The sequence below is a fragment of the Budorcas taxicolor genome, chromosome 13 (assembly GCF_023091745.1).
Source record: "Budorcas taxicolor isolate Tak-1 chromosome 13, Takin1.1, whole genome shotgun sequence".
Taxonomy (NCBI): Eukaryota; Metazoa; Chordata; class Mammalia; order Artiodactyla; family Bovidae; genus Budorcas; species Budorcas taxicolor.
The window spans coordinates 23381941-23670298 of NC_068922.1; the positions used below are offsets into that span (position 1 = coordinate 23381941).

The window sequence follows — 288358 nt, forward strand, 5'->3', positions numbered from 1 at the left end:
CTTCCCACTTCCCCTCCCAAAATATCTATAAACCAATAAGGAGAGCAGATGAAACCACACACGGCCCGCCTCTTCAGCAGTATGAAGAGACAGAGACTGTCATCATGCTCAAATGACCTAGAGAAAATCCCAAATTCCAGTAGCTCCCATCATCACCTCATCCCCTCACTGCTGCAAATCTTTGGGTGTGGACAGTGGAGGAAAGGAAGCTTGAGACTCAATTAAAAAAAGAGAGAGCAGAGGGGTACAACAGACAGAAATGTTACCTCTATAAAGAAAAAGTCCAATGCAAAATACTGAATGCAAGTCAGGACTCGGAAATTCATAGCACTGGATACAGGAAAGCAGCTTGAAAGTGTGTAGGAAAGGAAGTTGCCTCTTGGAGAAGCACTGCTTCTGGGGGAATCTTAACTACATAGAGAAGGAAGGTACTTATTGGAGATGTGGTAGTGAGGAAAAGAAAGAAACAAGAGGAGAAAATTAAGGATCCTGCAGAAACAAAAGGCATGCCAATGCCTCCTCCCACCCTGTTAAAGAAATGCAAGAAAATAAACAAGGCCAGACCACATCCATACAAAACTATTGTAAAATTACAAAACATATAGTAGTGTGACAGTGAAAATTCTCTCCAGAACAACGACTGTGAAGCTGAACAAAACTATAATGTAATACTTCAAAATATGTTCAAATAGCATTTGGGGATTTGATGAAACAACTTGAACTAGAAATACAAAAATGAAGAGCAAAAATGAAAAGAACAAAGGTAAGAAATAAGACAAGGGAATATGGAACTCAGAAAAGCAATAGAAAAGGAAAAAAATCTTCTCAGAAATGAAGGTTCAATTACAAAATACCCAAGGAAGAATAGCTTCTAGTGAAATTTTAATAAAGGATATTGAAGAAAAACACAGAGAAAAAAAATCAAGAGATAGAAAACTAGGTAAATGAAGATGTGAAATGGATTACAGAAAAAGTGGTTGAAATGAAGGGCTAAGTTGATCCAGTATTTTTATACTTGGAGACACTGCATAAGATCAAAGCAATGGAACTAAACTGATATTTAAAATTAAAATGGAAGAAAACTTCCTGGGAAAACCAACAAACCCTGAATCTATTAAAAGGAGCTACTGCCACCCACATTCATAGCATTATTTACAGTAGCCAAAGATGGAAGCAACCGAAGTCTGTCAATGAATGAATGAATAAATAAAATGTGGTATATACATACAGTGGAATACTCTATTTAAAAGGGAAAAAAAAGAAAAAAAAAAGGGAAGGAAATTCTGACATATGGTAAAACATGGGTGAACATGAGGACATTATGTTAAGTGAGATAGGCCAGTCAACAGAAAATGAAATACTTTATGATCCCACTAATATGAAGAATCCAGAGTAGTCAAATTTACAGAAAGTGAGTGTAGTTGCCAACGAGGGGAGGGATATGCCAGCTGCTACTTCATAGGTAGAGAATTTCAGTTTTGTGAGATGAAAAGGGTCTGGAGGGTCTGCATGTGAATTTATTTAACATTACTGAACTCTACACTTAAAAATGATTAAGATGGAAAATTTTATGTTCTGTGTATTTTACCACATTTAAAAAAAAGGGAACAACAGGGCCCACTCAAATGAACCTGAGATATCCTGGGGGTATTTGGTATCTATTGTTGTATAACAAATTACTCCCAAATTTAGCAGCTTAAAATAGCAATTCTGCGGGACCTCACAGATTCTGTGGGTCGGGAATCCAGCAGCAGTTTATCTGGGTACCTCTGCCTAAAGGTCTCTCATGAAGCTGCAATTAAGTTGTCAGCCCTGGGTCTCACCTGAGGCTCAATGGGATGAGATTCACCTAATTAGAGATGATTGAGAAACCGTGTGTAAAAGGACTGAGGGTGAGCATGTCCTATATTTAGTTGCAAATCCATGGCTAAAATAAAAGTTATGGGTATAAGAATAATATAGAAACATATATATGGTCTGAGAAAGTAGAGTGCAACTCAAAATGAGAAGACACGAAAGCAAAGAAAGCTTGTATGTTGCTGTGTAAGTCATAGGAGTCAAAGATGCCTATTAAATGATAGAGTGAGCATGCGTGGGCACTGACGCAATGGCACGCCAGGTCAAAGGTCAGCCCAGGGAGATGGCGGCCTGGCGAGGACCTACCTGCTGCCGGGCCAGAAGCTCCGTGCCGCCCTGAGCCTGCTCCAGGGCACAAACTGTTTAGGGGTCATGCACACTGGCCAGGATTGTGGCGTTAAAGACTACAGGAAAATTCGAATTGTAAGTCATCAGAAAGGTGAGTGAAAACTTTGCTACTGATTTAATAGCAGAGCCAACCTGACTGAAGCTAACCGTGATAGTGTGGGATGGCGGTGGGGGCTGTTGGTCATAAAGTGTTTGTAAACTTGAGCAAAGCAACAAAAACTGGGACCTGCAGTTATTGTGGACTGCAATTCGGACAGTACCCCCGAAAGAATGGATTGTGCATGCCGAGTCTTGGCATCCTTTGGATGTATATCAGACACTTTATTGTTGTTTTGTCGCCAAGCCCTATTCGACTCATTCACGGTCGCTTGGACTGTAGTCCGCCAGGCTTCTCTGTCCATAGGATTTCCCAGGCGAGAATACTGGAGCGGGTTGCCATTTGCTATTCCAGGGGATCTTCGGGACCCAGGGATAGAACCCACGTCTCTTGCATTGGCAGGAGGGTTCTTTACCACCGAGCCACCAGGCAAGCCCATATCAAACACTACTCCTTGTTAATGTAGAGTATCAGTTCAGTTGCTCAGTCTGTCCGACTCTGCGACCCCATGGACTGCAGCATCAGGGTTCCCCGTCCATCACCATCTCCCGGAGCTTACTCAAACTCCTGTGCATCGAGTCAGTGATGCCATCCAACTGTCTCATTCTCTGTCCTCCCTTTCTCCTCCCGCCTTTAATCTTTCCCAGCATCAGGGTCTTTTCAAATGAGTCAGCTCTTCGCATCAGGTGGCCAAAGTTGGAGTTTCAGCTTCAACATCAGTCCTTCCAATGAACACTCAGGACTGATCTCCTTTAGGATGGACTGGTTGGATCTCCTTGCAGTCCAAGGGACTCTCAAGAGTCTTCTCCAGCACCACAGTTCAAAAGCATCAATTCTTCAGTGCTCCGCTTTCTTTATAGTCCAACTCTCACATCCATACATGACTACTGGAAAAACCATAGCTTTGACTAGATGGACCACCTGCTTTTAAAGTACTTATTAACCTTCCTGGAAAAATATCATCTATTGGGGCATAAAGAAACCATAGATAGGCTTCATCAAAGTTAAATGTTAGTAACAGTTTCTGAACACAGTACAAGAAAGCTAGAAATTAAAAATGAAACAAAAAACAACAACAAAAACTTTTCCACCTGGAAATTAAAAAAAAAATCCTATTAGACAACTCTTGGGTTAATGAGGAAATAGGAAAAACACTACAGAATTTCTGAAAAATTATGATAATGAAAAGTCTATAAATTGAGAGCATATATTTCTATTTTAAGAAGCAAGCAATGATCAGAAAAAAATTCATAGTCCTAAACACCTATATCAAGTAAACATTTTGAATGAAAATAAATGAATTAGATCCCAATTTAGAAATCTAGGAAAAAAGGGACAATAAAATAAGCTAAGTGAAAGCACAGCAAGATCATAAAGATAAATGCAGAGATTATGTTGAGAGTGAAAACAAAAATAGTAGATCAAATCTATTAATCAAAATTCTGGTCCTCTGGGAAAAAAGTACGGAAGGGATCACTAACTAATTTAATAAAGGAGATTTGATGACAGAAGCAGAGTCAGAGAGAGAGGGAAGGAGGGGAAGAGAAGGAGAGAGAAAGGAGAGTGAGAGATTGATTTGAAGATGCTACCCTGCTGGCTTTGAAGATGAAGAGGCCATAAGCCCACAGTGCAGGCAGCCTCTAGACACTGGAAAAGCAGGAAATAGATTCTTCCCTGGGGCTTCCAGAAGAAATGCGGCCCTTCTCCTGAGTCAGTCAGTCAGTTCAGTCGCTCAGTCGTGTCTGACTCTTTGCGACCCCATGAATCACAGCACGTCAGGCCTCCCTGTCCATCACCAACTCCCGGAGTTCACTCAGACTCACGTCCATTGAGTCAATGATGCCATTCAGCCATCCCATCCTCTGTCGTCCCTTTCTCCTCCTGCCCCCAATCCCTCCCAGCATCAGGGTCTTTTCCAATGAGTCAACTCTTTGCATGAGGTGGCCAAAGTACTGTACTGGAGTTTCAGCTCTAGCATCATTCCTTCCAAAGAACACCCAGGACTGATATCCTTTAGAATGGACTGGTATAATTCCTGAGTCACATGGTAACCTATGCGTAACCATTTGAGGAACTGTGCCTAAGACTGTTTTTCAAGGTGGCTGCACCATTTTACATTTCTACCAGCAGTGTTTTGAGTGTTCCAGTTCCTCCACATCTTCACCAATGCTCGCTGTTGTCTGTCTTGTTTTATTATATGCATCCTAGTCAGGGGTGAAGTGATAACTAATGATATTGAGCATCTTTCAAAGTGCTTGTTGACCATTTGTGTATCTTCTCTGAAGAAATGCCTGTTGCAATTCTTTCCTCATTTAAAAATTTGTCTCTTTTATTAATAAGTTGAGTTGTAAGAGTTCTTGATGAATTCTTGATACAAGTTTTGTTCCTTTGTTTTGAACGTTTTTGCCTGATTGTTCATTTTCCTTGACTTTCCGTGTTGATATCTGTACATTGTACAAAACGGGCACCTCTTCCAGTCTTCATGGGCTAGTCTTATAAAGGAGAAAACTCTCATCAGTCAGCCCAGTTAGAGATTCTGGAGGGTCTCCACCAACTCTTTCCCTCTTCAGGGGGAAGCAGCTTGCTGTTGTTTTTGCCAGCTGAGTGGGAGCTGGGGGGTTGCTATGGCACCTGTCAGTCCAAACCATTGTCTCTGTTCTCTGCCGGCAGCTAGACTGTGTGCACCTATCAGAGATCAAGACTGATGCTAGTGCTTTGGGCAGTCCTGGAGAAGTTGGGTCTGTGGACACACAGATCAACTCTTTCCCTCCCTAGAGGGTGCTGACCTCTGGGGTTTCTCATCTACTCATTCTCTGCTGGGTAGGGGGCAGGTCTGTGGCATCTGCCGGCCCAAGCCCCCATGTCTGTTTTTCCGCAGGCAGCTAAACTGTTCCAGACCTGTCATAGCTCCAGGACTGGCAAGCAGAGCTAGTCAGGAGTTTGCTGTTGGTCCAGTGGTTAGGACTTGAGGCTTTCACTGCTGTGGGCCTGATTCAGCCCCTGATGGGGGAACTAAGATCCTGTAAGCCTCATGGCCAAAGAAAAAAAAAGCAGCAGCTAGTCCTCTGAGGAGGTTGCTTGTAAGAGCTGAAGTGTTGAATGGGTAAGGCAACCCCTTCCTTCCCTGCAATAAGCAGGGGGTGAGGGGGTCTCTTCCTGATCTCTCGGTGCTGTGCCGGGTGCAGGGACTCCAGCGAGAGGGAGCCCTGAATCTCCCTGCTGACTTCTGTTGCATCTAGTTTTGGGTTCTCCCAGGTGCAGGAGCTTTTCAGTTAGTTTCTGAATTTTTCATAAAGCAACTTTGTCTGTGAACTGCTGATGAATTGGTGTGTTTGTTGGGGAGGAAGTTCTAGGGCTTCCTATGCCACCATCTTGCTGACTTCACTCTCAATTCAGCTCAAAGGACCTTGTCTGATGTTTATATAAACCAAGATGAAACTCCAAAAGTTCACTGTTCTTTCCAAAATTCAATTATTTTCTTGAATAAAGACTCTTCAGATTGCTGCATGCTTTTTGGCTAATGTCCAGAAAAAGTAGAGTATGACTGTTTCTGCTAGTCCTGATGCTTTCATGGAGGAGTAGATTTTCAGAGGTTTTCATCCCACCATTCCAGAAGTGCTTCTTCCCTTTGTTATTGAAAAAGCTCTGGAAGATCTGTATCAGATCTGATCTTCCATTAGAAAAAATATATAGTAGGAGCTATATATTAAATTTATTGCAAGCATTGGTTTATGCGATTGTGGAAACTGTTTAGCTAAGTCCACAACTCACAGGGCAGAGTCTCAGGCAGGATGGGCTAGAGTTCTTAGGCATGAGCTGAAGCTGCTGTCCACAGATACAATTTCTTCTTCTGGGAAACTTAAGTTCTGCCCTGAAGGCCTTTCAGCTTAATTGAATCAGGCCCACCCAGGTTGTCTATAATAATCTTTCTTGAAGTAAATTGATTATAGACTTAAATCCCATCTACAAATTACCTTCACAGCAACACCTGGATTAGTGTTTGATTGTTTTTATCTGATCTCTGGGGAAGCCATGGGAGTGAGTCTCAGAAGGCCCCAGGTTTCGAGAGCTATTAATATAAACAAGGCAAGCCAACCATGACTGCCCAAGTCAGATGTGGTATAAGGGTATAGGAAGCAGTTTGAACCCACATGCACTGAATGGAAGGAAACTGAACAGGACTTCTATTAGTTTGGGAAACTGGAAAGTAGCGGTGATGGGATGCAGTGCAGAGAATACAAAGACCGCCTGGCTCTGTGACTCAGTACCTCGGAGCGTCCCAACCTGTCTGAGCCTCAGTGTTCTCAGCTGTGAAAGGAGAATAGTAATAAGAGCAAAACTGTGGGTATGAGCTTTAAATGAGAGAAAGTGAAGGAAAATGCCTTATGAACTGTAAAGCATAATGTAAACACCTGAGTTATAGAAAGAGTTCATCAGAATTACTAAGTTTCATCACACTGATGATGTAAACACCATTTTACATAACATTATTTACAGTAGTCAAGAAGACTGGACAAAACTGATAGCATCTATACATTGATGGCATATATATCCTCCACCCACATGGAAACAGTGGATGTGAGGCCCATCAGTGAATCCCAGATGCCCCTGAGGTTGGTCTCTAGAGCTGTGATCAGTTTCGACAATTCGCTTGTGTGTTTTAAGCATTGTTTGCTGCTTGTTATTTTTGGTCGAAAGAGGCAGTGCTTAGTTTATGGCATTTTGTTTAGTTAAAAACTAAGTAAAGTGCATGTAGGAAAATATTAAAGAAAAAAAATATTTCAGTGTTAAACACTCAGTGTTTGATTTTGGGGACTTTGTGTTTGACAGTGTGGGAATATTTTGGTTTCCATGCCCAGCTCTGCATCTGCATTCACTGCAGAAACATGTTCTACTCACTCTGATTATTCATTTATTTCAGAGACTTAGAAAGACCTGCTCATTTTCAGGAAATCAACTCCACAATTGAGGGTGGGGAGAGGAGGGTATGGTGGGAGAAGAATGAGTTGTTGTTCAGGCACTAAATCACGTCTGACTCTTTGCGACCCTGTAGACTGCAGCATGCCAGGTACCTCTGTTCTCCACTATCTCCCAGAGTTTGCTCAAATTCCTGTCCGTTGGGTTGGTCATGCTGTCTAACCATCTGATCCTCTGCTGTCCACTTCTCGTTTTGCCTTCGATATTTCCCAGCATCACGGTCTTTTCCAATGAGTCAGCTTGTCACATCAGGTGGCCATAGTATTTGGAGCTTCAGCAACAGTCCTGCCAATGAATATTCAGGGTTGATTTCCTTTAGGATTGACTGGTTTTATCTCCTTGCTGACCAAGGAACTCTCAAGAGTCTTCTACAGCACCACATTTTGAAGGCATCAATTCTTCAGCATTCAGCCTTCTTTATGGTCCATCTCTCACATCTGTGTATGACCGCTGGAAAAGCCATAGCTTTGACTAGGCAGATCTTTGTCAGCAAAGTGATGTCTCTGCTTTTTAAAACGTTGTCTAGGTTTGTCATAGCTTTTCTTCCAAGGAGAAAGCGTCTTTTAATTTCATGGCTGTGGTCACCATCTTCAGTGATTTTGGACCCCAAGGAAATAAAGTCTCTCACTTTTCCATTGTTTCTGCATCTGTTTGCCATGAAGTGATGGAACCGGATGCCATGATCTTAGTTTTTTGAATGTTGAGTTTCAAGCCAGTTCTTTCACTCTTCTTTTTCACCCTCATCAAGAAGCTCTTTAGGTCCTCTTCTTTTTCTGCCATCAGAGTGATATCATCTGCATATCTAGAGATTGTTGATATTGCTCTCAGCAATCTTGAATCCAGCTTGTGATTCATCCTGCCGGGCATTTCACAAGGTGTGCTCTGCACATAAGTTAAATGTGTTGTGTCTGACTCTTTGCCACCCCATGGAATGGAGCCTGCCAGGACCCTCTGTCCATGGGATTTCCCAGGCAAGAATGCTACAGTGGGTTTTCATTTCCTTCTCCAGGGAATCTTCCCAACCCAGTTATTGAATCTGCATATCCTGCATTGGCAGGTGGGTTCTTTATCGTTGAGCTACCAGGGAAGCCCATGGGTTCATTTATCAGAATTTAAGTGGAAAACTCCCTTATTTTGTCTGGTCGGAGAAATGGCAACCCACTCCAGTATTCTTGCCTGGAGAATCCCATGGACGGAGGAGCCTGATGGGCTACAGTCCACAGGGTCGCAAAGAGTCGGACACGACTGAGCAACTTCACTTTCACTTTCAAGTACAACCAAAGCAAAAAGAAGCTCTTTCCTGGAATTTTGAGGGAAACTATCTGAGGTCATTTAAGGCACTGAATCCACAGGCTACCTCAAGCCACCAAGAAGCTTAAGGGGAAAAAACAACTAGGTAAACAGAGTCCAGCCAAATTCTTATAATTTAGTACAATCAGCTTTAGTAAAATTAAGTAAAAATAGCACATATTTGCTGCCACAGAACCTTTATCTAATACTATGTGAGACTAAAAAATATTTTTAAGTATTATATAAAGATATTAAAGTTGTCTTTTAAGAAAATATCATGTATGTTGAAGACCTTAGGCCTCTCTTTTCACAAGACCTTAACAAACTGATTGAATTACTTAAAGTTATGACCCTTTTATAAATGGGTTTCTCAGACAGCTCCGCTGGTAACTGTGATATTAATTTAAATAACTACAGCAATTTACTAAAAAACAAAATCAGAAGGCAGTGTCAGTCAGTTTAGTCGCTCAGTCGTGTCCGATTTTTTGCGACCCCATGTATTGCAGCACACCAGGCTTCCCTGTCCATCACCAACGCCTGGAGTTTACCCAGACTTATGTCCATTGATTTGGTGATGCCATCTAACCATCTCATCCTCTGTCGTCCCCTTCTCCTCCCACCTTCAGTCTTTCCCAGAATCAGGGTTTTTTCAAATGAGTCAGCTCTTCACATCAGGTGGCCAAAGTATTGGAGTTTCAGCTTTAACATCAGTCCTTGCAGTGAACATTCAGGACTGATCTCCTTTAGGATGAACTGGTTGGATCTCCTTGCAGTCCAAGGGACTCTAAGAGTCTTCTCCAACACCACAGTTCAAAGGCATCAATTCTTTGGTGCTCAGCTTTCTTTATAGACCACTCGCATATCCATAAATGACTACTGGAAAAAACCATAGCCTTGACTAGACAGACCTTTGTTGGCAAAGTAATGTCTCTGCTTTTTAATATGCTATCTAGGTTGGTCATAACTTTCCTTCCAAGGAGCAAGCGTCTTTTAATTTCATGGCTGCAATCACTATCTGCAGTGATTTTGGAGCCCCCAAAAGTAAAGTTAGCCATTGTTTCCACTGTTTCCCCATCTATTTGCCATGAAGTGATGGGACCAGATGCCATGATCTTCGTTTTCTGAATGTTGAGCTTTAAGCCAACTTTTCACTCTCCTCTTTCACTTTCATCAAGAGGCTCTTTAGTTCTTCTTCACTTTCTGCCACAAGGGTGGTGTCATCTGCATATCTGAGGTTATTGATATTTCTCCCGGCAATCTTGATTCCAGCTTGTGCTTCTTCCAGCCCCGTGTTTCTCATGGTGTACTCTGCATTTAAGTTAAATAAGCAGGGTGACAATATACAGCCTTGACCTGCTCCTTTCCCAATTTGGAACCAGTCTGTTGTTCCATGTCCAGTTCTAACTAATTGTTGCTTCCTGAACTGCATACAGATTTCTCAAGAGGCAGGTCAGGTGGTCTGGTATTCCCATCTCTTTCAGAATTTTCCACAGTTTATTCTGATCCACATAGTCAAAGGCTTTGGCATAGTCAATAAAGCAGAACTAGATGTTTTTCTGGAACTCTCTTGCGTTTTTGATGATCCAGCGGATCTTGGCCATTTGATATCTGGTTCCTCTGCTTTTTCTAAAACCAGCTTGAACATCAGGAAGTTCATGGTTCACGTATTGCTGAAGCCTGGCTTGGAGAAGTTTGAGCATTACTTTACTAGTGTGTGAGATGAGTGCAATTGTGCGGTAGTTTGAGCAATCTTTGGCATTGCCTTTCTTTGGGATTGGAATAAAAACTGACCTTTTCCAGTCCTGTGGCCACTGCTGAGTTTTCCAAATTTGCTGGCATATTGAGTGCAGCACTTTCACAGCATCATCTTTCAGGATTTGAAATAGTTCAACTGGAATTCCATCACCTCCACTAGCTTTGTTTGTAATGATGCTTTCTAAGGCCCACTTGACTTCAAATTCCAGGATGTCTGGCTCTAGGTGAGTGATCACACCATCGTGATTATCTGGGTCATGAAGATCTTTTTTGTACAGTTCTTCTGTGTATTCTTGCCACCTCTTCTTAATATCTTCTGCTTCTGTTAGGTCCAGACCATTTCTGTCCTTTATTGAGCCCATCTTTGCATGAAATGTTCCCTTGGTATCTCTGATTTTTTTAAAGAGATCTCTAGCCTTTCCCATTCTGTTGTTTTCCTGTATTTCTTTGCACTGATCACTGAGGCTGCTGCTACTACTAAGTCGCTTCAGTCATGTCCGACTCTGTGCGACCCCAGAGACGGCAGCCCACCAGGCTCCCCCGCCCCTGGGATTCTCCAGGCAAGAACACTGGAGTGGGTTGCCATTTCCTTCTCCAAGGCATGAAAGTGAAAAGTGAAAGTGAAGTTGCTCAGTCGTGTCCAACTCATAGCGACCCCATGGACTGCAGCATACCAGACACCACCCCCCACCCCCCGCCCCGCCCATGGGATTTTCCAGTCAAAAGTACTGGAGTGGCTTGCCATTGCCTTCTCCAGATCACTGAGGAAGGCATTCTTATCTCTCCTTGCTATTCTCTGCATTCAAATGGGTACATCTTTCCTTTTTTCCTTTGCTTTTCGCTTCTCTTCTTTTCACAGCTATTTGTAAGGCCTTCTCAGACAGCCGTTTTGCCTTTTTGCATTTCTTTTTCTTGGGGATGGTCTTGATCCCTGTCTCCTGTACAATGTCATGAACCTCTGTCCATAGTTCATTAGGCACTCTATCAGATCTAGTCCCTTAAATCTATTTCTCACTTCCACAGTATAACTGTAAGGGATTTGATTTAGGTCATACCTGAATGGTCTGCATTTCAGACTCTTTTGTTGACCATGATGGCTACTCCATTTCTTCTAAGGGATTCCTGGCCACAGTAGTAGATATAATGGTCATCTGAGTTAAATTCACCCATTCCAGCCCATTTTAGTTTTCTGATTCCTAGAATGTCAACGTTCTCTCTTGCCATCTCCTGTTTGACCACTTCCAATTTTCCCTCATTCATGGACATAACATTCCAGGTTCCTATGCATCGGACCTTGCTTCTATCACCAGTCACATCCACAACTAGGTATTGTTTTTGCTTTGGCTCCATCCCTTCATTCTTTCTGGAGTTATTTCTCCACTGATCTCCAGTAGCATATTGGGCGCTTACCGACCTGGGGAGTTCCTCTTTCAGTATCCTATCATTTTGCCTTTTCATACTGTTCATGGGGTTCTCAAGGCAAGAATACTGAAGTGGTTTGCCATTCCCTTCTCCAGTGGACTACATTCTGTCAGACCTCTCCACCATGTCCTATCCGTCTTGGGTGGCCCCACATGGCATGGCTTAGTTTCATTGAGTTACTGTGGGCAGGACTCCCTTACAAGAAATGGAGTAGCCATCATGGTCAACAAAAGAGTCTGAAATGTAGTACTTGGATGCAGTCTCAAAAATGACAGGATGATCTCTGCTCATTTCCAAGGCAAACCATTTAATATCACGGTAATCCAGGCCTATGCCCCAACCAGTAATACTGAAGAAGCTGAAGTTGAACGGTTCTATGAAGACCTACAAGACCTTTTAGAACTAACACCCCAAAAAGATGTCCTTTTCATTATAGGGGACTAGAATGCAAAAGTGAGAAGTCAAGAAACACCTGGAGTAACAGGCAAATTTGACCTTGGAGTACAGAATGAAGCAGGGCAAAGGCTAATAGAGTTTTGCCAAGAGAACGCACTGGTCATAGCAAAGACCCTCTTCAAACAACACAAGAGAAGACTTTACACAGGGACATCACCAGATGGTCAACACCGAAATCAGATTGATTATTATCTTTCCAGCCAAAGATGGAGAAGGTCTATCCAATCAGCGAAAACAAGACCGGGAGCTGACTGCGGCTCAGATCATGAACTCCTTATTGTCAAATTCAGACTTAATGTGAAGAAAGTAGGGAAAACCACTAGACTATTCAGGTATGACCTAAATCAAATCCCTAATGTTTATACAGTGGAAGTGAGAAATAGATTTAAGGGACTAGATCGAATAGACAGTGTTCTTGATGAACTATGGACGGAGGTTCATGACATTGCACAGGAGACAGGGATCAAGACCATCCCCGTGGAAAAGAAACGCAAAAAAGCAAAATGGCTGGCTGAGGATGCCTTATAAATAGTTGTGAAAAGAAGGGAAGCGAAAAACAAAGGAGAAAAGGAAAGATATAAGCATCTGAATGCAGAGTTCCAAAGAATAGCAAGGAGAGATAAGAAAGCCTTCCTCAGCGATCAATGCAAAGAAATAGAGGAAAACAACAGAATGAGAAAGACTAGAGATCTCTTCAAGAAAGTTAGAGATACCAAGGGAACATTTCATGCAAAGATGGGCTTGATAAAGGACAGAAATGGTCTGGACCTAACAGAAGCAGAAGATATTAAGAAGAGGTGGCAAGAATACACAGAAGAACTGTACAAAAAAGATCTTCATGACCCAGATAATCACGATGGTGTGATCACTCACCTAGAGCCAGACATCCTGGAATGTGAAGTCAAGTGGGCCTTAGAAAGCATCATTACAAACAAAGCTAGTGGAGGTGATGGAATTCCAGTTGAGCTATTTCAAATCCTGAAAGATGATGCTGTGAAAGTGCTGCACTCAATATGCCAGCAAATTTGGAAAACTCAGCAGTGGCCACAGGACTGGAAAAGGTCAGTTTTTATTCCAATCCCAAAGAAAGGCAATGCCAAAGATTGCTCAAACTACCACACGATTGCACTCATCTCACACGCTAGTAATGCTCAAACTTCTCCAAGCCAGGCTTCAGCAATACGTGAACCATGAACTTCCTGATGTTCATGCTGGTTTTAGAAAAGGCAGAGGAACCAGATATCAAATTGCCAACATCTGCTGGATCATGGAAAAAGCAAGAGAGTTCCAGAAAAACATCTATTTCTGCTTTATTGACTATGCCAAAGCCTTTGTGTGGATCAGAATAAACTGTGGAAAATTCTGAAAGAGATGGGAATACCAGACCACCTGACCTGCCTCTTGAGAAATCTGTATGCAGGTCAGGAAGCAACAGTTAGAACTGGACATGGAACAACAGACTGGTTCCAAATTGGGAAAGGAGCAGGTCAAGGCTGTATATTGTCACCCTGCTTATTTAACTTAAATGCAGAGTACACCATGAGAAACACGGGGCTGGAAGAAGCACAAGCTGGAATCAAGATTGCCGGGAGAAATATCAATAACCTCAGATATGCAGATGACACCACCCTTGTGGCAGAAAGTGAAGAAGAACTAAAGAGCCTCTTGATGAAAGTGAAAGAGGAGAGTGAAAAGTTGGCTTAAAGCTCAACATTCAGAAAACGAAGATCATGGCATCTGGTCCCATCACTTCATGGCAAATAGATGGGGAAACAGTGGAAACAATGGCTAACTTTACTTTTGGGGGCTCCAAAATCACTGCAGATAGTGATTGCAGCCATGAAATTAAAAGACGCTTGCTCCTTGGAAGGAAAGTTATGACCAACCTAGATAGCATATTAAAAAGCAGAGACATTACTTTGCCAACAAAGGTCTGTCTAGTCAAGGCTGTGGTTTTTCCAGTGGTCATGTATGGATGTGAGAGTTGGACTGTGAAGAAAGCTGAGTGGTGAAGTATTGATGGTTTGACAATCCTAAAGGAGATCAGTCCTGGATTTTCATTGGAAGGACTGATGTTGAAGCTGAAACTGCAGTACTTTGGCCACCTCATGCAAAGAGTTGACTCATTGGAAAAGACTCTGATTCTGGAGGGATTGGGGGCGGGAGGAGAAGGTGACGACAGAGGATGAGATGGCTGGATGGCATCACCGACTCGATGGACATGAGTTTGGGTAAGCTCTGGGAGTTGGTGATGGACAGGGATGCCTGGAGTGCTGGGCCTCCATTCATGGGGTCGCAAAGATTGGACCCGACTGAGCGATTGAACTGAACTGAACTGAATGATCTAGTAGTTTTCCCTACTTTCTTCAATTTGTGTGCCTTCAGTGAAAACCAAGGGCAGTGATCACAACAGCTTTCAGTAAAAGAATGAAAGAAATCTCATTGTCTCCAGATGGGAGGTGAAAGATCTCTGTAGATATAACAGCAATTCTGAAGTCCATTGCAGAAACTACTTTGTGATACTGAAATGAGGCTCTCTTTCAGGGGTCGGTGAACTTTTTCTGAAAAGGGCTATGTAGTAAAATTTCAGGCCTAGTAGGTCATCAGTCTTAGTGACAACTCTACAGACTGCCACTGTGATTTGAAAGCAGCCATGGAAAATATGTGAATGAATGGGCATGGCTGTGTTTCAATAAAATTTTATTTATAAAACTCATGTGGTGGCCTGGATTTGACCCTTAGGCTGTGGTTGGTGGACTGCTGCTCTGATCAGTAAGAAGCTGCCTTGTTCCTATATTACAGGAACAGCAAAAGGGGGAAGAGGAGAGGTAGGAAGGAGGGGGAAGGGAGGCATGTTACAAAAAATATTTAAAACTCGTGCTCATTTTAAATGGGGGCTGTTCATCAGAAGCACCTGGGAAGCAATTAAGTTATAGATTTTCTGCCTCCGGAGACTGCCATTCAGTAGGCCTAGGGATATTTTTATATTCTCTAGTGAGATCCTTTGATTTAAAAAGTCTATTGACAATATAAAATGCTGTAGGACTAGGAGAAAATGATAGGAAAATGGAATAATATAGGTTGACTCTCATAAAATGAAATATGTAGACCATTTTGCTCTAAAATTCTGGAGGGTGCATACCCAGCAGGCCTCTCCAAAAGCAGCAGAAGGGATGGGTCAAGAAGTTTGATGGAGGAGTGGCTGTGACGTTGAGCCCCAGGGGTACCAGGTCCCTCACTCATGTTTTCAGCCTTGAGTTGCCACAGAGCCGCGCCCCAGCCCTGGCTTTGCCACGAACTGTCATGTGACCTTGGAGAAGCCCCTTTGTTTCTCTGGGCCAAGGTGTCCTCTTCTGGGACCTCTCCCCCAGCAGCACTGGTAGGATTCCATAAAACACAGACATCTCACAGTGGCTTTGGAGAAATTCTAACCTTTGCCCCTCTCTTATGAAATTAAACTAAATACAAGTGTTTAAGAGTGGGAAAATCACTGACTATGGCATGTTAACAGCCCTTTGGCAGGATTTTTCATAGAATCACAAAAACAGGACTGAACTTCTGAAGGACATTTGGTTTAGATGATCGGGTTTCCGTTTACGAAGGAACTTTCAATAAGCACTCAGGAGAACTTGTCGACTCGATTTTTCCAGACACTCTGCCGGTCTTCTGGGCCGCTTCACTGTGCCCGGCTGGTTACAGGGCCATGCCAGTGGTGTGTGAGGCGGGGTTGCAGACTGGGCCGGGGTGAGCAGGGGAGTCGGGTAATGCTTGTGTGCGGGACTCCAGAAGGAGCAGCAGGTTTCTGCCCTTCAGAGGGTAACTTTTCTGTTTTTAACGTAGCAGTCAGATGACTGGAGCTGAATAAAGTGCTGTTTGAGATAGGGAGAGAGGAAGAGACGGGGCGTGATTCTGAGAGCTGGAAGAAGGCTGTCCACATGCACCACACGCACTATAACCATTGTTTTTGTGTTGATTACAGAATTTCTGGAGAGGCTGTGTGCAGGGGTCCTGGGGCCTCAAGTCCACAGATGCTAAGAACTCTGGACATAAAACCTCTCAGCCTTGCCTTCTTCCCACTCCCCTACTTCTTTTTATACATATATATATTATATGCATTACCACTTCATTATTATTACATACAGTTCCTAATCTCTTGCATTTAACCTTAACCACTATTTCCAAAAGTGCTGCATGAAGGATTAATGCTTCAGGCCAACTCTGGTCTTTCTGTGAATTAGCAATAACCAATTTTCTGGGACTAATGTGAATTCTGCCCATGAAATTAAATAACCAAAATGAAAATGAATGTCTCTGTTCCACAAAGAAAATGGAATTTAAGCTCCCTGCTGACCACAGCCAGCTCTGCTATAATGTAGCATATATGTTCCTAAAAATCCCTGCTCTGTGCAAAATCATACAGTAAAAACCACAGAGCTCATGGGAATAATGAGATTGGGGGGCACAACACCCAAAAGTGTCATTACTGATACACTGGTGAAAAAGGAGCCTATCAATACAGACAGTAGCACAGTTTTACCTACTAAATGGTCAGGAAATGCATAAATACTACAGTGAATGTGGCATGTTATCTTGAAAAATACGTGGAGGATGCCTGTGGTCATGGGTGGTGGGCATCAGAAGGGCTGCAGCTGCCGGGTTGTTGAAAGTAAGGGAGGGAGAGTGATGTGAGGTCAGCAGGCCCTGGCCAGTGTGCCCCCCAGCATGTTGAGCTCACCCTCATCGTGTGAGGGTGTGCCTGGCGTGTTCCTACCAGTGCAGTTATTTGGGGTGCAGTCTTCTGTTTTCAGCTGATGTTCCATGAGAACCAGCGTGCACACAGCAGATGTGCAAAGTGTATGATGCTCAAATGATCCCCTGACATCTCTCCCATTAGAACCATTACACATTTTCAAAACAAGTGCTACTCTAGCTTAACTGTGTTTGCTCACCTGGCACAATGACAAGGGAATGCTTTAAAAAGCCGTCTAGCTTTTTAGAAGCCACTGATGGCATTCTAGTAAAGTTTCAAAAAATGCTGAGTGACCCACAGAACTATGGTTGGTAGATTTAAAAAAATAGAACTGCGTAACTTTAAAGTGTATTCACTGAAGAGGTTTCTTTCTCTGTCCGTCTTTCAACAAGTCAATTTTGTCATGTGTGTCATGGCACGCTTCTGCTATTTACTAGTGAAATAGTTCACAGGTTGAAGGCAAAGCTCCTGTTTGTGAAAAGATTCAATTTTAGCTTTACTTCTTCAGGATCAGCTAAAGACACTCTTAGTACTGAGTATTTAAATTTTGTTTGCAATAAAGAGACACACAGTTGAGAGAGAAGCACAAAGACTCCACCTTGTGAGTCATCAAAGTGCTTTATTTTGTAAAGCCCGGCTCATAACTGGAGTGTACTGTTAGCACTAGAAGATACAAGGCAAACTTCCTCACTCTGTCCAAAGATTTGATCAACAGGATGGATGACAGAGACTGTTACAGACAAAAATAAAGCATTTTGTAAACTTCTAAAAGCATACACAGATGGGCCACACAGGAAACAGTTACTCAAATATTGTGTGGGTACCTTCTCTTTACTTCAGGGTCTCACATTTGTAATCCTGGATTAAACAAACTGCAGCCTAACTTCAGAGTCCCTAACTGAAAGGGACTCGATGCCAGAATGAATGGTGGGGTGGGGGTGGAGGCATATTAAATCACCATTTCAATTAATTTAGACACATGAAATACAAATTTGGACAACCAGATCACAGCGCTGTCAACATCGTCTGCTGAGGATAACGATTCCGAGTGAAGTCAGTAGATGGGGTAGAATGGCCTTGCCTCCCAGATTCCAGCTGCTGTCACCTCGTATTTTCTGAAGTAAACCTATATACTGTGGGCACAGTTGCAGACTTGATAAGCCCTGAAGTAAAGTTACTGGAAGAGGCAGTATGGCGGGACTATTTGTTGAGTTGCAAGTAATTATTAAAGGGTGGATTTTTTTTTTTCTTTCCTGAACCTGCCTACAAAAATCATCTCACATTTTAAACAAAGAATTTCAAAGGCACAGCTTTAGCACAGTGTATAAGTTGATAACGTATTCCTAAGCAAGTCTAATATTTTAGCTTGACGCCTTTCAGAAAATGCCAGGAAGTTGGTAAATACATGATTGATGTTGGAAATTTATAACTTGATTAGACACAGTCAGCACAGTTTAGGGCAATGAACTTACATAACCAGATCTGGGTTAAACATTTTCTTTAAAAATAAAAAAATCATTAGACTGATAATGTACATCTGGAGGAAAACAACCCTTTTCTTTTTACTGTAAAAGACTGTCTACCTGGTACTTTGAATAAAACATTCACTCCAAAACGTAACTGCAGGATACATTTCAAAATATGACAAACATTATTTTACCTACACTGTAAAATGACTTTACATGTAAACTTCGAAAATCACGTGCTGTACATTAAATTTTTAGATTCAAAAATATCCCTGTTTTCCTAATAATGTAAACAGTAATATTGAGGATTTCAGTTAAAGGGCAAATTCATAACAAAATACCACTGTTCAACAGGTGAATTGAAAGTTCTAAATGCTTTGCTCACCTTCCCACCATGGGAGATGTAGATACCATTGCCCAAAACTATGCACTTTTCAGATAAGCTTTTGTTTTTATTTTGTAGCATTAATTCCTGTATTGCAACGAAAGAGTGTTATCAGTGAAGAAGCTCCAGGCAAGAAAAGAGAAGTAAGCAGTTTTCCTGGACATATTTACTGAGGTGAAAATGTACAGAGAAGAGTCACTAGGGGCATCAGCTTCCTGCTGGAGGAGGGGTGTTTGTCCCCGGACACAGGGAATCCCGACACCCAAACCAGGAGGCATGGGAGATGCCAGCCTCCTTCGTCCAGCGCCCAGGTACAACTATTAAGGAGTGTCAGCGTGCGTGGTAGAAGTGTAACATCTGCAGTAAGTTTTTTTTTTTCCCCTCTTAATCACCATCATTATTATTATCATCATTATTATTATCTTCATTATTATTACAAATACTGTCTCACATCTTTCAATTCCAGAAAATAAACTGATCCACAGTTTATCGTGTGATGCCAACCTGGTTGGTCTGACATGCATTGCCTTCTCCCCCTCCCCCCTCTTGTGTTTGCTCACTCATTCATTCATTCATTCATTTGTCCACAGCTGGAATCAGAGGTTTGTTGCCCCAAACACACACTGACCAAAGCTGGTCAGTTTCCATTAATCAATCGATTTTTAAGATGCACACACGCGCAGACACACACACGTCAGAAATAGCTAGAATGATGCTGGGAAATATCAGGTAGCTATTAAAGCGAGTAGCCCCCAAGTCAGTCATCTTGGCCTGAAGATGTAAACAAGGAGGTGTGCTTCACTGAGTTTGGTGTTCATTTTTCCTGCGCTGAAGCCACCTCTATCCTTCCCATGCTCACATCCATCCACAGGTGCGCAGGACGTTACGTCAAGATGTGGCCAATAAAGTCCAAAAAGCGCTTGGAATACTGTTCTGGGTTCACGGTGGAGATCTCCGCACCAGCCTGGGCAGGGTGGGAGAAGAGGAAGAGTGGTACTGTTAGAACTACTTGACCAGCACCTACAGCAGCTTCCACTGCAGCTGAATATGAAGCCAGCCACGTCCAAACCTGTGTGCAGCCTCTACTCGTAACTCAGAGTATCTTGGATATGGGTCTGAATAACCAAGACTCTTAAGAATCTGGGTGTGAAAATGAGGCAGAGTCTCAGGAAAAACAGAGGCTGGTGTCATATACACTGTGACTGCTGCCACCAAAAAAAAACAAACCCAACCACGTTTGAGATGTTCCCATCAAATGTGGCATCTGTGTGGCCTCCATTCAGAAGCCACGGGGACAACACTTCTGTTTCTCAGGAGAGCAGATGGGAGATGCCTTGAGAAGGACACCAACAGCAATGTCTGGCCAAAGGGAAACTCCGATGACAAGGACACAAGGGCCGTGTTCATTTTTCAGGACCAAAGTAAGCTGCTGGGTGCTCAGAAGTACGGAGCGGCAGTGGCAGGGGTGGCGTCAGCTGTGACTGTGCTTCCCCTGAGGGGCCAGGGCTGGTCCTCGCAGCGCAGGCACAGGGGTGCCGCTGTCCACCTTCACAGAGGCCTGCCTGGAGCTGGGAAGCCAGCCCCTTGAAGAGGCTCAGCGGGGTTTCCTGTGACAAGCACAGTGCAGACCAGAAGACCCTCGGTAGTTACTGGCCAGCTTTCAGAGCTGCAAAGGGCAGGACCTGAGTTTTTACCAAGTCACCAGGTGCTATTTTGATACCAGCAGCTCACAGGGGAAGCTGTAATTTCCATGCCTGGCCTGGGCCGCTGGGATCTCCATAGAGGAGCCCCGCTTTTGAAGGCAGAAAACGGTTTCCAGCAGCAGGTCGACACAACGTTCCTTTGCAGAGAGTAATGTCTTGCTCTTGCAAACTGCACCCGATTTTAGGCTGGGTGCTGTGTTTGCCCTGGCACATTTCCAGTTTCACCTGGTCTAGAATATCATACAGGTTTGAGGAAGGGTGGGAACAAACAGAGCCTCTCCCCACTCACCACAAAGCCTCATCAGCAAGGCGTTAGGGCCCTGTCAGCAGCTGGGGGAACTGGGGTGCCAGGGCATTTCCTCCAGGTCACACAACTGGAGAGGTGAGGTAGGGAATCGGGCCCAGTTCCGTCCCTGCAGTACAGCCAGACTTTTCAACCAGAGATGAGCATCGGAGTTACCGGAGCTTTTCAGAGACAACCTCCCCCACTAGCCTCCTGAACTGGACTCAGAATCTGGGGAAGGGGTGGTGCATCTGGCTGGCACAGACTTTAAAGTGATTCTCAGAAGGCTGCAGTGCCCACCCTTGTGAGAACTGCTGTGTACCCTCCTCTCTGACAGAGGATTTCCAATGTGTTCAGTGGGTGGGGTGAGGCCCTGGTTTGGGCACTGCACACAGCTGGAACACTGTAACTAGTTGGCAATGTGACTGAAATATTTCTGTGGCAAATGGGATATGGTGTTGGCCTGGTTCCATTGCTGGAATGACAGCCTGTTTGATTTTAAAATAAAGAAAAAGAGCCTTTAATAGATGTCGACGTTCTGGTGGATCTTGGTTGACTCCACACTGGGGAAGTGTGAACGAGCCAGAGCACAAGTTCAGCCGCACGTGGTGGGCTGTGTGGCCTTTTCAGCACACCTGGAAAGCCAAAATGTGGTCCTACAAGGCAGGCACAGTGGGGACTCACAACTGGCAAAGTCCAACCGGCAAGTAGGCCTCACTGGTTTACTGGGGGGTGGGGCTGGGTCCTGGGGAGCAGTCCTCTCTACCCTGCCTAGTGACCTGATCCTGGCAAGTTACTCCGTAAATGCTCATCCTCAGCTCCTTCACCTGATAAGGAGCACACTAGTTATCCTTATCAAGGCTTGTCACGGGATTCCACAAGTTAACATATGTCGGGAACAGTGAGCATTCCGGACAAGGACAATAAAAGCGAGGGACTCGTATCACTAAACTTTGATCTTGCACTCAAAAACCTTCTATAATAGAAAAAAAAACTACAGTCCACTGTGTGGAAAGAGATAATGTGTTTCTTAGAAGCATCTTAAGTAGAGACTAAGTGCTTCAGTTCTAAGCACTTTTTATTAAAACAACTGTCGTCATTCAGCGCTTTTGTCTTTGAAGCATTTTTCAAACAAAAAAAGAATTTGTGTAATATTCTCATGATGCATGTGTCTGTTAATAACCCCAGTGGGTAACAGAAGAGCCACGCAGGGTCTAAGTGACTTGCCAGAGGCCTTGGGAGCTCTGACTCTGCGTTGGAGTGCAGCCCCACAGAGAACCCGAGCCATGGAAGGGACTGGGCAGCTCCCAGGAAAGGAGTGGACCTGCGCGGGCCCCTGCACGACAGGAAGCAGGGAGCAGAGAGGGAAACCAAACGGAGATACTTACGCCGTGTTTAACAGTTTTTGCAGCGTGGGCAGCTTTCTTTTTCGCATCATAATGAGTCAGGATGTCAATAATTGCCATAAAGTACACCTCCTTCCGAGGCGAATCTGTAAGGGATGAGAGACGTGATTGTGGGACAGACGGTGACAACACCTGGGACAGTGTGAACTGCCGGGGGGGAGGGGGGAGGGGTTCAAGGTCTGAGAGCAAAGGCAGTAGGGGCTGTTAGAAAGTCTTGTGCATCCCTAGGAAACAGCTTACCTTTCTGTTCCCAATTCTCTCTCAATTTAAAAAGCGAAAAAGAATATAACCCCAGGATATTACCAGCAGAGGTCCAAGGGTGAGGCTGTATGTTTTTTATTAATCTGCATTTTCTTTAGTGATTGTATATTACTTTGGTATAAAGAAAAGTGCTTTTAAAAGAAATACTGTTTAAAACAAGAATTGGGTTGGCCAAAAAGTTCATTCCGGTTTTTCCATGAGATGCTATGGAAAAACCTCAATTAACTTTTTGGCCAACCCAATAGAAGTAATTATGCTTACACTCTGTCCTGTTACCTGTAACTGTTCTAATGCTCGTTGGCTCTAGTATCAGAACTGGATAAAGGCATACATCATCTGCAATACCCGTCTTCTACATATTTCCACGAATAAGCTGCTGTTTCAATTATGAACTATTGCTCAAGTATACTTGACTCTAATTTTCTGTGCTGAAGAAACCATTTTGGTGAGCAAAAAGCAGAACTCAAACTCAACCTGGCTGCTATGCCACGAGATTTTTTTTTTTAAACAATGATGAACCACTAATTTTTATTACTAAAAAAAAACCCCAGAGGCCTGCGTTTATCTCAGATTTTTTCATGTATAAGTAGCTAACATAGCATGTAATATTCCTATAAATATCTAATCACCCAGATATTGAGGATTAAAATCAGTCTCACTTTGATTGATTAAGGAGCCACAGACCCCTTAATGGGGGAAGAGCAGAGGACAGATACGCAGCAGCAAATCGGAGATGCTCTTCCCACACCTGGGCTAGCCCCAGCTTCCTTTCCCGAGAAGGAAGGATACCTGCCCTACACAATGTCCACAGGAGGTCTGGTGTGGACCATGTGTGTGGCTAGCTCAGGACAGACTTGTGATTTGAGATCCACAAAAAAGAGAGATGGCTAAGAAAAAAAACATTTAAAAATATTTCTTATCTGTGGTACGGACATTTACACAGCATGTGCCTATGGGTGCTGTACGTACACAGCACACCGCTGTGTGGTTTCACCTGTTCCCTCAACGTCCCACCATTCAAGGATTTCCTCACATTACATTTCAAAACCAGGGACTACAGTTACCTTTAATATACTCTGTCCTGAAATCAATTGATTAGGACTCTTGAGAAGGAGTCTTACAGGACAGCATACTTTTAACTCGGTTGATGATCACCAGTAGATTAACAGTGCAAAAAAAAAAAAAAAAAACCAATGGTAAAAAAAAAAGTGGATGGTATCTCCACTTACTTTCATGGCATTTAATTCCATAGACGTCAATGTTTGGATCAAACTCGCCCGGAGCCAAGGGTGGGGAGCTGTTGAGCGTGTTCCCAGGGCTGTCAGGAGGGGTCCCCACAGGGTGGGCGCCGTCGCTCTCCCCCTCCTCCTCCCCGTCCTCCTCACACTCGACCTCCTCCTGCTCGGCTCTCTCCACGTCGTGGATTCCCACCAGCAGGCTGTAGTCCATGAGCTTCAACTGGGCAAGAAACTGGAGGGGAGGAAGCGACACGATCGTTTATGCTTTAAATACAGCCCCAGATTTAAAGACAGCAAGCTCACAGAAGCACACGTAGAAGGCAGTGAGCCCTGGGGCAGCAGAGGCGGGAAGAGGACTTCCTGCAGAGCGGCTAGGAGCCTCTCATCCAGGGCAGTCTCCTCCCAGGCAGCTTCTCGGGCGGAGCTGCAGCCTCCCACTAGAGGCTGGCTCAGAGCCAGGACCGCTTCCCTGAACTGCAAGGCTGGAAGCTGAGAGGGATGTGTGCATCCCATCGATGAGGACTGCACCAAAGTGCAGAGAGCACGACTGGCAAGGAGGACACTCAGGAAGAAAAGATTTCTCCCAACGATTAAGACTGGCTAAGGGGAACCCAGGGACCTCCCACGGCGCTGCCAGGGGAGCCTCTCAGATCTGGCTTGTGAAAGCACTTTGAAATGGCACACTCAGTGAAGCTGAGTATTATGCTGTCCATCACAAATAAGTAAAAGCACCAATGTCCCAATCAACCAGCAAATGCCTCTGTCACTGCTCTTGTCAACAACACCCTCCTTCAGTCCTGCTCGGGGGGTGTCGTGATGGGAGCGGGAGCCGGGGAGGCTCCTCCCATGCCCTTTTACCCAGAAGCTCTCTCTGGCCTGTTCCCCTCGCCCCCAGTGCCCACCCTGGATGCCCTCCAGAGGTGTGCGCACAGCTGGAGATGTGGATTGCCAGGTGGGAACATCTCCTACCCATGAGTGTGTAGTGGGTGCAGGGTGGGTGGGGCTTGGCCGGGCCTGGTCCTGCTCAGCTTGTCAGGTGACAAGGCACAAGCCCCCTCCTCCCCCTCCCTGCTTCCTCTGGCCCTTGAAAGGTCCCTGGGAAGTGGCAAGGACTGCATGTTGTCGGACTTCCCCTTCTGGTCCTCTGGCGAGGGAAGCATTTCATCTTGTCATGCCTTTCGATGGGGTCTCATTTCTCAAAGGGTAGAAACAAAATCTCACGTGGTCCATGGGACCTAGATAGTTTGGTGTGATCACCCCTCAGGCCATCTTGCATTCTGTTCTGGCCTCTGGCCCTTTACCTCCCACGAGATCGTGAGGTCTTGGCTGCAGGGCCCTTGCTCTCGGAAGTCTGTTGCAACTCCTGCCTGGGCATGTCTGCCCTGCACACGTGTGCCCTGCGGACACCTGGCTTAGCTGCACACGTGAATTCCATGAACAGAGGAGTCTGGAGGGCTACTGTCCATGGAATCCAGAATTGGACAACACTGAGTGACTAACACTTTCACTTTTTTTTTTTTCATTTTATTAAATTATTTGAGAAACTTCTCTATATTCCCCAAACGCTGCAGGCCCCCGAGGACAGGGGCTCTGGCAGGTTTTGCCCCTGAAACTGCATTATGACTAGTCAGATCATCTCCCCTGCCTTCACTAATCAAGGTAGTTTAAGACTCGCGAGTCCCCCAAGGGGTATGTAGCCCGAACAGTGTTGTCTGCCTGGTTTTTTTCCTAGGAACTTGGAATCAGCTCTGTCGAGTTCCAGCTGGGCGGGTTAAGGCTGGATAGACCCACCGACCCTCCAACTGGGCATGCGTGAGGGTCCTTTCACTTGTGCGAGGATGGCCAGCCCCACCTTTGGATCGTGCAGAGGTCAGTAGCCTGGTTTACGCCTGCGCCGAACGAGGATTCCCGCACCTTTTCCCAATCTTCTTTCCCTACGCTCCACCGAACGAGGATTCCCGCACCTTTTCCCAATCTTCTTTCCCTACGCTCCACGCCTCAGACCGCCCTGCCGCTTGGTAAACACCTCCTCGAGCGAGCCCCTGGCCTGGGGAGGCAGACTGGAGATTTGCTCTTCCTGCTTGGCTGCCCTGAGAATAAACCCTCCGCTGCAGACCTCGGCATCTCAGCGTTTGGCTGGCTCCAGGTTGGGCACAAACGAACCTGGTTCGGTGACACCATCGCTGCCCTCCTGACTCCCAGGTAAGTGATGTAGCTACTCGATATTTACCGAACAAGTGAATGGGCTGCCTGCTGCTACTTACCCTGTCCCCCTTTCCTCTAACTTCCCCTGATCCCTTCCTCTAAGAAAAACAACCCCATAAACCAAATAAAAAGAATAAAGCAACAACAAAAAATCTTCCTATGAGACTGCAAGAGGCAGCACCCACTGGAAGCAAAATGAGGTCATTTACAGCATATCTTTGCTCTGCAGAGCAGAGTCTCTCTGTACATAGAGGTCCGTTTGACTTTCAGATGGATGAGGTACAATCCACTTTCGAGTGTTTTGGAGAGTACAAAAGGGGCTGCCTGTAATTAACGTGCCAAAGGTCAGGCAGGGAAAGGGTAACAGCCTGGGCTGTACTGCCCCACAAAGTAGAGTGAGTCTTCACGCCCACATCTTCCCCGGCACCTGTGCTACTCACAAGGTCAGCCCGGCCCAGAGCTCCTTTCCTGCATCTCTGATCTGTGGTCTGACCACTGTTTGGACTCCTTACCCAGAAAGGAAACATTTGTATTCAATAATAAAAGCGAAGTTAGCTCCCGGCATCACCCAGTAAAGTATCAGTGAGATGAAAAATGCATCTCCTGGTAAGAAGTTGTTCTGACATACCCAAGACTAAGGAGGTGAGTTGCAGCCCCAAGTGGGGACTATATAAGAAATGGGGATTATGTAAGTCTTCAAATCTGTGTGACTGAGACAAATGAAGAAGACCAAGGACAGCGCAAGAGTTAAACATATAGCTTTTGCTGATCACGTGACCCACTGAAGTATCAGATCATCTTAAATAAAAGTTAAGCTTTGGAGTCAGATGGGCAATTAAATCTTAGGTTACTTGCTCCATCTTTTATGGATTTTTTTTTTTTTTAATGGAGATCGTTGCTTTACAATGCTGTGTAAGTTTCTGCTGCAGAGCATCATGAATCAGCCACAGGCATCCATGCATCTCCTCCCTCGTGTGCTTCCCTCCCTCTCACCCCCCTCCCACCAACCTGAGCGCCCTGTGCTCTACAGCTGCTGCCCACTAGCTGTCTGTCTTACACACGGTACTGTATATGTGTCAGTGTGGCGCTCTCAGTTCCTCCCACCCTGTCTGTTCCCATGTGTGTCCACAAGTCTGATCTCTACATCCTCGCCTCTGTTCCATGAAAAATGGTGTTGATGAGCCTATTCGCTCCGTGTCTTGATGATGAACTCACTACTCTGAGCCTCAGTTATTCTAATTATAAAGTGGGACCGCACCACTAAACTCGCAGTGGTGGAGAAGGGATTAGAGAGAATGTAGTGGGGGCAATGAAAAGTGCCTTGCATGTAGCAGTGGAAGTGGTTTTTATACCTTTCCCTGTTGTTACTGTGGTAAAAGCCTTTTTTCCATCAAGTATGTAACTTAAACATTCAGGTTCAGGTGACACGCCAAGAGGCGAGACGTGTTGAACAGCCTGTATTGATGCTCCAGCTCTTATCACAAAACGTCGTTTAAAATCTCTTCTAAAGTAGAGGGAAACACAATAGGCAGGAGACCTGAGATTCTTGCTGGGGAAAGTCGCTGTAGAGGATCTCAAAACTACTGTGGGCTGAAGATGACAGGCCCCAAGAAGAGGGATTCAGGGCTGCCCGGAGGTGTGTCTCCAGCTAATATTTGGAACTTAAACACATTTACTGTCTTCTGCTCATTCCTTTAAACTTCCAACTCAAATTAGTGATTTTTAAATATATAAAATTTCAAACCATGAAGATTTTAAAATCTTTAGGTTCCCCTGCTTTCCAACTTCTTAATAACTGTCCACCAGACCTTGATCAGCTTATTGGTCGCTCAGAATATCCCACCTAACCCACTGCCCTCATAATTCATTCCTCATTATGCCAAATCTGAGCTAGTATTCCCTTTACGAGCCCTGTTAAAAACACTTATTGAAAACTGTATGGCTAAAGAGCTGTTGGAGAAAGCAATGGCACCCCACTCCAGTACTCTTGCCTGGAAAATCCCATGGAAGGAGCAGCCTGGTGGGCTGCAGTCCATGCGGTCACTAAGAGTTGGGCATGACTGAGCGACCTCACTTTCACACATTGGAGAAGGAAATGGCAACCCACTCCAGTGTTCTTGCCTGGAGAATCTCAGGGATGGGGGAGCCTGGTGGGCTGCCGTCTATGGGGTCACACAGAGTCGGACATGACTGAAGTGACTTGGCAGCAGCAGCAGCAAAGAGCTGTTAATAAACTCTGTATGTCATCTTTGCAGAAGTGTCTATTTAGATCTTCTGCCATTTTTCGATTGGGTTGCTTGTGTTTTGGTTGTTGTATGAACTGATTATATATTTGGGAAATTAAGCCCTTGTTGTTCGCATCATTTGCAAATATTGTCTTTCATTCTGTAGGCTGTCGTTTCATTTTGTTTATGGTTTCCTTGGTTGTGCAAAAGCTTGTTAAGTTTGATTAGGTCTCATTTGTTATTTTATTTCTATTGCCTTGGGAGGCTGACTAAGAAAACACTGGTACTATTTATGTCAGAGAATGTTTTGCCTATGATCTCTTCTAGGAGTTTTATGGTCATATCTTTATGTTGTTAAGCCATTTCATTTTTAGGCATGGCGTGATGGTGTGTTCTAACGTCAGTGATTTATATGCGGCTGTCTGACTTTCCCAGCGCCGCTTGCTGAACACATGATCTTTTTCCCATTTTATAGTCTTGTCTGCTTTGACCGTAGGTGTGTTGGTTTTTTCCCTGGGCTCTCTGTTCTATTCCATTGGTTTGTATGTCTGTTTTTGTGCCAGTACCATACTGTTTGGATTACTGTAGCTTTGCATTCAACGGACATGAACTTGGACAAACTCCAGGAGATGATGAGGGACAGGGAAGCCTGACATTCTGCTGTCCATGGGGTCGTGACGAGTAGAACACGACTTGGTGACTGAACAACAAGCTTTGTAGTGTTGTGCTTTTTCCTCAGGATTACTTAGGCAATTCTGAGTCTTTAAAGGTTCCATATAGATTTTAGAGGGTTATTTAGTCTAGTTCTGTGGAAAATGTCATGGGTGATTTGCTGGCTGCTCCCTCCCCTCCAGTACTCTTGCCTGGAAAATCCCATGGATGGAGGAGCCTGGTAGGCTGCAGTCCATGGGGTCGCTAAGAGTCGGATATGACTGAGCGACTTCACTTTCACTCTTCACTTTCATGCATTGGAGAAGGAAAGGGCAACCCACTCCAGTGTTCTTGCCTGGAGAACCCCAGGGACGGGGGAGCCTGATGGGCTGCCGTCTCTGGGGTCACACAGAGTCGGACATGACTGAAGTGACTTAGCAGCAGCAGCCCTCCCCTCCACGCCAACCCCCCTCCCCCCAAAAAATGTGAGGCATGAGATGGCCTGTGATGGGGTGGATGCCATGGGACACAAAGTGTAGTCTCTTGTGTGAAATTTGGATCCCAATGTGAACCAGTGAGAGATGAGGACCAGCCCTCCATGGTCACGGTCAAAGCTGACAGGAAGAGAGTCAGAGGGCAAAAGTGACCTTCCATTCTCCATCAAGTGCTTTCTTTGGGAAAAAGGGCTCACATATGCTCACATGTAAAGCTATCAGAACTAACGTACTTTGCTACTTTGCCCAGCATATAAATAGAACATAATTTCAAATGCAGAGAAAAGCTGGCTAGGTTCTTATTTTCCTACAGAAATATTTGAGCTGTAATGAATTCATTTTTTACTTAAAACATTAAGTCACCCCCCCCCCCCCCCATCCTGTACTAAACAGGCCAGCCAGCTAAATTAGCAAGCATGGAACTGATGGAAAATGAAACTAGATTACATTCTATCAGCTGTCAAGCTGCTTTACTATAATTACCTGCTTAAAAAATTAATAATGCTTCTGCATGATTTTCAAAACTAGACACTTACCAACCATTGAGCATTTTATTAAAAGGAAAGAATGCTTTATGCCCTGCCTCCATTTAAACAAAACAGCTAAGTGGGAGAGCCATGGATGGGATTAAAATTAACCAAATCTTCTAATCAACAACACTATTAGAGACAATGAAAAGGCAAAGAGAATCCTTGTATAGTTCAATGGTAAATTTGAATGGCTTCAGTTACATAATTTCTGGAGTCTAAAAATCAGAGTGATATACAGCTGAGAGGAAAAACAGATAAAAAACATTTTTGCAAGCAGATGAGATATCCCTAAGGGCTATTTACTATAACTGCTAAAGCAGTATTACTTCTCAGGATCAAAGCCTTTCAGGATAATGAATAAAACCCCCAAATAGTATGTCTACCTATGGCACTTAGTTATCAGATCAAGTTGACCCCAAAGTAAAAGGGAAATACTTTACTCATATGCATTTTAATAAAAACTGCTGACAACTGAGGAAAAATAAATGCTGAATAATGAGAAACTGGAGAAAAACCACTTTTTAACAAGACACTTGGTGGTCCTCTTTACAAATAACCAATATCTAGGTTCTAATCAAAGCATATATATGATATAGGTTAAAATGTAAAAAAATTTCTTAAAGTAACTTATAACCTAAAAATAATCATGAACTAATTTGGTCGGTCTATGTGTCTTTAAATGAAAGATGTTAGATTAAAAAGAAAATTATAATACTGCTTCTGCCCTCATGGAGGATATAATCTAATCCATGACATTTGCTTGTTCTTGGCTTAAGTCATTTTTTTGTTTTGTTGCAGTTTTTTTGGCCATGCTGCACTGTTTGCCAGGTCTTAGTTCCCTGACCAGTGATCGAACCTGAGCCCTGGTGGTGAAGGCGCTGAGGCCTAACCACTGGATGGCCAGGGAATTCCCAAGTCATTTTGTCTTTAATGACACAAGAAATAATCTTTTCACAAATACTTTCTAAGTAGCAGATCTGTACCAGTATGTGGGGAACTGTTATTTCCAAGTTAACAAAAACAAAAAATGCCCACATGAACAAAAGTAACAGCTAAGAATACTGTAGCTTAGTTACTGTCTAAATTAGAACTCTCTCTGCACTGTTCTGTAACCTAACACACTTCAAAAAAAGAACTTCTTTCCTGAATTTATTTCTAGTAGATTTATATAAAGAAGTTCATTGGGAGAACTGCACTGCTTTTACAATAAATAAAAGATAGGGAAAGGTGTATTTTTAATACTTAAAACAATATTTACAAAGAGGACTCCTTTATAGACTAAAAGGCCATTTCCACATAGTATTTTATTTCTCACAGCATCCCCCTTGACCCTGGTGTCCTAAATGGCCTCTGTGCTGTTCCCATGCTGTGCAAGGCTGACTTGATGGGCCCAACGATGCTGACTTCATAGAGGCTGGTGGCAATATTATTGAGGCTGGTATTTTCTGACACCCAGCTGTGGTTCAGATGGAGAAAAGCCCAAATTCAAACAGTTACCATACACTTGTCAACATGCTCTGGTCTTTGACAGGATGCAGTCAGTCCCCTCCACCCTGGCCCTGGTTGCTGGGGGGCGGGGAAAGGCGGTGGGTCTGAAGGGGCTGTAACCTCGCACAGGCTACCCCCACAACCAAGAAGATGGGACCCTGGGGGAGGGGACACCAGCAGAAGACATTATGCCTGCTTTCGTTTGTCCTCTGAAGGAGGGAGCTGCTGAATCAGCACACTTCTCTTTTAAATCAGATCACATATGAGCTACACCTGTTTATAGCTGCTTTGGCTAATGTACAACATATATTTTTGCCTTGGTTTCAGATACAAATAGATGGTTTTAAAAGCTTCTAAAAACCCAGTAGTGTTGACATTCATACAAGGGGCCATCTCTTACATTGATTTTTTTCTTTTTTCTTCCTTACCTCTACATCCTTCTTCAGCTTTTCCAGGAATACCTTTTTGTTGTTGTCATCAATATAAATCTTCTGACCCTCATTAATGAAATCATTATCCTTTAGAGTTGGCAGTTCTTTGGCCTAAAAAAAAAAATTGAGAAATTGAGAAAAAGAATAAGGAAGGAGCTTGACAAAAATCTAAAGGACTCCTACGTTCTCCAGTCCTGGAGGTTAAGTTTCCACCCCGGAGGCTGAGTTGCCCTGCTCCCTGAGGGGTCTTACCCAAGGCAACAACATGTGAGGTGGCTTGCGTGCCGCAAGGGGGCGCCAGTGAGCTACGACTACTGGAAGCATTCCCACTAGGAATGGAGGGTCCAGCATCCTCCATATTATGAGGCTTTTGTAACAGATTTCATGGTTTCCTAAGAATGAACCTGACGGTTTTCTTAGATTCACAAGAAGTCTTCTAAGTATAGAATCAGTATTCTTGATATTCTTTGTCAGGAACCTTCAATTTTCTTACTGGTTCAACCCAACTCCTCACCCACCCCTCCCCTAACACACACACTTTTGGGGTAGCCTTTGCTGGGTTCATGTTCATCTGGGTTCAAGACAAAATGTATCTTGCTCAGAAAAGCACCATCCATAATCATGTATAAATCTAAGTTGGGGAGAATATGCAGCCAGAGGTTAGCCATCTGCCCTTCTAAACCTTCCGGCACACCACTCCAAGAAGGAAATCCTCTTTTCTTTTGGATAATATTGAAGAAAAATGTCTTCTGGCATAAAGCATATTAAGATGAGATGTCTACTCTTTAAAAATAAACAGGATGGTAGTGAGCTGGCAACTAAACTATACTTATGCTGACCAACACAAAGTAATGGGTGATTGTCAAAATATGGTTCGCAAGCAAAAAACCAAAAACAACCTAGCTTTAAAGTGTGTATTACTCACCTTTGTGCAACCTGCATTCTGGGAGAGTTCAAAACCCCTCCTCCCTCCTTTTGACTGACCTTGTAAAGAACAACCATTCCTCTTACTTCTTCCAGTTGAAAGGAATTCAGCATAATACCTTGCCTTTCTAGTATACTAATGAATGCCTCCTTTCCCTAAGTGTGAACCAAATGGGGGAAAAAACCCAAGGAAAGAAAATATTCTCCATCCTGGTCTCCATACTGCCTCCCCTCATTCAGAGGTACAAAAAAACTCACTTGGTACATGTGTTTACTGAAAAAAGAAGTGAAAGTGTTAGTGGCTCAGTCACACTCGCCAGGCTTCTCTGCCCATGGAATAATTCTCCAGGCAGGAATACTAGAGTGGGTTGCCTTTCCCTTCTCCAGGGGATCTTCCCAACCCAGGGATCAAACCAGGGTCTCCTGCATTGCAGGCAGATTCTTCACCATCTGAGCCACCAGGGAAGCTGAACCATCTTCCAACTCTCTGCACTGCTCAACTTTTTCTTCCTGTTTTGTAAGGTATACACGTGTATAAACTATTCATGTCTGTCGGTAGACACACATGCATGTGTATTAAGCAGTTCTAAATCAGTAGCTTTGCTACTCATTTTAACTTTGAGAAAATCTGCAGTTATGTGAGTTCTGATTTTGATATAACTACTGCCAAACTGATTATCTTTGCAAAGCTCAGAAATCCAAAGATTCCTTTCAATAAGTGGCTGCTGAATGACTGTCACGTGGAGTGTAAAAATGGATAGGTGAACATTTCTATCCTTAAAGGAGCTTGTAATTTTGTATGAGAGACACCCAAAGCAAGAAAACAAGGCAGTGCGTGAGGCATACAGATACATAATACGGTTCTTGAGGACTGACCTACTTTCAAATACTTTTATGCTGAGTCAGTCTAAAGAAATGAAATACCCTTCATCATAAAAACTTACCAGGGTCCAGATGGATTAACTGCCTAAGTTGGTCATTCATGACTTAAAAATGTAAAATGTGAAAGAAAACTCTCAATGTGAAGATTATTAAATGTTTGAGTCAATTACATAGACCCTAAGTTATTTTCTTGGAACTGAAACAATGAAATTTCACAGTGAATGAAACGTGAAGATCTGAAGTTTTAACAAACTCAGAGGCCTGGGAGAAGCTAAGCATCAGGAAAGGTAAAAAACTGGAATGCTTCAGAAAGCACTGAAGCCAGATCTATATACAAACATAGGAGACGCAGAGGGATCAGGATTCCCTAAGTAGACAACATGGGCATTTGTCTACATTTAGGGGATGGCTGTGTGTGTGTGTTGCCGGCGGGGAGGGGGAGGCATTAAGGATTCAGATCTGCCTAAACTCCACAACTCATTTTATGAGTGTAAGCAAAGAACAGGAGAGGGATTCTTGTTTGTGAGCAAGAAACCTGAAGGCAGGGCTGACAGGCTACGGACAAGGCAGTAAATGACACAATCTGTGTTGGGGGCACCAGTCACATTCATGGAGATGAATGAATGCCATTTTAGGGTCACCCCAGCAGAATGACCTCATGTGACAGGGAGAATATAATCCTACCTCATAAAACTCTGGACACACTGTACTATATTATGAGGCTTACTTGTGAAATTTCCAGGCACTAGGGATGTATTTAGATTGGATGAAGTTCAAAAGAGGGCAACCAGATTGGTTAAGAGACTTAAGGGCTTACTGAAAGGCTCAAGAGGTGTAGGTGGATCCTTAGGGCAGTGGTTAGAGGAACCCAACGCTGATCCACAGATGCCCACCCCCCAGTGTCAGCAGGATGGCAGACTGCTTAGGAGCACCAGGGTTTAGAAACATGAATTCTGAGGTTCCTAGCCTTAATCCTCCCCTTACTAGCCAGGGGCCAGTTCCTGGACCTCTGCAGGCTGTCTGGCTACATGCTGAAGGGGAGACCCTGCTAAGCCCTTGACATGCATCCATTTATTAAAGTGCCTCATCTCATTTACTCTTCAAAACCACCCTAATTCTCACCATCCTCATTTTACAGACAGAGCAACTGGGTTAAGTCAGATAACACAGCTAAGGTCTCCCAGCTTGGTAAGTGGAGCTGGTAAGCTAGTTTCTGAGCTAAGATGGGAACCTGGGCTGCCTGACTCTTAGCACAATTCTGTGTGTGCATGCTAAGTCATTTCAGTTGTGTCCAACTCTGTATGGCCCCATGGACTGTAACCTAGCAGGCCCCTCTGCCCATGGGATTCTCCAGGCAAGACTACCAGAGTGGGTTGCCATGTACTCCTCAGCACAACTCTACCTGTAGCAGAATGACAGATTTTGGCCAAAACTTGTGTGATGTTTAAATAGGGAGGCGAGTGGCACTTATTATCATCATCGTTGCTGGGAGCATTCAGTAACTGGTGTGGATTTAAAACTGTATTATAGGTTGAGAGAAAATATTTTCTTTAAAATAGAGCTGCACTGTTTTCTACTAAGAGCTGAATGACAAAACTGAAACCACCTGACAAGAAGACACCCTCAAGAAAACCCTGGTGCTTGACTTCTTATAAATTTCAATATGTCCCTCTAACAATGAGCAGCATTTATATTAAAGATGCACCTTTTTTTTTAAATGTGAGGGAAACTATTTTGCTGTGAATTAATGAGTATCATAAACTCTTGGTGTTAACACTGTCCACAAAGGTGATGTCTACAGAGCAGCACAGAAATAACTGTGGGCAGCAAGCGATCCCACCCCTTGCTTTACAGCAGCAGATTATTTGCACTTAGGGGAGCTTTGAAAGCATTGAAGTCTCTGGGTCTGGTTCTTTAATGGGCATCTTTCATAGCCTTTCTAACTCAATGCAGAACTAGCTAGAGGGCGGAGGAAACCACTAGAGCTAAAGACATCAGCTCAGAAACAGTTGTGAACTGTGGACTCGGAGGCTGGCTCCCAGCTAGCGGTCAGTCACCTTTTTTGAAGTGGTTGTAGGTTAAGTCTTCATTTATTAGCTCTGTGTTAAAGTTCTCCCAGCTAGTGTTGTGTAGACTGGGAGCCTCCAGTACCTTACATGGTGCTTAAAAGCGGCGATGCCAAGGAGGACGAGGTGTCCTGCCCTTCCTACACTGCCCTCCCTGGTCTGCCCAGCCTGGCCAGGGGAGTGAGGCATGTAAAACCCAGGCCAGCACAGCTCACATCTACATCCCTTTTACAGGAAGTGACTGTACTGGGGTGGGCTGGACTCAAAACAGCATTAATCTCTACTGATGTGATGTGTAGATGTTCAGACACAGCTATAGGCAGAAGCAGAGCGACACTGGTCTCCTGGTAAGCAAGCTATCCTGCTTTCGTTGTGTGGATGAAATTGGCACAGTGACTATTCCTGGTACTTTCCTGCCAGGTGATCTCCCGCAGCTAGTCAGTAGGGCCCAGGTTTCTACCTGGGACACAGATTGAAGCATGCACTTTTGAGCACAGGCTGGAACCACACCACCTGGGTTGTATCTCAGCTCCTCCAGTTATTAGCTGTGTGACTTGAGCGAGTTACTTAACCTTCTCTGTGGCTTGGCTTCCTCATCTTTAAATAGGGATTAGCAGACAACACTGTTGTGAGTATTACACTCATTTGTACAGTTAAAAAGCTTAGGGCTCTGCTTGCCACGTGGAGAGTTACATATAAATGTTCTTGTTATTTGCTGGTCATATTCTCAAGTATGGTGTGTGAATCTAGAGAAAAGTTCATTACCGATAAATCCCGAGCAAAATTTAAAATAAAAAGTTGGCATATTTAACACTTTTATAACAGCTGGGGTGTTTAGCCCCAGCTGCTCAATCCGTCCAAGCTTCAGTTTCCTCATCTATATAATGGAATATTAATAACACTTATCCAGTAGGGTTTGGAAAAGGCAATGGCAACCCACTCCAGTACTCTTGCCTGGAGAATCCCATGGACAGAGGAGCCTGGTGGGCTGCAGCCCCTGGGGACATGAAGAGTCAGACATGACTGAGCGACTTCACTTTCATGCATTGGAGAAGGAAATGGCAACCCACTCCAGTGTTCTTGCTTGGAGAATCCCAGGGATGGCGGAGCCTGGTGGGCTGCCGTCTATGGGGTCGCACAGAGTCGGACACAACTGATGCGATTTAGCAGCAGCAGCAGCAGTAGGGTTAGCGACTGAATGAAAAGACAGGAAACACACAGTGCTTGGCAGTGAGAACTCACTAGGTGTTAGTTTGCATCTTAGTTAACCATCAGTTTTGACCATGACCAATGTTGTTACGAAGTGTTTCCTACTAATGAATATAGACTTCTATCCTCCCTGATTTTCTAGAAGAAAGAAACAGGCTCTTTAAATTTGGAATATCAGTAATCTAAGCCATGTTTAAAACTGCCTGTGTTTTCAGGTTTTCTCATTAGGTACAAACACCTCCCGTGACAGTCTCAAGGCTGTTTCACTTCAGTGTGTCACACAAGGTACACTAGAGGCTGTGCACGCCTCTGCCTTGGCTGCTCGCCAAACCTTGACTGAATTCTCTTGGCCAGAAAGATCTCCCGTCATTGCAAAAGCTCTCCCTAGCCAGAAAGCTTCACTGAAATCCAGGTGAGAATAAAATGTTGCTTTACAGTAACTGGGTAAGTTAAAATTTTAGAGTAATAAAGTATATTTTATGGCATTTATTAATATGGAATAAAATAGTTATATATATGGCCAAAGACAGAAGTTTGTCTTAATTTTTCATGGGTTTCATTTTTCTCAGAGAGTAAATGATAATATTGGGTAACTTAGTGAATACGATTTTGCTGACTTAAAGCAAAAATTCACTAATTGAAATCTCAGTAGCCAGAAAACACCCCCAAAAAACCAGAGAGTAGCAAGCTCCTTGGGAACACTTTCTAAAGTGTTTTTTTTTTTTTTGCTGTGAGCTGTAAAAAGAAAACTGTTTCATGATAAACATTCCCTCGTTTGCTTTCTGCAGCTACACTATTGGGTGAAAAGTCTCCTATTTATTTATTTTTGGCCATGCTAGGCGGCTTGTGGGATTGTAGTTCTCTGACCGGGGATCAAATCCAGACCCTCGGCAGTGAAAGCCCTGAGTCTTAACCGCTGGGCCACAAGGAGAGCGCCAGGTTTTGGTTTCTTTCAAAGCACAGTATTATAGGTTGTCACTCAGCAAGTCCACATTCTTAAATAGTAAGAAACACACTGTTAACAATATTGGTCGTTGTCAAAGATGCTTCATGTGCATCAGGGCTTAAAGAGAATCGATGTGTGGACAGCATTCTGAATGTATAAACACTTCTGAATATGTAAGTATTCCCTAGGATCCAATAAAACATGTAAATGACCTCTTAGGACACACTTGGCCAGCAGTTTGAGGTAAAAAAGGGAAAAGTATTCATAACTAAGAGCTACAAAGCCCAGAGCATTGTTTCCAGAACTGTGCCTCTGTAGCCAGCTCAGCAGAAGGCGGTGGCCGGAAAGAAATGATGGATCCTGGGAGCAGAGGGCTCTGCTTCCTTCCACTGGGATGGCAGAAAGAGTTTTAGAAAGTGCAAGGTATTTGCACTTTGCATTCACTTCTAATATAAAAGTATTTAGCATTTTTAATAAACTTTAAAATTTTAAATTACTGAATTTTGCACCTTCTCCAAAAACAAAAATATGCTTACTTTTTAAAAGGATTTAAATTTTCTATTTGTTTCAAATAGAAGTTAACCTGTTAGTAATATGTTATATTTCACTGGATTCTGTAACTTGGTGCATGATTGCTGTCATTCGTGTAGAGTTTAATAATATTGGATGTGTTAAGAGTTATTAGTAAAGCCAGAAATTACATGGAAATTTTCATTAGTTTTTTAATGTCACTAAAATATCTTTTGGATGACTCAAACATTTTTAAAATCAAATATTTAAAATCTGTATTTACAGACAAAAACTTCAAATACAGAATTCAAATTAAAATATACTGGCTTTTAACATCATTCTACAATTAAGTTTTACAAAGAGTCTATTAAATTGCTACTAACAGAAAAATTAAAAAAATACATGTACTTAAAATGCTCAGAGCCAAAATTTATATAATACAGTCACATTTAAGGATGGAAACCTTAACAGGAAGATGGAATGTATTTCTATCACACTCGAGTGTTTACTGCAAACAGGATTCTGGCATCAGAAGGTTTCAATGAAAAGGATGATGCATAGCATAGCACTCTGTGATTAAAGGACTTGTATTTCAGAAAGAAATGAAGTTTTGTTCAACGTGCTCATTTGGCAACCTGTTTTTTAAAAGTCTAATTGTAAGCCTTAGTGTCCAGAATTGCTGTCCGGTGTCCCATTGATGGGCCATGTTACACTTGGAACTGAATGCACAGCATAAAAAATATGTACTAGTTATTGTCTCAAGTTAGGGACTGCTTGTTAGTCCAAGCTCATCTAAATGAAAATAAACTTGCAAAGAAAGAATAAACCCCCTTTCATCAGGCTTGCCGAAGTAACATCATAAGAATCAGAGTCTGTCGGGCTGAAGATATACTCCAGAAATATTTCTGTAAGGGAGAGACTTTTTAGATAATCCTTACATTAAAGCTGGGATAAAGATAATTTGCCTTAATAACATCACATATGTGGTATCAATTTGGGGGTAAGTAAGAGAGGTTAAAGATTTTATAATAAAATCAGTTCTGCTTCTCAAAACATCCAAGTCACAAATTTGATACATGAAAAGGCAAATTAGTGAATATGCGTAAAGTTCAAACAGAAGTAGTAAAGATAACAGGTGCTTTCTCACAAAAAAGTACATATAACCCTTAAAAACATAAGCGGAACGTCTACATAAGTTCATAGCTTGGGAAATGATCCAACATGTCATTAATAACTAGTTATTTCCATGTTGAGAATGTATATATTTGTGACCAGCATCTGGATATGAAAGTCTCACATAATTTTTGTTTTGAACCTCTTTGTGTAAATGTAGAAAGAGAATATACCTCAACATACTTGGAGAAATAACACTGCAACTAAGAAGCACAAAACCGGATAAGCCCTGTCATAATTCTACAATTTAGAATTGTTAAGGCTGGCAGGACCCAGCTGTTGGTTATTTATTTTCCCTAAAAGCTGATATTAAGAAAGGGAAACTTACTCCTTTCCTAATACTGCCAGACTGCTCAGAAGGGCCATTTAAGTGGCATGGTGATGGTTTGGCTTTCCTCTGTGAGCTGTGATATGACAGATGAAGCATGTGCAAGCCCCACAGAACTGATGTATTTCCATCTGATTGGGAGATTCCGTGGCCTGGATGTTGATGGTGATAGTCTGCTGCTGCTGCTGCTAAGTCATTTCAGTCGTGTCCGACTCTTAGCGACCCCGTGGACTGCAGCCTACCAGGCTCCTCTGTCCATGGGATCTTCCAGGCAAGAGTACTGGAGTGGGGTGCCATTGCCTTCTCCGGTGATAGTCTAAAAAATGTCAAAGTCTGAAAATGCATGAAGTTTGCTAAATTGTATAGTTTTTGGTTTAATACCAGTCTAGTGAACATTATTAGAACTTCCTTGTTTTATTATATATCTGCAGCATGTTGGCTTAAATTCAAGCCATATTACATTTTGGAAGTTGTGTTTCCGCTCCAGCTCTTTCTAGAATCAACTGCATAAGTTATCAGAAATTCCCACATCTAACAGCACTGCTTCTGTGTGCTTGGGATAATCTGAGTTGAGTGCATTCAGTGAAGCTGTGTTTATACACTGCCATAAGCCCAGACTGGCCTGAGCACTCTAATGCTGTCATCTGGAAGAAGCTCCCAGGAATTATACCACATGTTATCTTTCCTCTTCACATGCCACTCTTACCAAATTCCAAAGGAATCAAACTTTAAAACTCCACTTCCCAGAATAACCCCCATGGTTTACATTATAGGGTTCTTAAGCCTTTGCTCAGACATCTGCAGACTTATGTAACAATTCAGAACATTTTTTCCATTAGTAATAGCAATCACCATAACCCATGGCCAGAGCAGACAGGACTTTGGTGATTGTCAAGTTGGCTGCAGTGCACATTTGCAGGAGGTAAAGAGTCACCTGAAACAGGAGATTGTTGCAAACAATAAAGCATGAGGACCAATGAGATCCTTTAATTTTACAAATGAAGACAAAGTCAAACGATTTATCCCCAAACTTCCATTAATGCCAGAGCAGGGGGTGGGACTCAGATTGGCTAAGGCTCTGGTTTGGTGCCTTTCCCCTCAAAGCCCCCTTTTACATTAATACAGCATTTCAGGGCCAGGAGACAGGTAGTTGGCCCTGCTTCTGCCCGATGGGAAAATTTCTCCTGCACTTTGGGTGCTGGGATAGGCGTATCTAGCCCTGGCTGGCAAAGGAAATAATTCACTTCCATCTGGACAGAGAAGAAATTTTACAGAAGGTTAAAGCATTAGGAGGACCTGAAAACCTTGACAACCTCCCTTTAACTGGTCATTCACTGACATGGAAAAGGAAGCGCTTTTTCACTGATAGCAAAGGAAGATTCCCAGAAGAATGCACTGCTGTCCCTGTTCCTTCTGCTCTGAGCTCACTCTTGTCTTTGTTACCTTGCCTTTCACTCAGCTCAGAACCAGCTGGAGGTGGTAATTATAATTTGTTACAAGTTAAAGATCACAAAAGAAATGCTGGAAACTGGTTTAGGAAAGCTTTTTTTTTTTTGGTGTGAGGGTATTAATGATGAATTTTCCTGAACCTTCAGTCAATAATAGGTACAATGTCAGAGATGGTGACAGTCACTTAATTGCTAGCCCAATGCACAATTCCTAAGACTCGACCAGGCGGCTTTTTGTAGCCCATTATCAAGGTGTCAACAGTGATTATTGCCAATATAGTTATACAAATGCCAATTGCAGGGCAGCTGTTTTCTTTCAAATAGGTTCCAGGCAGAAGGTTAGACGTTAAAAGGAATCTTCTTATTGTGACCCAATGACTCCATTACACAGGCTTGGCTTTACTTAATAAAACCAGACAGAAGTTTTGAGAACTGTGCAGAACGATGAACAAAATGCATATTTGTGTAAATCCCCAGGCCTCACTCACTCTCTCAAGAACATGGGCGTTTTAAAGAGTCAGGTCAAATCCCCCAGAAATCAAGTGAGTCCAGTTATGTTTTCTTTTACTTGTCCAGATTCCCTGCTGGGTAGCTTGCTTGCTGGCAGCATGCTAAGACTGTCATTTGTAAAAAGCGGTCTGCTCAGCTATAATTACTAATTTGATGTCACACTGGAATTGCAGCGCAGCTGTGAAAAGATGGACCACCAGGGAGATTCGCATTTCTGTCTCATTTAGAGGGGGCAAAACTGCTGGAGCCATGAATGGAAGATGCCCTTCCATTAATAAAGGAAAGAATTAAAGAATAAAACAAGTCATAGCAGCTGTCAGAATCTGACAACGTTTTGTTTTTTTTTAAAGCACCATTCTGCCTTTTTTTTTTTAAAATTCAAGACATCTGTACATGCATGTTCTGATACTTGTTGCCATGAAAGTGATTCCATTATTGTTGGAAAATAGCTTCATTTCCTCAGTTCCATATTCATTATTATGCTAATGCAGATCACACTAATTACATGTCAAGTTCAAATCGTAGGGATGAGACTTGTCTGCACCTATATCATGAAATATTTGAAATGACAGTTTGAAAACTTGTCATCAACAAGTGAAAAGTATGGGAAGTTAAAACAACTACAGTGACGCAAATGAAAGAAAAATTAGGGATCCAGATTACTAATTAAGCCACGTCAGTGGAGATTCTCCATGAAAATTGTTCTTTGCAATTTTGCAGAAAATGATTATACGACTGCAATGAAAATATTCTTGCAAACCATCTGATTTCGTTTATAAAAGGCTAGAATGTAGAAAATATTTTCAGCCTTTTCCAATTATTTCTGACCAGAGATAAGTGATTATTTTGATAATTTATGGTTTTATTTATAAAGACAAGAGCATGCTGTTCAGAAGAGTCAAAAATATTTACTGATCATGGAAAGAAAACCTGAAAATTGACAGAAAAAAGAAAGCAAGGTAATTTTTTCGAGTTTAAAAATCCAAAGTTTTTAAGACTTCAGCTCCATTGATTCATTTCATTTATCTTTATGTATTACAGTTTAGTAAATATTACTTTGGTTGTTGCTAGCTTTTATAAACAAACTGCCTTATCAGAGAGGCATGATGTTCTCTTGTCAAAGCACACAGAGTCTCCATCAATTACCAGTTTTAATTACTTTCACATCCCATGTCTTTAAGCCTTTCCCAGTGAGCACCTATAAGCTAGAAGTGGTGGGGGAGTGGTGGATGGCATTTTGAAGCTGCTGCTCCTGGAGGGAAGAGCTATCAGGAACCCCAAGCCCAGAAAAGAGCAGAAAGCATTGACGTCTTCCTTGGGGCTGTTGTATAAACAGTCTTAATGTTTATATAGTGTAAGATACAGTAATAGAGACTATATTTACAGAAGTAACTATACATCTCAAATGGAGGAAATATGAATTGGTTGTTTTTGCCGACATGAAGTCATTTCATTACTTTTTAAACTTTTAAATCAAGACTCAATGAATTGTCATAGCACCACACTGTTTTGTGTTACATGATTTTGTCAGTGAAATGTGGTGGAATGTTTCCTTGTTCATCTTCATGGGATTAATATGAATTTTTGATAATAAATCCCTTCTTTTTTTATTTTAAAGGAAGTCCTAAACATTTAGAAGGTTAGAAATGTGCACTGTAGACTGGAAACTTGGCTTTGTCATGTCAGAACTGTGGGACAGGTTAGAGCTTGTCTGTCAAGTAACTTCATTTACACAAAGGAAGTAGCAATAGCCCCCATCTCAAAGGTAGTGGTCAGGATGACATGGCCACATTTGTGTAAAATTGAAAACAGGTCTGGCATATAGTATATGCTCAACAAACATTGGTTACTATTACATACCTTTCTAAATCCCAGTATATTGAGATTAATAGAAAAAAATACACCCCTCCCGATCCCCCCGCCCAGGTAAGGTTTTGCCTCTGCCAACAGCTGTGTGATGCAGTGTGAGAAGAGAGGCTCCCGAGTCTCGGATCTGTCACACGTGAGGTGAGGGAAACGGACTGTGACTCTCAAGGTCCCTCTTGTCTCTGACGTCCACCTCCCGGGAGATGTTTTGAGGAATAGTTTGCATACATTCAATGTATGATAAGAAGCATCCTCAGAAAACTGGGTTTCTGTTAAACACATTCTGTAATTTCCTGTCTTGTCACAGAAACCTATACCAATAAAAGGCTGAACGTTTCTGGTGAGGCAGGGAGTGGGGCTGTGGTGAGTGCCGGGGTGCCTGGGAAGCGTGTGGTCCTAGAGGCAGAGATGGGGAGGGGCAGACAGATGACGATGAACGGCCATGTCAAACACTGTGGCTTTCCTTCACATGCGTTCTTGCTTTAGGATTTGGGATTCTGAGGCAATCACCCCATTGGCTGTAACTGTCTTTCTTGGCACTGGTTATTGTCAGAGCAGACCAAGCAAGCCCTTGGAGCTAGAACCTGAAGAGATCAAAATTGGGGCGGTGGTGCAGAGACCGCTGGCTGTAGTCACAAGAGACTTCAGAACAAAGCAGAGCAGTCCCTGTGGTGTAGCTCATGGCATCCTATCCATAGCTTACTTGGGGGCCAGCTTTTGATGAGGCTGAGAAAGCCTTCTTTCAATGCTATTGTGTGGTCCTTTAAACAGCCCAGGTTATTTTCTCCTAGGAGAAGATCCTAGTAATAGTGAGTCTCTGAGTTTCTCATGGACTAAAACTTAAAACACCCACTTGAGTCTTCGGCACCTGGAAGAAACGTTTATATAGCAACATGGAAGCCAACAGTCCGTCATTTCTGCTGTTTTGGGTTAAAGCTGGTGCCTTCAGGGTGATTTACACAGAGGTTAGAAGTGTGAAAATATAGTCACCGGTGCACAATAAAAATATAAACTGTCAAAGGAGCCACCGTTTCCTTTCTCTGCCTCACTTCTTTATTTTTATTTATTAAAAAAAACTTCAGTGGAGTACAGTTGGTTTACAATGTTGTGTTGGTTTCAGGACTATGGCACAGTGATTCAGTTATAAACATATTGATCCTTTTTCAGATTCTTTCCCCACATAGAATATTGAGTAGTTCTCTGTGCTATATTGTAGGTCCTTGTTATTAACAGTTATCTATTTTATATACTGTAGTATGTGTATGTTAATTCCAAACTTCTAATAAATCCCTCCCCACATTTCCCCTTTGGTAACTGTTAAGTTTGCTTCTGAAATCTATAAGCCTGTTTCTGTTTTGTAAATAAGTTCATTTATATCACTTAAAAATATTAGATTCCACATGAGTGATAACATATGGTATTTGTTTTTCTTTCTGACTCACTTCACTTACCATAATCTCTAGGTCCATCCACATTGCTGTAAATGGCATTATTTTGGCCTTTTTTATGGCTGAGTAACATTCCACTGTATATGTGTACCACATCTGCTTTATCCATTCATCTGTGGATGGACATTTAGGTTGATTTTATCTTCGTTATTGTAACTAGCACTACAATGAACACTGGGGTGCATGTATTTTTTCTAATTATGGTTTTCTCTGAATATATGCCCAGGAATGGGATTGCTGGATCATATGGTAGTTCTGTTTTTAGTTTTTTAAGGAACCTGCATAAAGTCCCTTGTTCATAGTGGTTAAACCAATTTACATTCACAGCAACAGTGCAGGGAATCCTCCTGAGGATCCTCCTGAGGGAATCCTCCTCTACATACCCTCTTCAGCATTGACTGTTTATAGACTTTTTGATGATGGCCATTCTGACTGGTGTGAGGTAATGTTTCATTGTAGTTTTGATTTGCATTTCTCTGATAATTAGTAATGTTGAGCATCTCATCATGTTCTTTTTGGTCATCTGTGTATATCTTCTTCGGAGAAATGTCTATTTATATCTTCTGCCCATTTTATGATTTTTTTTTTCTTTTTAATAGAGTTGCATGAGCTGTTTGTATACACTGGCAATTAATCCTTGTCAGCTGCTTTGTTTGCAAGTATTTCCTCCCATTCTGAGGGTTGTCTTTTTGTTTTGTTTATGATTTCCTTTACTGTGCAAAAGCTTTCAAGTTTAATTAGGTCCCATTTTCATTTTTGTTATTATTATCATTACTCTAGGAGGTGGATCAAAAAAGATATTGCTACAATTTATGTCAGAGTGTTCTACCTATGTTTTCCTGGAAGAGTTCCAATCCAAGAATATGGTATACCTGTTTGTATCATCTTATGTTTCTTTCATCAGTCTTATAGTTTTCAAATTACAGGTCTTTTGCCTCCTTAGGTAGGCTTACTCCTGGGTGTTTTATTCTTTTTCATGTTATGGTAACTGGATTGCTTCCTTAAATTCCTTAAATTCTGTTCTTTTGTTGACAGTATATAGGATTGCGAGAGATTTCTGTTATTACTTTTGTATCCTGCAACTTGACTGAATTCACTGATGAGCTCTAGTAGTTTTCTGTTAGCATCCTTAGGATTTTCTGTAATATGTCATCTGCAAACAGTGACAGTTTTATTTCCAATTTGGATTACTTTTAATATTTTTTTTCTTCTGATTGCTATGGCTAGGACTTCCAAAACTATGTTGAATAACAGTGGCAATAGTGGACACCCTTGTCTTGTTCTTGATCTTAGAGGGAATGCTTTCAGCTTTTCACTGTTGAGAACAGTATTAGCTGAGAGTTTGTCATCAGTTCAGCTGCTTGGTCATGTCCGACTCTTTGCGACCCCATGGACTGCAGCATGCTGGGCTGTCCATCACCGACTCCCAGAGCTTGCTCAAACTCATGTCCATCCAGTTGGTGATGCCATCCAACCATCTCATCCTCGGTCATCCCCTTCTCCTCCTGCTTTCGATCTTTCCCAGCATCAGGGTCTTTTCAAATGAGTCAGTTCTTCACATCAGGTGACCAAAGTATTGGAGTTTCAGCTTCAGCAGCAGTCCTTCCAAAGAATATTCAGGACTGATTCCCTTTAGGATGGACTGGTTGGATCTCTGCTGTCCAAGGGACTCTCAAGAGTCTTCTCCAACACCACAGTTTAAAAGCATCAATTCTTTGGTGCTTAGCTTTCTTTATGGTCCAACTCTCACATCCGTACATGACTACTGGAAAAACCATAGCTTTGATTCTACAGACATCTGTCAGTGAAGTGATGTCTTTGCTTTTTAATATGCTGCCTAGGTCGGCCATAGCTTTTCTTTCAAGGAGCAAGCACCTTTTAATTTCATGAGTGCAGTCACCATCTGCAGTGATTTTGGAGCTCAAGAAAATAAAGTCTGTCAGTGTTTTCATTATTTCCCCATCTATTTGCCATGAAGTGATGGGACCAGATGCCATGATCTCAGTTTTTTGAATGTTGAGTTTTAAGTCAGCTTTTTCACTCTCCTCTTTCACGTTCATCAAGAGGCTCTTTAGTTCTTCACTTTCTGCCATAAGGGTGGTATCATCTGCATATCTGGGATTATTGGTATTTCTTCCTACAGTCCTGATTGCAGCTTTTGCATCATCCAGTCTGGCATTTTACATGATATACTCTGCATATAAGTTAAATAAGCAGGGGGACAATATACAGCCTTGACGTACTCCTTTCCCAATTTGGAACCAGTCCGTTGTTCCATGTCTGGTTCTAATGGTTGCTTCTTGATGTGCATACAGATTTCTCAGGAGGCAGGTCAGGTGGTCTGGTATTCCCATCTCTTTAATAATTTTCCACCGTTTGTTGTGATCCACACAGTCAAAGGCTTTGGCATAGTCAATAAAGCAGAGATAGATGTTTTTCTGGAACTCTCTTGCTTTTTCTATGATCCAACGGATGTCGGCAATTTGATCTCTGGTTCCTCTGCCTTTTCTAAAACCAGCTTGAACATCTGGAATTTCATGGTTCACATACTGCTGAAGCCTGGCTTGGAGAATTTTGAGCATTACTTTACTAGCGTGTGAGATGCGTGCAATTGTGCAGTAGTTTGAGCATTCTTTGGCATTGCCTTTCTTTGGGACTGGAATGAAAACTGACCTTTTCCAGTCCTGTGGCCACTGCTGAGTTTTCCAAATTTGCTGGCATATTGAATGCAGCACTTTCACAGCATCATCTTTCAGGATTTGAAACAGCTCAGCTGGAATTCCATCACCTCCACTAGCTTGTTTGTAGTGATGCTTCCTAAGGCCCACTTGACTTCACAATTCAGGATATCTGGGTCTAAGTGAGTGATCACACCATCATGGTTATCTGGGTCATTAAGATCTTTTTTGTACAGTTCTCTGTATTCTTGCCACCTTGTCTTAATATATTCTACTTCTGTTAGGTCCATACCATTTCTGTCCTTTATTGTGTCCATCTTTGCATGAAATGTTCCCTTGATGTACTAATTATCTTGAAGAAATTAGAATTTGTCATATATGGCCTTTATTATGTTAATTTCCCTCAATGCCCATTTTTAAATCATAAATGGCTGCTGAATTTTGTCAACAGCTTTTTCTACATCTATTGAGATGATCATATGGTTTTATTCTTCAGTCTCTTAATGTGGTGTATCACACTGATTGATTTGTAGATATTGAAGAATCCTTTCATCCTTGGGACAAATCCCACTTGATCATGGTGTATGATCCTTTTAATGTACGGTTAGATTTGGTTTGCTAGTATTCTGTTGAGTATTTCTGCATCTATGTTCATCAGTGATACTGGCCTGTAATTTTCTTTTTTTTTGTGGCATATTTGGTTTTGGTATCAGAGTGATGGCCTCAGAGAATAGACTTGGAGTGTTCTTTCTTCTGGAATTTTCTGGAAGAGTTTTAGAAACATAAGTGTTAACTCTTCTCTATATGTATGTGAAGCTATTTGGCTCTGGATTTTAGTTTGTTGGAAGTTTTAAAATCTGTTTCAATTTCTGTACTTGTGACTGGTCTGCTCATATTTTCTATTTTTCCCTGGCTCAGTCTTGAAAGTTGTACCTTTCTAAGAATTTGTCCATTACCTTTAGGCTGTCCATGTTATTGGCATATAAGTTGTCTATGAGTCTTTGTATTTCTTATGATTCTTTGTATTTCTCTGGTATCAGTTGTAACTTCTGCTTATTCAGTTTTAGTTTTATTGATTTGAGCCCTTTCCCCTTCTCTTCTTAAAGTTTATCAATTTTGTTTATCTTTTCCAAGAACCAGCTTTTAGTTTCACTGATCTTTTCTATTGTTATTTCTGCTCTGATCTTTATGATTTCTTTCCTTCTACTAACTTTGGGTTTTATTTGTTCCTTTCCCTCATTGTTTTAGGTAAGAGGTTGGGTTGTTTGAGATTTGGATGGATTTGTTTTTGCAGGTCTTTTTTCTTCCCTTCCCCTTTTGTTTCCTGAGGCAAGACTGAATTACTATAAACTTCCCTGTTAGAACTGCTTTCATCCTGTAGGCTTTGGGTGATGTTGTGATTTGGGTGATTGTGGTGTTTTTGTTGTCATTTATCTAGAGGTATTTTTTTATTTCCTCTTTGATTTCTTCAGTGATCCACTGGTTGTTTAGTAATATATCGTTTAGCTTCCATGTGTTCATATTTTTTTTTTTTAACAGTTATTTGCCTGTGTTTGATTTCTTGTCTCATAACATTGTGATCGGAGAAGATACCTGATTTCAATTTTTTTAGCTTTACCAAGGCTTGACTTGTGGCTCAAGAGGTGATCTATCCTGGAGAATATTCCACGTATACTTGAAAAGTGTATTCTGCTGCTTTCAGATGGCATGTCCTATAAATATCAATTAAGTCTAATGTGTTATTTAAGGCCTGTGTTTCCTTATTGATTTTCTGTCTGGATGATCTGTCTGTCCATTGATGAGAATAGGGTGTTAAAGTCCTCTAGTATTATTGTGTTCCTGTCAGTTTCCTCTTATATGGCTATTATGTATACTGAGGTGCTCTTATGTTGGGTACACATGTATTTACAATTGTTATATCTTCTTGGATTGATCCCTTGATCATTATGTAGCGTCTTTCCTTGTCTCTTGTGATGATAGCCTTTATTTTAAAGTCTATTTTATGTGATATGCGTATTACTATTTTACCTTTCTTTCTGATTTCCATTTGCATGAAATACCTTTGTCCATTCTCACTTCCAGTCTCTGTGTGTTCCTAGATCTGAAGTGCATCTCTTATAGACAGAATATATATGGATATTGTTTTTGGATCCATTCAGCCAGTCTATGTCCTTTGGTGGAAGCATTTAATCCATTTACATTTAAGGTAATTTTACTATTTTTAATTTTTGGCTGCACCCTAAAGTGTGTGGACCTTAGTTCCCCAACTGGGGATCAAACCCATGTCCCCTGCCTTGGAAGGTGGAGTCTTAACCGCTGGATTGCTGGGGAAGTCCCTAAGGTAATATGTATGTTCTTATTTTCAATTTGTTAATAGTTCTGGATTTGTTTTTGCAGGTCTTTTTTCTTCCCTTCCCCTTTTGTTCACTTCTCTTATGATTTGATATCTATCTTTAGTGTTGTGTTTGGATTGCTTTTTCTTTTTTTGTGTATCTAGAGTTTTGGTTTGCAGTCTCCATGAGGTTTTGATATAGCAGTCTATATATAAATACAAGATTGTTTTAACTTGCTTGTCCCTTAATTCCTAGTGTGTGTCCAATACCCTGCACTGTACTCCTCTCTTCCATAGTTGCTGATTTGGACGTCATGTTTGTGTGGGGGTGATTTCCTACCTTTACCATATGTTTGCCTTTACTAGTGAGGTTTCCCATTCATAGTTTTCTTTTCTAGTTGCCTTTTCTTTGCTGCCTAGAGATTCCTTTAAGATTTGCTGTAAAGCTCATTTGGTGGTGCTGAATTCTCTTCGTTTTTGCTTGTCTGTGAAGTTTCTGATTTCTCTATCAAATCTGAATGAGAACATTGCTGGATCCCTTCTGGTCTGCAGTTTCTGCTGAAAAATCAGCTGATAACCTTATGGGGGTTCCCTTAGGTGTTAATTGTTGCTTTTCCCTTGATGCTTTTAATATTTTCTCTTTGTAATTTCTGTCGGTTTGGTTACTGTGTGTCTTGGCACGTTCCTCCTTGGGTTTATCTTGTCCAGGACTCCCTGTACTTCCTGGGCTTGAGTGAGTGTCTCCTTTCTCATGTTAGGCTAGTCCTGCATGACCTCATCAATGCTGCCCTGCCTCTGGTCATCCTTCCCAGGAGGCTGCCAAGCCCCCTTTCCCAGCTGAAGCCCTCTCTGCAGCCTCTCATGCCAACTGGACGTCTGTTCTGATGCTGAGATGACAATTCCAACTACTCCATCTGCTCCCTTTTCCCACCCATGCCACTGTCCAAACCAGAAACCTGGGAGTCGCCTTAACCCCGCCCTCCCTCCACATACACTCTCTGGCACCGTTCACCTCCCTCGTTCACTCTCTGAGGTCTGTGGATTCTTCTTCCTAAGTCTCTATCTTCTCCCACCCCAGGTCAGGCCACCATCTATTCTGGGTTATTTCAGCAGCCTCTCCAGATGGTCCTGCAAGGTTGCCTCACCTCATCCTCCAGCGAGAGCACCAAGTGCTGCCCATCTGTGTACCCTTGCTCATACTGCTCTCTTGCCTCTTCCTCTAGGTAACTCCTACCCATCCTTCAGGTTTCCAATCAGCTCTTCCCAGAAGACCACCAAGCCAGATTTAGGTCTCCTTGCTACGTGTTTCCTATCAAAGCATTTATCACTTCATACGGTCAGTTCCTATTTAATGTGTGTGTCGCTTGGTTGGGCATGTCTGTGTGGTTCATTATTTTAGTCCCTGAAGCTAGGACAGTAGATGTTAGAAGCTAGAACATAGATGTTCACAAACTTCTGGAAGAATAAGCAAAAGATTTTTAAATCTATAAATTCAAACCCAAACCCAAAGCCTGAAAGAATTTAATTTAGAAACAAAAACCTTGAGCCCAGCCTCTAAAAGGTTTGGTCAAGAAAAGGCACCTCAGCATGAGGAATAGCTGAGGCTAGACCGTTCATGTACACACACCCCGATTTCAGGCTGCTTAGGTTTATGCACAGAAAGCCGCTTCCCAAATTCTTAAGCTGATTCCCGTTGAATCTGTCTAGAGTCCTGCACAATCAACAAAATGTGGTTCAAGTATTACCTAAAGTCCAGTGTCTCAGAGAAAGGTAAGGCGTCTCCTCGTCTGTCCCTAAGTCGTTATACACAAAAAATGTTCTAATGGGTCTTAACATTTTACAGTTCGAAAGGAGTTTGAAGCTCATTAAGCCAACATTTTACAGGTGAATATGAAGCTCAACACCGTCATTTTATAGGTGAGAAAACTGGGGCTCAGGGAGGCAAGGAAACTGACTCAGGGTCACACCTGGCCTGTCAGTCATAAAGTGGGGTTACGACCCAGGTGCTGAGCTGTACCTGTTTGGATCACGATGATGGCTGTGTTTTCAAGGTCATGCTGTGGGAAATGTTTCACCCACACTTCAAACTAATAACTACTTCATTGTTCAACGGGGCAGCTAACCTGAGGGAGAGAACTGGAGGAGAGTGTTCCTCAGATCGACGAAGAGCTTCCCACCATAGCTGAGGGGAAACAAGAACCAGGAGGAGGAGGAGAAGACAGAACTGAGGAGAACACAGAACTAACAGGTGCTGGGCCCCATGCCGAGGACCGAGGTGAGAGACACCAGGCACTTACCTTTTCTTTGTCACTTGCTTCCCTGGCCACTGTGGAGCCCTAAAACAGAGACAATGAGAGTAAGAACACGTGAGGCATCGGCTTCACGTGAAGCCTGCAAACACCCCAGGGCAGAGCTCCGAAACAGCTGAGCAGGGACTGTGCTCCGCCCCCTCCCTGAGCAAGCATGCACTGCGCCCTCTGTGGGGGTTTCTGTCTCCAGCCCTTTCCTTCTTGGTATCACCTGTGCCGTCCTTCCCCTGGTTCCTGTCCTCCTGGAAATCAAAAAACCCGACAGTCATGTGAGCGATGCCTTTTGAAACTCAGGGTCAGACCATACTCTCTTCCGTACATCACCAGAAATGGTTGGTTGGAGGCTCTTCAAAGTACAGTGGGCCATCACTTGGCTGCAGTGACCACTGGGCACCGACGGCCTATCTCCCACACTGCGTCCTGTAGGTGGGGACCCTGGCCCCTGACAGCCCATCTCACTGGCTCTGGGTTCCTGATGACCTTACTTCCTCACTCACCCTAAGAGCCAGTGGGGACCTTCTGGCCCCTTTCACGTTGGAGGTCGCTTCACACACACACCTACTCGCACCCCTTCTGTGCCTCTAGGGTGAGCACAAAAGGTACAAGTGGAAGAAAACACAGCTTTGGTCGTAGCAGTTCCTACTCTGCTGCACTGGTTTTCAAATAATGCCCTTGGTTCTGTGTTGTCCAACACGACCAAGTCTGTCTGAGATGCTGATGGAGCGGTAGGGCTTTAGGGTGGACTTCAAGAATGGAGACTGTCCTCTGTCTGTGAAAGATCTTAATGCAAAAGAAAGATTAGGAAATGAGTGGCCAGTAAGTCCCTAACTTTGATAATATGAAACAACAATGAGCATCCCTCCTCTGTGTTCCTTGGTGGCCATCACAGTGTCTCACGCAGCGGCGCCCACGTTTGCTGGGTAAACGGCTGGGGAAGGATCACAGCCCAGCACCAGACACCCAAACTACGACCAGAGGTCAGTGGCGCAAACTGCCTACTTGTCTGTTAAATACACGTTTACTGGCCTGGAATACTTGCATTAGCCAGTCATTAAGAGAATGTGTATGTGACTCGGGAAATGTTAAAGTAGCTTCTAGCTTGGCCACGCTTAACATTTTTACTCTATGACCATCTTGCCTTCAAGCAGCTCAGGCATTAGTTAGGGTGTGTGTCACCTGTCGTTCACAGATGGAGACACTCCTCATATGGGGCAAAGGGCCCAGGACTGAGCCAGGGGCTCCCTGGTGCCAGTTCATCATCATCCCCACGCTCAGTGTCTCCAGGTCTGGTGGATCTAAAAGACCCTGCTGGGCCAGCCCAGGACGATGCTCAAAGCTTCTGGGGACACGCTGGAGAAGCACAAAGCTGACCCAGCAAGTGAGGATGAACCCTGGGAGTTGTCCGTGAAGGAGAGCCCTCTGGCCAGCCAAGCCCAGCATCTGTCACTTGCAATGGTTTGTTTTCCTTCCTTTATAGGGTCTTGATTTCAGGCCACGATATCTTCCTTTACACACTGACTGCTAATAAAGAATGTTCCTTTATTTTAAAAGAAGAGAGGGGTGAATACTCGAGTATTAAATACTTATAATACCTGGCTGCTGCATTTGTAATACTTGAGCAGTTCTTATGCTAATGGGCAAAGGGAGGAAATTATTTTTGTATCTTTAACCAAGTTTTTAGTCTCTGTGTATTTTTCCCCTCCTTGCAATATAATTTACTCTGCTTCTGATTCTCAGTGATGTTTCATCTCTATGTAAATGCAGATCATTAGCCTGGAAAAACTCATCCAGATTTAAATTCATTCAGAATTAAAAAAAAACAAAATTAGAGAAGTCAGTCAAAGCCACGAGTTTGAGCCATGAAATGATGCCAGGTGCCCAGGTTCCCTCACCACTCACGATGGCAAGTACTGGTGAGAACAGTTTATTCTATAAGCTAAAAAGGGAGATGAAATCAGGACATCCAACGTTAAATTAAAACCATAATATCCAATCTGCAATTTACATCAAGATATGCTTACTAGATGTCTGCTTGAATGAGGCACTATTTGAAGTCCTTCAGGGGGATAAAGTGGGACCAAAAACAGTTGTCTTTAAGAAACTTACTAGTAGAATGGATGAGAACAAAAATTCACCCACCTCTTCTTGTATGCATTATGCTGGACGTGACACAAACATATCACATTAATCCTCAACCCATCAAGGGAGGCAAAACCATCTCTGTTCTACAGATGAAGGAACTGTGGCTCCTACAGGCTCAGCATCTCGTACACAGCTAACGCGTAGTAAGACTGGGACATGGGGCTCCTGACGTGGGAGAGTCAGACCGATAGACCTCTAGTACTCAACAGGACGAGCTATTAACACTTCAAAGGGCCTTGTGAGAGAGATGGTTCCAAAGAGCCCTGCAGGGTTGCTGGGATTTCCAGGGAACAAAACAGCTATGACTTGGAGGTAAGAGCAGACTCCAGAAGTAAGAGATAAGCCTGGAACATCTCCCCTCCCTTAGACCAACATTTCGCAAAGCATAGTTCAGCACCCAGGGGTGCTGCAAAGTCTAAAGTATCTTTATAATAATGCAGAGACAGTCTCTGCCTTGACATTTACATGGATACTGCAAAAACAATGCTGGGGAAAACTGCTGGCAGCTTAGCACACATCCAGCAGTGGCACCGAATGGTATTAGTAGAGTCTGTCATACGACATATCCTTGAGGAAGCAATGGCATCTGTTTTGTTAAATCTTGACCCTGGATGATGTGCCTTCTCAATATTCTGTGTAGGCAGTATGCCCAAAGGTCTTTTGTTGATAAAGCAGGTACGTTTAAGGACAGTTATCTTGGTGATGGTTTTGAGTTATGAGCTGAACTAGCTACTTTGTTCCAGAAATTGTTTACATGAAAGGACAACTGAAACCTGTTTATTCCATTCTGGGCATCTGACAGGCACTTGTTCAAACAGGAGTGAAGCTGCTGGCTCAGCTTTGTGCTGTCATTTCACAGGAAACCCACTGATAAAATTTAAGCTTTCAAGTGAAAATGAAAACTTTAAAAAACTTGTATCCACCACCCTGAGCGTGACAGCTTCTCAATATATAAAGGCATTTCTAATGAGGCAGGTGGTGATATTAATGTGGCTTCTTGATACTGTCTAATGAAACGTGTGAGTATTTGGAAGAGCTCATAACTCGGTAAACCCATTGTTCAAAATGACAAAAGCATGATGTACTCAGATCAATGCGTGCAAACAGACTGATGGGTTTTAAAAAGTTCACTGATGTGATTTCAGATTCTACACTGTAACTCAGCTTTGAGAAATTACCACTTGTCAGGTCTAGTGAAGTCACTCAGTCGTGTCCAACTCTTTGAGACCCCATGGACTGCAGTCTACCACACTCCTCCGTCCATGGGATTTTCCAGGCAAGGGTACTGGAGTGGGTTGCCACTTCCTTCTCCAATCAGGTCTAGGTGTGCCATCAAAGAAAAACACTCACAAATTTCTGAAAAAGCTATTTAAAAATACCTCCCTTTTTCCAACTACATATTTGTGTAAGGTCTGATTTTTTTCATACACATCAAGTAACATGACCGCAGATGGACAGCAGCAGCAGCAGGCAGGACATTTCAGCTCTCTCACCAAGCAGATATCACAGAGATTTGCAAAGACGTAAAACAATGCCACCTGTTCCACTAAACATTTTGATTTGAAAGACACTTTTCATAAAGATATGCTAACATTAATAGTTTCACTATTTGAAAAAAACTAAGTTAAAAAGTTTTCTCATTTCTAACACTGTAAGTATTAGTATTAACCTACATATGCAGCTTTTGGGGGTCCTCTTTTAAGAGCGTGAAGGAGTCTGAGATCAAAAAATTTGAGACTGATGAAGACCAGAGGTTGGCAGACTTTTTCTGGAAAGGGTCAGAGGGTAAGTGTTTTGCGCTTTGCGGTCCAAAATGGTCTCTATGGTAACTACTCAACCCTGCTATTATAGTGCAACCACACATGATAGAGAAACCACAGGCATAGTGGGACTCCAGAAAAGCTATTTACAAAAATGGCCAAATTGAACTTGCCATGCGGGCAGGTTGTAGTAGGCCAGCCTCTGACCTGGACATTTGTCTACATCAGTGACCTCAGAAGTCAGAGCCCCCCACTCCACAGTCAGAATCTCCAGTGGGCTACCTCCCACTCCAAATCTTTGAAACAGCCTGTCCCTCACCTCCTGATTCCAAACTGCATCCTTTCCCCATCCTTCCTGTCTTTTCTTCTGTCCCTGGCACTGATCAGTTCCTAGCACACCATGTGACTTACTTATCTGTCTTTGCCCACCAGAATGTCAGCTCATTGAAGGCAGATTTGGTCTGTTTTGTTCATCACACTGTTCTAGCACTTAAAAGCAGAGCCTGGCACATAGCTGGTGTTCAATACATACTAGCTGAATAAATTAGATGTGGGATCTCTCATAGGTACAATAAGAAAGAAAGAAAATGAAGTTGTTCAATTGTGTCCAATTCTTTGCAATCCCATCGACTATAGCCTACCAGTTTCCTCCGTCCAGGGGATTTTTCCAGGCAAGAGCACTAGAGTGGATTGCCATTTCCTTCTCCAGGGGATCTTCCCTACTCAGGGATCAAACCCATGTCTCCCACATCACAGGTAGATGCTTTACCGTCTGAGCCACCAGATCCTCACATAACACGAAGTGCACTGCTGGCTGCCTAGTGCTTTCAGCTCTGGGTGACTCTTAAGTGCTCGGCCTGATCAGTTACACGCAACATGGATGAACAAGCTTAATGAACAAAAAAGTAAAAATCTTACCTTTAAGTCGTATTTCCTATATACAGATAAACGGTGGCTGAACACATTTCTTGTAACAATCACATATATTTCAACTCCATCCACATTAAGCCGGTACATGCCCAGGAACTGGGGAAGAAGGGTGATCCCATGACATTCCACTATATACTGCATAGGAAAGAAAGGAAAAAGGGGGGAAAAGATCCAGTCAAAAGCTGTTTGTTCAGATATAAAATACCCCTCTGCCTGTGGTGTTTTACAAAGTGAAAATGATTTATACAATCATTAGTGTCTTACTTATGGAAAATGACCATGTTTACACACCTGGAGACCACGTCTGAGTGCACCATGCAGACAGATAAGAAACTGTATCTCCAGAGATACTTTTTTCTTAACGTTCCCAACTAATTTGTATATAATGCCACGAGGCAAGAGGACAAGTGACTAGTCCTTTCTATAAGTCCTTTAAAGTGAAATCATGACCTGGGGTCTCCATCTTCCTTCCTAGAAGCCTTGATGACAACTTTACGAGGTTCAGGCAGCATCACCTGGCCACTATGATCAATGCCTTTGATAGTGCTAAAGTCGAGATTACAGTGTTAGAAGCTGGGAGAGTCAGGCTCTCGGTTTTCTGTTTCTTATTGAGACTCTAATGTTTAAATTGTTACCAGATAGTCGCCCGGAGCAATAGAAATAAAAAAAAAATGGGAGTTAATTAAACTTACATGCTTTTTGCACAGCCAAGGAAACCATAAACAAAATGAAAACACAACCTATGGAATGGGAGAAAATATTTGCAATATTTGCAAATGATGCGATCAACAAGGGCGTAATTTCTAAAATATACAAATAGCACGTACAACTCAACAAAATAAACCCAATCGAAAAAAACAGAACACATAAGTAGACATTTCTCCAAAGAAAACACAGATGGCCACCGGGCACATGAAAAGATGCTCAGATCACAAATTATTGTATGTATGTATGTGCCCAGTAATTTCCGACTCTGCAACCCCATGGATTGTAGCCCACCAGGCTCCTCTGTCCATGGGATTTCATCCAGGCAAGAATACTGGAGTAGGTTGCCATTTCCTCCTCCAGGGGATCTTCACGACCCAGGAACTGATCCCACGTATTCTTAAGAATCCCACTGATTCTTTACCACTGACTCCCCGCCCGAGGCCCTTCATCCTAAAGTGTAAAGAGCGTTAGAAAACAACCCATAACATCCAATCTGCTGCTGCTAAGTCGCTTCAGTCGTGTCCAACTCTGTGCGACCCCATAGACGGCAGCCCACCAGGCTCCCCTGTCCCTGGGATTCTCCAGGCAAAAACACTGGAGTGGGTTGCCATTTCCTTCTCCAAGGCATGAAAGTAAAAAGTCCAAGTGAAGTCGCTCAGTCGTGTCTGACTCTTAACGACCCCATGGACTGCAGCCCATCAGGTTCTGCCATAAGGGTGTTTCCTTAAAAAATGAAAAACAGTAAAGGGCATAAACTTAAAAAATTTTTACTCACAATGCTGCATAACAAATATGATGTAAACTTTTGAACATTTCTTCTTTTCCTTTGACATGTTATTTCAACCTCTCAAGGCCTTATCATGAAAATCCTTGATCACACTTTTTTGTTAACATAACTGCACTTTATTTTGGGAAAACATTTTAAAGTAAGACTCTGATGCTGAGAAAGACTGAAGGCAGGAGTAGAAGGGGATGACAGAAGATGAGTTAGTTGGGTGGCATGACCGACTCGATGGACGTGAGGTTTGAGCAAGCTTCAGGAGATGGTGAAGGACAGGGAAGCCTGGTGCATTGCAGTCCATGGGGTCTCAAAGCATCGGACATGACTGAGCGACTGAATGACAACAAATCATTTCCACAACTTAAATAACTTCTCCTGAAGTAGAGAGTTTTCTACTTAGATCTCTATGTTTTATGTAATATCAACACTGGTTTCTGTGTGTAACTTACAGCATTTTACCTGTAGTCATTCTCATTAAAGATGTAATATTATTTTTAAAAGACACACAACTAAGTACTTTAAATATATGGAAAAATACAAGGACGAATTTAGAACTCTGACTTCAGAAATAATACATCCAGGTTCAGCTCTGCAAACGGGTCTTTCATAAGTGAAGACCAACTAGAATATAACTGACTTCACAGTTTTTTAAAATTGGTTTTCAGGATAGTACTAATCTGACATCAGCCTAGTTAGATTCACTGCCATTTTTGCTACTAAACATTAATTGTTAGAGAAATGCAAATCAAAAAACTACACTGAGGTGCCACCTCATGCTGGTCAGAATGGCCATCACATTAAAAAACCTACACATAACAAATGGTAGAGAGGCTGTGGAGAAAAGGGAATCCACCTACACTGTTGGTGGGAATGTGAGTTGGTGAAGTTACTGTGGAAAACAGTATGGAAGTTCCTCAGGAAACTAAGAATTAGCACGTGATCCAGCAGTCCCACTACGTATTGTGTGTGTATCCAGACAAAGACAAAACTATGTAATTCATTAAGGCGCACACACCCCTATGTCCACAGCAGCACTGCTCACAGCAGCCAGGGCATGGGAGCCACCCAGGTGTCTCTCAACAGATAAACGGACGAAGATGATGTGGCACGAACATGCAATGGAATATGTACTCAGTCATGGAAAAGAATGAAAGAATGCCACTTGTAGCGACGTGAATGGACCTGGAGACTATCACACTAAGCAAAGTGAGTCAGAAGGAGAAAGACAAATTCCAGATGATATCACTTCTATGTGGAATGTGAAATACAATACACATCAGATACAAAGCAGCAGACCTGTGGTTGCTGAGAGGGGGGATGGACAGAGGAAGGAAAGAATGGTAGTCTGGGGTTACTAAATGCAAACTGTTACATATAAGATGGATAAACAACAAGGTCCTCTGTATAGCACAGGGAACTATATTTGATATTCTGTGACAAACCATAATGGAAAAGAATGTGGAAAAATACATATGGGCTTCCCTGGTGGCTCAGTGGTAAAGACTCCACCTGCCGATCAGGAGACACAGGAGGCTCGGTTTCAAGATTTTACATGTATATATGTATCAGTGAATCACTTTGCTATACATAAAAAGTTAATACACTATAAATTAACTTTCAGTTCAGTTGCTCAGTCATGTCCGACTCTTTGCAACCCCATGAACTGCAGCACGCCAGGCCTCCCTGTCCATCACCAACTCCTGGAGTTCACTTAGACTCGTGTTCGAGTCTGTGATGCCATCCAGCCATCTCATCCTCTGTCGTCCCCTTACTTCAATAAAATTTAAAAAATAATTTACGAGAAAAAGTAATACTTTTTTGGATATGTTAAAATGATTACTTTGTAGATTTACAAGTGACATTGAATAAAAAATTCATGTCAGTGAAAGAAATAAAAAATTGCCCACCAGAGCAGTGCTGTGAAGCTCTACAGACAGATGGACACTCTCTGGCCCCACACTGGATTCATCATTGGACAAGTCAGTCCCGGCACTGACACCAGTTCCAAGAGAGTTGCAAAAACACAACGTATGTCTATCACTCTTCAGTGGCAACACTCTACACGGCCACCAGATGGAGACACTTTTCAAAAGACCATCCTTACAGACTGGGTCCCACTGTACTTTCCAAAGTTAGGTTTTCCTTTCTTTAAAACGAGGGGGAAAGAAGATTTTAAAAAGGTTCTTTATGCCTTTGATGTGTGTGAAATCGCTAGGATAACTTAGCATGAACTGTACTGAACTGTTGTAAAAATTGTACTTACTCTGCCTGTTTACAGACAGATGGCTGGAAGAACAGTCACCATGGTATTGGTGACATTTAAGGTAACTCCTTCATTTAAAAAAAAACAATCCTCAGATTTCTCAGTTGTACAATGCACTTTTATAAAAGTAAGAAAGTAATCAGATTGCTCTGTCACACACTTTAGTGGTAGACACTGCAATAACCAACTCTGACAATAATAAGCCATCTTAAGACTTTTTTTTGAAGCCTTTAATTTTTATCATTAAAGAAAAGAAGTACAGCATCAGTGTAGGAGTTTGATTTTTGCCACCCAAAGTTAGGGAGATTTTAAAGATGCTTCTGCCCTTAAAAAAAAAAAAACACAACCATAATTGAGCTACATATTTCAATACGATGGCTTTTTCTGAGTCAAGTTTCACCCCAACTTGTTCTTAATCTGAAGTCAGATCAGAGGAAACTTTTCTATTTCTCGCCTTTCAAAAAACAATAAACTTGCGTTTTGCTAATACAAAACAGGTGGTAAAGAGCTCTTGGCTGAAAAGAAGATTTCTTATGTCCGATGTAAGGAAATAAAAGGAGCGGTTGTCTGGTGCCTCTGAAGAGGGCTGGCTGGCTGGGCCTTGGCCGCATGGAGGCTGCGTAAGTTCGGCAGGAAGGATGTAGGTTCTGGAGCCAGAGAGATGATATGCAGGGGCGTCCCGGTGCCTCCATTTACCAGCTGTGGGGTCTCGGGCAGCTTACTAAACCATCCTATGTTTCAATGTCATTTTCTAGAAAATAAGCACCGTAACTCCTACCAAGAAGGTTAGGGGGAGGGTTACAGGCGGCAGAGTGAGCACACCTCCACAAGGCCTGTGCTCTGTGCTGCTCGCTGTCCTGCCGCAGAGGACGGTGACCAGGCTCACGCGGGACATCCAGAGCTCCGGTAGGGGATCTCAACGTCAGCCTGTCTGCTCTGTGCTCCAGACTGACTCACAGACGTGATCTAAGTCTACCCAGAGGTGATCTGAGGGCCCACGCGCCATGCCCCCTGCCCTGGGGGGCACACAGGTTTCAGGTTGGCCACTCAGCTCCCTCCTCCTGCACCCCACCTCTTGTGCTGTTCTGCTCAGTTTAGTCTCATCACGGCCTATCTTTTAAAAATCCTGCTGCCAGAACACATCTCTTTGATCCAAATCTCTGTACAGAGCCACAGGATGCCCGGATCAGCATAGATACCACTATCCGTACTGACGAATCTGTGAAAGACACCCGACTACAACACAGGCAATCACTGATGCGCTTCCCCACCACCCCCACCCCAGGGAGAAACATGCGTACACATTATATGCTGCAGCTCCTCTATCTTTAGGATGAAATAAAATAATAACATATTTAAAACACAGATCAAAGTTGATTCACCTTATCAGCAAGTTTCTACATGTTCTTATACTCAAAAGCAAGGCTCACCTATGAGGCTTTGTTGAACACCTTGCAACACAAAGATTTAAAAAACTTAAAACTCCTGAGTTTATAATCATGTACAAAACACAACCCCGAAAAGCCTATCATGTTAGATTCCAGTATTGACAAGCAGCAGCTGGTCCCAGAGGTTTAGAAAGCACTCCCGCATCAAACTGCAGGAGTGAAAACCTCCCCCATGAATTGAGTTTCTGGGTGGGAGCACTGGGGAAAGACCCTGTTTCATTTCAGTGGAGGAACGTCCCACTGGGTCTGTGAGCACCTGGGCTGGCAGACCACCGAACTGGAGCATGAGGGTCACTGCATGTGGGGGTTGACACAGAGAGGCCCAGATAGCAATCCCCTTGGGTTCTTCACCTGCTGACCCACTAAATGCTGTGCACATACCCTAACACCAGTGGGCATGTCTCAGACAGCTCCCCCACCCCACAAACTCCTGGAGGTTATCCCACACTTAGGGAGACTGTAAACACAGGGCCACAATCACGCTACTTGAGCCTTCCTGGGCCAGCACCATGAGCACTAGCTGTGTGACCTTTGGGAATTATTCAACCTCTCTGTGTCTCTGCATTTGGAGAAGAGGCACAATAACAGTACTTAGAGCACAGGGGCTTTGTGAAGGGTGTGAAGATCAGGGAAATGGCACTGGGGGGACTGCGATGACTCAAGCAGGAGCCAAATGAAATCAAGACCCTGGGGTGAGGGGTGGGAGAGGCGGGCTTCACCTGACGTGCTCCTCAAATGCTCCCTGAGAAGTAGGTTCTATTTAAATGTGGGCTAGGAACTCCCAATTTAAAGCACATCTCCACAGAACATACCTTCCAAAAATGAATAATGTTTATGTGTGTGCGTTTTTTAATATAAAGTATGATAATACTTTTGTAAATACAGAAGACACTAAAAATTATAATTCTCATTTATGTTGCTTTTAGGATCAGAACTCTGTGCACTTCCCCTTCAAAAACTTAATCACTGACAAATTAACAAAAGAACCTGTAAATAAATGCTTCAAAAATTATTTTAAAAATGTGAACTGGGGCACTACAGTCTCATGATTGTATTTTTTGGCGGGGGCATGAGCCCCTTATTTTAATAGTTAAAAACAGCCTCAGCCCTTATTAATTTCTTTTTAACATTGTTGATTCGATCACAAGACAATCTAACGATGAATCTTTGCTTCCTCCCTTCTACATGCTTAGTTTCCAATTCTTGTTGGAAGAATGGAGAAATAGGGACTACAAGCATGGAGAAATAGTGACTTAATCCCGAGGGTCATTCTTTGAAAAGGTGTAGAGGAACTCTCTGCTGGGTCAGTGGTTAGGACTTGGTGCTCCCACTGCCGGGGTCCGGTTTGGATCCTTGGTCGGGGAACTAAGATCCCACAAGCCTCACAGCACAGCCAAAACCAAAAAATAATAGAAAGGGGAGGATATTTCTTTCACTTTCCATCAGCATCCTGATGTGGCTACAAGGCAGCCCTTCTCACTGGCAGAGGATAGTGTTCCCTATCTGCCGCTTTAATATCTCAATTCACTTCTGACCGGTGCTGTGCCCTAGTGCTTCCCATTAGACTTCTCTCGAGTTCAGGTGAGTCTGTGGACATCTGTCCTCTGCCACTCTGAGGTCCCGAGGGAGGTAAGAGGACACAAATGGCCAAACACAGCAGCATTGGTTATCCAGTGCGGACCAGGAATTGAGGGCACACACAGAGAGAGGGATGACGCCTTTTAGGGGAGTACCAGCCGTGAACACACAAGCCTGCAGAGCCTTCCTTTCCCTGGTGGCTCCTCAGATCCCACCCTTTCCCAGAGGCCTTCCTATCTGTAGCCCAAAGCTGGCCAGTTATTTCCACCACTCGGACCCTGGGGCATATTCTCTCCTATCAAACAGGGAAGGTCTTGTCTGGCACCTGAACTGATAGATGTTCGCAGTTCAGCCAGGACACTGACCTTCTACCTAAATAAGGTATGGAACATTCCCAAATTTTTAAAAAGCTGACCCTGATCATCATTAATTCTTCTTATGCTTACTGTACAGAACTAAAACCATCACCAAGTATTCTTGGAGTCAGTGTCCATATTCTCAGTGTTAAACTTGCTGCATTACCTATGTTTGCATTTTAAAAATACTGTTTTTATTAAATATTTTTCACTTTAGCATTTTCATAGCTGGATGCCTTGTGTCACCTCGGGCTGTAATTTTATGCTGTGACTTTGGTTTTTCTCACGAGCGCTTCTCAGACACTTGTATTTGCTGGCAATGTTCATCTGTAACCCATACAGATTTTACTTTTTTCTCTCTTCTCTTAAAACAGTCTTCTTTTATATGACTCCTTGGTGTCACTAATAGAGGCAAATTTTACCTCTTTATTAGTCTCCCCTAGAACTTTTTTCCTGTACAGCAGCTTGTCAGAACTATAATGATAAACTGACATGGTGAAATTGGAATTTTAAAAACATATAAAACGCAACAGCCACAGGATCTCGGTTTCCTTTGCTCTTGGGTACTCAACAAGAATAACAAGTCTTATGAATCCCCCGGTCTATTTTTTCTTATGCAAAATGAAATGCCATTAAAAGATTCACAGCTGACTGAAGGTTTCAGCAGAGAGGATTCTAAGTGATGTACTGGAATGGATAAATATTTATATCTCTGCATGAGAGTGTGAACCTGGGCTCCAGCTCTTGAAAATTGCTGTTATTACCATGTTTCACTCTTTTTTTTTTTTTTTAAGGGCCTTGAAGTGACAATTTAATATAGCATCAAATTAATACTTCAATGTAAAGTCTTGCTTCAGTTAATGTTTTTGAAAGGTTAAATTATCTGCAATTCTTATTGTGCCTCTGCCTGTGTTTACAGATCACCTCAACAATGTTCTTTACATGAGGCCGGGGCAGGGGAGTTGGGGGGGCAAGGAGGGAGGGAAGGAGAGAGACAGAAAGAAAGAAAGGGAGGGAAGGAAGAAAGTAAAAAACAGCCTGAAACTAAGGATTGGTTTGTTTCAGAAGAACCAAACAAATAAATAATCCAAACATTTCTTGAGTTGATATTTTGGGAGAATGGTCTATGTCAGTTACTATATTTGGGTTTCAAGAGTCATAAAAGAATGTAAGGATGACTCCATTTAATCTAATGTAAGTACAAAATTTTACTGCTTTTCTTAAACTTAATAAAAATCAGGCTTAAAGATAATAAACATTTCTCCGTAGTATTTACAAACATTCTTAGTACTGATATATTGCAGAATATACCTACATGCCAACTCCGGTGCTCCAAATTCAGTTTATTATGCTACTATAAAGACCCATACACAACATCATCGTGAGAGATGAAATGACTGTGTGAAAAACAAACAAACAAACAAACACCTTATCAGGGAATTCCCTGGTGGGCCAACAGTTAGAACTCTGAGCTTCACTGCTAAAGGCTCAGCTTGGGGACCTAAGATACAAGCTGGTTGGTGTGTCCAAAAAACCAAAACAACTAAAAATAAACACCCTACCATAAGTGGAGCTGGTGTTACTCAGTGACCACAACTGAAATGGAGAAGGGCTGTCCCAAGCGTCACGGTGTGATGCACTCTGGGAGGCCATGCTGTCTGGGTGTGGAGTGTGGTCAGCGGGCTTCAGTTGGCAGCTCCTCCTGAGTCTGCCTTCCTGTTCCTTGGGCCCAACATGGCAGTGCTACGCGGAGGACCCGGAAGGGCCCCACCAGCTGGCTGTGGCCTGTAGGGCCTGCCTGGCAGCCTGCCCTCCTACTCTGCCCAGTCCTCCTCCGTTCCTCTCCCCGTACTGGAGTCTCTCTCTCATCAGCATCCTGACCTCACACTCTGCAGGGCCTTCTGCTCCGGTCAGTCACTCCTGAGAGTCAGCAGTCACAAGAGACAGCAAACTCAGGACCCCAGGAATGGCAGAGGTTAGGACTACTGGAAATAGAACTGGAAGAGTTATGTGTAAAAGCATTTGAAGAAATAAAAGGTTACAATTTCAGAAATGAGTATATAATGAAAAACAATCAAGAGTGCACAGGTGGATTTTTTAATATGGAACTTCTAGAAGAAAAAAAACAATCTTTGAAAGGAAAAAATCACTGGATAGGGAAGACCACGGATTAAAACAGCTGATGAGAGAATGAGGAGTGGGCGACACAGCTGAGGAATTAACCCCAAATTGAGCAGAGATGCTTGGAGACGGAAAGGGGGAAAAGAAAAGTGAGAGCTGTGGAGAACGTCCAGTCCACAGACGTTGGAGAGAGGTGGGGAGACAGGCCGTATCCCAACACAAAAGAGGACCGGGATTTCCAGAAACTGGAGATCACGTGCTGCAGGAAACGCGTGCCAGCAAGTGGGCTGTATGGCTGCCGGAACCTGGGGGCAGACAGCGATGCCCCGTCTGCAGAGCGGAGCTGGAGCAGCGCTCCCTGAGCCACAGGGATCCCTCCTGGCGTTCCTGAGAGTGTGTGCAGCTCCTGAAGACACAGGCCCTGCTGCTACTTGCTGTGAATCTCACAGTTCCAGCTGTTTACACATAAAACTTGACTGTGCTTTTCACATTTCCATCGGCCTCTCCTCCACAGAGAACAAAAAGAGCCAGTGAGCAGACTCGGAATGTTTCTCCTGCTCCAGGAGGTGGGGCCCGTGCTGCCATTTACAGGGTCTCCATCAGCATCGCCCGTGACATGCAGCGTCTCAGGTCCACCCCGACCTACTAAATCAGAACATCAATTCTTACAAGCAGTGCTGGGGTTCTGTCTCCAATCAGTAATTTGGGAAATGCTGATGGAGTGTCTTAACTTCTCTTTTGGCATCACACCCTTAATTTTTTTAGTTTTAACTTTTGGCTTTCATGGGGCCTGTTTCCTCAGTTGCTCTCTGTTTGCGGCCAACACCACTGTCCTTCGTGGGAGGATAGAAAGATGTATTCCAAGGAAGATCCAAAAAAGTCAAGCAGTCACCCCCTCATCCTACACTGAAACTTGACATACTAGATAGCTTTTTCAACAATGATTCCAGAGTTTTAAGGCATAACTTCTAGATTTGGCTCAAGTTACTAACAGTCTCCTGGATAACAAAAGTTAAGAAAGGATTTTTGGGTTACTTGGTCAATTTGTCAGTTCAGTCACTTTGAAATAAAAAAAAATTTAAACCCTACATTTCAAAAACATAAAACATATTCTTAATGCTATTTTCATAAGCATTTCTTGATTATCTATATTGGAACTTGTTCCCTCCCCTAAAATATTTAAAATTTTACTGACACTGACTCCATTTTAATTAAAGCTGAAGAAGGTACATGATTCCAAAACTTCCAATGAATTTAGGTCACTTAAAAAAAAAAAATCAGTCAACGTAGGAGAAATAAGGTATTCAAGAAGGTTCTAGACCATTTTTTTCCTTTTTGAATGCTCCAGCATTGCTTAGCTAATCAGTCAATAATCATCATTTATAAGACCCAAGTTTGTCCTGACCTGACAGAAATCTAAAGAAGAAAAGGGTGTTTACACCAAAGCACTTAAGTTATTTTCCTAACTATAAAAAAGAGAAAAACAAAAGGAACATAAATGTTCGCTCTGCTTAATATAAATTTTCCACTGGTCTGAAAGATGCTGTTGTGCTTTCTTAGCACACAGTGAAAGTCAGGGTGGGATCTGGGCAGCAGGTAAAAACTATGGCAGCATGCTGGAGCCTGGAAGAAATCTAACTTCTTACAGTTTGAATCTTCAAATTTTTCTGCATCTGTGCCACACTCTACCAGAAACCAGGCCCCCTAGTGGATTTAAAGAGCTAATGATTTCAACACGGGGACACTGGCAACTGAGTATGTGCAAGAGAAGTATTTGAAGATCTTATTCAATCATTTACATAGCACTTGTTATTTACCAGACACTGTCCTGAGCAGGTTATAAATATCAGTTCCCCTAATTAGCACAACACCAGATGAAGGAGGGTGCTGCTGCTGCTAGGTCGTTTGAGTTGTATCCAACTCTTTGTGAGCCTATGGAGGCTGTTGCCCGCCAGGCTCCTCTGTCCACAGAATTCTCCAGGCAAGAATACTGGAGTGGGTTGCCATGCCCTTGTGCAGCGATCTTCCTGACCCAGGGATCGAACCTGAGTCTCTAAGTCTTCCTGCACTGCAGGCAGGTTCTTCACAACTAGCGCCACCTGGGACGCCCATACAACACGGGAGGGAGGAGACACTACCATCCAAATTGTATGGACAGAGAAGCGGGTACAGAGAGGTTAGGTAACTTGCCTAAGGTCATACAGCAGGTCGGGGGCAAAGCAGTCAGCTCCAGAGCTCATGTTCTGAACCACCTGCCACATGGGCACTGCTGGTGAGGCTGGCTCATCAGAAAGTCAGGAGGAATTTCTTTCAACATCTAGCACTGTGCTGCTCCTTCAGAGGTTGGCCTAAGGGTAATTTTAACCTTCCAGAATACAGCTGCACTTCTGGATATATTTTACTTAAACACAAAAAAGAACAATGAAAGGAAAGTAAAAAAGCAGAGCCCCAGAGTAACCAACGCTGTCAGAAAGCCCATCCAATGTACTCCATAGGAGCGGCCCTCTCTGAGAGCCTGTCCTGTCTATTGATAACAGGATTTGAACAAGCCTAATGACTCGTCCAGACCAGACTGCTGGTTCAGAAGCACATTACAAGGTAAAAGCAATAAAAAGCAAGAAAAGAAGAAATGACAGTCTCCACCGAAGTAAGAAAAAAATTCTGACTAGTGGTAAATCCTAAAAGTAGTCTAGGCCACCTTACCTCCTTTATGGAGTTACGTCAAGAGTAAATACATAGCACAGGGAATATAGTCAATAATATTATAAAAACTATGTGTTGTACATAATTTATAAAAATATCACAGCACTATGCCACACATCTGAAACTAATCCAATATTGCAAGTCAACCATACTCCAATAGAAAAAGAGTGAATGCATGCACAAAGGAATGAATGAAATGCAGATGGAGAAACCGAGGCTCAGAGATCCCTGAATTAGCCAGTTTGTGACCAGCTATGACCTAGGTCTCCTGACCTTCCACCTAGTGTCCTTTAAGCAAATTGTATTAGCAATGGTGATTCTCAGTCACGAAGACCCTTTACCTCTATTTATTTAAAGATTGTTTTCTTCCAGTTTTACTGAGATGTAATTAACATGGCACTGTACAAGTTCAAGGTGTACAGCATAATGATTTGACTCACATACATCAAAAAATGATTATCACAGTTAAGTTTAGTGAACATCCATCATTCATACAATTACAAAAGAAAAATTTTTTCCTTGTGATGAGAACTTTAGGATTTACTTCCTAATAACTTTCATATATAACATACGGCAGTGGTTAATTATATTAATCATGTTATACATTACAGCCCTAGTATTTATCTTGTAACTGCAAGTCTGTACCTTTTTGACTGCCTTCATCCAGTTCCCCCACCTCTGGTAGCCTCATATCTGATCCCTTTTTCTATAAGGGTCTTTGTTTTTAAAGAATAACTGACCCACAACACTCTGTTTTAAGGTTAGCACTAAGACCTTTTCATTATATTTTGAATACTCTTTGTGCTTCCCTGGTGGGCCACTGGTTAAGAATCCACCAGGGACAACAGTTCAATCCCTGGTCTAGGAAGATACCATGGGGCAAATAAGCCTGTGCACCACAAGTGCTGAAGCCTGCATGCCTTGAGTGCCGCAGCAAAAAAAAAGAAGCTGGTGCACCGCAACTAGAGAAAGCCCGTGTGCAGTAATGAAGACCCAGCGCAGCCAAAAGTAAAATAAAAGGACTTTTTACAAGAGGAAAAACAGATGATGATGAAGTGAGAAATGAGCTTTTTCTGGATAACAAACATACTACAAAAATAGCCATTTGTAGCAGTGAAGTGAAAGGAAATATTTAGCACTGTGACAGCCCCCGGAGCATGTTAATAGACTTATATATTTTGGTCCCCAATGCATTTTATGTAATACTGCTGATATGTCAAATCTTGCACATTCATTACAGTAACCACCCCAGAGGAAACCTTTCAAACTGTGACTTCTGTAAAAGTAAAAAAATTCTGAACTCAGAGATGTCATCGAGAGGTTTGTATCTGCATTGTATCTCACACTGCATTTGAACAGTCTCACTTATCAGAATAATATGTTTTCATTGGTCACTGAGGTACCACATTGCTCTGAAAGTTCTGAGACAATTTAAAGAAAGTAGAGAAAGATGCACCAGCATGACAGTAAGTTCCAGCGGGGGTGACTGGTTAAGAGCTGCATCCTAGAATTCCATCCATTCAGAAGCCAATGCCTGAGTGTCTACCCTTATAGGTACTAACCCAGCACTTTAAAATTTCCTTCATAATTGGCAACGGCGCAAGCATTGTAGAATGGATTTCAAAAGGAATCAGTGTTATAAAGATTGAATAGATGTTAAATGAATTTAGAGGCTGACTAATGTTTTTAAAAATACAAATCAGGGGAGCTCCAAGTTTACGAAACAGGAGGTAGGGAGCTTCAAGAGTTTCACTGACCTCACTTGGAGCAAAATGCAGTTGATCACATTTGAGAAGAGTAAGCAACTGGCAAGAACCAACTTCTGATGTTAGAGCAGAAAGCGGGACCATGGAGGAAGGAAGCTGACTTTCACAGACACTCAGCCCCACAGATCCAACCAAGCAGTGCCTTTGAAGAAGTCACTTTGTGAGACTGGTCCTTGATGTGATGATATAAACACTTTTGAGGAGCCTTTGGTTAACAGCAACAGTATGTGTGCACGCCTGTGTGGGTCTGTGCTGCAGTGTGTGGTTTAAACACCAGTTCTCAAGGTGACTGCTTTGAAAATGCCATCAACAGTGCCATATTCACGCCCTAAGGCTACACTTCCTTGAGGTGACATAGTTGGTCACTGGTCATGGCTGCAGAACTTGATGATGCTGTGGCCACTGCCACGTAAGGAGGGCTCAGAGTACAGCAGCAAGTGTGCCCTGCAGGCTCTTGTGCTGGGATTCATCAAGAAAGAGAGCAGTGGGGGGCACACAGTAGAAAGAGATGGATGTTCCCCAGGGTAGTTTCATTCTACCCCCAGGAGATTATGAAGGGACAATGCTGAGGGCTCCGAAAAGCAGGTAGCGAGTAGACAGACACCCATGTCCTAAAATCAGAGCCTTTTCTCAAAAGGCGTAACTGGTCAAATACTCAGGGGTCAACATCTCACTGCCAACAGGCATGTGCGAAATAACTTCCAAAATGTTGCCAACCCTTAAGCTCAGTGATTTTAAAATCAGAATGGTAATCATCGAAACTACTGTACAGAAGGGTGTTTAGATTAGAAGTGTTACATATATAACTAACAATCTACCATTCCTAAATGTTAACTGTCTGTAATCTGGATACAATAAATTTTACAAACACAGCTAGAGGGAATTTTTGTGTCAAATGTATTCTCATCATGACCTACCTATATATTTAAATCTTGGACCTTGATGATAATTCATTACGAATGTTGACCACCTCAGAGTTTCAAATAAAAATAAAGAAACATCACCTGGTGGTATTTCTTCAGGATGTTATGCATTTCGGCCACATCTTCACTCGTGATGGTCTTGATGATATACCTCTTGTCGTAGGACGTGTGGAATCGCGCTCCACTGCGAGCCTGGGAGTCGTTGGGAAGAGGTGCACTCCGGGTCAGGGAATTCTTCCCATGGGTGAAGGGGGAGGAAGGAAGAGAACCAGTTAAAGACCAGTTTCCAGGTCATTTGCTGTCACGACAAGTTTTCAAAAACATATGTGTTTGCACTGCTATATTGAAATTCAGTAACTAACAAGGACCCACTTGTATAGCACAGGGAACTCTGCTCAGGATTATGTGACAGCCTAGATGGGAGGGGAACTTGGGGACACGTATATGTATGGCTGAGCTCCTTCCCTGTTCACCCGAAACTGTCATAACATTGTTAATCAGCTATACCCCCACGACAAAATAAAAAGTGTTAGAAAAGAACAAAATCTGTGTTTGGAAGAAGTTGATAAGGAGGAGGACATTTTCTATTCATTGTAACTCAAATGCCAAGTCCTTCAAATGAAATGAAAATAGTGACTCTAACGCCTAGAATTATAATCAAAGTTGCCCTGTTTACCTTGTTCTTTTGAGTTGAACAAGAGCTCAGATTTCCTTTTGAATACAGTTAGGTTCCAGCCATGGAAGGACATTTTACCTTCGCTGAGTGTTTGCTTATACAACAGGTATTCTGCCAAGAGTTATGCACAGAGCACTTCTCCCAACTCTGATAACATTCCTATGGAACCATTACTATTTATATCACTGTTGTTTTACAGATGAGGAGATGGGGATCAGAGATGTGAAATAACCGAAGCAAGGTCACACAGCTTTAGCAAGCGGAAGATCCAGAATTCCATCTGCAGTGTGGCTGGCACCGAACCCAAGTTCTCAACTAGTCAACTACTCAAGTAGGAAATGAGTCAATTAGTGAACCCTGGGGTCTGTGGCTGCTCTGGGCTGGCCTGGGCAGGTGTGCTCTAACACAGCTCTAGAAGATTCTGACCTGGTCCACCCCCTAACCCCACTTCAGTCATTGGTGAGGACAGTTCATCTCTGGAAGGGATGAGGTGGGGCTGTGAGTGGGGCTCTCCTGGCTTCATCTCACTCCAGTGTCTAGAATTTCATTCCAGATTCAGGCTCTCCACACTCCCACTAGCTAAGTCCCTGCTGCTCTCTCAGGTGACTCCCGTTTGAATCTCTTTTCTCAGAGCCTCGGGGAACTCTCCTCCTTTTCCCCAAGCATATTACACTGCTTACTGGGATCAGCAAACCCCCAGCATCTGAGGAAGTCTGGTCTTCACCTCTGCTCACTGTGCCCTTGAGAACTGACTTCCACTCCCTGCCCGGCCCCACTGGATGGCATGTGAGGGACTCACAGGGAAAGAGAGTCACTCCACCTTCCTCTTCCCAAGTGGGCATTCCAAAGCCCCAGTGATCCAAAGTCTGTCTGGTTAGGGGGATGCAGATGTCTTCAGAGAGGCAGGTGGGATCACTGCATCATGACTGTCAGGGAGAGTTCCCCGGCTCTCTAGAATATAAGCTTCCTTAACCTTTCCTTTTCTAGATGAAATCCAGGACTGAGCCTTAAGAGGTCTAATGACACCGCGGAGCTGCAGCAGCTCGTGGAGGGGCTGCCCGGTCTCGGGCTGACGGAGGTGAGCACGTTCGCACTCCCAGCACCTGCCCTGGCCCCAAGGTTTCTGTCTACATCCCGAGACCGCACAGCCTGATCTGAATGCCACCAGGCACACCTGGCAAGGGCAGAGCCTCCCTGGCCAATTAACCAAAATTGCTTTCCTTGGCATATTAGAAAACTCGTGAAAAGCAACTCCCGATGCCTTTAAATAGAAGGATCTGGCTCTATTAAATGAGGAAGACAGCTGAAATTCATGAGATGGACTGAGAAGTAGGAAAAGGATTTGGGGGACAAAAACGGCTATATTAACAAGAGTTTGATTCTTACTTATATTGTTTTTCTTTTTTTTTCCCTGGAAAATAAAAATCCTCCTTTTTACCACTTCCTACTAAGAATAAAAGGGAAGGAAATCAAGGTGAATGTCCTGTTTGGAGGTTTTAAACATTGGCCAAAAAAAAAGCAATCACTGCTCTTGGCTAGTGGTCTTTTTCTTTCTGAACATTCATTTGTAAAAGGTTATTCCAAATAAAACAAGAACACTAGGAAGTTTAAGATTACAAATTACTTTCAGGCATAAAAATCAAAGCAGGAATAATCAACTTACTGAAAGACAGGCAGACCAGATTATAAACTATAAAACTGACAATACATGTAGAATAACTTCTGAGGGGGAAGAGAGGCTAGCAAAGGATAATCATATTCAGCAAAGGACAGAATTAACAGCAGCATTGGTTTCACGGACTGTTTTCTTAGGTGTAACGGAATATGAAAGTGTTAACGTTCTATCACGGACTAGTGGGAGAACACAGAATTGAAAGCTGCTGAGTCAGTGCTTCTTAAACTTTAATGGACAATGGAGTCACCTGGGCATCACGTGACAGTGTGGATTCTGACCCAGCAGGTGTGGGGTGGGGCGTCTAAAGCACAGATGATGCTGATACGGTGGGTCTGCAGGCCACACGTGAGAACCAAGAGTCTCCTGAATCGTGGCTCGATGGGGTTTGTCTGGAGCACAGCATGATGGGTCTAGTGTAGTAAGTGTGTCGTAGTCACAAACATGCCTGCCTGAATGCCAGTCCCACTATAGTCCATCCACTTCTGGTTTGGTTAAAATGCAAAACGTTACAGTGAATAATAATTCACTGCATTCAGTGTATTAATTCACTAATGAAATGTCTAATAATACTATGTTCAGTGTACAGATTTACAAAGTAAAGGGCTAGAAAAGGCAGAATCAAAAATGTACTAACTCCTCATATATGCCCTACTGATATTTGTTTTTCTCTTTCTGATTTATGCATATATGTAGAATCTAGAAGAATGGTACAGATGAACCTATTTCCAAGGCAGGAACAGAAACACAGACACGTGGACACAGTGGGGGAAGGGTAGGGTGGGATGAATTGGGAGAGTACCACTGACATATACACACTGCCGAGTGTAAGACAGACAGACAGTGAAAGCCTGCAACCACGGAACTCTGCCTGGTGTTGCGTGATGACTTAGAGGGGAGAGGTGGGCGGGTAGAGTTGGAGGGAGGTCCAAGAAGAAAGGGATACATGTATACACATAGCTGATTCTCTTCATTGCACAGCAGAAACACAACACTATAAAGCAACTGTATGCCAATAAAAATAAAAAATATTTTTAAAAATGTATTAATTCCTTAGCACAGATGCTACCTCCTTCCAAATTCTTTGCCTTTCCTTTCAGCCTCAAAGACACTGATGATTATTTATTATAGACTTTGTATAAGGATATTGGCCCTCTCATAATGGCCTGGGATATAAAACTTCACAAATTCTAATCTTGATTCTGTATTAATTTTTAATAATCACATAAGTAGTCCCAACCCACAATATCTGCTTCCAATGTCTGGAAGATTTTTTTTTAAGGCTCTTAGTTTTCTAACAGTGAAATTAGGGACAAGCACACTTTATCAACAATTGGGATGTACTTTTTATAATCGCTATGAATATAAAAATGTGTAAGTCGGATTTATTGAAAGCTTTAGACAAGCAATCAGAAGAGTAAATGCAATTTTACACAAAATGTGTGGCTCTTAGAATGATTCTTAAGGCCTGGAAAAATCCATATTTATTTCCACAACATTACTATGGGATAGAAAGAGTCAGGTGCCTTGTCCCATGTGAACATAATGATATTGGGATACAATGGAACCAAGTGACATACCTAAGGCTCCTGCCTAAAACCTCTGAGGCAACCTTTTGGGGCAATTTACAAAGACAAGGCTAAGTTTTGCCATTAATTAATACCATGATCGTCGATTTTCTGTAACCTCTAGCAGAAGGGAGAAGTACCTGTGTTGGGGAGGGCAGTACTAAGGCAAGTGCTGGTCTGGGCCCTAGAACATTCTCTCCATCATCAACCCTTGACACCCAAAGGCTGTAAGCCCCTTTGAGCATCAGTTCCCGGGACTGTAAAGTGATGGAGGGTAAGCCGGGGTGGTGGTCTCTCCTTGGACCTCCAACAACTCTAAAATGCACTTCCAGGAAGACAGGGCACATGGTTCTAGGCCGTGGAGGGGAGCACAGGCCTCAGGGTGACTTGATGTCTCCCAACAAAAGTCCAGTGAGAGGAGAGTCCAACCGCCCTCTCAGCAGGGGCACGATAATGGCTCAAGACACCTGGGCCAGGACTGAAGGGAGACGGTAACAGTTCTCAGAGCAGCACGGAAACAAGGTGTCAGAGGCGGCAGCTGTTCTCGGGAGTTCTGCGAGAACGAGTGGATGGGCATGGTACATAGAGTGAACAGCCTGCTATCTAGAAACCGAAATTCCTCAGTGTCCTCTATTTTGTCACAAAGGAAGAGCAAACCACAGCATCATACTTGTCCACACACTTGGACAAGTCTGGGAAGCCAAGAGGAGAAAGAGGTCACAGCCAGGGAGTGACCTCCAGACCCCAAAGGGTCTCCTTATGCTTAAATAAACCTCATAGTCACAGAGCATGACAGCTGGGGGCAACCTTGGAGTCTGTTTCAAACCACCCAATTTACAGAGCAGAAAACAGAGGCCCAGAGAGCAGAAACCACTTGCTTGAGACCTGAGTGGGTCAGGGTCCGTGGAGGGCCTTGCAGAGGCCTCTGCCTCCTGTTTGAACACTTGTCTGGAGGGCATTAGGACGGACTATTACCATAGATTTTTCTGCGGTGACAAACACCTTCTCACCATAATATAACGCCTGAGCCAGCTGGCACAAGGCCAAACCTGTCTTTGTTCTTCACATTTGCCAAGTAAAATGTGTAAAAATACCATCAGTAACAGCCTCAATGCTAATACAGCCCAGAATCCTCAATTTAGGCTTTTATTAACATGTGTACAAACCTCTCCTGACTTCTCCTAGGAAAATCATTACTTGGCTTTCTCTGAGATGGATAGGAAACGGGGCTGTCTTCTCTCTCCGCAAGAGCTGAGACAGATGTGTTTTGAAGCAAGGCTTAAGGCCAGAAGTATGCGCGCTGAGCCCCGGGGCTGAGAGTCAATCTGTGCTGCAGAGAGACAGGGCTGGTGCTCAGTAATGTGTCCTACGGTCCTGTAGACGGTGGTGACAACGTCAGTCCTGTGAACTCTTTACATTTCCAACCACGTGGCACAGTTCATCATGTCTGTTTTAATTAATTCACGTGTTCTAAGAATTGCTGGAGGTCTGCTTTCTCTCTGGATCAGTGGCTTAATCTCTAGAAAACTGTCCCATTCTCCTCCTTTCCCTGCTTACAACCACAATGCCAAGAATGCCAAGGCTGAATGGAATAGGAATAGTCTTTAACACTGGGGATGCTCTGGGTCACTCTCTACTATACTAAAACAAGCAAATAGGAAACAAAATAAAAGGAAAAAAATTGAAAGTCAGGACACGATTTATGTGGAAGAGCGAAGTTCTAGCTGAAAGTACCATTTAACCCCCTAGTTTAAAAAGCCAAGTCTGAGATGAAGATCTCATCAGTCCAAAAGCCTCCAAAGCACAAAGGCTGCGGTTGGTTTAATCTTCGTCAAGATAATTCCCATTTCCAACTTAAATATTTATCCTTGGAAACCTTCACCCTTACCTCCCTATCTGTCTTTATGAGAAAATTACCCAGTGAAATCTACCTAAGGTTTGGAGATGTCCACTCTCTTTAGAAAACAAATTCCTTGTCATGGACAGACCTTAGGGAGTTCTGCTTTCTTGGAATAACGTGACATTTTACAAACTCAAAATTGAGATTCTGAACCTCTCAGTTCAAAAGTGTCAAGTACAAAGCAAAGTGAGGATTCGAGGCCAAAGCCACAATACGAAGACAACGCATGTGGAAGTGAAGCCTTCCAGGGGTCTTCTGAAACATCCTCTACAAATCTAGAAGCCATCAGAAGAACAGACATGCGAAACCCCTGATGTACACACTCAGCAGAAGGTTGCAAGCATCAAAACTGTCTGTGTTACATTTAGTTTATTCATACTCTCATTTAGTTTATCTTTATTTTCTCAGATTCATGTTGTCATGAGAGGTCTGATGACCTTTCAGCACAGATACTGAAGCTAAAAGACAGCATAACATGGTATTAGACACTGGAGCTTTCAGTTAAGACTGAGTGATTTTGGACAAGTTATTTAAGCTCTTCTTGCCTCAGTTTCCATTGTAGAAAGGTAGTCATGACAGAATCATCACCATTAAAAGTTTCCCTGGGGCTTAAATGAGGTTAAGACAAAAATTTTGATAATAGTGCCTGGAATAGTAGTACTTCTTAATGGTAGCTATTATTATAAATAGCAAATTTCAACTTGGAAGACATTTAGAGATACAGCTCAATAATAACAAATCACTCTGTAATTTGGTAAGTCAAAAATGAAGGACTTATAGAATGGGCTCTTCTAGTTGGCTTTTCCTTTTTCTTTTGGCTGCACGGTTTATGGGATCTTAGTTCCCCACCCAGGGATTGAACCCATGCCCCCAGCAATGGAGCCTTAACCACTGGCCTGCCAGGAAAGTCGCTCCAGTTAACTCTTGATTCCACCCTGGCCAAGCGTTTGGTTGTGTACCCAGTGAAAACCAAGAACCACATCCTTGCCACTCTCATACTGTCCATTTCATGGCTTACTTTCTACAGCTCTCTGTAAGAACCAGTTGCAGTTTGAAAAAGAGAATTTAAAGCATTTCACACAGAGAATTTTCAAGTTGAAAATTCCTACCCTGCACGGTTATACATGGCTTCTGCTCCGCTTCTGGCATCCTCTCTAGCCAAAGGGCAGGAAGGACAGTGGAAGAGTGAGCTGATCCTCTACAGGACGGAGCAAGCGCAGGAGCTGGGGAGACCCCTGCCTGAGGAGGAGAGGGGCAAAGCAGGCTGGCTGAAGATGCCAGCCAACTGGAAGGTACAGGACAGGGAATGTCAGGGAGCCAGACAGACTGGCCTTGGGTGACCTTGAGGTGGCAGCCAGGGCAAGAAGGGTGACCAGGGGCAGGCTAGATGAGAGCTTGAGGGGAGAGGAGGAGGTCTGGAAGAGCAATCTTGGGATGCCGATCTGGGAAGTCATTTACGGAACGTGCTGGGCCACCACAAAATCCAGTTCGATGCAGAGCCTTAAAAGGCTTAATTCAACGTTGAAAATACACACGTAATAGAAATCTGCAAAGGTCTGCCCAAGTAGTGGCTCCCAGCCTTTCTTGATTACCTTTCTTTCCTCTTCAGGTTTTCAGGTCTCAGCATGTGTGGTAGAAAGAGAAGCAGTGAGAAGTTAAGGGCCATTAGGCCCCCCTCCAGTGCCCCTCCTGCTCCTTACTCTATTTGATTATCTGCTAAGACAGACAGTTGGACTTGATTGTCTCTAGGTTTCCTTCTTGCTCTACTATGAGGATTCATTAATGTGCTTCTGCTTTCAGTTTGCAGAAACCAGGAAATGGACAGTGATTTGCTTTCAGTTTGGGGGGACCTAATGATAAGATTTCCCTGGTAGCTCAGATGGTAAAGAATCCACCTGCAATGCAGGAGACCTGGGTTCAATCCCTGGGTAGGGAAGATCCCCTGGAGAAGGGAACTGCCACCCACCCCAGTATTCTTGCCTGAGAATGAATTCCATGGACAGACCATGGGGTCGCAAAGAGTTGGATATGACTGAGCAACTAAGACTTTCACTTTCAATGATAAATGCACACAAATTGCTTTTATTCACTGGCTACCCTTTTCTTCTATACACTTGATAGCTGTATATTGTAAAGTATGTAATGCCTCCAATTCACTTGTTCTAAATGAAAATACTTTAACACAAGCCCCATACGTCAAGAAAAAGGCAGCCGAAATCAATGGTGGAGGAGAAAAAGGTCTCATACCAAATATAAGCTAATCTTAAACTCCAAACATTCTTCTTCCTTAATGGCTTTACTGAGATATAATTCATGTACCAGACAATTCACCTATTTAAAGCCTACAAATCAATGGTTTTTAGTATGATTACACAGTTAAACCATGACCACAATGAATTTTAGGACATTTTCATCAACCTCAAAAAGAAACCCTGTATCCATTAGCAGTCAGTCCCATTCCTGCCCTCTGCCCTGCCAACCCCCTCCCCCAGCCAACTAGTAAACCACTCATCTACTTTCTTAGAGACCTGCCTGTTCTAGACATCTCATGTAACGCAATCATCCAGGGCACAGGCATTTGTGACTGGTCCAAACATTCTCCCTGCAAGTCCCCTGAGCACACCTATCACCCCGAGGGCCTGCTGGCAGACCCAGGCTGTGTTTGGGTGAGCACGGTGGCATCGTCGGTGCTCTCTATTCAGTCCAGTGCAGTGAACATGTGACAGCAAGTCCATGCTGTTTCCTAGGATGCTGCCAGGCTTGCTGGGGAGCTAGGGATAAAATAAACGGACAAAAATAAAGTTCCAGAGTAAAGCTATTAGATGCAGGGCATGTAAGAACAGGATAACGTAGTCTGGGTGTCAGGATGATCCTGCCACTAGATAAGTAAACTCACTTTCCACCACTCCCGTTTTCCGTAGCCAAATACATCATGTATCTTAAGGAGACAGGCTGGGATCTGGGACCCTTTGCTGCAGTGTCTGCACCTGAACAAACATCTCCTCCAGCAACAGATACAAAGAAACTATAAGGGACTAAAAAATAACTGTGAGAGTTCTGACAATTTATGAACAAGATACAAAAGGGCCCAAAACCCAACTGCCAGTTCTGAGGTGTCTGGAGCAAAACCAGGGTACTGCCCATGCGCCCTGCACAAAGTGCCACCAAGGGGTGGGCAAACCACCAGTCAACACTCCAGCCTGACCCCTGGACCTGGTCCTGCCTGTGCCCTCCGCCCATTTCAAGGCCCAGCTCATGTGCTCTCAGGGAGCAAGCGAAGGCACCTGTTACTTGTTTCACTTTCTCAGGCAGCAACAGGAGTCCCAATAAAGACTTGCCTGCATTTAGCCTCATCAACTTCCATAGATTAAGGAGTCCAAGAACCCTCGCTGGTAGCATTGCAAAACCCCAATGCAAAACCCTCAAGACCAGCTTCAAAGCTCTAGTGCCATGTCAGACTCAACAGGAAAAGGAAGATGAGAGATGAAAACTCACTCTTGAATGGACTGCTTACATTTATAATTGGAAATTCATTCTCCTTTCCCTAAAGAAAGGGATTAATGATGCTTGCCTTCCTCCCCAAGCCTCTAAAAGTCTGCATTGAAGATGTTTATTTCCACAGTGGGAGGCCCAGGATCACTGGGGGCCCCAGAGGGAATGGAGGAAATGTCAATTTAATTAGCTCATCTTTACCACCAATCTTTCTAGACATCTCATAAAAATGTCGTGATTTACCAACCATTATGGTCCCCTATCCAATTTTTAAATACCCAAGCATTTTGAACATTTAATTCTTTTGAACTACTCATATAGTCTTATAGACATTTGGTTTTTTTTTCTTCCCCATTTTGACATGAGCTTGTAATTTCTGCTAAAAAGCATGTGTAGAAGTTTTTCTGTTTAGTCAAGGGGAAAGGCATGTACAAAATCAATTCTGCCATGTTAAAACGTGTAAAGGTAGCACCTTACAGGGGAGACACAGCAATACCATGCACAAGAACCCAAGTGACAGTCACCTACTGGCCTCAGAGAGCATGGCGTTCTTCCCCCTCATTTCACAGATGAGAAAATTGAGACCTACCAGGGCTGAGTGGATGGCTTAAGTCACAGCAACCGTCACTGAAGAGCCAAGATGCAAACCAGCTTCCCAACTCCCACGAAAATGTTCTTTCTCCCAAGCCGGGCTACCTGTTTCAGGGACCTGCCACCTGGAAGCCGGTTGCTGCCTCATTGACAACTCAGAATTATAATTACATGCCTCAAATCACACGGGCCAGGGGCCAGGAGCAAGAGCCCGGATCGGGGTGCCTTCTGGCTTTGCATTTGATGGTGTGAGTGAGCAGATGGTCCTCTGACCCCATCAGGGAGGGCAAGGCCAACACTCAAACAAGAACATCATCATCAAGGATTAAAAGCCCACTGGGTTTAAATCCTTGGATTACCCTCCTGGGGAATTTCAAAGAAAGTCTGAGCAGTGATCCCAGGCGTGGAATGGCTTTCATTGCAGAGGCGGGTGAGATGCAGTGCAATTGAACACTTATTAATAATGAAACAACTGAGCATAAAAGAAGGACACAGAAACGAATGGTAACGACCGGCAGAGAAAGACAGTTACAGGAATGTCTGCGTGCTGTAAGGCTGCCTTTAAAAAGCTCAGGTTGGTACCTGCCTGAGACTAAAATACAAGAGGCCTGTGTCCGAGGCAGCGTCCGACCTGGACAGGAGCTCCCTGGGCAGAAGTGACTGTTAGCGCTCGGCTGAAAATCGCAAGACTTCACCCAACATGAGTTCAGGAATGGAAAATGAGGGCTCACAGCCAGCCTGAGTTGCCAGGTAGGGCAGTTTGGGATGGGGCAGGAATTGATTCAACGCTTAAGAAGCAACAAAAAAAGATATGAAAAACACCCAAGAGTGCTGATGGGCCGGGAGGGAGTTTTCCCAAAAGTCTATTCAGAGACCTGTCCAAACTGAGGGCTGATGGGCGCCCTTTGATTTTCAGCCCAGGCAGAATTTCTGTCCGATGTTCATTGTGAGGTTCGTGGTAACTAAGCTGAGAGGCCAATACATGCAAGGAGAAACTGAAAGAGCGGGCAGGGCAAACCCAAGAGATGACAGACAGTTACACAGGAATAAAAGAGCTTACCTGACTCGAGTCAGCAAACTCGCAGCGCAGACAGGACGAGAACCACTGTGTCTTTCACCCCCAGATCTGGGCCTCTGCGCTTGACCCCAATCCCGGGATGCCCAACTACATGCTGACTAGCCTCACACAGGTACCTCCAGGTCACCTCCACATTCACAGGCTAAAAACTCACTTCCTCTCTCCCTCCCCCATGCCCACACTTCCCTCCCCTGTTGACTGGCAGCCCCCACGCTCCTGCTTTCTCAGGGTCTGACACCTCGGCTCCTGTCCTTTGATCCCGGGCTTTCCCTTCTCCCCATCCTGTGAAGCTGCTCTCAGCTCAACCCTGTCTGTGCCAAGTGCCCTCGTTCAGGCCTCTTAACTCGTTGGGGTATTTCATAGCTTCCTAATTTCTCTACCTCCCTTTGATGCATTCTACACGTAACCACCTCGATTTGCTTTTAGAAAATCAAGATGTCATCATATTACTCCCCTGTGCAAAATCCACAGTGCTGGGGCTTCCCTGGTGGTCCACTGGTTAAGAATCTGCCGGCAATGAAAGGGACATGGGCTCGGTGCCTGATTGGGGAACTAAGATCTCACGTGTCACAGAGCAACTAAGTTCTCATGCACTGCAACTGCTGAACCCCAGCTCCGAAACAAGAGAAGCCGCTGCAATGAGAAGCCCTCGCATCACAACTGGAGAGAGTAGCCCCCACTCACCGCAACTAGAGAAAAGCCTGGGTGCAGCGACGAAGACCCACCACGGACAAAAAAATATAAGTAAATCTTCAAAAAGAAAAATCCTCAGGGCTGCTCTTGGGCTGGAGAATCCAGTGGAGCTCTTTTTCCCAGTTCCCAGTTTGAGTTCCCTTTTTCCTCTCCACTAGCCCACCACCATCTGGCTCTGGCCTCCGCATTCTGGTGCAGAGGCTCGTTTCTCCCAGGAATTTCCCCTCAGCCCTTCCTCCCTTTCTTCCTCAAATGTTTCTTAACTGTCCAGAGCCAGGCTGGTGCTCACCCCTGTACCTGCAAACCTGGTAGACAAGCTACACTCAGCTTCCACCTTCAGACAGTTTCAGTTATTGGGAAAACTACAAACACCATGATAGACTTCAGAGATAATGGTAGAATTTTTTCCCCAAGTTTAGTACATATTAAAGGTCTTTGACACTTGAACTGGAAACAAGAACATCAAAAGTTTAATAAAATGTTAGCTTTTAAAATTAGAATCCTCTGTTACCAATACAAAGAGGAAAACACATCAAATGCGAATAATAAGAGATTCTAATTCAGGAGACTCAGCAGAGGAAAAGCAAGCCTGGTATTATCCTTCACAAAGAGCCAGAGGGCTGGGTTTCTATTATGTGGTGTATTTAACATTAACTGCACCATTGCTCGGAGAAGGCAATGGCACCCCACTCCAGTACTCTTGACTGGAAAATCCCATGGATGGAGGAGCCTGGTAGGCTGCAGTCCACGGGGTCACGAAGAGTTGGACACAACTGAGTGACTTCACTTTCACTTTTCACTTTCGTGCATGGGAGAAGGAAATGGCAACCCACTCCAGTGTTCCTGCCTGGAGAATCCCAGGGATGGGGGAGCCTGGTGGGCCGCCGTCTATGGGGTCGCACAGAGTCCGATATGACTGAAGCGACTTAGCAGCAGCAGCACCATTGCAACCCTGCCTAACTTTTTGGTTTCCACTGGGCAATCCTCTTCTGCAGCTCAGAAATTTTAACTGAAGTCTCCAGCTGACTTGCTAGGCTTGTCATTGACAGGCTCCGGTACTCCGAGACTGCAAAGAGGGATGATGATCTTCTTTCTTGAAGAACATTAACAATCAAGACATCTAGGTTTCTGTAAATCTCACCAGCATCCATTACAGAATCTGTCATGTAATGTTTTTTTCAAAAGGAACTTGTTCATCCTTTCTCTTCCTCTGCATTCCCTATGTCTATCACAGAGCTCGACACACAGTAGGTGCAAATAAACACACTGAGTTGATAATTGTGCATGAAAACACCCACCTATGGGGACTAGAGCTTAAAGTGGCAGAGATCAAAGAAACAAAAACTATAGCAACAGTAATGGTGGAGGCTTCCGGGAGAACATTCATCTTGAAAGACATCTTAAAAGAATGATCATGGAGAGACATTGTCCCAACAATGATCAGAAGAATATATATCAACTCTGAGCATATCACAAACCAAAGCAATTTTAACAAGCACTAACAAGTTGGAGAAAGTTCTGAATCTGGAAGCCCTGGGCATACATACACGCACGCGCGCAGGTTTACATATGTATGTTAAGTGATACTCTTGTTAATAATGAGTGTTCTAGAACAGTTGCTTGACTTTAACAGCAGGAAGGAACTGTATTTTAAAAGACATTCAAGGAATCAAAACCAAAGGAAAGACAACAAATGTTTATGGAGACAGCAGGGAAGCTTCTCAGTTTTAGAAGCTGGCGGAGGCGGTCAGTTGTTTAATCACTATGTTCTACTTTGATCAGATGGATCGATACTGACCTGTTTTCAGGTGCAGCAAAACGGCATTTACAACCGCAAGGCAGGTGGTGAACACTTATGCGTTTGATTTAACATGAAGGTTTGAATGTGAGCTGGATGGTGGGCTCCCTTACTACACATAGATTTAAGTCCTCTGTCCAAAAAGCAAGCACTTCAGAAAAATAAACACAGCAAGGCAACGGGAACACGGAGGGGCCTGGGCCCCTCGAGCAATCCAGAGTCTCCAAAAGACAACGAGACTTTGGATCATTGACCCCACTTTCCAAATCAGACTGGGAAAAGAGAGTTCAATTTGGTACTAGGTGACAATTGATAACTGTTACCTGTTCTGGCCACAACGAATGAAGTGTCTCAGGAGAAGTGACTCCACAACAGAGGAGCTGACACGACCTCCCCTCCAGTCCGGACCCCAGGCGGTGCTGCCGCCCCCGCCCCCGCCCCCGCCCCCGCCCCGCCCCCAAACACACACGTGCATGAGGCACCGCCACCCCACGCCGTGCACGCAGCACCTCTGCGTGCCAGGCTAGGTGTATGCAGGCGCCCGGAGGCACCAACCCAGAGCCAGAGTTGGCACAAGTTCCTCCACTTTTCCAAACCGAATAGGCAATACAGTGGGTTGAGCCTCACATATAAGATCTTGTCTTCAGTTAGGGGCCCTGCCCCAGCTGAAAGTATTTTAAGAGGTACAGACATTGAGAAACGAGCCCAGAAACGGGGAGGGAAGCCTGAACCCTCGGCCCTCCCTACCTGCTGATTCCGAAACCGCAGAGTCCACCAACCGCAATTCGACCCGCAGTAGGTGGAATCCGTGGATGCGGAGGAACTGCACATATCTGGTTTACGGAAATTACTTTAAACACCCGCTTAAAAAAAAATACAGTTGCCAAAGAGAAAGCAGCAATCTAAATGCCAAAAGCACCAAACATGGCTGAGGAAAGGAGTGGTGTTCAAATGATTAATTACACTCACACTGGTTTTCCCTTGTACTGATCTCTCAGGCTAAGAGCTTAACAGACTTGCCAATTAGTTACATGTGAATCACCCTCCAGTTGCCTAATCTGCCTTCAAAGTTTGTACTCAGCTATTTGCCCTTACTTAAATGTCAACTTACACGGTTTTGTTTTTAGGGAGAAGAGAGAGGGAAACCAGCCTCCTGTCCTAATATTTCAGCAACTATGGATCTAATGGGTCCCTTTTAGATTTCATTTAACAGAGCTGGTTCTCAGAAGAAATATGACTTCATTGTGGTAATGAGTTAAGGAATCTAACAAGATCCTGTTGCATTGGCCCTGAAAGTCAGTTTCTGTGAAATGCCAGTGTAGCTATTTTATTAAAAAAAAATTTTTTTTTAAGGGGGAAAGGTGAACAAAGGAAGAAACACACTTGAATGCAGCATCAGAGAGAGGAGATTTTCTTAGGAAGTCAGTTATCAGTTGTTATTCTTTTTAAAGTACACAGTTTATTTTCACATGGCCTCTTGAAATGTAGTTAACAGTTCTTAAATAATGGAGACTTATTCCTTTTTATTTTATATGAAATATATTCTATATACATATATATATTTTCTAATATATTGCTATTCCAAAATTTGTCCTTTAAAGGTGACTTGCTTTTGCAGCAGTAAATGTCAAGTCCACGTGTGACTGAAGTTCTTGCTCTCTTACACACGAAGCCCACACATGAATGCTGGCTCCACCTCAGTTTTTAAAAGCAAACCTCGTGACCACATCCTCCCTGCAGGCTTCCCCTCCACCCTCTCTGGGGCGCACTGGAGCCTCTGCTCAGAACCTGGGCCTCTAGGGAACCTGGGCCTGGTCCACAGAGTAGGGAATGTCACCCGCAGCCTGGCCAGAGGGGTGTGTGTGTGTGTGTGTGTGTGCGTGTGTGTGTGCGTGCATATGTGCGTGCGCGTGCGTGTGCTAAGTCACTTCAGTTGTGTCCAAATCTGTGCAACTCTATCGACTCTAGCCCACCAGGCTCCTCTGTCCATGGCAAGAATACTGGAGTGGGTTGTCACATCCTCCTCCAGGGGACCTTCCCAGCCTAGGGATCCTTTTTCAAAACATGGTGGCTTGAAGGCTTCTCAGGCATGAATGAGCCTAAGAGAAATTCTTGAAAACTTTCAACAGTGGGACAGGACGGGAAGGCCATAGATGTATAGCAAAGTCTATTAAACTAAGCTTGATTTGCCTTGGGGACCTATTCTTTAAGAGAAAGTACAGGATAAGCTGTGTCAATATTCACCTTGCAAGGTCACCCAGGGAATAGGATGCATGATGCAGGATAAGTTAGAATTTCTGGTTTGGGGCAAATGAGAGAAAGTGTTTACTAGATTTAAAATAAATCGGTACAGGAATTCTCAGCAGTCCAGTCCTTAGGACTGCACACTTTGACTGCCAAGGGTGGGGTTCCATCCCTGGTCAAGGAACTAGGATCCCACAAGCCACATGGTGTGGCCAAAAAGTAGAAATTAATTAATTGATTACATTTAACAAGTCAGTATTCACACAATAAAATGACTGGACTGTCATAAAAGACCAGGAAGCAGCCCTGGTATCTCCTGACTTAGATTTCTGCTCTTAAAAAAAAATCCTTGGCCTTTAAGAAATCTGGCCGGCTCTCTGAAAATCAGGTAACTGACGCCAGGTGCACCTTCAGGAGAAATGGCCGTGCGTCAGCAGGTCCAAGAGCCCACAACTCGATTTTAGAAGTCAAAATTGACAACCGTGCAAACATGGGGAAGAAGGCAACAGGGCACAGCTTCACGTGGTAGGGCACAAAAGCAGGAGCTCGCAAGCACAGAAGGGTCCCGCAGGCTGGCGGGCTCCAGCTGGTGACAGCGGTGCTGCTGTCACTCAACCTTTCTGCACCGCAGGGCCCTACGGGGGCCTCGGAAAAAAATGGAATGAAATTACAGTGAGATCATACTGATAACGGGCCCTAACCGAAAGAACCTCTTATTTCAGAAAGCACACTTAAAAATTCTTCTAGAAAATGAAAGTTACTATTATCTAATTACTTGACATGAAAAAAACATGAATTCTATTTTACGGAGCAAAAGGCATGAGTGAAACCCATTTGAGATAAATGTTATGAAAGCAGCTCACCTGGAAATCCTGATCGTCGATTCCAAACCTCTCCCGCAGGTTACGGAAAACCATAGGGCAGTATTCCTTAAACTTGAAGTGGCTCGGCATGTTTTCTCTGAAACAGTCAGATTGTGGAATAAAGTTCAGATGGACAAACAGTGAATCTGCCACCATCCTGCTCACCTGCAGCCAATGACGTGCTTGGAGCGCCCCACCCACAGAAGGCACAGATGGACTTTGAGCGAACTCACTTGAACACGCTTGTGTAAGAGAACTGAGGTCTATAGCTGCTGCAACACACAGTAAGATGCGGGGGCAGAAGGGACAGACGTTCAGGGGGACAGTAAAAGAGAAGCGAAAGGCTTGGAGAGTGAGGGAAGGGCAGCAGACACAGTACAAACCATGCTCCCCACATCCTAACAGGGTGGAGTGAAGTGGAAGTCCCTCGGTCTTGTCCGGCTCTTTGCGACCCCATGCACTCACTATACAGTCCATGGAATTCTCCAGGCCAGAATACTGAAGTGGGTGGCCTTTCCCTTCACCAGGGGATCTTCCCAATCCAGGGACTGAACCCATGTCTCCCACGTTGCAGGCAGATTCTTTATCAGCTGAGCCACAAGGGAAGCCCTCTAATGGGTTACCTTCTGACTAAAGCTTACAAAACAAGACCTCTCACTCCTGGCTCGACCTGTTTCATCTTTTATGTAAATATCGAATTCTAAATTCACATGGAAAGATTCCCCTCAAAAGGTCAACCTTTAAAGAGCATTATGAGAATAATTAACACAGCAGCTTCACGTTAGAACATGGCCCTATTAAGAAATTTCACAGTTGATCCTCACGTGAGAGAGATTTCTCTGGGGTTCATCCCACTCATTCAGAATTGCTTCCTCCTTTTTGTTCACACATGCACACATACACACACCCCTCTATCGTGGTACTCTGTACATACATACGACAGGAAATGATAGTAATTTGTACATGTGTTCATTTTCAATCACTTGCCTGACTGTGAACACCCTGAGGGCAGAGTAGTCTTCAAAAAAAAAAAAAAAAATTTATTTTAAGATTTTTTTTTTTTTGATGTGGACCATTTTTAAAGTCTTTAAAAAAAAGTTACCGAATTTTGTTACAATATTGCTTCTTTTTATAGGTTTTGATTTTTTGGCCTTGAGGCATGTAGGACTGTCAGCTCCCTGACCAGGGATCGAACTTGTGCCCCTTGCATTGGAAGGCAAAGTCCCATCCATGGGCCACCAGGGAAGTCCCAGGGCAGGATATTTCTTATCCATCCCTGTATGTCCGGCTCTCAGTGTAGTGCCACAGGAGGTGCTCCCTAATGATGTCTAAAATGACATTCAAAAGAGGGAGAAATAGTCTCGATGCCCAACATGGCTTCCAGTTACATTTTATAAAAATGCACCTTAATTCCTTATTGTTCTAGGAAGCAGTCATTTCTGTTCATGAAGGAATCATCAGCAGAGTTTTGTGTAAGGTCTATAGCTGAGGTCTATACCTGCTAAAAAAAAATTCCAAGCAATTTACAGCTTCAAACATTTAAATTGTAATGAGAATATCACTTTTAACATGTAAGATATTCATAGAGAACAATATGCCATATGGCAAAAAGATATTACCCAAGAGGGCCTGCTGTTGCTTCTCTGAAAATGACAGATGGTTATGTTTATCACAGGATTAACTTCATCAGCAAAACTTTACTCCCACCCATTGAAAAATAATGTGATTATAGAAATTCACAAAAACCATACTCCTGGCAGCCACATCAGTTCTACAAAAGGTCGTGCTTGTACTTACTTGTTAAAAAGGTGATTGTCCACCTTTATCTTTGAATAGGCTTTGAAGTCATCTGGCATCAACATAACAGGGATCTGAACATGGCTCAGTTCATTGATCTAGGAAAACAAAATAAACGGCACAGGTTGTTAGCATCTAGGTGGGAAGCACTTATCTTGAACACTTCATTTACCAAGGAAACCTGGTGGATGCTCGCCCCTCCCAGACCACTTTCCTCCCTGTTCCCATCCTGCAGCTGCTTCCCTCGCTCTCTCCTATGCCACCCACCACCATGGTCTCCCACCTCACACCCAGCTCCGGCTTCCCCTGCTCATCCCTGCCTGGCACCGGCCTCCAGGATGGCAGGGGCAAGAGAGGGGTTCTGGGGGTGAACCCTCACAGCCAGCTGTCCTGGCTCCTCTCTATCCATCTTCCCACGTCCTCTCCAAGCCTCAACCCAGAGCTCCTTTGATCACATGTCCAGGGCAACTTCCCTCTGTAAATACTACCTGAGAAAGAGGGCCTTTTAATTTCTGATATAAATATTTGTGAAGGGACTTCTTTTGTTGGTTGTCCAGTGGCTAAGACTTCCGGTTCCCAATGCAGGGGACCTGGGTTGATCCCTGGTCAGGGAACTAGAACCCACCTGCCGCAACGAACATCGAAGACCCTGGGTGCCACAACAAAGACCCAGCACAGCCACATAAAGAAAGAATTTGTTGAATTAGTGGATATGACTATTTCTTTATACTTTGGAGGTACTTAAAAGGTACACTGTCATCCATGCAGTCTTTACCTTTCTTATGGGACCTAATTTAAAAATAAATATTAGGGTTAGGGTAAATTCCTGGTAAATTCTCTTCTGAATTTACCAGAAGAGGAAACTTCAGGAAGAAAAGAAAAGAAACATATGGCCATGGGGTTAGATGACAGGGAAGTGGGTTGGACAGGGGTCAAGACAAAGGCACACCTTTATGTGGTTACAGAGAATAAGAGGTTAATCATCTTGGTTTACATTCCCATGAATGGCTAGGACAGCTTTTGACACCTGACTGAAAAAGCTGAACCTTCTCTTGGTTAATTATTTCTGTATTTAGCTCCCAAGTGAGAACTCCCTGGTTACTAGTAATAAAAATCATGTTAAAGGTTTATGGGTTCAGTCGTTAAGTTTGCAACCCCACGGACTGCAGGCTTCCCTGTCCTTCACTATCTCTTGGAGTTTGCTCGAATACATGTCCATTGAGTTGGTGATGCTATCTAACTATCTCCTTCTCTGCCACCCTCTTCTCATTGCCTTCAATCTTTCCCAGCATTAGGCCCTTTTCCAATGAGTTAACTCTTTGCATCAGGTGGCCAAAGTATTGGAGTTTCAGCATCAGTCCTCCCAATGAATATTCAGAGTTGATGTTCTTTAGGATTGACAGGCTTGATCTCCTCGCAATCCAAGGGACTCTTAAGGGTCTTCTCCAGCACCACAGTTCGAAAGTATCAATTCTTCGGCGCTTGGTCTTCTTTATGGTCCAGCTCTTGAATCTGTACATAACTACTAGAAAAACCATAGCTTTGACTCTATGGACCTTTGTCAGCAAAGTGATATCTTTGCAAAGTAAATGGAAGATGCATGGCAGGGGTTCTTAGTTTCAAAAACAAAAAGCAAAATGAGTTTCTTGACACATCAGAGTTGTTAATCCATTGCTGGGTTCATAGAAAGTACAGGAAATTGTTAAGACTCGCTCCTTCCCCTAAAGTGAGTTTAATCCATAGGGCATGTGGAGACCATTAAGTAAGCCTGAAAGGAGGGGCTTCCGTGAAGATAAATGCCAATTTCACAGTTTGGGTCGAAGGATAGCTGGGGAGCTCAGCCCAAGACTGCAGCACTATACTAGAACTCTTGAAGGAAGCAAAAGTGGTCCCAACGGCCAGGGGAAATAAGTGCAAACGGTGCGTGGAAGAAAGCACTCCTAACACAGTCCTTCAGGATTCCCACAGATGAAGTGCAATCAAACTTGGGGGCACAAAGAAATGAGAGTTAACAGAAAACTGATATTATGTTCAAGACTTCAGCTAGTAGAACAATCAGATACAGAATGGAAAATTAAGACTATGTATAAAATGTGTGAAGAAGGGACTTCCCTGGTGGTCCAGTGGATAAGAGTCCGAGCTTCCAGTTCTGGGGGCATGGGTTCAATCCCTGGACAGGGAACTAAGATCCTACATGCTGTGTGTCTCAGTCAAAAATTTTAAAATAAATAAAGAATAGTGGTTATAGTGCTCATGTTCTGTTCAGGAGGAGAGGTGAGAGATTAACTGCAGATGTTAAGTATTATGCCATAAGTTTAAGGGCAAACATTAAAAGAATAACAAACACAGAGTGTAACTTCCAAACAGAAAAACAGTAAGAGAAAACTCAGTTAAAAAAAAGGAAACACAAGCAGGGAGAAAGAAATTTTTGCACAGCAAAAGTGGGACAAATAGAAAGTTACTGATAGAAATAAATCTGGATATATACATAATCACAATAGGCATAAATAAACTAGCAGTTAAAACTAAACGTTGTCAAAATGAATTAAAAACTATAAGTGATGTGCATGAGACAACTTAAAACATAAGCTGTCAAATACATCACAACTTAAGGAATAGAAAAAATATATTACATAGTACTAAAAATTGCTGGAAAGCTAGCCTAGTTTTATTAATATCAAATAAATGGATAAGACAAAAGCATTACTGAGGACAAGGAAGGTCTAGACACAGTGATAAAAGGCTCAATTAGCCAGGAAGGCAAGATTCCAACGGTATAAGGACCTAATTAATCTGAGAGTACAGAGCAAAAATTGTTAGAACCTCAGGGAAAATGGGCAATCCGTTATTAAAGAGGCACATTTGCATACGCTTTTATTGATATAGTTCAGACAGACACAAAATGAAGAAAGTTAGGGGTTTAAACAACATATTGAATATCATTCACTTGGTATTTGTGGCACACCTATTATTGCCAAGTATTATTCTTCCAGACACTTGGGATACATGGTAGAACAAAACAGATTAAGATGCCTGCCCTCTGTTTTAGTGGGAAGAGTCAGAAGATAAAACAATAAACTTAGTAAACTACCATGTTAGAAACAAATGATCTACTAGGTTAAAAGGCTATAGAAAAAGGAGAAAGAGTAGGACAGGAAAACTAGGGAATGCTCATCAGCACAGGGTGAGGGTCACTGAACTATTTAAAATAGCGTGGATTCCAGTAGGCCAAGGTTTGGAGAAGATGAGATTTAACATGCCAGTGCAAAGGCCCTGGGGTGGGGACATGCCTGGAATGCTTGGGAAAAGGAGGCCACTGTGGCTGGAACAGATTAATGAGGGGAGAGACAGTAAGAGATGAGGTTACAGGTAAGGGGAAATGGTTTCCAAAGGGCCTTGCATGTCACTAGAAAGACTCTGGCTTTTACTCTAAGAGATATGGGAGCCCTTGTAGCTCCTGGGTGATAAAGCAATGAAATCATTTAATTCAGGGTTTAAAAAGCTCATGGGGGTGGGGCAGGGGCACAAGCATGGAAATAGGGAGACCAGTTACAAGGAAGTGTAGTGATAGCCTGATTTCTGTTCTTGCCATTCTTGTTGTTTTGGCATGGCACGCAGGATCTTAGTTCTCTGACCAGGAATGGAACCCAGGCCCCCACCAGTGGAAGCCCAGAGTCTTAACCACTGGACCACCAGAGAATTCCTGTAATAGCCTGTTTTGGCCATGATGACAACAGTGTAGTTAGAGATGGGGAATCAGATCGTGGGTATTTACTGAAAGTAGAGACGATGTGATTTTCTGCAGTTCTGGGTGGGGGACTGTCAGAAAGGTACTTGGTCTAAACAGTCAGAAGATGGAGCTGCCATCAGCCAAGATGGGGAGACTTCTCACTGTGTTCCTTTTTATGCCTTTTTAAAAAGATTCATTTTATTTACTTTTGGTTGAATTGAGTCTTTGTTGCTGCACTTGGACTCTCTAGTTTTGGCAAGCGGGGGGGCTACTCTTCATTGTGGGGTTCCGGTTTCTCTCTGCGGTGGCTTCTCTTGTTGTGGGGCATGGGCTGTAGGTGCCTAGGTTTCAGCAGTTACAGCAAGTAGGCTCAGTAGTTGTGGCTCGAGGGCTCTAGAGTGCAAAGGCTCAGAAGTTGTGGCTCACAGGTTTCGTTGCTCCTCAGCACGTGGAATCTTCCTGGACCAGTGATCAAACCCATGTCCCCCGCCTTGGCAGGCAGATTCTTATCCACTGTACCACCAGGGAAGTCCTCTTTTCATGTTTTTTGATTTTTGAATCATGTTGAAGAATTGCTTGTTCTAAAAATTAAATACTTTAATACTTAAAAAAAAACCAACCCTATGACAAAAACGTACATGCCAGCTATCAGCAATAGTTATAAAATATATATTATATCCACGTAATACTTAACGTGTCTTCCCTGGTGGCTCAGTGGTAAAGAATTGGCCTGCCAATGCAAGGGACATCGATTTGATCCCTGAGTCAGGAAGATTCCCTGCAGAAGGAAAAGACAACCCACTCCAGTATTTTTGCCTGGGAAATCTCATGGATAGAATTATATTATGTTGAGCCTTGCATGAATTTTTGGATTGGATACCACCACCCTCATTTCTGGATCCATGCTGACTTTCCAGTGGTATTTGTTTGTTTGGTTTTTTTTTTAACATAACCATTAAGATTCCAGTTTCCCAAAGATTATCATTGTACTAGAGGAAGTAGCATGAAGTTGAAATTGTGAACTCCCTCAAATTAGTAGTTTGCATGGTGTCTCGCAGATGCTGAGATCATCATGGTTCCCTTGAAATTTTAAAATATCCCAGGGCACTCCTGGGGAACTTGCTGCAACGCCCTGGGCACTTTGGCGCATTTTGGGGACCACATGTATAAACAGCAGCAGATGCTTAAAACAGCAAATGATAAAATATAATTAGAGAATATTTATATTCCAAGATAATCAAAATAATCCCCTAAATGCATTGTACTGGATTACAACCTATAACCACTTTATATTCACCCCAAACAACCTTAATCATTAGCCCATATAAACTGATGATCTCTATAACCTCTTCAAGTAAATCGTTGTCTTGGGATAATGCTGTATCAACTGTATTTGTGCAAAGCCAAATTAAAATCTGTTGCTATGAAATTATGGTAATAACTTTATCAAGCATCAGCTTTAGCCCATTCTAGACTATACTATTAAAATCTCCTTTGTGTTATGGCCTATAAAAACTTATGAAACTTCCACTTAATCAAGACACTAGACTAACTTAAAATCATATAATCTCTCCCATTCAGTTTACTCAAGTATCTTACAATATTAAATAATTCTCAGAGTATATTTGTGAAAAATTAACATCTATACATCTTGATGCTAGCACTGGACTGTCAAAGTTCAGAGGGAAAAAAAAGAATCAGAACTGAAAACCAAGTCTTGTGACAAGCACAGTTAGAACAAAGCTGGATAGCAATTAAATCCATTTCTCAATATCTTGTGGAAATAGAAGAGAATAAATAAAAGCAGAGGAAATTTATAGGGTGGCAAGGAAAAGTGAAGGAGCAACCAACTTCATATTGCTTTCACCAAACTAAATAGAAGTTGGAGAGAACATAATGATTCCTATCACATCTCGGCTTCTAGCAATTTCTGAGAAAGCAAAACCCAGTCTAGAAGTGGGAACATAGAAATCCATCCCTCCCTCCCTCGTGCTGCTGACATCTGTGTTGGTAACAGTATCTCTTTGGAAAGCCAGCGGGAAGAGAGACACTTTGGGGATCCTTTTTGCTCTATCTGGTTCCTGCTCAGAAAAATGTTTTGTGGTAAAAGCATGACAACCTTCCAGCCCCAATGGAATGTGTAATCTGTGAATTTCCCTCACTGATATGTATTCCACATCCATCCTTTTCATGTGAGCATCCACTCTGCTGGCTGCCATGCAGAGACCTTTGTTCATTCTCACACTGTGTCTAGAGAGGTCCACACATTAATGGAAGAAGTGCCCAATGTCAAGTTCCAACAGTGGTAGGTGTTGGGAGGAAGGAGGTCATCAGACCATGAGCAAGCAGGACAGAGGCAGGACCAGGGCGGGGGTGGAGGTGAAGGAGGGGCCAGCCTGGAGCGGGAGGGGGCAGGGGGAGGGGGTTTCCAGGAAGTAGGGTTGAGGGTGCAAGGCCCTGAGGATGAAGGCATGAAGCGGAGTAGGACGAGGATTGGAGTGTGGCCGCGGGAGATGTCAGGGGGCCTCGGGTGGGGGGATTGGTGGAGGACAGCAAAGGAAGCCAGGCCCGGGACACTGAGGAGGGGAGGTGGGAGAAGGCCGACCTGGGCCGGGCTAGTTTCTCAGAAGCCTGGAAGGAGAGAGACGGTGAGGATGGAGAGAGGGGCTGAGTCCAAAGAAGGGATGTTCCTTCCTGGGGAGGCTGGGGTCACTGGGCTCCAAGCCTGCCTGAAGGAAATGGGCTTTGGTGGAGGCAGCCCCTCCAAACAGCCAACAGGTACATACAAAGTATATCTAAGCAACAATGTCAAAATAGTAATTTTGACTCACTAATTCTGCTATTGGAATCAACAGATTTTTGATAGCACTTCCACATTGATTTTACTTTCCCCCCACAACCACACCTCTTTTATAAAACAAAGAGAAGGCCAATAAACCAGCGACTCTCAATTCCTTTCCTCAATCCCTCTCCCGCTTTTCCTACATTCACTGACTTTCTACCGATCTGTGGCCAACAGTGTTTTACAATAAAGAAGGCCATCCCATTGTTTTGCTAAAAAAAAAAAAAAAGGGAGAAGAGGGAAAGGGGGCCGTAAAGAAGTGGTGGAAGCTGACCAGAGCGGAGAGGGGTTCCCGTCCACTGGCTCCTTTTTTCTCTGAGAAGGAGGAGCCCTGAGGCTCTGCTGAGGGGGGAGGCATGTGGCGGCTTAGAGGGAACACAGAGAAACTGGAAAAAGTGATTGCAGACATTGGAGAACAAGTCTGAAGGGAGAAACGCGGCTGGGCTTTGGGCACAGTGATAGTCAGTGCACAGGGCGCCAGGGGAACCCAAGGAGTGACATTCCCCAGAGCTGGGCTGCAGGGAGCTGGTGCTGATTAGGGAGGACCGGGCTTCTTCGGGTATGAGGTTTTTGCTAGCTGGAATGAGCAGTGAAGTTAATTCTAGGATAATCACTCGGAAATGGAAAGTCAGTACAAAACCCTCCTCCCTGACCACAGAGAGCCTCCCGCTGCAGCTGATGGAGCCACGAGCACACAGAGTGAAGGATGAAGCTGGAGTCCAGACACTATGTGTCCCGGGAACTCGGGGCAGCGGGCTGGGGCAGATGCACAGAAGGGCTTCTGGGAAGCAGTGAAGCCCGGCGTGGCTCTTGAGGGATAGAAGGCATGACTAGTGTTTCATTTCAATACATTTCGACAAGCTCCATCTTCACAAACCAGGAGTTCCTCCCACGAAGGAGGAACACTTGGCCCTCATTATTAGAGGAAAAAAGAGACAAGAAATCAAAGCCGACTGCGCTTATAGCTTGGTTTATGGAGAATCATAAGATGATGAAATCTGGGACTTCCCTGGTGGTCAATTCTGAAAGAGATGGGAATACCAGACCACCTGACCTGCCTCTTGAGAAACCTGTATGCAGGTCAGGATGCAACAGTTAGAACTGGACATGGAACAACAGACTGGTTCCAAATAGAAAAAGGAGTACGTCAAGGCTATATATTGTCACCCTGCTTATTTAACTAATATGCAGACTACATCATGAGAAACGCTGGGCTGGAAGAAGCACAAGCTGGAATCAAGATTGCTGGGAGAAATATCAATAACCTCAGATATGCAGATGACACCACCCTTATGGCAGAAAGTGAAGAGGAGCTAAAAAGCCTCTTATGAAAGTGAAAGAGGAGAGTGAAAAAGTTGGCTTAAAGCTCAACATTCAGAAAATGAAGATCATGGCATCTGGTCCCATCACTTCATGGCAAATAGATGGGGCAACAGTGGAAACCGTGTCAGACTTTATTTTGGGGGGCTCCAAAATCACTGCAGATGGTGACTGCAGCCATGAAATTAAGAGACGCTTACTCCTTGGAAGGAAAGTTATGACCAACCTAGATAGTATATTCAAAAGCAGAGACATTACTTTGCCAACAAAGGTCCGTCTAGTCAAGGCTATGGTTTTTCCTGTGGTCATGTATGATGTGAGAGTTGGACTGTGAAGAAGGCTGAGCGCCGAAGAATTGATGCTTTTGAACTGTGGTGCTGCAAGAAGACTCTTGAGAGTCCCTTGGACTGCAAGGAGATCCAACCAGTCCATTCTAAAGGAGATCAGCCCTGGGATTTCTTTGGAAGTAATGATGCTAAAGCTGAAACTCCAGTACTTTGGCCACCTGATGCGAAGAGTTGACTCATTGGAAAAGACTCTGATGCTGGGAGGGATTGAGGGCAGGAGGAAAAAGGGACAACAGAGGATGAGATGGCTGGATGGCATCACTGACTCGATGAACGTGAGTCTGAGTGAACTCCAGGAGTTGGTGATGGACAGGGGAGGCCTGGCGTGGTGCGATTCACGGGGTCGCAAAGAGTCGGACACGACTGAGCGACTGAACTGAACTGGTGGTCTAGTGGCTAAGACTCTGAGTTCCCAATGTAGGGGCTCCCTGGTCAGGGAACTAGATCCCATGTGCCCCAACTAAGACTTGGTGCAGCCAAATAAATAAATATGAAAAAAATAATAAGATGATGAAATTAAGAGAGACCCTTAGTGGTCCTCCAGTCTAAGCCTCACTGTGCAGATGGCAGCATATCCTGATACAGACGGGCCTTCATCATCAAGGACGATTTGACACTGACTTGTATAATATTAGACAGCTACCAGCTACTCCATGGGCATTTTGTCCAGACTGCCTTTCCTTCACGATGCCTTCACATTTCTTTTGAGTTTCTCTTTCCCCCCAAATCCTCTCCCCATACCCCTCAGTCAGGTGAGTAGCTAGATTTAATGACTTGTAAACAAACACTTCACAAATCACAGGACCTACCGCTTAAAGGAAATTCTTAATTAGTAGACGATACTTTCCGATAGTGTGTCCACGAGCCCCCTCTTTTTTCTACAAGCACATTTTATTTTTTTATATATGGGACTCACCAGTCATTCATCAGTTTTACAAGACATATTCATTACAGCACTGCCTGATCATTGAAAGGCCTGGATAATTCTCTCCTGTAACCTATTACTGTGACATCACACAAACTAAACTATATTCTTGTCTCTGATTCACATGAACGAGCTGATGCAGATCATGACTATGAGCTATATCAACTCGAATAAGGTTGGGTTGATTCTATTTCTGCTGTATTCCACGTGCAGTGAGGGACTGTGATCTTGACTTTAGAACAATATTCTTGGGTTTCAAAATCTTCAGTTTGGCATTCTACCTGGTCTAACCATTCTATATAGCCTACCTGGAAACTGGCAGATAACGGTTTATCGTTATTAGCTTGCATCAGTATTTTAACAAAGCAGTTATACTTGTTTCTGCTTTATAGCTATTCCATAGATACTAGAAACACAAACACATAGTTTCATTTATATATGCTATATAGTATTTATTAAAGAAATAAAAAATATTTGGTTTAACCATTACTATTTTGGAGGAAAAAATAACACACCCCCATAGGAAGAGGCACACATCATGAAATCTAAATAGTTTTTAATTTATGGAGATAAAAGTACTTTTGAAGTTTACTTATTAAACTTTCATTAGGTTACTTAAATAATAAACTGAAGTTCTATTATTAAGGCCACATTTACGGTTCCTATGGGTAACAAATATTGAACAAACTCTCACAAAAAAGGTGTAATATCACTTTATTCTTGTGAAGTAGTTAATAATTGTCAAACCACTTAGGCAAATAGCTTTTCCCTTTCTGTTTGTAATGACAGTCACGTCCACGGTCCTATAATGCTTGTGATTGTAAAAGTTTATTGCAGATACCCTCACAGAGAAGCAGTAGGCTGGGTGCCCCAGGAAGGGTCTCTTGCTCATGTTTACACTGTGCCAGGCACGGTGTAGTAAACAGGCTGGTGTGGACCAGCCCAGACTTTCTGCTTAGCCATCAGGCATCAGCGTGGACGGTGCCGGGGCCCAGCATCAGACATTAAATAAAGCGGCTTTGTTGTGAACCTCAATAGACACAGGGGCAAAGCGGGGATGGGAGGGTGAGTAAAAGGATCAGTTCAAAGTGTCCAAATGTTCCTGATTGTATTACAGTTCTGCAGGGGGTGAAGGGGGGATTGTTGGGGGGCAGGTGGTGGTGTGGGGAGGAGTGTGTAGAGGGGAAAGATACCTTTGACATGGAGGGAGTAGATAAAAGAGGATTGGAGGAGCTGGTGAGTTCTAGGCTCCCCTTGACCTTGACTCCTGTTGATATTTGGCATTAACCTTGCTGCTCACACTTCGTGGACATCTGACAAGCATCACATTCAGCACTCCAGACACAGTAGCTCAATCAGTCTTCAACCAAATGGAGTAAGTGCTGTTAGTATTGTCTCCATTTTCCAGATAAGAAATTGAGGCTTAGTGAGATTAGGTAAACTAGTCCTGCCTAAACCCTCTTCAGTCAGGCAACTCACATGAGTTACCTCAAATATGCAAGTCAGAGAGCGAGGCTGGCAGACCCTAAGATCCTTTGGAGATTCTGACGGCCTCTGAGCAAGCGACAAAGCTGTCCACCCGCAATTCAAGTCTGCACTGTGTTAAAAGCTTCTAAAGGAGTCTTTTCCTTTTTTTCCTCTAAGGAGTAATTACACAGATGTTTAGAATAAATGATTAAATGCATGTTTAATTGAATATGCACCACAATCTACAATTAACCTCAGCTGTAATTTTAATAAGTGCAATCTAAATTTGGAAAGACCTATATTTCTGAGTTTACTTCTCTGACATTCCTTATCATTTCAAAAAAAAGGGAAATACTGTAAATCAAGTATAGTTCAATTAAAAAAAAAAAAAGGAAAAGAAATATTCCTCAACGTTCCATAACCTTAATGAATCCTAAAGAGTATCCTTAAAGGATACAAAATCAATTTCTCAAGCAATTATGTATCAAAGCAAATGGTTGAGTTTTCCCTTATGAAAAAATATGATTAACACATGGTACAGTAAAAGTCATGTGACTTTCCCTTTTGTAACACACCATATGACCCAACTCAGAAAAGGTATCTTGATCACTCTCTTCAGCAAAACATTCAAATTTCTATCCCACTCAAGTTACCTCTGACACTGTAAAGTATGTTTTCTTATTTGTTTTGTGGATTAAATCTGCTGATTGCAATGGGTGTTATTCCTGCAGATGTAACACTGAATTCGTACTGGCAAGAAAACCAAGTTGCAGGTAAGCTGCAAAAATGAGAATAATAAACAATTACTGGACAAGAAATAAATAAGTGAGACCCAGCTGGTAATGGTTCTAAAGTAAAGGTATACAGACATGTTCCCACACAGCGATTCCACACTGAGACATTTAAAACATCAACTTCACTAACTCATAAAGCTTTTTTTTCTTTTGAGTCAAGAATATGTTTACAAATTGTGAGGCATTATTAATGGCACTTCATTAATTTAGATGTATTTCACTCTAAATACTGTCTGTGTCCCCAGATGAATACAGAATTCTATTGGTTTTCATTCAGGCAAGCTTAAACAAAAAGGACTGAAAAAACACAGATGAGGAAATCTCACACAGGTAGTACAGACATTGAGATATTTAATCTGATTATAATAGACAATTTACCACAAATTAGGCCATATTAAGATGAAAGAGGTGCCCAGAACATGAAGCCACAGGGCATGGTGCTGGGTATGGAGGTATGCGTGCTGGTGGGCAGAACACATCACAGACTGGGGCAAGTTGGACGTGACAGGAGTGGGAATTATCTTAAAAGGCCTATTTATTCCTCCTCAAAATCTCAAGACACAGATTGAAGAGGGCTTAGTTTATCTCCCAAACATTTCCTACCACTTAAATATGAGTGCGTATTTTAAAACACAATTCAACTATAATAACAATCAAGTCAATAGGCTGAACAATGAGAACAGGCCAGATAAGCACACAGAATTCAAGATCAGTAAAGACCCAAGGGGTAAAAGAACTGCAGTGCGTGACTTGACACGAATGTAATTCTGGATACTATTTTAACTTTAATTGATTTCTTAGGGAAACCAAACAATAATTATGTCATACCAGATCCCCTAGACTTAACAAGTTTTGCGATTGCTTCAGCTTCTACAAAAGGATCCTGACTTTACAACTTTAAAAAGGGATACAAATTCACCATTAATGATAAAAAAAAAACCAAAAAAGCCTCTTTCCCCCCCTCCTCTCATATCAGTGTCTGAAAATAGATTCTTTCCACTTACTGGACTCATCCTTTAAAACAAATTCCTTTGTGACTCTCTGGTTGATAAGCATAGGATTCCTCCCAACCAATAATTTACTCTGCACATTTCTGCCCTAGAGTTCATTGGCTTTAGAAAGTGAATGAGTCAAAAACTAAAATTACTACCACCGTGAGATAAGAGTTAAGGGTGTTCCAGGATGGACTGGGACAAATCACAGCTGGACAGTCTAGTGCAGGGGCCGTTTAAATGTGAACTGGAACGTTCCCTGGTTCTCCCCCAAAGGTGTACAAAATGGCCTCAGGCACATTTCTAAGAAAATATTTTCCATAATGTGACCCAGAATAGGTCACGGAGATTGTACAAGTCTCTTCATGCTCTTGTCCAGACCTCACTGTTTCTGGAAAGGGTGGGGAGTGAGAGCTTGCAGGGAGCCAGGAAGCAAAGAGATATAATAACATTGAGGGTTAAAATAATAAACTTTAAGAAATTAGGTAGGGACTTCTCTGGTAGTCCAGTGGTTAGGACTTCACACTCTCTGCAGTGGGGGGAGAAGGGGGTGGGGTGGCATGGATTTGATCCCTGGTTGGGGAACTAAGATCCTGCATGCCTCTTGGTACGGCCAAAATAAATAAATAATAAATAAATAAAAATGAAAAACACCCAGTTAAAAAGTAAAATAAAGATTTTTTTTTTAAAGAAAGAAATTAGGTAGACTGCCTATAGTATACAGATTTGCCCAAATTAGGTGCAATACCTATAACCACCCCGTTCAAGTACCTTCTAAACAAGCTTTCTAAGAACTGTTTGTATTACATCAATTTATTTATAAAATGGGGACATTGCCCCAATTTATATACTTAAGTTCATATTTTATGATGGTGGTAGCAACCTAACGTTCTAATAACAAAGAATATGATAGAGGTACTATACCTTTTTTCTTACTGTCTCTACTAATTTTCTTAGCAAGTTTGTGGTCATGGGGGAAGATCACCTAAAAGTTGTATCTGATTTTTACTATCTGATATCTATTTTCTTATTCCATATATTAATATATATATATTAACAAATATTGGCTCTTATTTGGAAACAATTTTGTAATCTTGTAACAAATATAGGCTGAAATAATGCAGAATTTTCAAAGCTGATGTCTCGATGATTCTAGCACAAAGTCTGCTCTTGGAATGGTGTGGCTCTCACTACAACTTAGACTGTAAATTGAAGAGCAATTTGAAAGTTCTGAGGTTTCAAAGGGGCAGGCATGGCAAATTAGAACCAATTATAGAGGCAGGAAAAAACAGGCAGTTGAAATGTTTGCAAATTATATTTTTATCTGTCTTGAGGCAAGGGGTCAACTTTCAACACCTGCTCCATCATACTCATTTTCTAAGACCACATTTTAAAAGTCAGTATCTTTCTGTGTGCAGATAAGACAAAACAAGTATATTTTAATTAAACCCTTCTTTAGAAATGTGAGCTACCTTCAGATGCCTAGAAAATGAATGTTTTATTTTGATGAGCCAAATAAAAGTGTTCTGATAGCAAAACTGGATGGAGATGAGAATCTGAGCACAAAGATCTGCGGTTCCAGCATTGATACACTCAAAAGCCCAAGTTAATATCCTTAAGGGGATTTTTCTGTTGAACAAGGATCATTAAATCAATCTTTTGATTAATGGCTACTTGACTAAAATTAAAACATCATCAGGAGTACTTAAACTCTTGCTTAGAATCTTTAATTTGTAACACAGACATATACTCTACTGGAGACCATCTGTCAACCTGGTATCTTCAAGCTCAATCACACACTTCTGATGGGTGTTTCTCACTGGCTGGCCTCTGGCCAACTTCAACCAAAAGAATGAAGTTGCATTAAAATTTTACCTCCCAAAGAATCTGACAAGAAATGATTGAAATAAACCGAAGATTTATGGGTTGCTACAGAGGTAATACAGGCTTTAAAGAAAATTCAAGAAAAATTTGGTGATGAACACAACGTGAAAGTGGTCCATTTAGAAGGACACTGTTTGGAGTCAGGAGACAGCTGGAGCCCTGGTGCTTGGGCTGCTTCATCACAGCCTACCCTTGAGCGAATCACTCCAGCTCTCTTGATTTCGCTTTATAGTATATATACAAAGAAAAAGGGAATTGGAGAAGATAAAGAGATTACAAATGATTTATTGTTTAGCCTAGACTGTGATTTAGAAAGTGCCTGAAATAATTACCAATTTTCTTCAGACTGGAGAAAATTTAAATACAGATTTAGATTTCTGGCTCCTCTTTGCAAAATGGAAAGACCTGGCATTCTTCCTGGCCCCACTCACCGGTGCTGAGTAGCGGTGGAGATGTACCCTCTAGTTGGGAACAGGCCCCACCGTCCCCTGCAGTCTTGGGCCTGATGTCTTTGCTCATTCCCGTGTTTCAGACACCCCTGAGCTCCAGTGCCTGGCATACAGAAGACAGTCTCCCAAATAGAAATGAATCATGAAACAACTGTCGGAAGAGTTTCTCTTAATTCCTGTAAGAAACAGATGACCTCGTGAAGTGTGGTGTAAATACTGCTGTAGGAGGGCGGAGACAACACAGAAAGTGAAGCCACAGCTCCAGTGTTAATAATTAGGGGCCTGGCAGGGTCTTGGGCCCTCCCTGAAATCAACATAGAGACGTGGAAGGGATGCTAAACAGAGACGTACGCCTGCAGCTACCAGTGCTTATGTCTCCAGGGGGACATCAAGGTGGACACACAGGAAGGTTGGGATAAGAGAGACAAAAGCCACGTGGAGATGACCCAGTGGGTCTTAAGGCCAGTCCAGCTCTGCCATCCTTCTCAGATATACACATCAGTCCACCCTCTAAGCCAGCAGGAGTTAGGTTTCTGACACCACTGAAGACATCCAACTATAGCACCCCAACACTTAGTGGAGAATGAATACAAACCTCCTTCCTCTGAGGGGCGTGAAAGCTAGCAGCAAGGATGCAACACTGACCTTCCAAGTTACAAATGAACAGACTTTACTTCTCACAGTCAGAGATCTAACATGCCACAGAAATTGCATACTTCCTGATGGCTTTCTCTACATTCATCCTACAATGAGGTCACCATAAACAGAGAGTCCCCCAAGTGGACTGTGAAAGAGAGGCTTCCATAGGGCACTGGAGGACTCAGTGCTGGCAGCGATTCTGGCAGGAGGCCCTAAATCCCACAGCCTTCCAGGAGCGGGGCCTGGCTGGCTATGGAGAAGACAGGGAGGAGTCCAGTGGGGAAGATGGCTATCTCCCCAGCACACCTAGGGGACCACATCTGCTGAAAAATCAAGAGATCGCCATGCCTACCAGATGCCGGAGAAGGGGGTGAACACATATAGCTCAGCATTTTTGTTTTCTTAAAGAGGACTCTTATTTATTTATTTTTTTAAGCAGTTGGGACCTATATTAAGACTCCAGAAGGGAAGCACTGAATTCCTGATTCAGGTAGAGTTGAGCCTGTGTTTTCCTTTCCATCAACAGAACAGAGGGGCAGCTAGTTTTAGTGCACAAGGAAGAACAATGTGAGGAAGGTTACCCTTATGCAGTTTATATAACTTTCCCAGATTCCTGGGTCAAATGATGAATTGACCATGCATTTTTATCTCCTTCCCTTCCAGAAACTCTGCTAAGATGACAATCAAGGAAGCTTGAGATGAAGGGGGGGGAATAAAGGCATGACAATGAAAACTGTAGCCCACGATAATAGAAGAAGAGAAATTTCAACGAATCTTCAAGAGACAAAAAAAAAGAAAAGATGATTATTAACTAATAAAAGAGGAGAGAAAGATGCCACTCAGCACTGTGGCCACTTTGCCCTCACCATTGCAGAGGCCTGGTATCTGGGGTTCAGGTAATAGAAAGCACATTGCCTATTGCCAACCACTGCTCTCCTCCCTGAACCCCCTGCTCTCCCCGCTGACCCCCCTCCCCCTGACACAGGATGGATTCTTTAGAGAACCAAAGCCATGGGGCTTCAGAGCTGGGAACAGCAGGCCCAGAGCACGGCCGGGCTGGGGCACTGGAGGAGTGGAGATCTCCACGCTCACCCCTGGGACCGCAGCCCTTACCCTCTTCTCTGCCCCAGGCACACTGGCAGCTGGTGGCCACTCCCTGCGGGGACATTGGAGCATGACTTTCAGGAGGAAAGGCCCCAGAGACAGGCTGGCCCTCCCCACCTGCCTTCGGTAGAAGCCCGGCAGGTCGAGCACTCCATGTGCCCAGAGCTCAGGATCTGTTTTCCCACGTCTCATTCTGAAATCTGAATGGATGACAATGAACCAGCAGATGTGGGAGGAAAGTTTCTAATATGGAAGAAAAGGACTGAATGAAGTCTATAATTTTTAGTGATAGTCAACATCACATAATATTAAATCACCAAATTCAGTACTTCACAAAGTAGTCGAAGTAACTGAGGCAGAGACTTCCCTGGCAGTCCAGGGGTTAGGACTCCATGCTTCCATTGTAGGGGGCACAGGTTCAATCCCTGGTTGGAGAACTAGGATCCCACAAGCCTCAAAGTGTGCCCAAAAAGCAAACCAAAAACCCCTGCAGCATAGTAAGGTGAACATTTATTACTTCAACCAAAAGCTGTATATTATTTTAGCCAAAAGCAGGGATGAAAGGAGAAATGGAAAGGTGTAGTAAAGCTATATAGCATCACAGATCAGGGCAGAAACTCCACAGGTGATATCTATAATTGACAAATTCATAAACAACAGCATAAGCCTATTACCTAGAAATACAGGGTTAAATACCAGGGGAAATTATTATTATGTATATCTGTGTGTGCTGCTATGAATAATTCTTTAAGAAACAGTATGAAGTGAAAACAGCAAGATGTCTTTAATACATTTCCACTTCAGTTCTTTTTTAATGTTATGTATACATATATTTGTATATGAAATTTGCAGGAAGTACCTAAAAGCTGGAGGAGCAGGTTTGGGGGCCTGGGGTGGAGGTAAAGTTCTTCACACATTTATTGTCATAATAATGATGGAGGTGAAAACCAAAGCACTCAAGAAGTATCTACCTCAGAGGCATATCATATAACTTCAAGTTAATGGTTCCCAGTAAGGAGTACATGTTCCTCTACAAGGAGATAGGAGCATTTCTATCTATCATATATCTAAGAAAATTAAACTTTGCAAAACTTATTATACAGTTCGACATATGGCCTCAGCAGTTCATATGTCAAACAGTCCTGAGCTCTATACTGTAGGGAAGATAACCTGAAGAAATAGCAGGAACTCACATCTTGGAGGGGTTGGCAGTGGAAAACAGCCCCAGCTCTGTCTATGCCTGGTGTGTATAATGGCTTGCATTTTACACGTCCCCATCTGGGTAGATTTACAGAAGGTACCATCTGGACTTGACTAAGCTATTAATAAATCAACCCTCGAAAAATGGACCCATGCTTAACAGGATACCTGAAAAGAAATCACCAAGTGAAGCTAATTTTAAAAACATAAGCACCAGTTAACAAGAATACAGCAGTACTAACAGCTACGCTTCTAGTATTAATACATTCTCTCAAAGAACGGATGATTTAGTCAGACAGGACAAGAATAGTTCAAGAACAACTGGAATTACTGAGAAGACTTTAAAATATGGACTCCCATCCATTTTGGTTAACTGATATGAATACACTTCCCTGAGTCTTAGGACATTGTACCCTCAGACATTAGCTGCTGGCGGGTGGAGGACAGCTATCAGAATGGGCACGTCATTTAAAAACTAAGCACTCAGCCAAAATCAAACCGCTATAGTTTTTTCAGTGATGTTCAGCATCATGTAATACTAAATTACATGTTTAGTACTCCACACAATGTTACTAATTTAATGATTAACATACAGACACTTCTTTCTAGGTTCCTTCAACAGCCAAGGACTAAAAACCACACGAATGAATGAATGAAAATCGCTCAGTCGTGTCCGACTCTTTGCGACCCCATGGACTACAAAGTCCATGGAATTCTCCAGGCTAGAATACCAGAGTGGGTAGCCCTTCCTTTCTCCAGGGGATCTTCCCAACCCAGGGGTCGAACGCAGGTCTCCCGCATTGCAGGTGGATTCTTTACCAGCTGAGCCACAAGGGAGCCCAAGAATGCTGGAGTGGGTAGCCTATCCCTTCCCTACAGGATCTTCCTCACCCAGGAATCAAACCCAGGTCTCCTGCATTGCAGGCGCATTCTTTACCAACTGAGCTATCAAAAACCTCATACCACTCATTATTCCCACTTAAAGTAAAAATAGCCAAAAGGACATGAAAAACCAATATGGCACCAAATTCTAATGAGCTTCTTTGTCAGTGAATACTACCGGCAGATACATAGAAAACATTGGTCAACATTTGAAGACTTGAGGTTGAGAAGAAATTATGTAGCCTAGGTGACTGGCTTTATAGTTGCATCAAAGTGAAGAGGTTTCTATCATGTTTCTAGAATTATGTATTTGCTAAATTATCCCACATATTCAAATAACTACTGTGTATGGCTGAGATGGAAGAAGAGCCCAATACTGCAAAAGGTGTGGAATTTAAAACATGAGGCACGTAATTTTCCTTTGCAAAAAACACAAGTGTTCCAAATTCTTGGACCTCTGCAGGGGTTGGAGGTGACTGTCAGTAGCTTGCTACTGAGCAGCAAAATAAACAAACACACAGACATTAAGCTTCCTTTCAAAGTAAAGGTGAGACTGAACATCATGTAAGAAAATCACTTTTTAAGAGAAACCAAAGCTTTGAAAAGAGAGGATTCTAAGAAAACAGATGTTGGGGAATGTATCCACTGTTTTGTGATCTTTAGCCAAAAACAGTGTAACTGTGTCATCTGAAAACTCCAATATCAGCACACTCAAACACTCAGAAATAGAATATTCTCACCTATTAGAAGTCTCACCAAAGAGTTTCAAAGCTCATGTTACTGGGTTTTGAATCCAGTTGTGGAAACTTTAAAAACAACAATAACTTCCGGTAAATGTAGAAGTTTTCAGGAAAACTAAAATTTATGAGGGCTTCCCTCATAGCTCAGTTGGTTAAGAATCTGCCTGCAATGCAGGAGACGTGGGTTCGATTCCTGGGTCGGGAAGATCCTCTAGAGAAGGAAATGGCTACCCACTTCAGTATTCTTGCCTGGAGAATCCCGTGGACAGAGAAGCCTGGCAGGCTACAGTCCGTGGGATTGCAAGAGTTGGACACGACTTAGCAACTAAACCACCACCAAAATTTACCATCTGAAAGTGAACTAAAAGTGTTGTTAAGTCAGCTGAAACTGGCAGGATGGGCTGAGAAGAGGCATGTGAGGATTTAGTAAAAGTGGCCACTGATACACTCTTTCTACTTACACTTAAAATCTTTGTGAGTATAGTTTTCAGCCAGTAAACAAAAGCCATTAAAACCAAGAATCAGTGGGGAGGGAGAGATTGGGAGTTTGGGATTGACATGTACACACTGCTATGTTTAAAACAGATAACTAACAAGGACCTACCGGATATAGCACAGGGAATTCTACTCAATATTCTGCAATAATTTAAGTGGGAAAAGAATTTGCAGAAGAATAGATACACCTATATGTATAACTGAATCAGTACTTCACTTGCTGTATACTTGGAACTAACATAACATTGTTAATCAACTATATGTTGTCATTGTTTAGTTCCTTGGTGGTGTCTGATTCTTTTGCGACCCCATGGACTGTAGCCTGCCAGGCTCCTCTGTCCACGGGATTTCCCAGGCAAGAATCCTGGAGTGGGTTGCCATTTTCTTCTCCAGGGGATCTTTCAGACCCAGGGATCGAACCATTGTCTCCTGCATTGTGAGGTGGATTCTTTACCGTGGAGCCACCAGGGAAGCTCTAATCAACTATACACTCCAGTGTAAAATAAATTTTTTTTTAAAAACCCAAGAATCAAAATATACAGAATCTTAGAAGTAGCTTTAAAAAAATCAATATTAAAACAAAAATTTCTTCAAATACACAAAGCATACTGCTCTCACTAAAAAATTAATCATTTGTTCAGTTCAGTCGCTCGGTCATGTTGGACTCTTTGCGACCCCATAGACTGCAGCACGCCAGGCTTCCCTGTCCATCATCAACTCTGTCGTCCCATTCTTCTCCTGCCTTCAATCTTTCCCAGCATCAGGGTCTTTTCCAATGAGTCAATTCTTCGCATCAGGTGGCCAAAGTATTGGAGCTTCAGCTTCAGCATCACTCCTTCCAATGAATATTCAGGACTGATTTCCTTTAGGATGGACTGGTTGGATCTCCTTGCTGTCCAAGGGACTCTCAAGAGTCTTCTCCAACACCACAGTTCAAAAGCATAAATTCTTCCATGCAAAGCCTTCTTGATGGTCCAACTCTCACATCCATACATGACTATTGGAAAGCTATGTCTATAGCTTTGACTAGATGGATCTTTGCTGGCAAAGTAATATCTGTGCTTTTTAATATGCTGTCTAGGTTGGTCATAGATTTTCTTCCAAGGAGCAAGCATCTTTTAATTTCATGGCTGCAGTCACCATCTTCAGTGATTTTGGAACCCAAGAAAATATTTGTAATCATCATTTGTAATGAGGGCAAAAGACTTTTATATTAAAATTACTTTAAAATATTTAATCTTACCATTTTTCATACATGTTAGCATGCCTAAATTTCACCCACATGATGTGTGATCAAAAATAACTGGAGTCTATCATTCTATGGGGAACTTTTCAAAATGCGTGGATTATACCCTATCTATTAGCCCTGTGGTGGCAAACAGGAATTTGGCTGTGTGTTTTATTTTGGAGAATTAAAAAGTCCCCAGGGATCTTTTTACATTTTATTTTTTAAGTGAAGGATAATTGCTTTACAGAATTTTGTTGTTTCCCGTCAAACCTCAACATGAATCCTCTCCCCATCTGCTCCCCCAACCCTGCCCCCAGGAGCCAGTGCATCCTCTGCTGCTCAGAGCATTTAGTGGTGTGTGTGTGTGTGTGTGTGCGTGCGTGCGCACGCGCACGCTAAGTCCCTTCAGTTGTGTCCACTCTTTGAGACCCCATGCACTGCAGCCTGCTAGGCTCCTCTGCCCATGGGAACTCTCCAGGCAAGAATACTGGAGTGGGTTGTCATGCCCTCCTCCAGGGAATCTTCCTGACCCAGGATCAAACCCATATCTCTTCTGACTCTTGCAGTGGCAGGTGGGTTCTTTACCACTAGCGCCACCTGGGAAGCCCTTAGCGGTCACTACTGAGGAGGAAACTTAATCCTCACATATTCATGCTACCGGAGGTGGGCATACCATACAGTATGCATTTAGCCAGGGCAACAGCCGATTTTAAAAACTGTCCCTACACCCAGTACTTTCTTAGATACCTGCCATTTCCCTCATAACAATGATGTAGGACTATTCTCACTGGGCAGATGAGAAATAAAGTTGAATAACTCAGCAGAGACATTAAGCAGCTGCCCTTGCACCATGAGAAGAGGCAGTTACCGACTGCTCCGTGCTAAGAAGCCCTACATTTGCACCCACATCACACACCCAGTTCTGACACTGGACCCTGCAGTCCTGAAGGGGGCGCCCTATGGAAAGAGACGACAGGTCAGCGCCCCCGTGGCCCACAGTTTACAAGGAAGCAGGGGTCTGGCTGAGCTCCATTCTGCGGGTCTACAGGAGGACGTGCCAGGTTAATACAGCTGGGAGGTGGCATGCCGGGAGTCAACTTGTGAAAGCTGTTGGTGGTGGTGGTTTAGACGCTAAGTTGTGCCTGACCCTTGTGACCCCATGGACTGTAGCTTGCCAGGCTCCTCTGTCCATGGGATTCTCCAGGCAAGAATACTGGGGTGGGTTGCCATTTCCTTCTCCAGGGGATCTTCCCGACCTGGGGATCAAACTCGGGTGTCCTGCATTGCAGGCTGACTCTTTACCGACTGAGCTACAAGGCAAGCCCATTGAAAGTTAGGAATATAAATTTATATCAAATGATTGCAAGGGGTTAACTGCACTTTTAGTATCTAATCTTCTAGGTTAATTTCTCCTTCCCTCCCCTAATTCTAAAACACATTTTGTTCCAAAACTTTAGAGTGACTTGTTTCTGAGCCTTTTTATCTGATATGCTGAATTAGTCATGTTTTCCTGGTGAGTTACATTCTTTAGCCTAAAAGATTATTTCAAGCATGTGTAAATGCACTTTCTAAAAAATGAAAGCCAACAGGCAACTAAAGTTTTGTCCAAAAGAGAAATAATTGTTTAGCAAACAATAGTCCAAAGCTATTTTATTCAGAACAAGAGGAGATTGTTTCTGAGACATACCAAACTACATTTCTTACATAAATTTCTTTTGTCCCTGAAAATGTTTCTGAAATTTGAGGATAAGCTCAACTTAGATTTCAGTTAAAATTCCTACACTTCCATCCCACTGAAATGCAGAAAATCACTTTTTTGTACACATACAAATGTATTTTCTATTTTGCTGTTAGGCACAGGGGTGTGGTTTAAAAAATAGTCTTTAGCTAGGCTAATTTCTTCATCATGGCTGAAAGGATCTTTTAAATCCTTTACTTATATGCATATATACTCACAAGTAAACATCCTGAAATATTTTACAAACAATGCAAATAACAAGCACTTTTAAAAACCTGGTTTTAAAAAAGAACTGTCACCATTTCATCATTCATTAATTTCAAAAAAGATGTCACACCAATGAGTACAGATCTCCTATCCAGAAATACTCCTAATTCACAAGTTATCAAAAGAAAAAAAAATGCTGTTTGTTTTCATTATTTTAGGAAAAAGAGCACTCACCATCACGTAAGTTTTGCATAAACGAATTTCTCCTTCCCCCATCTCCTCCCACTACAGTCTATGTGTTCTACCAGGTATAAAAACAGATAAGCAAAAACCTCCAGAGAATTAGATGACAGAGGATCTTAATTCCTAATTGGATCAAATAATGTTAATATGCTATAAACATGAATTAAGGTTGCAACACACCAGATTTAATCTAGGCACTTCTCACTGGATTTTAAACCTGGAAACGTCTAAAAGGCTGCACAGGAAACTGTACTCTCAGCTGTTACAAAAGATCCAAATGTTTCTATCCTCATTATATTTCTTTTTCGATTTTTTACGTTTGGCCAGAAGGTGAGCTTGTGGGATCTTAGTTCCATGACCAGGGATTGAATTTGGGCCCACAGCAGTGAGATGAAAGCATGGAGTCCTAACCACTGGAATGCGGGAGAATTCTCCATCATTCTATTTCAATCATCTTTTTTTTTTCCTCAATCGTTTGAAGCTACTAGTATTCACTATGATAAGGAATAGACTGTGGATGAGCATTTAACCCTCTCCTTGTGCCAGCATTACAAGTACATTTTCAGGGACAATACAGGACACAGGGCTCCCCTAAAGGTAAGGTGTGTGGTAAGGCAGGTTTTAAATAGTGCGTTAATATCTTAATATTTTCTCAGGAATGTCTTTTTTACCTTAACTTCAGGAGTCCACTTTGGCATTCAGATATATCTTCCTCTTTGATCATGAAGCCTAAAGGTTCAGTGCCTGAAGCACGCTTGCCTTTGAAAACATGATTTAAAGAGCTGAACAAAGTTTATCAGTCACCTCTCAGGTAGAAGACACACTTACGAGAGAGAAATGTGACTTACAGAAAACTCCAAATTGATGTGTTGTCAGCTCTGAGTACGTTCATTTCTGATGACTTGTGTTTTTCTACCTCTGAACCCGTTTAAGGTAAAACCAGGGAGATTTTGTGTGAAACTCGATGAGAATCATGAATATTTTTTATTTCTAGTAGAGGAAGACCAAAATTTTATTGTTTTGCTGTTAATTATTAATTTTTCTCATGCTCTCTTTTTTTCCCTCTTTTGTCACCTGTCATCTCAGTATCTTGGGAGAGACCAAAGGACTTGAATTTGCCTATGTTTCTCAGTAGCAGTTTCCATTACAATCCCAAAGAAGGGCAATGCCAAAGAATGTTCAAACTACCATACAATTGTGCTCATTTCACATGCAAGTCAAGAAAGAAAGAAAGTGAAGTCGCTCAGTCACAGTCGCTCCGACTCTTTGTGACCCCATGGACTGTAGCCTACCCGCCTCCTCTGTCCATGGGATTTTCCAGGCAAGAATACTGGAGCGGGTTGCCATTTCCTTCTCCAGGAGATCTTCCCAACCCAGGGATTGAACCCAGGTCTCTGGCATTGGAGGCTGACGCTTTACTGTCTGAGCCACCAGGGAAGTTGATTATGCTTAAATCACATGCAAGTCAGGTTATGCTTATATGAACTGAGAACTTTCAGATGCACAAGCTGGGTTTAGAAAAAGCAGAGGAACCAGAGATCCAATTGCCAACATTCACTGAATCATAGAGAAAGCAAGAGAACTCCAGAAAAGCATCTACTTCTGCTTCATTGATTATGCTAAAGCCTATGACCATGGAACAACAAACTGGAAAATTCTTAAAGAGACTGGAATACTAGACCACCTTACCTGTCCCCTGAGAACACTGTATGTGGGTCAAAAAGCAACAATTAGACCCAGACGTGGAGCAATGGACTGGTTCAAAACTGAGAAAGGAGTCCAACAAGGCTATGTTGTCACTCTGCTTATTTAACTTCTATGCAGAGTATATCATGCAAAATGCCAGGCTAGATGAAGCACAAGCTGGAATCAAGGTTGTGGGGAGAAATATCAACAACCTCAGATATGTAGATGACAACACTCCAATGGCAAAAAGTGAAGAGAACTAAAGAGCCTCTTGATGAGAGTGAAAGGATGAGTGAAAAAACTGGCTTAAAACTCAACATTCAAAAAATTAAGATTATGGCATCTGGTCCCATCCCTTCATGGAAAATAGAAGGGGAAAAAGTAGAAGCAGTACAGATTTTATTTTCTTGGGTTCCAAAATAACTACAGATAGTGAACGCTGACATGAAATTAAAAGACAGTAGCTCCTTGGAAGGAAAGCACTGATAAACCTAAACAGCCTGTTAAAAGCAGAGACATCAAACTTTGCCAACCACGGCCCATATAGTCAAAGTTACGGTTTTTCCTAGCATGTATGGATGTGAAAATTGGACTATAAAGAAGGCTGAGAACTGAAGAATTGATTCTTTCGAACTATGGTGCTACAGAAGACTCTTGAGTCCCTTGGAAAGCATAGAGATCAAACCAGTCAATCCTAAAGAAAATCAACCCTGAATATTTATTGGAAGGACTGGTCCTGAAGCTGAAGCACCAATACTTTGGGCTTCTGATGTGAAGAACTGACTCACTGGAAAAGACCCTGATGCTGGGGAAGATTGAGGGCAAAAGAAGAAGGGAGTGACAGAGGATGAGACGGTTAGATAGTATCACTGATTCAATGGACATGAATCTAGCCAACTCTGGGAAATACTGAAGGGGAGAGAAGACTTTGGTCATGAAGAAGTCATTTCGACCTGATGGAAACGTTCAGTGGTGACACACAGGAACCAGTTAAACCTTTGAAAGTGAAGAATGAGAGCTTTTACTGACACTCACTGCTACCAATTCAAGATAAAAATGAAAACAAAAATCAGATTCTCTGTGGTAGATCATGAACCGGAAGGCAGTCAAAAGCTACCACACTGCCTTTTTCTGATGTGAGAACTGAGAAGTATTTGAAATAAACCTGCATTTTTTTAAACTAAAGTCAAATATGTGGACAAAAAGAAGGAAAGCCATGTAAAGCCCTACTATGATACCTGACAAATTGTGCTTCCACAGCTGCCCTTTAACTACAAACAAGGCCTTTTATTGTTGAATTTAAGACTCCATGTGAGGGACCTCGCTGGAGGTCCAGTGACTAAGACTCTGCACTCCCAATGCAAGGGGAGTGGGCTCAATCCCTGGTCAGGGAACTGGATCCCATGTGCTGCAACTAAAGATTCCATATTCTGCAACAAAGACAGAAAGATCTCGCATGCTGAAACTAAGACCCAGTGCAGCCAAATAAATAAAATACAGTAAAGTAAATATATATTTTTTCAAAAAGAATCCCCATGATATACATTGATAGCAATTATTCCAGAGCACTAATGACCCCTTATCTAAAGACAAACCAAGAAGACTAGGAGACTCTAGGCATTTGCTGTAACGAAAGAATAAAACAAAATTTCTCATGATAAGAATAACTGGCCTATAGTTATCTTTTTTCCTAATAGATTACACGCATGTTAAGAGTAGGAACTAGATTTTATTCATCTGTGTATATTCCTGCCCACCAAAGGGACCAACAGCAAGAAACAATTGTGAAACAAATTGTAAGCTAAACCCTTTGCTTATAAACTTAAAAGGGACTTGACTATTTTATCTAGCAAAGATAAATCCTGATATTTGTATCAATTGCTCAGAACACCAAAAGCTACAAAGCCAATTACTAAATTCCTATTTCCCAAGTTACCAAAGTTTGGGCTGATAGCATGCAAGATGACTTATGGGAAGATTAACTGACTGGTATTAAATAAAGTAAGTTAAATATTTTCCAACACTATATTTACCTTTGAGCCACCAGGGAAGCCCAAAACACCTAGGGAGTGGCCTTTATTTCTACCAGCTGAGCTATTCTTGAGAAGATGATGTTTGTTTTTGTACATCTGCATAGCATTTCAAGTTTACAAAGAATGTCCATATTCCTTACTGAAATCATCAAACCTCTGACACCATCCGAAGGCCCAGAAACCACAAAAACAATGATATCCTGAGTGTTTTAAAGCTCTGCTCTACACTAAGGAAACAATAACTTATACTAACAAAACAAAGCCTTTCTTCCACTCCCATATAATTTGTTGACAGCCGATGAAACAGAACAGAACGGTAATCAGACTTAGCTCAATAAAGCTTAAGAATGTATTGTTTCAATACACAAGCACCTGTAATCTCACCATCTCTAAATAAACACTATGGACCTTACTTACTTACACAGGGTTAAAAGTTACCTACTGTGTTCTTTAAACGTGTGAATTCATAAAGAGCTACCGAGACCCAGAATGACTCAAAGACAAGCACAGTGATATTCCAAATGGCGCAGTAACCTAGAAGTGGATGACTTCTTATTTCAAGGAAAGCAAAATACCAACCAAATTAACTGTAAAATAGGCTGCCAGTTTAAAAGAAAGACAGGGACCTCCCCGGGCAGCCCAATGCAAGGGGGCCTGGGTTCAATCCCTGGTCAGGGAATTAGAGCCCACATGCCAAACTGAAACCAACACAGCTAAATAAGTAAATAAACATTTTAAAAAATAAATAAAAGAAAAACATTCTATGATTTATTTCAAAAGGCATTTAGATAATATGTAAACAGCGCTGCAGATAAATACAAATAATAAAATAGCCAAATATGATATTTGAGATGGTTTACAATTTTCACTAAGAAGATAGGCCTACCCTCACCAAAGCTTTAGAAAATGACATTTTCCGAATTGTTGATTTGTTAATCCAGTCTTACTATTTTCTCTTATCTTTTTAAAAATACCCTAGAAGGATATATACTTCCTATGTAAAGTATTACTTCACAACAAAGATGACAGAGCCTATAATTACTGATAGCAGTGTGTGTGTGTGTGTGTGTGTGTGTGTGTGTGTGTGTGTGTGTGTTAGTCACTCATTGGTGTCTGACCCTTTGTGACCCCCTGAACTGCAGCCTGCCATGCTCCTCTGTCCATGGGATGCTCTAGACGAGAATACTGGAGTGGGTTGCCATTTCCTCCTCCAGGGGATATTTCTGACCTAGGGATTGAACCTGCATCTCCTGAGTCTCCTACATTGGCAGGCAGATTCTTTACCACTGAGCCACCTGGAAAGCCCACTGATGATAAGCGATAAATACGCTCAGTTCTAGAGAGTGAGGGGAAAACCTTCTTTTCTGAAAGATTTGTTTCAAAGTGGGATTTTAAAAAGATATTTTACTTTCACTAAAAGATGGAAAACAGAGGCGTTAGGTATTGCTATAGTCTGAATATTTGTGTCCCCTCAAAATACGTGTAGAAAGTGAAAGTGAGGTCGCTCAGTCATGTCCGACTCTTTGCGACCACATGGAATGTAGCCTACCAGGCTCCTCCCTCCATGGGATTCTCCAGGCAAAAGTACTGGAGTGGGTTGCTATTTCCTTCTCCAGGGGATCTTCCTGACCCAGGGATCGAACCTGGGTCTCCCGCATTCCAACCTCTGAGCCACCAGGGAAGCCCCAGAATATGTATGCTGACATCTTAATTCCTAAATAAGGTAGCAGAGGGGAGCCTTTGGGAGGTGCACAAGTCGTCAGGGATGAGACTGCTGCCCTTACAAGAGACCCACAGAGATGGCCACATCCTCCTGCCAAGTGAGAATATGGAGAAAAGCAGCCAGCTAAGAGCCAGAAAGAGGGCCCTCACCCAAATGTGACCATGCTTGGGCCTTGATCTTGGACTTCAGCCTCCAGAACACGAGAAATAAACGTTTGCTGTTTAAAAGCCATGCAGTCTATGGTGTTGTGATCTCGAAGCCCAGATGGGCTGAGACAGATGTTCTCCCCAAAAGTCTGACCTTTCAGTTGACTGGACCACGTACATGATGCTCTGTACTTGATAAGCAGGTTCCTCCTGACTAATTGCTTGCCCACTAGGGTAGGTTTCCAACCAGAGGCCACAGCATGAATCGAGTCTAGAGGACAGACTGCCTTCTTGTTTGATAGGAAGCTGTTAACGATACCATACCACTTCCTCCAACTGCCAATTTTAACAATGACTTACAGTACCCTGATGATTGCAATAATGGTTTAATTATGCAGCTTATATTCTTTCCTCTAACCCTATGACAAAGAACACTAAAACTGAGAGTCCTGACAGACTGTATCATACACTGTGATGCTCCAAAGACTGCTTCAAATGCTCTATCTTGTAGCCATTTTGGAATATGTTACACACTGATATTAGATATTAAAACACAGAGTTACTAAATGACTATTAAAAGTCTAACAGGATAGGGTTGATCTTGATAACATGGAATAGGGCTCCGAGAGCGAAACTGCTTTACCTTGTAAATGTGAGTCCACCGAGTCAGCAGCTTCTAGAACTGCTGTATTTGTTCACTTTACACCAATGACTGGGGTATTCTTTTTTAAAACACTGGCAAGGGTGTGATTATCAGCAAAATTTTAGAATGAGCCAGAGAGGAGAGTAAAAAACTCAAAATGACTAACAGAAAACTCATGTTCTACAAGTCTTAGTTTTAGAAACCACAACACCCACCAAAACTCAAACGGGATGTGCAAATTTGAGGTCTGACTCATCACCTGCCAGTTACTGGGCCGTACCTGAGTTCTGAGTCCTCTCACCTTCCTCTGCCCTCCATCCCAGTTAAGCCAGAAGACTTGGGCCAAGTTTAACACATCAACTCTCTCACTCTTTTTACAAGAGTAAATACCAGTGAATGGTAGGAACGTTGGCAGGAACTAAGATGCCAACTTCTCACAGGTCAGGAGCCAAGTCGTGTATGCTGTCCAGAAAGCAGCACAGTAAGACCATGGTGTGGCCCCACAGACATGCACTTGCGTGTGGCATTGATAATCCCTCTCCCAAATAGCCGAGAAGGCAATGGCACCCCACTCCAGCACTCTTGCCTGGAAAATCCCATGGATGGAGGAGCCTGGTAGGCTGCAGTCCATGGGGTCGCACAGAGTCAGACACAACTGGGCGACTTCACTTTCACTTTTCACTTTCATGCACTGGAGGAGGAAATGGCAACCCACTCCAGTGTTCTTGCCTGGAGAATCCCAGGGACAGGGAAGACTGGTGGGCTGCCATCTATGGGGTCGCACAGAGTCGGACACGACTGAAGCAACTTAGCAGCAGCAGCTCCCAGATAGATTTTAATAACCTTTTTGTAGATAATGGTAATTATAGATTGTAATCCATAGAATAAGAACCTATGAGTTTGTGCTAAGACAGAAGAGGAGAGGAAGTGATTCCTTACAATAGAAATCCAACTAATAAATGTAGAAGGAATGATGGTGATATTTTTAAATTGCCAATTGGCAAATATTTACAGTAATAACTATTTCAGGCAAGAATCATCAATGGATGCTAAAATTAATCAGCAAAAATATGGTGAGAAAAAGGATATTTACATAGTCTCCAAGTATTTCCCCACAAAATACTTATTAAGAACAAAGGGGAAAATAACCATAGGGTGGAGGAAGCTGATACCACTATAATCAAGAGATCAAAGTCAACATCACCACTAATGAGATAAATCAACATCATGTGTCCTCTGATATGATGCATTGAGATGGAAACCGCTCTGATAATCTGGCACTCTGATGAAAAACACACAATCTGAACCCAATCATTAGGACACAAACCCTAACTGAAGCCGTTCCATAAAACAACCAGTCAGTGTTCTTCATCAAAAGTGCAAAGATCCAGAGAGATACATAAAGACAGGGAAACTGGTCCAGATGAAGCGAGGCTAAGGAGACAAGATAACCAAATGCAGCATGTGGTCCTGGGACCAGAAAGGAAACCAGAACAAATGTGACAACTGCAGGAATGTGAATAAGATCTATCAGTTCATAACAATATTGTATCAGTGTTAATGTTCTGATTTTATTAATGTATTCTTGGCTATGTATGATGGTAACATCTAGATGAAAGGTATATGGGAATTCATTGTATTATTTTTTGCAATATTTTTATATGTTTAAAATTATTTCAAAATAAAAATTTAAAACAAATTAAAATTGTGCTTTTAGTAGAGAGCATCCATCATTGTTTCTCTATCCAATCATCTGTACTCTATTCACTGAAATTAACTTGGTCTTACATGTCAGTTTGCAGCCCTTATGCCACAAAGCCAAGATATATCCAAGAGGGCGGAGTAGAAGCTTGTGTGCTCATCTTCTCCTGCAAGAATTGCAAAATTACAACTTGCTGCTGAACAACTGTCAACAGGAGAACATTGCATCTCACCAAAAAAAGATAACCCATGTCCACGGGCAAAGGAGAAGCCCCAGCAAGACCGTAGCAGGGTCGAAATTGTGTTTAGAATCAAACCCCAAATTGGCCAGAGATGCTAGGAGGGCTCAAACAAACCTTGTGCACACCAGGACCCAGAGATCCCACAGACACTGGGCCAGGACTGGGTCTGAGTGTCTCCTGCAGTGGTATGGGTCAGCAGTGGCCTGCACCCAGGGCAGGGGCTCTGGGTGCAGTAGACCTGGGTATGGCATAAGCTCCCTTGGAGGTCGCCATTAACCCCACCACAGAGCCGCCAGAACTTACACAGGACTCACTGTGGAAACAGACTCTTGGAGGGCACAAGCAAAACCTTGTGTGCAACCAGGACCTGAGAGAAAGGACCAGTGTCCCCACAAGAGACTGACCCAGACGTGTCCGTGAGTGTCCAGAAGTCTCCGGTGGAGGTGTGGGTCGGTGGTGGCCTGCTGCAGGGTTGGGGGCAGCGTGTGCATGTGACCTTTTGAAGGAGGTCGCAACTATCTTCATTACCTCCATCATAGTTTAGCCTCAGGTCAAACAGGGAGGGAACACAGCCCTGCCCATCAACAGAAAATTGGATTAAAGATTTACACGGCCCTGCCCATCAGAATAAGATCCAGTTTCCCCCTCAGGCAGTCTCTCCCATCAGGAAGCTTTCAGAAGCCTCTTATCATTCTCCATCAGAGGGCAGAGAGAATGAAAAGCACAATCACAGAAAACTAACCAATTTGATCACATGGACCACAGCCTTGTCTAACTCAATGAAACTATGACCCATGCCACATAGGGCCACCCAAGATGGACGGGTCATGGTGGAGAGTTCTGACAAAACGTGGTCCACTAGAGAAGGGAATGGCAAACTACTTCAGCATTCTTGCCTTGAGAACCCCATGAAGAGTATGAAACGGCAAAAAGATAGGACACTGAAAGATGAACTCTGCAGGTTGGTACATGTCCAATATGCTACTGGAGATCAGCAGAAAAATAACTCAGAAAGAATGAAGAGATGGAGCCAAAGCAAAAACAACACCCAGTTGTGGATGTGACTGATGATGGAAGTAAAGACGGATGCTATAAAGAACAATATTGCAAAGTAACTTGGAATATTAGGTGCATGAATCAGGCAAATTGGAGGTAGTCAAACAGGAGATGGCAAGAGTGAACATTGACATTTTAGGAATCAGCTAACTAAAATGGACTGGAAAGGGTGAATTTAACTCAGATGACCATTATATCTACTACTGTGGGCAAGAATCTCTTAGAAGAAACGGAATAGCCGTGAGAGTCAACAGAAGAGTGTGAAATGCAGTACTTGGATGCAGTCTCAAAAATGACAGAATGATCTCTGTTCGTTTCCAAGGCAAACCATTCAATATCACAGTAATCCAAGTCTATGCCCCAACCACTAATGAAGAAGCTAAAGTTCAACGGTTCTATGAAGACCTGCTACCAGACCTTCTAGAACTAACACCCAAAAAAGATGTCTTTTTCATTTTAGGGGACCAGAATGCAAAAGTAGGAAGTCAAGAGATACGCGGAGTAACAGGCAAATTTGGCTTGGAGTACAAAATGAAGCAGGGCAAAAGCTAATAGAGTTTTGCCAACAGAACACACTGGTCATAGCAAACATGCTCTTCCAACAACACAAGAGAAGCCTCTACACATGGACATCACTAGATGATCAATACCAAAATCAGATTGATTATATTCTCTGCAGCCAAAGATGGACAGTCAGCAAAAACAAGACCAGGAGCTGACTATGGCTCAGATCTTGAACTCCTTATTGCCAAATTCAGACTTAAATTGAAGAAAGGGGGGGAAACCACTAGACCATTCAGGTATGACCTAAATCAAATCCCTTAAGATTATACAGTGGAAGTGAGAAATAGATTCAAGGGATTAGATCTGATAGACTGAAGAACTACAGAAGGAGGTTTGTGACATTTTACAGGAAGCAGTGATCAAGACATCTCCAAGAAAAAGAAATGTAAAAAGGCAAAATAGTTGTCTGAGGAGCCCTTACAAATAGCTGAGAAAAGAAGAGAAGCTAAAGGCAAAGGAGAAAAGGAAAGATATACCCATTTGAGTACAGAGTTCCAAAGAATAGCAAGGAGAGATACGAAAGCCTTCCTCAGTGATCAGTGCAAAGAAATAGAAGAAAACAATAGAATGGGAAAGACTAGAGATCTCTTCAAGAAAATTGGAGATACCAAGCAAAAATGTCATGCAAAGATGGGCTTGATAAAGGACAGAAATGGTATGGATCTAACAGAAGCAGAAGATATTAAGAACAGGTGGCAAGAATACACAGAAGAACTATACAAAAAAAGACCTGCATGACCCAGATAACCACGATGGTGTGATCACTCACCTAGAGCCAGACATCCTGAAATGCCAAGTCAGGTGGGCCTTAGGAAGCATCACTACGAACAAAGCTAGTGGAGGTGATGGAATTCCGGTTGAGCTATTTCAAATCCTGAAAGATGATGCTGTGAAAGTGCTGCACTCAATATGTCAGCAAATTTGGAAAACTCAGCAGTGGCCACAGGACTTGAAAAGGTCAGTTTTCACTACAGTGCCAAAGAAGGGCAAGGCCAAAGAATGTTCAAACTACCACACAATTGTACTCATTTCACATGCTAGCAAAGTAATACTTAAATTCTTCAAACCAGGCTTTAAGAGTGCATGAACCATGAAATTCAAGCTGGATGTTCAAGGTGGATTTAGAAAAGGCAGAGGAATCACTGATCAAATTGCCAACATCCACTGGATCATCGAAAAAGCAAGAGAGTTCCCAAAAACATCTATTTCTGCTTTATTTACTACACCAAAGCCTTTGACTGTGTGGATCACAACAAACTGTGGAAAATTCTTCAAGAGCTTAGAATACCAGACTGCCTGATCTGCCTCCTGAGAAATCTGTATGCAGGTCAAGAAGCAACATTTACAACTGGATATGGAACAACAGACTGGCTTCAAATCAGGTAAGGAGTATGTCAAGGCTGTATATTGTCATCTTGCTTATTTAACTTATATGCAGAGTACATCATGCAAAATACTGGGCTGGATGAAGCACAAGCTGGAATCAAGACTGCTGGGAGAAATATCAATAACCTCAGATATGCAGATGACACCAACTTATGGCAGAAAGTGAAGAAGAACTAAAGAGCCTCTTGATGAAAGTGAAAGAGGAAAGTGAAAAGTTGGCTTAGAACTCAACATTCAGAAAACTAAGATCATGGTATCTGGTTCCATCACTTCATGGCAAACAGATGGGCAAACAATGGAAACAGTGACAGACTTTATTTGGGGGGCTCAAAAATCACTGCAGATGGTGATTGCAGCCATGAAATTAAAAGACGCTTGCTCCTTGGAAGAAAAGCTATGACCAACCTAGATAGCATATTAAAAAGCAGAGACATTACTTTACCAGCAAAGGTCCATCTAGTCATAACTACGGTTTTTCCAATAGTCATGTATGGATGTGAGAGTTGGACTAAAGAAAGCTGAGCACCGAAGAGTTGATGCTTTTGAACTGTGGTGTTGGAGAAGACTTTGAGAGTCACTTGGACTGCAAGGAGATCCAACCAGTCCATCCTAAAGGAAACCAGTCCTGAATATTCATTGGAAGGACTGATGCTGAAGCTGAAGCTCCAATACTTAGGCCATCTGATGCGAAGAATTGACTCATTCGAAAAGACCTTGATGCTGGGAAAGACTGAAGGTGGGAGGAGAAGGGGATAACAGAGGATGATATGGTTGGATGGCATTGCTGACTCGATGGACATGAGTTCGAGTAAGCTCCGGGACTTGGTGATGGACAGGGAAGCCTGGCGTGCTGCAGTTCATGGGGTTGCAGAGAGTGGACATGACTGAGTGACTGAAGTGAACTGATGCCATGTATGCATCTTATATAGTATTAACTGGAATATTTTTCTCATGCTCCATAGGGATAAGAGTACCATCTCTTCTACTCTATGAGCAAGAAGCATATCCCTCAGGGGTAGGATATATACCTATAGTCTAGGTACCAGGCTCAGTGCTGAATGAATGAATGAATCCTTAAGGTTTATTATTTTTTTTAATTAAAATTATGGGGGAAAAATAAGGAGAATAGGACATGAAATATTCTAGACTCTGTTTCATTATCAAGTTTTATGAATAATTCCCAGTCAAGGAATGGGGGCGGGGGGTGGGGTGCCTTACTTTTGGAAAGCAGCTGGGTTTTATTTTCTATGTTTCTTTATTTATTTGGTTTTCTATCTACGCAGCACGTTTTTGTCTTTGGCATTCATCATTTCTAAAAATTAACAATAACAACACATCTTCAAGGCTAACATTTATGTAGGACTTACTATAGGCTTTCCTGCTGGCTCAGTGGTAAAGAATCTACCTGCCAATTCAGGAGATGTGGGTTCAATTCCTGGTCTGGGAAGATTCCCTGGAGAAGGAAATGGCAACCCACTACAGTGTTCTTGCCTGGGAAAAATCCCATGGACAGGGGAGCCTGGTGGGCTATAGCCCATGGGGTCGTAAAAGAGTTGGACACAACTTAGGGACTAAACAATAACAAACAAATGAGTCTGGTATCTGCAAACTGTTTTACACTCTTTCTTAGGCAACTGTTTTAACAACCCTGTGAAATGAACAGGACTGTTTCACTCCCAGCCCTAAACAAATAAGAAAACCAAGGCTGCAAGCAGTTCAGTGACTGGCTCAAGGTCATAGTGACCTCTACACAGTGTGGCCTGATTCTGTTCACCTGGTCAGAGCAACTCCAGAATCTGGGCACTCAGCCATGGCAGTCAACTGCCGATTGTCTTATACTCATAAATAAATAAAAAGGATATAAATTTTAAGAAGAAATAAATAAAACCTGTCCAGTTACTTAAAGTAACCAGAGGAAAACTGCTTAAGGGGCAAATGGCTACTACATAGAGCAAACCAAACACTCACGTAAAGTACAATTGTCCACTTTAAATTTATACAGCTTTCTGCTCTTTTTGGTTTACCCAGTTACCCATGGTAAAAATTCTTCATGGAAGAAACCCCAGCTTTGCCTGGTTTGAGAGGGAAAATACAATGTCACCTTCATCATTCAGCATAGGCTGTGGTTTCTGGGTGCTGCTCTGAGCCTGCAGGAAAGGATATAGGGAGAAGAGGGGAGCTGGGGTGCAGAGGGACATGGGGCAAGAAGCCCAAGGGGAAAGGGGTGCTGTTGGGTAGCCCATCCCAAAATGTGCCTCTGAGGCATAGTAATTATTCTGAACTAAAGTTACTTAAGAAATAGCCAGCCCAAGAGGGACATTCCAGGCTTCCCTGGTGGCTCAGTGATAAAGAATCCACCTGTCAATGCAGGAGTCACGGGTTCGATCCCTGATCTGGGAAATGCCACAGGCCACAGAGCAGCTAAGCCCATGTGCCACACCCACCGAGCCTGTGCAGCCTGGGAGCTGCAGCTGCTGAGCTCATAGGCCACAGCTACTGAAGTCAACCTGTCTGAGAGCCTGTGCTCCGCAGTAAGAGAAGCCGCCACAATGAGAAGCCCACGCACCGCAACTAGATGGCAGCCCCACTCCTCACAACTAGGGAAGAGCCCATGCAGCAACGAAGACCCAGCACAGCCATAAATAAATAAATAAAATTATATACATAGATACATAAAAGGAGGAGGGACACTCTGACTGTCCTGTCTCCCTGAAAGCAAGAAATCAATTTCACGTGATAGGTGCCTTCTCTGCAATTAGACAGACAGTCACCCTTATCATCAAAGACAGGGGATTCATGCCAGAAGCCTATATAAACAAGCCTGGTTATTTCTTTAATTGACAAGCCCAAACTCTGTCTGAATTCTTCACTAATTGGGTTCTCCAAACCTAAGTCTCTTTGTCCCATCAATTCCTCAAAAATCTATTCGTCTACAACATGTAGAAACTGCATGCTTGGGTCCCACTCCTAAGGTCCCATTTCCATGACATCTCTGTGCCCATGAATTAAAACATGTTGCTGTTCCTCTGGTCAATCTGTCTTCTGTCAATTTTATTCTGAGTGCAGCCAGAAGAGCTCAGCAGAGGAGGGGGGCTATTTCCCACTCCCAGATGGTGCTGAATCCTTCTCAGCTGGGCTGTCATTCCATGAGGCCACACCCAGAAGTTCATAATTTGACATTCCAACAGTACTTCATACAGGCGACAACGGAAGAAGCAAGACAACAAACGTGGATCCTAAGCACTTGAGGGTTGCTTTGTTTTCTCAAACCCTTGCCCCAGCCTGGAGGAGACTGGCCATGGGAAGTGAAAGTTCCACATGTAGACGAAGGCAGTGTATCTTTCAAGGCATCTCGGCTGCAGTGTTTAGAGCAGAGCCTATGTGCTTGGGGTGCTGGGAGCATCCACTGAGTGCACAACACTGCCTGGCACTTGGTCAGTAAGCCTGGCTGTCACTGTCAATATCCCTAGGGTGCTGTCCCAGAGAAAACCCTTAGTAAATCTTTGCTGACTTTCATTTAAAACAAATGAGGTTACATCAAAATGTGATCATTCATATAAATACATACTAGGGATGTAATGTACAACATGATACATATAATTAACACTGCTGTATGCTACATACGAAAGTTGTCAAGAGAGTAAATCTTGAGAGTTCTCATCACAAGAAAAAAACTTTTCTCCATTTCTTTAACTTTGTATCTATATGAGATGATGAATGTCACAAAACTTGTGATATTCACTTCATGGTGTAAGTCAAGTCGTCTGAAACTTATACAGTGCCGTATGTCAATTATTTCTCAGTAAAACTAGGGGGACAAAGAAATGCTTATGTGGCTTAGAGACTTGATGAGCCTGCAACTGAAGTGAGAAACTACAGCTGACATTCCACAGAGCAGATGCACTGCAGCCGGGAGTCCGAGGCAACCCTGAGTGCCTGGAAGACATCTGGCCACAAATTGCAGCCTGGACCAAAGAAGTCAGCCCCAGAGGATGGGGGTGGGGGGAGCAGGTGTGATCAGAACAGGACTGTATTCCAGAAGCAGCGCTGCCCGTTTCCTTCAAGACCGTTAGGAAACCTAAGACAACAGCTCATCACACCTTCTGTGCTGAGAAACCGTGATGATGTCTTTCTCTGGTGTCTCCCCTTCCTTTCCTGCAGCACCTCTTGTGTACCGTGCACCTTCCTTTCCTTAGTGGTTGCAGATTTGCAGAACATACAGACACTTGCTGACAGGGCTGCTCATACAACTTTAGCACTGTATACAATTTTGTTGAGCTCTTTGCAACAGTATCATGCTCTATGGCCCCTTACTGCTAACCTGTTTGGCATGTACTTGCTTTTTAATTAAAATGAAAGAGCATCCTTAAAAAGTCTGAATTTAGAAAATCAAGAGGTAGTTATTCTACATCAGAAAAGGAGATGACTCTAAAGAAGGATTCAATGAAGTGTTCTTTCCTACCGCCCAACTCACCGTCTCTCCATTCAGCAGAGTGCAAAGTTTTTTCGGAAGTATAGGTTTTTTTTCGGTCTATGGAGGAACCATTTAGGAAGGAGCACAGACAACTGGTACATGAAGCCAAAGGCACCTTTGATTTCACCAAATACTTGTTGACCTGAACTAAGCTGAAGAATGTCTCCCTAACTATTAAGGTTCATTGTTCTCTTCCAAAAGCAACCTCTTAAAATCGGTGCTATGTCCTCCCTGCCCCAGCCCCATCAAAAAATTCTAACTTGAGTAAAATTCCAGACCTTCCATAGGAGATATTTACTGAGATTTTATTCTTTAAGTGAGATTTTATTTTTTAAAAGTCTTTATTGAATTTGTTACAAAATTTTTTCTGTTTTGGGTTTTTTCTTGGGCTGTGAGGCATGTGGGATCCTAGCTCCCTGACCAGGGATCAAACCCACACCCCCTGCCATTGGAAGGCAAAGTCTTAACCACTGGACTGCCAGGGAAGTTCTGAAGTGAGATTTCAAATATGTAATCTATGTATCCATATTTTTTAGAGACCTATTTAATGAAGACCTAACAGGTGTGTGTGTGTGTGTGTGTGTGTGTGTGTGTGTGTGTGTGTGTGTTAAGTTGTTTCAGTCATGTCTGTCTCTTTGAGACCCTATAGACCATAGCCCGTGAGGCTCCTCTGTCCCCGGGATTCTCCAGGCACAAATACTGGAGTGCATTGCCATGCCCTCTTTCAGGGGATATTCCCTATCTAGGGATTAAACCTGTGTCTCTTATGATTCCTGCCTTGGCAGGTGGGTTCTTTACCACTAGTGCCATCTGAGAAGCCCAAGACTAAGATGAGGGGGCTTCAAAAAACCAAGTGATGAAAACAGACATTATATAAGATGAGTGAAAATTGCCAGCAGCTTTCAGGGGAGAGAGGGAGGAATAAGTAGAGCACAGGAGGTTCGGGGGGCAGGAAAAATACTCTGGATGATAATTAATGGTGGGTGAGTGTCATCATACATTTGTCAAAGCCCATAAAATGTACAACGTAGAGTGAACCCTAGTGTAAACTATGGACTCTGCCTGGTAATGAGGTGTCAATGTTGGTTCATCATTGGAACAGACGTACTGCCTGGTGCAAGATATTGATGGTGGTGGGGGGTGGGCTGAGAACTCCCTGTAACTTTCCTTCAATTTTTATCTGAATCTATAACATCTCTAAAATATATAGTCTATGACTTTTTTTTTTCAAGTGCTATCTGCATCTAGCAGGAAGAGACTGTTATCCACAGAGTTTAAGGAGATGTTGGAGATAGACCTTGGAGGAGGGAAGGGACTTGAGTTTGGATAAGAGAACAGGTTACTAACTTGGGAAATGGCATGGATCTTGGTGGGGTTAGGCGGCATGCGGGATGTTGGTTCCCTGACCAGGGATCGAACCCCCGCCCCTTGCAGTAGAAGCGTAGAATCTTAACCACTGGACTGACTACCAGGCACATGGAGGACTTCAAGGGATCAACTGACAAGACTGTGAGTGCCAGGTAGACCCGGCTGGTGTTTGTTCTGAGGGCAGTGAGGTGTTATAGAAGGTCTTGAGCTGGGGCGTATTAGACGAGGGTCATCTAGGGATTTAGCTCCTTGCTGTGTGGACTGGAATTTGGAGGGATGATGAAGCCTGGAGGCCACAGTGTGGGCCTGAGACAACGGGCTGGGGCACAGGATGTGGTGGAGGGGACCCAGAAGAGAAGGGGGAAGGCGGGGAGCTCAGAATGCCTAAGAGGTTTCGAGCCTTTGAGACTAGAACAGTGAAGTCGCTACCGAAAATAGGAAATACAGAAAGAGAAGTAGATTTGGGGTACATAGAAGATGTCTTATTTTGGGTGTGTGCAGATTATTCATGTGGAGAAGTCTAGCATGCAGCTACAAATGTGGTTCTGAGGCCAAAAATATTTCGAAGTAAACCTGCAGAGAGAGAGAGGGTCATTAAAGCCTTAGGAAGAGCTGCCATTGTAGAAATTGATAATGCTGCAAAGGGACTCAATCCGAGGGAAAAAAGAACATGGTCAAAGAATCTTCAGGAAGAGGACTTGGCAAAGGAGTCAGAAAAGGAGTATTTAGAGACAGAAGTTCCAGAAGGAGCAGCCAGCGTTCCCTCCTGGCCCCACTCAGAGGTACAGACATCCACCCCTACCATCACAGATCATTCATTACACCCCTCCCCACGTCACTGCAGAGCATATGTATTGTTAATATTGACTGGGAGACTTCAGCAGAAACTAATGCCCATGGTCAGCAATTTTTATTTTGGCTGGCCAGAAATAAATTCTGTTACCAAGCTAACACTTTGCTGGTTATTATATTCAATAGTCGCACCGGACACACCTGTAAGGTCTTCTAATTTTCATGAAATGTTGTCTTCCATCCACTTGTCTGTAGAAGCGAAGAAGCATCCTCTAGCACCGTGAATTTCATTTTCACTTTCCACATCAGAGTCAATCACTAAGGTTTTTGTCTTTCGGTTGGTCTAATCTTCACCCTGTCTGAATCAGAACTATATTCTGAAGAACTATCACCCTCTGAGATACTAGTATATACATTGCTCAGACAATGACAGAAAGTATCTGCATAAAATTCACTGATAAATTCTTCACTCAAATTTTGCAGTGCATCGTTTTTGAAAATTTTTTACATTTATAATATACACAAGGTTGGAACAAAAACCTAATGGAGCAAAACGTGGATGATAATGACAATCATTGTTGTACAATGGATCCTAGATCAATTTTAAGCTCTAACAACTTCGCACTGTGGTGTTAATCGTATCACTCTCTGGATTGCTACGTCTCTGGTCAATAATCTGTTAAGCAGAAACTACACTGTTACTTTGTGAAAGCTTACTGATATCTAGAACAAGGAATACAGACGTGTACTTCAAATCTGAAGTACAGACTTCCAAAATACAAGGGGATAAACGTGTGGGAGACTGCATACTGGTATCCCCAGTGAATCCCAGCTCCTGCGTCCACACCCTGACGTGGACTCTGGTCTTGGTCATGCATCAGGCCTGTGTCAGTGAGTGGGACCTCAGCAGAGGGGACAGGACCATAGGCGCAAGCCTGACAAGACAAGTTTCTGGGTCCTGGGCTTCTCCTTCTGGACTGCTGGCACTGTAACAGCCTTAGAGTTAGACCCCTGAGATAAGCCATCAGGGATCAGCCAGCCCTGGAGGGTCCTCAGGGCCAGCCACGTGAGACCAGAAGCATTGTCCAGCAGAGGTTGGCCCTAATTGCAGAATCATGACCAGATAAAGAGTTGTTGTTTTTAAGCCATTAAGTTATGGGGTGATTTATTGCATAGCAATAACTAAGTGCTGCAGGACATTTTAAACATGGGGGCAAAGCATGTATGTGTGGGGAATCAAGAAAGCAAAAGTGGAAGAAGTCTGAGGTTCAGAGTGAAAAGTTGACTCTCTACCCACAGAAAATTGAAAATGGCCCCGTGATTTGAGATAGGGGTTCATCCCTCCGAGCACCTTTTCCTGGTGGCACTTTTTACTTTTTATTAGGGCCTGCAGGACCTTTGTTCCCTGCCCAGGGATGGAACCCATGCCCTGGACAGTGAAAATGCCGAGTCCTAACCAAGGCACCGCCAGGGAATTCTTAGATGGCTCTTTGTAAACTGTTACATTCTTACCTGTTGTTTCCACCCCTAATAATCTACAAATACAGATTTCAGAATTTAACAGCAGAAAGGCCCTAGAGATGACCAAAAGACAAGGAAATTAAACCAAAGAAGTGACTCATCTAAAGAACCGCAAACTAATTCCTCCTCACATTAAAACCAGAACGCAGAACTGCCACCCTTCAGCCTGATACGCTCTGGGCTGTACAAACCAGCCTGGTCACAGCCACACTGTTGGTACAGGTCAGCCCATAAGGATTCTATTCATAGACTCACTGTCCTCAAGAAAGTCAGCCTTTCTCATGCCCCAGTGCATACGGGGTGCATGGTCTTTTCCTCTCTGTCAAGTCAGGTGCAGTGATTGGATGGAATCATCCAGGTAAGGAGCATGAACTGCACAGGCGAGAGGGTGGCAGTAACCGTGGGGCTGAGACAAGCCCAGGACTCCAGCCGCCACCAGCACCAGAGAGATCGCAAAGCACGCTGCTCAACAGTCAGCCTTGATGCGCACCTAGTCCCAGGATGTGCGGTGCTTGTTTACTGAGAGGGCTTTGCAGTACACTTTGAAACAGGCATTCCTCATTCACAGGATGACTTGAATGGATAATCTGAAAATAAGCAAGAAGGCAGTTTGGTGATGGATCTACAAACATCACCTCCAGAAAACCTGCCCTTTGGAGACCCAGTGCTCCGCAACTTGGCTGCCTTATTCTCTCCTCGCCCCTCTCCTGAACGGTCCCCGGGGACCAAAACCTACAGTGGAATTTGCACTAATGATCCCCAATGGGGCTTCAGGAGGGTTTCATTTTGAGTAATAACTTGCTTTTTGAATCAGGTTTCATCTTCCTGGTTGACTGTGCTTGTTAAGAATAAGTTAATATTAAAATAAAAAGCATTAGGTCTTGATTTTAAAAATACTATATAATAAAAAAAAATTGGTGTGCTGAGCTTAGTTGCTCAGTCATGTTCGACTCTTTATGATCCCATGGACTGTAGTCCGCCAGGCTCCTCTGTCCATGGGGATTCTCCAGGCAAGAATACTGGAATGGGTTGCCATGCCCTCCTCCAGGAGATCTTCTCAACCCAAGGATTAAACCCAGGTCTTCCACATTGCAGGCAGATTCCTTACTGTCTGAACCACTAGGAGAGCCCATGAATACTGGAGTAGTCTATCCCTTCTCCAGGGGATCTTTCCGACCCAGGAAATGAACTGGGGTCTCCTGAATTGCAGGTGGGTTCTTTACCAGCTGAACTACAGTGGAGGAATATTAAAAGCACATCATACTAAATGAACTCCATTGTCTCTTTCCTTGAATAATTTCTTTATAGTTTCTTTATAGGTGTATATAGCTTTATATACAGTTTCTATATATGTGTTTATTTTCTTGGGCTCTAAAATCACTGCAGATGGTGACTGCAGCCATGAAATTAAAAGGCACTTGCTCCTTGGAAGAAAAGCTATGGCAAACCTAGACAGCGTATTAAAAAGCAGAGACATTACTTTGCTGACAAAGGTCTCTATAGTCAAAGCTACGGTTTTCCCAATAGTCATGTATGGCTGTGAGAGTTGAACCATAAAGGGTGAGAACCGAAGAATTGATGCTTTTGAACTGAGATGTTGAAGAAGACTCTTGAGAGTCCCTTGGACTGCAAGGAGATCCAACTAGTCCATCCTAAAGGAAATCAGTCCTGAATATTCATTGGAAGGACTGATGCTGAAGCTGAAGCTCCAATACTTTGACCACCTGATCAATGAGCAGACTCATTGGAAAAGACCCTGATGCCGGGAGGGATTGGGGGCAGGAGGAGAAGGGGACAACAGAAGATGAGATGGCTGGATGGCATCACCGTCTCGATGAACATGAGTTTGAGTGAACTCTGGGAGACAGGGAAGGACAGGGAAGCCTGGGGTGAGGCCCCTGGGGTCACAAAAATTAGGACACGACTGAGAGACTGAACAGCACCAATATATGGGTGGCTGTGGCCTTTGGTTAATTTGACTTAAACTTACAAGCTCTCTCAGTAACTCCTCTCCTCCCTTCTCCAAGAATTAATTTTCCTGACCTCCTGCTTTCAATTATCCTTGAAGAATGTCTTGAAAGTATCCCATATTTCAGTGTGAAATCAAAAGGAAGGGCAGGAAGAGTCCACCACACCCCCTGTCTCTCTTTCCCTCTTCTTTTTTCCCCTCCTTTCTCCTGATCCATCTAAATATTTTTCAAAATAAACATTTAAGGACTTCCCTGTGGTCCAGAGGTTAAGGATGGGCCTTCCATTGCAGGGGACTCAGTCAGGGAACTAAGATCCCACATGCCTTGGGGCAACAAAACCCACCATGCAACTATCCATCCCACAAGCTCTAGAGCCCAAGTTCCAAAGCAAGAAGATTCCACATGCTGCACCTAAGACCCAACACAGCCAAGTAAGTAAATAAGTATTAAAAAGTAAACATTTAAAATAGAAATTGTCTTCTACCATTTCCCTAAGTGAACAGGATTTTTTTAGGGGAAGGAAAGACACTTTTCTATTATGTTCTATTAATAGAAAAGACACTTTTCTATTATGTAATTCTATATTCAATCACAAGAAATTCTCTGACACACTTTTTTGGTTTCGTTTTAAAGGAATTTGGGGGACCTTGACATTCAAAGGAGATGGTCTACAAATCACTGTGTCTTGGCATATTTATTACAGTTTTTCTCTAAAAGATTAGCAGTAGTATACCCAAGTGAGAATCTTTCTTGTTACTATCCACATTTTAAAATCTTGACTGCTCTCTGGCACCCGGTTAAAATAAATAAAGTATTTTTGTTAACAGCACTCTGAGGGTGTGCTGTGACTAACGGGATGGTTAAGCTGGAAGGCATTAATATATTCTTGATGCCAGAGCCAGAGGTACTAGCCCATACCTTCAATCAGAGGGAGGAAAATCAAATTAGTTTGATTAATATACAGAAAAAAATAAACTTACACTTACCAAAGGAGAAAGGTGTGAGTGTGTATTGGGAGAGATAAACTGGAAGCATGGGATTAAGAGATAAATACTATTATACATAAAATAGATAAATGACAGTGATGACTAGATAGCACAGGGAACTATATTCAATATCTTGCAATAACATATACATATCTGAATCACTTTGCTGTACACCAGAAACTAATACAACATTGTATATCAACTATTCTTCAAAAACAAATAAATAAATAGTCTGATTATACTGATAGGAAAAACAATTTACTCAAACATGTGATCAGGAAGGAAGGGGAGCCTCAGTAAAAGGACACCCTCCAAATCAAAGATTTCAGAGGGAAAAAAAAAAGGCAAACTAAAAGGCAAATACAGATAATCCATTGAGACCAGGAAATAACACTTGAAGCACATTTAGATCATTGTCAGCTTTTACCATGAAAGTCAGCAAACCAAAAAGTGTGCAGAGAAATCACAGCTGAGCTTGCCAAAAACACATCCCCCTGGGCTCCCCTGTTTATATTTAAGAGAAGTCAACAGAGGTTTTTAAAAGAATTAAGATTTTAATTAATTGAGAGGCACAAAATAAATGCATTTCTCTTGCTTGTACCATTCAAGGGTCATGACAAAGAACTTTTTTTTTAAAAGAAGTATGTATATCCTCAGCTTTTATCAGGTCCAAACAGACTGGGAAATGAACAGCGGGGGAAGCAGCTAATACACTCAAGAGTGCAAATTAGTAAAAACAAAGTGTGCACCATCACAGATGAATACCCTGTCTAAAATATCTTTAAAATTAGGACACCATTTTTCACAACCCCAAACTGCTTTAATTTTCCCAGTCAAAACCCTTATTTGCTATAGCTACAAAAAGCAGTACCTATAGCCTAAAAGTGAACATCTTTTTAAGTGATCTGTTACTTCAATACACACAAAAGAACTTTTATGACTATCAACAAAACTAAAAAGTCGGAACTTCCCTGGTGATCCAGTGGTTAAGAATCTGCCTGCCAATGCAGGGGACACAGGTTCAATCCTGGTCTGAGAAGATTCCACACACCGAGGAGCAACTAAGCCCGGGTACCACAACTACTGAGCCCACACCCCAGAGCCCATGCTCCACAGCAAGAGAGGCCGTCGCAGTGAGAATCCTGTGTCCCACAACTAAAGAAAGCCTGCACGCAGCAGTGAAGACCCATACGGCCACAAATAAATAAACAAGCTTAGAAGAAATAAAAAGTTGTATCTAATTCATAGAAGAGGAAACAATTAGACATGTAATGTCTTCATTACAAATCCATAGTCTCTCCAAGCAGAACATGAGAAGGAAATTATTATGCTGAATTTCATCCAACTCACAGTCGTATTCCAATTTTCTAACTTAATTAAAACTGGCAGTTTTACTGAGAGGAATCAAATTTCAATCAAATGGGTATGTCATCTTTTTTTTTTTTTTTTAAAGAAAAATCAAGATCTCCCATGCAAAGGATTAACAGAGCTTTGATTAGAATTGAGAGTCACGAGTTAAACAGGTGTTTTGAATTACCACTTTTATTAAAACACAATCCTTTACATGAAGCTCACTGGATTTTTTTTATTAGTTCTAGAATACTGAAAGAAAATGTTTGTTTGGCTTAACACAACGGGGACTCATAAATCATGGAAGAATGACTACGGTGCTACCTCTGGGAAATTCCCGACTTCAGTCTCTCCCTGGGGAAGCAGCACTAGGTATTTTAGGACCAAAAGAAGCCTTGGCAACAATCAAGAGCTCTTTCTACAGACACAAGAGCATCCTGGCCTGGGGGTGGGGCAAAATGAGATTCAAGCCGTAGATCTGTCAGCTTGTTGGCCAATACGTCTTTTTCTTGGGAATAAAAAATTACACTGAAAGGGTTTAAGGGGCAGCAGAATTGGCTGGCAGGACGGCAGCTGTGGCGGGCAGATAGGGACCCCCTACCCCGCAAAGGGCCCCGGGAGTGGATTACGCTGATGCTGTGTAATAAGGCAGCACTCCCAGTGACCTGGGCGCCCCCGTGGGGACTTGCCAGCCTTCTTCATGGAGTTCTGCTGAAAAAGACAATTATGGGCACATCCTAATATTCTGGCTTCTTGCTAGATCCAATTTATTTACCTTCTATTCAGCCTGTGGGAAAACGGAATCTAGACCCCAGTGATTGAAACTAAGTTTCTTAAACATGGCTTGGTTTCCTATTCCCTAATGCAAAGTGGAAACAAAGTGGGGCTGAGATAGAGGACAGATGAAAGAGAACGATATTCAATACTTGATATAAACATGTAGCAAAGATGTGGCGCCCGATGCGATCTAGGGAAAAATGATCCAGCAAAACGGCAATACACAGTTCCAAGAAGCAAGAGAAAGATTTGGGGGGGAAATACATAATATGGTTCACATTCCATTTTGAAAAAAATATTTTAACGCCTCTGTCTTTGATCATCAAACCTTACCAATAAACAAGTGGAACTTATGCTTGGAGGACAGCAGTGCTTTTAAAATCTATCGTCAAATCTTACGGTAAAATGTATTGTATTCTATGACAAATGATGCTGCAGGCAGAAAAGCAGTTTTAGACTCAGAGGGTACCTAGTACCCTGCAAGACCCCCTTATCCACCCCTCCACCTCATTTTATAAATGAAACAACAGGCTCAGGGCATCTGTGGGAAACCTGGGAGAAAGAGGCTTTCTCCCAAAGGCTCCCGCTGCCCAGAGGCCTCTGCTATTGCCTACAGCCTTTTGAAGTGGTCCTGAGATTACCAAGCCCATTCTATCACAACAAACACAGTCTGTCTCAGAAATGGATCCTCAGAGATCACATTAAGGTGGTGACATTGGCATTAAAAGTGAGGATGTTCTCTTGCAGAAATCTCATATTTACTCATTTAACGCACATCAGCCCTCTCTTTAGAATGCCCTGCTCCCCACTCACATCCCTCCCCACACCCACCTGGGTTATCACAGGAGTAAGGATTCTACATCTGTCTGTGCTCAGTTGTGTCCGACTCTGAGACCCCCGTGGACTGTAGCCCACCAGGCTTCTCTGTCCATGGGATTCTCCAGGCAAGAATACTGGAGTGGGTTGCCATTTCCTCCCCCTGGGGATCTTCCTCACCCAGGGATCGAACCCACATCTCCTGTGTCCCCTGCATTGGCAGGCAGGTTCTTTACCACTGAGTCACCCGGGAAGCTCAGGAGTCTAGACACTGGGACCCGACTCCCTGGTCATCAGAGTTCTCTACTCCCTTCCAAAGCTGCTCGGTCCAGGGCTGGCCCCAGCCCCATGCAGGCGCAATGAATCTTCTTTCCTGAGTTGGACTGGGGACCTTCACCCTGGCCTCTCCCCACAGCTGACAAATAGGATATAAAGGATGGAGGCCATCATTGTCCTCCACAATCTGGCCTGGAGGAGGCTGAAGCGGAAAATGAAACAGGTCTTCACAGCGAGGGCAGTACTGGTCCCCACCATGCTGCAGGCTCTGGCCTCCAGAAAGCACCCTAGTGTCCTGGTGACGGAGCCCTCTTTCTGCTCAGCTAGAACAGGGTAAGCTGGGTATAATATTTAGGGAAATCATTAACCCAGGTAAAATGCTTTTAATTTCATGATCAGCTCCCCTTGGAAATCGATAGCCCTGGCAGAGCACAGCAGATTGACAAACAGGACACGTCTGAAAGCCAGCTGTCCAGAGGCACTCTGAAGAAACTACTTCTCAGGCTGGCTCTTAGGTCACGAGGGCCCCACCTTGGGGTCATGACATTTCTCTCAGTGAAGACAGGGCCTGTCCCCAAATGTAGCTGGAGAAAGAGCCAAGAGCAGGGAGGGTTTAAGATTTTCTTGAAGTTCCAATTCTATTTTTACTTTTAAAATAATTCGACAAACAACAAGGTCCCACTGTAGAGCACAGGGAACTATATTCAATATCCTATGATAAACCATAATGGAAAAGGGTAAGATAAAGAATATATATACGTGAGTGTGCGCGCTCTTGTGTGTAACTGAGTCACTTTACTGTACAGAGGAAATTAACACAACCTTGTAAATCTACTTCAATACAATTTTTTTAAATTAAAAAAATAATAACTCAGACGGTCTGACACTTTGTTTTTATTCTTCCACCTCACACAAAAGAACTTAACTAAGAACTGTATTTTGCTTACATTTTGCTTCTAGGTATCTTTCATTCATTTAATAGGTGGTGGGTTAAGTACACACATTTTTCTTACAAACAGCCTTGGGCTCTGAGAGACAGGAAGCAGAGGAGTTTGGATGGCAGGAAATCAAGACCACCCTAACTTCTGCTGAGAATAATTGTTGGGAATGCCATCTGTTTATCAGAGTAAAAGCTACCCTCTCTACACTGAGTTTCTAACTTAAGAGGGACACGTTTTCCTCCCCTTTTGAACCCGGGGAGGGGTGGGAGCCAAAGCAGTCTCCCTAGAAGAATCTCCAGGAAGCTACTTTTTACAAACCCCCTGCAGAGTGAGGACCAATCCCAGGGTTAGATGCACACATCAAAGAAAGATGAGGATTATCTAGCAAGATCATTCTCAAGATATATTGGCTGATATATTCTTTAACTACTGACTTCAACGTATATAGACTGAGTCTCCTTACAGAAAAGAATCAGCAGGGAAAAAAAAAGGCGTGGGGGAATTTGACCAAGTTGTCCACTCGGCTGACCCTCATAGATGTTTTCTCTCCTTAAAATAAATAAGCAATATTGTAATATTGTTGACTTACACTACAATGTTTTTTCAAACCAGGATCGAAACCCACTTTCTAAAAGTGGCTCTATGGCTCTCTGGCAAAAGCAGAATTACAAAAATACAAGAATTTGGGAATTCCCTGATGGTCCAGTGGTTAGGACCCAAAGGTTTCACTGCTGAGGGCTCTGGTTCAATCCTTGGTCAGGGAACTAATACTCCACAAACCCCTAGGCATGGCCAAAGTAAATAAATAAATAAATAAACGAACATACACAAAACACAAGGTTTCATAACTCCCACCATCATTATTCTTCTCATTGTTTCCCAAACTCTGAGAGTGTGTACGTGTGTCCACAAATGCCTGCCACTCAGCAGCACCCACAGGGAGGGAGAGTCACATTCTAAATAATTTACCTAGATGATTATTCTATTCCAGATAATTCAGTGTCTAAACACTGTGTGTTTTCCTGTTTGGTCATAAAGTAGAGGCGCCATTATACTGTACAAGGGTTTGGAATGGAGACAGAGGCAGGGACACAGACAAGAAAATGAAAGGAACATCAGGAGGTTTTCATTAGAGATAAACACGCACTCCTGAGATTTCAGGTTTGAGACATCCCCTCTCAAGCCTCACCTGAGACCCACCTGATCTAGACAATGTGAAGGACAATAACAGAAACCAAAAAATGGCAAGTATTCGGTGTGTCTTCAACTATAGGGGGGAAAAAAAATAAAGTGACTGGTGTGAGAATGGTTCTTCCCACAATCAGCCATTGCATCTGCGTTCCAAGTAACCAGGGAACTGCCCTGAAAGGTCACGGAGGATGGGATTGTGAAGACTTTCTGTGCATTGGGTCCCTGGAGGCGGTTGGCAAATTAAGCCACAGTGAGTAAGCGTATGAAAATATGCCACTGACAACAAGTATATGCGGAGTGACCCTCTGGGATTTTGTGCAATAAATCCTCCACTGAGTAGTATGGCAAGGTCAGCCCTGGAAACGGAGGGCTGAGAACAACAAAACAAAAACAATGTGAGAAAAATAATTAAGAATTATTTATGTTCCAAGAAAAACATTTAGAAGGTAAAAATAAAATATCAAGGGGAACATCTCAACCATATCTTTTATTCATGGTGAATCATTTTTATCTAAAAACCCTCCCAAATCCCTTCCTACATTTACCCATCTTCCAAGGGTAGTCAAATTTGATCTCTTCCCCCTCAGTGCCATCCTAGGATGTCCCAGTCTGACATCTTTCTGCCAGTTACTGAGCCTCTGCAGGATATTAACAGACCCATCTGTGTGTTTATAGATACAGTTTTCTTTCTCTTTCTCTGCAAAGCTGTACCTTAAAATAGACTAAGTAAAGTAAAAAGAAAAAAAAAAATTAGGCAAAAAATAATGAGTGATAAATTTTCTATGTATAGAAAATACTCAGACAACACAACAACTAACACTCGTTTCAATTAAGGGGTAAATCAACACAATGCAGTCATCCTGTCTGTATGCTGTTAGCCAACATCAAACGCCCCTTAGGTTATTTCTGGGCTTCCCAGGTGGCACCAGTGGTTAAGAACCTGCCTGCCAATGCAGGAGACATAAGAGACATGGGTTCGATCCCTGGGTCAGGAAGATCCCCTGGAGAAGGGCATGGCAACCCACTCCAGTATTCTTGCCTGGAGAATCCCATGGACAGAGGAGTGTGGTGGGCTACAGTCCATAGGCTATGTGTCACAGACTCGGACACGACTGAAGCAACCTGGCATGCGTGCAAGCAGGCAGGTTATTACTGTATCAAAGAAGAGGAAAAGTAATACCACAGAAATTTCTTCCATGGAACAGCTTCTTTTCATTATGCCTCCCGTTCAGATTTTTATGAATATCTTTGAAAATCTTTAACCACTTGTTCCAGACAATGAACTCTCTGCCTTTTCTAAGTATTTTCCCCACAGATTGAAAAACACTCATTAATTTGGGTTGATTCTTTTCTTTCCTACATCTCTCAGAGTTTATGGGAGGGGACCATGAAACACTTATCTGTTTGGTTTTTTTTCTTTTGTTTTGTTTTGTTTCCAGTGCAGTTTACCTCCAGGAAGAACAGAAAACTGATTAACCACAACCAAACATTACAAAAATCTCTTGCTCTTCGTGGTCTGAAACAGGCGTGTTTTCTCCCCATGCTTCAAGGCAACAAATATAATTGAATGTAATGATTTAAAACCTACTCCAAGACTAACTAGCAAGAAGTGCTTCTGCCAGACCACAATGTCTATGAGAGATGAATGTAGCCAATAAAAGCTGGAGATACGCATTCCTGAAATCAGAAAGCAGAGAGATGTTTCTGATCATGAGAATGTAGCCCAGAGATATTTGCTTGGGGGCAACAAGCACATTTTTGATATTAATACCTTACCATCAAGAAGCACTCAATCTGACTTCCCTCAAAAGTCTCATTTTTACAAGTCAGAAAGCCTTGAATTTAAAAAGAGAAAACACTAACATAGGCACTGGAATATTTTCATTCATAGCGCTAATTGGAGTTAAGCTTATATGTCATTCTTTTTTTTTTTTTTTTCAGAAAATTTCTCCAGAAATTCTTGCAAATGCGAGATTGAGCATGCATGCGTTTGTTTAATGGATTCTCTAGAAGGCTTTGCCAAATTCTAAATGTTCCGTCATGCATTTATTCACCAGTTATCAAGCAACTTATGAATAATTTAACATTTTCCTGTATTCTACTATCAGATGAATCTAAGATGTCTCTAAGTTTCTTTCTCCTTTGACTATAATTTTTCAATTCAAGAAAAGTTTGTTAGGTCCATATTTTGAAAATATTAACTTGGCTATCAAATGCTGCATGCTCCACATAAAAAGGCCAGTGACAGGGGTCACTGTTGAATGTGAGAAAATATTCTGAGCCGAAATACGAGCCAAATTGCCACTTCTTTTCTACGCAAGTGCCATGTTGTGTCTGGTACCTTGTCTGGCCAGGGAGCCCATGGCTATACAACGGAACACAAGATTAACTTGATCAGAGGAACAAAACATGACCCCTTATGCAGTATAGGAGGGAGGGCTGGCCCAGAACAAAATGCTTAAGTAGATCTCTTCTTCAGCAAAGGACCACCAGTCTCTTCTTTTCTTTCCCTCACGGTCATTTATACCACCCTCCCCTCCCACCTGGTCACAAAAGGTCCCCAGTATTGGCTGCAGGAAGTGGAGAAGAGCACCCCCGGTCTCACTTTAAGTTATCCCTTGGGGACTTCTCAGGTGACAGACACCTGCCCTGATGATCCAGCAGAGGAATTTACTAGCGGGCATCAGTATTTGGCTGTCAGGTTACTCTGTCTTTTTTTTTTCAGCCTGAGTTTTCTTAACTGTAAAATGGAAATAGGCACCGTGACCTATCAGGACACACTTTAACAGTGTGTCTATCAGTGTGAGGCCATTATTTGAGCTGGACTTTGTTAATAATCTGGATTTCTGGCCTCAAAAGTATAGTCTCTCATTTAGGTATATGACTCATGGTATGCTATAAAAAAGAGAAAGATAAATACCATATGATATCATTTATATGTGGAATCTAAATATGGGATGAACAAACTTATCTGTGAAACAGACTCACAGACAGAGAGAACAGATTTGTGGTTGCCAAGGGGAAGGCAGGGTTAGGGGGGGATGGACTGGGAGTCTGGGGTTAGCAGATGCAAATTATTACACAGAGAATGGATAAACAACAAGGTCCTGCTGCAGAGCACAGGGAACTGTATTCAATATCCTGTGATAAACCGTAAACCATAAAGGACAAGAACACACACATACACACACATATATATATATTTATAACTGAACCACTTGGCTGTACAGCAGAAATTAACACAACATTGTAAATTAACTATACTCCAATAAAAATTTTATTTTAGAAAGAAAAAGTCAATTACTCTAAATTCAGTCTTAACTCAGGTTATATGTATTATGTGCAACACAGGGAAATGGAAAATGATATTTGGTTCAATGAACAATGAACAAATAATTCTCAGTGGAAAATGCTGCTCTGTGCCTTACTTCAATGCTGCTTTAAAACCTTGATGAGAAAGGCCATGCCTGGGGGTATGAATCTTACTGGATGTGAATGAAACTCAGGGCGACTCAGGATAAATCTGAGGAGGAAAAACAGATAAGAAGGTATGGAAAGGGAGGGGCATCCTCCCTTTAGGCCCAGACATGGGGGAGAGAAGGAGGGATAGGCAGGCAGATGATGTTCTGCAAAGCCAAGCCACTTCCTCTTTGTTCTCCCCACCCAGTCCCAGTGAGGGGGTCCCCTGAGACCCTGAGCCAGGCTGATGGGGAAAACTGACTCTCAAACTTCTAACTCCTGTCTTCTCTGCACTGGCCAGTGTCACTGGGGAGGTGAGCTGTTAGCATCAACACATTCCAGCTTCCATCCACTGATCTTCATCTTTTCTCAGTGGCTCAGTTCAGCAGATAAACTGCACACTGCCCTGAGACAGAGAGAAAAGCGGAAGATACTGCGTGCCCACCAGCAGCTCCTAATATCCAGTGGTCAGAGATGGGCTGAGGGTAAACCTGCATGGACACCTCCTTGGTCAGCTTAGAGAGTCCTGTAGGGAGGCAGTGCTCTGAGATTCCCACAATTGCTCCAACAGATATCACTGTGATACTCCCGAAGTTAGCGGAGACTTTGGTGAAAGTCTGCAATCTGAATAACTGTAGCTGAGAATGATATGTAGGTCAGTATTAATGCCAAGACCAATCAGCTGTAGCCTCTGAAGTGACTGTACATTCCGTAAAGGGAGGGTTTTTGGCAAGTGCATCAGTGTCCCTTCTTGCCAAGGGCCATAGATTTTAATAACTGGGAAGAAAGGAAATCCCTCAGCTAGGGGGTTCTGGAATGGTAAATGACTTTCTGCTGGGCAAAGATGCCCAAGGCCATCCCATTTCCAATTTAATTTTGGAAAACAGATGTTTCAGTAAATTTTTCAGGAAAATTTAATCTCATAATTATTTCCAGAAATGCCATGAAAACGTTTCTGAAGGATGAAAATGATTTTATTTCCTCAAGGTCAGCCGGTCAGTCACTCAGCACTTCTTGAACTTCCCCTAGAAACATCAACCATTAAGGAAATGGAAAACACAGCCCTCCCTTTCCAAGAATTTACAGTGTGAAGGTGAGGGGGAAAATGGAGAAATGCAGAGCCTTAGAGTGGCCAAATGATTCCAATCACAAAGTATAAAAACTTACAAATTAGAGAATTCTATTAACAGCTACATGGGGCTTCTCTGATGGCTAAGTAGTAAAGAAGCCACTGGCCAATGCAGGAGACTTGGGTTCAGTTCCTGGGTGGAGAAGATCCGCTGGAGAAGGAAATGGCAACCCACTCCAGTATTCTTGCCTGGGAAATCCCATGGACAGAAGGGCCTGGTGGGCAGGTCGTCAAACAGTCAGATATGACTTAGCGACTAAACAAGTAACAACTATACCTGTGAAAGGCATTCTCAACATGGACTAAGATTTCAGAATTTAAAAGGTGGCGGTCATTTTGCTGTACAATAGAAACACAACACTGGAAAGCAACTGTACTCCAGTAAAATTTTTTTAAAAAATTAAATAGATTATATAAAAAAATAAAAAAAATTGGTACAACCTCTATGGAGGCAATTGAGCAACATTTATGAAATTTATAAAAATTACATGTGCACCAAGAGATCATCACATATGATTTTATTAACATGAAATGTCCAGAATGTCAAATCCATAGAGACAGAAAACAAGAGTGGTTTGTTGTCAGGGGCTGAGGGAAATGATGGGTTACTGGACATAGTCTTATTCGGGGGTGATGAAAACATTTTAGAACTAAATAGAGGTGCTGTTTGTATGACATTGTGAATACACTAAATGCCACTGAATTGTATACTTTGAAATGACTAATTTTATGTTTTGTGAATTTCATCTTAATAAAAAAAATTTGATTTAACAAAAACAACAAAAACAAAAGGATGGTGGGAGGGAAGATGGTTTAGCTAGACTGAACAGAACTAGTTCAGCTGTCTCTGAGAAGCAAAGCCTTCAAAGAAAGGTAAGTTATAAAGAGATGCAAGGGTGGGCATCATGTCATTTTCACCAAAGAATCCGGTCCTGCTGTTGGTGAGATGAAGGCATTCCCCAAAGTGTGAATCAGCCCAGTGTCACACAAAGTAAAGTGATCTGGAGCCACATGACCTGCTTAGGTAATTCCAGGAGGGTGCAAACCCCCTGACCCTCTCCTCACACTTTGAAATAGAGGTTAGAACTCCATCCAGCTATTTCACAAAGTATCTGATGTGCTGTGTGAGAAAACTAGGAAAGATTAAGCCTGTGACACTTCAAATTAAAGGCAAAGAGGAAGGATCTGGCAGGAGTGGGTCTGGAGCTTCACTGACAAAAAGGCAGGGGGAAGAAATGAGTGGATGAAGGAAAAAGTACCTCCTGAGAAGGAGGAGATGGGGTACATGCAAGGTAAGTGATGGAGGTCTTGGGGAACTACCAGGTGGAAAAATAATCAGACCCAACTCTGAGCAAAAGACCTGCTGCTGGGAAAGACTGAGGGCAGCGGAAGGGGACAACAGGATGAGATGGTTGGATGGCATCGCTGAGTCAATGGACACGAGCGAGCAAATTCCAGGAGATCGTGAAGGACAGGGAAGCCTGGCGTGCTGCAGTCCATGGGGTTGCAAAGAGTCGGACACGACTTGGTAACTGAACAACAACACAGAGGAAGCAGCGCTCCCTAGGTTCTTAGGGGAGGAGGAGTTCTTAAGCCAGCGGGTCAGGCACTGTCCGCTAACACCGCACCTGTGTCTGCACACCTGGATGACATCCTCCAGGCTGGAGCCCCTCGTGGAGTGGAGGGCCTGCCTGTGACCGCTGCCCTGAATTTCACAACCACGGTGGTTCCTGCTCTATCTCTGCAGAAGCCTGACGCTCCATGTTTTCAGACACCACCACCGTCTCTTGATTTAGCCCATCAGTTCACAGCTGTGCAGTCTGTTTTGTTTTGACAATACAGGGGGCTCTCAAGAACAGAGGCAACCACATACCTTTGTGATGGATTTCTTCTAGGTTTTTTGGTTTCAGTCGTTTGCAGATGGCTGAGCCCCTACAGTAAACCATTCTGCAGCCTAGTTTTTCTCCTTTAAAGATTCTTCAAAACAGGGGACTTCCCTGGTGTTCCAGTGGTTAAGAATCCACCTTGTAATGCAGGCAATACAGATCCCACACGCCTTGGAGCAACTAAGCCTGTGTGCAGCAACTACTGGGCCCTTGAGACATAATTAGAGAGTCTGTGCACCACAAGGAAAAGATCCCCCATGCCACAACTAAGACCCAAGGTAGCCAAATTAAAAAAAAAAAAAATTCTTCAAAATATTTTGGTGCATAGGTACTCAGCAACTATTTGTTGCAAGCTAAAGGTGACTAGATGGCTAGAAAATATTCTAACATGCATCTGAACCATAACTCATTATTTTTTCCTTTCTCTAAAAAATATTGTTGATCCCTGTGTTTTGTCACACCCGTGCTTTGCTCAGGTGGAGGGTTTGGTTTCTCAGTCCGTTTATCAGGCTAAGGGCTGGGTTTGTTATGGAGTGTTGCCTGGTTCCACTGGAGACTCGCAAAGGACTGGCAGGGACACCATCAGTTCTGGCAACATGAACATCCCTGCCATCGGCCTCATCAGGGTCTTGGGAGAGTCGCGCCGAGAATCCTGCCCATCCTAAGGACCAAGTTCATGTGCATCTGCTCTAAGAAGCTCGCATGCGCTCATCACGCTAGCCTCACTGCGTGCTACTCTCAACTTCCACAGCACGTTTAATGAAATAATGACAGGACCACCCCTAACTGTTCAGTGCCACGCTATTCTTCTTTTCCTCTTGGATTAGTCCTGTCCCCCAGTGATGAACACCTGCTGTTCTCGCCACTCAGCACCTATTCAGCTCCTGGTGACGATGTCCCCTGTCCTTACCTGGGGAAGCCAGCCCCTCTCTGATTCCCAGCCCAGCCCGGGAAGCAGAACACGTGAACTCCATCAGGGTCAGAAACAGGACTCAGTCTGAACCAGTGCCAGTCAGGCCCAAGACTTTTATTCAAACTTGTATTAAGGTGAGAGACACTTTCCTGCTGGATTCAATGATGAACAATGTAGAGCTGGAGTGATTCAAGCTATCTTGCCACCACGAGGGTGAAGATAAAGCAAATGCCAAGCGAATGACATTGAGACAAAAACGAAATGGCAGGGAATGGTAAACCCCAGGAGCCTTGAGGCCGAATGACACCTGGATTTTGTACATGTGGGTCAGTAAGCTCCCTTCTTGATCAAGCCAACTTGAGCTATTAAAACCAATTTGAGTCCTAAATGATTTACCAATTGGATTTTAAACTCCCTGAGCCCAAATAAGTGTCCTTTGATTACCAACAATATCGAGAATGGTGTTCGATGCTTAATGTACACATTAGGATCATGTTTTATTTTGCTTTGTTTCTGTCCCAGCATGTAATACTGCGATGGGTGCATCAAACATCTGTTTGTTACTTTTCAGAACACAGGCTTCCAAATGGAATGAGACACTCTCCTAAGTATCATTCCCATCACAGCGTGCTGGTGGAGACAATGCTGATGGTAACGCTGGGCTTCCTGTCCTCTGCCCATCCCTCTGGACATCCAGGAAGAACAGGTGAGAATAACCGAAAATCACTTTAGGGCGATGAGTGATTTTTTTAGGAACAAAGCAGCAGTCTTCCACCTACATCTCCAAATTTCAACGGACTAATATTTGCCTTTTCAAGGAAGGTTTTTAATTTTCTTTTTTATTTTTGTGTGGCTATAACAATTCCTCCAAGAGCAATTTCAGATTTCTCTCTTCACCTGAAGGATCCCAAAAAGATGTCTTTTTTATTATTATTATTATTATTATTATTATTGCCCACTCCACTTTCAGGATCTTAGTTCCCCGAGCAAGGATTGAACTCACATCCTTGGCAGTGAGAGCATGGACTCCTAACCACTGGACCACCAGGAAACTCCCTCAAAAGATTGACTTTGATCTCCACACTCCAAAGCAAAGAAAAAGGCCCATCACATCACTGACAAGACTATTTTTACAGAAACAAAACCAAAAAAGGCTAAAAACTAAAACTAATTTAGAGTCTACAGTGCTAAACATTGTGTCCTTCTTCCTTCCTTTTTTTGTTGTGGAAGGAACACCTAACATGAGATCTACACAATTTTTAAGTGTACAATACAGTATCGTTAATTTACAGGCACAGTGGTGTAAAACAGATCTCTAGAACTAAATCATCCTGTTCTTTGTTCTTTACGTAAATGTGTTCTAACAGAATATACCCACCAAGGAAAAGAAGACTTGAATTTTGGAAATGTGTTCTTTACCGCATTATGACTCTTTGAAAGGTATATAGCATAGCTGGCCTGTCAACCTGCAGAGCTAAAGGCATAGGCATGAGATAGTCTCCTATGTTTTTATTTTTCTTTTTGGTCTGTGTCCAGTCTTAATCGCAGCATACAGGATCTTCAGACTCTCTAGTTACGGCCCTTAGGCCCAGCAATTTTGGCCTAAATGTGGGCTTAGTTGTTCCAGAGCATGTAGAATCTTAGTTCCCTGACCAGGGATCAAACCTGCATCCTCTGCATGGCAAGGAGGACTCTTAACCCCTGGACCACCAGGGAAGCCCCACTATGACTTTTTAAATGACTGCAATCATGCTAACTTTCAGAACCAGTACTTTTTCTTTTCTTTGATGGATATAAGCTGATGTGTATGCTAAGTCGCTTCAGTCGTGTCTGAATCTTTGCAACCCTATGGACCATAGCCTGCCAGGCTCCTCTGTCCATGGGATTCTCCAGGCAAGAATCCTGGAGTGAATTGCCATGCCCTCCTCTAGGGAATCTTCCCGACCCAGGGATTGGAACCCACATTTCTTGCGTCTCCTCCATTGGCGGGTGGGATTCTTTACCACTAGTGCCACCTGGGAAGTCCCATAAGCTGGTACTACTGGGAAATCATTTTCAAATGGACTTACAAAAGGGATCAACCTATTTTGGGGGTTACAAACCATGCTGAGGTCAGTACTACAGAAATATGTGGCACCAAAAGTACAAACAGAAAAAGAAACATGTGATTGTTTTCTAAGCAACCGTCTATGAGTGAAATGCAAAAATATCGATACTTGACTCACCCTAGAGGGAAACTGTTTTCTGTCAACGTTTGTTGATCTTTTCAGAATTAAGACTTTCAAAGGTTTGCTCTAAGTTGAACACATGGCAACAAAATGTCATGCCACAATATAAATCATTTTTAGAAAAATATTGCCAATTAGAAAATGCAACAACTTCTGAAAAATGACTCCAATTGTTGAATGTGACATAAAGTGCAAGGAAAGATTTTCTTTTTTCCCCAGAAGGAATTGCAACAAAATACCATCATTAACACTTGAAGTCCATGCTCTGGTGGAGAAATCAGCCATCATACATTCACATTTTGCATACAAATAGAAATCTGAGAACTTTCTAAAATTTATGTTGAATGGAAGAAAAACAAGGATAGTTGGTTCAAACCACAGAAAGGTCAAAATACAGTGAGACAGATAAAATAACTCAAATTCAAGAACCACAATTAGAAGAAATTCCATACCTATCTGTTCAAAAAAAATAAAATGAGAAGCTTCTTTCAGTAGATTTTTACTAACTCTCCTCTATCTCATCAACCCACAAGGGTTATAGAGTTGCTATGTAGCAAAAGATCTCAAAGGAATGCAAATGAGAATGTCTTCCTTTTTAATTAACTTTAAGCCGCTATCCTAAACCCAGTAATATCTTAGGCATTTTACATATATTATCTCATAATGTCTGCGGAACAATTCCATTAGATATGAATTTTTATCTCCATTTGAAAGAAGAGGAAATCCAGTTCAGAAAAGATAAATAACTCACCCCAAATCATAAAGTCGTATTTAATCCTGCAACAAAACCCATAGCTCTTCGGGTCCCTTTGATAAGGGCTCCAGAAGGCCCCAGAGCAGCTCCCCAGGCTCCCAGGAAGCTGCCTGGGGCAGCTCAGCACTGCGGAATGTGCTCCAACCAGAATCTCAGAGATCTGGAGAGGGCCAGATCACCAGCCCTCAGGCCTCTGCTCCCAAGAAGGCTGGGCTGGGTGAGTCCTGGCTCCTTCTCATTCTAATAGTTGAATTCAGTTTGAGAGATCTAGCTTCAACCAGGTATCCATGATTTCTTTTTCTTTTCTTAAGCATATGTCACCCAATATTGCATGCGTGCTAAGTCGCTTCAGTCATGTCCTACTCTTTGTGACTCCATGGACTGTAGCCGGCTAGGCTCCTCTGTCCATGGGATTCTCCAGGCAAGAATACTGGATTGGGCTGCCATGCCCTTCTCCAGGGGATCTTCCTGACCCTGGGATCAAACCCATGTCTCCTGCGGCTCCTGCATTGCAATCGGATTCTTTACTGCTAAGCCACTGGGGAAGCCCATAACCCAATATACTCACATTTAATACATGTCACTCTATACTTTTTAGCCACAAAATGATTCAATTATGGACAGAACTGGACAGAAAACCACGATGGACAGATCTATTGGGGATCTTTCTAGAAGCTGCTTTCATGTGACAGGCTGTGGTAGAGCTGGTGATCTCATGCAGCTGAATCGTCCCATGTCTTCTGCAGCTCACCCTTCCAGCCCACACACTTAGCACCCACAGCACAGCTCAGCTCCTCCCAGCCGCAGAGTGCACGTGCTGCGTCCTTATCACACCTCACAAGCTTTGCTGTTTCCGTGACTGTCTGCCCTGCAAGACATGAGCTCCTTGGCGGCACGAACACGGTTTCACTTGTCCCTACATCCAATCCTTGCTACAATGCTGGGCACATAATCAGTGGTCAATGAACGTTCACCTGAATATTCCATTTTCTTTTTTAAGGCAGACAGGAAGGCAGATGAGAGAAAAGAATCTGGGTGATCTATATGCTTTATGACTCACAGGATCCCATTCAACCCACACCAAATACAGGCCAGCCTCATTTTGTACAAAAGACCTATTCCTGAAAGTAAGGAGATTTATACCTTGAACTCATCTTGCTAATGATTTCCAAGAATTTTAATCTTAATTTCAGACAGCATTTCCTTACATTTTTCATTAATAATCTGGACATCCTCCAATCTCCTGACAACAATAAATATTTAAATATACTTGACAGCCTCTCTATAATTCAAGAAAATCTGCAGGATTTTTTTAAAACAAAAAACATGCCATGGAATCTGGATACCAACGTCAGTTAATCTACACTGTTAGCGACTTGAGTGTTTTATACAACTTACACCCTTTGTTAAAAAAAGAAAAAAGCTTCCCTGGTGGCTCAGAGGGTAAAGCATCTGCCTGCAATGTAGGAGATCCGGGTTTGATCCTTGGGTTGGGAAGATCCCATGGTGAAGGAAATGGCAACCCACCCCAGCATTCCTGCCTGGAGAAACTCATGGATGGAGCAGCCTGGTAGGCTACAGTCCACAGAACTGCAAAGAGTCAGGCACGACTGGGCAACTTCACAGACCCTTTGTTTATGTCTCCAGTTACAAGCCACAACATGACAAAATCATTTGGCATGTGCAAGCACCTAAAACGAATCAGATGGACTTTTCCCATGAAAGATACCTAGTTTTTCTCCAAACTCATCTTGTTTTTAATTTCGATTTGTGTATATTAGGCTATACCTATCTGTATGGATGCTCTTAATACACGAGAACAAAGACAAGCAATGTCACCTGTTCTGCTCTTTCCCTGCCGCCGCGGAGCCGCACGGAGGTGGAGGCTCGGGTGCATTCAAGATTCAGCTCCACCCGTAACCCACCGCCATGGCCAGGGAAGGCATTGCTGCTGGAGGTGTAATGGACGTTAATACTGCTCTGCAAGAGGTGCTGAAGACCGCCCTCATCCATGAAGGCTTAGCGCGTGGAATTCGTGAAGCTGCGAAAGCTTTAGACAAGTGCCAAGCCCATCTATGTGTGCTTGCATCCAGCTATGATGAGCCTATGTATGTCAAGTTGGTGGAGGCCCTTTGTGTTGAGCATCAAATCAACCTGATTAAGGCTGAGGACAACAAGAAACTAGAGGAATGGGTAAGCCTCTGTAAAATTGACAGAGAGGGAAAACCCCGTAACGTGGTTGGTTGCAGTTGTGTGGTGGTTAAGGACTACAGGAAAGAATCTCAGGCCAAGGATGTCATCGAGGAGTACTTCAAATGCAAGAAATGATAAAATAAAAAACTGAGTTCTTGTTTTCCAAAAAAAATTTGTCACCTGTTCTGAAGTGGGCTATGGAACCCCACTATCAAGAATGCCTTCTCCTCCCCAGACACGCCCCATCCCAGAGGTAGAACCAGTCAAGAAGCCTTCGGAAGAGACCATTTTAATCCAAGTTTCAATTGGAAGGCAAGAGGGAGCAACTGTAACAGTGATGTGCCCTAACACTGGAAGAGCAGGGCTGATGATACAAAGGAGGAAACAGAGAAGCAGTGTGCCAGGACAGTAAAGGGCTCCTTTGCAGAAAGGGAAAAATCCCACCAACAGGGTGAGAAGATCACAGCTGGACACGAGCTCATGGCTCACAGAATGCCGTCAGACACTCAAATCCCACCAACAGCGTGAGGAGATCACAGCTGGACACAAGCTCAAGGCTCACAGAATTCCGTCAGACACTCAGCCCTCTCTCTCCGCAGCTGCCCCCTTGCTGGTCTACAAGCAGCCAGCCCGCTGCCCTTTGTATTCTAGAACACTTTCCTTTGCACCTCATTATACTCATCTACATCAGTGGCCTAAATTGATGTGTGCTTTTTAAAAAAATTTTTTAATTAAAAAAATAAGTTTAATTCTTTTACCTTTTTACTTCATATTGGAGTACAATTAATGAACACTTGTGACAGTTTCAGGTGTGCAGCAAAGTGATTCAGTTATACATATACATGTATCTATTCTTTTTCAAATTCCTTCCCATTTCAGTTCAGTTGCTCAGTTGTGTCCAACTCTTTGAGACCCCATGGACTGCAGCACGCCAGGCTTCCCTGTCCATCACCAACTCCCGGAGCTTACTCAAACTCATGTCCATCAAGTAGGTGATGCCATCCAACTATCTCATCCTCTGGCGTCCCCTTCTCCTCCTGCCTTCAGTCTTCCCCAGCATCAGGATCTTTTCAAATGAGTCAGTTCTTCACATCAGGTGGACAAAGTATTGGAATTTCAGCTTCCCGTTTAGGTTGCTACATAATGTTGAGCAGAGTTGCCTGTGCTACACAGTAGGTCCTTGTTGGTTATCCATGTTAAATACAGCAGTGTGTATGTGTCCATCCCAAACTCAATAACTATCCCTCCCTTCACCCTCCTTTAATTTAAACCTTAAAGTTAAATTAAACCATAAGCTTTTAAATTAAACCGTAAGTTCCTTGAGGGCAAAGAACTTTTAGTGCTTTTTAGTGCTATTTTTCCCCTTCCTCAATATCTGGTAATAGGCAGTATGTACACAACAAGCGCGGTCTGAGTGAATCAGTCAATAAACAAGTATGTATATATACATAGGTATTTCTGAGCAGATACTTGAAGCAGAATCTAGAGTGAGGACCAGAGAGAAGAGGCTGAAATGGCAGAACTAGTCACAAGAGGAAAAGCACAGAGGAACACCGGGGAAGAGGAGGAAAGGGGATAGGATGTGGAAACTCTCCTGTGCAGTTCAGCCAGAGGCCAGAATGGAGCTCATGGTGTATGAGAATAAAAATTCCTAATAGCTGGGCTCCCCAGTGGCTCAGTGGCGAAGAGCCCATCTGCCAGTGCAGGAGACACAGGTTTGATCCCTGGTCCAGGAGGACTGCACATGCCGCTGAGCCCCTAAGCCTGTGCACCACAACTGCTGAGCCCTGCGCTCGAGAACCTGGGAGCAGCAACTTCTGAGCCCACGTGCCCTGGAACCTGTACTCTGCTACTAGAGAAGCCACGGCAATGAGAAGCCCGAGCACCACGACTAGAGAGGAGCCTCCATTTGCTAAAGGTCTCACATCAAAGAAGACCCAGCAGTGCCAAAAAATACATAAATGAAACTATTTTTAAAAAAATTCTTTCATAGAAACAACAGCATGTGACTCTGAAAAGTTGGGCACGAGGCATGACAGCAAGAAAACCCCAGTAAGTAACCATGTATTATACCGGAGGGAGCAGAGATGAAAATCAATCTAGTCCAGGCACCAGATCAATACTGGGTCAGTATCAGGTCTGCACTACTTCTTATCTCCTCTTTCACACTTTCATTTTTATACACAGATGAAATTGTTTGACCTGGTTTTTCTATCAGATGCATTGTTCCATCAGTTCTATCTCCTCTCTTCCCACACTCCAAACCCTTCCTTTTTCCACTTCTCTAAATATAACCCAGAGAACCAGGAGCCTTTTGTAAGATCAGAAGGGTTCTTTCTGATTTGGGTTCAACATCTCAGTGAGATTGTGCCGAAGGCTGAGGATTTCTGAAATGCTATACCACAAGGTTTCCAAAAGGCAACCTCAACTTGATACTTGTGAGCATGCCAGGAAATGCAGTTGAAAACATTTTGCATGTAATTAAGGATTCTGACCTCCAGTGTTCAGCTTTGCCCTTTAATATGCAAGGCACATCATTGTTTATCCAGGGGAAAAATAAACTCCTGAGCTAGATTAAAAGCTTATTTGACAAGATGTGAAGTCAAGTGATGTATAAGGAATCTTTGGTTGATCTGATGACCACTTGAATGGCTTAGAAATGCATAGCACCCCCACAAGAAATGCAGAAATAATAGTAAGACAGTAGGGGCTTCCCTGGTGGCTCAGACTGTAAAGAATTTGCCTGCACTGTGGGAGACCCAGGTTTGATTCCTGGATTGGGAAGATCTCCTAGAGAAGGGAATGGCAACTCACTCCAGTATTCTTGCCTGGAGAATTCCATGGACAGAGGAGCCTGGCAGGATGCAGTCCATGGGGCTGCAAAGAGCACCGACACAGTGAGCGACTAACACAACACATATCTGCACTCGGGCCGGGAGGTGGGGGAGGTTTAATGGCTAAAAGCCAGTGGCGGGGACGTCTGATGACAGTGATTCAAATCTGACCATCTGACGATGCTAGGAATCTGCACGCTTGGACATGGGTGGGATGCACATATGGAGGAAGGTACGGCACTAGTAGTCAGCCGACATGCGGTTCTCCAACATCCAGAATACGTTGTTCAGGATGAGAAGAGGAGGGGAGGAGTTGGTAAACTCCAATATTCTGGGATCGGCCTATAATTAGGATACATTTTCCATTAGTCCTACCAAATGTCCAGGATCACTGGTAGATTAACCATCCCAGATTTGGGTCAGTAGTAAATTGAGAGGATCCTGGCACTTTTAGTTGGATGTAAGTCCTTGGCTTTCCAGTGAACGAGCTGTGTGATCTACAAGGATATATTTTGGAGCCAGTTTCTGCAAAGAGGTCTGTTTGTTGTGACTGTAACACAATAGTAGGTGTTTAATATATATTTGCTTAGTAAATAAAAGAATTACTTAACTGAAATAATATATATAAAAAACTAGCACACATTTGGTGCTTAATAAATGTTTACTACTTTGACCTTCCTCTTCTCTAACTTTGAACTCTGTTTATTTTCCATGTGGGTGAATTTCTGTTTGGCGTTTTCTTAATCTATCAAATGAACAAAGTCATTTTATTTTAACTATAAAAGTAATACATGTTCATTGTAGAAATTGAACATATTATTTCATCAAAGGTTGGAGGTTATCTCAGAATGCTAAAAAAAAATACAAAGAGAAGATAAAAAATTCCATCATCCCAGGAATGTCATTATGTTTTGACATATAGTCCTCCAGACTTTTTTTCCAGACAATGCTCTCTCTATATATATATTTATTATAAAAATGGAAATAATACTATATATTATTTTGCAATATTTTTTACTAATTTTCCATATAAATAGTTACATCATTAGTATTAAGACGACTTGATTGTATAGTCATATCATAATTTAGCCAGTCTTACTGTGCATTTATAATCTGCATAGTTGGCCATTATAAACAAAGCTGCTTAATAAATATCACTGGACATGATGTTTTTTGAAAGATGTTTCTAATTAGCTAAATAATGATAAATTCCTAGGAGTGGAATTACTGGGTCAGAGATATGCATATTCGTGTGTATGTATACATTATATAAGTCTTTCACCTTCTGTTTTTGGTTTGGTGTCTATGTGTTTTTAAACAAAAATTATACAATTTTGAAAATTTTCCTTTTTAGTTTTTAGTACTAATAATATCATAGACCTAACACAAGACAAAATAGCTTTATGATATACACAAATTACTATCCCAGGGCCACAGATTATTTTAATTTGTAAAGAAATGTATTTCTGCATTTCTTTGAAAGGTAGCACATTTCATTAAAGGTTTTGGGTTTATATTGGCTCAGAGATATAAAGAACCTGCCTGTCAATGTAGGAGATAAGGTTTCGATCCCTGGGTCAGGAAAATACCCTGGAGAAGGAAATGGCAACCCACTCCAGTATTCTTGCCTGGGAAATTCCATCAGCCGAGCCTGGTAGGCTACAGTCACAGGGTCATAAAGACTCGGACACAACTTAGCAAATAAGCAACAACACACATGTCTACTTTTACTTAAACAACTGACTACGTATCTGTCTTATCAGAAAAGAAAAGACAAACTTCACTTTTTCCCTGTAACCTTCTGGCCCCTCCCAAACCTCACAGCCAATGTTGACAGCTTGGTTGGAAGATATAACAAAGTAAAGCAAAGCAGAGAAGAAAAAAAAAAAAAAACAGAACTTTTTTTTAAAGCAATGCAGAGAAATACTTTGTGTTTTTAAAATGCAGACTCTTATTACATACACTTTGCTGACACTTCCATTCCCTAAAATACATCACAGAGTTCACCCTACTGGGCTAACTCAATTTTAATAGCTGCCTAATATCCCAAAGTATGAATGTACTATGATTTATTTGGCCATTCCACTACTGAAGGTTATTCATTTTTTGTTTCCAATATTTTGACACAAAATACAGTGATGCCAAAATGTATTTGATTTATAAAACCTTCCTACCCAGTGCTTTTATTTCTAGGGGAGGGATGATCAGGACTGGGAGTGTGCCTTTGATCAATATGCACTTTTAATGTTGATAGATATCTCTAGATCATTTTCCAGAAAGAGTATAAACATGTAACATTCTCTTATAATGTTTGAGACAGGTTTCTAATAAACCTGACCGTGTGAAGATTGACTAATCATTTATATCCTGAGGAAGAAAACTAAATTCCCACTGACCACATTGTAATCATTCTCCCCAAATCCTAATGATATCATTTGTGCTATTTTTAATACTTTGCTTCCCATTAATACTTGTATCTAATTATTCATACTACTTCAGGAACACAGAAAATAATACAAAATTTTCTACCATTGATTTCAAAATGAATATCTGAAAAATGTGGAGTGCTATAAAGACTTTCAAATACATTGATTAACTTACTGATTATCAACCAGTTTTTTATGCTGGCTATCTAAAGTACAGACGGGGAAAAAACTACGTATATACCAAAGTCATAAAGGAAACCAGGACCTTTCAAAGCCTCTTTCCCCAATTTACCTAAGGGTAGCTTTTTTATGCAGCAGGGAAGCACTCACTGAGTAATTCTCTTTTGAAATTCTGTCAGTCCAAAAAGATATAATCAAATACTTAGAGAGAGACAAGGAGCAGCTCTAAAATCCTACTCAGAAGGCAACTCCAAACCCAAAGGCCAACACAGCCTTCTGCCAACATCTTGCAGCTGGTTTATCATCAACCGCTTGCTTCAGCCACCATAGAGCCCCAGCTGTGGTTCTTCTTAAGGACCTAAGTGCTTACTGCACTGTTTCCAGGCACTTACTTTTCTACAGGCCCTGACATGAAGTTTAAGCCCCAGATGAAACAGAACTTCTTAAGTGGTCGCTTGCACTTCTTTGCTCCCGAGATACACGTTTTCCCATTAACTTTCAAAAAGGTTTTAAAAGTTCTATACTGATGGGTGGGTGATATGCCAGTACGGCATCAGAATAACCAGCGTTCACCTCTCTACAAGAAAGTTCATCATTGGCTGATGCCATTCTATGGGCCGTATGTAAAAGGGGCTGGAGTGGGTTGCCATTCCCTTCTCCAGGGATCTTCCCTGACCCAGGGATCCCACATTGCAGGTGGACTCTTTACTGCCTGAGCCACCAAGAAAGCTTTTGTAAAAAACAGCAGGTGGATACAATTCACTACTTGCTTTAAGAAAACTTATTTTTTAAAAAAAAAAAGTATAAGACTTTGACTTAGAGAAGGAATTTATGGTTGAGGGGAAGGGTTAGGATGGGGGGAAGGGATAGGTAGGGAGTTCGGGATGGACATGTACACAGTCCTATATTTAAAATGGATAACCAACAAGGATCTACTGAATAGCACAGGGAACCCTGCTCAATGTTAAGTGGCAGCCTGGATGGGAGGGGAGTTTGGGGAGAACACATACATGTATATGTATGGTTGAGTCCCTTTGCTGTTCACCGGAAACTATCACAACATCATTAATTGGCTATATTCTGATATAAAATAAAAAGTGGAAAAAAAAATTAAACATCACCTACAATTAAAAAACAAAGACTTTGACAATATTAATAATTATACTGAATAAAATGAGAAGACAAAATACTAATATTTCTAACCCTCAGACTGTAACTTCGTATGAATAAAAAAATAATAACGTGTGATTAGTACAGAAATGCTTTATCAGATTCAGAATAATATTTTCCACATCATGTAAAACACCTTATTTTATCAAGTAAGAATGTGGGTACTAATGGTTTCATACAATGCTTGAAAGAGCAAGATCTTCATCAAGTAGCAAGGAAAATAAAATAACCATAGAGTTCAATTTCATTCCATTAAATGGCCTTAAATTAAATTTCCCATACAGGAAAAAGAAAATTTTGATGTGTGTATTCAAATACAGCATACTACTCTTGAAATACTGTGTGATTATTTCACAGAAAATGAAATTACAATTATGGTAGCAAATACCTTAAGATCTCACTATAAGCTCTTTGGCTTTGAATGTGCTGGCTTTCATCCAAAAGTTTTAAGTGAGAAAGTCACATTGATGTGGCTTTAATCATTCTTCAACAAACAAAGGATCATTTGTAAAACTAATGGTCATAAAAACAATTAACACCTAACAAAGGAATGAACTCTCATGTTACATGTGTTTCGCTGACACACATTTTCACACCAAAACATTAATATGGGTGGGTTATATGATTAAAACTCTCTTCTAAAAGCGAATCTTTTACTTTGTATTTCTTAATTAGAAAATATATGTGTCTTTCAGACACTTCTCACCTGTACAAAGAACACGGGAAAGAAAACTTTGAACCCCAGTTTTAAAACCCCTCTGAACTATTTTAAAAGTAGGTCATGCTTTCATGATTGATATGACTCTTAGCCATGGAAAATCCTCAAGTTGTCAGTGGACTTACATTAGTAATATTTTTAAATTGTTCTTTTAAAATCTCTGCATTAAAACTTTTCAAAATTCTCTAAAAGTTTCTCAGTAGGTGTTTTTCATCAGCAACTATCACTAATTAAAAGACAATAGGTTGATTTCAATGAAAATTAGTCTTTCCTGGCTAATTAGCAAAAAAAAAAGCTTTCCTTCTGCCAGAGGAACTAGATGTTTCTGGATTGCATTCATTATGGTAGAAAGTGAAAGCCTTTTGTTGTTTTACAAGTTAGGTAGCTCCCAATTCAGAATACATTTTCTCTAAAATTTAATGTCACAAACAGATGTCGGTATTCTAAACTAGTCCACAAAATTCTATGCAAATGAAATTCATCTATAAATGAAATACTGTTATATCAGTTTCAGGGCAGAAAAATATCAGAAAATAATTTCCTTTGCAATATCCATTTTATCATCAACACTCGACATTAAACAAAAACAAAACACTAATGGAAATTATGTAAGAAATTTTTACTCCTCTTGGTGTTTGAAGCAAAAATATAGTTTGGGCTGTTTTTATAAAACAAACAAATGAGATAATTTAATAGCAAAAATTTAATAGCATACTTTGGGGATGTATCTTCAAGTCTAGCTTCTGTTAACTCTATTATCTGTTCTATATATTTCATTTTTTAGTGAAGAATTCCTGGTTTCAATACCCACTCTTTTCTTGCTAGTTGATAATACACTACTGTTATATAGAAAATTATCAGTTTACATTTATTTAGGAAAAACATGTTTAACTGGAGAGAAAGATGATTTAAACACTTCTAGGGAGATGACACCACCCTTATGGCAGAAAGTGAAGAGGAACTAAAAAGCCTCTTGATGAAAGCGAAAGAGGAGAGTGAAAAAGTTGGCTTAAAGCTCAACATTCAGAAAATGAAGATCATGGCATCCGGTCCCATCACTTCATGGGCAATAGATGGGGAACAGTGGAAACAGTGGAAACAGTGTCAGACTTTATTTTTGGGGGCTCCAAAATCACTGCAGATGGTGACTGTAGCCATGAAATTAAAAGACGCTTATTCATTGGAAGAAAAGTTATGACCAACCTAGATAGTATATTCAAAAGCAGAGACATTACTTTGCCGACTAAGGTCCATCTAGTCAAGGCTATGGTTTTTCCAGTAGTCATGTATGGATGTGAGAGTTGGACTATGAAGAAGGCTGAGCGCCGAAGAATTGATGTTTTTGAACTGTGGTGTTGGAGAAGACTCTTGAGACTTGGACTGCAAGGAGATCCAACCAATCCATTCTGAAGGAGATCAACCCTGGGATTTCTTTGGAAGGAATGATGCTAAAGCTGAAACTCCAGTACTTTGGCCACCTCATGCGAAGAGTTGACTCATTGGAAAAGACTCTGATGCTGGGAGGGATTGGGGGCAGGAGGAGAAGGGGACAACAGAGGATGAGATGGCTGGATGGCATCACGGACTCGATGGACGTGAGTCTGAGTGAACTCCGGGTGATGGTGACGGACAGGGAGGCCTGGCGTGCTGCGATTCATGGGGTCGCAAAGAGTCGGACACAACTGAGCGACTGAACTGAACTGAACTGAGGGAGCTTTCAGGGCTCAGTGGTAAAGAACCTGCCAGCCAGTGCAGGAGATGTAAGAGACATGGGCTCCATCCTCGGGTCAGGAAGATCTCCTGGAGGAGGGCATGGCAACTTACTCCAGTATTCTTGCCTGGAGAATCCCATGGACAGAGGCGCCTGGCAGGCTACAGTCCATGGGGTCACAAAGAGTTGGACACGAGTGAGGCAACTTAGCATGCACACATGTACTCATGGAGCTTTCAAGAGCTCTGAAGATAGAGGACTCTGCTTAAGTCTCACTTTAGTTCAAAATATATTGTTCTGAAATTCTCTGATGGTTATCAAAAGTGTTAACAAATGTTTTTCAGCTATAATTAGGGGAGATCTTTTTGGTACACAGAGAGAAGGAATAAAAAGGAAAAGAGGAGAGGTTGAAGACCAAAATAAAAGATGGAAGGGAAGGTATATTTGCATAAATGATAAAAAAAAGAAACCTTTATAAAGTGGAAATTGTTATGAAAGGAGGAGAAAGGACAACTCTGGCTGGATAATCCATGTCCACCAAGTTAGAACAAGGTTAGTGGTGGAAAGAGGCAAAGCTCCTGCTGGAAAGGAGGTCATAGCTCAGAGAATAGCAACGGTATGGATGGTTTTCAACTTGAGAAGTTCTAGGTGTAGCTACCAGGGCAGAGCAAGACTGGAAGATCCTAGCCCAAATGCCCTACAAATCACTTGATCCCCCAGGGTGGAAACTTCAAATGAACTTAGACATGACCTCCTTCAGGAAGTTTTCCTCACGCTCCCCATCAAGGGTGGTTTGGGTTCCTTCCCTATGTCACAAATGATGTTCATACACATCATCACTATGTTTATGTGGATGATCCTTCAACTAAACAGATTTTTTTAAGGGCAGAAACTGGGTTCCATTCCTTTGTTTTCACAGAAAGTCATGCTGGAAAAAGCAATCAGCGTTCATGAATTAACTAAAATGACCCACAAAAGTCAAAAGCAGACCTGGAAGGAGAACCAGGTGTCCCAGTTCTGGCCTTGGGGTCTCAGTTCAAGTCGAGGGCATACTAAACACAAAAGTAGCATGCAATACACGCAAAGAAATTTTAAAAGGAATACAAATCATTCTAACAGCACAGAAACATACCAAACACAATCCCAAAACAACCACAACTGCCTTTTCTGTTCCTGTAGCGTCTCACACCAGACCCTTAAGAAAAGCGGGGCGGGGGGGGGGGGAGGGGGATCCCGCTATTCACCCAATTGTGAACTATCATGTAACAGGGAGGCAGAAGGCACTGTTCCCAAGCCAGCCAGTAATAAACCAGACCCTTACGCAGGATGATTGACAGCCTTTGTAATTCTATCCCAAGGAGAACAATAACAGACACTATTTTTATTCATACCAGTATTTAATCCTTTTTCCTCAGTAATATACTGGATGGCACTAATTTCTATGGGTTAATTATACATTCCCTATAACAGAATAGGGTTTTCTTTAGCTTTGTTTTATTGAATTCACAGAGCCATCCCAGAGGAATAGTACAGCCAAATGAAAAGTCATCTCACCAACTAAAAGACCAGCTTATCAGAAATGTGCTGTGCAAGCAAGCCTTCTCTACTCCACCCTCTTGGTTCAACACAGAATCTTTACGTCTGCTTCTTCCTGTGTCTAACGTGGTGTCATGTCTCCTTCGTGCATGCTGACAGCCAAACATGTAACCACAGGGACGTAAACTTTCACTTTCCCTAACATCTTCAGGCAACTGAGATACTGTCTTGCTCATGGTGGGTATTTACAAAATGTTAACTAGCCTTAACATCAGTATCAACACTAGTCTCCCTAGTAATCCCTTTCATCTCATATCGCTTTCTTTTGGTGAACTATCCCTTTAAAAGTAGTTTCTGGGACTTTGCTGGCAGTCAAGTGCTTTCACAGACTCTGTGATTTCACCGCAAGGGGTGCAGGCTCTATCCCTGGTTGGGGAACTGAGATCCAGGATGCCACATCCAGGTGCAGCCAAAAAAGATAATTAATTAATTAAAAGCAGTTTCCATGTCTCTCACACACCTCTACTCCTAAGAATCACGCTACGGCAAAGAGAGACAGACAGGCAGGTAGACAGACTTGGAAGCAAAAGAAGGGGAGGTTAGTTGCTTTTGCTACTCAAACTCTGTTCCTCCAACACTCAGCTATGCATTCCACGGGTCCTTACTGTGCATCTGCTTGTGCCAGTCACTAAGCTGGTGCAGCTCTTACTCTCAGCCTCAGCTGACAATGGACGGATGGGAATATTTTCTGAAAATGTAATTTTATAATTATAGATTCCTTGTAGAAGGACAAAATTTTATTGGGACAACCAACCAGCTTTGTTTTATTAAGACGTTTTGTTATATGCTTTACTTGGGCTGTTCAAAGATAGCCAAGGTTGAAACCATTAATCAAAGAGAACTTATTTAATTGCCTCAAGAGAACACAGCTCAGGATGGTCATCACTGGTAGGAGATGTCTCTCTGGTCCTTCATTCTTACAATTTACACTGTATTGTTCACACCATGTTGATTAATACACTGGTTATTGGGAACATTAGCACTAATACAAGAGTGGAGAAAGTGACAGGCAGATGGACTTCTTGTATAAGAGCCACAATGACAATGAAGAATTTACCCGACACCTCTGCTTTAACTCTTAGAAGAAAAACGTTAAAGAAGGAAGGCCAATCAACAAGCCATCGTAAGTAACAAGCAGGAGGGTTCCCTTAAATGGGCACTGTAGTACATTTCTTATGACACGAGAACTGCAGTTTCATAGACGGGCTGTCACGTCCATCCTACATACTATCCAGAGAAGAGAGAGAAGGCCAGCAGTGTTAGAGTCTTGGTCATCATCCTTGAATGCTCTTTCTTTATTTCAAGACTTGGAAGAAGGAAACTGATTTCCATTTTGGTAAAATAGCACAGTTTATTTTACATGATCTTTTACTTAAATATGCTGAGAACGCTGGTCAGTATTCCCAACTACCATTCACAAGCAGATGGGCAGACTGTGGCCCCTCACGCCACCACTCCATCCCCACGCTCTGTGACACGCTCATGTGCAGCTGGGCCCCTTCTCTTCTTCATGCCTTGCCTCTCTCCTCCTGAGGTTCCGTGTACAGCACTTTCCCAATGTCTTGTTTCACTGACAGTATCGGCTCAAAGACTACGGTCCAGACAAAGTGTGCTTTCATTTCACCGAAGTTTCTTCCACTTGATAAAATTTTTCACTAAGTGGCAGTCAATACCAAATAAAGGGACTTCCCTGGTGGTCCAGTGGTTAAGAATCTACCTGCCAATGCAGGGGACATGGGTTCGATCCCTGGTCTGGGAAGACTCCACAAGCCACAGGGCAACTGAGCCCATGCACCACGATTACTGAAGCCTGTGTGCCCCAGAGCCCACGCTCTGTAACAAGAGAAACCAGGGCACCGAGAAGCCTGCACACCGCAACTGGAGAGGAGCCCACACTCCCCGCAACTAGAGAAATAAAGACGCAGTACAGACAAAAAAAAAGCAAATAAAGGTTAAGTTCACATCTAAATTAATCAAAACATATCCCCCTCTTTCAGAAACTAGTACCAACAGAATTTTCCACTAACAAGCGTTGTTCTCAACAGGCGATGTGATGGCTCCTAGATGTCAAGGACCAGTCAGTCTGAATCAGAATCTACAGGTCAACCATCAGACTGATCACCTCTCAGCCATCTGGCTCACTTTCTCAACTGAAAGGCACTGAATGCACACACTGCCAGATCAAGAGAGGTATTCTAGAAACACCAGAATGTGGCAGGAAAAAGAGAGTGAGTCTCCATCTGACGCATCATTTCACTTTGAAAGAGACTTCCCAATGTCCAGGACAAAGAGGAGACCTTAGCCAGAGGGCTCAAAAATGGGCTGATAAGGGGCACATTGTGTCTGGACAGTTGCCCACAGTCCAGCTATTCACAGTCCCTTCTTGCTGAAAAATCACAGAGCAAGAAGGAAAGGACTCATCGGTTCAGTGAAAACGGCCTGAGCACCTACTATATTGCAGGGCACTGTCCTACCTAGGTCCTGGGGGTATACGGTGAACAGAAGAGAAAAATCTCTTGCCTTCATGGAGCTTCTCAGTTGAAAAGACAGATAATAAAATTTAAAAATTAAAAAAGAGAATGTCAGATGGTACTAAGTGATGGGGAAGAGGGTAGAGGGGATGAGGGTTATGCTTTTGTATAAGGAACTCAGACATGATGGGCCTCTTCGGTAACTCTTTCAGGGAGACTGCAAGTAACTGAGGGATCAAGCAATTCAGGACTGTCAATACTGTGTGTATGCATGCACACGTATATGTATATTATAAGGACATTAACCAGAGTTCAGAATTATATCTGGCAGAGGGTTAGTCTGATACAAGTCACACTGCCAATATCAGAAACAGAAAAAGAAAAGTACCTTATTTTATTATGAATCACTCACATTTCTCTTTGACATTCTAGTTAGGGCATTCTGTTCATTTTCAAAACTAATTATGTGTCGACAGTTTCTATAATCTGTGAATTCCACATCAAGATAGTAAAGGAGATGATGATTGTGTTTTGCAAAATAGGTGTGGGAGCCACCTGGATTGCACGTTCCTGCCGTGGTGGGTGTGCTCACTCACCAGGTGGTCACTGGTGAGTCACAAGTGAGTCCACGCCAGGCCTGCCTTTCCTGACTTTCCTGGTGGAAAGTCAGACTGAAACTTAACCAGGCAAGCAAATAATTAACTAATGACCAGTTGTAAAGTTTTAGTTATAAAGGAAACAAACAAGGGGTTTACAGAGAACAGGGCTGGGGGGATGTTGATTCAGATATGGGGGCGGGGAAGGATTCCCTGAGGAACCCCAAGGAGGGAGGACAGAATGTCCAAAGGGGCTGTAGGTGGTGTTTTGCACGTGAGTGCTTCTCACCCTGGACTTGCCATAGTTCACGTGTTCAGTCCTCAGGGCTGCTGCATGGGATGAACTGCACAGAACAGTAAGACAGAACTGGGTCTGAGATGCTAAATGCTAAAGATGAGGAACAGATTCATGGGGCTTCAGTACACTGTTCTCTCTACTTTGGAAAAGTCTTAAAGTTTCTGTTAATAGAAAGTTTTTTTAAAAAATACCCTCAAAATCACCTCTATTTGCCAGTTGACTACAAATTATTTACTTAATTTAACTCATATGTAACAGGGAATAACAGATCCTAAAACCATCAGAAAAAAATTTTAATGAAGCGAGAATATAACTTTCAATCAGTCACTAAGGTGTCAAAGTGGCCTTCTCATGGGAGTCTAAATAAGAGCAGTGATATGGAGATTTATTAAAAGGAGGCCAAGTGTGTTCCATCATACAATCAAATATGATGGGCCACTAAGGACTGTTGAAAGAATCTAAAAACACTAAAACATGCCCTGCCACTCTAGTTCTTTAAAATGAAAAGCTGACCAGTAATTATGTTAAAATAGATTTTACAGGGCTAGAACATCAGTTCAGACTCCTCTAGGTTTTTCATTCCTTTTAAACCGGTAGTAATAAATGATACCAAAAAATTATATTTGACTTTAATTGCTTGACTTTCATTTTTAAAATATCTTCGTTTTGTCACAAGTGCCTGAAAAACATCAGGTACATCCTTCTTAGCTCTGCCAACCCCCTTTTCGACAATATAGAAGAACTTAAACACCAGATATGGAACCTCAGCAAAGAAGCTGTGTGGGCTCCACTTTCCCAGGGCACTCCCATCAGTTTATTCATGGACATACTCTGGTGTGCATGTATCTTCATGTGGTCCCCCCAGATAAATCCAAATGGAAGATGGGGCACACAGTGGCTATTTCCAAACCTTTCTGCATTAATTTCACTCTCTTTGTTTATGGAAAATAGTCTATTCATCCACCATAGAATATTATGCAGCAATTAAAAAGAATGTGCTTCATATGTATTGCTCTGAAAGGGGTAACCATTAAAAACAAAAGTCTTGGCAGTACTAGCTGTAAGTTGAAAATAAATGAATAAAATTCTCTAAAATCTGTGTAACCTTGGTGTAGGCAATCATTTCTTAGATACAACACCAAAGGCAGAAGCAACAACAACAAAAAACAGGTAAGTCAGACTAACATCAAAATTGAAAACATTAACGTTGCAAACAATGCTATCAAGAAAAGGAAAGAAAATCCACTAAATTCAAGACAAGATTGCAAAGTACACCTCTGATAAGGGAGTTATTTAGAAGAATCGTTACAACTTAGTAATAAAAAGACAACCTGGTTGAAAGATGGGCAAAATGTCTGAAAAGAGATTTCTAAAAAAAAAAAAGATATAAAGATGGCCAATAATCTTATTAAAAGATGCTCAACATCATTAGCCATTAGGGAAGTATGAATCAAAATCACAATGATATCACTGCATACCCACTGGGATGGCTGTAATCTAAAATACGGTATTAAGTGTTGGGAAAGAGGTAGTGAAATTAGAAACCTCATATGTTGGCGGCAAGAATGCAAAATGATACAACTGCCTTGGAAAACATTTTGGCAATTCCTCATAAATTTAGACAGTTACCATCATGACCCAAAAATTCCACTCCTAGATTAATACCTGAAAACAGAAACATATGTTCACACATCAATTTGTATATGAATGTTCATAGCAGTGTTACTCATAATAGCCCCAAAGTGGAAACAATCCAAATACCATCAATTGATGAATGGATAAATAAAATGTGATGTATCTACACAAAGTTACATTATTTGACCAGAAGAAGGAACAGGCTACAACAAAGATGAAGCTTGAAAACATTATGCTAAATAAAAGACGCTTACTCCTTGGAAGAAAAGTTATGACCAACCTAGATAGCATACTCAAGGGCAGAGACATTACTTTGCCAACTAAGGTCCGTCTAGTCAAGGCTATGATTTTTCCTGTGGTCACGTATGGATGTGAGAGTTGGACTGTGAAGAAGGCTGAGCGCCGAAGAATTGATGCTTTTGAAGAGTGGTGTTGGAGAAGACTCTTGAGAGTCCCTTGGACTGCAAGGAGATTCAACCAGTCCATTCTAAAGGAGATCAGCCCTGGGATTTCTTTGGAAGGAATGATACTAAAGCTGAAGCTCCAGTACTTTGGCTACCTGATGTGAAGAGTTGACTCATTGGAAAAGACACTGATTCTGGGAGGGACTGGGGGCAGGAGGAGAAGGGGACGACTGAGGATGAGATGGCTGGATGGCATCACTGACTCGATGAACGTGAGTCTGAGTGAACTCCGGGAGATGGTGATGGACAGGGAGGCCTGGTGTGCTGCGATTCATGGGGTCGCAAAGAGTCAGACACGACTGAGCGACTGAACTGAACTGAACTGAAATGAAAGAAGCCAGTCACAAAAGGCTATATAAATGTATAGACAGAAAGGAGATTCCTGGTTGCCTAGGCCTGGGGAAGAAGACTAAGCACCGAAGAATAGATGTTTTTGAATTGTAGTGCTAGAGAAGACTCTTGATAGTCCCTTGGACTGCAAAGTCATCAAAGCAGTCAATCCTAAAGGAAATCCACCCTGAATATTCATTGGAAGGACTGTTGCTGAAGCTGAAGCTCCAATAATTTGGCCACCTGATGTGAAGAGCCAACTCACTGGAAAAGACCCTGATGCTGGGAAAGACTGAGGAGAGGAGGAGAGGGGACAACAGAGGATGAGATGGTTAGATAGCATCACTGACTCAGTGGACATGAACCTGAGCAAACTCTGGGAGATAGTGCTGGGCAGCGGAACCTGGCCATGGTGTTGCAAAGAGTCGGACATGACTTAGTGACTGAACAACAAGGGCTGGGGATAGGGGTGGGGAGGGTGATGAGGTTGTGCTTCTTTTAGAGGAGATAAAAAGTTCTAAAATTAGATTGTGATAATGATTACAGAATCCTGTGAATATACTAACAGACACTGAATTGTATACTTTAAATGGTATTTAGGTTGTACATTTGTATGGTATGGGAATTACAACTCAGTATAGCTGTTTAAGAAAAAATTCTCTAACTGGCAAATCTAGAAAAGAAAATGAAGATATTATAGTAAATCCTTTGAATTATGTGAATTTTTCATAATCTATTTAAACAAGCTGCTGTGGTCATTAAAAGTCATGTTTTTGAAGTACTTTAATGGTAGTATAATATTACAGAAATGGAGCAGAGTACAAAACAACAGATAATTTTATAAAATAAGAATATATTGTAAAAAAAAAAAAAGCTGGAATAGGGATTTTCTCTCTAGATGGCAGAATGGTGAGTAATTTAATTTTCACGCTTTAGGATTTTCTATCCTTTTTCTAATTTTTTTCCAACAAGTATACATTATTTTTACAGCCATAAAAACAGTTATTTACTTTTTCAGACGAACCCACATGTACCAGGAACTCAAGCATGCAATTGCAGTTAACTGCAGAGCCTTTATTAGCATCTTATATTAGAGAATATCTTTTTCCTTTCATCTTTCATAGCAAAAAGCCTACATATATGCCCCGACTTTTTCCATGGGCTAATACTGCATAACAAAGCACTCCAAAGCACAGTGGCCTAAAAGCACCAGTTTCCTCAGCTCATAGTTCAAGAAGGGCTCTTCTCAGCACCCTAAGGTGACCCCACTCTGACTTCTGGGTCTTGGTGATGGCTCTCAGCTAGAGGGTCTTCCTTCACCATGTCCCTCTTCATCACAAGAGAAGTCCAGCCACGACCTCTTTTCCTGGTAGCTGACAGTCAAGAGGGCGAAAATGGGCTGCAGGCACCTGGCATCACAAAGCCGGTATTCCACTGGTGACAGCAAGTCAGAAGGGCCAGATTCAGACCCTGGCTTGCAAGGAGAGCAGCAGCGATGCAAGAAGGGGAAAGACTCGGGGACCCGCCTGCAGGCAGCCTGGAGACACGCCCAGAGGAAACCCATTTCCAAAAGTGTCAGCCCTCGACTGCTGAGCAAGAAACACAACAGACAAACTTCGTGTTTGGTGAAAGGCTGCTATTTGGTTCCTGTTTTCTCCTGTTCTTATAAGAGATGCACTCTGCTGAAAAAATGTTGGCCCCTTCCTCTGATAAAAATCACAGTGCTTGCTGAAACTTAACTATTCCAAAAAAATCACAGGAAAAAAAAGAGGAAAAAGCTCTACTTTCTGACCTTAATAATATTTGGCTAGAATGGGGACATATAGTATTCTAGGCTGGTTAGGTCATACGGTCTCTGTTTTGACTAGTTAACTCGGCCTAATTCTAACACAACAGCAGTTATAGGGAGTACACAAACAAAACGAGTGTACCTGTGTTCCAGTAAAACCCATCTATGGACAACTGGAGTTTGAATGTCATACCATTTTCACCTATCATGAAATATTCTTTTAATTTTTTTTTTTAAAACCATTCTTAGGTTTTATGTAGAAACCATGCTTGGCTCAAGGGCCATACAAAACAGGAATGGGGCCAGATTTTGGCCCACAGGCTATACTTTGCCAATCCCTGGGCTAGAGTTAATTCAAAAGATGTAATAAAAATGCCCAAAGAGGAAATACTCTGCTGAGTGCCTCACACACACAGCCACATGGGTTTCCTGTGTAGAAAATTCAACCTGCAGCTACCAAATTTCTCACTGCCCTCAGACAGCTCTACTGAAGTGCCACTTTACCTTCTGTTCAACTTTTCTGATTACTTCAATTTTGTTTTGTTACTGACAACAGAAACTGCTGTTTGTTTCCTCTGCCAGCCTTCCAAACTCAAGTAAGCCCACATACTAGAAAATGCCAGCTACCGAAGAATTAGAAAACTACATATTCTGGTCATTTTATTCCTAGTGTAGTGTTTTATTCAATTGGAAAAAAAAATGTTGATGATCACATTAACACTATCCAGGAACCTTAAAAAAAGTGCAGGCAACAAGACACTTCTCAGTTTAGCTAAAAACATACAAAAGGAACAGACAACACTGTTGGTGGTGGTGGTGGCGGCTGCATCAAGCTGATAAGGACAGAGAGAAAGACAGCCTCTAAGAGACTAAGGGTATCTGCTCTGATGTTAAGCCTAATTTGCAAACTCCTCATATTTGAATTTGGCTCTGAGTCTTTATTCAGGGAGTGACGACTCTAAAGTGACGACTCTAACTGGATGTTCGCTGGGGTCAACGGACCACATTAACCCTTGTTCGGAACACTTGGTCCTCTCACCAGGCATCTGAAGAGGCACAGATGGTCCAATAATCTTTAAATATGCATGATCTGCCTCTGAAAACACTGGCATCACCCCTGCCCCAGGAAACACACAGCATCTCATCATCTCCCCTGTTACCTGTGGTTCTTTTTTCACACAAGACTGATCTTTTGGATCCTTCAGCTTTTTTTTTTTTTTTTGGCCTAGCAAAGGCCATCTCTGATATCAAGGTGGGCGGGGAGGAGGGGAAGCTTATTTTACATGATAGTACAGTACAAATAAAAATAAGGAGACTTAATATTGGAACAAGTCAGTAACCTTATCCTATTCAGTCCCCAGCCTCTCACCGGCGAGCTAAGAGATGACAGGTTACTGTCTATGCCCTGGACTTTCCAAAGTGATGCTAATACCACCACAGCCAAGGCTTTCCTTTAGGATCTTAACGCAAGTCATGTTTCACACTTGTACTTCATTACCTAGAGTGTGCTGTCCCATGTTAAGTCACTGAAGAGACAGACTTCACACAGGGGACATATTGACACTGAGTTTTTCAAACACAGAGGCGGGACCAGTGCCTGGGGCCTGAGTCAGAGCTGGGTTTGCTCCTGACTCACCCCAACAGGGTCCACTCAGCCAACTGCTCTCTGGGCTGTTTTCTCAACCATCAGACATGAATGATGACCCATGCCCTGACCTTTCAGGGCTGTGTAAAGGTCAAACCAGTGACAAAGGTACAGCTGCTTTGTAAATGTTAAAACAGAAGTTATTTTCTTTTATCATAAACCTTCTTCCTCAAGTATCAACAAGTGAAGTTTTGTTCATTTCTGCAGGGGCTGGGAAAGAAGTCAGTTGAGCCTAGGTTTTTGTTTTGGTTTGCAAGCACAGCTTTGTCTTTCCAGACTGGAGTACTTTTTGACTTTAATTTCTTCTCCTGTCTTTTAGTCGTTCCTCTCAACCCTTTCCAGTTCTCTGTAGCTCTCTACCAAACAGTGCACACGCATACACACGTAAGTGTGCTTATGGGTCAAAGCATAAGATCTTCAAGTATTTATAACTGTCCTAGAACCACCCCGTATATCCTGGGTGTCATCAGCTACAACAGGCAGCACATCAGCCAAACACGCGCTAGAAACAGTATGAATAATCCTGAACTACAAGTGTGGAGCCCAGTAACGTGCTCTGTATAATGCAGACTCGTTCTTTGTGGTGGTTCTAAACGCACTACTTTACAATTTTCTGTACACGCATGCGGTAGCGGACTGGCTTGCCCACTCCTTCAGTTTCAGATCTAGGGCAGATCATCTTCTGCTTCATCTTGCCTATTAGTCTGCTGTTTTCCTATCTGTAAATGCTTGATCTCAAAACATACATTCAGGAAACCTCAAAGAGAGCACAGACCGGGTCTTCTTTTATTAAAAACCAGCATCAACATATGCGGTCTTAACAAGTCAACACTACGTATCCTTTGTCCCTCCCCTTGTTCCATCTCTCACGGCCAGACCCTTCACATCTTTTGCCAGAGAAAGTTGTTGAAAACTTTTTTTTTCCCTTTTAAATTAAACTCTATGTCCCATTTTCCCTCCCCCCACACCCCCACCCCTGTCTCCTGGCATATACTGATGTACTTTCTGACTATGAATTTGACTACTCTAGGTACCTCATATAAGTGGAATCAAAGACTATTTTAAAAACTTTTAAAGTCTCTCTCTCTGGCCTACGCCCCTGCCCCAGCTTACATCCAGTGTGTTTATGATTATTCTTTGAACGATACTTGCTTATGTCATTATACTCTTTTGTATGCATATGCTTACAATAATATATATTATAATCATATATATGTTTATATATATCTACCAGCTCTCCTTATCCCTTTAAAAGTATTTCCTACTGCAAAAGGAAACTATATTAGTGAAACACCATTTACAGCTATCAGAAAACCGGAAGCTCCTTCCTAATATATACTACCAGCTCAAGCTCCCTGTTATCAACAAGCTCCCTGGTCCACGGACACCAGAGCCACCTGGGGCATCATCCTTGGAAGCAGAGACACCTGCTGAAAACCGTTATGATGTCTCAGGCGGATGGCAGAGGGACCACTGGTAAAGTACCCTCAAGTTCTTGGAAAATGTCTGGGAAAAAGCCCAGTCTATTACTGCTGTTTCCTAGCATTTCACCGCCCGGCCAAATCATTTCAAGTTGTGCTCTGGTGGGTCCTTCGAGCATTTCTTACACCCGTCTTGCTCGCAGCTGTTTCTTTTTAGCCCAGCATGTACAGCTGCTTGACTGCTCGTATTGTCGGCTGTTTCGGCAAGTGTCCAGCCTAGTAAAACACTGGGTTAGCATGGATTACTTTCATGCTTGTATGACAGACGCCAAGAAAAAAGCCCTCATTACTGGTGACAATCCTGTCATTTCATGTCAACTATGGCAGATCAGCCATGGGTATGATTTTTTCTGGAATACTAAGATTTACATTTTCCATAGGATTTTGATTCCTAAGGTTCTGCTTTCATTTGAGAGCATTAAAAAATGTAGAATGAAAATTAAAAATGTATAATTACACAGCATAAGAGATTTTATGCCTGTAATTTTTAAGAGGGGTTTGACAGAGTATCTGTGCATATCCTTCAGCTGACTTTCTTTTATTTACCCAGTGATTTTATACTTAATATTGGGTCAAGTATTTACTGCTATACAGGTACACAGGTGGAATGCGTGAGGACCTCAGTCTCCCTCTCTGAATCATAATGTCAACTGTAATAAATTTCAGAAGACAAGTGAGTCATTAAAATAAAATTTTCCTTGTGAATTTTTGGTCTTGAAACAGAATGGAAGCCTCAGGGTCAAGAAAGCTAAAAGTTGTACAAACAATGATATATAAAATTAGACACAAGGACAGACTGTTAGAAAACAGGGAATAGAGCCAATATTTTATATTAACTTGAAATGGAGTATAATCTTGAAAAACATTGAGTCACTATGTTGTACACCTGAAACTAATGTAATAATGTAAATCAACTATACATTAATGAAAAAGAAAAAAGGAAAGGAAGTTAAAAGCTACCTAATCCCATCACCCACCTGGTGCTGGCATTCCTGGATAAAGACACACCTTGGGGGTAGCCACTGTCAGCTCCAACGTTGGTAACTGGACAGTATTCAGTCAGCAGCTGTGTTCTTGGTCATCTGACACCAACAATAATTTTGTAACATGGTTTTGTAATAAATTACTTTTTATACATGAATGTAAGTAGACTCAAGACCATTGTATCTCTCTGCCTCATTCTTGACCGAGGGGTGAGGGGTAGGCTTAAAGCCAGGGAATCAGAAAGGCTGCCCAAGCCCAGTCTGCCTGTGGGAGTTGCTCTGGGTGTGAATGTTTACACGTCTTGTCTACCACCATGGACAAAATTTTGAAATGGGCTGATACAGCAGAGAGTCAGAAAATTTCAGGAATAAGAAACTCATTATTTCCCAGGCAGCTGACTGCATCATCCTTGGAAAACTTGAACTCCTAGACATTTGTTCTTATCTACTGCAGGAAATCTAATCAGCTCCAAGTATTATATCTTTTTTTGAACATTAATTTTAATTGGCATATAGTTACCTTACAATATTGTGTTTCTACTGTACAGCAAAATGAATCAGCCATACATATACATACACATATACATGGGCTTCCCTGGTAGCTCAGATGGTAAAGAATCTGCCTGCAATGTGGGAGATGTGGGTTCGATCCCTGAGTCAGAAAGATCCCCTGGAAAAGGGAATGGCTACCCACTCCAGTATTCTTGCCTGGAGAATTCCAAGGAGAGAGGAGCCTGGTGGGCTACAGTCTATGGGGTTGCAAAGAGTCAAATAAGACTGAGTGACTTTCACTTTCATATATATACATACACATATACAAACACACATGCATGTAACTCCCTTTTGGATTTCCTTCCCATTCAGGTCACCACAGAGCATTAAGTAGAGTTCTCAGTATGTTCTTATTAGTTATCTACTTTATACATAGTTTTATATCTTAATGAAGAGGAACTAAAAATCCTCTTGATGAAAGTGAAAGAGGAGAGTGAAAAAGTTGGCTTAAAGCTCAACATTCAGAAAACTAAGATTATGGCATCCAGTCCCATCACTTCATGGGAAATAGATGGGAAAACAGTGGAAACAGTGTCAGACTTCATTTTGGGGGGCTCCAAAATCACTGCAGATGGTGATTGCAGCCATGAAATTAAAAGATGCTTATTCCTTGGAAGAAAAGTTATGACCAACCTAGATAGCATACTCAAGGGCAGAGACATTACTTTGTCAACAAAGGTCCATCTAGTCAAGGCTATGGTTTTTCCTGTGGTCATGTATGGATGTGAGAGTTGGACTGTGAAGAAAGCTGAGCGCCGAAGAATTGATGCTTTTGAAGAGTGGTGTTGGAGAAGACTCTTGAGAGTCCCTTGGACTGCAAGGAGATCCAACCAGTCCATTCTAAAGGAGATCAGCCCTGGGTGTTCTTTGGAAGCAATGATGCTAAAGCTGAAACTCCAGTACTTTGGCCACCTCATGCGAAGAATTGACTCATTGGAAAAGACTCAGATGCTAGGAGGGATTGGGAGCAGGAAGAGAAGGGGATGACAGAGGATGAGATGGCTAGATGGCATTACCAACTCGACGGACATGAGTTTGAGTGAACTCCAGGAGATGGTGATGGACAGGGAGGCCTGGCGTGCTGCGATTCATGGCGTCACAGTCAGACACGACTGACTGACTGAACTGAACTGATATCTTAATCAAACCCCACAAATGAATGGAGGGAGAGGACACTGAACTCCTGGGTTCCTTTCAGACTTGAAAAGCGATATTAACAGGTGTAAAAAAGGACTATTTCCTTCCTGGCAGTTATCCTAGAGTAAAGAGCCAATCAATAATTGAAGAAAGCAGCTCTTCTTTCTGTTTTAATCCATAAATAAAGGTCAGTGTGGTAATAAGTAGGTTTATACCATTTTAATATTTTAAATTTGAAAATGAATACAATTCACATCTTATTAGAGATGAGTAAATGGGACCACCAAAATTAAAATAATATGAAATATTCTTAAAGAAGAAAATTTTCTGACTACATTAAGGAAGCAATTTGAATAGAAAAATTTGAAATTGATCACATAACACAAAAGAGTTAAAATATGCTATTACTAGGGAATAGGATTCTGTACATACTTAAGACGAAGGACTGCACCAAATCGACCTATACACAGTCTCAAATATCATGTGCAAAGTTAAAAACCACCTTACAGCATTTACTTATATATATGTTTTCTGTTGTAGGGCTGGCATATGATGGGAAAACTGCACAGTCTCAAAAAGCATGAGGCACATGCTTTTACTCACAAAAGCTGAGGCATTCCTATTTCCATTCAGTTCCTTGCATATGTGCATGCCTGGAATCCAGAGCAAAAGATCTGGGCTTATTATAATTTATCACACATCTCCAAATAATCAATTACAATCAAGACTTAGATTCAATAAAGGAATCACTTGAGGATTCATGTATATATCTGTCTGTATCCATCTGTATCTCTCTACACGCTCTTCTCCTTTCTGGGCAAGGTTTTCCTTCTAGGAGAGTTCACACAGCTGGGCTTGCAGGAACCTTTCAGGAGACTGCTGGGATGGGGACCCCCTGAGCTCTGGGTCCTTCCTTTCCCCTCCCCTCCCCCACTTGCTTCAGGCCTCTCCACCTAGAAATGTCAACAAGCCAACTGGTCTGCAATGTCACCAATCCCTCAGATGGAACACACACAGGCATTCCTCCGTGAATACCACGAAAGGTGCTCTGTGTCTATGCCCAGGTGACTGCAGCTGTCCACGCTGCCCATGACGCTGTTCACTAGCAGCATTCAGGACGGTGGCTATGACTCAGCTTATCCCAGAGGTCCTCTGGCGAACCTGCCCTCAGCCCGGTGACATGAATCTTGTGCCCTCCGGCGTCCTTGTCATCTTCCCTCCTGCACTGTCTCCCAGGAGTTTAGAGGTCCAGAACCGGGAGTGCTTTTCTAGACCCGTCACTTTTTTCTTCACATCTATATGTGACAGAACTCCAGGTTTCTTTTTCTTCTTTTTTAATAGTATTTTGAAAAATATTTTTATTTATTTTTGGCTATGCTGGGTCTTTGTTGCTGCACGTGGGCTTTCTCTGGTTGTGGTGAGCTGGGGAGCGGGGGTTACTCTTCATTGAGACCTAAGGTCAGGGGGTCCCCACCCTAGCAGCCCCGGGAAGGGTTCAAGCAAGCCCAGCCTTGTGAACTCTCCTAGAAGGAAAACCTTGCCCAGAAAGGAGAAGCAGGGGAGGGGGTTGTAGACAGACATGGATAAACCCTTAAGTGATTCTTTCACTGAATCTAAGTTCAGGTTTTAGGCACATGGGCTCAGTAGTTGTGGCGCACAGGCTTAGCTGCCTCGTGGCATGAGGGATCTTCCTAGACCAGGGATCGAATCCATTCCCCTGTGTTGGCAGGCAGATTCTTAACCACTGCACCAGCAGGAAAGTCCTGTCCTCCCTGCCCCAAGTTTCTTCTTATTCTCCCACACATTCTTCTCCTCCTCAGGATGACTGATTTCTGTCTCAGTGTCTTTCTGTGTAGATGCATTGTCACAAGGGAAAGAGGGTACTGGGCTTTTATTTCCTCCAGGACTTACAGAAATTTTTGGATACTGAGTTTTTAAAATTGCTTTACTCCTTACTTTTCATCATCAAATATAAGTCCCTACACCATCATTTGTGCAAAATGCAAGTAGTCTAATACAGTATAGTGTATGCTACACTGCTTCAGTCATGTCTGACTCTTTGCAGCCCTATGGATGGTAGCACCAGGCCCCTCTGTCCATGGAATTCTCCAGGCAAGAATACTGGAGTGGGTTGCCATTCCTTCTCCAGGGGATCTTCCTGACCCAGTGACTGAACACACACCTCTTATGCCTTCTGCACTGGCAGGCAGGTTCTTTACCACTAGCGCCCCCTGGGACTTAGAGCTGTTCCTTATTGATGTGCGCCCCACTCAGTGCTACGAAGGATGAGGGGGCTTGTCCATGACTTCAACTGTTGGATGTTATTTCCTGTGTTTTCAGTTGTGAGCTCCTGACAGAAGGGAAACCCAGTTCTCAGCAAACAGTGGACCCACAGGGCTTTCGTAAGTGACTTGAGAACACACTTCAAAGCAGCACATCTCTAATGTCTCAGAAACGAGTGAGCTTTCTTTGTCACATTTCTAATAATTACTGGAAAGGAAGAGCTGCTGAAAACATTTCAGAACTGGAGTCAAGACTACATTCCTTGTCACTAGGGGGAAAAAAGTCACAAATTCTCTCTGGTTCTAACATTTTATGATTTTTGAGATGGAACCTAAGAAATGAAAATAATCTAATGAAGGAGGAGTATATCTGGAGTCCGCCTCCATTCCTTCATTCACATAAGGGACTCTAAGACTCTCCTAAGACATATGTATGGGGGAGGAGTGAGCAGACAATCTACTGGTGCGAGGGAAAAAAAAGACCAGAGCATCAGTTTATGGTTCTTTTTACCTTAAAAGGAAAGAAATGCATCTTATATCAACATCAGCACCCTCACTTGGGTTTGCATGTTAGAGGGCCCTATGTTAAGCATTTGGTTTATTTATGGTAGGATGTCATCTTTGTGGTTTTATTAAAAAAAAAAAAAAAAAACCTTTAAGCAATGAGGTGAAGAGTGACCACAAAAACATTGTGTACAAAATAGAGGTGCTATAGTTACTTTATGGCAAAATACATAGAAGAATCTGTTCTAAAATTTATTGACCTATTCTATGATCACAAGTGGGCTAGCAGATTTTTCTTTATTAGTGAGGTTACTAAATCAATCCCTTCAAGATAAAGATGAGGTTTTTAACTAGTGGAAGAAAATAGTTGCCTTTTGGAAAGAAACAACCATGCTATGGAGAAAACATTTTGAAAAGAGATGTGTTTCTGTATCTACAGAAAACTTAGAAATACTTTCTAATCTCTTTTAACATTTTCAATAAATATAAAAAGGTTTTTTATTTTGAACCCCCCCATCTTTATTAATATAAACTCTAATACCTATGAACATAGAAATTTATACGATAGGTTTTAACCAAAACTCTTGCATAGCTGGTAGATGGTTTGAAAATGAGAATCACTAGATAATAAAAATTTTCAATAATGTTTTTCATCTGTTTGGATCAATAAACCTTTGTAAAGTAACCCTTTTTTTTTTTCTTTTTTCAGCTATTCTAAGTTTTAAAAACAAACAGCAAAATAAGTTGAATGTAGGAATAGACTTTCAAATTGCTTTACTGCAAAGTATTCACCAAGATTTTTAAAAACCATAATATAAATTCATCCATAGTACCTTCATTAAAAAAACACACACACACACAACATGTTAATGTTATTTTTAACTGGAGCAAGTTCTTATCTGTTAAAATTTATTTTATCTTTAGTGAAGCCTTTTAAAACATCTGCATATTATAAAACATAAAATAATGTAGTAGTACACATATGAAATGTATAAATAAAAACTCAAATATGGAGGGCATGTGCTCAGATTTTTTTCATTGATGTGGTCCAGAATAAAAACTTGCACACCTATTAAATATGTGGTAACCATGCCAGATTATCTCTGTTTATTCTAAGCTCACAAAAAGTAACAACTTTTATAATCATTATTTATTTAATCATTTCTTCAATATAGTCAGTAACGCCTTTAATCAAAGGATCTCCTGAGATGGCTACCCAAAGAAAACAATCTCTTGTATCAAGGAAGTATATCTATTTCATAAACAAAAATTTACAATTATTTCTGCCTTATCAAATTCAAGATGTAAAATATTTTTTTCCACCCATCACATCTCAGTACATGTCTTGTTTTCCTAACCATGAAAGCACTGCAATGCGTGGTGGGGGTGGGGAAATCAAGCTATAAAAAGATATAAGTAATCACAGACACAAAAAGATTAAGTTCAATCCCTGGTAGGGGAACTAAGATCAAACACGCTGGACAGTGCGGCTAAAAAAAGGTAAAAAACAAGAAAAGGACAGAAATGGTATGGACCTAACAGAAGCAGAAGATATTGAGAAGAGGTGGCAAGAATACATGGAAGAACTGTACAAAAAAATCTTCACGACCCAGATAATCATGATGGTGTGATCACTCATCTAGAGCCAGACATCCTGGAATGTGAAATCAAGTGGGCCTTAGAAAGCATCACTACAAACAAAACTAGTGGAGGTGATGGAATTCCAGTTGAGCTATTTCAAATCCTGAAAGATGATGCTGTGAAAGTGCTGCACTCAATATGTCAGCAAATTTGGAAAACTCAGCAGTGGCCACAGGAATGGAAAAGGTCAGTTTTCTTTCCAATCCCAAAGAAAGGCAATGCCAAAGATTGCTCGAACTACCACATAATTGCACTCATCTCACATGCTAGTAAAGAAATGCTCAAAATTCTCCAAGCCAGGCTTCAGCAATACATGAACTGTGAACTTCCAGATGTTTAAGCTGGTTTTAGAAAAGGCAGAGGAACCAGAGATCAAATTGCCAACATCCGCTGGATCATGGAAAAAGCAAGAGAGTTCCAGAAAAACATCGATTTCTGCTTTATTGACTATGCCAAAATCTTTGACTGTGTGGATCACAATAAACTGTGGAAAATTCTGAAAGAGATGGGAATACCAAACCACCTGACCTGCCTCTTGAGAAACCTATATATATGCAGGTTAGGAAGCAACAGTTAGAACTAGACATGGAAAAACAGACTGGTTCCAAATTGGAAAAGGAGTACATCAAGGCTGTGTATTGTTACCCTGCTTATTTAATTTATATGCAGAGTATACCATGAGAAACACTGGGCTGGATGAAGCACAAGCTGGAATCAAGATTGCCAGGAGAAATATCAATAACCTCAGATATGCAGATAAGACCATCCTTACGGCAGAAAGTGAAGAGGAACTAAAAAGCCTCTTGATGATAGTGAAAGAGGAGAGTGAAAAAGCTGGCTTAAAGCTCAACATTCAGAAAACTAAAATCATGGCATCTGGTCCCTTCACTTCATGGGAAATAGATGGGGAACAGTGGAAACAGTGTCAGACTTTATTTTTTGGGGCTCCAAAATCAGTGCAGATGGTGATTGCAGCCATGAAATTAAAAGACGCTTACTCCTTGGAAAAAGTTATGACCAACCTAGATAGCATATTAAAAAGCAGAGACATTACTTTGTCAACAGAAGTCCATCTAGTCAAGGCTATGGTTTTTCCAGTAGTCATGTATGGATGTGAGAGTTGGACTATAAAGAAAGCTGAGCACCTAATTGATGCTTTTGAACTGTGGTATTGGAGAAGACTCTTGAGAGTCCCTTGGACCGCAAGGAGATCCAACCAGTCCATCCTAAAGGAGATCAGTCCTGGGTGTTTATTGGAAGGACTGATGTTGAAGCTGAAACTCCAATACTTTGGACACCTGATGCAAAGAGCTGACTCTTTCGAAAAGACCTTGATGCTGGGAAAGATAGAGGGCAGGAGAAGGGGATGACAGATGATGAGATGGCTGGATGGCAACACCAACTCAAGTTGGTGATGGACAGGAAGACCTCATGTGCTGTGGTTCATGGGGTTGCAAAGAGTCGGACACAACTGAGCAACTGAACTAACCTGAACTGAATATTTTTAAAACCCACTGGCTTCTTTCTTACTCAATATGCACTTCTCCATAGCACTTCATTCATCTCCATAAACATGTTTAACAATTACAACATATTTCAACAGGCAGATACATCTTACTTCATTTAAGTTTCACACTAATGATTAGTCATATTATTTCTAATTTGTGTCTTACTATGAAAGATCTTTGTCTTTTTTTTTTTTTTTTTTAAAGGAAACACAGGCTAGATCTCTTTTCAGTTAGTGTATCCAATAGTTTTAAGTAAATATTTCTAACTTGTAACTTGTTATTTAGGACTATTCTTCATATCATAAGAAAAGTTTTTTCTTCTTATAAATAACCAAGTTGAAATGAATTCTTAAATGTTCTTTTGCTTTGGAGATTCAGAAATAGGAATGAATTTGTTCTACAATAGTATTTTTGGCCACTCTGGCTAAGTGGAAGATAACAATTCCATTCAAAATATTACTGTGCACTAAAACTTTTTTGAACTCTTACAGAAATTTTTCACATGAGGAAACAATGTATTTTCTTTAGAACAGAAGGGGTATAAAAGATTTATATTCATAATTCTAAGAGTTCTCATTTTGAATTAATGAAAAATTGATATTGTTTATTTAACTGAAGTCTGCAGTCCATGCTAAGGGTCGGACATGACTGAGCAACTTCCCTTTCACTTTTCACTTTCATGCATTGGAGAAGGAAGTGGCAGCCCACTCCAGTGTTCTTGCCTGGAGAATCCCAGGGACGGGGAAGCCCGGTGGGCTGCGGTCTATGGGGTCACACAGAGTCGGACACGACTGAAGCGACTTAGCGGCACAGCGACTAGGTTCTCATTCAACCCACATCCCAAAGCCTATTCAGAATAGTCTGTGACCCCCTAACACAGGAATTAAAGAGATTTCTCTAGTAAGATAGAATATCTTCTGCTTTTTGTGTCAAGCATTTAATATTTTAAAATAGTAATAGGATAGAAATATTTCTCTTAGGTAACTGATCACTCAAGTTAAATATATAGTACCATCTCTTATAAAAAGCCCTTAATTTTCTATTTAATTCAAGCTTTTAAAAAAATTCAATTAAGGTTCAATTTTTAAACAAATGTATCCTCCAGGGGCTAATTTAAAGCCTGCATCCATCTGAAATAGTAATTCAGGCCGCCCCAAAATTGGCAATTGTGGCTGCTGCTCTCACAATAAAACACATCCACGTGCCGTGGAAGTCTCGGTGATCTGGTGGCTCTGGCTTCGAAGCTTTTCTTTCTTTCTACGAGTTCTGCCTTTGTTTCTTCAGTTTTCTTCAATGTTCTCAGGAATTCTCCTTCAGTAAAAGGGAAATGTTAGTTTTTGTATTGTGTAAAAGAGTTAATTAAAACAGGGAATTTTATTATGTTATGAAAATACACAGTATACTCACTCACTTCTGCTGAAAGGAAAAACTACCTTGCTTTCTTCTTTCTAAATCCCAGTTATCTAAACAGAAGCGAGCTGGACGCTCACAGTTTAAACCTAGTGAAGCTTCAACCTCCCCTCTCCGGCCTAGCCAGGTGGCAGGTTGGCTGGGAGGTCAGCACAGGTGACTGATGTGTTTACATCAGATAAGGTGGGTCAGAGCAGAGCGGATGCACACAGACCCAAGCTGCGAGCCAATGACAGGACTACAGACGGGTGATACACACACACACACACACAGTGATTGGGGACTCCTGTGGACATCCATGATGTCTTCTGAACAGATGCATCTGAATCAGCCATAGGTCAAGTCGGACATGGAGCAGCAAGTTCAAACAACAAAAAATTCCTGACTAGGATACTTGGAGGTGAAGCATTTTGTGTGCCAATAAATGCAATTGGATTGGGCATGGTGTGCTGCAGTTCATAGGGTCACAAAGAGTCAGACACGACTGAGCGACTGGACTGAACTGAACTGAAATGAACTGTGGTGCTGAAGAAGACTCTTGAGAGTCCCTTGGACAACAAGGAGATCAAACTAGTAAATACTAAAGGAAATCAACCCTGAATATTCATTGAAAGGACTGATTGTGAAGCTGAAGCTCCAATACTTTGGATACCTGATGCGAAGAGCTGACTCTTTTGAAAAGACCCGATGCTGGGAAAGATAGAGGGCGGGAGGAGAAGGGGACGACAGAGGATAAGGTGGTTGGCATCACTGACTCAATGGACATGAGTTTGAGCAAACTCTGGGAGATAGTGAAGGACAGGGAAACCTGGTGTGCTGCAGTCCATGGGTTGCCAAGAGTCAGACACGACTTAGTGGCTGAACAACAACAACACTCCTCTGAACAGAGCTTGAAATGAGTTCAAAGCATGCTCTTAAAAAGACACATGTGAAGAAAATGGTATCATTTTACTCCAGTCTTTTTCTGCTCAACTTGGAAATACTCAGAGTAAGAGATGTGGGAAAGGGCTCTCACCCACACTGCTGGGACTATGAACTGGGGCAGGCTTCACAGGATGCACCCTGGCAAAGTGGACCAAGAGCTTTAATATATTCGTACCCTTTGATCAACTCCCTCAAAGGGGAATCTAAGGAGATCACCCAATATAAGAAGAAGTTTTATATAAGGAAATGTTGATTGCAGCATTATTTATGGTGAAGAACTGGAACCAGTATACAGACTATTAAAACTTCATTAGGCAGTAATTAAAAATTGTCACCATGAAGAACACAGTGATATGAGGAAATATATAGACAGTATAATCTCAAAGAGATTTTTCAAAAAGATATACAATGATTGCTTTTGAATAGAATGATCATGTTAATTCTTCACCATATTTGTCAGTATTTTTCAAACAGAAGATATACCATACATACACAAAAATACATACATACACACATCTCACCTCTTATTAGAATTTAAGTTCCACTGAAACCATGAACAACTCTAGTTCACCTAAACAGACATAAGAAAAAAAAAGTTCCATGTAACACAAAACAAAAATATTCACCATGGCCTATTTACTGGATCAAATCTTTACTGACATGTTTTAAATCTGTGAATATCTGATGCCAAAATTACAAAAGAAAAGTGAGTAAGTCAAAGGCATATACTAGCTTATCCTAACCTATATTTTTCATTTAAAATGTCCCTTAAATTTTCTCCTGTCCTCCTAATTTGGCTCAAAGTGCTCAACCAAAAAAAAAAAAAAAGTGCCTTCTGGATTTATCATAATTGCTCTGAACAGTTCTTTCTATGCCAGAGCATTTGAACTTTTCATCTGTGTGCAAGCAGAATACTTTACAAATGGGTTGAGTTTCAATGTTCCAAGCATTCATTTGGAAGGTGGCTGGCTGGCTGTTTGTTTTGATGGGGAAACATATTTCAATTCCTAGTGGAGTAAAAGCCTGGGGTCTTGGTTCTATGAGGGAGGGGGTCAGTTGGAAAGAAAGTTTTTTCTCAGGCTCTGGGGCACAGAAAAAAGCTAGAGCATATTCTCTAAAAGGTAAAGCTGATTAGCAGCACAGTGGAACGAGTCATTTGGGAGCATGGAAACTTCAGGAGTCAGGGTAGATTTGTGAAAGATTCATGAACACCCCAGACACCTGGGACTGTGACAGACAGAGGGGGCAACGTGGTGGGGCTGGAGGAGAATTACTCAGGAAAATTCAAGAGTAAAGAAATTGAGTTTCTGCTTATTTGGATCGGTGTCTTCAAGTTTTTTAAGACTAGGAATAACTTGGTCTGCAAGGCTTCCAATACCATCCACACCTGGTTATCCCCAGAAATGAAACAATGACAGTGATGGTGTTTGTGTTTGGGAGTAGGGGGATTCCAATCTGGGCATGCAGGTATGCAAGACAAACTGTAAGGACAAATGTCTCTATTTATACTGTAATAGATGTGTTCCTGAAAAACTTTACATTTTATTTATACACTAAATATAGATTTTGGGAAAGCCACTCAAAACCTGTAGAATGTGTAAAAAAATAAACTGCTAAGAGCCTTTCATACCCATCTTCAGAAGTGCTTAATTTCTAAGAAATACAGAAAGGACTTTATCTTTAAAAATTCAGTTGTGAAGATCATGTGATGGAAAGAATGTAAGGAACCACTGAGTCTATACAGACTAGAACCAAATGCACAAAAACTGGACAGAAGCATGAAATTCCTTCTTCCAACACCGAGGATCTGGCCGCCTGAGTCAAGCAAAGAACAAGGACCAGGGGACAGAGTGTCTCTGGCCTGCTGCCTTTGGTCATGTCAGGTAATTTTGCACCCTGTTGCCTGGAGGCATTAAACAGTAATGTGCCCAAAGAACAACTGGGTATGGACCAATCTCTGCCTCAAAGGCCATCACTCACCGTCGTCCAAACTTGTGCAAACTAATTTGCACAATGCAAGCTTGCACATAGCAGAAAAGCCTGCATAATTATGCGTTTTCTGGAGTAGATTTAAATCTGTAAAGGAAACCCTGCTTTCTTTTCTTCCATCCAGGCTAATCACCACCTGAAGGCTTCCTCCAGGAATTCCTTAGGAATTCTGACATGAAATTTGGGATGCCTGACCTGAGAAAAGCAGGGAGGCTGCTGGCACCCAGGCCACTTCTGTGTACATCAGAAGATGAGCTTTTTCTGTGCAGGCAAATTACAAAATGTGAGCCTGGCTCTGACTGCTGCAGCCCTTGGCTGGGGGAGCATGTGGGCAGCTGTAGTGCCCCTCCCATGTGGGCATCTCTGTGCAGGTTATGTGATGGCAGTGCCATCCAGGCTTCTCATCCTTGGGTCCATTAGTACAATACATAATGCTTTTCTCAACGTGCAGGTGGAAACAAAAACAAGGTATGTTTTTACGATTACAAACAGCACTAAGCTGATTGTTAGGGTGTCCAGCAACTTGCAGGCAGGATCTGAATAGCTCAAAAGAATCAATGCAAACAGTAAGGAATTTAAACAGGAATACATGCGAGAGAATGGAAACAAAACTGTAAAACTAGAAGATGGGAAGCATAACAGCACCTGAAGAAAGGTTCAGCAGGTCCCTAAAACGACACTGGTGCTTTATGCTCTTGTACACGCTTCTCAGACAGTAAAGAATCTGCCTGCAATATACGGAACCCCGGTTCGATCCCTGGGTCAGGAAGATCCCCTGGAAAGGGGAATGGCAACTCACTTCAGTATTCTTGCCTGGAGAATCCCATGAACAGAGGAGCCTTGTCCATGGGGTCGCAAACAGTCGAACATGACTTAAAGACGCAACAACACACTTCTTACTCTGCCTATAACCGTCCCCTCCAGCCTCTTTACCAGGTGAACTCCAATGCATTTTTCAAAATCCAGCTCAAGTAGCACTAACTCTCCCGGGGCAGTTTATGAAGCCTTTGTCATCGGTAGATCTGTGCACACAACGAGGGGAGAGGGGTACCTTGCCCGGAAAGACTCCAAGGTTTGAAAATTGTCACTGTCCCTCCACCTGGGTGCCAAACCTGCACTGTGGGAGTCCCCATGGCCCCAGCTGGCTGCTCTGATGGCCACTGACTCTCTTCTTTGTCACTCCCCCTTTTTTTCACTGTTAAGAAATCTGAAATTAGGTGCAGGGTGACTAAATGCCATCTGAATGGACTTGCACCTAGGGGCAAATAAGCGTAGCTGCTATGTGGGGTAGACTTGTACAAAGCAGCTAAGAAAAGACAATGTTGTTGGAGAAAAGACAATATTGTTGGAGAAAAGATTCAGGAAAAGTCTTGCAAAGATTCGAGAGAAAGTGAGGAAGCAGACACTTTGGATCCTTGTCTAGCTACCCCACCACTCCTCCCTGTTTTTCCCTCTAGCTAAGCTGATTTTCATGACTGTCATTTACAACCAAATAAACCTTGAAGGCAGTTTCATTAATTCACCAATTTAGCACCTTGTTTACATAATTACTTGCCTATCTTCCCAGTAGGTCTATGAACTCCTTACAAGTAAAAAATCTGTCTTTTTCATACTTCTTCCTCTAAGGCCTTAAAGAAAACACCTCCCCCGCCCCCCCGCTCCCCCCCCAAAAAAAGTACCCTAGACCAATTACAGATTATTGGTAGAAGAACTTTAGACATGAAAATGACACTTTTTACAAAATGAAGTACATATTAGTTAAAACTAGACCATGAAACCACATCTCCTAGTTGTGGAGGTAGAATTTATTTAGATTGAAGATGTCAAATGTTGAATTATCTGTCAAATGCTGGATTTACCTATAAACTGTAAAGGTTTACGTAAACATCAAAAGTACAAATATAATCATTTCTACAAAAGAGCAATCTAAGTGCAGATAATATGGATTCTTTTTGGCTAATAGCCCAAAAGGTAACCATTAACGAAATGGAGCATGAATGAAAGAGAACGATTTAGGTACCCAAACTAGAAAACCCGGGGTCACCCTCAACGCCTTCCTATCCATTCCCTCATGCAGTTACCAAATCCAGCCAAATCAACCTCCCAAACATCTCTGGAGACACCCTCTCTCGGCCACCAGGGAACTGCCCTGGTTTAGACTCTGGTTGCCTCTTATCTGGAGGACACAATGACTTTCTCAGGGTCTCCTCTGATGGCACTGAGTTCCTCACTGACCGATCCCTGGGGTGGGCAGAGAAGCACTCGAGCACCCTGGGGTCTCTGACTTCACCCTCGCTTGTACCCTGGCCTTCCCTCTCTTTAGAAACTTTGATGCTGATTTCCATATCTGCTGCTAAAGTGGAACTATCTGCCACCGAAAACAACTAAATATCCTGAATAAAAAATATTTTTAAAACAACTTCTTAAAGGCATCAAAGCACTGAGGAGGCAGGAGTTACCTTGCCAAACTGAGTGAGCATGGGATGCAAGAGCTGTCAGCTCCCATGGGAGGGTCCCGTGGGTGAAAAGGAACAGAGGTTGGCGCCTAGGGCCCACCCAACATGGGGATCTTACAGGAAATCCTCTCTCCATAAGGCCAGGACCCAAAAGGGTTACAGCTTCAGGGGAAAGGTGATCCCCAAATAAACCCATTCTACCCCCATGGGACTACAGCCCAAACATATATCACTAGCAAGTCCAAAAAATCCCAAGCTCTGAGTTTAGTTTAAAATGGCCTTGGTCCAGAGTGCTCCTAGCCACCCGGCAACAAGAACAATCCTCATTAGAGGGATACCCTTTCACCCTAAGACTCAAAAATCCTCCCCAAATATTGTCCAAATGAGCAGCTCATGGCGAAAATTACCAGGCAAACATGGGAAGGAGGCACCATGACTAAGAACCAGCAGAAACGTAATACTGTAGAAAGATACCCAGGAAGATCCGAGGCACTGGGATCATCACTGATTCCACAATGTTTGTAGAATCTTCAGTTTCACATATGTATGGCATGCTTCTGAACCTTTTGGAGGCATACCGGAAGACATTAACAGAGTAGCCCCCAAGCTTTTTGGGACCAGGGATAGGTTTGGTCGAAGTCAGTTTTTCCCATGAGGTGGGGCAGGATGGGGTGGCGAGGGGGTGGTTTCAGGATGATTCAAGCATATTACACTTATTGCGCACTTTATTTCTATTATTATTACATTAGCTCCACCTCAGATCATCAGGCATTATTAACGATCCTGGAGGCTGGGGACTCCTGCATTAACAGACTCCCACCACATGGGCTAGACCAGACATAACCCTGCAGTGCACTCTTCTACACAGGGTCTCAGACTGTTCAGCAGTGCTTTCGTAGTCTTCAGCACAGTTGACTTGGTGACGTTCTGGGAGAGAGGCTGTTGACTCAGAACCTTCTCTGCCATGTTCACAAGGCAAAGTTCTCCCCGGTGGCTATGGACACAGGCTCCTTGATTTGTCATCAGCTTGTGGTTACCCCACATCTCTTATCACCAGCTTGCAGGCAGGCCTTCCCAACTCCCCCAGGCATTGCTCAACCCACTCAGCAAACTGCTCTAAATGCTCTGCTCAGTCCTAGCAAAAATGGAGCTTGTGTGCTGATGAAAATCCATTGTGGAAGGGCTCCTGATACCCCTGTGGAGCACTCGGTGGCTCCACTCTTCATTCCACAGTACTTATTGGGCGCCTACTGCATACAAGCACCATTCTGGATGCAGGGAGGCGGCAGTGACAAGACCAAGTCTCAGCTGCTGGAGAACTGACGTTAACAGCTTCACAGTCCAGTCAGGGGAGAGAAATAATCAACATGTAAACAACTCCATTTCCCACAACTCCATTTCCGTGTGAGAGCGGAGAGCCTTCTCTAGATAAGGTCACAGAGGCTCTAGGAGAAGGCAAGCCTTTAGCTGAGAAAGTAAAATGAGGAGTAGGGACCCACAGAGACCCAAGGAAGAACATTCCAGATGAAGAAGAAACACAGTGTGGAAGCTGGGGGGTGGGCTGCTGTGGGCTTGGTTTATTTAAGGAATAGAAAAAGACCAGTGTGGCTAGAAGGGAGAAGGCATAGGGGAAGCTGGGACAAGGCAGGTAAGATCTCCAAGCCACTTGAAAAGTGTTCAGTTTTCTTTTCCTCTTCAAGTTTGTTTTTATTTTTTATTGAAGTGTAACTGCTTTATAATGTTTTGTAAGTTTCAGGTGTACAGCAAAGTGATCCAGTTAAATGTGCATAGGGCGGCCTCTGGAAGGTTTTCAGTGAAGAAGTGACAGGACATCGTTGACGTCTCAGAAAGATGAGCGACCTGCCACCACTGTTGAGAACCTGATGGAGACAGGGCAGGGTGGCCACAGGTGACCTGGAGCCTCCTATGTGTTCTAGAGGAAGAGAATTCATCTGGGGAGAGAGAAGTATGCAGAGTCAGGCCTTGGAGCCTGGGAGTCGCGAGGGCAGGGGTGAGGCAGAGAGAAGGATCGAGGTTGGTTCCTGGGTTTAGGGCTTGTGCACCTGGGCAGATGGTGTCTGTTGACTGAGACGAGGAAGAAACTGGATCAGGGCAGGTAGAACAGGGCCGGGAGAGGAAACCAAGAGTCCTGGTGGGGATGCATCTGAAGTGCCCATTGGGCATTCGAGTGAAGATATCGAATAAAACACTGAAGAAGGAGCTGGCAGGGCGGTCAGAAGGGAAGATACACATTTCTCAGTTATCAGCATGGGAAGTCACAGGGCTAAATAAGGTCACACAGATGAAACACATTCTGAAGTTCTAGAAGCATACACTGAGATCCTGGGGCATCTCAACATGGAGAGACTGCAGGGGGAGAAGAAGAGCCCCAGGCACCTAAAGAGTGAAGGAAAACAAGGAAAAAAAAAAAAACACCAAGAAAAGATGGCCCCAAGAAGGGGCGCCCCAGAGTAGGGAGCATTGTCCAGTACAAAGTGAGACAACGATGGCAAAAAAAAAAGTCTTTCTCCAACTCAGTGGCCAACACCCATAGGTGGCTCTGGAGCACTTGATAGGGAAACCTGTTTTAAAACTTTCTATAAGATTTTTCATGAATAAATTTTACATATGCTCTCTTCTTAGATGCTTCGAATATAAGTAATGACTTTCTTTCTGTAAAAGAAAAATTGTTTTCCTCCTTATGAATAGCCAATACCTAGTCAAAGCCTTTTGGAGAAGGCAATGGCACCCCACTCCAGTACTCTTGCCTGGAAAATCCCACGGATGGAGGAACCTGGTAGGCTGCAGTCCATGGGGTCGCTAAGAGTCGGACACGACTGAGCGACTTCACTTTCACTTTTCACTTTCATGCATTGGAGAAGGAAATGGCAACCCACTCCAGTGTTCTTGCCTGGAGAATCCCAGGGACGGGGGAGCCTGGTGGGCTGTCGTCTCTGGGGTCGCACAGAGTCGGATACAACTGAAGCAACTTAGCAGCAGCAGTCAAAGCATTTAAGGCTAAAGAAGGAAAGAAAAGATCACTAAAGAGGGCAAGAAATTATAAGTTCTGGCCCCGGCCCAGCAGCACAGCTCCATGGTTAAGTGTACAGGGCTGAATCCCACCGCCTCCTAGCACTATGTTCTCCGCAGGGAATTCATTCATACATGCCTGTTCCTACCATGTATGATTCTTCCCACCTGCTGGATTCTCTCCTGGCTTCCCACCCCACACCATCCTCAACTTACTCTTGGAATGGTTCTTAACTGGGTTCTCCAAACCCCCAAAGTGGTCCATGGATAGAATTCAGCAGATCTGTGAAGGGTAGGATGTACTCTATCCATTTTCACTCATTTGTTCAAAAACATTATTCTGAGAAGGGATCCACAGCCTTCATTGGACTGCCATGGCAGGGGTGGGGGGGTGGGGGGTACGGCAGTCCATGGCACACACATGTGTGTGCGCACACACACACACACACACACAAGGAAACGTGAATAAAAGTATATATGGGGAAATAAGCTAGGAGGTAGTTTTTAAATGTCCTCAGATGATTCAAACACACAACAAATTTTTGAGAAGCACTTGTCTAATGCTGATTAATATGCTACCAGCCTAATGGCATCTGAATTTGTGCATTTTAAGGTACAATTACTGAATTCTTATCATGTGCCAATTATAGTGCTTGGCTTTAAATACATTATCTTACTTGATCCCAAATAATCCTGTGAGATAGCCATCATCATCTCCATTGTAAGAATGAGTAAACTGAGGCTCAAGTGGAGAAACGTCAGTCTGCTCAAATAGCCCATCGATGATGGAGGCAGGATTTGAACCTAATCTGTCTGAGCACAAGACATTTGGCCAAGTTGTCCCAATTCCCTTAAATTCCAAAATTTGTATTTCCAAAGGTATTTTGGCAGAATTAACTACTCTGGTTGACCACATTTTTTAATCAACATAAGGTTTTGTTTGTTTATTACAATTCTTGCTGTAGCAAAAACGTAGCAGACAATCCTGTCATAGAAAGAGAAATCACTGTCTTGCCAAGGGCATCATTCTGAATATTCAAGTTCACTCTACGGTAGTCAATAAACGGAGAAGAAAATGTATTCTGTTCTCAGGATATAGTCCCAAGTTTTAGCAGGTATAAAAATATTTCCCTAATAATACACTTTGCATGTTTGTGCCTGGCATTATTCCTTTCTCTATAAAGTAAGGGAAGAAAAAAAAATTGTCTGAGACTAGTTCTTTAATGAACGGTTATTTGGGTTCCATTCACTGGGTTTCATCTATTGTCTGGCTCATTATGGTTTTCATTTAATTGCCTCATTCCATTCCATTTAGTCAACATTTCACAGTTATTCATTTCACTGTTAAACCCTAGTTTCCTTCTTTTATCTTTTTCAGTGCCCGAACAGAAACCCATGAACCTAAAAGGCATCACTATTTCACAGCATCATTGCAAGTCTTAGGATCTTGATGAGAACATAACAAAGGCTACAATGCTCAGCTCAGAAAACAGCGTATTTGCCAAAACACACAAAACGTGGGGCCTGGGCACCAAGACAATCACTCAGCTCTAGTAGTAGGATGGACACTGCCTAATGGTGCCTGTCCATTCTTTGGGGAACTGTTCTTCCTCAACTCCAATGAGCAAGAGCCGTCACCTTTTCACAACTGCTCGATCCAAGAAATGCCACCACTGATGGAAGCTGGACCAGTCAGAATCCTTCCATGGGATGTTTATTAACAGAATCAGAGACAGAAAACCCCTTTGTGGGGAGGGGAGGATTGCAAACAGTGAAATTCAAGAAGCATTAGTTCTCTGCTCATGGAGGAAACCTGACAGCTATGAGCAAGAACAAAACCAAAACAGACAGAAAAGTCCCGAGAGCACCCAAGCACTGGCCCCAGTTATTCACGATGCCCAGCCTAGCCCTGCTCTCCTGGTTTGCTTACCAATTCCTCCTGCCACTGGGACTTCCAAAACCCCCCTAATATTTCAGAATTTGACCTGTGTCCATCCACATTTCCATGGCTCTCAACCAAAAAAAAAAAAACAACAACAACAACTCCAAACATTAACATTAATGTTGATTACTTCTAAACACTACATTGGTTTTAAGCAAGTTTTACATCCTTTAAACTTTTTCTGTCCAAAAGGTCTTCCTATAGATATTTAAACAGGCTTTTAAATACTCATTTCTAAAAAGCTATTTCACTCCCATAAAAATCTCTTAGAACACCTATGTAAAAACAGCCCTGGCTCCTATCATTCTATATGTTCCACACACTATTAAAAATATTGTAAGAAGCTAACTGCCTGATCATTTTTAGTTTAATTCCAAATGTAACAAGACAAAATTGCCTTCTTAAGTTGTCTTTTCCTTTATGTATTCAATTATATTCTCCACTTAAAATACTTAAAATAAAAATTGGCAGTGGTCCATTCACTGATGGGTATTCTAAGTCAGAAAGCAGTAACATATCAAATTAACCACATAAAGTCAAGCTTTTTCTTGTCACTGAGAATTATCACCACAATGGACTTGAAATCTTCTACCTTAATTACAAGTTTCTACATTTCGATCAAATAGACCTGGACATAACAGACTGCAGTGCAGTCCAGCTACATACAATCAATCCCACAAACTCCTAGTTCACACATCTCTTGCCATCACCACAGATTTCCTAGCCTCTAGCCATGGCCTTGAAAATTCCCTGAGAGTGGCTGCATTTGCAAGGTTATAATAGTCATGTAACTATTGTTATATATTATTACTTCTTCTATAATAGTCCAACGCTATCATTATTCTTTCTTTTGTCATGTATTATTACTCTTTCTAGTCTGGGGACCCTAAGTCAGTGCTAGGAACCTAACTGACTGTAAAAGTAGTTGAATCCTGAAGTTAGGGGGAAAAGCTGGAAATCATCCAGTCCACTAACCTTACTTCACAGAACAAATATCGATGCAAAAATAGTTAATAGGCCCAAGGTCAACAGAGTTAGAAAAAGAAGGGGAACACAGGTCCAATGAGCATTTTACTGTGGTGTGTAGATGATTCCCAACATTATGAGATGCCTACATGATCCTCAATGTGGAAATGACTACAGAGTAGTAGTTTCCCCTTTAGTGCTCCAGATACAAATTGTAAAAGCAAGAAATTGCAACCTTCATGACATCTTTCCCCATTAATTTTGATTACATTATAAATATACAGAAAGGGACTTCCCTGGTGGGGCAGTGGATAAGAAACCAGCTGCCAATGCAGGGGACATGGGGTTTGACCACTAGTCTGGGAAGATTCCAGATGCCAGGAGCAACTAAACCCATGTGCCACAACTACAGAGCCAGCGCTCTAGGGTGTACAAGCTGGAACTACTGAGCCCAAATGCCTAGAGCCTACACTTTATGAGAAGAGAAACCACTACAATGAGAAGCCCACTCACCCCAATGAAGAGTAACTCCCACTCATCGAAACTAGAGAAAGCCCACACAAAGCAATGAAGACTCAGCACAGCAAAAAATAAACTTAAGTAAACGAATAAAATTATATAAAAAGAAGAAGAAATATAGAGAAGGACTGATTTGAATAATCTCTTCCTGCTCCACCAGGCTTTCCCAAAAGTCTCCATTCATACACAATACAACTGACAAATTTATTCTCATACTACACTGTAGACTTTGGTGCACACAAGGTCATATGAAAATATTTATCTAAGACTTTGTTACCTAAAATGAAATCAACCAGAAACACATGGCATCTGAGTGCTTAGATTTCATCTTTATATACACTTCCTTTCTTTAAAAAAAAAAAGAAGAAAATAAACATTTTTAAAAAGAAGGCTGCGAAATAGACCTTTCTTATGTCAACTCAGAGCCCTCAAAAAAAAAAAAAAAGATATCTGGACAAAAACATGAGGAGCATTTTTAGCAGTCTTTTGTACAGAAGCTACCATAATATGCCTGATGATATACATTTGTTGAATGAATAACATGGTTATATTTCATACTATGGAAACTTGACTTCTCTGGATGACTACACTTAGACTTGCAAACTTTCTTGAATGCAAAAGAAAATGCACTATCTACAAATCACACATTATTTTTACAAACTTTACATGGTTTCAAAATATTTCCAATTAGCAAGAAATTCTAAAACAAATGTAGCAATTAAAAAATACAAAGTATCAACAGAAGTGGTTACAGTAACACACACGATTACAAGGTTTCTAAAGTAAACTGGAGTTGGGACTAAATTCCCAGAGAGCAGGCTCTTTCAGCGGCATGTAATCACTACTAGTTTAGTAAGTTAAACCCTCAGATACAAACACTCTCCTGACCAAAACACCAGCACTTCAAAGGAGATAAAAGCATCCATACATACAGAACTAACATTAATTTTTAAAAAAAGCAACTAACGACAACATAACTTTAAGAAGCTTAACAAATTTAAAACATAACTCTGAACTGTACACATATTACATAAGAAAAAATAACATTTTATTTACTGTAATAAAATGGGGGGGTGGGGTGGAGGATGATGTAGTAGTGTCTGCTGTTGCAAAAGCCTGCTAAAGAAGTTGTCAGGAAGTTAAACTTCAGTGGATCAGGCATTAGGCTTGATAGAAATAATCACGTTTCAATCTTCTTAAAAACAGTCACACCTTACAAACACAATCAATTCTAATACAGTTTCACCTTTCCCTCAGCTCAGCTAGGGAAAGAAAAATACAGATACGATGTTTTTGAACCATTTCAACTAAGTTCATTACATTGAGAATGTTCTTTTAAAAGACCAGCGTGGTTTTCCGTCATTTCTATTATGCTGTAAAGGGCCCATAGACATCCATCGAAATCTAAAGTACGGAAGACAAGCTTACACACACTTATCCCCAGGCGCCGATTGACTGCAGTGGGTAGGTCATGGGCAAAATTCACAGGCTCATTGAAACTTTCACGGCTCAGCCAACAGCTCCTATCGGGTTTCCTGATCCTAAGGTGATTAAAACTGCAAGAGTTTCTCGCTGTTAACATCAGCAGGAGGCTATTTCGGACCCTCAGACCGCAGTCCGCATAGCCCGCAGCCGCGCATCTTCAGCACCTTGGCTTGTGTGTTAGGCTAACCTTTCCAAGCCAACCTTCGCAGGCCGTCTCCTCCAGCTTTTGAAATAAACCCCCCAAACGGGTGCGGTCAACTCAAGATCGCCGTCCACCGCACCCGCCGAGACCCTCCCTCCTGCGGTCATCCCCAGGCCGCCCTTCCGCAGGCGGCGACTTCGGCCTGGCTCCCCAAAGTGGGGGAGGAGATGTGCGGAGCAAGACGCCCCGCCAAGCAGCTCTTCAGCAGGCTCAGCGGCAGGGCGAGACGGGAGGGGAGTAGGGAAAGATGCTAAACGCCAGTGCCATATTTATATTGCCTTTTTCTTTGCCAGAAAGATTCCTTGTGTCCAAGAATATAGCCTTTAAAGGGGAGGAGGGGCGGGGAAGGACCTAAGCACTAAGCCGCTGCCCAAAGCTCCGCGATCTCCAGTATTCTCGCCCCCGTCCCTCGTGCGGGAAGGCTCCAGACACTCCCAACCTCCGACAGGTACACCTGCCCGACGGAGGAAGACCGGGCCGCCCCCGCAGAGGAAGGGATCGCCGGCACTCTGGCCCCAACAGCCCCCGCCAGCAGGGGTGACAGCCCCGGCGGAGTCGTGCCCCGCACAAACTTCCCAGTTACCGGGCTGCGGGGACAGATCGGCCGGAGAGCGGACGGACGGCCTGGGGCTGATACCGGTACTCGCCGCAGGGTTCAAATGCAAATTGGACCCTCCCGTCCCGCATCCGGCCCTACGGTCCCAAGGGGATCCCGGAGGCGCGCCCGAGCGGCCCCAAGGGGCGGACGCGAAGCGCGCGGGGCTGGGGGCACCCAAGCGCCGCGGCGAACGGGCAGCCCCGGAGGGCTAGCAGCCGGAGGGCCGGGGCCCGGCTCGGGCTCCCCGCCCCGCAGCAGCTGCAGCGAGAGGAGGAGGGGAGCGAGGAGGAAGACGAGGAGGAAAGGGACTGCGCGCCGCAGCCCGAGTCTTACCGAGTGGTTTACCCCCCACATCAGGACGCTGAGCAGCGGATCGCTGGCCCGAAAGAGCTTCACTTTCTGCGCGACGAAGTGCTTCTTCTTGGTCTTGGTCTTGCTCGCCAGGACGGAGGACCCCAGGTTGGGGGTCGCCATGGCCGCCGCCTCTGTCCCCTCCACCGCCGCGCTCCCGAGGCCGGGGGCCCGCCCTCTCTACACGCCGGCCCGGGGAGGCAGCCGCATCCCCCTCGGCGGCGGCCCCGGCGCGCCGTGTCCCCGCACGCCCGCCGGTGCGCTCGTGCCGCTCAGCCCGCGGTGCCCGCTTGGCCGGGCTGGCGAAGAAGGCTGCGCTCGGCTCGCGCGCCGGCTCGGCTCGCGCGCCCGCCCGCCCGCGGCTCGGCGCTCAGCCCGCGGCTGGACCAGGCGCGCCGCGAGCGGCTTCCGCGTTGGGCGCCGGCGTCATGACGCAGGGGGCGGGAGGCCGGGCGGGCAGCCGCTGCGGCGCCGCCAGGCGGGGCGCGGCCGCGGGACCGTTAAGCTGCGCCCTCGCGCTCCGTCTCGGCAGCAGCGGCCCGGCAGCCCCGGGGGCGCAGGCGAGCTCCGGGAGGTAGCTCCCCGCGGGCCGAGGAGGCCGCCGGGTGGGCGTGCGACGCGGGGAGGGTGAGAACTCCCGCGCGGCGTCCTGGAGAAAAGAGGGAAGGGTGGGGAGAGTGGGGAGGTCAGAGGACAGGAGCCCCCCAGAGGCGGCGGTCAGGCGAAGAAAGGAGGCTCCGTGCAGCGCCGCTTACCCGTGCCAGGCATGGGGAGAGCTAGTGAGACCTTGGGACGCTGTGGAGACCAGGGCTTCCCTAGCACCGAGGGAAAGAGCACAGCGTTGGCCGCCTCCCGAAGTGGTCCTGCAGTGACCTTATGAATCCTTCTGTGCCTTTACCCATCGGGCCTTTTGGACCCCGAACGTGAGCCTTCCCACAAGCCTGCAGAAGTGAGACTCCCGTCTAAGCTGCTGCTCTGTCGTCACCACCACCGCTAACACCCTCCCTTAGACAGGACCCAGCATTCCTCATCCAGAGCCTTGGGTTTGACCAGGAGAATCACACCCTGAATTTCACCTTCTAGCTCAACTCCTCTGCAGTGTTTCCTGTACCCCTTCCTTTCATCCATTCCACTCATTCAAAAAACTAAGATCATGGCATCCGGCCCCACCACTTCATGGCAAATCGGTGGGGAAACAATGGAAACAGTGACGGACTTGACTTTCTTGGGCTCCAAAATCACTGCAGTTGGTGACTGCAGCCATGAAATTAAAAGACACTTGCTCCTTGGAAGAAAGGCTAGGACCAACCTAGACAGCATGTTAAAAAGCAAAGACATTACTTCTCTGAAAAAGGTCTGTCTAGTCAAAGCTATGGTTTTTCTAGTAGTCATGTATGGATGTGAGAGTTGGACCATAAAGAAGGCTTTGTGTGGAAGAATTGATGCTTTTGAACTGTGGTATTGGAGAAGACCCTTGAGAGTCCCTTGGACTATAAGGAGATCAAATCAGTCAATCCTAAAGGAAATCAATCCTGAATATTCATTAGAAGGACTGATGCTGAAGTTCCAACACTTTGGCCACCTGATGCGAAGAGCCAACCTATTAGAAAAGACCCTGATGCTGGGAAAGACGGAGGCAGGAGGAGAAGGGGGCCACAGAGTATGAGATGGCATCACCGACTCAATGGACATGAGTTTGAGCAAGCTCAGGGAGATGGTGAAGGACAGGGAAGACTGGCTTGCTGTAGTCCATGGGGTCGCAAAGAGTTGGACACAACTGAGGGATTGAACACCACCACCTTCCAAGAAATCTTTTCATTGTCTTCATCCACATATACCTAAATTTAACCCTTCTTAGTGACTACCTCAGGAAGCTGCCATTCCAAGCATGTCTAAAAACCTGCTATCCCTACACCTTCCCCAGTTATCATACTGTTCTAGGCACTTGCCCTACGCAGCCCACTTGGAGAGTCATTATATGTCTGCTGTCATTATTACTCCTCTCAAGCATAGTGGTTTCCACCATGCACTCTCGTAACCTGCTTTCAGGGAAAGAAAGGATGACAGACCCCATCCCTTAAGGAGCTTGATGAGCCTCCTGGGGTAGCAAGTGACAGGTCACGTGGTCACCTTCATTTGGTCCTTTTTTCTTTTATTGTTCCTTCAACATAAAGGTTGCCCTAAAGTCCTTCTATTCTTTCTCTCTTGTTTCATACTACTGCCCAAAATGTAATCTGCTTCCTCAGCCTCAACCCTCATCTCTTTTAGTGGTTAAACAAACAAACAAATCTTAAATTTGCAGTGAGAAGAGGTAGTGCTGCCCAGTTCTCCCACCAGTTGGGCAAAACAGTTTATCTCTCTGTGCCGCTGAGACAGTGGAAAGCACTCTTTGTTAATACAGCACTGTATACAACCAAGAGGGAACAGAGAGTTCCTGTGAATAACCCATAAACTCTCCCCTGGCCTCAGAGAAGCACCTGGTTGAATATCTCTACATCAATTGCCCAGACACCTAAAAAATTGTCTAAAACGAAGTCAAACATTGTCCTCCATCTCATATATTGGTTCATTTTTCTATTGTATTGAAAATGGCATTCATGTCACTGAGTTACTCCAGCTAGAAGTTCATTTGTTTAACAAATTATTATCGACCCAGTCATGAAAGCTTAGAATCATCATCAATTATTGCCTCTCATCACCACTCCACATTAAGCCCTTTACCAAGTCCTATTCATGAAAACAACTGCACTGTAATATTACCTCTTCCCTGGTGCCTCACGGTCCTCCCGGTTGAAATTAATCCATTCGACCTCAGTGCTTCCACAGCACTTTGTTCTATGATGGGTCTATTGGATTTAACTGTATATTAATAATGCAAGATGATAGGCTCACTGTGAAGGTTTAAAAGCCGAATTTAGTGATGACAAAGTGTTGAATGAACCTATAAGAAGGAAAGATGGATACTTGTGACCACTGTCAGCTGAAGTCTCACTCAGGAGGGCAGCTAGGCCTGGATGGGTGTGTAGGGGTCATCCCTGTTAGGGGCAGACAGTGGCATAGGTATGGAGATGTAGGTCCACGTGATATTTTCAGATAGCCTAATGAGGAAAGTGTTAGTCGCTCAATTGAGTCCGACTCTTTGCAACCCCGTGGACTATAGCCCACCAGGCTCCTCTGTCAATGAAATTCTCCAGGCAAGAATACTGGAGTGGGTAGCCATTCCCTTCTCCAAAGGATCTAATAGATCCAGGGATTGAATCATGGTCTCCTGCTTTGCAGGCAGATTCTTTACCTCCCGAGCCACTCTATATAGCACAATGAGGAGGCTTGTAGTTTTTAAAGGACAGAATTTTCCCCATAACTTTATTAAGATATAATTGATATATAACATGGCATAAGTTTAAGGTGAGCAACTCAGTGATTTGATACCCATCTATACTGTGAAATGACTACCACCACATATTTAGTTAACACATACATCACACATAATTACCACTTGTGTATGGGGGTGTGTGTTATGAGAACCTTGAAGATTTACTGTCTTAGAAACTTTTAAGTTTTAATATAGTATCATTAAGCAACAGAGTTTTTGGTAACTTAACTCACCTTGAATGGCATTTAAGGTAATGTCATTTGTAAATAGGCCATGAGATGACTTTTGCCAATGACCTTTCACATGACCTTTTTACCCCCCGGAGGATGTGTGTGATGTCAGAGTTCTCAAGTCACGGAAATGACCTCAAAAAGTACCTACCCCAGTTCTCAAATTATCTACATTAGATAATGGAGATCTAGAGAGGTTTAAGTGATTTCCTGACTTGCTGGGGAGACAACAGACTCTTTGAAGGCAGGGTCCATGTTATACTCACCCTGGAATCTTCCCAATGTACCTAACATACTTGCTTTTTCATGGTGCCTGTGGCTAAGTTTTGGTGAATCAATGAAAAAGAAATTTTCATCTCTCACATCAAAGTTACAAGAGTCTATACCCACAAAGGGTGTATGGAGTGTTCCACTTAGAAATACTTCACTGGGGACTTTCCTGGTGATCCTGCGGCTGAGACTCTGCTCCCAGTGTGGGGGGCACTGGCTCCATCCCTGGTAGAGGAACTAGGGTCCTGCAGGCCGCAGGGTGCAACCAAAACAAAAACGAAACAAAACTCATCTGCACTAAATACAGTTTATTACAGGAAGAAAGAAAGAAATACCTTATTAGGAAATTAGGTTAGACATAATATTTAAACTTGAGGGTTAAATACTACTGTATGTGGACTTAGTTGTTGTTCAGTTGCCCAGTTGTGTCCAGCTCTTTGTGACCCCATGGACTGCAGCACACCAGACCTCTCTGTCCCTTACCATCTCCCAAAGATCACCCAAGTTCATGTCCATGGCATTGGTGATGCCATTCAACCATCTCATCTTCTGATGCCCTCTTCTCCTTCTGCCCTCAATCTTTCCAGAATCAGGGACTTTTCCAATTAGTCGGCTGTTTACATCAGGTGACCAAAATACTGGAGGGAAAGGTACACCCAACTAAATGCAGCGTTCCAAAGATTAGCAAGGAGAGACAAGAAGGACTTCTTCAATTAGCAATGCATAAAAATAGAGGAAAGCAACAGAAGGGGGAAGACTAGAGATCTCTTCAGGAAAACTGAAAATATCAAGGGACCATTTTGCCCAAAGATGGGCACTATAAATGACAGAAATGTAGAGACCTAGTAGAAGTAGAAGAGATCAAGAAGAGATGGAAAAAATACACATAACTGAAAAAAAAAAAAAAGATCTTAATAAAACTGATAACCACGATGGTGTGGTCAGTCACCCAGAGCCAGACATTGTGGAGTGTGAAGTCAAGTAGGCCTTAGGAAGCACTATGGTTAATAAAGCTAGTGGATGTGATGGAATTCCAGCAGAGCTATTCAAAGCCCTAAAAGATGATGCTATCAAAATCTGGAAAAACCCTTCAGTGGCCACAGGACTGGAAAAGATCAGTCCTCATCCCAATTCACAGGAAGGACAGGACTAAAGAATGCTCTAACCATTGGACAATTGCACTCATCTCCGATAATAGTAAAGTCACATGAACTTAACAACCTAGCGGTTTGATCACTGTTTTCCTTTGGAGTTTCTGTGATAATGAAACAATAATATGTCTTTGGTTCAGCACCTAATTCAGTCTGCTTTTATAGTCAAGCAGGGCAGCACCTAACCATCAGCATTCCACAATAGTCTTGATGAGGGGCGGGGCTAGAGACAGAAGAGGAAGGAAGTTTTATTTTGGATGGGCATGTGGTCATGTCAGTCAAGGTGAAGGCTGTTCCCATCTCCTTGCATTTGGCCTGTTGGGCTGTTGGTGCCAGAAATGCTCCAGCAGCCAAGTTCATGGAGAAGAAGGAAGTAAAAGTTGGGAAGATGGAAAGTTTCTCAATACTGACTTGCTTCTGATTGCTGTTCTTTAAAAAAACAAAAACTTTCTTTTATTGTAACCAAGTTTATTTACTATTCTAGAAGAGTATAGTGAAAATGTTAGGTTGACTAAAGTATGCAATAGAAACAGTTACAGACTTTATTTTCTTGGGCTCCAAAATCACTGCAGATGGTGACTGCAGCCAGGAAATTAAAAGACACTTGCTCCTTGGAAGAAAAGCTATGACAAACCTAGACAGCATATTAAAAGGCAGGGACATTACTCTGCCAACAAAGGTCTGTCTAGTCAAAGCTATGGTTTTTCCAGTAGTCATGTATGGATGTGAGAGTTGGACCATAAAGAAGGCTTTGTGTAGAAGAATTGATGGTTTTGAACTATACTGTTGGAGAAGACTCTTGAGAGTCCCTTGGACTGCCAGGAGATCCAACCAGTCAATCCTAAAGGAAATCAGTCCTGAATATTCATTGGAAGGATTGATGCTGAAGCTGAAGCTCAATATTCTGGCCACCTGATGTGAAGAACTGACATTGGAAAAGACCCTGATGCTGGGAAAGAATGAAGGCAGGAGGAGAAGGGGATGACAGAAGATGAGATGGTTGGATGGCGTCACCAACTCGATGGACATGAGCAAGCTCCAGGAGTTGGTGATGGACAGGGAAGCCTGGCATGCTGCAGTCCATGGGGTCGCAGAGTCCGACACAACTGAGCGATTGAACCGACTGAAAGTATGCAATACCAGAAATGGAAGCTGAAATTGTGTAGGTGTTCTGATTTATTTTATTTTATTACCTTGTTCATCAAAATATACTTTCTCAGTTGAATAATTCCAATTAGAATTCTTCCTTGAGAAAAGGAATTCATTACCTTCCTTAGTGCAATTTGGAAGTTGTTATGCGTTCCGCTGCTCTATGAAGAGATCAGAGCAGAATGTGGGACAATGCCCTTTGATCTTCTGTAGTGATATCCAGAGTCTTGCCATTCAAAATGGTGTTATTTTGGAAGGCTATTATTAAAGTGCATATACAGTCAAACCCAGCCAAAATGCCAGCCGAGCAAATGAGATCCAAGAATTCAACTGCAACATATGAGTTACTTTTCAGGGGGAGGGTGTTGACATGATGCAGCACAGCTTGCCATCTGGGAGTTCTGGGGGTCTGGCTGTGGCATCCAAACCCCTCCTTGGCTGGCTGTGGTTTGGCACCAGCTGGCAGGGGTTGTCCACCCATTTAAAATATTAATGGTGATTCTTCTGGCTTCTGCAGCTGGCTGGAACTTCCAGAACAGGGGCAGCAATTCCAGGAATCTTCCTCTTGGTTGCCAGCTCTTCTGTTGGCCTGACTTGGGCAGATTGAACTGGGAGAAGACAGGATATAAAGAAGCCCACACTAGGGTGACCACTTCTCAGCCTGCCTTACCTTCCCCTTCACTCCCCAAGCAGAAGATGAGGACTGTAGTCAGGAACAGGAAGCAGAGTGGAGGAGAGTAATCAACCTCTGATAGCATCATATCTTTATTGTGCACACATTTATAACAGAAATAGTAATTTCCAACATTGACAGAGCAATGAAACGAATTAGAGCAGATCCATATGGCAGACTACAGTGCAACCAATAAAAGTGATAATTTCAAAGAAAACATAATAACATAAAATAATTATGATATTAAAATAAGTAAAAAAGTGGAGTGGAAATTGTTTATAGATATGGATTTAAGATTATAAAATGAGTTTGTGTATGTATACATGTAAAATACTAGAAGAAGCAACTAAGAGTTTCCATGCCACAAATAAGACCCAGCACAACCAAATAAATAAATATTTTTTTAAAAATACTAGAAGAAAATACATCATACTGTGTGTTGTGTGTGTGTGTGTGTGTGTGTATGGTGCAGTTTGGATGATTTTTAAAATATGTCTGCATTCTCTAAAATTTGCATGTCTTTATAATAACTTTAAAAGATGCAACCATCTTCCCTCATTAAGTAAATAACACAGTAATGCCATTTAACATAGTAGCCTAAATTCTATAAGAGAACAGCTTTGTAAGTTGCTCCTTGCTATTTATTACAGTTATTGTCAAAATAAGTCTTAGTGGAACAGGCCATCTTTCTACATGTAGGGGGAAGGGAAGCTCCTCCCTGAGTTCATGAAGACTCCTTAAGAGGAAAGAAAGCTACAAATATGAGGAAAATAGTATAGTGTTGTTTCTTTGTATTAGACATCCAATTTCCAATGCGTAGGGTCAATGAATTTTTATCCTTTTTAAGAAGCTGGACTTCCCTAGTGGTCCAGTGGTTAAGAATCCTCCTGCCAATGCAGAGGACACAAGTTTGATCCCTGGTCTAGAAAGATCCCACAAGCCATGGGTCAAGTAAGCCAGTGGGCCACAAGTACTGAGCCTGTGTGCCCTAGAACCCATGCTCTGCAACAAGAGAAACCACTGCAAAGAGAAACCTGCTCACCGCAATGAAGAGTAGCCCGTGACATTGCAGCGAGAGAAAGCCTGCACACAGTAATGAAGACCCAGCACAGCCTAAAACAAAATAAATTTGAAAATTAATTAAAGAAAGAAGTTTGAAACCGGGAAAAAATATGGACTCCAAAAGGAAACTGCAAAATTAATATTCTAATAAAGATTTTATTAACTGAGTACCATGCATAACATAATACTATCAAGTTTATTAGATTTTATATAAAAATGACATGACAGAAGCTACTTGTGAGTTTGGTTTCATGTTACAAGTATACATAACGGTTGATTCAAAAGATCCTAAATAGCCAGTCAAATATGTCAGTCATAGCCCAAAATTCTAAGAGCAAAATTATAAATATTTTTCCAACATATGTTACAGCAAGAGTATTGTATTAAATGTAAGATATGAGTTCATTATAGTATGCTTGATACAGTGAGCGGGTAGAGCCTCCAAAAATAAGAATGCCTGACACTTAACATTTGGGGAAGCAGGCAGGTTCCATTCTTTGTTGATTAACTCTGGGCCACACAATCAGTGTGACCTTCAGGAGTCAAGGCTGAATGAAAAGACCAGAAGAATCAGATTTTAGCCTGAGTTTTCGGTCCTGGCTAAGGGAAAAGTCCACGGTGTCCAGAGGCAGAAAGCAAGGAGACCCCAGCTGTGGGGAGGCCAGCAAGGACCCTACTAGGAAGGTAGCAAACCCTGCAGGCTGCCTGTGAGTCTGTCCCAGTCCCTATGGCTGGGGCCCCAGTTGTCTGACCATTGTTAAAGACGGTTGGTATTCTCATGTACTTTTTCACTGACACTTCAGAAAAAATGCATTCATGAAACTACTATCTATTGATTGTACCTACTAAGTGCTGGGTACCATTGTAGGGACTACATATGACTTCTTCCCTCATAGAGTTTACAGTCCAAGAGGATAGAGTAGAAGCAAATAAACAGAAAACCTGACAATTACAGATTGTGGTGAGGGGTCTGAAGGTAGTAAATCCAGGACCTTTATGGAACATAGGCAGAGTGTCAGGGGAATCCTCCCCAAGGAAAAGATACTTAAGCCTGAAAGATGAGGAAACAGTGGGGTGAAGAGCAACCTGGACAGAGGGGCCATCAGCCTGAGAACCCTGATCTAGGCTGCAAAGGAGGCCTGGCGAGACTGGCAGGGCTCCCCAACACTGAGATCCCGGCAATGATTTGAATGCTATTCTCAGCGTAACAGGAGCCCTTGGGAAGCTGAGGATTTGTTTATAAAAAAGACTTCTGAGGCTCCAGTAGATTGAAGGATCATAAATGTCAAAGTAGGGAGACAAGTGAGATAACTATTATAGGAAAACCCAGGGAACAGATGATGGGGGCTTGGACTAACATCTTTAAAAACAGAAAACAAAACACTTTATTGAGGTATGATTGATTTGTTGTACACTTTAATATGTCTCACTTGATAAGTTTCACAATATCGTTTTAATGTTGGCAGCATCTTTCGGCTTGTTCCATTTTCCAGCCCTGATGTTTCGACTTTCATTAGGATTTGGATTTAGTTACCTTTTGACTTGTTGATCCTCTCTATTGAATGTTTATTTTATACTCAATCTACTCACATATATAAGTATATGTATATGTATATTTTTGGCCGTACCATGTGGCCTGTGGGATCTCATTTCCCCAACCAGGGATTGAACCCATGCCCCTGCACTGAAAGTGTGGAGTCTTCCGCTGGACCACCAGGGAAGTCCCTGGACTAATGTCTTGACAATAAAGATAAGAGAAAACTGGGCAAATCATCAAAGAGGGGCAGTTGTGTTTTAGCGTCGGTGAGTATGGAGAAAGTGCTGACTTGGCCTCGCTGCTTAAAGGGGAATTTGGTGGAAGATCTCAGTCACTGCCTCATTTTTTTTTTTTTTAACATTCCTACAACCATAGGGCACCCTGGTTTGAGTGATTGCTGCTCTTCATGAAAAGGCACCTGAAGAGAAACCTCCCCTAAAGTCTGCTTTAATGAACGTATTTTTGATTCTCACATTTAATATCTGCTGTATTGATGCTACACTAAAGAAAACCTAGAGAAAGAGTCGATGTGTATGTCTGAAACTCAGCCAAAGAAATGCGACCCGAAATCAGCATAAGGGAAATGATCGCAGCTGCCTTCGTGCCGCTGCGTCCAATAGTCGGAAATGGGAGGCTTCCCACGATCTTTGCTGCTCTTGAGGACCGAACAGAAGATTGAGAACAGTAGCCTTGAGCGTCATCAAAGGACAAAAGCCCCCCTACCCTGGGTCTGAGCTGGTTAACCCCGGGCAGGTCTAGTCAGTCCTCCAGCCCCCGTGGGGAAGAACTGAAGTGGGGAAGAGGAACAAGGGGTTCCTAAGAGATTCCCAAGTCCTGCCCAGGCTGTTTCCACTTCCTCCTCGCCACTCTCAGTTCCTGAACTTAGCTGTTCCCGCTTCCTGCATAAGCAGAAGCAGGCCCAGAGCACTGAGTTGGGAGGTGTACTGTATGGGCATCCCTTAGACACACCTACGTTCTCACATCCCTTCCCCCAAACCCAGACGCCTCCATTTTCACACCCGATCATGCCCCTGAGAGTTATAGAGAAGTCTGCAAATCTGTTGAACGTTCTCTGTCACCTGTATAAAGATTCAGAATTCTATGCCTGAGTTTTCTCACTGTTTCGGTTTTGGATGCCTATACAGTGCTGGTTTGGAGAACGCAATGGCACCCCAGTCCAGTACTCTTGCCTGGAAAATCCCATGGATGGAGGAGCCTGGTAGGCTGCAGTCCATGGGGTCACCAAGAGTCGGACACGACTGAGCGACTTCACTTTCACTTTTCACTTTCATACACTGGAGAAGGAAATGGCAGCCCACTCCAGTGTTCTTGCCTGGAGAATCCCAGGGACAGGGCAGCCTGGTGGGCTGCCGACTATGGGGTCGCACAGAGTCGGACACGACTGAAGTGACTTAGCAGTAGCGGTATACAGTGCTGGTTAATTTCGGTCCTCATAATCTAGTGTCCATTCTGTCACCACCAGTGGGCCTTAGTCATGTCTCCTAAATTTGAAAGAGGTGGAGTTGGACTTCCTGGGTTGCTTAGATGCAGAAGAGTAGTACCTTTTAATTCCCCTACATATTTCTGTGCCAGCTAACATTTAAACATTGTACTAAAATAAGGCTATAGATGAAATCATTATTACAAAATTCTAGGCCTGAATTTAAAAGATAGGAGAGTGATGATCAATCATAATATCTATGCCCTTTATTCATGCTTTCATCTTAAATATGACATGGCTTGTACTTAGAGAATTGGCAGAGAACTAACTTTCAATAAAGAATCCTGCTTTTCCAGTCTTCATTTAGGTTTTTTCTGCTTTAGCTTTCACATTCAAATTTTAAGTAGATCATAATAGTAGCATTTTAAAACTTGATAAAATAAAACTCAGGGACTTAACCTGAAGTCAGAAATAGGTCTATGATCATTTTTTTCCTCATTCATACATCACATATGTGTTGAGGTCCTAGAAAATTCTGGGAACAAACAGATCTAAGATGCACCCTTGTCTTGAGGAGCTCAGAGCTTAGTAGAGAAGATAATTCCATGAACCAATCATCTCCAGCACTGTACATGCACTATAGCAAGACCAAAGAGGTACGCAGAGGAAGACCATTGGATCAGACTGTGCAGGTAAAGGAAGGAGAGGAAACTGGGTGGTCAGAGCCAGAAAGGGTGGCCCTGAAATTATGGTACTTGAGTAAAACAGAAAAAAAAATGCAACATAATCACTGCATCTTTTCATTTCATTGTTGTAGTTACACAAAAAGTAGTTCGGTCCTGTAAAAAGTTTAATATATACAGAAAGTCATGGTCTAAAAGGAGAAAGTCCCCCTCCTACCCCTCTACCCCATCTCCCCGTCTCTCTCCTTCTCCATCCTTCCCTTATGCCCTTCCCCTTCTCGCTTCCTTCTGCTCTCATCTGTTTACAGTGATGTGCCCTTATGCTGGGGGGTGTGTTCCAAAACCCCCAGAGGATGCTCAAATTCTCAGAGAGTACTGAACCCTGTATATGCTGTGCTTTTTCCTACACATACATTCCCCATGATGAAGTGTGATTTATAAATCAGGCACAGTAAGGGATTAGGAACAATAACTAATAGTACAAGAGAAGTTTCAGTTGCAAAATAAATGTGTCACAGATTTGAAATGTACAGTGTAGGGAATGTGGTAACTATGTAATTTCTTTGTACAGTGACAGATTGAATCTAGACTTATTATGGTGATCAATTTGGAATGTATAGAATTATCAAATCAAATAGATAATTATCAAGTTATCAAATCACTGGAACACAATTATGAAATTGTGTACCAGGAACTAACATAGTTTCGTAAGTCAACTATACTTCAACAAACAAACAAACTCATAGAGAAAAGAGATCAGATTTGTGATTACCAGAGGTGAGGGGGGTGGGTGGTGGGAGGAGGGCGAATTGGATGAAAGTGGCTAAAAGGTACAAGCTTCCAGTTATAAGTACTAGAGATGTAAGGTACAACATGATAAATATAATTAATGCTGCTGTATGAACTTGGGCAAACTCTGGGAGATAGTAAGTGACAAGGAAACCTGGTGTGCTGCAGTCCATGGGGTTGCAAAGAGTCACACATGACTTAGCAACTAAACAATAGCGTTTTATAGGACCATTAAGAGAGTAAATCCTAAGAGTTCTCATCACAAAGAAAAAGCCTTTTTCTATTTCTTTAATTTTGTGTCTATATGAGATGATAGATGTTCACTAAACTTACTGTGGTCATCAGTTCATGATGTATATAAGCCAAATCGTAATGCTGTACATCTTAAACTTTTACAATGCTGTATGTCAATATATCTCAACAAACCTGGAGAGAAAATATTTGCAAATGGCACATTTGATAAAAGACTGTTACCCAATTACACAAAGAACTCTTAAAACTCAACAATAAGAAAATAGACACCCAAGTTGAAAATGGGCCAAAGGCCCTAAGACACCTTACCAAAGAAGATATACTGATGGCAATTAAGCATATAAAAAGATGCCTGGTAGCAAATGTCATCAGGGAAATGCACATTAAAACTAATAAGATACCACTGCACACCTACTAGAATGGCCAAAATTTGGGACCACTGACAGACCCAATGCTGGTGAGGATGTGAAACAATAGGAACTTGACATAAATAAATAGGTAAATAAATAAATAAAAATGAAATAGAACAATTATAACCATATACTGTAGTAAAAGTTATGTGGTGGTGCTTTCTCTCAAAAAATATTATCGTACAAATAAAATGCCTTTACCACCTTAACTAAGCACTTACCACCCACTGAGTCCTTATTTAAAGTCTGAGCTGCAACAGCAAAACTTGCATGAATTTCCTTTTTCTTCTTCACAATTTCACGGGTAGACTTGTTCTTACTGTAGGTTGTAGCAACCTGGTCATATGATATTTTTTCTTTTCTTATTAAGTTGAGAACGATCACCTTCTCACTTACAGGAAGTACTTAGTGGCTTCTCCTTGGCATAATCCGAATCCTGCTCTTTGGGCCATGATCAAGTGAGATATGGGTCCTTGAACAGAAGCCCTGCTCTGTGCAACAGTCCATCTGATAATCGGGATGGCTAGATATGCTGGACAAAGGGACAATTCACGTCCTGGGCTGGACAGAGTGGGATGGTGCAAGATTTTATCACGATACGCAGAACAGCGCATGATTTCAAATATATGAATTGTTTATTTCTGGAATTTTCCATTTAACATTTTTGGACCCAGGTTGACCATAAGCAACTGAAACAGCAAGAAGCAAAACTGAGGATAAGGGTGGGGGAGACTAAGTAAAGGAGACTATTCCTTACATATTGTTTTATGACTTGGTTCCTTTCTACTTGACACAATGCCTTGGAGATCTTTCCTTATTTTAGTAACAGGCTCATCTCATTATCACAAATCTCATGGATACAAAACTGTCTTTTTTTTTTTTTTTTAGTCCATTGTGTACTTCATTAATTGAAGAAGGAAATGGCAACCCACTCCAGTGTTCTTGCCAGGAGAATCCCAGGGACGGACTTCATTAAGCTTTAGCTCAGTTCTTAGCTGAACAGCAGAGAACTTGGTCGAATCCCTTCTAAATAAACTTGGTCAACTCTGAGTTATTCTCAATCTCTGTTAGGTAAATCCTCAGTGAATGTTGATGCCCCTCTGCCTAGGAGTGACCTGGGATGGGGACAGGGGGCTTGTGTGTTGTGGTCTGACAATAGAGACCATTGATGGATTGTGGGTGGCCCCTTCTCCTAGTATCCACCAGGATGACCTCTACAAGACCACAGTTCTACTCAGGCCTTTGGGTTCAGGAAACTTCCCAGCTTGACTCCTGTTCCCTTCGCTTCTGCCCTTCTCCCCTCAGCCATCCATCCTCCCTAAGAGAATCCCTGGGGCTTTGGGCTTCCTGGTCCTTCCCCCTGGAGCCTCGATCGGTCAGCACTCCTCCATGCCCAGGGCGCTTTGTGGTTGCTCTCTGTGAGGCTCTCAGCCTCCTAGGACACACCCAGTCATCAAGGCCTAGATCTTCTCTGATCTGGGACTTCTGGCCCATAGCAGGACGGATTCTGCTGCTCTCCTACTCTGAGAAAATCTCCCAGCTGCACCAAAAGGGTTTTTTCCCATCTCTTTCTAAAAGGCATGTGTTCATCCCAAGCTATCAATGTTTCAAAGAAACATTTATATATATATATATATATATATATATATATATATATATATCTTTTTATATGAATGTACTAGAATTTCTCTAAGATAGGTACCTGCTGCTGCTGCTGCTAAATCACTTCAGTCATGTCCAACTCTTTGTGACCCCATAGACGGCAGCCCACCAGGCTCCCCCATCCCTGGGATTCTCCAGGCAAGAACACTGGGTTGCCTCTCAAGATAGGTATCTACAAGGTAGAATTAACAGGTTACAGCAAATTGCTTTACAAAGATAATTTACTTTCTGATAGTGTATGAAATGCCCTTTCTCCCATACCCTTATTGACCCTGGATACTGTGTTTTTAAAAATGTTGCTAATCTAATGAGCGAAATAGGATTTTTGATTTAATTTTTTTTTTTTTCATGTCTTGAATGAATTAGAACTGGAGCAAGACATCTTTCCATGTTCATTGACTGTTGCAGGTTGAGTTCTAGGAAGCTGATGCTGAGATGGAGATCAGGGAGCAGGAAGTTATTAGGGAGTGCTCTTTTGATTAGCCTCCATGGGGGAATATCCTCCACTCCAGTATTTTTGCCTGGAGAATTCTATGGACAGAGGAGCCTGGTGGGCTACAGTCCATGGGGTCACAAAGAGTCGGACATAACTGAGTGACTTGGCGCTGGTACGTGGGGGAAGGGAGGAAAGCGGGATGAGGCAGAGGGACAAGTTGGGCTGTACTCAGCTGACCTCTTGGTGATCTCTGACGCCGGGATGGCCCTTTGGAGTTGTCCTGAGTTACCACACAGTGGCCAGCCCTGTGCCCCCAGTCCTTGAATAGAGGCCGCCCTGGGAAGGCACATGCCCTTCCATGAGACCACTCTTCCACTGAGGCTCATTCCCATAGAGACTGACAGCTGAGGGCAGTCAGCCAGCAGCTCTCTCGGCAGCTGGGAAAATAAATCCTTCAGGACTAGAACATAGCATGGCACACATTACACTGACTATATTTATTAATTTTTGAATTGCCTGTTCATAGTCTTTCTGTTTTTTTTTTTTAATTGATTTGTAGTGGTACTTTATTCTGGACGTTAATCCTTTAAACAGTACATGTAAATATTTTATCTCAGTCCCCTGCTGATTTTCAACATTAAGGGATCATTTATTTTGAAGACCTATTACATTTTTAGATAATCAAATTTGTCCATTTCTCTTCTCCAAGATTATAGAAATATTTATATTGTCTTTGAATTGTTCAGTCAATAAGTCGTGTCTGACTCCTTGTGACCCCATGGACTGCAGCATTCCAGGCTTCTCTGTCCTTCACTATCTCCCTGAACTTGATCAAATACATGTCCATTGAGTCAGTGATGCCATCCAACCATCTTATCCTCCGTTGCCTTCTTCTCCACTTGCCCTCAATCTTTCCCAGCATCAGAGTCTTTTCCAGTGAGTCAGTTTTCCTATCAGGTGATCACATTATGGAGCTTTAGCTTCATATCAGTCCTTTAGCTTCAGCATCAGTCCTTCCAATGAATATTCAGAATTTATTTTCTTTAGGATTGACTGGTTTGATCTTCTTGTTGTCCAAGGGACTCTCAAGTCTTCTCCAGCACCACAGTTCAAAAGCATCAATTCTTTGACGCTCAGCCTCCTTTATGGTCCAACTTTCACATCCATACATGACTATAGAAATATTTATATTTTCTTTGAATAGTTCTATGTTTTTTAAAGAAGTGTCTACAGCTCTTTAATTCCTCTGGATTTATGTTCATGGTAAGAGGTGATGTTCAACATCATATATAATATTTAGTAGACTCTTCTCTATAGACTGATATAAATGGACATACATCTTAGGATTAAAATTTTCACTTAAATGGGAATATTTTTTGATTCTGCAATTCCAGTAATCTGTTATCTGTACTTAAGCATTTTCTCTTTCTCATGAACTTGAGAATGCTGCTGCTGCTGCTAAGTCGCTTTAGTCGTGTACGACTCTGCGACGCCATAGACGGCAGCCCACCAGGCTCCCCCGTCCCTGGGATTCTCCAGGCAAGAACACTGGAGTGGGTTGCCATTTCCTTCTCCAATGCATGAAAGTGAAAAGTGAAAGTGAAGTCGCTCAGTTGTGTCTGGCTCTTAGCGACCCCAGGGACTGCAGCCTACGAGGCTCCTCCATCCATGGGATTTTCCAGGCAAGAGTACTGGAGTGGGGTGACATTGCCTTCTCCAGAACTTGAGAATAAACTTTTCTTATTGATTACATTAAATGTATAGACTAAACTGAAATATTACAACTTTAAAACATTGAGACTTCACACTGAAAAACACCTCTCTCTCTTTTTAAGGTTTAAAAACAATTACATTTAGGAAGTTTCCTGGTCATCCAGTGACTAAGACTTCATGCTCCCAAGGCAGGGGACCTGAGTTTGATCCCTGATCAGGGAACTAGATACCACATTCTATAACTAAGATCTGGCACAACCAAATAAACATTTTTAAAAATTACCTTTAGTAAAATTTTATAATTTCCTTCATATAGGACTTATACATTTCTTGTTAGGTTTACTTCTAAGTGTTTTGTTTATTTCCCTCCCTTTTGTCAATGGAATCCATTTTTTTTCAGTGATGTATTATACTATGCATGTAACAATCTGCTTGTTTAATTACTAGCAATTTATTATACCTATGTTCATAAGTGAAATTGTTTATGATAATATTCTATTAATAAATCTTACATAGTTTTGGTAACAGACACGTTTGAAACTTTGTTTATCCTATCATATTTATATAAATAAAAATAAAATATGAGTCATCTGTTCATTTATGGTATAGCAGAAGCCACTCAAAACCCTTTTGTCCTAGTGTCTATTTCAGGGTTTTGGGGTAGTTATTTATTTTCTTGTTCAGGTTTCTATCATCAGTTTTGATGATATACATGTTTCTAGAAAATTAACCACTTAGGTTTTATATTTTATTGCTATAAATTTCTACATAGTAATCTGTTATGACAATTTCAAGCTATATTTTTGCTTTCTTTTTTTTTTTTACCTTATTTGACAAAATTCCAGGTGCTTTTATTCTTCCTTTCAAAAAAAAGTTTTATTGGCTTTATTGATTAAGCTAAACTTATAGTTTTAATTTTAGTTTTTAAACTTCTTACTTTCTGTGGATTATTTTATTCTTTTTTCTAGATTCTTAAATTGAATGATTGCTATGTCTTATTGATTTCTAATCTTTCTTCCTTTCTAATATATACCTTTATGTCCATAAATTTTTTTCGGAAGTTCCCTGGTAGGTCAGAGGTTGGGACTCCACGCTCTCACTGCCAAGGGTCTGGGTTCAATCCCTGGATGGGGAACTAAAATCCCACAAGCTGAAGGGTGCGGCCAAAAAAAAAATTATACATAACATTTTTTCTAATCACCACCCTGCCTGCATCTCACAGGTTTGCAGTTTCCTCATTTTTGCTCTTTTCTAAAAAGTTTTTGAAAGTCCTTTTGATTTAATATTATTTGGAAATGAAATAACAAAAATATTTTTAGTAAATAACTCAGCAGAAATAAAAAAGAGATCTTAAGAAGCCAGAAATAAAGAATGAAGTGCTAGAAGTCAATGAGAATGATGACCTGTTGGCCCTGTTTCCTAAGGCTGATGGGAAATCTTTTCCCCATCAGGTCTGCTAAGGCAGTGGCTCCCAACCTTTCTGGCACCAAGGACTGGTTTAGTGGATGACAGTTTTCTCGCAGGTCGGGGGTGAGGGGAAGAATGGTTCAGACAGTGATGAAGGTTTGTCACCTAGCCCACCACTCACCTCCTGCTGCGCAGCCAGTTTCCTAACAGGCAGCGGATAGGTACCATTCCATGGCCCAGGGGTTGGTGACCCCTGTGCTAAGGTTTGCAAATCTGAGGGCTCATGACCTGGGTACTGCACAGGTCTGAAAACTAGAACTGAGTTGTGTGCATAAACCTGAGCTCAAAAGTCAGCCCCACTTGTGGAAAGGACATTAGAAAGAACTGGGTCCCTCTGCCTGGTTAAGGAAGGGGCAAAGAAGTTTGCCATGCATCTCAGTGAGTACTGGGCAGGCTATTTTCTGCACACCTACAATACTGTGTCCATGGGAAAACTTAACAGCTTTTTGCCAGGCCTTTAGTTTCCTGTTGATGCTGTGTAAATTACAGTAAATTGGATAGAACACTGTGACATGTCAGGGGGCTAATTCATCCCACCCCCAAACCAGGGAACCCTCCAAGAGAGCTTGGATTAAGCATGTAAAGTGTATAACAAATGCGGCTTAAAACAACAAAATTTATTATCTTATGATTATGGCTGTCAGAAGACTGAAATGGATTTCATTGGGCTAAACTCAAAGTGTTAACAGAACTGTGTGTTTGAAACTTAGTATTAATATTTTGGCATTCCTTGGGACCTACATTTAAAATATGTTCCTCTAGAGAGGATGCAACTTGGACCTTTTTCTGCCATACAAATAACGGGAATCTGGCTCCCCAAGCTGGGTACACACTGTGGCTAGAATGCTACAGACTTGTCCGTCCTCTCTTCATACCTCACCTAGAGACAAGACCAATACAGGCAAATACTCTTTTTTTTTCAAGGTATATCTTTTCTAGTTCATCCACTTACAAAATCATTTTTTGGTGAAGGTTCTGACTTTTATGGGCAACTTCGACTCCGCCTGCTTGGCCTTTACTCTGCTTGGCCTTCAGATTCTGGGCCATCAGGGATCTGCAGATGCCCCCAGGTTAAATGCTGGTTTGAGTGATTTGAAATAGTGCTTTCAAGTGCTTTACAGCCTAATTGTTTTTCCTTACTTTCTCCACAGCAGAGATACATCTTTTTGAAATATATTTTTTCCTGTATTTTATCCATCACTTTAAAAAGGATTCTGGCACTTCCATGGCGGTCCAGGGGCTAAGCCTGTGTGCTCCCAATGCAGCGGGCCCAGGTTCTATTCCTAGTCAGGGAACTAGATCCCACCTGCTTAACAAAGATCCTGAGTGACACAACTAAGACCCAAAGCAACCAAATAAATAAAGAAATTAATTATTTTAAAAAAAGGGTTCTGTACCTGGATGATTCCACCAAATTTTACCAAATTGCTGGAAACAGAAACCAGGAGACAATCTTTTAAAAGATAATGATTGAGAACTTTCAATCACGATAAGTTATAAAGGCTCTAATGTAAGAAAGACACCTAGTCTAGACTAGAATGAATTAAAACATCAGCACCTAAGCATGTTATAGTGAACTGCCTAATGTCAAAGACAAAGACAAAGATTAAAGATAGAGAAATGTCACCTAAAAAGGATGACAGTTAAACTGATATCTCTCAGTTGCAACATCAGCTGACATATGACAACAGGCTACTGAGTAAAAGTTAACTATCAACCTAGAAATCTATTCTGAACTAAAGTGTTCTATATCTCATCCATCAGATTGGCACTGATTTTTAAAAATCTAATTATGCAAAGAATTAGTCACGATGTGAGGAAATTAGAAATCTTATCCACCGCATTGCTGTCAATGTAAATTGGTGGAATGTAAATTAGGGTGACTTCTTAGCACAATTTGACAATATCTAGGGAAGCTGATGTCCTAAATTTCCTGTGCCTCAGCAATTGAACTTCTCTGGTAAATGCTATTACGTATTCCTTCCTTGGTTACTCAGCTGGTAAAGCATCTACCTGCAATGCAGGAGACCTGGGTTCGATCCCTGGGTTGGGAAGATCCCCTGGAGAAGGGAAAAGCTATCCACTCCAGTATTCTGGCCTGGAGAGATCCATGGACTGTATAGTCTATGGGGTCAAAAACAGTTGGACACTTTCTGAGTGACTTTGACTTTCATAGAGGTGCACACAAAGGTGTACTGTAATGGCAAGAAACTAGAAGAAATCTAAATTTTATCAGTAAGAGAATGGATCACTGAACTGAAGACTTCACAGTAGCTAAACTGAATGAACTTGTCTTACGTATTTAAATGGATATATCCCTTGTAAAATATAGCTCAGTAAAGCTGGAAAAAAATAAAGGGATATAGCTTCACTGTTTTTTGAATTTAGAAAATATCACAGAAAGATACACATTTAAATAAATTAAGAAACAGTTGGGCTTTCCTGGTGGTCCAGTGGTTTAGAATCAGCTTGTCAATGCCGGTGACATGGGTTCAGTTCCTGGTCGGAGAAGATCCCACATGCCTCGGAGCAAGCAAACCCGGGCACCGCAACTAGGGAGCCTGAACTCCAGAGCCCCTCAAACTGCAGCTACTGCAGCCCACGTGCCTAGAGCTGGTGCTCTGCAACAAGAGAAGCCACCACAACAAAAAGCCCGTGCGTTGCAATCAAGAGTAGCCAGCATTCACCACAACTAAAGAAAGCCCCGCAGCAATGAAGACTCGGCACAGCCAAAAATAAAACAAATATAGAAATCTTAAAAAGAAAAAAAAGGAAGAAAGAAACAGCAAACATAGACGGGGGTAGAAAGGCTCCCTGCCCTCCCCATGTCTGCTAAAAGCAGGACATTCACTTCTGTTTGTAGAGGAGTCGCTCTCTCTTTCCAGTACCAGGAAGAGGAAAACTCTTTTGTTGCTAGTTTATCATTTTGAGCAACTTCTTATTTCACTGAGATACAATTGACATATAACACTGTATTAGTTTAAGGAGCATACAACATAATGATTTGATATACGTATATATAGTGAAATGACTGAAGTTTAATTAATATCTGTCATTCCACATAGATATAATTTTTTTCTGGTATAAGAACTTTCAAGATTTACTCTCTTAGCTACTTTCAAATAAACACTGTGCTCTGCTGTACTCAGTTGCCTCAAGCGTGTCAGATTCTTTGTGACCCTGTGGGCTGTAGCCCACCAGGCCAGGCTCCTCTGTCCATGGGATTCTTCAGGCAAGAATACTGGAGTGGGTTGCCATTTCCTTCTCCAGGGGATCTTCCCGACCCAGGGATCAAACCCAGGTCTCCCGCATTGGAGGCAGACACTTTAACCTCTGGGAAGCCCCAGTCAAAACCTCGGAAGACGGGGGAAACTTTTTTTTTTTGGTCTCCTATATATAGTGTATATATTAAATATATATATAAAATAATCCTATATATTATTTATGGAGACATATATATGTAAATAAAAATATAAAAAGAGGGATATTCACCATTGTAGTAAGGATGATTGTTAAGATAAATGGTTGTTACTAAGCCCCTGTTTGGGTTCCCTGAGTAATACGGGAACCGAGATAAATAGGATAAGAAAAAGTTGCTGTACTTGTAGCATTTTATTTCTCAAAAACATAAGTAAGAACTGCTTTAATATCAAAGGAAAATTGACAAAACATCTTAGAAGTAAATAGATTAGAAAATAAGTTAAAATGTAGGGAATTAAATTTACATAATCAATACACTTAATAGAAGAGATACTGGAGGTGATCTGAAACAATCACACAATAGTAATGGGAACGCAGCTGGTATATAAGCTATTTTGATTTTTTTGGTTCCATAATCCTTATTATAAACTTTATCAAGCCAGGCTTCAACAGTATGTGAACTGTGAGCTTCCAGATGTTCAAGCTGGATTTAGAAAAGGCAGAGGAACCAGAGATCAAATTGCTAACATCCATTGGTTCATTGAAAAAGCAAGCAAGTTCCAGCAAAACATCTACTTCTGCTTTATTGACTATGCCAAAGCCTTTGACTGTGTGGATCACAACAAACTGTGCAAAATTCTTCAAAAGATGGGAATACCAGACCACCTTACCTGCCTCCTGAGAAAGCTGTATGCAGGTCAAGAAGCAACAGTTAGGACCAGACATGGTACAACAGACTGGTTCCAAATTGGGAAAGGAGTACATCAAGCTGTATATTGTCACCCTGCTTATTTAACTTATATGCAGAGTACATCATGAGAAATGCCAGGCTGGATGAAGCACAAGCTGGAATCAAGATTGCCAGGAGAAATACCAATAATCTCAAATATGCAGATGACACCACCCTCATGACAGGAAGCGAAGAACTAAAGAGCCTCTTGATGAAAATGAAAGAGAAGAATGAAAAAGTTGGCTTAAAACTCAATATTCAAAAAACTAAGATCATGGCATCTGGTTCCATCACTTCATAGCAAATAGATGGGGAAACAAAGGAAACAGTGAGAGACTTTATTTGGGTGGGTGGGGGGCTCCACATCACTGCAGATGGTGACTGTAGCCATGGAATTAAAAGACCCTTGCTCCTCGGAAGAAAAGTTATGACCAACCTAGAAAGAATATTAAAAGCAGAGACATTACTTTGTCAACAAAGGTCCATCTAGTCAAAGCTATGGTTTTTCCAGTGGTCATGTATGGATGTGAGAGTTGGACTATAAAGAAAGCTGAGCACTGAAGAATTGATACTTTTGAACTGTAGTGTTGGAGAAGACTCTTGAGAGTCCCCTGGACTGCAAGGAGATCCAACCAGTCCAGCCTAAAGGAAATCAGTCCTGAATGTTCACTGGAAGTACGAATGCTGAAGCTGAAACTCCAATACTTTGACCACCTGATGTGAAGAGCTGACTCATTTGAAAAGACCCTGATGCTGGGAAAAATTGAAGGTAAGAGGAGAAGGGGACAACAGAGGATGAGATGTTTGGATGGCATCACTAACTCGATGGACATGAGTTTGAGCAAGCTTCGGGAGTTGGTAATGGATGGGGAGGCCTGGAGTGCTGCAGTCTATGGGGTCGCAAAGAGTCGGACAGGACTGAGTGACTGAACTGAACTGAATCTTTATTATGTTAAAAATGGGGGGACTTCTCTGCTGGTCCACTGGCCAGGACTCTGTGCTTCCAGTGCAGGGCTCACAGGTGTGACACCTGGTTGGAGAACTAAGACTCCACATGCTGTACAGGGTGAGAAAATAAATAAATAAATAAAACCTTTGAGAAAGTTGTAGGACTTCATTGTGCTTTAGTTTCCTGTTTCATATTGAAAGGAGAAAATGCTTTTCTTTCCAATTTAGCTTTGTTTACCAAGCATTAATTTATTCTCTGATGATTTCTGTTCTCTTTCCCTGTATGAGTTAGGTTTTGCTGGGTAACAAACCACCCCACAACTTAGTGGCTTCAATTAGTTCACATATCTGTTGATCAGTAGTTTGCACTGAGCTCAGTTCTACTGGTCTTGGCTGGACTCACCCATGGCTCTGTGGTCAGTATCCCCATATGCTGAGAGCTCGGTAGTCTTGGAGGCTCATCTCTTAGCTGGGAGTCACACCACCTAGTATTTCATTCACCAGTAGAATATCCCAGGCTTTCCCACATGGTTGTGGAGCCTCCAGGAACTGAAAGAAAGCTGAATCTAAGGTACAAGTGCTTTTCAAGTCTCCTCTTGTGTCGGGTGATGTTCCATTGCCTGGAGCAAGTCACATGGCCAAGCCCAGAGTCAAAGAGTGGAGAAACAGACTTCATTGCCCCATCTGGAGAATCTATAAAGTCACTTCACAAGGGCATGCATGCAGGCAGGGAAGAATCCAGGGCTGTTTTCACAATCCATTCATTCTCTAAAGATTCACATTACATTGATAGGAACTATTATTTACCATAGTGTAGCACCAAGTTCTCATTAACATTTTCATTGTAAGATAATATTATCAGAATCTCTGGTTGAGTGTAAATATTGAAATGTTTTCTAATGAATTATTTGAAATGCAAACACTGTGTAATCTCTTACTGATATACATTGTTAAAAACAAATCACAACAACCTCAAGAACAAGATAGCAACATTGTAAAAGTCTTCTTTGTTTAAAAAGTTATTCTTCTTAAATAATGTTATCCTACTAGATTTACCTATTACAATAAATACTTATGGGGCTCCGCCAGCGGCTCAGCAGTAAAGAACCTGTCTGCTATGCAGGAGAGGCAGAAGGCCTGAATTGGATCCCTGGGTCGGGAAGATCCCCTGGAAGAAGAAATGGCAACCCACTCCAGTTTCTTGCCTGTAAAATCCCATGGACAGAAGAGCCTGGCAGGCTACAGTCCATGGGGTTGCAAAGAGTCAGACATGACTGAGCATGCATGCATGCATAAATCCTTATATGGTGAGTGCAGAAACCAGGAGGTAGAAGACTTGGGGCTAATCTTAGTTTTGTCTCTACTCTTTGCAATTTTAGACAAGTCACTTAATTTTGTGAAGGCTCCGTTTCTTTATAGAATAGATGTTCTGGGGAACAAAATCACTGTTTTATTTCAACAGTGAAATTAAAATTTTTTTTTCAGGAATAAATCTATGCCAAAACCAAAACCCAGGTCTCTCTAAGAGTAGTAATATCAAAGTCTTTAGTTAGAGGCTCAATGACTGGAAAAATTTTTGGGTAGCTACCCGATTGTAGATGGAAGTCCGGCTATTTCCCTTTCACTACATGTCTCATTTTGTTACAGGTCAATACTACTTAAAAATATAATAAAATGAAATAATAGCTCTGAAAACCTTTTTATTTATTTATTTATATGGCTGCACCGGGTCTTAGCTGTGGCATGTGGGATCTAGTTCCCTGACCAGGGATCAAACCTGGGCCCCCTGCATTGGGAGCACGGAGTCTTAGCCACTGGACCACCAGGGGAGTCCCATCTGAAAACCTTTTGATAAAACTTTTAAAAACCCTTTTTTAAAAACAAGTTGCTGAACAATTGTGCTTTCGATTAGCTCAACATTAGAAACCTTTCTACAAAGGAAGACATGGGCTTCCTTAATATTGGGAATGTTCAGTATTTCTTGCTTACTATTTCCTCTCTTTCCATGGATTGTACTGCAATTCTCTGAAAAGACAGAACTTAGGGAAACATTCTATACATTTTTCAGTTGACAGGGCAACAGCCAACATTTATTAAACAAATGGATGAATTTGAATCAGGTTTGGCAGGAGAGTTCTCACTTGGTGGTAGAAATGGGACATGTCCCATTTGCTTTATTAAACAGTCTTGCTTTTCTTAAAAAAAAATGTGTTCTTAGAGATATTTTGCCACAGTGATATTTAACCAAAGTGGAATATGGGAATAAATTATCCTTAAGCTATACAAGTATTTTTTTATTGCCGTGGGGGCTGTAAACATTTCCAAAATAACTTATCTCACCTATGTATATAAATAAGAGGCCAAACAGCATGGGGGGAAGGGGAAAGGAATTTGAACAGGGCTTATGTCATCATCGAAAGTAGAAATCTGTCCAGAAAATGATAGTACGTGAATTGCAGTGATTGTAAATTGTCTTCTTGCAACTTATACAATATTTAAGATTTTTAGAATATAATGGAAATAATCCTTTGAAGGAAAAGAATTCATAACCTTAAAGCAGCTGTCGTTTGGAAACCAGTCTTTCTTGCATCTTATCTTCGTGACCTCTCAACTGCATTTGGAGCTAGAGGCTGCTTCCTTCTTGAGGCTCTTTCCTCCTTTAACTTCTGAGACTGTTTGTTTCTTAGTTCTGCTTTCATTTCTCTGAGTGTCCCTCATGCTCCTTGCTTGTTCCTCTTGCCTCTTACATATTATCGTCCTTTGGGATTCATCCTTAGCCTTCTTCTCTTTCCCTGTCCAAATTCATCTACTTTGCCAGCTGCAATTACCACCAATGTCCACACTGTAAACCCACCAACCTCCTCCTTAATCTTGAGCTCTCTCCCAAGTGTTAGATTCCTGGATGTTCTCTGGGCATGTTAAACTCATTTTCTTTTCTCAGTAACCTGCTGCTTTTCCAGTGTGTGTGCACGCACACGTGTCCATGCATGTGTGTTGCCTAAACAAGAAGACCTGAGAGTCTTAATATACTAAGTTCTGAAACTACTTCATAGCCCCCAGCGGCTTCCCACAGTTTTCTTTTTGGACCACATGCCCCCCAAAGGTGATAATTCTCACATTATCACTTGCCGGGGGTGGGGGTGGGGGTCTGCTGCGGACAGGACTCAATACCCTCTGGCTTTCTCCCCCAAATAAGCAAAAGGCCACATTTTTAAAACATTTTATTAGGAGACAGGGAATCTATTCTAAAAAGAGCACAATGAGAAATAAAATAATTCATTAATCAAATATTTATTGAGTACCTTCTGTGTGCTAGGTGCTGGGACACCATGGGGAGCACAAATGGACATTGGTCTCCAAGTCTAGCAAGAAGCAGGGTAGAGACAGGGAGAAAGAGATCTTAAGTAAAAAAAAAGAAAGAAAGAAAGAAATCACACAAATACATGTGAAATTCCTACTGTGACAAGTGCAATGAAGCAGTGGTTCCTGGAGCGAGCTTGTAATGGTGTGATTTAATCTGGGCTTTCCCCCCAAGGAAGCTTATCCAGAGCCAATATCTAAAAGATAATGTGGTAGATGATTGCAAAATTGTCCCAATTATTTCTGTCCTTTTGCAAGGTGACTTGCAACTCCTGCCATCAGGAGAATTTTTTCCATAACTGTCTTTATCTGAGCTGACTCTGTGATGCTTCTTAGCTGATAGAAAGAGGAAGACATGACGGTGAGTCAGTTCTGAACTTAGGCCTTAAAGGGGTTCATGGTGCACCCTCTGAAAATTCCGACATCACTATATGAATAAGCTGAGCTAGGCTCCTGGATATGAAGAGACACCTGGCCCAGTCAACCCTGACCTTTTAACTAACAACCAGCTAACTGCCAGACATGTGAATGAGGCCACCCAAGACCAGCCAGGCCCCGGCTGACCTGTTAAGCAAGCACAGACATACAGACATGAGCCAGCTGAGATCAGTCCAGCCTGGCCCAGAGCACTGAACCATCAGCTGACCCAACAATCTGAGCCACGATCAAGTATTTGTGGTTTTAAGAGACTGAGTTTCTTAGGGCTGGCTGATAACAGATGGATAGGAATTAACCAGCAAAGAGCTTTATATTATAGACAGAGGACCACATGTGCAAATCCCAGGGAGCGGAGGGAGTGTTGCAGAGATGAACCAATCTTGACTCCATGTTGGAGCTGTCTCTTTGACTTGCTTTTTGCTGCTGTTGTTATTATGAGTATACATAATGGCTGCCTCAGAGGACATTGCCCACCTGTGAAAAGAAGAGCGGAACACATCTCTTCCAAAGGCTGGCTATTTCTGGAGATGGTTTGCAAAGTTCACTGCCTCTCCCTCCATTCCTTCTGCCTTTTAGTTTCTCACCCCCTCTCTCTCTGTTCTGTCAAAGAACCTGGCATCCAGACTCCAACAAGATAGTTATTTTGGGAAGTTAGCCTGCCATCTTCCTGGTCAGTAGACTTTTGGAATAAAGCCATATCCCTTGCCTCAACCCCTCATCTCCAGGATTTATTGACCTGTCCTGTGATGAGCCAAGTGAGCAGGAGCGCATTAGATCCGGAGACTGAAAGAAGATGGTGGGAATGGATCAGAAACAGCTTGGGGCTGAGTGGGGAGGGGTGGGGCTGTGCACAGCCTGGGAGACTGTGTTAAGGACTTAAGTCTTGATTCTACAAGCAATGGGAGGACACATGAGGGTTTTAAACAGGAAGGATACATAGCTAGATGTGGGTTTCGGAATTCATCTAAAGTATGGAGAACAGATTCAAGGGGGCCAAAATAGAACAGGGAAAGTGTTGCAGCAATCAGGCCAGAAATCATACCAGTGCATGCTAGGATGGTGGATGGTGACTGAATCTCAGTGTTGCCCCAGGTAGATTCTTAACCACTGGCCCACAAGGGAAGTCCCTGTTGCTAATTGATATGATATTGCAAATTGAAGGTTTCTAAGGGCTTATCAAAGGTGAGGGCTAGGTTTTTTTTTTTTTCTTGCAAGTTATGTATTTTCATACCAAAAAGTCTGTATTGTCACCTTGCTTATTTAACTTATATGCAGATTACATCATGAGAAACGCTGGACTGGAAGAAACACAAGCTGGAATCAAGATTGCCGGGAGAAATATCAATAACCTCAGATATGCAGATGACACCACCCTTATGGCAGAAAGCAAAGAGGAACTAAAAAGCCTCTTGATGAAAGTGAAAGAGGAGAGTGAAAAAGTTGGCTTAAAGCTAAACATTCAGAAAACGAAGATCATGGCATCCAGTCCCATCACTTCATGGGAAAAAGGTGGGGAAACAGTGGAAACAGTGTCAGACTTTATTTTTTTGGGCTCTAAAATCACTGCAGATGGTGACTGCAGCCATGAAATTAAAAGACGTTTACTCCTTGGAAGAAAAGTTATGACCAACCTAGATAGCATATTCAAAAGTAGAGACATTACTCTGCCAACCAAGGCCCGTCTAGTCAAGGCTATGGTTTTTCCTGTGGTCATGTATGGATGTGAGAGTTGGACTGTGAAGAAGGCTGAGCGCCGAAGAATTGATGCTTTTGAACTGTGATGTTGGAGAAGACTCTTGAGAGTCCCTTGGACTGCAAGGAGATCCAACCAGTCCATTCTGAAGGAGATCAGCCCTGGGTGTTCTTTGGAAGGAATGATGCTAAAGCTGAAACTCCAGTACTTTGGCCACCTCATGAGAAGAGTTGACTCACTGGAAAAGACTCTGATGCTGGGTGGGATTGGGGGCAGGAAGAGAAGGGGACGACAGAGGATGAGATGGCTGGATGGCATCACTGACTTGATGGACATGAATCTGAGTAAACTCCGGGAGATGGTGATGGACAGGGAGGCCTGGCGTGCTGCAGTTCATGGGGTTGCAAAGAGTCGGACACGACTGAGCAACTGAACCGAACTGAACTGAAATGAAAGTCTAAAGAGCATCATGATTAATTTTAAAAATGGTTTAATTTGCTTTAGGATCTATTATTTATTTACTTTTTTATTTTTGTTTTTTGACTGTGCCACATGGCATGTGGGATCCTAGTCCCCCAACCAGGGATCAAACTATGCCCCACTGAATTGGAAGTGTGGAGTCTTAACCACTGGATTGCCAGCGAAGTCCTTAGAATCTATGTTTTAAAAAGTCATTTTAGGCAAGATTCTTTATGCCCTCTACCCCCATACACGCGTAGCCTCCCCCATTATCAACACTCCCCTAACCAGTGTAGCATGTTTTCCATAATTGATAAGACTACACTGACTCAACATAATCACCCAAAGTCTGTAATTTATGTTAGGGTTCATTCTTGGTGCTGTATATCCTGTGGGCTTGGACAAATATGTACTGACATGTATCCCTCATTACAGTATCATCTGAAGCATTTTCACTGCCCTACAAACCCTCTGTTCTCTACCTCTTCATCCTCTCTCCCCTCCCAACCCCTGGCAACCAGTGACTTTGAAATCATTTGGGGGTACACGGAAACAATGGCTTTTGTACTCTACAACGATGCACTTAAATACTCAGAAGTCATTTCCTCTTCAGCTTATGTCTCCAACTGTTAGGAGCTGCCTAACATTTGCACTTCTCTTGAGTGTTTTCCATTCCCTCATCATGTCTTTCTTGGTCTATTTCTGGTCTCCTCATTTATCTCTTTGCCTCTAGTTTTATTTTCCCCCCAATACGTTTTTTAGACAGCTGTCAGAGTGCTTTTGTTTAAATGCCTATCTGACAATATCACGATCCCCAAGTACTCTAAGGATAAAGCACCAGCTCCTAGTGACAACTTTCAAAAGCTTTCTGCCTGTAGCCATGTACTTCCCCAATCTTAAGTCTTGCCATTGACATCCCCACCCCCTGCCCTTATGGAAATACTTTCATTTCCTTGACTGTACTGTAAATCTTCAAAATAGGCCTTAAGGAAGAAAAGCTTTAAAAATGGGCTGCATCTGCTTTGGTGATTGGCCAAATCAAAGCAATAAATAATAACTCTGAGCAGGCACAAAAGCGCTATAACAAAGATTATGTTAAATAACCACCCAGGGTCATTTAGGCCGATACTATGGCAGCTGAAATTGAGCTTTTGGTAGCTGCATTCAAGTTGAAGTTCTAGGATCATATTTGCCTCATGCTTGTGAAATAGTTTTACATGTCTGGCATTGCTATATTTCATGGCTCACTCCGTTTCCATTTAAGTAGTGAACCTAGAATTTATTTCATGTCACTATAATTACTTTCTAAAAATATTTAAATTCCATACTAGAGTACTCAGTTCTTAGTTACGACTAATAATTTTTTCTGTTCTTCTTAGGAAGTATACAAATAGCCATTATCTATTTTTCTTAGACTTTTTCTTTTCCTTTGAAAGGGTTTGTTTCACTTTGAAACTCTTTGAGGTTATTTTGGCATTATTCATCAGTTCTCTTCTAAATGGTTTTTTCATCATATTCATCATTTCATTCAGATGATAAACAACAGAATATTGCTTCAGGTTTAGAAGACAAAGAAAAATATCTTTGGTTTCATTTTGATGTTCTTCAGAATGAATTTCTGTAATATTAGCACATAATAAAAATTTGGAAACAAAGGATAAACCCAAATCTGAAAGGTAATTATCCATCAACCACTGGATTCACTGCACTCCTGTGTGAAAATGTCTTTGACACAATTCCCAGTGTTCTAATAATCTCCAGAAACTTCTCTGCCACAGCTAATAAAATATAGTATAAAGTCCAATGTATTTTTTAAATAAAATATACAACATTTTTATACCTATAGTCCACATATAATTGCTTAAAAAATTTGGTAATTTCTTTACAGATGGGCAAATTTTATTGTATATAGAATTAGCAACATTGAAAGTATTTTTAAGTTTTAAAATAGTCTCACAAATCTTTGTGATCATTAGACCCATCGATTGACGATGTTCATTTAACATTCTTGGCTCTTCTTCACCACACTTAATTCTAAAATGTTCCCTCCTGTTGGCACTGCCTACATTAGGCTGGCCATCTGTCGTAATTCAGATCGAGTCTGCTTTGCTGTCGATGAGGTCAAGCCTTGTAGAGCAGTCACATCATGTTGCATTTAAAATCTGAGCTTTATTGAATGTGGCCCGGGATCTTTTCTGGGTGTGTGTTACACATTGACAGCTGTTCTTGCATTCTGCCATCCATCTCTCATCACATTTCTCTGAATAAACTCAAGAACATTGAGTTCACTGACAATGCCCTGTGACATTTCTATCTTTATTATTCCAAATATTTTACCTCAAAAATTCATACATTTCAATATGTATCTATTTTTACTTTCTCGATTATTTCCAATTTTCCAACCTATTACTTTTATTCTCAGTAAAACACTAGCTTAAGAGAAAAAGTTTTAGCTCTGAGTTTCAGGTACTCTAATTTCCAGATTTATTGGTCATGTTTCATTACCACCTTCAGGCCAAAAATGCAGTATTTTCACATAAAAGTCCCTGCTTTCATGGTCTCTGAATGTTTCTGTATTTTAAAGCCAGAACTGGTAAATAGTGTAATGGTTAAGCTCGACCTGGCTATCTAGATTTGAACCCCAGGTCTATGCTTACTAGCTGTGTGCCCTTGGGCAGGTTACTTAATCTCTCTGTACTTCAATTTTCTCATCTGTAAAATTGGGATAATGACAGTACAGGCATCTTAGGATTCATTTTTAGCATTAGTCATTAGGATGAGAAAAGCACTTAGAACAATTTTGTCACATGGTAAACACTATCTAAGTACTGGTTTTATGTATAATATTGTATTTCAAACAGAAAAATCTAAGTATCAAAGCTTTAAAAAGTTTCTGAGTTGCAAAAAACCTTTTGTACTTTGTAGGTAAATTTTGTTTGCTACTATCCATCATTTATTTTGGTGAATTTCATACTATGGACAGGATCCTGGCTTTAAATTGCATAATTCTCTAATATGTATTAATCATAGGTGTGTAACGATTAGTTAGTGAAGAAAATGAAATGCTGAATTCTGTGCTTCTACTATTTGGAATTCCACTTGATGGATGGAGGGTAGGATTGAGAAGAAATGCTTAGAATTCTTTGGTGGAAAATGGGGAGAATCACTTCTTTAAAAATAATTTTCAAAAATTAGAGTTACTGATAAAGAAATTGGAAGAACCAGTGAAGAAGAGTACGGAAGCTCTGAGCCAATTAGTGCCAACACTGCATGTACCAACGTGAGTCAATGAGTGTCTTGGGGTTGTCAGAACGCCGGCTGGACAGAGCTGATGCAACTGAAGCATCATCAGCCACTGAGTTACAACAAAGAGATCAGAGTTTCCTTGCTTTGTTTTCTATCTTCATGAAGATAAATGATGCAAATTAACAGGGAAAATATAAAAATGGCTATTTTCCACATGCAATCGGTTTCCCACATATTTTGGAAGTTCTATTTCCCTCTGCCATTTTTTTTTTTTTTTCCCCATTTGGGAAGTTGGAGTGACTCCCTGAGGCCCTCAATTCTGTTTCTGTATAGTCCTTGGAGTGTGTGTGTGTGTGTGTGTGTGTGTGTGTATCTATTTTTTTAAAGGAAGGAAACAAGTGGAGTTTATGATACAAAGTTAGCTCTCTTAGAGAGTAATGAAATATTTTCAAGTGATGTATTCAACTTAGATATTTATTTTTTCTGCAAGCTTAAAATTTTTTTGATTGCCTAAAATGTGAGAAGTGCCAGGTGGTGGGAAACTCATGACCGGAAACAAAGCAAAATCTCTTTCCCACAAGAGGGTCATCCTGGAGGGGAGACTACGACGTGAAGAAACTGTAACACAAAAGACCTCGGTGTCCCTCAGCATCATACACAGGACACAGCGGAGGAGAGGGCAGAGCATACTTTACACACTTACTTATAGTCAGAAAAAAAGGTTTTTTTCTATTAGCATGGCATCATAAGGCTCTAAACATGCTGTCAAAATATTTTTAAAGGCAATTATTATATTGGTAATACTAGCATTCTGGCAAAGCTAAGAAAAACGCCCAAGGAGAAATAACAAGGCAAAATTTGCTATGTTTCTGTAGACAATTTTATGATGAAGCTGAAATAATTAAACCAGTGGTACTGGCACAGTACTAGCCAGAAAGCTCAGTTAAACAGAGTAACACAGCATAAAAGTCCAAGGAAGATGAAGACCTTTCCACTGATCACAAAAGGATGATTAAAATAAAAAAATCAATGCAGTACAGCAACTGGCTAGCTATCTAAGAAAAAAATTGATTTTCAGCCTCACTGTGCTAAGTCACTTCAGTTGTGTCCCTTCATGTGTGAGACCCCATGGATTGTAGCCCGCCAGGCTCCTCTGTCCTTGAGATTCTCCAGGCCAGAATACTGGAGTGGGTTGCCAGTTAATGTTTTTCAGCCTCACACTAGATGTCAAATTGATTCCAGGTGGATTAAGAAGCTAACTTAAAAAAGAATTAGCAAAAAAGAAACTTTTATCACATACAGAAGGCCTTTCTAGCATAATACAAAAGGTTAAAGGATAGACATGGATAATGAAAATAAAAACTCAATGTACATCAAGATATACCATGAACAAAATTCAGAGGATTAAAAAAACAGGAAAGATTGTAACTTGTATTTCATCAGAGGGCTTTTATGAATTCACAAGAAAAAGAAATACACCAAAGAAGTAAAAAGTCACAATATACACACTGAAATATAAATGTAAATATAAATACTTATAAAGACTAAAAAGATGTATGGGAAAATGTTAGCAGTGGTTAATCATGTACTTGAGATTATAAAAATTTTAATCTTTTCTGTTTACTTATGCTTAAGCTGACTCATTTGAAAAGACCCTGATGTTGGAAAAGATTGAAGGCAGGAGAAGGGGACAACAGAGGATGAGATGGCTGGATGGCATCACCGACTCAATGGACATGAGTTTGAGTAAACTCCGGGAGTTGGTGATGGACAGGGAGGCCTGGCGTGCTGTGGTCCATGGGTCGTGAAAAGTCAGACATGACTGAGTGACTGAACTGAACTGAAGCATTCTTCAATGAATATGTTATAAAAATATACAGTAATAGTAAAAAAAAAGAGAGAGAGAGAGAGAATAGGAGGAAATAGGCACTCTAATTAAACACTAATGACGGCATCAGTTTGGCATATTACTTCAGAAGGGGAATTTAGCAATATTTGCCAGAAGCTGTAATATTTCACACACCCTTTGAATCAGTAATTTCTTTTTCTCGCAATTTCTTCTACAGAAATAACCAAGACTAGGTAAGAAAAATATAGCTGCAAGAATGTTTATGACATTGCTGTTCAAAACAGAAAGAAATGAAAATAAACAAAACATTTCACAGTGTAGTCTAAGCTGAATAATTGTGGGCTGTGCCCTCAATGAAATATTAGAAAGCTACTAAAATGGTAATGCAATGGTATGGAAATATTCAGGTTGAATTATTGAACAAAAAAGTCATATTAGGAGATAAAGTTCAGACAACATTTTAATGATCTCTATAGCTGGTATCCATATTTAATCTCTCTAAATACATTTATATATATTAAAAGATACGAAATCTATAACTTAAAATATTTATAATGGTTACCCTCTGAGTAGTGAGATTCCAAATAATTTAAAAATTTTTGCTTATTTGTAACTTCTAAAGTGTTTTTCCAAAATTGTGTGTATGTATATATATACATACATATGCTTTTTGAAATAAAGAAAAAAGCATTTTTAAAAAGGCAATCATTTTAATTAACAGTCATATTCGATGAGTTCATTACTGGGCTTGTACTAGTTACTTTTAAAATTCAAATATGAAAAAGACTTGTGTCACATAGCACAGTAAATAAGAAGAGCCTTCCCATACAATAATCCTAATCCATATTCCATAACCCCTTAAAATGGGGTCAATGAGATACTTCTTTACATCAGTTATCTTTGATGAGCTTTGAGAAAGATCTGGCTTATATTAAAGCCTGGCTTATATTACTAAGATCTGGCTTATATTACTCCTGTGATTAGGGAGTAATTTTATAGCAAGGTTTGAATATCATTGTGGAATGGCTAATTTTTGTTACAAAGGTAATCATATGTGTTTAGAACTCTATGCTTACACAGCTCTTTTATTTATATTATTTTATTTGAATGCTCATAGTAGGCTTTTTTTGCATATGAGGAAACTGAAGTTTTAAAATGTAAAGGAACTTGTTCCATGTTACTCTGCTAATAGTGGATGGAATTGGGTTTAAATCCAGAACTTCTAATGGGAGCCAATCAAGAGGGCACAGATTCCATACTCTTCGTTACACCATTTTGGTAGCATTTTAAAGTAACTTATTAGGTGACAGTTCAAACTTAATAGTACATCGCCCCATTCCTATTCATTGCGCTGCCTCTTTGAAGAGCCTATGCAGGGCACTTCAGTTATTCTGTCACATGACAGTTTCCCAGAATGGCCGTATGCACAAAGGCCATGAAATCCTCACAGATTACAGAGAGTAGATTAGGGTAGACTAGAGCTCTTGTGTCATTATATCATATCATGCCATTCTAAGAAGAACGACAGCTACCCTCCTGCTATATGTTAGGTGCATCATGCATATTAACAAACACGCAAGCCATGAGATAGGCTCTTATCCCCATTATACAGATGAGAAAACTGAGGTTCAGGAAAGTGCAGTTGGTCACACAGCTCATGAGGGAAAAAGCAGGATCTGAATTCAGCCATCTCTGACTCCAGAGGCTTACTCCTACCCGATGCTGCCACCCTTGATCCAACCTGTGTCTAGATTGTGCAGAGAAAACATGTGTCTTCCTAGTGCTGACAGTGTGAACTTCAGAGCACATAAGACTGCTGAATAGGGGACTATGTGCTCATTAAATCAGGGGTCACCAGCCTCTGGGATCTAATGCCTAATGACCTGAGATGGAGCTGATGTAATAATAATAGAAATACGACTTCTCTGGTGGCTCAGTGGATAAGAATCTGCCTGCAATGCAGGGGGCATGGGTTAGATCCCTGGTCCAGGAAGATTCCACATGCCATGGGGCAGCTAAGCCCATGCACCACAGCTACTGAGCCTGTGTGCTGCAACGAATGAAGCCCAAGTGCCTCCAGCCTGAGCTCCGTAACAAGACAAGCCACCGAAATGAGATGCCTGAGCACCACAGTGAGGAGCAGCCCCTGCTCCCTGCAATTAGAGAAAGCCCATGCCAAGCGACAAAGACCCAGTGCAGCCAGATATAAAAAATAATAAGTAAAAATAAAAAATTTAAAAGATTAAAAAATGTTAATAAAGTGCACCATAGCCATCACCTTCCCCCACCCAGCCTGTGGAAAAATTGTCTTCCATGAAACTGATCCCTGGTGCCAAAAAGGTTGGGGGTGGTGTCACTGTACTAGATGGTGACCTAGCCCAAGGTCAAGGGGAAGGTTACATAACTAGAAGAAAAAAAAAAAAAGCTTATCATAGACAAAGGGAAGCCTAGGGACTTTTTCTACTTTTCTTTGCCCTTTTGTAAGAAAAATGTTCTCTTACTAGTAATAATTTATACATCTCTTTAATGTAGTTTCTATCACTGAGGATGACATCTTACCAAAAAATAAAAAATAAAGAAAAAACTATATTGCTTTCTCTTAAGTTTTTAATGAAGTTTTTACCACCTAAACAGTCTTCCTGTCTAGCAACTTGACTTTTTGCTGATCCAGTAGAGAAGGGCCCTTTAAAAGTTCAGATTAAGACAATTCCAAATATTTGGAAATGCAGTTGTATGTGCTTGATATTCTGGTTATTGTGCCTATGGCCTATAATAGAAATAACCTTTGCTAGACCACAGATCTCAAAATAGGCCACGAGCAATAGCAAGTGCATATTTTATCTCTGTTGACAGTTATTTACATAATAGTTCAAAAGTCTGGATGTTAATAGAACTGTGTGGTAAGGATGCAAGCTAGAATTTTTCATTTCAGCCCAATGTTAAGCATATTTGCTGCTGTCATCTTCTGTGACCAATAGTTTTTAAATGTTTGTATTCTAATGCAAAGAATTACAAAATTGTGTTATCCATTAATATGAGTGGGATAATTTGGATGATAAAATACGTAGACTTAGATGTGTGTCTGGATATACACACAAACATGTATACTTATACATGGGGCTTCCCTGGTGGCTCAGCAGTAAAGAATCTGCCTGCAATGCAGGAGACACAGATCTAATTCCTGGGTTGGAAAGCTCTCCTGGAGGAGGGCATGCCAACCCACTCCAATATTCTTGGCTGGAGAATCCCATGGACAGAGGAGCCAGGCGGGTTACAGTCCATAGGGTCGCAAAGAGTCGGAACACGACTGAAGCGACTTAGCACACACATATGTGCTTCCAAATCACTTTTATAAATCTCAAGGGGACATAGAAACAGTGCAAATTGGGTGATTTCCCAAACTGTGCACTTGTTAACTCTTAACTAATCAGACACCAAGAATCTCTTTTAATTTCTGTGGTTTTCCCTCTTCCACCTTTGACTATTTCAGAAGACCAGAAACAGTGTAACAGCAAAATGGCTCAAAGAGATGTGCTTTTCCACTCCTTGAGCTGCTGTCTGAGCCTTAAGATGCTGTTTGAGAAAGGAATTATTAGTCACAGTTTTGGAAGTGGAATTTTAGAAAGCTTATAAACATTTCCTAACTTACAAATAACAGACAATTGCAAATGTTTATTCTTTATCTACCCAATGGAGCCTCAGCTGTCAAGCAGCGGGGTGGGGTGGGCAGAGGGGGGATCAGGAAGGAGCATTTAGTTTTTCCAGTTTCGGAAAAGGAGCCCTGTAAAGCAGGTATAGGAATCTAATACTTCAGCTCTGGTCATTCATGTGCTCAGATCTCTCTCAAACTAAAGGCTTTTCTCTCTCTGCCGCTCTCTTTTAAAATCTCATTTTACTTTCCCTGACGTCCTACCTGCTGAAAAGCTGGCTTGCTCTTCTCCCTCTCCATCTCCTTCTCTCTAGGATGAAAGTGAAAAGTGAAAGTGTTAATCGCTCAGTCGTGTCCCACTCTTTATGACACTATGGACGGTAGCCTGCCAGGCTCCCCTGTCCGTGGGATTTCCCAGGCAAGAATACTGGAGTGGGTTGCCGTTTCCTTCTCCAGGGGATCTTCCTGACCCAGGGATTGAACCAGGGTCTCTTGCATTGTGGACAGATTCTTTACTGTCTAAACCATAGTATTTAAAAATGCAAATACCTTTGAATGTTACAAGATTCTAAGTCATTCATATCTTGATGTAAATGGGCTCAAGAAGGTTGCTCGTCTTAAAAGCATCTAAAAAATACAGGGTACCAAGTTTGCTGGGGTTCTGGAAGACTTCAGAGGGCCTGGGCTTGCTGAGTCTGCAAAGTGCCCCCGTGCTTTTCATAGCGGTGGGGGGTGGGAAGAATTGGAGAAAAGATGCAGCCAGGGGCTCCAAAGTCAGAGAGGCAGAGAGTCAAGTGGTGCCGGGAATAAACTGCCTACTTTGAGAATTTGTCTCAAGGCTTTAATTTTTAGTTTACATGGAAAAAAAGACCCATGCACACATCCATCTCCCGCCCTCCCGCCCCCACCCCACTCCCACTGGCACCAACCAACTTCTGGTTGTCCCCCCTCGTTCAGGCAGGAGGGGTGCAGAGAATAATCTTCATCTGAATTGGCCCAGCAGTTTCCTATTTCCTGTTTTTGTTGTACCACTGGAAAATTTTCCATATGTATCTGCAGCAGACTACAGACTCTCAGAACAACTAGAGAAACTGGAAGAGTCCTGTTAGTTCCCTTCATGTGTAAAAGAAGTTCTTGAGTTTTCAGAGCAAACTGGTGGCAGAGCCAAAGCTAGAAACCACCCTGCTGGTAGTACTATTAAATACTAGACGCTTTGTGTAAAAATACGGAAAGCTAAGTAATAACAGTGAATGAAGGTAAACTCCTTTAACTTGCTAGTTTCATTTTCCTCAAGTGCTGTGTTTGTAAACCAGTTTTTGGAGTTTTTCTAACCTAAGAATGTGTATGATGACCGTAGAGCTGTTTGACAAGCCCCACCTTATTCACCACCATCCTTTTTTTTTTTCTTCTTATGTGTTCTTAAAATTGGAGGATAATTGCTTTACAATGTTGTGCTAGTTTCTGCTGTCGGTTCAGTTCAGTCGCTCAGGCATGTCCGGCTCTTTGCGACCCCATGGACTGCAGCACACTAGGCCTCCCTGTCCATCACCAACTCCCGGAGTTTACTCAAACTCATGTACAACAACGTGAATCAGCTATATGTATACATATACGTATCCTCTCCCTCCTGAGCCTCCCTCCCACCCCTCCCATCCCACCCCTCTAGGTCAAAACAGAGCACCAGGCTGAGCTCCCTGTGTTATGCAGCAACTTCCCATTAGTTACCTATTTTGCACATGGTAGTGTATATATTTCTCTCATCCTCTCCTTCCCTGCTGTGTCCACAAGTCCTTTCCTTATGTCTGCATCTCTATGCCTGCGCTGGAAATAGGTTCATCAGTACCATTTTTCTAGATTCCATTTATATGCATTAATATGCAATATCTGTTTTTCTCTTTCTGACTTCCTTTACTCTGTATAACAGGCTCTAGCTTTGTCCACCTCAGTTCGACTGACTCAAATTCGTCTATTTTTATGGCCGACTAATATTTCATTGTATATATGTACCACAACTTCTGTATTTATTCATCTGTTGATGGAAATCTAGGTTGATTCCACGTCCTGGCTATTGTAGATAGTGTTGCAATGAACATCAGGGTACACATGTCTCTTAGAATTATAGTTTTTTCTCAGGGTATTGCTGGGTCACATGGTAGTTTTAGTCCTAGTTTTTTTTTTTTTTCTTTTTAACGAATCTCCATACTGTTCTTCTAAGTCATTGTATTCCCACCAACAGTGCAAGAAGCTATTTTAAAAAATTAATTATTAAGCTGTTTATTTGGCTGCATCAGGTCATGGTTGCACACACAGGATCATGTGGGATCTTTTGTTGTGGAGCATGGACTCTCTGATTGCAGAGTGCCAGCTTAGCTGCTCCAATGCATGTGGCATCTTAGTTCCCAATCACGAATCAAACCTGCGTCCTCTGCATTTCAAGGTGGATTCTTTTTTTTATTTTTTTTTTCCTTTATTTTAATTTACAATACTGTAATGGTTTTGCCATACATTGACATGAATCCACCACGGGTGTACATGTGTTCCCAAACATGAACCCCCCACCCACCTCCCTCCCCATAACGTCTCTTTGGGTCATCCCCGTGCACCAGCCCCAAGCATGCTGTATCCTGCGTCGGACATAGACTGGCGCTTCGATTCTTACATGATAGTATACATGTTACAATGCCATTCGCCCAAATCATCCCACCCTCTCCCTCTCCCTCTGAGTCCAAAAGTCCATTATACACCTCTGTGTCTTTTTTGCTGTTCAAGGTGGATTCTTAATCCACTGGACCACCATGGAAGTTCCACCACCATCCTTTAAAAAAAACAACTGTGTGTGGAGACTGTCTTGTTGTCTCAATCTGCTGCCTTACTTTTCTCCTGTGCTTTTTTAGCTGCTTCTCCCTTTTTGGGAAAGAGAGGGGGTGGTGGGCGGTGAAGTTCCTATTCCTCTCACAGCTTCCTTCTCCTTTGGGAGAAAGCCAACTAGTACATTCAATGCCCGGGGACTGTCACGGTCTGGTTTTAGACTCTTGGGTCAGGCCTGCCCTGTCATGTACTAATTTACATGAAATAATTAGGGTGTCACTTCATCTAACAGGTGAAAATGAAACTATCAACTGAATTCACATGCACTTTTGGGTATATTCCCCTAGAACTTTCAGGGGTGTGATACTGTTTTTATATACCAACAGCAGCCTTCTTAGGTGGCCCCTTCTAATGCAGTTTCCTTAAGATGGACCAATTTATGGTTCAAATTTCAAATAACACTTGACATTGATGGGTCCAAAATGAGGCCAGTCACCAAGGGTCCATTCAGTTCAGTTCAGTTCAGTCGCTCAGTTGTGTCCAACACTTTGTGACCCCATGAACCACAGCACGCCAGGCCTCCCTGTCCATCACCAACTCCCAGAGTTTACTCAAACTCATGTCCATCAAGTTGGTGATGCCATCCAGCCATCTCATCCTCTGTCGTCCCCTTCTCCTCCTGCCCCCAATCCCTCCCAGCATCAGAGTTTTTCCAGTGAGTCAACTTCACAGGAGGTAGCCAAAGTCCTGGAGTTTCAGCTTTAGCATCATTCCTTCCAAAGAACACCCAGGACTGATCTCCTTTAGAATGGACTGGTTGGATCTCCTTGCAGTCCAAGGGACTCTTAAGAGTCTTCTCCAACATCACAGTTCAAAAGCATCCGTTCTTCGGTGCTCAGCTTTCTTTATAGTCCAACTCTCACATCCATACATGACCACTGGAAAAACTATAGTCTTGACTAGACGGACCTTTGTTGGCAAAGTAATGTCTCTGCTTTTGAATATGCTGTCTAGGTTGGTCATAACTTTCCTTCCAAGGAGTAAGCATCTTTCAATTTCATGGCTGCAGTCACCATCTGCAGTGATTTTGGAGCCCCCCAAAATAAAGTCTGACACTGTTTCCACTGTTTCCCCATCTATTTCCCATGACGTGAAGGGACCAGATGCCATGATCTTCGTTTTCTGAATGTTGAGCTTTAGGCTAGCTTTTTCACTCTCCTCTTTCACTTTCATCAAGAGGCTTTTTAGTTCTTCTTCACTTTCTGCCATAAGGGTGGTGTCATCTGCATATCTGAGGTTATTGATATTTCTCCCAGCAATCTTGATTCCAGCTTGTGCTTTATCCAGCCCAGCATTTCTCATGATGTACTCTGCATAGAAGTTAAATAAGCAAGGTGACAATATACAGCCTTGGCGTACTCCTTTTCCTATTCGGAACAAGTCTGTTATTCCATGTCCAGTTCTAACTGTTGCTTCCTGAACTGCACACAGATTTCTCAAGAGGCAGGTCAGGTGGTCTGGTATTCCCATCTCTTTCAGAATTTTCCACAGTTTATTGTGATCCACACAATCAAAGGCTTTGGCATAGTCAATAAAGCAGAAATAGATGTTTTTCTGGAACTCTCTTGCTTTTTTTGATGATGCAGCAGGTGTCGGCAATTTGATCTCTGGTTCCTCTGCCTTTTCTATAGCCAGCTTGAACGTCTGGTCCATTCAAAAGCTATACAATTACCAATAATCAAGCTTCAGGCAATTTGTGTGGCAGAGCACATAAAAGTAGCTGCAAAGTCCTTCATTTGTATGCATAAACATTATCATATTTAAATGCATTTTACACTCTGAATAATATAAAATAGGGCTATTAACCCAAATAAGTGGTGGTTGCTAAGTCCTATGAAAGTTTGTAGGAACTTTCATAGCTGTCCTCAGAATCTCCAAGGGTCCTATGATCCAAGCAAGGAAAAAGAACCATGAATTCGGGTAATAAATGGGTCATTTAAAGCATCTCACTAAATTTACTGATTTTAGTCTCCACTCCATTTGGATTCATTTCCTCGTTGATTTTCTTTTACTTCTGGTTTAGAAGACTTCAGTTTTCAGGGTTTTCTTACATCCATTCTTTCATACCCTGCTGATTGATTTGGGATGACAATTGAGTAAAATGACAAGTCATGGACAGAATATGTTGCAGCAAGGTGATTTCTGCTGGGAGAGAATCACACGCTTTAGAATGAGCAGACGGAGGTCTACTGTGGCATAAAGGTCACTTAAGAGCCTTGAGTCACAGTCTTTTTTAGTTTCTGTATGGAGAAAGGGGCACCTATTTCATGGGGTTGTCATGAAGCTGACATAAGATAAACATGGGAAGGACCAACTGACCACAGTCCGTGACACCCATTAGATAGGCCTTTTCCAGTCTTGTCTGGTTTGAAACAGACTATTGGACTTGGCTTGGTTTCCTGAAGATGCAAAGACCACACCCTTGTTGCGATCTGTGATTGTACACTTCTGGGCTGACCTTCTATTTTTAGGCCCAGAAACTTTACCTTCCCCTCTCCTCATGCGTGGTCTACCACCTGCTATTCCTGCCAGCTTCTCACTCACTGCTAATCTTGCTCCCTTTCCTAACATCCACAGGAAGAGTCAATTCATTGTGATCTCAATGTTTCCAAGGGCCTCAGAGAAAAAAGATATCAAAGGGAAGAATAAATGTAATATGTTTAAAGCATGACAATAAATTAGTTTCATCTCAAATTTTGCTCTGAGGAAAGGTTGACACGAAACGTTTGAAGAAACATGAAACAGATCCTAAAGACAGATGATTTTTCAGAGTGAAAGGCAATTTTTTTCCCCCAAGCTTCAAAGCAAGGGTTCCTTTTGCCATCTGCTTGATAGGTTATTTTTGACAGGATTTAACTTATGAAATTGTTCCAATGCCCTTTAAAAGGGTCTGGGCACATGAGTGTGCTAGTGAAGATAAATGTTAGGTCTTAATTGAAATATTTTAAAAAATGTCCTTGTGGCAGAAGTATAGACAACATATTGGTTCTTCAGTGGATAAAAAGAAAAAAATGAGTACCTTTTATGACACTGTGTTTACATTCAATAATCAATAGGATGATCTGAGAATAAGCTAGGAAAAAAACATGCCTTCTGGATAAGTTTTCTCCTTAACATGTCCCTTTCAACTCTGATTAATCACATCCTTCAAAAATCTTTTCTCTAATTTAGACATTATTCTTTATAATTTCATTAAGAATCTCAACATAGTACACCAATAAAAGAGTGAATACACCTGTAAAAATTACTAATAATTTATAGTAATAGAGAAACCTATCTTTTTTGCTACAGAAAAATTGCTAAATTTTCAGTATCACAATTTCAAAGGAATTTCATAAAATTGTATTAAATTAATAAGAAATTTAATCAATTTAATTGTGATACAGGCCAAAGGATTTTTCCAGTGCAACATAATAAGCTAAACTTTAGTTGTATAAACAGTAACTAATAAAATATACTTATGACAAAAATTTTAATAAAACTTTTAAACGATTCAGAATTTCTTAAAAATTAATTTCTGAGCAACACTTAAATTTTTTTGTTTAAAAATACTTTTATTTATTTACTTATTTGTCTGTGCTGGGCCTTAGCTGTGGTATGCAGGATCTAGTTCTTCGACCAGGGATGGAACCTGGGTCCCCTGCATCGGGAGTTTGGAATTTTAGCCACTGGACCCTCAGGGAAGTCCCTCACCTTGTTTTTGTAGAAGAAAAAATCATTCAAGTCCCCTAAGATAAGAATAGAAAAAACATAGCAGCACCTGGCAACAGGATTTGAATAATTACACATGATTATATTCATCTTTGGGCTTCCCAAGTGGTGCTAGGGGTAAAGAACCTGCCTGCCATTGCAGGAGACGGCAAAGGCGCAGGTGCAATCTCTGCTCAGGAAGATCCCCTGGAGGACAGTGCACACACATGGATATTCATCTTTATTATGAAAAAGTTCAAATAATCACAAATATCTCTTTACAACCACATTAAATAATTATCAAGACCAACATGTTTGCTTCCTCTCTCCCTTTTTGCTTTTACTTTTTCAGTTTGCTGAAATAGTTTGAAGGAACACCCAGATCTGTCATTTTACCCCTACATACATCAGTATCTGTCTCCGAAAACTATGGACTTAAAAAAACAAAAAGAAAAGCAATGCCATTCTCATACCTTATAAAGTAACAATAATTCTTTGGCATCATGTGAATCAGTCCATAATTAATTTCCCCAGTTGCTTAAAAATATCTTTTTTCATTTGGTTTGTTCAAATCAAATTATGAGCATACATTTTAATAAAATGCCTGAGCAAGTTCTTGTGATTTCAGAAAATAAAGCGATGAAAGAGAGATGAGGTTTTCAATCTAAATACTAGTGAAGATTTTGCAAAGGATGTTCCAATGTTAATAGTTTTATAGCCTATCAATTAACAGAAATAATTGGCAAGATCCATAAAAAGTTATTTTTGTTTTTTCTCTTTAAAAAGAAGGAAAATTTACTATCTACTAACACCATGTAGGCTTCCCTATACCAGGTGGCTCAGAGGTTAAAGTGTCTGCCTGCAATGCGGGAGACCTGGGTAGAAAGAGGAGTACGTCAAGGCTGTATATTGTCACCCTGCTTATTTAACTTATATGCAGAGTACATCATGAGAAACGCTGGACTGGAAGAAACACAAGCTGGAATCAAGATTGCCGGGAGAAATATCAATAACCTCAGATATGCAGATGACACCACCCTTCTGGCAGAAAGTGAAGAAGAGCTAAAGAGTCTCTTGATGAAAGTGAAAGAGGAGAGTGAAAAAGTGGCTTAAAGCTAAACGTTCAGAAAACTAAGATCATGGCATCTGGTCCCATCAATTTATGGCAGATAGATGGGGAAACAGTGTCAGACTTTATTTTTGGGGGCTCCAAAATCACTGCAGATGGTGACTGCAGCCATGAAATTAAAAGACGCTTACTCCTTGGAAGAAAAGTTATGACCAATCTAGATAGCATATTCAAAAGCAGAGACATTACTTTGCCAACAAAGGTCCGTCTAGTCAAGGATATGGTTTTTCCTGTGGTCATGTATGGATGTGAGATTTGGACTATAAAGAAAGCTGAGCACCGAAGAATTGATGCTTTTGAACTGCGGTGTTGGAGAAGACTCTTGAGAGTCCCTTGGACTTCAAGAAGATCCAACCAGTCCATTCTAAAGGAGGTCAGTCCTGGGTGTTCATTGGAAGGACTGATGCTGAAGCTGAAACTCCAGTACTTTGGCCACGTTGACTCACTGGAAAAGACTCTGATGCTGGGAGGGATTGGGGGCAGGAGGAGAAGGGGACGACAGAGGATGAGATGGCTGGATGGCATCACCAACTTGATGGTCGTGAGTTTGAGTGAACTCTGGGAGTGGGTGATGGACAGGGAAGCCTGGCATGCTGTGATTCATGGGGTCTCAAAGAGTCGGACACGACTGAGTGACTGAACTGAACTGAACACCATGTTATGGGGCTTCCCAGGTGGCACTAGTGGTAAAGAACCCTCCTGCCAATGCAAGACATAAGGGATGTGGGTTTGATCCCTGTGTCGGGAAGATCCCCTGAAGGTGAGCAAGGCAACCCACTCCATTATTCTTGCCTGGAGAATCCCATGGATAGAGGAGCCTGGTGGGCTATGGTCCAAAGGGTTGCAAAGAGTCGGACACGACTGAAGCAACTTAGAATGAAGCGTGCAAAACAACGTTTTATGAACTGATAATTTCCCTTCAAAATTCCTATGTTGAAACTTAACCCCCATTGTGATGGTATTAGGAGGTGGGGCCTCTTTAATAAGGGTACAAATCCCATTTGTGAGGGTTCCACTTTCTTGAGCTAACCACCTCCCAAAGGCCCCACCTCCTAGGAGCATTAAGTTAGGGGCTAGGATTTTAACGTATGAATTTTGAAGGGACAGAAACATTCATGACTATAGCACAGCCTGAGACCACTATTTCATGTTTCAGAAGGGCACTTAGTCCACATGCGTACAAAAGATGTCATCTTAGAAGGACAGGCCTTCTTGGGAAAGCACATTTAGTAAATCTATAAATGTTTCTTAGAATATGGATTTGGCAACAGAAAAATACTTCAAAATTAGTAATATCAAATGTTGCACTTATTAGAGCTCAGGGTGGGCTGCTCCAAAATATGCCACAATAGTATATTGATTATTTTGAATTAAATTAGTTTAAAAATGACTAATGCAAGAAGGACACTCTGACCCTCCTTTCTGTCTCCCTGAAAGCAGGAAATCGATCTCCCATAAGAAAGGTGCTCTCCCAGCATCTTGTGGAGCAAGGGCACCCTTAGCTCCAGAGAGAGGAATTCAGACCAAGAACCCTGTATAAACAAATTAAATTACTTCTTTAATTTATGACCCCAAGCCCGAACTCTGTTTAAATTCTTCACTCTTTGGGCACCTAAAACCTAAGTTTCTTTGTTAATTTCTCACAAATTTATTGTTCCTTTGTCTAAAAAGTATAAAAGCCGACTGCTTTGACCACTTTAATATATATTAATATATAATATATATAATAAGTATATACATTATATATACATACATCTATTTACTTGTTTTTGACTATATGGGTCTTGGTTGCTGTGTACAGGCTTTTGCTAGCTGTGGTGAGCCGGGGCTACTCTCTAGATGTGGTGTGAGGGCTTCTCTTATTGTGGAGCGAGGCCTTAGACCATGTGGGCTTAGTTGCCCCAAGGCATGTGGAATCTTTCTGGACCGGGGATTGAACCCATGTACCCTGCGTTGGCAGGCAGATTCGTAACCACTGGACCGCCTGAGAAGTCTTGTTGCCCTGAGACCTCCATTTGCACAAATGAAAATTTGTTTTTTTCTCCCGATAATCTGTCTTATATGAATTTTATCATTAGTCCAGCCACAAAAACTCAAGAAGGGTAGAGAAGGAAATTTCCCCCTCCCAACATACTTATATAGTTTATATATATATATGTGTATATATATAATTATCCAGATACTTATGAGCGAAAGAGTCAGTATAATACAGTGGTTGAGCCAAAGGGTGTGGAGTCAGACAGACCTGACCATTTGTTAATTCTCAGCCTTTTGACACCTTAGTATTTCCTCTGTAAAATGAGAGACTATATTTCTACTCATAAGGTTCCTCTCAGTAGGCATGTAATATAGCTAATGCATTATCTGGCACATAAAATGTACATATCCTCCTCGACTTACAATGGAATCACGTCCCAATAAACTGATCATGACTGAAAGTTGAAAATGCACTTCCATCTACTCTCCAGGACAGCAAGGCTTAACCTAGCTTACCTTAAACATGCTCAGAGCACTTATATTACTCAACAGTTGTGTAAAGTCATCTAACACAAAGTTTATTCTATAATAAGTTGTTGACTATCTCTTGTCTAACACTGTACTGAAAGTGAAAACCAGAAAGAAAGTGAAAAACCTTTCTATCTGGGTCTGGAACGGTTGTAAGTGTATTTGTTGTCCATCCTCGTGAGCTGGTGGCTGGCCAGAAGCCCTGGCCATTGTCCAGCATCAAGACAGAGGATTGGACCTCATATCATTAGTCCAGGAAAAAGGTCATAATTCAAAATTTACAGCATGGTTTCTGCTGAACTTGGGTTGTTTTCACTCCATTGTAAAGTCAAAAATGTCTCAAAGTCAAACCATCATCAAGTTGGGGACTGTGTACTTAAATTCTAGCTCATTGTTAACTTCTAAATTTTCAGAAAGTTTGCTCAAAAGAATACAAACTCAGCCTCTCATCTCTTCTAGGCAGATGGCTGTCTTCTCTGCCTACTGATGTGTTGAGCAGTTGAATGAATGCTATCTCTGGGGTGAAGTGTTTGAAAGAATTAAGATTAAGTGTGGACAGGTTTTTTTTTGTTCCCCCCTTGTTTGTTAAACACTTTGGTGACTAAGAGTCTTTCTCAGTACGTCTCCCAAGTTGACATACTGGTTCGTATTTTCCCAGCTTTTACATAATACTCTATTGTTTAAATGACCAGTCCGTAAAAACAAATTTAAGTTGACAGGTTGAAAAATCAAGGCCCAGGATAATTAACTAATTTGCGTAACATAGTAATAGCTAACTTTTCCTGGGACCTCATCTTCTCAATGTGCGCGTGGGGGGGGCATTCAGTTGTGTCTGACTCCTTGCAACTTCATGGACTGTAGCCCACCGTCTCCTTTGTACAGGGGATTTTCTAGGCAGGAATACTGGAGTGCCATTTCCTTCTCCGAGGGATCTTCCTGACCCAGGGATTGAATCTAAGTCTCTTGTATTGGCAGGTAGATTCTGTATGACTAGTGCCACCTGGGAAGCCACCATCTGAATGCTTTCTATTTATCTTAACTCTGTTACTAGCTGAGCAATCCAGGAGGTTGGTGTGATTTCATGTCCATGTTAGAGATGAGGAGACTGAGGCTCAGAAAAGTTAAAAAATTTGTCCAGGGTCATTTAACTGGTAGGTGGAGATTCAGAACCTGTCCTGGGTAGCCTAACACCAGGATCACTCTGCAGTGTCAGCTGAAGACTCTCTAAATTGGACCCTATTGGATTTAAAGAGCAGCCCACCACCACGGGCTGAGGTCAGGGTCTGATGGGGGAGATGGGCACTCCTCTAACTCCTGTGAGCAGCTGCCTCTCTTCTCCTACCCCCAAGCCAGGAAGGCAAACAGACACAGTCTCCACCCTCTCCTCCCACGCCAAGATCCCACTGTTCCTCTTTGTTTCTTCTCTGTTGTTCCACAAAGATCTATTTGTTTAATCTTTCCATCTCTTCTTTGTTTCAGTCTAGATTGAGAGACAGGGATGAAGGCAGAGGAGGAATTGAAACCAAACCCTTCCCAGGGTGAGAGATGAACATGCCAGGATATCTATCTGACTTGTCAACTAGATGTTTCCTCAAAATGCCTCTTAATATCACCCTTTTTTCTTCTTCTCCTGTCCTTTAAGCTCATTGATTGTATGGCTATCAATTGCTTGTATATCTGGGGGAGAAGGTCTGTCCATTCTGAATTCATTTTTAAAATGAATACAAAAGCTGTGACTGTGGCCTCGCTGTACCTACCAAACCTAGGTTGACTGAGGACGGGGTGAAAAAAATTCTTACACATTGTTATCTTGTAATCATTAGGGGCTTAGAGAGGCACTTTCAGATGACAGAGCTGGGGAGATATTCCAGTAGTTGTTCCTTTGAGCAGAAAAACTATTCTTAAGGCTAGAATTCAAATGTTCCAGTTCTTTGAAAACATTATTTTTATCCTTCTACTTGCTTTAAACAATAACAGCATTCACTTTGGATGAGGTTTTTTTTGATGGAGCCATGTGTTTTCTTCCTGATTTCTAACAGGTATACTAGCTATGTGTCCCCCGCCCCCAACCCAGTTTTACTGTGTCTCAATAACTCTACAGTATGACGCATGCTCTCATAGTTGCCGGCCGACAAACAAGATCCCAAGGCCCAGGGAACGCCATGTACAAAAGAGCAAGTGCCCCAGAGAACTCTGCTCCATGTGATGAGTCAGCCTGGACGGGAGGGGAGTCTGGGGGAGAAAGGACATCTGTATATGTATGGCTGAGTCCTTTCGCCCTTCATCTGAAATTATCACAACATTGTTAACTGGCTATACTCCAATTCAAAAAAAAAAAAGCAAGTGCCCGGAGGAAAAGAATGAGTTCAGAGCCTGTGTGGGTGGGCAGGCAGGGGCCTAGGGTATAAGGTGCTTGGTGTGTGTGGTCTAGGGGTGACAGAGGAAGGAGGGGCCAAGAGACTGGAAAGAGGCTGAAGGGCACAGCCAGCTGCATTAACATCCTTCTCAGTGCCATGGGAACTGAGGAAGGGCTCCATGTCCTATTCAAGGCATAGTTATAATTGCAGTTTTCTTTTGGAGCATCTCCCCACTTGGCATTCCGGGGAGGAGGGGCTGGAGGTGGGGCATACAGAGATGGTCAGAGAGAACCCTGAGCAGTTATCCAGGTAAAGTGTGATTAGGCCCTAAGGTGAACTAACTGATGGTGATCATGGAGCCTTGGGGGCAGATTTCACAAAGGCTTAGGAAGTACACTCGACAGGAGGAAGTGATAAACTGGATGTGACGGGGGAGGGGGGGGAGAAAGAGGTCTAGGGTCATTTGTATGGTTCAGTTTTGGTATTTAGGATTCACTCTGTTATTGCCAGTTTTGACCTGATAAGCAAATCAAAATAATAGCACGGACAAATAAGCCTAAAATAAGAAGTCCAAGGCAATGGCTACAGGTAATGATCCACAATAGAGAGGGGTTGGGTTTTGAGGATCAAGAATCAAGGAAAACATGGACTTCCCTTGTGGCACAGTGGATAAGAATCTGCTTGCCAACGCAGAGCACACAGGTTTGGTCCTTGGTCTAGGAAGATCCCACAAGCCACAGAGCAACTAAGCCTGTGTGCCGCAACTCTTGCGCCTGTGCTCTGGAGCCTGGGAGCTGCGACTCCTGCACCTGTGTGCCCTGGAGCCTGCGCTCTGCAACGAGAGAAGCCACTGCGACGAGAAGGCCAGGCACAACAGCGAAGAGTAGCGCCCACTCACAGCAACTAGAGAGAGCTCATGCGAAAAACAAAAAAGCAACAAAGACACAGCACGGCTAACAATTTGTTCAGAAAGAGAGGAATCAAGGAGAACAGCTAGGGCACCAGGAACAGGAACTCCACCTTCTAAGACCAGGGCTTCTACCAATTCTGCCGAACCCTAACTCGCCCTGGACTGTTTTCAAGCGGTTGTACACTCATCACTATAACTTCTCCACATACTAAGGCTGCTGCCCAAACGTGCTCTCAGGCAAGAGCTTCTGAAAAATGAGACAGAAGACCCGTGGAGAAGGAAGCTAGCATCATTTAGGCTGGCATTATTTAACCGCTCTCTTTCTCTCTCTCTCTCTCTCACACACACACACAGAAACACATATGGGTGTGTCATTTGAAGTTAACTGGAAGAATACAAAGTGTGTTTAACACTTTGGACTAGATGCTAATAGGCCTTTTGATGCCCCCAAATGTTTATTTTTCTCTCTATGACGTGAATATATGTCAGTTCTAACATGTTCTCCATCTATTGCACATAGAATGGGAAGTTTGAGACTCTTTTTCAAGGGAAGGAACTCAGGATAATTTTTGTTCTGGGGTCAGTCCTATTTGCTTGCTGGTCCAGTTTAATGGTTGACAGTAAATGTCCAACTCAGATTTCTCCAGAGACTGCTCCATTCTTACTTCAAAGCATAAGACACTTCAATTACACACATCAAATAAAGACATGATATATTCCCTCTATACAACCCTTCACAAGCACTAACTAGAATTGCTACCAACAGATTATGAGTGTAAACATAATGTTAAATAAATTGATGCCACTTGCATGATGTATCTTAAAGGCAAATATCCTCCCGACCAAAATTACTAGTGCCTCTAGGGCCAAGATATAAATAACCTGTGCTTACTACTCAGCTTATGAAAGAGATGGCAAGAGTAATGGGTTTTTAATAGTTTCATAGGTAGTATGACTGAAAATAGTTCACGAATATTTGGGGCTTGTTCATGAAATGCTAACAGGTTATTTCAGTAAAGGAGATGTTTCATCACAGTTTAGTGGCTGGGAGACTCTGTTCAATGGTGAGGTGAAGGAGAAGCATACGATTTGCATAGGCTTGAATTTAGATAGGAGAGAATTTTCCTCTCTTGTTTATTGTCTGTAGTTGTGACATCTTACCGTATTTGCATGAAATGGGCCCCAAAAAGCAAAAAGTGATACATTGTGTAAAATATGAGACTCCCTCAAATTCCCATTTGGTTACACCCTGGTTGTTGCTACATCTGAAGATGAAGCTGTCTTCATCACTTCCTTTTCTCTTATTCCAAATCTGTCCTCTGAACACAAGCTATATGTACACTCCCAGCAACAATCCATATTTGCAATTCAGGCTGCTGCAGTTGCTGTGTTCAATGGTCAACGCTTTTAAAAAATCTAACTGTACTAGAGTTAAGTCCTATATTCTGTGTAGGAAGGCAAGGAGGAAGTAAAAAATTTTAATGTTGTGAATTCTTTGAAGTCAGTATTTGTGTGGGGTAAGGTGCTTGTCAGTTATTAAAATATTTCTATCACATAAGACATTTTAGCTCCCATAAAAATTCCCTTTTCCTCTTAGTTGATTATTGTTCTCCATTCTGATTCTAGGTAGTTGCTGTATTTACTGAAATATGTAGAATCAATGCTTCGATGATTTTAGACTGTATTCATAATACAGTGGATATTTAAAAATAGCCCAGAGAGTTACTGGAATCTCTGAATTTTCAGCCTAACTTAATATTTCCTGAAAGTTCTGCCAAAAATTGCAGAGAGGACATGACAATTTTTCATGAGAGAAGAAAAAAGACCCTTTCCTCTTTCTGTTCAAGATGAGGGCATATAATCAGTCACATTTTATTTTGAACATTCCTTCACCAGAAACTGACAGCCCAGAATACTCATGGCCACAGCGGAAGGGGCTTGAGGTCCAAGAACCTGCCTCTCCAGTGGGTGAGAAGGGGGAGTATTAAAGAGATTTGCAATGGCAAACTGATGGTTTCTCTACACACATCTCTTGGGATTGAACCCCTGTTCACTGCACTAGTTTCACACATAGAGAACAATGTAAAGTGTCTGTAAAAAAATGGCTTCCTTCCTAGCCTGCCAAAGAGGTTTTTATTACCACTCCTGGGTGGAGGACGTTGGTGGAAGCATCAGTACATCCAGTCAGTCAGAAACCAGTCCTTCTAGTCTTCGGTCTTGGCTGCACTGAAAGCATCCTCTTTCTTTCTTTAACTTTAAAACTTGTTTTGTATTGGGGTAGAGCTGATTCTTGAGGGCAGAAGGAGAGTGTCAGAGGATGAGATGGCTGGATGGAATCACTGAAGCGATGGACATGAACTTGGGCAAACTTCGGGAGATGGTGAGGGACAGGGAGGCCTGGCGTGCTGCAGTCCATGGGGGGTCACAAATAGACACAACTAGGTGACCGAACAATAACAGATAGCTGATTAACAATGTTGTGGTAGTTTCAGCGGAACAGCTTCAAGTGAACAGCAAAGGGACTCAGCCATATATATACAAGCATCTATTTTCCTCGCAAACTCCTCTCTCACCAAGGCTGGCTCCTAACACTGAGCAGAGTTCCATGTGGCTATACATTAGGTCTTTGTTGGTTATCCATTTTAAATATAGCAGTGTGTACATAATATTTCCAAAGTCTATGGTACATATATACAATGGAATATTCAGTTCAGTTCAGTCACTCAGTCTGACTCTTTGCTACTCCATGAACCGCAGCAGGCCAGGCCTCCCTGTCACCACCCACCTCCCTCCCACCACCAACTCCTGGAGTCCACCCAAACCCATGTCCATTGTGTCGGTGATGCCATCCAACTATCTCATCCTCCATTATCCCCTTTTCCTCCTGCCCTCAATCTTTCAAAGCATCAGGGTCTTTTCAAATGAGTCAGCTCTTTGCATCAGGTGGCCAAGGTATTGGAGTTTCAGCTTCAACATCAGTCCTACCAATGAACACCCAGGACTGATCTCCTTTAGGATGGACTGGTTGGATCTCCTTGAAATCCAAGGAACTCAAGAGTCTTCTCCCACACCACAGTTCAAAAGCATCAGTTCTTCTGTGCTCAGCTTTCTTTATATCACTGAGCCTTAAAAAGAATAAAACAATGCCATTTGCAGCAACATGGATGGGCCTAGACAGTGTCATACCGAATGAAGTAAGCCAGAGAAGAAATACCATTTATTATTCATTTATTATTCACATTCCATATATGTGAAATCTAAAAAGAAATGATACAAAAGAACTTACTTACAAAACAGAAAGAGATTCACAGACTTACAAAACAAATTTACAGTTGCCGGGGGGAAGGGATAATTAGGGACTTTGGGAAAGCATCCTCTTTCTGGGCTCTGTATAGATAGCTCTGTTCATCCCATTGATTTGGCATAAAGGATACGCTAAGTGGTGTTATGTCAGACAGAAAAAGACAAATACTGTAAGATACCATTTATATGTGGAATCTAAGAAAATTCAACAAACTAAAGTGAAGTGAGAGTCGCTCAGTCGTGTCCAACTCTGCAACGCCATGGACTATACAGTGCGTGGAATTCTCCAGGCCAGAATACTGGAGTGGGTAGCCTTTACCTTCTGCAGGGGATCCTTTCAACCCAGGGATCAAAACCAGGTCTCCCACATTGCAGGCAGACTCTCTACCAGTTGAGCCGCTAGGGAAGCCGACAACAAACTAGTGAATATAACAAGAAAGAAGCAGGCTCACAGATATAGAGAACAGCCAGTGGTTACCAGTGGTGGGGAGGGGCCGTATATGGGTAGGGGATTAAGAAGCACAAACTACTAGGTATAAAATAAGCTACAAGGATATACTGTACAACATGGGGTATAAACCCAATATTTTATAATAATTATAAATGAAGTATAACCTTTAAAAATTGTGAATCACTCTATTGTACACTTGTAACTTACAAACTATTATTTATCAACTGTACTTCAATAAAGATATTTTAAAAATATTTGTAGGTTCTTGTTCTGGCTTCATAGCTGAGTTGTAAGTTTAGAGCCCAGTGCTCAAGAGTGATGGCTCTAGTTCCATTGCCTGGGTTTAAAACTGGGCTTTGCCACTAACTGTAACCCCCTTATTCGACCTCTCTGAGCCTCAGTTTAGCCATCTGTAAAATGGCACTTCCTTATAGGATTGTGAAAATCAAATGAAATAGCATATACAGTGCTTAGGATGGGAGGGGGCAGGAGCCTTGGAAGCCCACAGCAAAGATGAGCTATTATTAGTATACATGCTTTTTTGATAAGCAACATGTTTTCATTCAATCAAGAGGCCAAATATCTATACTATCAGATTTTACTAGATAGCTGACCATCTTCCCTTTGGTGACTCAAGTTGACAGCATTTAGGAGAAGATAGCAGTGTTGGTTTGAAGCTGTTTCCCCTCTCATCTTCAAAGGAAGCAGAGGAAAAGAAGTGTGGTCTGGTTCTGAAGAAAACCAGGTCAAGCTTTGTTTCCTGTTCAGATGGTCTGTGTATAAATGCATATCATGATTCCCAGAATTCCACTGTGACAGCTCCCTTAGTTAATGGGCAAGGAGGATTTTCTCAGGCTAGGTTTACACAGATCTGCCTCAGAAGAGAAGGCCAAATAATTCCTATTTTTGGCCTGGTGCTTAGAAAAGAAGGGACAAACTGCTTGTTTTTAAAAACTTTCTGGGACATTAAACAACAGGTTTCTTTTTCCCTTTTTTTTTTTTTTAAAGAAGGGGAGATCATATAAATAGGAAATGACCTAGTAGGCTCTCCAATTTCACTCTTTTAGGAGAAAAAGATTCTTTTTTATCTCGTGGGTTCATTTTTAGACATTACTCTTGCAATAAAAAACATCAAAACTGGGTAATTTGTAATGCTTTCATTCAAATCGGAGGCTAATTTCCTTAAGGAGGATTATAGCAACTTCAGAGGCTTCTCTGTCCAGGCAAGATATGCTTCTATCCATCCTGGAAAAGTGTCCACAAACATTAGCAGGTATCTGAGATTCCCTGTGACTCCAGGCATTTGAGTAAAGTGTGCCTGCCAGTCCTTGGTGGGTTGGGTTTCTCTGTGTTAAGTCCCATCTAGGAGGTTCGATAGCAGACTTTGGGTTATTTTTAGCACAAATCATGTACTTCTGAGTGCCTTGCTGGATAGCCTTCTGTAGGTTAGACCCCATTATATACTTTTGAATCCACTATAAGGTGGCACCTCTCCTGTAGTGAGTTTTAGTGTGAATGTGCTGTACCACACTGCCAAGAACGCTGCAAGAATCCAAACAATTCCTTGTGCCCTACGTTTTCAGCCAGTTGAGGTGTGATCAAGAGTGAAACTCCACTCTTTGGATCTCTCTTTGTCTTTTTTTACAAAGGAAGTCTCAGCTCAAAAGCGGGATAGGACACTCAGCAAATACAAGAAACTGTGCTTCACGGTGAGGTCTCCTGGTTGTCTGTATGGAGTTTACTCACCTTCTGGGGATCCATTGCCAGAAAAATGGTGCTCCATTTTGCATCTTCTTTCTTCTGTCCTTCCCTTTGGAACACTTTAAAAGCAACATGTCTGATTGAGAATCGTTCCTTTTGAATGTGCCATCTAATCTTTGCAGCTTTCTCCTGACATCTGAGCTGCTCTGAAGTTATCATTCCAGTATTTTCAGGGACCTTGGGATCTGCATCAGTGTAACATCTGTAGGCCTGATAAATCTTTTTCAAAGATTCAGAGGGGTCTTCATTTGGTTTCTGTTCAATTTCTTGAATCTTGTTCAAACTCTTTCAAAGCCTGGTGAGACACAGCAGTGCTCTAATAAGGACATCCCTCCCTCATGGGGCCCCGGTTTGGTTCAGTAGTAGGTACTGTCAAGTGGGCTTCAGGTGCACCATTTGGGTGTGTTAGGTGGAGCTGGTATGCTGACTCCCTGGCCTTATCAATGACCATTCTCTTTTCATCTCCTGTAAGTATTACATTGAGAAGAATGTGTATGTCTGTCCATGAAGGGTGGTGGGTAGCAAAAACACAAATAAGCACAGACTTAGAGAAAGAACTTACGATTGCCAGGGGGGAAAGATGAGGGGAAAGGATAATTAGGGAATTTGGGATTGATGTATATACACTGCTATATTTTAAAATGGAAAGCCAACAAGGACCTTCTACCTAGCACAGGAAACTCTGCTCAGTGTTATGTGGCAGCCTGGATGGGAGGGGAGCTTGGGGGAGAATGGATACATGTACATGTATGCTCGAGTCACTCTGCTGTCCATCTGAAACTATCACGACATTGTTAATTGGTGATACCCCAATACAAAATATACAGTTTTAAAAGAACAATTAAACAAATAGAAGAGAGCAATTCTGTCATTTGGAGAGGCTCCTCCCCATAAGAAGGATTGTCCAATTAAACAATCGGTGGAGAAAGGACTCTGCATGGACACCCAGCCAGCTGGTTGTGTGTATTTAGGTCCCCTATGGCAGGGCTCACCAACCTCAGGGATCTGATGCCCGATGATCTGAGGTGGAGATGATGTAATAATGATAGAAATAAAGTGGACAATAAATGTAATGTGCTTGAATCATCCTCAAACCATTGCCCTCTTCCTGGTCCATGGAAAAACTGCCTTCCATGAAACCAGTCCCTGGTGCCAAAAAGACTGGGGACGGCTGCCTTCCGGGATACAACATAAGGGAAATTGCCTTGCCCTGGGAATGGCTCCTGGCCCAAACTGTGTGCTCTGTTGGGTCTTACACGGGGATTCCAGACCAGGCCCCTGTGCCCCAGGAGCTAAGAAAGGATTTTCCAGCTGATCCCAATAAGGAGAGAGAGCCAGTCCAAGCACTTCCCAAGCCCCAGTGCTGGGAACTGGGGCTGGATGGCATAACCTCTGGAGCAGCTGGAACGGCCAGCTCAGCAGGAGGTTGCAGCAATATAGCCTCACCCACCTTTTTTGGGCTTCCTTTTTGGGGCACTAGTGGTAAAGAATCCACCTGCCAATGAAGGAGACGTAAGAGCTGCAGGTTCAACCCTGGTTTGGGAAGAACCCTTGGAGGAGGGCATGGCAATCCATTCTAGTATTCTTGCCTGGAGAATCCCATAGACCAAGGAGCCTGGCGGGCTACAGTCCATGCGGTCGCAAAGAGTGGGACACCACTGAAGCAACTTAGCCCACATGCACTCCTTTTTCTTCCTTCCTGTGTGAAGATTTTCCCTTGGGTTCCTTTTACTACGAGGTGACGACTGTCTGACCTCTTCTTACACTAATGCAATAGCTCAAATGCTTGCACATTAGAGGATTGATTTCATCATTCTTCACAGAATAGTTATAGAGCCATCCAAAGGCCACCATAAAGCCACAAAGAGCAATCAATCATCTCTAACTATTAAATGGAAGCCCTTTTGCTTTGGCATCAACCAACCAGGCTGAATTCTTGGATGGGCCTTTTGGTGATTTTAGGAACCAGGTGGAACCTTTGTCTTCTCCCTGAAAATGTCCCACATTCAGACAATAACAGACAGGTTTTTTTGGTTGCTGTTCCTTTCCTCCACTTGACATCAGTCTGTAAATGGAGAAATGGTACCAAAACAAAATGATATTAAAAAAAAACCCCAAAGAACAAAATAGAATATCCTGAATAAACTCTCAAGTTTGGTCTGAGGGCTTTATATATCGCAAGAACCATCAACTCAACCCCTCTTGCAACATGACTCTTTGGAGAGCTGTTGGAACTGGGCCAGCAACACAGCGGACCACCAATGACATAATTAACACAGCAAGGATGATGCTACCTGGCACACAAGGTCTCAAGATAAGCCTGCCTAAACCTTCTTGCAGAGATCCCATCAGGTACCGAGGCCAACGTTGCTAAATACAAGACAAACAAAACAGAAATGGCACATGCAAACGCTAGCATCCAAATAAACCAGTCCACAAACTGGGTAAAAGTCCAGCGATTATTTTCTCTCTCCAACAGGGTACCCCACTCTAATATAAAACAAATTAGCTTATTCCGGAGGGGAAAACACCCCAAAAGAAGGAAATTAAAGTTCTGTCTATACACACCAGAGCATTTACCCTACTGTATGGAGCCCCTCAGCTCCCAGATGTCAATTCCTTGTTCCAGCTGCCAAGCGCTGGGGCAGCCAGGGTCGCTTTGGGTAATTCTGAAGGGAAGATACTTAGGACAAGTGGTACCAGCAGCTGCTATGGCCTTACTTGAGAATTCCTCATTGCCAGGCCAGCTGGTCACAAGCAGAAAGACTCCTGGCTGGTTTTACCAAAATGTGTTACTAAGTTCAAGCTCATCCCACTCACCGCAGGACAGGTCAGTCTATCAGGATACGAGGTGTTGGGCAAGGAACAGCGATTTTATTCGGAAAGTCAGCAGACAGAAAATGGAAAACTCATGTTCTAAAGGAGCATCTTGCCCAAGTTAGAATTCAGGCTTCTTTTACACTAAAAGAGGAGGGATAAAGTCCTGGTTCGGCCACACGCTGGAGGGGATCTGTTAGTTTCTTCCTCTGCACAGTCGTTCACAGGTGGGCCTGTTCAGGATCTTCCTGTGAAGTAAACAGAGGTAATTGGCTTAAAGGTCATGACCTGGGAGGCAGGGTTCCCAGAGATGGTCTGCCATGTACAATTTAAGCTTATAGGCAACGTCCTTCTAATAATTAACTTGTAATAGTAGACAAAGTTTCTTCCCTATTACACAAATTTATCTCCCTGGAAGAATCTGCCTGCAATGCAGGAGACCTGGGTTCGATCCATGGGTCGGGAAGATCCCCTGGAGAAGGGAATGGCAACCCACTCCAGTATTCTTGCCCGGAGAATCCCATGGACAGAGGAGACTGTCAGGCTATAGTTCAGGGGGTTGCAAAGAGTTGGATATGACTGAGCGACTAACACACACACAGGAAGGATATATAGCATTCCATTAAAGGGCAGCCTTTGGAATCAGACCCATTTAGCTATTTTTTCCCCCCACTTTAAAAAAAAATTAAAAAACTGAGGTATAGTTGATTTACAGGCCCATTTAGGTTTAACTCCTGCCTTAGCTACTTTACTTGTAGTACAAACTGGAACAAGCCAACTAAACTTTCCAAACCATCTTCACTCCTGAAATGGGTCTTTTTATTTTTTTTTGATGAGTGTGATTCTGTGATGCATAGTAAAAAATTTACATTTGATTTTTGTACAGTTTCTGGCACAGAACTCCTAAAACACTCGGAATTTCCTGGGATGAGAGAACAAGCACAATGTTTTCTGTAACGTGAGTGAATCTGTAACGTGAGTGAATCTGTAACGTGAGTGAGGTGACTTTTGACTTGTACCTGAGGATGCGGGCTGGTTGCCAGGAGAAGCAACCACATGACCGGAGAGGTAGAACTTTCAGTCGCAGTCCCTGACCTCTGGGGAGGGGCAGTGGGGCTGGAAGTCAAATTAATTCCTAGTGGCCAATGATTTAATCAATCATGCTGAGTAATGAAGCCTCTTGTTGTTGTTGTTTAGTTGCTAAGTCACGTCCAACTCTTTTGTGACCTCATGGACTATAGCCCGCCAGCTTTCTCTGTCCATGGGATTCTCCAGGCAAGAATACTGGAGCAGGTTGCCATTTCTTACTCCAGGGGATCTTCCCAACACAGGGATGGAACCCGGGTCTGCTTGACAGGTGGATTCTTTACCACTGAGCCACCAGGAAAGCAGCTAATGAGTCTTCAGTAAAAACCTAAAAGGATGGAGTTAAGAAAGCTTCCAGGTGGGTGGACACATTGGGATTCAGGGAGAGCAGTCTACCCAGAGGCCTTGGGAGCTCTGTGCCCTTAGCCTGTACCCCGCCCCAAGCGTCTGTACCATAGGGTTCTTCCTGCGTCACATCCTCTTATAACAAGCTGAACTCAGAGTGAAATATTTCCCTAAGTTCTGTAAGCTGCTCTAGCAAATCAATAGGACCAAACAGCAGGTTGTAGGATCTATAGCCCAAGGGTGAAGCATAGGTGACAACTTGGGCTTGACATGGGCGTTTTAAGTGAGCGGCAGTCTTGTAAGACTGAGCCTTTAACCCATTGGGTTTGACACTATCTGTCTTCAAGGAGACAGTGTCAGAACTGAGTTGAATTACAGGACATTCAGTTGGTGTCCAGGAATTGCTTGGTGTGGGATGAAAACCCCACACATCAGAATTTGGTGTCAGAATTGTAGTGAGTATTAAAGAAGAAAATAAAATATAAGGACTTCCCTGGTGGTCCAGTGGCTAAGACTCCCTAATCCCAATGCAGGGAACCTGGGTTTGATCCTGGTTGGGGAACAAGATCCCAAATGATGAAACTAAAGGCCCCACTTGCCTCAGTGAAGATCAAAGATCCTGAGTGCCATAGTTAAGACCTAGATAAATGTTTAATAAAGAGAAAATATACGTAAAGCACATAGCGTAGTTCCTGGTACATAGAAGACACTCAGCAGAAGATGCTACATATTTGTTGCATGCCTGGGATATCCTGGTCCTCGGGAAAGGCCCAGGACAAGACAGGCAGGATCTCTGTTCTCGTGGAGCTTATAGGCCGGTGGAGCTGGTACAGTTAACTAATGGGTTAGGGAGAAGATCTTCCTCCTTTTGCAACGACATGGACTGTAGCCTGCCAGGCTCCTCTGTCCATAGAATTTTCCAGGCAAGGATACTGGAGTGGTTGCCATTTCCTTCTCCTGGGGATCTTTCCTATCCAGGGATCGAACCCGCCTCTCTTGTGTTTCTTGCATTGGCAGGCAGGTTTTTTACCACTTAGCGCCACCTGGGAAGCTCTGCATTTCTTATTCAGCACAAAACAAAATAAAATGAAATACTGGCAATTATCTGGAAAGCTGACCAAAGAAGAGGGCCAGCCTTCTCTCTTTGCACACTTCACAGCCAGACACATGTGAGTTAATGTTTGTCTCTCGCTTCCAGCTCTGCGTTTAATCAGTCTCCAAAGGCCAGCCTGTTCTGTCTTTAAATCCAGTTTCTTCCTCAGCAGAGTTTTACAGTTTATAGCATCATCATTTTGGCCTGATTTACCAAAACACCCTCTGATCTGTTTTTACCTAAGTTCTCTTATTAAAAAATATATTTATTGAACACCTGCTCTATGCCAGGTGCTAAGAAAAAATAAATTAAAAAAAAGAGGTGCTGTGGTAAAGGTCTACATAGGAAAACATAGAGTTGGGAGTAGGAACACCTGGCTTTATGGATGTTAAGGTCAAAAGAAATAACTGGGTTGGAAGAAATAATTGGGAGTGGAGGAGACTACCTAGGAAGAGGATATAGAGGGAAAAGGGATGAACATTAAGAATGAACTGGGGTGGGGAAAGGAAGGGATGAAAGTTTAAGGGTTGGCAGCCAAGGAGACTAAGGAGATGGGGGAGCAGCCAACAGTGGAAGAAACAGAACGCAGGGGCTCCGGGGAACCAGGGGAAGAGATGGGCTCAGAAGCGCCTGACACAACTGAGAATTCAGGGGAAAGCAGAAAAGTGTTGAGAACCTTCAGGTCACTGGTGACCATGCTGAGTGTATAATTGTTCCTTAGCCTCCCTGCGCCATTGGCTCCAGGGCCAGCCCTCCCTCCACTCCCCACCCCCAGGATACCAAAGTCCACAGATGCTCAAGTCTCTTATATAAAGTGGTACTGTGCTCATATACAACCTAGGCACACCCTATCATATACTTTAAATCATCCTTAGACTATTTAGATTAGTTTATTAATCTATTCAATTAGACTATACAGTCCATGGAATTCTCCAGGCCAGAATACTTGCGTGGGTACCTATCCCTCCTCCAGCGGATCTTCCTGACCCAGGAATCGAACCGGGGTCTCCTGCATTGCAGGTGGATTCTTTACCAACTGAGCTATCAGGGAAGCCCTTAGATTATTTAGAATACCTAATGCAGTGTAAGATTCCCTGGTGGCTCAGACGGTAAAGCGTCTGCCTGCAATGGGAGACCCGGGTTTGATCCCTGGGTTGGGAAGATCCCCTGGAGAAGGAAATGGCAACCCACTCCAGTACTCTTGTCTAGAATATTCCATGGATGGAGGAGCCTGGTGGGCTACAGTCCATGGGGTCACAAAGAGTCAGACATGACTGAGCGACTTCACGAATGCAGTGTAAATACTACGGGAGTAGTTGACAGGCGAGTGGCAAATTCAAGTCTTACTTTTTGGCACTTTCTGGGTTTTTTTCAAATATACAGAAATTTTTAAAGTATTTATTTATTTGGCTGTGTTGGGTCTTAGTTGTGGCACAGGAGCTCTCCTTGCATTATGTGGGATCTTTCCTTGCGGTGCAAGGGACTCTCTAGTTGCGGTGCATGGAGTTAGTTTCTCCACCACATGTGGGATCTTTGTTCCCCAGCTAGGGATTGAACCCATGTCTCCTGCATTGCAAGGTGGATTTTTAACCAGTGGACCATAAGTCCCTCAAATATTTTTGATCCATGGTTGGTTGAATCTTGTGGATACAGAGAACCAAATTCTAGTTTCAAGGAAGTGGTGGGAGCAGAAGCCAGATCCTAATGAGTGGGAGATGAAGAAGGGGAGAAAGCTAGTGTGGGTGACTCTTCCTTTGGAAGAACAGAGAGAGGTGAGAATATAAACACCTCAATACCATGTGCTAAGAGATAACCAGTAGGTCATAGAAGAGGCAGGATGTTGCCCCGTGGGCTCTGGAGTTAGACTGGTCAGCTACATAAGCTGACTCTGCCGCCTGCTCTCTGTGTAACACTGGGCAAGTTCAATGCCTCAATTCCTCCATCAGTCAAACGGCAAGAGTACGATGCCTCGCTCACTGAGTTGTCAAGATTAAAGTGCCTGGTGTAGAGTAAGGGCTCAATATGTACCAGCGTTTATTAATCTATTCCAGGTGCTAAGGAAGCAAAGGGAAGACTTATTCAATTCTGTTAGGTGAGCAGAGTCAGAGAAAACTTTGTAGAAGGCTTTTCAAAGCTGCATCATAAAGGGTAAGATTTTTTTTTCAGGTAGAGAAAAAATAAAAAGGTATATATGAGAATTGAAGACAAATTGAAGACAAACTAGATAAACAAAGGCAATGTGAAATCACAGGGTGAGTGTGGTCAACAACTGCACCAGGAATTTAAAAAGATCCATCCATTTGTAAGGTTTATTTTCTTCTAGTTTTATTGATATGACACGCAGCACTGTATAAGTTTAGGGTGGATAGCATAACAATTTGACTTACCTATGTCATGAAATGATGACCACAGTTTAGTGAACATCCATCATCTTGTAAAGATACAAAATAAAAGAGAGAGAAGAAAATCTGTTTCGAAGATTTAAACTTATTTTCTCTCTTAAAAACCTTTATATTTGAGATAATTGTAGACTCATACAATTATAAGAAAGAATACAGCGAGATCTCTTATACATCACCCCACTTCTTCCCTCAAGGGTAACGTCTTGTGAGACTACAGTGTCACAACCAGAGAATTCACACTGGCACAATGCACCCATCTTATTCAGATTTCACTAGTGTTGCACGCACTTGTATGTGTGCATTCATTTTATGCCATTTTATCACATGTATATATTCATGTAACACCCATCACAGTCAAGATACAGATTTGTTCTGTCACTACAAAACTGTCCCTTATGGCAGGGGTCCCCAACCTCTGGGATCTAATGCCTGATGGTCCGAGGTAGAGCTGATGTAATAATAATAGAAATAAAGTGCACCATAAATGTAATGTGCTTGAACCATCCCGAAACCACACACTCACCCCCATCCCTGGAAAAATTGTCTTCCACAAAACTGGTCCCTGGTTCCAAAAAGTGAGGGACCGAAGCCTTATGCTACCTTTACTTAGATTATTTTTGTGTTTCCTGCTTAGCAGATAAAAAGGAGGATGATAGAAGAAAATATTTGTTTCTCTTTTCCTTGGGTGAAAGAAAAGTTTACCTTGGGAAAAATCCTAAAACAATCAGGCGTCTGCCTTCTTCCCTTTCGGAGGCCTTGAAATACCTTGTGTATTTGTATTTCCCCCAGAAAAGTCTCCTCTGTTAAGTGATAGAACTGTTGTTGATTAAACTAATTCATATTTACATAGGAACAGCTCAAAAATCACTAACTCAGCTAGAAGAAACTATAGTTTTAAGAAGAGGATTCTTGCTAGCCTCAAGCCATTTCTCCTGGTTTTTTTTTTTTTTTGGTAGTCTAACAAGGTAACATGAAACAATTCAGATAGTGTGGGGCAAAATAATCTGGGAACAAAGATCACTAGAAAGGTCAGCTTTGTCTTGAAATTTGACCTTATGATACAATCTCCTAAGTAGGTTTTTTTCAACTGACTGTTTTTTAAAAAAGATTTTCTTGATGGGGACCATTTTCAAAGCGTTTATTGAATTCGTTCTAATATTAGTTCTGATTTAAGGTTTGTTTTTTTTGGCCATGAGGCACGTGGGCTCTTTGCTCCCCAACCAGGGATCGAACCCACACCCCCTGCAATGAAAGTTGAATTCTTAACCACTGGGCCACCAGGGAAGTACCCTCAACTGATCTTTATACCTTCTTTTTTGTCTCCTTCTGTATCTTCAGGTTTCTAGAAACTCCATATGATTTCCCACAGTGTTTCCCGTCACGGTCACATGGAAGAGATGGACAAACGGAGAGAGGCATGTGTAGCAGCAGGCGTAAAAATCAGGTGTTTCTAAAGAGCTTCCCCGGAGAAGGCAGTGGCACCCACTCCAGCACTCTTGCCTGGAAAATCCCATGGACGGAGGAGCCTCGTAGGCTGCAGTCCATGGGGTCGTGAAGAGTCAGACACGACTGAGCGACTTCACTTTCACTTTTCACTTCCACGCATTGGAGAAGGACATGGCAACCCACTCCAGTGTTCTTGCCTGGAGAATCCCAGGGACAGGGGAGCCTGGTGGGCTGCTGTCTATGGGGTCACACAGTCGGACACGACTGAAGCGACTTAGCAGCAGCAGTAGCAGCAGTAAAGGGCTTCCTTGGGGTCTCAGCAATAAAGAAACTTCCTGCCAGTGCAGGAGACTTGGGTTCGATCCCTGGTCCTAGAAGACCCCCTGGAGAAGGAAAGAGTTGCCGAAGAGTCGGACATGACTTAGTGACTAGGGAACAACAACAGAAGTCATGAACACCTGTAAAGGTTGTTGTTGCTGTTTGGTCACTAAGTTGTATCCAAATCTTTTGCGACCCCATGGACTGTAGCCTGCCAGGCTCCTCTGTCCGTGGGATTTCCCAGGCAAGAATACTGGAATGGGTTGCCATTTCCTTCTCCAGGAGGCCTTGCTGACCAAGGGATCGAACCCCCAGTAACCACACACTATTTTTAACTCCCCCTTGCTTAAAATATCAATTCTATGCTTCATCACTGGTACTTCTTGAAAAATACTGCACATATATCACAACTGCAGAGAAAAAGCTGTTATCTTTAATGAGGGAAAACTAAGCAGTAAAGTTATTATTTGAGTTTCGGTTTAGCTTTCTATTTCAAAAGCAAATTGCTTGGTTCATGAGTGCCCATCAGTCTTGCTGATGGCCCTGGTATATCTGGACCGTGTGGTGCTGCTCTTCTGGAGAACTGCTTTAAATGAATTGTGCTATTTGCCCGTGTTGGCAGACCAGTGAGAGAGAGTCCTGCAAAAGGCACCATCACATTTACTATAAGGACGCTGTTGAAAATAGGCTTCATTTCATTACATGGAGTTCTGTTTATGAGGATCTTTAAGAGCCTGTCTTTATCATCTGACTATTAAGAACACTTGTGCTTCTCTTGATCAATTGGTTTGGTTTGATAATATAGGCCCCATCACTGGGTTTGGTCTCTGCAAAGAAGGCTAGAAGGTGTAGAATAAAACTGTGGTTCAAGCTAAACGAATCCTGTCCACTTCATGTATTGGCCTAATTCTTGGCTCCACTGACATTCCTGTTCTCTATTTGCTGTTCTCTTTCTCATGTGCTCTAAATTTATGTTCTTTTAATACATGGGATGTATCTTTCAAAGTTACCCAGAAAAAAACATTTTCGAGGTAGAATAGCTCAAAAGAGTGTGAGAGCTAAAGTCAAAATGTCTCATTTTGAATCCTTGTTTCAACATTTATTGACTGTATAACCTTGGGCAAGTTGTTCAATGACACAAAACCTCCATTTCCTCATCTGTGAAATGGGGAGAAGAGTGTTTACTTTGTACAGTTTTGCCAATTAAAGGAGAGAAATCATGAAAAATCTTGAGTACAATGCCTGGCACATAGGGAGCATTCAACAAATTCACATCGTTCCCAACATTATATGAAACATTTGGGGACTCCCCTGGTGGTCCAGTGGCTAAGACTTCATGCTCCCAATGCATGAAGCATTGGGTTCAATCCCTGGTCAGGGAACTAGAGCTCACATGCCAGAACTGAATTCAAATGCTGCAACTGGAAGATCCTTCAAGCTGCAACGAAGAGCCGGTGCAGCCAAATGGGGAAAAATAGCCATCTGATTGTGACTCTTAGGAAATTAAAATGATTCTGTCTCCTCTATGTTTATTTGAGATTCACTTGCCTTGATATTCATAACAAGAAGCCAATTTCAGGAAATAGATTTTCAAGTGTTAACAGCTCAACTCAAGACAAAAGACTGTACTCGATAATTAACACCAGCCTTAGATGGCTATGCAGAAATATAGTGCATTTTTTATCTATGTCTCTTACTACTGATATGAGCTAGTGTTCTGTCTTTAAGCCAACGTAGCTATATACACAATTGTTCTAGAAATGTTAGTGCGCTGCAGACGATTATCCTATCTTGCAATTTAAATGAAATATGGCACAGATCATTTGAGAAAGGAAGTTTCCAGACAGCAAGAAATAGTTTGTAGCAACATGAACAACCAGAAACAAAGCTAGATCTAATTCTGCAAAGAGCACAGCCCCGCGCTGACTGCACCATTTCATTTTTAAGGACACAGATTTAATTTCACGTGACAATCTGGCATCTACGTTTTCCTCGGGTCTTCTTTTTTCCAAATAGCCTTGTAAATATGAAAATGCAATCGAATAGCAAAAGATTAAATTTGTGAGACTCTACTTGCAGGGCGCTGTGGTCATTATGAAGGCAGTAAACGAACAGAATAGATTAAGGAAAATGCCAACGACAGTTGTATGGTCTAAATACATCTAACCCATAACTAATGAGAATTCTATGTGCACAATAAAATGTCACTCTGTATATTCAGCTTATTGTTTTCTAGACCATTTCCATCTATCATATTTATCAAAGAAATGTAATCATTGTTCAGGGCATCATAGTAATTTATGCAATATTTTCCTCTCTTTACCAAGGTCAGAAGAGGAATGTGCCTTAGTAAGAAGATTTTGCTTTTTTTTTTTGTAGTACTGTCTAATGAATCTTTTGCAACAGTCCTTCATTATATATGGTTAAAGTTAGCACATTTATTTTAAGGGAATATGGTTTTCAAAATAATTCTCAGTGACTTATACCTACATAATTAAAAATTCTCTGATTGTTTATAAGAAAATAATAACATGTTACAAGTTACTGTGCAAAAATGGTAAGGTTTATCTCATTCACAGTCCTATTGAATTCATTTATTGCATTACATAACTCATTTTAGGCCTCATAGCACTTCTTAAAAACAGAACATGTACATTTATTTCAATTGTATATGATTATTGATTCTTCTTTTAAATGTCATTTGATGATACAGAATTTATAAGTTAGAGATTGGAGGTCTAACGACATTTTTCCTTCACTTTTTCAGTCTTCTTGTTCAATAATTTAAAAAAAAAAAGTTGCTCAGGGAGTCTTTGACTATCTGTTCCAAGTTGCCAGCTTGGCATCAGCCTATATAGATGGACTGGTCTCTGTGACATGTGGAAGTCAGGGCTGTTAATGTTCCCATCATGGCCAGCTCAGGGGTCACTTACCTGGGGCAGGTTTGCTAACCCCTTTCCCTGTATTTCTCTTCTGTTCCTAGAAGGAGAGTAATTCTCATTCTATCAGGATGGTGCCCATCAAACTTAGAAAACCATGGTCAAGGATGATACACAGGGCAGTCACTGATGTATGTGTAAAGTGTCTTTCTTTCATCCGTTTATTTCCATAAGCAGTCAGCATTCCTACTGTGACTTTTGGATGGTAAGACCACAGCACAGGAAGAATGAATAAATTTTTGTTGTCAGCAGAGGAGCTGAAAACAGAAATGAAATTTCCCAAATCTTGATCATCTGTTTTAAATGTTAAGTATTTTGACTTTCCTGGACTCAGCAAGACTGATTTTTTTCTTTGCAGTTTGTCTAAATTGCACTGAGATGTACCTATGAGAAAGAAACAGATTTCTATGGGGTATCCATTACTGCCTAATATTTTGGAAAAAAGTTAAAGTGGTAGTTACTCAGTCCTGTCCAACTCTTTGTGACCCCATGGACTGTAGCCCACCAGGCTCCTCTGTCCATGGAATTCTCTAGGCAAGAATATTGGAGTGGGTAGCGATTCTCTTCTCCAGGGGATCTTTCCAGCCCAGGGATCGAATCCAGGTCTGCTGCATTGCAGGCAAATTCTTTCCTGTCTGAGCCACCAGGGAAGTCCATTGCCTGACACTTTCAGTTTGGTTCCACTCAGTCGCTCAGTCGTGTCCGACTCTGCGACCCCATGGAATGCAGCATGCCAGGCCTCCCTGTCCATCGCCGACTCCTGGAGCTTGCTCAAACTCAAAATTGAGTCAGTGATGCCATCCAACCATCTCATCCTCTGTCATCCCCTTCTTCTCCAGCCTTCAATCTTTCCCTGCATCAGGGTCTTTTCCAGTGAGTCAGTTCTTCACATCATGTGGCCAAAGTATTGGCGCTTCAGCTTCAGCATTAGTCCCTCCAATGAATATTCAGGACTGATTTCCTTTTGGATTGACCTCCCAATACTTTACATATGCTAGTTCAATTTAGTCCTTATAAAAATCTTTTGGGGCAAACACTTTTGTCCCCACGGTAAAGGTTAAAAACAAAAACAGGGGACTTTCCTGGTGGTCCAGTGGCTATGTTGAACCAGTCCAGTGGGTACACTGGACTCCACGCTCCCAATGTACAGGGCCCAGGTTTGATCCCTGGCTGGGGAACTAGATCCCACATGCTACAACTAAGAGTTGGCATGCCAAAATTTAATGTTTAGCATGCCGAAAGGAAGATCGAAGATCTCACACGCCACAACCAAGACCCAGCCCAGCCAAATAAATAAATAAAAACAGATTCAAAGAGACCTAGGATGAATTTCAGCCTTCTGGGTTAAATTTGTGATCCCCAGCCCAAAGTAGTGAGGAAACCATTATTAAGTGTTGTGGAATGTTTTCAAATTTCACTATAAATTTTTTATACTTACTGGTGGTTTTTATGGTCAAAAAAATAAATAAATAGAAAAGAGCACCGTGCAATGAAAATAAGTGAGAAGGATTTTTTTGCCCTGGAGCATTCAGCCTGCTCATTTTTCTGGAGCATCAACTACTCAAAGATTTGGAGGCAAATACAGCTTGTCTTCCTTATCTTCTATCGAGGTAAGGTTGATTTATTACATTATGTAAGTTTCGTGTGTCTGACATTATTTTTCCACTTCTGTATACACGGCAGCACGCTCACCACCCAACGTTTTCCTTTCTACCCGTCACCGTATAGTTAATCCTTTTAACCTATTTCTCACTCCCCCTTTTCCTCTTTCCTTCTGGTCACCACTGCTCCTCTGTCCTCTGTATCTATGTTTATTTGGGTTTGCTCACTTAGGTACTAGTTTTTTATATTCCCCATGTGAGCAAAATCACATGGTATTTGTCTTCCTTTGTCTGACTTCTTTCACTTAGCATATTACCTTTAAGGTCTATTCATGTTGTTGCAAACGGCAACATTTTATCTGCAATATACTGTTTTCATATTAAAATAATTGCATATGTTACAGAGTTAATTGCAAAATTCATTAATGTTGGTATTTCAAAATAAAACAAAAAACTTCGAAGAAATTTATGAGAGCTGTAAGGATGTTCCAAACTTCCCAGGGGCAAGGGTTTGACTCTTCCTCTGTTGTGGGAGCACTTGATGAAAAGTTGGGAGAAAACCTGAGATGCTGTCTTTAATTATTGCAATTGTTCTCTGGGTTTTGCCAAGTCACTTTGTGGTAGGCTTTCAAAATGGATGAAAATGTACTTCTTAGAACAAGTCAACTCTGGAAAATGAATTACTCTCCCTGGGAGGATGGCAGATCCAATATATGAAAAAAACACAAACTTTGATATTTAGGGAAAAAAGGAAACTTCTTTTAGCAATGGCTTGACGTAATCAAGTTTCTATAGATCAAAGCCAATTAGCAGGGTGGTGGATGTTAGCAATGAGAATAAGAAATGTCTTGGCTCTTCATGCTTACCAGCAGGAACACCAGAACCCTGAAACTCCCCGGGGCCTTTTGCTCTGGTGCCCACGAGAGCTCACAACATATTTTGGTGGTCACTTAAAATGTCCTGGCAGGAGGACAGATGAGGCACTCCTCAGCACCCTTGTGTTCTTAATCTACCTCTCTTCATCACTGGGCTGACCCTGGAGTTTGCCTTTGTACCTTTCCAGTCTCCCGACCTTGACTTGGATGTGAATTCTCAATGGGAGACAGTGTCCTCCAGGCTCACACACCCATAGCTCCCAGCCCTGTCTATAGCTTTGCTCTTAAGGCATGTCACTGTAATTGCTCGTTGAACTGCTATCTTCTCTGCCAGATGGTAAGCTCTATGAAGGCAGGGTCTGTTGCTGCCTTTCTCTCCCCAACAAAAGAGGTGCTTAAAAATATCTGATGACCGAATAAAGGAATGGCCGCCACCACTGCTTCCTCAGAAGTCAGGAGGTCTATCTTCCCACCAGAGTTACAGTTCTTCACAATCTCCTAGAAAAAACATTACCACCTTCCCATATCAGGGAACCTTGGTCAAGTTCCTGTGCATCTAGGTTGGAGGATGTTGGAGAAACACCAAACTGTTCCATCAGCAAAAAATTAACCAGTGCTGTAAGTCAGAGTCCAGACACTTGGGCCCTTAGCTTTGAGCAGAAGGGAGTTCATCTATGCCCAACAATATAAAATTAGAGTTGGCTGCTGTCCACACTCTTTATTTGATGGTGTTATTCCGAGAGCTGACCCATCAGTCTCTGCATGTGGCAATAAAAAGCGTGGTTCTGAAGCCAGATGGCTGAGGTTGAAAATCAGCTTCTCAGGGGACTTCCCTGGTGGTCTAATGGTTAAGACCCCACTGTGGATTGCAAAGGATGTTCTTCCAATCCCTTGTCAGGAAACTAAGATCCCACGTGCTTCAGAGGAACTAAGCCCAAGGGCCACAACTAGAGAGTGTGTGCACCATAACAAAAGATCCTGCATGATGCAAGGAAGATCCCACGTGCCACAACTAAGACCCAACACAGCCAAATAAGTAGAGAAATATACATTTTAAAAAAGAAAGAAAGAAAATCAGCTCCATCACTTCTGCAGGTGTGACTTTGGGAAAATTACTTCCCTTGATTAACCTTAGTTTCCTAATCTGTGAAGTGGGGCTAAGACTGGCCTATCTCACATGGTCCTCATAAGGATTTAAGCAGATAAACCTTGAAAAGTATGTAACGAAGTGCCTAGTACATAACATGTACTATAAATCTGAAGATAATAATTCCAGTACTGCTATTTTACTGTAACTAGCAGGAGGCCCTCATGTGTTGGAACTCCCTGAAAGTGTGGCTGGTCTAGGTGAGACCCCTACATTATTTGCACACACATATACATACACATACACACACACATGTGTACACACCAGTATACAACTGAGGAGCTAGAGTGCTTATTCTGGAAAATGGCTTAGCTAAACTAAGGGAAGCAAAGACATGCTTGTACTATGAGTCTATGACCTAACCAGGAAAATAAAAAGCAGAAATATTAACCTATTCCAAGAAAAAGCAATCTCCTTGGCTGCTGGCCCATGGAACTGCAGCAACCTCTGCCACCGTGGACATTACTCTCTGCTCTGGTGTTCCTTCTTAGCTGTTGTATAACACTGGACCTGGGAACACAGTTTTAACTGAATCAAATACACATCAGGGGCCCCAAGAAGTGAAAACGCAGTTAGTATCTTCCAGGGTGACATGGGCTTCTGGGTACTCATCTCTGGAGGCCAAAATACCCAAAGCTCAATGAAGAAAGATCTGTTCCATCTGGACAGGGGCTTAAAGAATTCCTCTGGGAGCATTTGGGCTATTTTTAGTGGGCACAGCAGCCTGGCCAACACCGCAGGGAGACCAGGAAATGGCCCTTCACCCACTGCCCAGCCTCCCGGTGAGACAGCTCTCCTGTTTGCAACTTCATGAATATCAATGAGCCCAAACCACATGAGAAGGAGTCAGAACATATTGCTACAGCCAAAGTGCAAGTTGGTTCTTAAAACTTGGCCAAAGGAGCGTATGATTCAAATGCTGGGGCTGAGGCTGGCGCTGTGCCTGAACCCAAAGGAGGGATGGAAGAAAGCTTGGCTCTAGCCCTTTGAGGATCAAGAGGAAAGGCTGGAGCAGGAGTGCAGCAGCTTCCATTCCTGCCCTTGTCAACTCGGCCGACCAGGCATCTGGAAGTCAAAGTGGAGTGTGTGCTTCTTCAAACAGAATCCCCGAGAAAAGAGCCCAAAGCCCTCAGAAATATGCAAGCTGACTTGGCATTAGTAAGAACATTATGAGGACTTCCCTGGTGGCCTAGGGGCTAAGGCTCCACCCTCCAATGCAGGGGATCTGGGTTTGACCCCTGGTTGGGGAACTAAGATCCCACATGCCTTGGGGCAGCTAAACCTGTGTGCCACAACTATCGAGCCCCTGCATCACTACTAGAGAGAACCCTGCATGACGGAATGAAGAGCCCACAAGCCGCAACTAAGGCTTGATGCAGCCAAATAAATAAGTTTGAAAAAGCCCATTAAATCCATTATCTTTTTTAAGAAAAAGAACATTATGAACATTGAAAAGCAATAATATTCTTTCACTCGATAAATAATTTCTGGGCAATCACTGTAGGTCAGGCTCTGTGCTAGGCACTGGGAATGAGAAGGAAGAGGAAACAGTTCCTGATCTCAGTGGGTATGTAGTTGCAGAGGGGTGTGTGAGTGTGTGTGTGTGTGTGTGTGTGTGTGTGTGTGAGTGTGTGTGTGAGGTGGGGAGGCAGTGACAGAACAAGAACAAATCCCAGTTTCAGTGTGGCATGTCATTTCACATCTCAGAAGTCTGTCCCTTTACATTGCCAGGGACTGGTCTATAATTTGTTCTAGTCACCTGTTGACAACAAGTAGTGTCTTTCCAGTTTTCAGACTATTATGGAGAAAGCAGTTATGAACATTGCTGTCTTTATGTGGATGTCCATTTTCATTTCTCTTGGGTGACTATGTAGAAGCAGATTCTAGGTCATATGGTAAATGTATATTTAACTTTGTGAGAAATTGACATAGGGTTCTCCAAAGTGGCTGTACCATTTTGCATTCCTATCAGCTGTGTATGAGGGCCTTAGTTGCTTCATATCCTTGTCCACATTCGATATTGCCGATCTAAAAAAGCTGGTTATTATGAGGATGTAGAGTGATAACCTTTTGTGGTTTTATTTGCATTTCCATTATGGTTGATGATGGGTGTTTTCCCCCATGTGTTTATCTGTCATTAGTATATCTTTGGTGAAGTGTCTGTTCAAATCTTTTGCCCATTTATAAAATTAGGTTGTCTTTGTCCTATTACTATTTTGTGAATTCTTTACAAATTCTGATCCACTTAATTCTAATTGCTTTTTGGTAGATTCCTTAGAATTTTCTACAATGTATGTAACCATATAGCCAGCCATAATACTTACATAGTGCTTCTGTGGCATGGATTTATCTTTTTACTCTCTTTTGTAAAATTTTTAGATAATTTAAAATTTGCCCTTTGTTTTTAACCTGCTCATATCTTTATATTACAGTCAGTTTCTTCTAGACAGGATATAGTTGGGTCTCTATTTTTCTTATCCAATCTGACAATCTCTGTCTTTTAATGGAGGGCTTTTTTTAAAAAATTCCATTATATTTGATATATAACATGATATTAGTTTTAGGTGTACAAAATAATGATTTGATCTATGTAATAATGGCTTGTTGAGACAATTTACATTCACTGTAATTATTGATGTGACTAGGTTTAAATTTATACTTGGTCATTTGTTTTCCATTGGTCCCAGCTATTTTTTGTCCTTGTTTCCCTTTGTTTCTGTATTCATCTGTAGTAGTTGAATCTTTTCATGATTCTTTCTTATTTCCACTATCGGTTTATTTAGGGCTTCCCATGTGCTGCTGGTGGTAAAGAAGCCACCTGCCAATGCAGGAAACATAGGAGACGCAGATTCAATCCCTGGGTCGGGAAAATCCCCTGGAGAAGGACATGGCAACCCACTCCAGTATTTTTGCCTGGAGAATCCAGGGAGCCTGGCGGGCTACACAGTCCATAGCGTTGTGAAGAGTCCGACACGACTGAAGCAGCTTAGCACACTGGCTTACTAGCTCTGTGTGTGTGCTCAGTCAGTCATTCGTGTCTGACTCTTTGGACCCCATGGACTGTAGCCCCCTGGGTTTCTCTGTCCATGGGATTTTCCAGGCAAGAATACTGGAGTGGGTTGCCATTTCCTCCTCTAGGGGATCTTCTGACGCAGGGACTGAACGGCATCTCCTGCATCTCCTGCATTGGCAGAAAGAGTCTTTTATCACTTTGCCTCTTGGGAAGCCCGGCTTACTAGCTGTATCTCCTTTAAACATTTTGTTAGTGGCTGCTCTAGGGTTATTTAAGTAATCATACATAGTCACAGTCTACCTTTAAATAATATCTTATCATTTGATGTGACTTGTGAGAATCTTATAACAGGACTCTTCTGCCTTCTTCCTTTTGGCCTTTGTGCATTTGTTGTCACACAATTTGCTTCTGCACATTATGAACTCTTCACTTTATTATGTCTGCTTTAGTCAGACATCTTTGAAAGAGATTAATCAGGTGAAAGAACACTTTTGTATTTACCCACATGTTTGGAACAACCGACTGGTTCCAAATAGGAAAAGAAGTATGTCAAGGCTGTATATTGTCACCCTGCTTATTTAACTTCTGTGCAGAGTACATCATGAGAAACGCTGGACTGAAAGAAACATAAGCTGGAATCAAGATTGCCGGGAGAAATATCAATAACCTCAGATATGCAGATGACACCACCTTTATGGCAGAAAGTGAAGAGGAGCTAAAAAGCCTCTTGATGAAAGTGAAAGAGGAGAGTGAAAAAGTTGGCCTAAAGCTCAACATTCAGAAAACAAAGATCATGGCATCCGGTCCCATCACTTCATGGGAAATAGATGGGGAAACAGCGGAAACAGTGGCGGACTTTATTTTTGGGGGCTCCAAAATCACTGCAGATGGCGATTGCAGCCATGAAATTAAAAGATGCTTACTCCTTGGAAGGAAAGTTATGACCAATCTAGATAGCATATTCAAAAGCAGAGACATTACTTTGCCGACTAAAGTCCATCTAGTCAAGGCTATGGTTTTTCCTGTGGTCATGTATGGATGTGAGAGTTGGACTGTGAAGAAGGGTGAGCACCAAAGAATTGATGCTTTTGAACTGTGGTGTTGGAGAAGACTCTTGAGAGTCCCTTGGACTGCAAGAAGATCCAACCAGTCCATTCTGAAAGAGATCAACCCTAGGATTTCTTTGGAAGGAATGATGCTAAAGCTGAAACTCCAATACTTTGGCCACCTCATGAGAAGAGTTGACTCATTGGAAAAGACTCTGATGCTGGGAGGGATTGGGGGCAGGAGGAGAAGGGGACGACAGAGGTAGAGATGGCTGGATGGCTTCACGGACTCGATGGACGTGAGTCTCAGTGAACTCCGGGAGATGGTGATGAACAGGGAGGCCTGGCGTGCTGCGATTCATGGGGTCGCAAAGAGTTGGACAAGACTGAGTGACTGAACTGAACTGAACTTACCATTTCTGGCATTATTCATTCCATTTTGTGGATTAAAATTTCCAACTGTTATCATTTTCCTCCTTCCTGAAGAGTTCTTTTCACATTTCTGCTGGTCACAATTTTTTGTTTTACCAGGAATGTCTGTCTTTTACCTTTTTTCCTTTTTTCTTCCTTAGTGTGATATGATTACATTTATAACATTGGAACATGCACATTTAAAATTGCATAGAGTGCTTGCTTCAGCTGCACATGGACTAAAATTGGAACCACACAGAGAAGATTGGCATGGTCGCTGCACGAGGATGACACAGAAATCCAGAAGCATGCAACTTTTTTGTACATAATGCATTGAACTATATACTTCAAAGTGGTTAACATAGTAAATTTTATGTTATGTATATTTTATCACAATAAAAAATGCATAGAAATGGATCTAGAAATATACATCAGTTCAGTTCAGTTCATTTCAGTTGCTCAGTCGTGTCTGACTCTTTGCGACCCCATGAATCGCAGCACGCCAGGCCTCCCTGTCCATCACCAACTCCCGGAGTTCACTCAGACTCACGTCCATCAAGTCAGTGATGCCATCCAGCCATCTCATCCTCTGTCGTCCCCTTCTCCTCCTGCCCCCAATCCCTCCCAGCATCAGAGTCTTTTCCAATGAGTCAACTCTTCTCATGAGGTGGCCAAAGTATTGGAGTTTCAGCTTTAGCATCATTCCTTCCAAAGAATTCCCAGGACTGATCTCCTTTAGAATGGACTGGTTGGATCTTCTTGCAGTCCAAGGGACTCTCAAGAGCCTTCGCCAACACCACAGTTCAAAAGCATCAATTCTTTGGCGCTCAGCTTTCTTCACAGTCCAACTCTCACATCCATACGTGACTACTGGAAAAACCATAGCCTTGACTAGATGGACCTTGGTTGGCAAAGTAATGTCTCTGCTTTTGAATATGCTATCTAGGTTGGTCATAACTTTCCTTCCAAGGAGTAAGTGTCTTTTAATTTCATGGCTGCAATCACCATCTGCAGTGATTTTGGAGCCCCCAAAAATAAAGTCTGACACTGTTTCCACTGTTTCCCCATCTAATGTACATACAAAACTGTTAATATTGACCTACTCCTGGGAAGAGGAGTTTGAGGTGATAGAGTTTAAATGACAGATACATGGAATATTGACTAAAGCAGGCTCATTAACTTCAAATTTTGAGAAATCAGAAGAGACCTCAAGAATCTCAAGATTTTAAAAAAGAAGAAAACATAGTATAGTTCCCAAGTTGTTATTTTCATTTTGAAAAGAGGGCCCTGGTCGTTGCAAAGAGGTGATCCTAGCAATAAGAACTGCAGCTGCTTGATTCAGCGCTTCTTTTGTGAGTTGGATAAAAGCCAGAACTTGCAATGCTCTAAAACACACCTGGACCAGAACACAATGCCCATGCAATGCTGTAGAACACAACTAGATAAAACTGCAGCCTCTTGAAAACCAAAGCGTGCTTTATGGCAGCTCCCGTGTAGGGTATCACCCACAGGGCATCTTGGGAATGCCGCAGGCTTCAAGTTATACCCCAGGAAAACCTGTATCAGTGGACAGAATGTATAGTTAATGTTAAAGTTAACTTGAGCTAAATTTTTAAAGTAATCAAAAGTTGCCTTAAAAAAAAACAAAAACTCTTCCCATCCTTTTCCAAAGATTTTCTCTCTGCTTCTGATACTCCTTATCTTTCTTGTCCCACCCCAAGTGCCTAGGCATACATCATTTTGTTGGGCTTGAATTTAGCCCCACGCTTACAAAAGGTCCACTTAAAATGATTAAACATGTACCCTGTGTTTCGGGGAAGTGAGGGATTATCGGGGCAGAAAAGGGATGCGGGAGGACTCTGGTTCAGTCAGAACCACTGCTGTGTTTCACAACACAGGTCAACACATTTTGAACTGACAACGACATTTCATCTAACTTCTTGGGTAATTTGGCTCCCTGGCCTGTGCTGTCCTTGAACTGAACAGCAAGAGAGGATGGCTGAGTGCTGAGATTCGTGCCGTGTGTGTGTGTTTGAGGCCGGGAGAGCTGCTCCCAGCTAATGACACCAGAGGCGTGAGCCTGGCAGAGAGTGTGACCCACTTGCAGATGCTCCCGGAACAGCCCAAGTGGTACCCATTGTTTAGACAAGGATACGTATTTATTTATTTATTTTTAAAAATTTTATGTTTACTTTATTTTACTTTACAATACTGTATTGATTTTGCCATACATTGACATGAATCTGCCACGGGTGTATACGAGCTCCCAATCCTGAATCCCCCTCCCACCTCCCACCCCATATCATCTCTCTGGATCATCCCCATGCACCAGCCCCAAGCATCCTGTATCTTGTAGGATATTTATTTTTAAAGCTTAACACAAATGCACAGCTTTGACTCTGTAAGATCACAGAATAGTATTTCATTTTGATGGGACCTTAGTAGCATACTCCATGCACTCTCAGAATCACAGTTCAGAAACAGTTCAGCTGTCCAGAAAGGAAGCTATAAAATTATTACCATCTTATAAAGCAAGCACTGCAGGAAATAGGAAGGTTCCTGGAATCATTCAACCAACAGAGAGAAATCTAAAAACTTCAGGATGGAGATCAGGGCATGTTCCTTTTTGGATCATTCCAAGTGTCTTATTTTGCATGTAATTCAATTATAAGAACAGTAATCTCTAAGGAGAATACACAGATATTAGGTGTTGGGTTCTGTCTTTGTCCGTGCAGGATACCAAAACAAAAATACCACATATTAGGTGACTTATAAACAACAGAAATTTATTTCTCACAGTTCTGGAGGCTGTCAGTGTGAGATCAGGCTGCCAGTAAGGAAGGAAAGTTATGATCAACCTAGACAGCATGTTAAAAAGCAGAGACATTACTTTGCCAACAAAGGTCCATCTAGTTAAGGCTATGGTTTTTCCAGTGGTCATGTAAGGATGTGAGAGCTGGACTGTGAAGGAAGCTGAGAGCCAAAGAATTGATGCTTTTGAACTGTGGTGTTGGAGAAAGCTTTTGAGAGTCCCTTGGACTGCAAGGAGATCCAACCAGTCCGTTCTAAAGGAGATCAGTCATGGGTGTTCATTGGAAGGAATGATGCTAAAGCTGAAACTCCAGTACTTTGGCCACCTCATGTAAAGAGTTGACTCATTGGAAAAGACTCTGATGCTAGGAGGGATTGGGGGCAGGAGGAGAAGGGGACGACCGACGATGAGATGGCTGGATGGCATCATGGACGTGATGGGCATGAGTTTGAGTAAACTCCGGGAGTTGGTGATGGACAGGGAGGCCTGGCGTGCTGCGATTCATGGGGTCGCAAAGAGTCAGACATGACTGAGTGACTGAACTGAACTGAACTGACGGTTGGGTGAGGGTCCTCTTCTAAGTTGCAGATTTGTTGTTGTGTCTGAACATGTTGGAAAGGGCTACTTGGGTCTTTTTTAAAATAAGAGTACTAAGGCCATTGATGAGGGCTCCACTCTCCAGACCTTCCAAAGACCTCACCTCCTAATATCATTGCATCGGCCATTAGGATTTCAAGATATGAATTTTTGGCAAGGACACAAACATTCAGACCACAGCAGGGCCTAAGACCACTCCCTCCTCCAGCCTCTGGCAGACACACTCAATTAAGACCTATCTTAGGGACTCTCTTGGCAGTCCAGTGGTGAAGAATCCACCTTCCAGTTCAGGGGATGTAGGTTCAATTCCTGGCAGGGGAACTAAGATCCCACATGCTACAGAGCAACTTAGCATGGCTGCCCCAGTTACTAAGCCTGAATGCTCTGGAACCTGAACCCCACATTGAAAGAGAAGCCTGTGCACCAGAACTAAGACCTGACATAGCCAATAAGTAAATATATTCTTTAAGAAGAAGACCTATCTTATGGGGACCAGTGGGCTTCCCAGGGGGCCCTAGAGGTAAAGAATCCACCTGCCAATGCAGGAGACATAAGAGATGCAAGTTTGATCCCTGGGTGGGGAAGATCCCCTGGAGGAGGGCATGGCAACTCACTCCAGTATTCTTGCCTGGAGAATCCCATGGACAGAGGAGCTTGGCGGGCTACAATCCACAGAGTTGCAAAGAGTCAGACATGACTGAAGTGACTTAGCATATAGGACCACACAGGGATGAATAGGCACATTTTTTAAACATGATGAAATACTCTCCTCCTGTGTATATATTCCCACCCACCAACCCAGGAGTAGTGTGTTAAAGAAAATGATTATAATCTGGGCCTGACGTGGAGATCCTCACTCCTTTCCGTGAAGGTTTTCAGGCCCCAGAGTTCCCTTGGGGAGAGAGGCATGGGGTGGGATTTAGTGCATGTTGTGACCTTTGGAGAACAGAAAGCAGAGGAGAGCACTGGCCCTTCTTCTCCATCCAGGAAGGGAGAATTGAGGCCAGACAGAACATGGTGACCCTTCTTAAGAGTGCAACATGGCCTGATGAATGTCAAGCCTTTCAACATTTCCTCCAATATCTCTTTAGGGGTGTAGGTAGATACCTCTTCCTTCATGGGCCAATATAGAATTTTGAGTGGGAGAAATAAATGTTTCTCCTCATAGTAAAATGGGCAAGCATGGTTTTAATTTAGATCAAGGAAATTCAAGTTAGATCAAGAAAGACTCTTCTCTCAGAAAGAATTATTCACAATGAAAACAGTTCTCACAAAAATGCTCAAGATGTGGCTTTTCAAAGCAGATGCCTAATTAAAGTCTGGCTTCCACATTGTCCGCGCATGCACTAAAAGGAATTAGAAGAGGTTCGTGCAAAGGAAAAATAGGAGACTGCAGACACAGAGAACGTAGAACAGTGTAGCAAAATATTCCCATGAGATTGACAATCATTATTCCATAACTGATCATAAATGATTTATTCTCAGAGCAAATGAACAAGAGATTGAGTTGAATCTAAGTTTCTAATAGGAACCAGGGACTTCCTTGGTGGTCCAGTGGTTAAGAATCCGCCTTCCAATTCAGGGGACGTGGGTTCTATTCCTGGTGGAAAATTAAGATCCCACAGCTGCAGGGCAACTAAGTCCGAGCATGCCACAACTAGAGAGCCCATGCACCACAACTTCTGAAGCCTGCCAGTTCCAGTGTCTGTGCTGCAACAAGAGAAGCCACTGCATGCTGCAACTAGAGAAAGCCTGTGTGTGCGCTGCAGCAAAGACCAGCACGACCAACAATAAAAAAACTTTTTAAAATCAAATAAAAGGAATCAGAAAGGTGTGGGAATATTAAACTTCCATCTGTCTCATGGGAGGAAGGTTCTATTTGGTTTCTGGGCTTTATTTGATGACAATGAACTCTTACTTCTTTGTCAGAGTACTCAGGTGTGGGGCCAAAACCTATCCGTACAGCCATTCAACCCAAAGCATCGATTATCCTCTCTCTACATCTCCTAGCACACCTAAGTAGCTATCCCCGTCTTCTCAGATGAAAACTTCTTCAAAACTTGCCTGGTAGAGGAAGTTGCTTTCCCTTTTGCCAAATGATCCAAATAATCTGTGGTTCAAGGTGATTGTTCCTCTAATTCTCCAGGTGCCTAATCTTGTAAGGCATACAACCTCATTCCACGGGGCTTTATTCTGTATTCGGAGGAAGATTATTCTATGAGTCTTGATACAGCTGACGTCACTTGAGAAAGTGTGATGTGACTGATGGGGTGAGCTGGAAACTGATTACTTTTAGTCGAAGGAGGAAGAAGCCAGAGAAGATGGAATGTGGTGAGTTCACAGGGGTACATCTGCCCAACTTTTCTGTGACCCCAGTATTGCTGCTGCTACTGCTGCTAAGCCGCTTCAGTCATGTCCGACTCTGTGTGACCACATAGACGGCAGCCCACCAGGCTCCCCAGTTCCTGGAATTCTCCAGGCAAGAACATTGGAGTGGGTTGCCATTTCCTTCTCCAATGCATGAAAGTGAAAAGTGAAAGTGAAGTCGCTCAATCGTGTCCGACTCTTCACGACCCCATGGACTGCAGCCCACCAGGCTCCTCCATCCATGGGATTTTCCAGGCAAGAGTACTGGAGTGGGGTGCCATTGCCTTCTACTTAACCCCAATTCAGAAGGTATCATGAAAGATTCAAAGAAATGTCTTTTAAAGCAAATTCTTATGTTAACTTGCTGCTGCTGCTGCTGCTAAGTCGCTTCAGTCGTGTCCAATTCTGTGCGACCCCATAGACGGCAGCTTACCAGGCTCCCCCGTCCCTGGGATTCTCCAGGCAAGAACACTGGAGTGGGTTGCCATTTCCTTCTCCAATGCATGAAAGTGAAAAGTGAAAGTGAAGTCGCTCAGTTGTGTCCGACTCTTAGCGACCCCATGGACTGCAGCCTACGAAGCTCCTCCATCCATGGAATTTTCCAGGCAAGAGCACTAGAGTGGGGTGCCATTGCCTTCTCTGTATGTTAACTTATCAGCTCCCAAATAATATCAGAAAGGTGGTAACTGTAATGGGTCAACAGACTTTTAGAAAATGTATAATTCATGGCACTGTACCAGGAAAACATTGATCCTATAGGTTATGGATAAATAACACAATTGTTATGCCTCATTTAAGCTCCCTATTGATTCGGAAGACAGAGTATGTTTCAGAGCAAATGTATAAATGAAGGCAAGTCTTGACCTGGATTCTCTGTAAATAGCAGAAGGTTCTCGCCACCTTTATCACTTAGCAGCAAACATGGTAGACATATACTTTCAAACAGGAAATAATGGACCTGGGAAATTGTGTTTTCTTGAAAAACCTCTTTGATAGCATGAGAAACACACACTTTGCAATCACCGTCTGGGAAGGCAGATTCCCCGGACTTTTTTTTTTTTTCCCCATCTCAGAACAGCTCCCTGTTTTCCTTTGTGAAGCTGCGTCACGTGAGTACCAGCAGAGATTCTGCCTAGGTATTCTATTAGCATTTACTGTAACCAGTGTGTAGAAAACCCAGATGACTAAAGTCATTGCTTTTAAAGCCCTTTTCACAATTGAATTTCCTGTGGAGAAGCAATATCCCAGGAGCATAATAGATTTTCTCCCCTCTTCTTCCATTTACACAGACACTTTCACTGCTAACTAATCAGTTGCCATTCTAATCTATATTTCTGATTTGTTTACATGCATCATGCAGGCTGGCAATCTTTTGAATTTAAATGTGACTTAAAGTAAAATAAGATAACCACAAGTAAATGACACAGAATTGCTAACAGTGGGAACCTTGTTTACATTCCACATTCTGAAAATATTTTGTTCAGCTGGCTGGGGAAACCACACGGTTGAGACAGACTGGGTGATGATTGGGTTTATTGCTTGGCTGGAACCGAGATGGAAAAAGGGATGGTGTGTGATGTGGCTGTCTGTCACCTCAAGCCCAGAGAAAGAACACATTCTCAGCACACATGCGAGCCCTGCTTCAGCAGAAAAGCTCTGATAATCCTCGCCAGAGTGTCATGTGCGCCTGGCACCGGGCCAGGACAATATGCCAGCCTTTCTGAGTGTTCGGATAATCACCGTCTCTTCCTTTCTGTAGTCATCCGCGGATGCTGCTTTCACAGGACTCTCTCAGAGCCTGTTTGTTCTTGGAGTCCTTTGTTCCCTCCCACTTTCTGGAATTATCCCCTAATACATTCATTTTCCTCCCTTTCCACCTACATTTGAAGGTGTATTGAGAGGCTTCTGCATCCCCATCACCCGACACCCCTTTTCACAAAGGGTTATTCCAGCCCAATTAAATGTAACTGAACAACGGTCCTGAACAGTCACTGAGGGAAAGGCGGCCCTGAAGATTATGGGCAACACAAAACTGCTTTCTAACATGGTCCCTGTTCTGCAAGGGAACATCTCATTGTCAGGCCTGGAGTGGAGTGCAAAACCCAGCAAGTGTCTGGTTTAAAAAACAAGAAAGGAGGCAGGGGCAGGAGGAGGATGAGGGTGAGTTTAGAAGAGAAGAATCAGGCTTTTAACAAGCCTTTCCTAATTGTGGTAACTCCTAAGGTGCAACTCTAAAAATTAATTGTTCCATTGTTTGTTAAGAATACACTGTTGTTGTTGTTTAGTGGCTAAGTCCTGTTTGACTCTTCGAGATTCCATGGATTATAGCCCACCAGGCCCCTCCGTCCATGGGATTTGCTGGGCAAGAATACTGGAGCGGGCTACCATTTCCTTTTCCAGGGGATCTTCCCAACCCAGGGATTGAAACCCGTGTTGCCTGTCTTGGCAGGGAGATTCTTTACCACTGAGCCACCAGGGACGCCTACTGGAAGAGAACCAAAGCCACATTTTCTCTAGAGACCTAAGGAAGCTTTTTTACATTTTATTTTCTTTGAAAAACAAAGCCCCTTATGCCCAGGCACATCTTGAGAACACTGGCTCAGAGGAACTAATGTTACTTAGGGATTTTAGGAGCCACAACAAGGGTACTTGGAAGCCTTGGAGAAGGGTGGAAAGGCATGAAAGCTCTGAGGCTCTTCTCTCAGCCTTCTAGCTGTGTATTCATAAAGGAGAGAATTTCCAGAAACTGCTGTGAGAGGTATTACTGAACTGAGAAAGAAGAGAAGCTAAAGGCAAAGAAGAAAAAGAAAGATATGCCCATCTGAATGCAGAGTTCCAAAGAATAGCAAGGAGAGATAAGAATGCCTTCCTAAGTGATCAGTACAAAGAAATAGAAAAATACAATAGAATGGGAAAGACTAGAGATCTCTTCAAGAAAATTAGAGTTACCAAGGAAACATTTCACGCAAAGATGGGCACAGTAAAGGACAGAAACAGTATGGACCAAACAGAAGCAGAAGATATAAAGAAGAGGTGGCAAGAATACACAGAAGAACTACACAAAAAAGATCTTCAGTTCAGTTCATTTCAGTCGTTCAATCACGTCCTACTCTTTGCGACCCCATGGACCGCAGCACGCCAGGCCTCCCTGTCCATCACTAACTGCCGGAGTCTGCCCAAACTCGTGTCCATTGAGTCGGTGATGCCATCCAACCATCTCATCCTCTGTCATCCCATTCTCCTCCCGCCTTCAATCTTTTCCAGCATCAGGGTCTTTTCCAATCAGTCAGCTCTTCACATCAGGTGGCCAAAGTATTGGAGTTTCAGCTTCAACATCAGTTCTTCCAATGAACACCCAGGACTGATCTCCTTTAGGATGGACTGGTTGGATCTCTTTGCAGTCCAAAGGACTCTCAAGAGACTTCTCCAACATCACACTTCAAAAGCATCAATTCTTCGATGCTCAGCTTTCTTCACAGTCCAACTCTCACATCCATACATGACTACTGGAAAAACCATAGCCTTGATTAGATGGACCTTTGTTGGCAAAGTAATGTCTCTTCTTTTTAATATGCTGTCTAGGTTGGTTGTAATTTTCCTTCCAAGGGAAAAAATGACCCAGATAACCATGATGGAGCCAGGATGTCAGCTAGAGCCAGACGTCCTTGAGTGTGAAGTAAAGTGGGCCTTAGGAAGCATCACTACCTTCTAATCCCAAAGAAAGGCAATGCCAAAGAATATTCAAACTACAGCACAATTGCACTCATCTCACATGCTAGCAAAGTAATGCTCATAATCCTCCAAGCCAGGCTTCAATAGTACATGAACCATTAACTTTCAGATGTTCAAGCTGTGTGTAGAAAAGGTAAAGAAACCAGAGATCAAATTGCCAACATTCATTGGATCAGAGAAAAAACAAGAGCATTCCAGAAAAACATCTCCTTCCACTTCACTGACTACACTAAAGCCTTTGACTGTGTGGATCACAACAAACTGTGGAAAATTCTTAAAGAGATGGGAATACCAGACCACCTTACCTGTCTCCTGAGAAATCTGTATGCAGGTCAAGAGGCAATAGTTAGAACTTGACATGGAACAATGGACTGGTTCCAGATTGGGAAAGGAATATGTCAAGGCTATATATTGTCACCTTGCTTATTTAACTTATATGCAGAGTACATCATGCGAAATGTCAGGCTGGATGAAGCACAAGCTGAAATCAAGAGTGCTGGGAGAAATAGCAATAACCTCAGATATGCAGATGATATCACCCTTATAGCAGAAAGTAAAGAGGAACTAAAGAGCCTCTTGATGAAAGTGAAAGAGGAGAGTGAAAAAGTTGGCTTAAAACTCAACATTCAGAAAACAAAGATCATGGCATCCAGTCCCATCACTTCATGGCAAATAGATGGGGAAACAATGGAAACAGTGACAGACTATTTTCTTGGGCTCCAAAATCACTGCAGATGATGACTACAGCCTTGGAATTAAAAGATACTTGCTCCTTGGAAGAAAAACTATGACCAACCTAGGCATATTAAAAAGCAGAGTCATTACTTTACCAACAAAGGTCCATATAGTCAAAGCTATGGTTTTTCCAGTAGTCATGTAGGGATGTGAGAACTGGACCATAAAGAAAGCTAAGTGCTGAAGAATTGATGCTTTTGAACTGTGGTGTTGGAGAAGACTCTTGAGAGTCCCTTGGACTGCAAGGAGATCCAACCAGTCCATCCTAGGAAATTAGTCTGAATATTCATTGGAAGGACTGATGCTGAAGCTGAAACTCCAATTCTTTGGCCACCTGATTCAAAGAACTGACTCATTAGAAAAGACCGTGATGCTGGGAAAGATTGAAGGTGGGAGAAGAAGGGGATGACAGAGGATGAGATGGCTGGATGGCATCACTGACTCGATGGACGTAAGTGTGAGCAAGCTCCAAGGGCTGGTGATGGACAGGGAGCCTGGCGTGCTACAGTCCATGGGGTCACAAACGTCAGACACAACTGAGCGATGAAACAACAACAACAAAGGATGAATATGATCCTCTAAAATTTATATATTGAAACCTAATCCCCAAGATGATGTTATTAGGTGGCAGAAGCTTTGGGATGTAATTAGGTCCCCATAAGCAATTAGTGCCCTTATGAAAGAGACTCAGGAAAGCTCTCTCCCCCTTCTGCTATGAGAGGAGAGTGAGAAGTCTGCAACCCAGAGGGTATCCTCAGATGATCACGGTGACACCCTGATCTCTGACTCCTAGCCTCCAGAACTGTGAGAAATAAATTTCTGTTGTTTATAAGCTGCCCTGTCTATGACTGTTGGGTTTTAGCAGGCTGAACAAAGACAAGATGTAAAAGACAGCAAGTGCAATTGAATTTCAGAAAGGGAAATTATATTTGACCAGATCTTTGAATATGGGTACAGAATAGATAGTTAAACATTTGGAGGATGATTTTGGTGAGATGGCTTAAGAGTAAAGAACCAGATAAGGGAAAATAGAAGAATCTGATCTAATGACTCCATTCTTT

The 288358-nt window shown here is 42.4% G+C and overlaps 2 protein-coding genes and 1 non-coding gene across 3 annotated transcripts; 2 read left to right on the top strand and 1 right to left on the bottom strand.

Annotated features, from left to right (window-relative positions):
- Positions 1-17551: 17551 nt before the first annotated feature.
- On the bottom strand, positions 17552-199623 carry PIP4K2A (phosphatidylinositol-5-phosphate 4-kinase type 2 alpha). Its single transcript, XM_052650478.1, has 10 exons — positions 199434-199623; positions 90199-90296; positions 88402-88498; positions 71908-72060; positions 57168-57314; positions 52336-52374; positions 31716-31829; positions 23686-23926; positions 22178-22281; positions 17552-19767 (listed from the first exon to the last, which is right to left on the bottom strand). Exons 1-10 carry the CDS (start codon positions 199572-199574, stop codon positions 19687-19689), a joined length of 1215 nt encoding a protein of 404 aa, XP_052506438.1. The 5' UTR covers positions 199575-199623; the 3' UTR covers positions 17552-19686.
- Positions 153299-153763, top strand: LOC128058127 (40S ribosomal protein S12-like). Its single transcript, XM_052650479.1, has one exon. It carries the CDS (start codon positions 153365-153367, stop codon positions 153761-153763), a length of 399 nt encoding a protein of 132 aa, XP_052506439.1. The 5' UTR covers positions 153299-153364.
- Positions 199624-277269: 77646 nt separating the features above from the next.
- Positions 277270-277375, top strand: LOC128058971 (U6 spliceosomal RNA). The gene has a single exon (XR_008200563.1). It is a non-coding gene; the product is annotated as a U6 spliceosomal RNA (small nuclear RNA).
- Positions 277376-288358: the final 10983 nt, after the last annotated feature.

Bases quoted from the DNA above. Each gene is read 5' to 3' on its own strand.
- PIP4K2A (XM_052650478.1), bottom strand. From the start codon at position 199,574: ATGGCGACCCCCAACCTGGGGTCCTCCGTCCTGGCGAGCAAGACCAAG. The intron at 52,375-57,167 runs GTAAGATTTTTA...TCTCTGTTTTAG, and splicing joins ATAGGAAATACGACTTAAAG to GGCTCCACAGTGGCCAGGGA. The intron at 22,282-23,685 runs GTAAGTGGAGAT...CATCCCTTACAG, and splicing joins TGGAATTAAATGCCATGAAA to ATTCGCCTCGGAAGGAGGTG.
- LOC128058127 (XM_052650479.1), top strand. From the start codon at position 153,365: ATGGCCAGGGAAGGCATTGCTGCTGGAGGTGTAATGGACGTTAATACT.